General features: G+C 43.3%; 2 protein-coding genes across 4 annotated transcripts in view; one reads left to right on the plus strand and one right to left on the minus strand.

Annotated features, from left to right (window-relative positions):
- Window positions 1-108,658: 108,658 nt before the first annotated feature.
- klhl29 (kelch like family member 29) lies at window positions 108,659-243,219 on the plus strand. Of its 3 annotated transcripts, XM_084149510.1 has the most exons (13): window positions 108,659-109,019; window positions 109,588-109,744; window positions 130,334-130,876; window positions 160,062-160,200; window positions 167,391-167,587; window positions 180,791-180,903; window positions 181,110-181,256; window positions 191,392-191,590; window positions 202,221-202,403; window positions 203,836-204,016; window positions 228,497-228,690; window positions 238,937-239,081; window positions 241,204-243,219. In XM_084149510.1, exons 1-13 carry the CDS (start codon window positions 108,927-108,929, stop codon window positions 241,385-241,387), a joined length of 2,475 nt encoding a protein of 824 aa, XP_084005636.1. In that variant the 5' UTR covers window positions 108,659-108,926; the 3' UTR covers window positions 241,388-243,219. The 3 variants fall into 3 exon arrangements, with proteins under 3 accessions (XP_084005636.1, XP_084005638.1, XP_084005637.1); XM_084149512.1 differs by lacking the exons at window positions 108,659-109,019; window positions 109,588-109,744 and adding an exon at window positions 128,915-128,988; XM_084149511.1 differs by lacking the exons at window positions 108,659-109,019; window positions 109,588-109,744 and adding an exon at window positions 129,332-129,375.
- Window positions 243,220-247,876: 4,657 nt separating this feature from the next.
- Window positions 247,877-264,977, minus strand: part of atad2b (ATPase family AAA domain containing 2B) — a 117,959-nt gene continuing 100,858 nt past the window's right edge. The window contains exons 25-28 of the mRNA XM_084149509.1: window positions 263,294-264,178; window positions 262,238-262,374; window positions 251,650-251,778; window positions 247,877-248,055 (exon numbers count right to left, since the gene is read on the minus strand). Coding sequence (XP_084005635.1) covers window positions 248,014-248,055; window positions 251,650-251,778; window positions 262,238-262,374; window positions 263,294-264,178 — 1,193 coding nt within the window. The 3' untranslated portion in view covers window positions 247,877-248,013. The remainder of the gene's footprint in view (window positions 248,056-251,649; window positions 251,779-262,237; window positions 262,375-263,293; window positions 264,179-264,977) is intronic.

Here is a 264,977-nt window from a genome sequence, read left to right on the forward strand (position 1 = left end):
CCAAGACGCAAGCGACTAAATTACCACCTCATCGTGAGGGGGATTGCGCGATAAACCTTCGGGTAGACACTGTACCTCCCAGGAGTCATGTGTATCCCCTGTCGCAGGCTGAAACGGAGGCTATGGAAACATACATCACCGAGTCCCTGCACCAGGGGTATATACGTCCCTCCACTTCACCTGCTTCCTCAAGTTTCTTCTTTGTGAAGAAAAAATCAATCAATCAATCAATTTTATTTTATATAGCCCTTCGTACATCAGCTAATATCTCGAAGTGCTGTACAGAAACCCAGCCTAAAACCCCAAACGGCTAGTAATGCAGGTGTAGAAGCACGGTGGCTAGGAAAAACTCCCTAGAAAGGCCAAAACCTAGGAAGAAACCTAGAGAGGAACCAGGCTATGAGGGGTGGCCAGTCCTCTTCTGGCTGTGCCTTGTGGAGATTATAACAGAACCATACCAAGATGTTCAAAAATGTTCATAAGTGACAAGCATGGTCAAATAATAATCAGGAATAAATCTCAGTTGGCTTTTCATAGCCGATCATTAAGAGTTGAAAACAGCAGGTCTGGGACAGGTAGGGGTGGATGGCGGTTTACGCCCGTGCATTGATTATCGACCACTGAATAAGGTGACGGTAAGATTTAGTTATCCTCTTCCCCTCATTCCTTCAGTGATTGAGTCAATGCATGGGGCCCGTTTTTTCACCAAATTAGACCTCAGGAGTGCCTACAACCTGGTGCGTATTGGGGAAGGGGATGAGTGGAAAACGGCATTCAACACAACCTCTGGGCATTATGAATACCTGGTGATGCCCTACGGTTTGATGAATGCTCCATCCTTTTTCCAGTCCTTTGTGAACGAGGTGTTTCGGTACATGCTTGGTCGCGGTGTGGTGGTCTACATCGATGACATCCTGGTGTATTCCTCTACGCGCGCCGAGCATGTGTCCCTGGTTCGCAAGGTACTGGTCCGACTGCTGGAAAATGATCTAGATGCCAAGGCAGAGAAGTGAGTTTTTCCAGCAGTCAATCTCCTTCCTCAGATACCGCATTACTACCACAGGTGTGGAGATGGAGGGAGATCGCGGTGAAGGAGGTGCTGCGCTTCCTTGGCTTTGCCAACTTCTATCTGAGGTTTATTCGGGGCTTTGGCAAGGTCGCAGCTCCCATTACCTCCTTGTTGAAGGATGGGCCGTCCCGGCTCCGCAGGCCTGCTGAGGCTGATTTGGCCTTCAGTAGATTGCGGGATCTGTTCACCTCCGCCCCGGTACTGGCTCACCCCGATCCATCACTACCGTTCGTAGTGGAGGTGGATGCGTCCGATGTAGGGATAGGCGCTGTCTTATCCCAACGCTCGGGCATGCCACCGACGCTAAGCCCCTGTGCCTTCTTTTCGAAGAAGCTCAGCTCGGCAGAGCAGAACTACGGCGTTGGTGATCGGGAGCTGCTGGCTGTTGTCCGAGCTTTGACGGTGTGGAGGCATTGGCTCGAAGGGGCGAAACACCCTTTCCTCGTCTGGACAGACCACCGTAACCTGGAGTACATTCGGGCAGCGAGGAGGCTGAATCCTCGCCAGGCCAGGTGGGCCCTCTTCTTCACCCGGTTTGATTTCACACTCTCATACATTCTGGGTACGAAGAACGTGAAGGCAGACGCACTGTCTCGGCTGTATGACACAGAGGAGAGGCCCAGAGACAACACCCCCATCCTCCCGGCCTCATGCATTGTGGCGCCGGTAGTATGGGCGATGGACGCGGATATAGCGCAGACATTACGCACATATCCATCTCCACCGCAGTGTCCAGCTGGGCTGCAGTACGTGCCTGCACTTATCCGTGATCGTCTGATCTACTGGGCACACATGTCACCCTCCTCTGGTCATCCAGGTATCGGTCGTACAATGCGCTGCCTGACCGAGAAGTACTGGTGGCCTACCTTGGCTAAGGACGTGAGGGTGTATGTTTCCTCCTGCTCAGTGTGCGCCCAGAGTAGGGCACCTAGGCACCTCCCAGCGGGTAAGCTACAACCTTTACCAGTTCCACAACGACCATGGTCTCACCTTAGCATTGATTTTCTTACTGATCTTCCCCTCTCCCAAGGTAACACCACTATCCTGGTCGTTGTGGATCGCTTTTCGAAGTCCTGCCGCCTCCTTCCTCTGCCCGGTCTCCCCACGGCCCTACAAACTGCGGAGGCTCATGTCTTCCGGCACTATGGGGTACCAGAGGATATAGTGTCCGACCGAGGTCCGCAGTTCACGTCTAGAGTCTGGAAGGCGTTCATGGAACGTCTGGGGGTCTCAGTCAGCCTGACCTCTGGATTTCACCCCGAGAGTAATGGGCAGGTGGAAAGGGTGAATCAAGATGTGGGTTGGTTCCTGCGGACCTACTGTCAGGACCGGCCGGGGGAGTGGTCGGTGTTCCTGCCATGGGCAGAATACGCTCAGAACTCTCTCCGCCACTCTTCCACTAACCTAACACCCTTCCCATGTGTTTTGGGTTACCAACTGGTCCTGGCACCGTGGCACCAGAGCCAGACCGAGGCTCCTGCGGTGGACGACTGGTTTCGGCGCGCAGAGGAGACTTGGGACGCTGCCCACGTTCGCCTCCAGCGCGCCATGCGTCGTCAGAAGGCGAACGCTGACCGCAACCGCAGGGAGGCCCCGGTTTTCGTACCGGGGGATCGGGTCTGGCTCTCGACCCGGAATCTACCCCTCCTCCTGCCCTGCCGGAAGCTGAGCCTGCGGTTTGTGGGGCCGTTTAAAGTCCTGAGGAGGATAAACGAGGTTACTTACAGGTTGTTACTCCCCCCTGATTACCGTATTAACCCCTCGTTTCATGTGTCTCTCCTCAGGCCGGTGGAAGCTGGTCCACTCCAGGAGTCTGAGTTGCGGTAGGTTCCTCCACCTCCTCTGGACATCGAGAGGGCCCTGGCATACTCGGTCCGTTCCATACTGGATTCGAGGCGTCGGGTGGGGGGCCTTCAGTATCTCGTGGAGTGGGAGGGGTACGGTCCGGAGGAACGGTGCTGGGTCCCAAGGAGGGACATCCTTGATCCCTCCCTGTTGAGGGATTTCCACCGTCGCCATCCGACTCGCCCTGCTCCGCATCCTCCTGGCCGTCCCCGAGTCCGGGGTCGGCACACTGCTGGAGCCGCGTGTCAAGGGGGGGGTACTGTCACGACTTCCGCCAAGGTTGCCTCCCCTCCTTGTTCGGGCAGGTTTCGGTGTTCGTTGTCACCGGCTTACTAGCTACTGCCGATCCCATTCTCATCACTCCACTTGTCTTGTATTGTCTTGTCAATCACACACACCTGGTGCTCATTCCCCTAATTAGTATGTATATAAGTGTTCCCTCTGTTCCCCTTGTCTTTGTGAGTGATTGTTTATTGTGAGAGTGAGTAGCTCGGTTGAGCTACTCTTCTGTTTGTACTTGACAAGGTGGAATGTTTTCCCTTGTTATAGTTTCGTTTTCACGCTGGGAGCGTTTGATTTATGTAAACGGAATAAACTCTGGACTTCGGTGTTTTACCTCCTGCGCCTGACTCCTTTATTCACACCTCGTCACACACACCCCTGAGTCAATGTTAGAATCTATTACAGCTGTGAGTCTTTCTGAGTAAGTCTCTAAGAGCTTTGCACACCTGGATTGTGCAATATTTGCACATTATTATTTTTTTAATTCTTCAAGCTCTGTCTAGTTGGCTGTTGATAATTGCTAGACAGCCATTTTCAAGTCTTGGCATAGATTTTCACAGATTTAAGTCAGAACTTTAACTAGGCCACTCAGGAACATTCAATGTTGTCTTGGTAAGCAACTCCAGTGTATATTTGGCCTTGTGTTTTAGGTTATTTTCCTCCGGAAAGGTGAATTTGTATCCCAGTGTCTGTTGGAAAGCAGACTGATCCAGATTTTCCTCGAGGATTTTGCCTGTGGTTAGCTCTATTCCGTTCATTTTTATCCCAAAAAACTCCCTAGTCCTTGCCGATGACAAGCATACCCAAAACATGATGCAGCCACCACCATGCTTGAAAATATGAAGAGTGGTACTCAGTGATGTGTTGGATTTGCCCCAAACATAGCGCTTTGTATTCAGGACATACAGTTAATTTTCTTTGCCACATGATTTGCAGTTTTACTTTAGTGCCTTAAAGCAAACAGGATGCATGTTTTGGAATATTTTTTATTCTGTACAGGCTTCCGTCTTTTCATTGTCATTTAGGTTAGTATTGTGGAGTAACTACAATGTTGCTGATCCATCCTCATTGTTCTCCTATCACAGCCATTAACTGTTTTAAAGTCACCATTGGCCTCATGGTGAAATCCCTGAGTGGTTTCTTTCCTCTCTGGCAACTGAGTTAGGAAGGACGCCTGTATCTTTGTAGTGACTGGGTGTATTGATACACCATCCAAAGTGTTATTAAAACATCACCATGCTCAAAGGGATATTCAATGTCAGCGTTTTTGTTTGTACCTATCTACCAATATGTGCCCTTCTTTGTGAGGCATTGGAAAACCTCCCTGGTCTTTGTGGTTGAATCTGTTTTTGAAATTCCCTGCTCGATTGAGGGACCTTACAGATAATTTTATGTGTGGGTTACAGAGATGTTAAACACTGTTATTGCACAATGATTGAGTCCATGCAACTTATTATGTGACTTGTTAAGCAAATCTTTACTCCTAAAGTTATTTAGGCTTGCCATAACAAAGGGGTTGAATACATATTGACTCAAGGCATTTCAGCTTTTCATTTTTAATTAATTGGTAAACATTTCTAAAAACATAATTCCACTTTGTCATTATGTGTAGGCCATTGACACAAAATCTCAATTTAATCCATTCTAATTCAGGCTGTAACACAACAAAATGTGGAAAAAGTCAAGGGGTGTGAATACTTTCTGAAGGCACTGTAAATGAGCCTCCACTGAGCCGGTCTTGGTGCCTGATGAGTGATACTGAGTTCCTGAACTCAAACAATGTCTTTGCTAGTATCATAAAACGGCTGGTCATGGCTCACATCAACACCATTATCCCAGAAACCCTAGACCCACTCCAATTTGCATACCGCCCCAACAGATCCACAAAGGACGCAATCTCTATTGCACTCCACACTGCCCTTTCCCACCTGGACAAGAGGAACACCTATGTGAGAATGCTATTCATTGACTACAGCTCAGTATTCAACACCATAGTGCCCTCAAAGCTCATCACTAAGCTAAGGATCCTCTATACCAGGCGGTGTCAGAGGAAGGCCCTCAAAATTGTCTAAGACTCCAGCCACCCTAGTCATAGACTGTTCTCTCTGCTACTGCACGGCAAGCGGTACCGGATTGCCAAGTCTAGGTCCAAAAGACTTCTCAACAGCTTCTACCCCCAAGCCATAAGACTCCTGAACAGCTAATCATGGCTACCCGGTCTATTTGCACTGCCCCCCCCCACCCCATCTTTTTACGCTGCTGCTACTCTGTTAATTATTTGATTTGATTTGAGATTGGAGGGCAGGGACAGAACCAGCTATAACACAGCAGGACCTAAAAATCCTCCGAAGCTTTGAGCCCCGCCACCCCTAGAGAATTACTGAATAAGGTGTGGTTTGATGTGCAGTTGCACTTTGGCCGAAGACGTAACGAAGAAACCGCAAACTGAAGCAATACTCATTCGTAATAAAAGAGGGCGAGAATGGTTAGAGATTCGCGACACAGTTTCAATGAAGAAACCAAGAACCACAAAAATCCAATGGAAAGAGACACTGAGAATTGTTGCGGCTGCATGTAGCCTATGAGGACCCAGGGAACGAGCTCTGCCCCGTGTCATCACTGTTAAAATATATCTCTAAATTACCCAAACATTCCCCAGCCTTTTATCTACACTCCAGACGAAGGCTCACCAACGATGACAACGTGTGGTATACCATGGAGCCAATGGGACTCAACACCCTTTCATCAATGCTGCGCCGTCTGTGCAAGGTATAACATTTTGTTCAAATAACTAGGCTGCTATACAGTATATTAATAGAATTAACATATCTCACGCACTCTCGCACACACACATCCCGTAGGTATACCAACCACTACATCAGGACGACTACCACCCAGCAGGTCTGGAGGCCAGAAAGATAATGAGTGGCACATGGCTGAAAGCTCTCTTAGGAGTTATTGGAAGCCATCCACTTAAAACAGGAGGAGATGAAGTAACATCTTAACAGCTGGGTACGACAACAAGGCAGTTGTTCCTGAGAAACGGCACCCAGCTGCACTTGAGACCCCGGCGTTAGACAGCTACTTCACTAATTGCACAGTGAACGGAAATGTGCAATTCAATGTGTATCATAAATAAATAGCTGTCAATGCTGTGACCATCTGAAAAACGTATCTTTGTGGTTTCTGTTCTGATCTGATGTATCAATGTCTTTGTTACAGTGTTTCAGGGCAATAATACATGATGTTACTTAATTGCTATGATAATACATTAAAGGTAGTCTATTAATATGCATAGACGTGCACTGTTTTCAGAACCATGGACAGCGTCCCTAGATACCGCTGGAACTATCAACCAGCGCTTGGGCAGTTTTGCTTTACATGGCAGTCAATACGAATAGAACTAACGACCAGTGAACGCCTAAAATTGCACTTGACAACCAGTGTTTGTGAATGAAGCATCATGTTTTGCAGAAATATTTATGATTTGGAAATGTTACTTTTTTTTTGTATAAAAGCAATAATACACTCGAATCCATATGTTATGACATTTTTATCATGGCTGTGGTGGTCTACGCCACTCGGCTTCACATCATTTGAATGAACATTCTACATTCCCATGGCAATCGAACATCAGTTGATAGAACATTAGAAAATACCATGGAAATTATTGCATCACAATGCCAGGCAGCCAGAGTACCAGTCGGTATTCACGTAATAATAAGGAATTCCCCTCGACCATGCCCACAAATTGGGGAAAACCAGCATTCTTTCCTATTGACGCCCATTGTAAAAGAGGCAACTTCATCGTCTATTTTTTTGTTATACAGAAATAACAAAACATGCCGAAAAGCTGCTGTGTTGTTCAATGTACACTACCGTTCAAAAGTTTGGGGTCACTTAGAAATGTCCTTGTTTTCGAAAGAAAAGCATTTTTTTTGTCCATTAAAATAACATCAACTTGATCAGAAATACAGTGTAGACATTGTTAATGTTGTAAATGGCTATTGTAGCTGGAAACGGCTGATTTTTAATGGAATATCTACATAGGTGTACAGAGGCCCATTATCAGCAACCATCAGTCCTGTGTTCCAATGGCACGTTGCGTTTGATAATCCAAGTTTATCATTTTAAAAGGCTAATTGATCATTAGAAAACCCTTTTGCAATTATGTTCGCACAGCTGAAAACTGTTGTGCTGATTTAAAGAAGCAATAAAATTGGCCTTCTTGAGACTAGTTGAGTATCTGGAGCATCAGCAATTGTGGGTTCGATTACAGGATCAAAATGGCAAGAAACAAATAACTTTCTTCTGAAACTCGTCAGTCTATTCTTGTTCTGAGAAATGAAGGCTATTCCATGTGAGAAATTGCCAAGAAACTGAAGATCTCGTACAACGCTTTGTACTACTCCCTTCTTAGAACAGCGCAAACTGGCTCTAAAGAGGAGTGGGAGGCCACGGTGCACAACTGAGCAAGAGGACAAATACATTACAATGTCTAGTTTGAGAAACAGATGCCTCACTGGTCCTCAACTGGCAGCTTCATTAAATAGTACCCGCAAAACACCAGTCTCAACGTCAACGGTGAAGAGGCGACTCCGGGATGCTGACCTTCTAGGCAGAGTTGCAAAGAAAAAGCCATATATCAGACTGCCCATCTTAATCTTTTATTTTTATTGGCCAGTCTGAGATATGGCTTTTTCTTTGCAACTCTGCCTAGAAGGTCAGCATCCCGGAGTCCCCTCTTTGCGGGTACCATTTAATTAATTTGATGTTATTTTAATGGACAATTTTTTTTCTTTTCTTTCGAAAACAAGGACATTTCTAAGTGACCCCAAACTTTTTAACGGTAGTGTACATGTAGCCAGGTCAAAAATCCCGACCTACGGTTCGCAATGCTCCCACGTAGGGAAATAGGGAAATAGAGCCTGTGAGAAGAGCCCTGTGGCTTCAGGCTATTCGGTGTGGGGACACAGTGTCCAGGTAGCTACCACTTAGCTATGTGTGTGAAAAACATTTATTCACAGGTAAGACATTTGAACTTGTTTAGTATAGTCCACTTGTAACTCCACTCACTACTTGTAGGTGTATAGTCCGTTTGTTTGTGTTGTTGGTCTTGGCTAGCTTAATGTTCCGGTCAGTAGCTAGTTAGCACTGAAAAGCATTGTCATGAAAAGGGGCATGAGGGAAGCCCTACAATTACGTTTTTCTAAGTAGTGAGAATGCTTGGGAGCAGGCAATGTTGTACTTTTCTTAGATTTAGTTTTGTATTTCACAAAAACAAGCAGACAAGAAAATTATGTTTGATAAAGGTCACATTTTTGCTGTGAGCCAATGGGGTAACCTAGGTAACCACAGGTTGTTTTCCCCACAGGCGGGCAGGGTTGCGACGTTCTATCTAATACCGACTGGGTCTATTGCGATTGTACCCATGAGTTTACCAGTCATATCTAGGGTTAGAGCTTCCAGTTAGTTATTGGTCAGCCAAATGATTGCGGTCACCATTATAACATTTTACATTTTAGTCATTTAGCAGACGCTCTTATCCAGAGCGACTTACAGTTTAGTGTGTGCATACATTTTTCATACTGGACCCCCGTGGGAATCGAACCCACAACCCTGGCGTTGCAAGCGCCATGCTCTACCAACTGAGCTACACGGGACTAGAAATAATAACCATTCAAATCTAATTTATTTATTTTTACAAATCCCATACATTTTCTTCTCTCCACCGCTCCTGACTGCATGTGCTGTCATTGAAATAGAATGGACAGAATGCGCGTCCCCATTCAAGTCAATGATGGCATAATGGGCGGACTGGCGGCCATTGTGAGTGTACCCATAGGAGCAAAGCAGGAAATTAAAGCAGGAAGTGTACCCATCAATAATGTGCTTCGATTTGTTGATTAAATTCAACTGATATTTCAAAAGATACATTCCATTGCATGAGCCACATCATTTGAATGAACATTCTACATTACCATGGAAAATATTGCATCACAAAACCAGGCAGCCATTGAAAGTGTACCTATGAGTTTAACAGTCAAAATGCCAGGGTTAGAGGTTCCAAGCCCGCTATTCATTCTATTTCTATGTGTGCTGCTGCTGCAGTGCGGGGGCGTTGCCTAGACCAGTGTTTCCCAACCAGGTGTACTAGGACCCCTGGGGGTAATTGGCCTATACAGGGGGTACTTGAGAAGACTCATGAGACCATAGGCTTACTGGTAAAATGCACATGAGGGGGTACTTCAAGGGTACTCTGGGCAGAGCAAAATGTACTTGGTGGTACAGTAACCGAAAAAGGTTGGGAACCACTGGCCTAGGCAACCGAAGACTCGTTTGATACAACACCTTGCTTGTTTGAGCAAGGAGCAACAAAGTTTCATCACGTTGTTAAGAGTCAATGTTACCGCAGAATCGGACTCAACCGCACGAATACCCGGCCGTCCTGTCTTCAGTCAGCTCTTCGTTCCACAAAAAAAGCCTGGTTATGACAGTTATTTTATTTTCATGACTGTCTTCATCCATAACCGTTGGTTATACTGTTAAACGGTAATTGTGCCAGTCCTACTAATAGAGTACAGATCCCAGTCGTTTGTAGTGTGTGTGCATGCGCATTCTTGCGTACGTGCGTGTGTGTGTGTGTTTTGGTGTGAGTCAGAGGTTGAGAAGTGTCCAAAGGCTCAGAGAACAGAGGAGACATTAGAGCTGTCTGTGTCGCTCAATTAACAAGTGGCTTGTCAAGTCCCTGCCGTGACTCTATTAGTGAATAGAGAGATCAGACACACTACCTCTTCATGGGTTGCACCTCCATCACTTGGTCGCATCATGCTACTGTTATGAACGTTCTAAAGACCTCTCTGTCATAGTGGCTCCCGAAAGTCGAGTGGTGCCCAGTCATTCTTAACGAGGGCTAATGATTGTTTAGTGTAAATTACACTACCGGTCAAAAGTTTTAGAACACCTACTCATTCAAGGGTTTTTCTTTATTTTTACTATTTTCTACATTGTAGAATAATAGTGATGACATCAACACTATGAAATAACACATGGAATCATGTATTAAACAAAAAAGTGTTCAACAAATCAAAATATATTTTATATTTGAGATTCTTCAAATAGCCACCCTTTGCCTTGATGACAGCTTTGCACACTCTTGGCATTCTCTCAACCAGCTTCACTTGGAATGCTTTTCCAACAGTCTTGAAGTAGTTCCCACATATGCTGAGCACTTGTTGGCTGCTTTTCCTTCACTCTGCGGTCCGACTCATCCCAAACCATCTCAATTAAGTTGAGGTCGGGGGATTTTGGAGGCCAGGTCATCTGATGCAGCACTCCATCACCATCATTCTTGGTAAAATAGCCCTTACACAGCCTGGAGGTGTGTTGGTTCATTGTCCTGTTGAAAAATAAATGATAGTTCCACTAAGCCCAAACCAGATGGGATGGTGTATCGCTGCAGAATGCTGTGGTAGCCATGCTGGTTAAGTGTGCCTTGAATTCTAAATAAATCAGTGTCACCAGCAAAGCACCCCCACACCATAACACCACCTCCTCCGTGCTTCACGGTGGGAAATACACATGCGGAGATCATCCGTTCGCCCACACCGCTTCTCTCAAAGACACTGCGGTTGGAACCAAAAATCTCAAATTTGGACTCGTCGAATATCCATTGCTCGTATTTCTTGGCCCAAGCAAGTCTCTTCTTATTATTGGTGTCCTTTAGTAGTGGTTTCTTTGCAGCAATTCGACTAGATTTGACTGGGCTGAGCGGGAACTGTGCTTCCGTAGAGGTAGGGGAGCTAGCAGGCCAGAGGTGGATGAACGTAGTGCCCTCGTTTGGGTGTAGGGTCTGATCAGAGCCTGAAGGTAAGGAGGTGCCGTTCCCCTCACAGCTCCGTAGGCAAGCACCATGGTCTTGTAGTAGATGCGAGCCTCAACTGGAAGCCAGTGGAGTGTGCAGAGGAGCGGCGTGACATGAGAGAACTTGAAGGTTGAACACCAGACGGGCTGCAGCGTTCTGGATAAGTTGCAGGGGTTTAATGGCACAGGCAGGGAGCCCAGCCAACAGCGAGTTGCAGTAATCCAGACGGAAGATGACAAGTGCCTGGATTAGGACCTGTGCCGCTTTCTGTGTAAGGTAGGGTCGTACTCTGCGAATGTTGTAGAGGATGAACCTGCAGGATTGGGTCACCGCTTTGTCCAGGGTCACGCCAAGGTTCTTTGCACTCTGGGAGGAGGACACAATGGAGTTGTCAACTGTGATGGCGAGATCATGGAGCGGGCAGTCCTTCCCCGGGAGGAAGAGCAGCTCCGTCTTGCCGAGGTTCAGCTTGAGGTGGTGATCCGACATCCACACTGATATGTCTGCCAGACATGCAGAGATGCGATTCGCCACCTGGTTATCAGAAGGGGGAAAGGAGAAAACTAATTGTGTGTCGTCTGCGTAGCAATGATAGGAGAGACCATGTGAGGATATGACAGAGCCAAGTGACTTGGTGTATAGAGAGAATAGGAGAGGGCCTAGAACTGAGCCCTGGGGGACACCAGTGGTGAGAGCACGTGGGGCGGAGACAGATTCTCGCCACGCGACCTGTCAGGTAGGACGCAATCCAAGAGTGAGCAGCGCCGGAGATGCCCAACTCGGAGAGGGTGGAGAGGAGGATCTGATGGTTCACAGTATCAAAGGCAGCGGATAGGTCTAGAAGGATAAGAGCAGAGGAGAGAGAGTTAACTTTAGCAGTGCGGAGAGCCTCCGTGACACAGAGAAGAGCAGTCTCAGTTGAATGACCAGTCTTGAAACCTGACTGGTTTGGATCAAGAAGGTCATTCTGAGAGAGATAGCAGGAGAGTTGGCTAGAGACGGCACGCTCAATAGTTTTGGAGAGAAAATAAAGAAGGGATACTGGTCTGTAGTTGTTGACATAGGAGGGGTCGAGTGTAGGTTTTTTGAGGAGGGGTGCAACTCTCGCTCTCTTGAAGAGGGAAGGGACATAGCCAGCGGTCAAGGATGAGTTGATGAGCGAGGGGAGGTAAGGGAGAAGGTCTCCGGAAATGGTCTGGAGAAGAGAGGAGGGGATAGGGTCAAGCGGGCAGGTTGTTGGGCGGCCGGCCGTCACAAGTCGCAAGATTTCATCTGGAGAGAGAGGGGAGAAAGAAGTCAAAGCATATGTCAAAGCAAATTTACTTTAGACAGATGGAAATGTTGCCATTAGCTAGAAAAGTTAATCTAAAATACTTAGCAATGCTAACGTTAGCTAGCTAAAAGCCGGTGCTGTCGCATCAATGTTAGCTAGCTAGCTAACGCTATACTACATTTAAAGTCAATTTGACAACATCACAATGATGATGAAAGGTTTTCCTACTAATTGTTCTTGAAACGTCATCGTGTTTCCAAGCCACTATTCTGCACTTTAAATCTTCATCGGCACCAATTGAGAATGCATTGAGTTGAACGTTTAGTCGGGAACCAGTCCTCAAGAGAACCTTCATATCAATATTGTGACGAAAGGTGCAATCTATGAATATACCAGACCAAAACCAGAATAGAATATGCCGAAGATCATCCAGTGTATGACAGCTCTTTCTGTCTGATAGTTACTCAACAGGTCATCAGACCAATACCTTTATTATAGAGGGATCAGACATACACTGGTACCTTCTCTACAGTGTACAGAAACCGCTCACTCACACCACAGTCTTAGAATTGAATAGGTTACAAAGGTATTATGACAGCTCTCTCTGTGCCTTTTGTGAATGGCCCATCAGGTTTATGTTGTGACAGAGAAACCATGCGTTTGATACCATTCCATTCCAGCCGTTACAATGAGCCCGTCCTCCGATTCAAAGTGGCCAACACTGTTATACATACACCTCATTCTGTAAATAAAAGGTGCCTGCGCTGGTATACATTCCCTAGTGTGTTTATTAGAACAACATTTCAACCCTCAGGATGTGGTCAGGCAAGCAACTTGAGCAATTCCATTTTATTTGTTTACCATTAACCATATGTTCCAGCCAGACATGGTGATTACCTGAGCTGACCTCTAGCCACAGTAAATGAAGTTCAGGGTAATAGGATCACAGTTTAATCTGCTGTCCCCACTCTCCTCTCCTTTCCTCCTCCTCTACTCCTCTCCTCCCCTCCTCTCCTCCTCTCTTATCCTCCTCTTCTCCTCCTCCTCCTATCTTCAGACACCATGACTGATCCTCACCTCTTTCAATATCCCCTAAATCACCGTGGTGACTAGAGGGCACACACACACACACACACCCACCCGCACACACACAAACACACAAGGCCATCGTTTTTACCCTGGAATGAGTTTTCTGGCCCCTCTTGTATTATAGCCAATCTGGAGGGCAGCGGAGGCAGCTTTTGATACATTGAGTGAACATGAGAGTAGACATGATAAGAACAGGGAGAGAAGAGGGCTGGCTGTGTGTGCGCGCGTTCTTGCGGACCCAGCTGTGGACCCAAACTTTACCTCATTAGGATTCCCCTCTTCCTACAGGAGAGCCGAACGCTGGTCACGCCTATAAATCACAGCCTTCACCACACACACACACACACACACACACACACACACACACACACACACACACACACACACTGCCTGTCTTAATGTACTACCGTATGTGTGACACTCTCTCTCCCTCCCTCCCTCCCCCTCTCCATCTCTCTCTCCCCCTCCCTCCCCCTCTCCATCTCTCTCTCTTCCTCCCCCTCTCCATCTCACACTCTTTCTCCCCCTCTCCATATCTCTCTCTCTCTCTCCCTCCCCCTCTCCATATCTCACTCACTCACTCTCTCCCTCCCCCTCTCCATATCTCACTCACTCACTCTCTCCCTCCCCCTCTCCATATCTCACTCACTCACTCTCTCCCTCCCCCTCTCCTTATCTATGCATGTCCGTTTTTCCCTCTGGCCAGTGTATTAAAGTGGGAGATGGTGACTGGCTCTGTTATTGCCAGGGAAGTGAATTACTTCTAGACTAGACACATTTCCACCATATTGATTAAAGAGACCTTGGGTTTCTCTCCCTTTGTCTCTGTCTCATTTACTCTGCCTGACTGTCACTGTACTTCTCTCTCTCTCAATGTCACGCACACCCCGCCTATTTGACATTTCTAAAGGCCTTTCTCCTAGTATACCAGCTCAGATTCTACCAGTTTCAGCCTTTCATACAGCCCAGAGTATAAACTTTTCTTCTCCTCCACCTTTCCATTTTTACATTTCAATGGCCTCTCTATTGTACAGTCTCCTAACCAGAAAGAATGTGTGTGTATTTATTGATGTGTGTATGGCGGTGGAGTAGCAGTTGCGTTCATAGAGAGCTGAACCAGGGTGGCAGGTCTAGGGATACGTCTATCTGGAGGAAGGGGGATGGCCTTTCTAATTAGTGAGAGCCCTGTGTGGGTGGGTGTGTGTGTGTGTGTGCGTGCGCGTTTTGTACTCCTGTACGAATCCACAAATCACATTACATCATAAAGGATTCAAACATTTCAAAGGTCGTTGATGCAAGGACACTTAAGGAAACAAAAAGCACCTTCTCCACACAGCTAGGCTACCCATAACGGCTGAAACAGAGCGGTACCTTCTCCTCCACACAGGAGAAGGTACCGCTCAAAATCAGTACGTCCCTCTGGCCTCCCCTCACAACAACAATATCGGGCTTATTCGGCATACAAAAAAAACACATCTACATCAAAGCAGGCTCTTTTTACAAGATAATATTTGTATGTGTGCTGTTGGTGAGACCAACTGTCTCACCTCAGTAGCTACCAGGTCGACAAGGCGGTCATGTCTTGCAATGTACAAGTCTTTGTATGAACGGCAACCATGAATGTGCAACAGACTCCATTACATTTAACTCAGGGTTTAAAATACAGAATGGATCGTGTGTTGCATGGTACCAGAGTGCTAGGTTGTATTTTGTTGGTAGAACTTGCAGCCTCTCCTTAACAGTAAAGGTGAGAATGTCCTCACCAATGGCAGCATTCAGGTACACAGTGGTCAGCACAGTCCAGAGCAGAGAGTTTCACAGTCCCTGCAGCCTACACACACATCAACACACACTAACCTTGTGGCGACACACAATTCAACCCTTACCCTAACCTTAACCATAAACCTAACCCTAGCTCCTAACCCTTAATCTAACCCTAGCTCCTAACACTAATTCTAACCTTAACCCTAAACCCCCTAGAAATAGCATTTGATTTTGTGGGGACTAACAAAATGTCCCCAGTTGGTCCAATTTTTGTTAGTTTACTATTCTTGTGGGGACTTCTGGTCCCCACAAGTATAGTTAAACACGTCCACACACACACACACACACACACACACACACACACACACACACAGTATCTCCATGGTAATGGTGAGCTCATGTGGCTGGGGACTCTCCTCGTCTGAGAAACACTTATCTGGAAAGGTCACTCAGCAGGGTTACTTCTTTTATTTATCTTTCCCTCTCTTTATCCCCCCTTTTCTCTATTTCTCTCTCCATCTCTAACTCCTCCCACCCTCTTCCTTTGAATTTCTCCCTTTCTCCTCCCTGACTCCCTCCTCCATCAACCTCTCTCTGACTTCTCCCTCCTCCATCAACCTCTCTGACCTCCCTCCTCCATCAACCCCTCTCTGACTTCTCCCTCCTCCATCAACCCCTCTCTGACTTCTCCCTCCTCCATCAACCCCTCTCTGACTTCCCTACTCCATCAACCTCTCTCTGACTTCTCCCTTCTCCATCAACCTCTCTCTGACCTCCCCCTCCATCAACCTCTCTGACTTCTCCCTCTTCTCCCTCCTCCATCAACCTCTCTCTGACTTCTCCCTCCTCCATCAACCTCTCTGACTTCTCCCTCCTCCATCAACCTCTATCTGACTCCTCCCTCCTCCATCAACCCCTCTGACTTCTCCCTCCTCCATCAACCTCCCTCTGACCTCCCTACTCCATCAACCTCTCTCTGACTTCTCCCTCCTCCATCAAATAATAATATAATATGCCATTTAGCAGACACTTTTATCCAAAGCGACTTACAGTCATGTGTGCATACATTTTTACGTATGGGTGGTCCCGGGGATCGAAACCACTACCCTGGCGTTACAAGCGCCATGCTCTACCAATTCAGCTACAGAGGACCTCTCTCTGACCTCTCTCTGACCTCCCTCCTCCATCAACCTCTCTGACTTCTCCCTCCTCCATCAACCTCTTTCTGACCTCCCTCTTCCATCAACCTCTTTCTGACCTCCCTCTTCCATCAATCTCTCTCTGACTTCTCCCTCCTCCATCAACCTCTCTGACTTCTCCCTCCTCCATCAACCTCTCTCTGACTTATCCCTCCTCCAACAATCTCTCTCTGACTTTTCTCTACTCTTTCTTCTCTCTCCTTCTTCCTCCCCCTCTCAGGGGTGAAAGTAAGCCGGTACCATCCGGTACGGAGTACCAGCAAAATAAATAGTGGCGGTACGCCGTACCGGTTGAACATGAGCCTATCACAATAATTAAAACAAAGATGCCAAGAAATGTGTAGGCTGTTACACTATTATTTATCATTAATGCATGTCAGAGGCGTGAAAAATGTGCGAATGGACTTGAAAATGTGTGAAATACACTAACCATAACCCAAAATGCGGTGTGATTCGACGAACAGTGACATTTTGCGAAGACAGAAAGACAGAGACGCGTGCAGACAGTGGACGCATCAATTCATGTTACTTGTGTAGGCCTAATGAATGACAGTCACCGCATGTCATTCATTACACTTTTGGTGTTTTGTTACAGATGTATTTTTTCATTCCTCAAATGGCGGGTGCACAGAGCACTGTATGGCTGCAGGATTTGTTTTAGAGTCGACGAACGTGCCCAGATAGCCAGGCTTACAGGAGCCTTTTGAAGGGATTGATAGACAATCAGATGAAAACATCATGACTGGTTATGTTAATGCAAAATTAAAAGGTAATACATAGAAAAAAGTTCAACAACAAATATTTACTATTAGGCCTACAGAGATCCTATTAATTTAATAGAGATTCTATAGGTAATTCTATGTTTAGGTAATACATCTACTTTCACCCCTGAGTAAACCTGTAACTGTGGCAGATGAGTCTCTGTGTGTACGTGAACGTGGTACCATCAGAAAGCTGTTTGTTTTGATGTCTTTGTTAGTTTTTGTTTGGAGAGAGAAGAGAGAGAGCGAGAGGAGAGGAGAGGAAGCGACAGCTACTGAGGGACACAGAATAGATACATACACACACACACATTCCCTGTGATTGGCGTGTGGAACTCTGCTACTCTCCCACCAAAAAACTGAAAGCAGGAGAGAAAGTTATCTGTAGGAGAAAGTTAGTTACAGTAGCTAACGCCTGGGGGGCCTCTTCACATCCTAGTGTCTTGGTGTTTTGATTATGTTGTGTTTTGTTGAAACTGTGTCGTAATTAAACACACTGCAGCTGGAGTGGGAAACATCCCCTGCCTGTGGATCTCATGATCCCTCTCTCCACCCCTCTTTTTCTCTCTTTCTAACCCATGCTATCTCTCTCTTGCTCGTTCTCTCTCCAGGCTTTCTTCCACTTGTCCCTCTCCTGACACTGTCAGATAATCTCTTTATTTCTCTCTCTCTCGCTCTCTCTCTTCCTCTCACCCTCTTTTTATTGTGAGATGAGTTATTTGTAGTTTCCATGCTCTCCTTATCAGTACACAGGGGTGTAGTGCTGCCGCACTTTTTTGTATTTATTTATTACAGAATACACAGACCTCGTAAAAGAAAATCTGGAAAATGTATTCTGAAGCTGAATCAATGTCCCGCAAGATCACATAATGATGAATTAGTATTTTACATATAAAGTATAGTAGCATAGCATAAGCCTACAGTATAACGTTACTGTTACACCAAAAACCCCTAATTTCTAGTGCGATTTTAGCATGGTTAGCTGAAGCTGAATAGTCGCATTTCTTTTCTCATGCGCCAAAACTCAACAGCGCGCGCCACTAGGCAAGATATGTGCTTTCATTGAAACAAAATACAAGAATGGCAAAAAGTTAACACCATCTGCTCTAATTCGCTCACAAAACAGTAATTCAAAAAGATCTAAATGTATATTCCCATGAAACTGATTGAGATCAAATGATTGGCATGCAGATGCAATTTGGACATTTGATTGACAGTGATGATGGCCTGTTTTGAAATTAGGTTTGAGGGTATTAAAAATGGGAGAAAAAAATTATTGAGACAATATGTAGCCACCTGGAGGAGGATGAATTTTATGCATATCCTATAATAATATTCAATAGGCTACATTTGTCAGTACAAACGTTGATTAAGAAATGATGATGTCATTGAACTTTTTAGTTTTTGCTCTCCCGCACCTACAAAAATTGGAATAGGGTGACATTTGTGACAAAAGGACAGGGCTGGGGATGAATGGGTTGAGCTCTACTATAATGTAGAGAGGACACCAATATATTTTCCAACTCAAAAGCCATTGATTTGCAAGGAAGTCGGCACAAGGAAGTCTGTTATCCTGGGCTAAATCAGACACTCATATGAAAAGAAAAGAAACCAGCTGACTCAAGCTGTGGCTCTGCAGGAATTACGTTAAATTCCATCGTTGCTGGGTATTTATTTGTGTGTTTGTTCAACGACTGTGAGTTGTCATGTCGTGATGGTGTTTAGCCCCGTGTAGCTCAGTTGGTAGAGCATGGTGCTTGCAACGCCAGGGTTGTGGGTTCGATTCCCATGGGGGGCCAGTATAAAAAATAAAAAAAATATGTGTATGCACTCACTCTGGATAAGAGCGTCTGCTAAATGACTAAAATGTAAAAATCTAGGACTGTTAGTCTCCTGTGTCTCGACGTGGTTTGTTTGAATCCCAGTGAGACGCTAATGAATCGTTTGAATCTCACCGGGAGCTCAGATTGTGATCCCGGGGTGTGGCTAACACTGAGAACTATTCTAAACAATATGCTGGTCGTCACGGTAGCAGGAGGTCTCTCTTCATCTCTGCTACTGGCCACTTGAGATGTAGGCCCTCCTCCCCTCCATCTGTCCCTACATCCCTCCCTCCCTCCATCTCTCTGTTTGTTGCTTAGCTGTGTAGCGCCAGCCTCCTCTCTGCTATCTTGTATGTATTTTTCTTCTGGCACATCAATTAGGTTACTTCTGTCTCCTGGCCTTTAGAGGGAAAGCTAAATATAACTCACCAGCCTGTATGTACTGACAGAGGTGTACTGTATGTGGTGTGTGTGTAGGGGGGGTGGGTATCAGCCATCCAACACCTTTTATCAGTAAATCAGTCTTCCTTGGTGTGGAACCAAGCTCGGCGAAGACAAATTAAGAGACCTTTGCGTGTGTGTGTGTTTGCAACTTGCGCATGTGTGTGTAGCCCTTGGGTATTTTCTGAATGAACAGTTTCTACCATGATTTAGTTTGAATACCTCTCTGTTGTCCTGGAGGAACTGTCAGCACATTCACCGCTTTGTCTTGTGTGTGTGCGTTAGCTTACATCCCTTAGGAGATCTCACTTCCAGTAAAGTATTTTATTTTTAAAGTTACCAGACTGACAAATCAACTCCCTCCATCTGGGAGAAACACTGCTGTCCAACTCAAACGTACTTCAAAAAGGGCTATCTAGAAATCCCCTACCTATCTAGAAATCCCCTTCCTGTCATGACTTCCCCCGAGGCCGGTGTCGACACGGTGCTGGAGCTGCACGTCAAGGGGGGGGGGGGGGGGGGTACTGTCACGACTTCCTCCAAGGCTGCCTCCTCTCCTTGTTCGGGCAGGCTTCGGCGTTCGTCGTCACCGGCCTTCTAGCCACTGCCGCTCCTCATCTCATCATTCCATTTGTTTTGTCTTGTTTATTACACACACCTGGTTCATATCCCCTCATCAGTACCTGTATAAGTGTTCCCTCTGCCCCCTTGTCTTTGTGTGTGATTGTTTATTGTGGAGGTTGGATTAGCTTGGTGGAGCTCTTTGTTATTTTGTATCGCCAGGTTATTTTCACCCATGTGCTTCGTTGTTTTTCAGTGCACCTGTTTTGCCGCACTGAAGTGTTTGACGCATTGCTGCGTACTACTGTGTTTCGAATTAACCTTTTATTCTGTGATTTGCCTTCCTGCGCCTGACTCCTTCAAATCACCCATCACACTTCCTCTCCAGAAATCCCCTACCTCTCCAGAAATCCCCTACCTCTCCAGAAATCCCCTACCTCTCCAGAAATCCCCTACCTCTCCAGAAATCCCCTACCTCTCTAGAAATCCCCTACCTCTCCAGAAATCCCTTACCTCTCCAGAAATCTCCAGAAATCCCTTACCTCTCCAGAAGTCTCCAGAAATCCCTTACCTCTCCAGAAATCCCTTACCTCTCCAGAAATCCCTTACCTCTCCAGAAATCCCTTACCTCTTCAGAAATCCCCTCCTGCAATTGATTAAATCCAATAGTGTAGTGTAATAACGGTAATAACAGAGAGCGAAGAGGAGAGGTGGTGGGACTGTGCTGCTGCCTGCCACACAGACAGACAGACACTCTCTCCTCTGCCTCAGAGTGACATACTCTGTAGTTGTAGAGTTATCTGTCTTACCTCTGTACCTGAAATATAACTTTTATTTAAACTAATCACACTCCTGCCACTCAACTCTCACTCCAATTGTCTCCACACACACACACACACACACACCAGCATCCCACTCCGCCGTCTCTCAAATGCACACGTAGGCTACCCGGGTGCAATTACGTTTGTCACATCAGCAACGTGAGAATAACGTTTTGGTACGAAATAAGTCAGAAATGCCCAACAGACTAGTTTCTTCTTAAAATCACCACATGATGATGATGCTGCAGGCAGTCAGGCAGGCAGTCGTTTGTTGATTTTCTCTCACTCTCTATCACATACACTCCCTCTCTATCTCCCCTCCCTCCCTCCCCCCTCTGTGAGTTGAGACAGTAAAGGGAAAGTGCTGGTTCCGATGACTGTTGTTCAGAGCATGCTTGAGCTGTGGGTTTGATTCCCACATCAGATGTGTTAAAATCGCTTTGGAGATACACTACTGATCAAACATTTTAGAACACCTACTCATTCAAGGGTTTTTCTTTACTTTTAAAATTTTCTACATTGTAGAAATATAGTGAAGATATCAAAACTATGAAATAACACATATGGAATCATGTAGTAACCAAAGAAGTGTTAAACAAATCAAAATATATTATATATTTCAGATTCTTCAAATAGCCACCCTTTGCCTTGATGACAGCTTTGCACACTCTTGGCATTCTCTCAACCAGCTTCATGAGGTAGTCACCTGGAATGCATTTCAATTAACAGGTGTGCCTTTTTAAAATGTGTGGAATTTATTTCCTTCTTAATGCGTTTGAGCCAATCAGTTGTGTTGTGACAAGGTAGGGGGGGGTATACAGAAGATAGTCCATATTATGGCAAGAACAGCTCAAATAAGCAAAGAGAAACAACAGTCCATTACTTTAAGACATGAAGGTCAGTCGATACGTAACATTTCAAGAACTTTGAACGTTTCTTCAAGTGCAGTCACAAAAACCATCAAGCGCTATGATGAAACTGGCTCTCATGAGGACTGCCCCAGGAATGGAAGACCCAGAGTTACCTCTGCTGCAGAGGATAAGTTAATTAGAGTTACCAGACTCAGAAATTGCAGCCCAAATAAATGCTTCACAGAGTTCAAGTAACAGACATCTCAACATCAACTGTACAGAGGAGACTGTGTGAATCAGGCCTTCATGGTCGAATTGCTGCAAAGAAACCACTACTAAAGGACACCAATAATAATAAGAGACTTGCTTGGGCCAAGAAACACAAGCAATGGACATTCGACCGGTGGAAATTTGTCATTTGGTCTGGAGTCCAAATTTAAGATTCTTGGTTCCAACCGCCGTGTCTTTGTGAGACGTGGGTGAGTGGATGATCTCCGCATGTGTATTTCCCACCGTAAAGCATGGGGGAGGAGGTGTTATGGTGTGGGGTGCTTTGCTGGTGACACTGTCTGTGATTTATTTAGAATACAAGGCACACTTAACCAGCATGGCTACCACAGCATTCTGCAGCGATACGCCATCCCATCTGGTTTGGCCTTAGTGGGACTATCATTTGTTTTTCAACAGGACAATGACCAAACACACCTCCAGGCTGTGTAAGGGCTATTTTACCAAGAAGGATAGTGATGGAGTGCTGCATTAGATGACCTGGCCTCCACAATCCCCCGATCTCAACCAAATTGAGATGGTTTGGGATGGTGAGGCTGGTTGAGAGAATGCCAAGAGTGTACAAAGCTGTCATCAAGGCTGTCATAACTATTCACCCCCCCCCCCCAAAGTCAACACTTTGTAGAGCCACCTTTTGCAGCAATTACAGCTGCAAGTCTCTTGGGGTATGTCTCTATAAGCTTGGCACATCTAGCCACTGGGATTTTGGCCCATTCTTCAAGGCAAAACTGCTCCAGCTCCTTCAAGTTGGATGGGTTCCGCTGGTGTACAGCAATCAAGAATTTCCCTGTATTTAGCACCATCCATCATTCCTTCAATTCTGACCAGTTTCCCAGTCCCTGCCGATGAAAAACATCCCCATATCATGATGCTGCCACCACCATGCTTCACTGTGGAGATGGTGTTCTCGGGGTGATGAGAGGTGTTGGGTTTGCGCCAGACATATTGTTTTCCTTGATGGCCAAAAAGCTCAATTTTAGTCTAATCTGACCAGAGTACCTTCTTCCATATGTTTGGCGAACACCAAACATGTTTGCTTATTTTTTTCTTTAAGCAATGGCTTTTTTCTGGCCACCCTTCCGTAAAGCCCAGCTCTATGGAGTGTACGGCTTAAAGTGGTCCTATGGACAAGAGCTTTGCAGCTCCTTCAGGGTTATCTTTGGTGTCTTTGTTGCCTCTCTGATTAATCCCTCCTTGCCTGGTCTGTGAGTTTTGGTGGGCGGCCCTCTCTTGGCAGGTTTGTTGTGGTGCCATATTCTTTAAAAAAATTGTTATAATGGATTTAATGGTGCTCCGTGGGATGTTCAAAGTTTACTTAATTTTTTTATAACCCAACCTTGATCTGTACTTCTCCACAACTTTGTCCCTGACCTGTTTGGAGAGCTCCTTGGTCTTCATGGTGCCGCTTGCTTGGTGGTGCCCCTTGCTTAGTGGTGTTGCAGACTCTGGGGCCTTTCAGAACAGGTGTATAAATACTGAGATCATGTGACAGATCATGTGACACTTAGATTGCACACAGGTAGACTTTATTTAACTAATTATGTGACTTCTGAAGGTTATTGGTTGCACCAGATCTTATTTAGGGGCTTCATAGCAAAGGGGTGAATACATATGCACACACCACTTTTCCGTTATTTATTTTTTATACTTTTTTGGAACAAGTTATTTTTTTCATTTCACTTCACCAATTTTGACTATTTTGTGTATGTCCATTACATGAAATCCAAATAAAAATCAATTTAAATTACAGGGTGTAATGCAACAAAATTGGAAAAACGCCAAGGGGGATGAATACTTTTGCATAGCACTGTACATGATTCCATATGTGTTATTTCATAGTTGTGATGTCTTCACTATTATTCTACAATGTAGAAAATAGTACAAATATAGAAAAACCCTTGAATGAGTAGGTGTTCTAAAACTTGGTAAGGTCATTTACTCTAACTTTTATGTTCAGTGGGTTGAATCCGCCTGCTCTGTATAAGGACGGGGAAGGGCATTGGCTTGTTACTTTAATTTAGTATAAAATACATCCTTGGATGTAAACCTAAGGCACAGTCAAGGCATTCATTATAGAATAAAAATGATCAAGCTTTTATTTAGGTTGTCTTACCAAGGATGTTTTTTAGCAAACATTCATTCGATGCTGTATTAAATTATCATTGCTGAGTATACAGAGTACAGTGAGAGTTAAGAATTATGATAAGTCTGGGAAAATAACCAATGGATTTCCTTTATTGTACACTATAAGGAGAATAGGGTATCATTTAAGATCTAGGCCATGTAGTGTTTGTTGCTAGTTTGTTCCGGTCCACAGGTGTTTGTAGTTTTCAGCAGCGTACGGCAGTAGGCAGGCAGGAACATCCAATGTATCTTATCTTCTCCCCACATCAGATTTGACAGACACACAACTGGGGCTCCAGTCATGCTGTCATGGAGCTGCTACACAAACACACACACACGCGCACACACACTCACCAGATCATGAGATGAAGATTGAGTGTGATAGGATCAGACTGCCACATTGACATTAGCTGTGACCTGAGGGCAGTAGCTAGAGACTTACTGGAACATTAGCTGTGACCTGAGGGCAGTAGCTAGAGACTTACTGTAACATTAGCTGTGACCTGAGGGCAGTAGCTAGAGACTTACTGGAACATTAGCTATGACCTGAGGGCAGTAGCTAGAGACATACTGGAACATTAGCTGTGACCTGAGGGCAGTAGCTAGAGACTTACTGGAACATTAGCTGAGACCTGAGGGCAGTAGCTAGAGACTTACTGGAACATTAGCTGTGACCTGAGGGCAGTAGCTAGAGACATACTGGAACATTAGCTGTGACCTGAGGGCAGTAGCTAGAGACATACTGGAACATTAGCTGTGACCTGAGGGCAGTAGCTAGAGACTTACTGGAACATTAGCTGTGACCTGAGGGCAGTAGCTAGAGACTTACTGGAACATTAGCTGCGACCTGAGGGCAGTAGCTAGAGACTTACTGGAACATTAGCTGCGACCTGAGGGCAGTAGCTAGAGACTTACTGGAACATTAGCTGTGACCTGAGGGCAGTAGCTAGAGACTTACTGGAACATTAGCTGAGACCTGAGGGCAGTAGCTAGAGACTTACTGGAACATTAGCTGTGACCTGAGGGCAGTAGCTAGAGACTTACTGGAACATTTGCTGAGACCTGAGGGCAATAGCTAGAGACTTACTGGAACATTAGCTGCGACCTGAGGGCAGTAGCTAGAGACTTACTGGAACATTAGCTGTGACCTGAGGGCAGTAGCTAGAGACTTACTGGAACATTTGCTGAGACCTGAGGGCAGTAGCTAGAGACTTACTGGAACATTAGCTGCGACCTGAGGGCAGTAGCTAGAGACTTACTGGAACATTAGCTATGACCTGAGGGCAGTAGCTAGAGACATACTGGAACATTAGCTGTGACCTGAGGGCAGTAGCTAGAGACTTACTGGAACATTAGCTGAGACCTGAGGGCAGTAGCTAGAGACTTACTGGAACATTAGCTGTGACCTGAGGGCAGTAGCTAGAGGCATACTGGAACATTAGCTGTGACCTGAGGGCAGTAGCTAGAGACATACTGGAACATTAGCTGTGACCTGAGGGCAGTAGCTAGAGACTTACTGGAACATTAGCTGTGACCTGAGGGCAGTAGCTAGAGACTTACTGGAACATTAGCTGCGACCTGAGGGCAGTAGCTAGAGACTTACTGGAACATTAGCTGCGACCTGAGGGCAGTAGCTAGAGACTTACTGGAACATTAGCTGTGACCTGAGGGCAGTAGCTAGAGACTTACTGGAACATTAGCTGAGACCTGAGGGCAGTAGCTAGAGACTTACTGGAACATTAGCTGTGACCTGAGGGCAGTAGCTAGAGACTTACTGGAACATTTGCTGAGACCTGAGGGCAGTAGCTAGAGACTTACTGGAACATTAGCTGCGACCTGAGGGCAGTAGCTAGAGACTTACTGGAACATTAGCTATGACCTGAGGGCAGTAGCTAGAGACATACTGGAACATTAGCTGTGACCTGAGGGCAGTAGCTAGAGACTTACTGGAACATTAGCTGTGACCTGAGGGCAGTAGCTAGAGACATACTGGAACATTAGCTGTGACCTGAGGGCAGTAGCTAGAGACATACTGGAACATTAGCTGTGACCTGAGGGCAGTAGCTAGAGACATACTGGAACATTAGCTGAGACCTAAGGGCAGTAGCTAGAGACTTACTGGAACATTAGCTGTGACCTGAGGGCAGTAGCTAGAGACTTACTGGAACATTAGCTGTGACCTGAGGGCAGTAGCTAGAGACTTACTGGAACATTAGCTATGACCTGAGGGCAGTAGCTAGAGACTTACTGGAACATTAGCTGTGACCTGAGGGCAGTAGCTAGAGACTTACTGGAACATTAGCTGTGACCTGAGGGCAGTAGCTAGAGACTTACTGGAACATTAGCTGTGACCTGAGGGCAGTAGCTAGAGACTTACTGGAACATTAGCTGTGACCTGAGGGCAGTAGCTAGAGACTTACTGGAACATTAGCTGTGACCTGAGGGCAGTAGCTAGAGACTTACTGGAACATTAGCTGTGACCTGAGGGCAGTAGCTAGAGACATACTGGAACATTAGCTGTGACCTGAGGGCAGTAGCTAGAGACATACTGGAACATTAGCTGAGACCTAAGGGCAGTAGCTAGAGACTTACTGGAACATTAGCTGTGACCTGAGGGCAGTAGCTAGAGACTTACTGGAACATTAGCTGTGACCTGAGGGCAGTAGCTAGAGACTTACTGGAACATTAGCTGTGACCTGAGGGCAGTAGCTAGAGACTTACTGGATCATTAGCTGTGACCTGAGGGCAGTAGCTAGAGACTTACTGGAACATTAGCTGAGACCTGAGGGCAGTAGCTAGAGACTTACTGTAACATTAGCTGTGACCTGAGGGCAGTAGCTAGAGACTTACTGGAACATTAGCTTTTAGCTCAGCTACTAACACACTAGTCTTGGGTTGTGGCTTTTGGCTATCAACCTGGGTTCACCAAATGTCTTTCCCCATACCTATCCTAAATATATCTGTTCTATGCAGATCTGCTGTATAGAGATATGTTGGCTATTAGTCAACTGGAGTGCGGTTTGGAACTGACAGACGTTATTACAAGTACCATTACTCAGCAGTACCATGGAATAACTGCTTATGTATGTGAGATAATATGCAATGCTTATGTTGACATTGAAAGAGCCCACTGCAGTGAAGCTGTGAAAAAAAGTATCCTCCTGCTGTTTCGGAAGTTCGGACTATTGTCTTCTGTCTGCTTTGTGTGTGTGTGTGTGTTTAGACCTAGAGAAGGGCAGTAAAGTCCCTGTCGCTAAATGGATGCTCACAGCACAGACTGATAATGCAGTGGTCCCCCAATGGCCCTGTTTACAACACACACACACACACACATACACACACACACACACTTCAAGGCCTTCCTTCCTCTATGAGAGGTATGATAGAGACCAGTGTGCAGAAGAAATACTTATCGTTCTCTGTGATTCTCTTTTTAAAGACCAGGGACTCTGTGTGCGTGTATGTTTAACTGCTCTTATCAAGGCCCAGAAAGACACATTATTCCTTTGGTGAGGAGTACTGTACACTACACACCCGTCAGTGATGCCTTTTACTTCACAGGCCAGATAGATAACACTGATTGATGATCTCATATACAGTGACATACCAGCCTATGGTACAGAATACTGTTTGTCATTCCAGCCTACAGCAGCACTGCCCTATCCATCACGCACTGTCATCCTCATAAAAGAGGAAACTAGTCATGATATTCAATGGTATTACTATTGAGTTAGCTGGCTGTTACAGTATAGAGAAATTAGTTAGTAGTGAGTTTTTTAGCAACAAGACAATTCAGTGATGACCTCCAGGTCAAGCTAAAGCCATAGCTATTCTCAAGACAATATGAAAATAATAATGTATTGTCTGGCTGTGAACAATGGCTATATTGTTTGACTTTTATTTAATTGAAGGCAACCAAACCCAATTAGTCTATTTAAAGAGTGTGTTTTTCCAGTTGTTTTTTTTATCCTTTTATGGTGATGCTCGTTTCTGTTCAGTCTATTATCATCTTGTTAAGACCTGGGTGTGCAGCTGTTAGTCAGATGGAAACCGATGTTACTGCAGGAGCATTCACACCTCATTTTAGTCATTTAGCAGACGCTCTTATCCAGAGCATTTAGGGTTATGTGCCTTGCTCAAGGGCACACATACAGATTTTTCACCTAGTTGGCTCAGGGATTCGAACCAGCTTTAAAGCTATACAATATTGGGCCAGAAGATCAGTAACAGACTGATCAGCTGAAATTAACTTGAAATAATAATAATAATAATAACATTAATAATAACAATTCCACCTCTCTCTTCCCCCGTCGTCATCTCCTCTGAAAGGCAGAGGAAGTGATGTCAGGTCACCACAACCGCTTCGAGAGGGAGTACCGCGGGACGCCGTGGGAGAGGCGGGACATCGTCCGTCCAGCCGGCCTCCTCAATGGAGCAGGAGCCAATAACAGCTGCTCCGCCACTGTCGGCAACGGAAACAACCGTCCGGGACTCCTCCCACTGCCCATCATCCCCTCCCTCCTGCCCACCCCGGTTATGGTTGCTGTGACGACATCGAGTGGTGGTGACATGGTCGTCAAGCGTCAAGGAGGGGTCACGATCACTACCGCTGGTTCTGCCAAGGTAATAACACACAGCTCCTCTTTCTCTCTCCAAACCAAAACCATTTACCTCCCTCCTTATTATACATTGTCTCCGCTCTCTAACTCTTACCATTCTCTCTCTCCACGCAAATGTCTCCTTCTCTCTGGCCTCTTTCTCCATCCATCGCCAAGCCATTTACCCCGTCTTCATGTTACCCTTATTATACCAGGTATGTTGACTGAGAACACATTCTAATTTACAGCAATGACCTGGGGAACAGTTACAGGGGAGAGGAATGAGCCAATTTGAAGCTGGGGATGATTAAGGTGGCCATGATGGTATGGGGGCCAGATTGGGAATTTAGCCAGGACACCAGGGTTAACACCAGGGTTAACGCCCAGACTCTTACGATAAGTACCATGGGATGTTTAGTGACCACAGAGAGTCAGGACACCCGTTTAACGTCACATCCGAAAGACGGCACCCTACACAGGGCAATGTCCCCAATCACTGCCCTGGGACATTGGGATATTTTTATAGACCAGAGGAAAGAGTACCTCCTACTGGCCCTCCAACACCACTTCTAGCAGCATCTGGTCTCCCATCCAGGGACCAACCCTGCTTAGCTTCAGAGGCAAGCCAGCAGTGGGAAGCAGTGGGATCTCTCTCTCTCATCCCCCTCGCTCTCTGCCAAATGGCTGGCTTGTTCCCTCTTTCTTCTTCCTCGCTGATTTTCTCCTCTCATTATGTAAATGACCTGAGGCAGCAGTTGAGATGTGGCCAAGCCATAGCTGCTTACGGAGCTCTCAGCTTGGACAGCGTTTTCAGGCAGGTGGTTATCCATATTTGGATATACTAAAAACTTTGGATAGTGTTTTCCCCCGATGGCCATTTTGCTGCTAGCTCTTTCATATTGTATTCATCAAAACTGATGAATATATCTGAAAAAGTTCTAAGATGTAGTACCACTTTGTGATTTGAGCTCTTAAGTTTACTTTTAATCAGTGAGTTCACATGTGTTTTCTCTTCTCTCCTGTAACCCAAGGAGTTATCTAGCCAGCTCCGAGAGAGGAAGCTTCACCAAACCAAGTTAGAAAGCTCAGCCTCATTCCTTCTCCTGGCTCTGCTAGTTCAACCACCATTCACCTTCCTCCAACTCTTCTCCTCAATATCACATCACCTTTCTTTGATTTAACTCCACAGGCCCTGGGCTTCTCTCCACCTCTCTCACCCCCATATCACATCACCATGTTACCATCAGATTTCAGTTTTCTCTTTTCTCTCCCACCCCCCCCCCCCCCCCTCTCACTCTCTCGCTCTGTCCTTTCTATTTCTCCTCTCTTCTCTCCTCTCTTCTCTCCTCTCTCTCGCTCTCTTATCTCCTCTCTCCCTCTCTCTTCTCTCGCTCTCCTCTCTCTTGCTCTCCTCTCTCTCTTCTCTCCTCTCTCGCCTCTCTCTCTTCTCTCCTCTCTCGCCTCTCTCTCTTCTCTCCTCTCTCTCTTCTCTCCTCTCTCTCGCCTCTCTCTCTTGCTCTCCTCTCTCTTGCTCTCCTCTCTCTCGCTCTCCTCTCTCTCGCTCTCTCTTCTCTCCCGTCCCCCCTTCTTTCTCCTCTACCAAGCAGTAGTGGTACACAAGGCTGCAGTAATTTAGCTGCTAAGTGAGCATCATTAGGTGGCTGAGTGAACTCTCTGACCACAGAAATGGTAAATGTTAAATCTCCTCCGGCAACCAAGCGGCCTGCTTTTGTCTGCTGAATAATTACATTATATCTGGAACAGAACGTTCAGCAGCCACCGTCTCCCACCATGGCTATTGTCATCAGTCAATGGCTGCCACAGTGATTAGGACCACTCCGTATGGCTGCCATATATTTAGTATATAGTGTCAGTGGCATGGCTGGTCTGAGATGTGAGTGTCAGGGGTGTGTGTGTGTGTGTGTGTGTGTGTGTGTGTGTGTGTGTGTGTGTCAGACAGAGAGATGCTGTTGGCTCTCAGGGTCGCAGCACTAGCCCGTTGCTCACTAAAGAGCTGACAGGCTATATTGATGTGTGCTGTGAGGATGTCTTTCTGCTGCTCTTTCTGTGTGTGTGTGTGTGCTAGTCTCCTCCACATCACAGGGTCTCCACCACAAAATGGACAGGCAGCATTACATCTGGCAGCGTACACTGGCCTGTGGGTTTGGTGTGCTTGCATGGATGTGTGTGTGTGGCCCTGTGGGCTTTGCCATTGAGTGTGTGTACAGTGTGTGTGTGTTTGTATTTTTGCGCATACTTGGACAGTGTATGAGTACTTGCTTGTGTGCATTTGTGATCATACAGTATGTGTTGGTATTTGTGGGCCTGTGTGTATTGTCTCTCTTCAGCTATGAAATTAACACACGATGTGTTGGCTTCCCTGGTTTGCACGTCAGTCTGTGCGTTAGTAAGGCATAAATAAATCGCTGTGCTTTGAGACTGGAAGAGCACCATCTGGCCAAGTCGTCCATCATGATGTACATCTAGCCAAGTGGAACGCACATTTACAGGTGCTCTCTTATCCTCATCCTAGCCTTATTTATCCAAGCTTGTTTTCTTTAATAAATGTTTTATGTTTTATTTTTTCCAACGCCTGTGTCTGTATATACACATACATCCTTGGCTGTTGAATCCACTACGCTATTTCTGTTTTCAGGTGATGAATAATGCGTAAAGGCACTCACTGGGTCGTTGTGGTTTTAGTCAAAGAGAAAGCTGTGTGGCAATCAGGGTTTATTTTTAGTCAGGGACTGACTAAAACAGGCCATTTACTTACATAGATAAATCAACTAATTACCCACAACAGGAGAGGACAATGTAACCTGCTTTGTAGAAGAGGTATTGGCATGTGGCTAGAAATAATATTTATCAACAGATTTTTCAGAATGTTTTTTGGTATTAGTTTTTATCAGAATGTTATTTGGTATTTGTAAGGGTGTTATCAGGTTTAAGGCAAGGCCATGTTGGATGGGTCCTTTTCATCAATGCTAAAATTAATATTCCAGAGAAATCTCCTTCTCATGGTTGGTTGGATCTCCCATTGTTACATGCTGTGTATTTCAGGATCTAGAAGTCTAATGCCCTAGTTTCACAGGCCAATTCCCTGTTCCCTGATTAATATTTTAACCTCTTCAGCTCCACAATATAAAACCTACATCTCTACTGGTTTTCTGTTTCATTTCTACTGTTTTGTTGTTCACAAAGATAGTTAGAACATGGCTATAAAGGCTGTGGTATTATTGTTGTAGAATTATTAGTCCTATTATTGATTTGTATGATATACAGCACCCACCCACACAGTAAAATATACATGATTTCTCTGTCAAGTGTACAGTATGTAATTACTGGTAGACAGACACACAGTAATAATTTTGCAGTATTGCTTCTTTTAAAAAATACACTGAACAAAAATATAAACACCACAATTTCAAAGATTTTACTGAGTAATGGTTCATATAAGGAAATCAGTCAATTGAAATTCATTCATTAGGCCCTAATCTATGGATTTCACATGACTGGGAATACAGATATTCATCTGTTGGTCACAGATACCTGAAAAAGTAGGGGCGTGGATCAGAAAACCAGTCAGTATCTGGTGTGACCACCATTTGCCTCATGCAGCATAACACATCTCCTTCGCATAGAGTTGATTAGGCTGTTGATTGTGGCCTGTGGAATGTTGTCCCACTCATCTTCAATGGCTGTGCGAAGTTGCTGGATATTGGTGGGAACTGGAACACGCTGTCGTACACATCGAGCCAGAGCATCCCAAACATGCTCAGTGGGTGATATGTCTGGTGAGTATGCAGGCCATAGAAGAACTGGGACATTTTTAGCTTCCAGGAATTGTGTACAGTTCTTTGCGACATGGGGCTATGCATTATCATGCTGAAACATGAGATGATGGCGGCGGATTAATGGTTATGACAATGGGCCTCAGGATCTCATCACGGTATCTCTGTGCATTCAAATTGCCATCGATAAAATTGAATTGTGTTCGTTGTCCGTAGCTTATGCCTGCCCATACCATAACCCCACCGCTACCATGGGGCACTCTGTTCACAACGTTGACATCAGCAAACCACTCGCCCACACAACACCATACATGCTGTCTGCCATCTGCCCGGTACAGTTGAAACCATGATTAATCCGTGAAGAGCACACTTCTCCAGCGTGCCAGTGGCCATTGAAGGGTAGCATTTGCCCTCTGAAGTCGTTTATGACGCCGGACTGCAGTCAGTTCAAGACCCTGGTGAGGACGACGAGCACGCAGATGAGCTTCCCTGAGACTGTTTCTGACAGTTTGTGCAGAAATTCTTCAGTTGTGCAAACCCACTGTTTAATCAGCTGTCCGGGTGGCTGGTCTGACGATCCCGCAGGTGAAGAAGGCGAATGTGGAGGTCTTGGGCTGGCGTGGTTACACATGATCTGCGGTTGTGAGGCCGGTTGGACGTACTGCCAAATTCTCTAAAACGACGTTCGTAGAGAAATGAACATTACATTCTCTGGCAACAGCTCTGGTGGACTTTCCTGCAGTCAGCATGCCAACTGCACACTCCCTTAAAACTTGAGACATCTGTGCAATTGTGTTGTGTGACAAGACTGCACCTTATTGTCCCCAGCACAAGGTGCACCTATGTAATGATCATCCTATTTAATCAGCTTCTTGATTTGCCACACCTGTCAGGTGGATGGATTATCTTGGCAAATGAGAAATGCTCACTAACAGGGATGTAAACAAATTTGTGCAAAACATTTGAGAGAAATAAGCTTTTGTGTATGGAACATTTCTGGGATCTTTTATTTCAGCTCATGAAACATGGGACCAACACTTTACATGTTGTGTTTATATTTCTGTTCAGTGTACATATTAAATATATACGTAACATCCTGGTTTATATAGAGGTATATTTAATGTAAACTAACCAGCTAAATGTACAGTGAGGGAAAAAGGTATTTGATCCTCTGCTGATTTTGTACGTTTGCCCACTGACAAAGATATGATCAGTCTATAATTTTAATGGTAGGTTTATTTGAACAGTGAGAGACAGAATAACAACAACAAAATCCAGAAAGACGCATGTCAAAAATGTTCTACATTGATTTGCATTTTAATGAGGGAAATAAGTATTTGACCCCCTCTCGATCAGAAAGATTTCTGGTTCCCAGGTCTTTTATACAGGTAACGAGCTGAGATTAGGAGCACACTCTTAAAGGGAGTGCTCATAATCTCAGTTTGTTACCTGTATATAAGACACCTGTCCACAGAAGCAATCAATCAATCAGATTCCAAACTCTCCACCATGGCCTAGACCAAAGAGCTCTCCAAGGATGTCAGGGACAAGATTGTAGACCTACACAAGGCTGGAATGGGCTACAAGACCATCGCCAAGCAGCTTGGTGAGAAGGTGACAACAGTTGGTGCGATTATTCGCAAATGGAAGAAACACAAAATAACTGTCAATCTCCCTCGGCCTGGGGCTCCATGCAAGATCTCACCTCGTGGAGTTGCAATGATCATGAGAACAGTGAGGAAACAGCCCAGAACTACACAGGAGTATCTTGTCAATGATCTCAAGGCAGCTGGGACCATAGTCACCAAGAAAACAATTGGTAACACACTACGCCGTGAAGGACTGAAATCCTGCAGTGCCCGCAAGGTCCCCCTGCTCAAGAAAGCACAAATACATGCCCATCTGAAGTTTGCCAATGAACATCTGAATGATTCAGAGGAGAACTGGGTGAAAGTGTTGTGGTCAGATGAGACCAAAATCGAGCTCTTTGGCATCAACTCAACTCGCTGTGTTTGGAGGAGGAGGAATGCTGCCTATGACCCCAAGAACACCATCCCCACCGTCAAACATGGAGGTGGAAACATTATGCTTTGGGGGTGTTTTTCTGCTAAGGGGACAGGACAACTTCACCGCATCAAAGGGACGATGGACGGGGCCATGTACCGTCAAATCTTGGGTGAGAACCTCCTTCCCTCAGCCAGGGCATTGAAAATGTGTCGTGGATGGGTATTCCAGCATGACAATGACCCAAAACACACGGCCAAGGCAACAAAGGAGTGGCTCAAGAAGAAGCACATTAAGGTCCTGGAGTGGCGTAGCCAGTCTCCAGACCTTAATCCCATAGAAAATCTGTGGAGAGAGCTAAAGGTTCGAGTTGCCAAACGTCAGCCTCGAAACCTTAATGACTTGGAGAAGATCTGCAAAGAGGAGTGGGACAAAATCCCTCCTGAGATGTGTGGAAACCTGGTGGCCAACTACAAGAAACGTCTGACCTCTGTGATTGCCAACAAGGGTTTTGCCACCAAGTACGAAGTCATGTTTTGCAGAGGGGTCAAATACTTACTTCCCTCATTAAATGCAAATCAATTAATAACATTTTTGACATGCGTTTTTCTGGATTTTTTTGTTGTTATTCTGTCTCTCACTGTTCAAATAAACCTACCATTAAAATTATAGACTGATCATTTCTTTGTCAGTGGGCAAACGTACAAAATCAGCAGGGGATCAAATTATTTTTTCCCTCACTGTATAATGTGGAATGTGCAGTATATAATGTGTAACGGTTATATTTAATTTTCAGTTCCAGAAACATGACTAGAATGCCATCCAGCTACAGTATAGCCCAGACGATGGGAGCCCCTTCATTGACCTAGTGTCCTTGGTTCCTCCTCACACAGTGGAGGGAGCCCCTTCATTGACCTAGTGTCCTTGGTTCCTCCTCACACAGTGGAGGGAGCCCCTTCATTGACTTAGTGTCCTTGGTTCCTCCTCACACAGTGGAGGGAGCCCCTTCATTGACCTCGTGTCCTTGGTTCCTCCTCACACAGTGGCAGATTAGTGCTAGCTGCCCTTGTCTATCATTGATTGTCGGCAGGGCAGGATGGGTACTTCAGTGCAGGGAGCAGCAGACATGCTATCTACAACACAGCAGGAGGTTACTGCCTCTCCCTGACACTGCTCGTCAACAAGGAGAGAAAGTTCACAATAACCCATTTATTCTCCACCATAATGGCCGTGTTAAGACGTTCACACACATCCACTGTAGTAGGCCTATGGCTACCTCCCTGGAAGAAACTGTTCTGTTTTAAAAAGCATGAGAACCTGTAGTGTGTTAGCAACACTGAACACAACACAACAAACGGGGTCCGAATCCACAATATCATAGTAGAGACCTGGACAGGGGGAATTGGAATGCGGAAAAAGGTAAAAACACCCAATATGAGATTTTTAAAAAATATATAGTACTAGTTTCCTAAAGTAAATTAAAAACAGTACTCTGTATCTCCTTTTGAAGTCAACACATCAGGGTCCTTCTATTCTCTAGGCATCTCAATGCACAGACACATCCTTGACGGTGGCTGCCAGGTATATTATAATATATACCCTTCCTGTCTCAATACAGAGGTAGGAAAAACACACAGAAGAGAACCAGCCAATAAAAATATATGAATGATGAAATCACAGCATATTTGAGGCTACGGCAAGAGCAGGGAGAGATTTCAATTTTTTGAAAAGTATGATAACCTTGCTGTGAAATGTATTGAAAGTGAGATTACATTTTTAAAAGACGCACACTGGGAAAGCTGGTAGGGTGAGAGAGAAAGAGGGAGAGAGAGAAAGAGGGAGAGAGAGAGGATAAGGGAAAAGAGAGAGCGAGACAGGAAGGGTGAGAATAGCTTCTGAATTAGGCAAAAAAAAAAGGAAATCCACAACAATAGTTCAGTCAAATGATGGAAGATCTAGCGAGGATAAGATGAAACTTTACATTTCAAAGGAGACAGTCTCACCATGAGGTTGTTAAATAGAAAACAGCTTCCCTATGAAAACTGAACAGCCATTCCACGGAGGAAGATCTGTTGATTCACGGCTTGAATATTTTCATACAGCTCCTGCCTACCTCGCATGCAGCTTTTATGAATTCTCTCTTTAATGTCACACTGTTTGTCTTGTTGCGTTGGATGTTTGAATAGTAATTGTTGATTTATCATTGTGAAAGTCACTGTAATGTTAGAGGATTCCTTGTATTATTGTGTCCCTTATTCAGCCTTAGATACTGTTTAAAACTGCATTTTTTTGTTAAGTATTTTTTGTGTTTCTATTGGGAAACCTGTCTCTAATTGTGGCTGAATATAACATCCCCCTGTCTGGAAACTGTACAGGCGCTTCTCCAAAAACCAAACGATAAAGTTTTGTATTCACATAAACCTTATTTTCACATTTGGAAATACTGATGGTACATTCAATTCTTATCAAAGCTTTTCCTTCAGCGGTAATTACAAAAAAACTTGCTGAACCAACGCATGTTGAATGCACAATGTATCAGGGATGTCTGCTTTTGACTATCCTGGAAAATGTGTAGTGTGTGGATAGGCTGTAGTCTTCACATTCCTGTTGATGTTATCTTATTACTGGTCCTCTTACGGTCACAGTTTTCTTTGGCAATTAAAGTTCTCACACTTTTCATACCAGTAAAGCATGTTGAATTGAATTGATTGAACTGTATTTCACAGGACACAGTATGGCCATTTCTGAAGGAAATGTACAGCCTCTTAATCTCTCTGGGGTAAACGTTACAACACTCTGTGGAGTACTGTTCCTTACGTTTCATTAATCAGACCTCATGCCTTGTCAGCTGATCACCCTCCCCCTGTCACTGACATTCAGATTTGCAATGGCTGGAAGGCAGCGAAATCAGTCACTTCTCTCTCTAATAGGGAGAGACAGAGACAGAGCATTAGTGGGTGAGAGGGAGCTCATTGTTTAAAACACATCATTACCGCTGCTGCTAGCTGGGTGACCTCGTAAGCCTAAATATGGTAAAAAAGTACCTCCTCTCACTCTCTCTCTCCCTCGCTCTCTCTCTTTCTCCCTCTCTCGCGCTCTTCTCCCCCTCTCTCGCTCTCTTCCTCTCTACACTCAAAAAATAAAAGGTTCCTGGAGTATCTTTTAGGGGTTCTTCAAATTGGAACTGTGGGGGAACCCCTATAAGTTATTTGAAGAACCCTTTAACAGTGTTCTTCAAAGAACCCCTTTTAATGGATCCTCAAAGAACCTTATGAAGAACCTTTTGGGATACATTTTTCAACAACCCCCCCATTATTTGTATTATTATTAATAATACGCATAAGAATAACAAAAATAACAATATTTTAGTTCTCAGTGTTCATTATGATTTTAGTGGCAACGCAGAAGTAAAACATCAAAATATGAGGTAAACTCAAAGCAGAGCCCCAAGTCCATTGGGTATATCCTCAAGCGTGTTGATGTTGATGTTCTCCGTATCCATACCCAGAATGATTTTGCAGTGCATGGTGATCAAACAGCTTTCCTGTTATATTCAGAGATGTAGGGAGGGTGACATCTGTGAATCCAAAAAATAGTAATTATATAGATGATTAACAAAACATGCACATGACAGTATTCATACCTTGGTTGTTGTGGTAAATATGAATGAAATAAACTGTTTTGATAATGGTTTTCATACACATACCTTGTCCATAATGTAGAGGCCTATGGGATTTTCATTGAAGAGGTAAGGGAGGAGGATGGTACATGTGATCTGCTTAACATACCAATAGACATACCTTTGTATGCCTCCTCGTCTGTATACCTGCAGACACAGGGAAAAAAGTGAGCAGTACAGTCATCTGCACCCAATACAGCTAGCCTTCAACATATTCTTATAGCATACATATTCTTACCTCTTCTGTTTTAGAAAGATTTGCACAAATATGAAAAGATAGATGGTATCATCATAAAACAATATCAATTTAGATCATACAAGGGACAAACCTTACCTTAAATTGAGGGGATCTTTAAATTTTTAAGCTAACTGCCTGCACCTGCTGTCCTTTCAAATTCAAATCCAAGTGTTTCAGTTAGGCAGTTAGGTTCCTGCAAGAACCCCCACCAACTAAGGAGGTTCCTCGATGAACCCCACCTCCTATGGGGTTCTCGGAATAACCTTTTGGGGGAAATTCTCAGTGCCAAGAACCCTAAGGTTATTCAAAGAACTTTGAGGATCTTAGAAGAACCCTTGTTGAAACCCTAATTTTTAGAGTGTATTCTCTGTCTCTCTCCTATCTCGTTTTTCAGAAGTGCTCAGGATCTAATATTAATGGTGGGAGAGGAATCCTATTCCCGCATTTTAACGCAGTAGTCTTGAAGCTTGATTTACTATTTATATGTTGATTACATTGAAACTGAACAGGGTTTTTTCTGGATCAAAATGGGGCTTAGGTGGTTGGACAGCGGGCGTGGCCAATGGCGCGGTAGCCGACCAAACAATTTTGAGGCCCTCCTCTTGGCTGCAGAGACAAAATGTTGATGTTTTAAAGCTAATTTCCTGCAATTCTACACATCTTGCCACAGGGCGGAGATGTTTATTTCCAATTTTTAAGCTAATTTCATGCAATTCTACATATTTTGCCATGGGGTGAGAGAGAATTTGTAGTTTTAATTCCTGCAATTCTACACATTTTTCCATTGCTTATGCAGTGTTCTTAAAGTATTTGAGTGACTCATACATTATTTAAAACATCTATGTGGGCCCCATGCCATAACAAAAATACTTCTGAATGCATAATAAAAAATAAAAAAAAGATTCTCCCTGACTGTCTAGCTTTTATTTTGCCGATTGTTAGTTCTCAAAATATACAGTGCTGTGAAAAAGTATTTTCCCCCTTTCTCAACTTTTGCATATTCTTGAGACTGAATGTTAGCAGATCTTCAACCAAAGCCTAATATTAGATAAAGGTAACCTGAGTGAACAAATAACACAACATTTTAGTCATTTAGCAGACGCTCTTATCCAGAGCGACTTACAGGAGCAATTAGGGTTAAGTGCCTTGCTTAAGGGCACATCGACAGATTTTTCACCTAGTCAGCTTGGGGATTAGAACCAGCGACCTTTCGGTTACTGGCACAACGCTCTTACCCACTAAGCTACCTGCCACCCCAACAATTACATACTTATTTCATTTATTTCCTAAACAAAGTTATGCAACACCGAATGCCCCTGTGTGAAGAAAAACAAATTGCCCCCTTACACTCAATAACTGGTTGTGCCACCTCTAGCTGCAATGACTCCAACCAAACGCTTCCTGTAGAGGAATTTTGGCGCACTCTTCCATGCACAACTGCTTTAACTCAGCGACATTTGTGGGTTTTCAAGCATGAGCTGCTCATTTCAAGTCCTGCCACAACATCTCAATTGGGATTAGGTCTGGACTTTGACTAGGCCATTCCAAAACTTAAAATATATTGCTTTTTAGCCATTTTTATGTAGATGTGATTGTGTGTTTTGGATCCTTGTCTTGCTGCATGACCCAGCTGCGCTTCAGCTTCAGCTCACAGACGGATGGCCTGACATTCTCCTGTAGAATTCTCTGATACAGAGCAGAATTCATGGTTCCTTCTATTAAGACAAGCCATCCAGGACCTGAGGTAGCAAAGCATCCCCAAACCATCACACTACCACCACCATGCTTGATCGTTGGTATAAGGTTCTTACTGTGGAATGCAGTGTTTGGTTTTCACCAGGCATAATGGCACCAATGTCGTCCAAAAGGTTATACTTTTGACTCACCTGTCCATATAACATTCTTCTTACTGATCATCCAGGTGCTTCCAGGTGATTTTTGGCAAACTTGAGTCAACATTATGTCTGGCAAAAACCACGCTCGCTACCTCTCTTCTCTCTAACTCTCTTCTCTCTATCTCTCTTCTCTATTCTCTCTACCACTCTTTTCTTTACCTCTACCTCTCTTTCTCTTTCTCTCTTCCTCTTTACCTCTCCAACTCTCTTCTCTCTACCTCTCTTCTCTCTACCTCTCTTCTCTCTACCACTCTTCTCGCTACCTATCTACCACTTTACCTCTTCTCTCTACCTCTCTTCCTCTTTACCTCTTCTCTACCTCTCTTCTCTCTACCTCTCTTCTCTCTACCTCTCTTCTCTCTACCTCTCTTCTATCTTCTCTTCTCTCTACCTCTCTTCTCTCTACCTCTCTTCTCTCTACCTCTCTTCTCTCTACCTCTCTTCCTCTCTTTTCTCTACCTCTCTTCTCTCTACCCCTCTTCCTCTATACCTCTCTACGTCGCTTTTCTCTATCACTCTTACTCTCTCTCTCTTTCTATCTACCTCTTTTCTTTACCTCTACCTCTCTTCTCTTCTCTCTTCTCTCTACCTCTACCTCTCTTTTCTCTACCTCTCTACCTCTCTACCTCTCTTCTCTCTACCTCTCTACCTCTCTTCTCTCTACCTCTCTACCTCTACTCTCTACCTCTCTTTTCTCTGCCTTCTCTCTACCTCTCATTTCTCTACCTCTACCTCTTCTCTCTACCTCTTTTCTTTACCTCTTTACCTCTTCTCTTTACCTCTTTTTTCTTTACCTCTCTTCCTCTTTACCTCTTCTCTCTACCTCTCTTCTCGCTACCCCTCTTCCTCTATACCTCTCTACGTCGCTTTTCTCTACCTCTCTACCTCTCTTCCGCTTTACCTCTCCTCTCTACCTCATATCTTCTCTCTACCTCTCTTCTCTCTACCTCTCTTCTCTCTACACCTCTTCTCTCTACCTTTCTTCTCTATACCTCTCTACCTCTCTTCCTTTATACCTGTCTATCTCTTTTCTTTACCTCGCTACCTCTCTTTTCTTAACCTCTCTACCTCTCTTCTCTCTACTCTCTTCTCTCTACCTCTCCTTTCTCTATACCTCTCTACCTCTCTTCTCTCTACCTCTCTCTCTTTCTACCTCTCTTTTCTCTACCTCTCTTCTCTCTACCTCTCTTCTATCTTCTCTTCTCTCTACCTATTTTCTTTAAACTACATCTCTTCTCTACCTCTTCTCTCTTTTCTCTACCTCTCTTTTCTCTACCTCTCTTTTCTCTACCTCTCTTCTCTCTACCTCTCTACCTCTCTTCTCTCTACCTCTCTTCTCTCTACCTCTATTCTCTCTACCTCTCTACCCCTCTACCTCTATACCTCTCTACCTCTCTTTTCTTAACCTTCTTCTCTCTACTGCTCTACCTCTCTTATCTCTACCTCTCTACCCCTCTTTTCTCTACCTTCTCTCTACCTCTCTTCTCTCTACCTCTCCTTTCTCAACCTCTACCTCTTCTCTCTACCTTTCCTTTCTCTATACCTCTCTACCTCTCTTCTCTCTACCTCTCTTTTCTTTACCTCGCTACCTCTCTTTTCTTAACCTCTCTACCACTTTACCTCTTCTCTACCTCTCTACCTCTCTTCTCTCTACTGCTCTTCTCTCTACCTCTCTGTCTCTTTCTACCTCTCTTCTCTCTACCTCTCCTTTCTCTATACCTCTCTACCTCTCTTCTCTCTACCTCTTTTCTTTACCTCTTTCTCTCTACCTCTTTTCTTTACCTCTACCTCTTCTCTCTTCCTCCTACTCTCTTTGCTCTACCTCTCTACCTCTCTACCTCTACCTCTCTACCTCTCTTATCTCTACCTCTCTACCTCTCTTCTCTCTACTTCTCTACCTCTCTTCTCTCTATTCTCTTCTCTCTACCTCTCCTTTCTCTATACCACTCTACCTCTCTTCTCTCTACCTCTCTTCTATCTCCTCTTCTCTCTACCTATTTTCTTTACCTCTTTCTCTCTACCTCTTTTCTTTACCTCTACATCTCTTCTCTACCTCTTCTCTCTTCCTCTACCTCTCTTTTCTCTACCTCTCTACCTCTCTTTTCTCTACCTCTCTTATCTCTACCTCTCTACCTCTCTACCTCTCTTCTCTCTCCTGCTCTTCTCTCTACCCCTCTGTCTCTTTCTACCTCTCTTCTCTCTACTCTCTTCTCTCTACTCCTCTTCCTCTATACCTCTCTACCTCGCTTTTCTCTACCTCTCTACCTCTCTTCCACTTTACCTCTCCTCTCTACCTCATATCTTCTCTCTTCCTCTTTACCTCTCTAGCTCTCTACCTCTCTACCACTCTACCTCTTTTCTTTACCTCTCTACCTCTCTACCTTTCTACCTCTTCTCTCTACACCTCTTCTCTCTACCTCTCTTCTCTCTACACCTTTTCTCTCTACCTTTCTTCTCTATACCTCTCTACCTGTCTTCCTTTATACCTGTCTATCTCTCTTTTCTTTACCTCGCTACCTCTCTTTTCTTAACCTCTCTACCTCTGTTGTCTTTACCACTTTACCTCTTCTCTCTTCCTCTACCTCTCTTTTCTCTACCTCTCTACCTCTCTTCTCTCTACCTCTCTGTCTCTTTCTACCTCTCTTCTCTCTACTCTCTTCTCTCTACCCCTCTTCCTCTATACCTCTCTACCTCGCTTTTCTCTACCTCTCTACCTCTCTACCTCTCTTCCACTTTACCTCTCCTCTCTACCTCATATCTTCTCTCCTCCTCTCTACCTCTCTTCTCTCTACCTCTTTCTCTCTACCTCTTTTCTTTACCTCTACCTCTTCTCTCTTCCTCTACCTCTCTTTTCTCTACCTCTCTACCCCTCTTCTCTCTACCTCTCTTTTCTCTACCTTTTCTCTTCTCTCTACCTCTCCTTTCTCTACCTCTACCTCTTCTCTCTACCTCTTTTCTTTACCTCTTTACCTCTTTACCTCTCTTCTCTCTACCTCTCTTCTCTCTTCTCTCTACCTCTATCTCTCTTCTCTACCTCTTTTCTCTCTACCTCGTTACCTCTCTTCTCTCTACCTCTCTTCCTATCTACCTCTCTCCCTATCTACCTCTCTTCCTCTTTACCTCTCCTCTCTACCTCATATATTCTCTCTACCTTTCTTCTCTCTGCCTCACTTCCTCTCTCCTCTCTTCCTCTGTTCTCTCTACCTCTCTCCTCTATTCTCTCTACCTCGCTCCTCTCTACCTCTGTTCTCTTTACCACTTTACCTCTTCTCTACCTCTCTACCCCTCTTCTCTCTCCTGCTCTTCTCTCTACCTCTCTGTCTCTTTCTACCTCTCTTCTCTCTACTCTCTTCTCTCTACCCCTCTTCCTCTATACCTCTCTACCTCTCTTCTATCTTCTCTTCTCTCTACCTCTTATCTCTACCTCTCTTCCTCTCTAACTTTTTCTCTCTACCTCTCTTTTAGCTATCTCCTCTCTACCTCTCTTCTCTCTACCTCTTTTTTCTTTACCTCTCTTCCTTTACCTCTCCTCTCTACCTCTCTTCCTCTTTACCTCTCCTCTCTACCTCTCTTCTTTCTCTCTATATCTATTCTCTCTACCTCTCTTCCTCTCTACCTCTCTTTTCTTTATCTCCTCTCTACCTCTCTTCTCTCTACCTCTCTTCTTGTTCGTGTGAGATGCATTAGTGTGATATGCCGATGGTTATCCCACTGTTGTGGAGTGGAGCAGAACACATCTCTCTCTTTATGCTATCCGGCTGATCAATGTGTGTCAGTTTGGATGACAACAACCTTCAGAGTACAGAATATGCAGAGACCTCTATTCTATTCCCCAGAGGAATAGCTTGGCGACCCACTCATATAAGCAGTTTTCCTCCACTCTATCCTTTATATACTGTAAAAACTAACTTTTTGGAGCAATCATTTTTATCTGCATGTGACTGACAGCTGTTGTATGGCATTAAAGGGTGATGTCTGACGTTTTAATTAAATGGAGTTGTAGGCTATGGTAAACCATATTTTCTCCTGCTTGTGTACCTTTTTGTTTCTTGGAGTAACTTGCTGATGAATATGATCGGGATTGGCTCAGCCATAACATTTGCTCATGGACCCCAATATTTCTTCTCAATTTGCCACACAGTAGAGCCACCATAATCTTTTATAAACACAAACATCATCATAAGTCGCCATTTATCCTCCGATATCCTCTTCTATCCTCTCCTAAGCATCCAGAACAGGAAAATAAGGGGGGTCAATGCAAATAGTCCGGGTGGCCATTTGATTAATTGTTCAGCAGTCTTATGGCCCCAGGTTGTATGCAATATAGAGGCATGCAGGACCTGGACAGCATTAGGATTCTCCATTCAAACTAGACCCTCCATGATTTCTAGATCTGAATGTAACATGGTCCTTACAGTGCACACCTCGGACACACAGTGCTGCCCACTGTCAGGCTGTATGAGAAAAGTACAGGAGGTTAAAGGCTGAAGAATTGATGATTGAAGAAGGTTGTTTGACAGTACAGGTAAATTCAAATCATGACAATACATTTAAACAACAGGATTTTATTCTGATACCTCATGGGGATTTCATCCAATTTTGCTGACCTTGCACAATGGAAACAGATTAGGAAAAATGCTTTGATTAAAAACAGTGCGAGGTCAAGATGAAGACATCTGCCATCTTGGTCTCTCCAGTCAATCTCCTCATTCTCCAGGCCTTACATATTTTTCGTCCAACCAAATCCATCTCCCTGGATGCACAATGTTCCTGTCTTTCTGTCTGTGATTATGGTCTTATCCTAGCTGCCCTTCCGTACATGAGACATACTGTATGACTGTCTGTGTCTGTATGCCTGCCTGCCTACCGGCCTGTCTGCCTCTTCATCTCTCACCTTGTCTGTCTACTCCGTTCCATCCACCCCAGCCAAGTCCTCTCGTCTGTCTGTCTGTCTGTCTGTCTGTCTATCTGTCGATTCCTGCAGAAAACAGAGTCTGATTTTAATCCACTCTGAAAACCAGAAGCAGAGCTCCTCTCTGTAAGCGGAAACGTATTTTCTCCTCAAATCAAACCCAGCCAGGGTTCTGGCAGTGTTGTGTGATGGAGTGTGGTGTGTCTGGCTTCTCTAGTCTGTTCTAAGGGCTGTGTGTTATGGTATTGGCAGGGAGAGGAGAGGAGAGGAGGGCAGACGGTGAGAGGCGAGGAGGGACAGGACAGTGTCCTGTGGGTGTCTGGTGTACTGTGTGGGTGCAGATGGGAACAGACCTCGTAACCCACTGTCTCTCCCCAGCAGGACTGGGGTTTGGTGGTCGGCACTAATAACCAGTCATATGATATCACATTCCAATCTCTGTTAGGAGAAATACAATGACTGGACATTTTCAGTCGGTGGCATTGAAAAGGGTAGTGTGTTTTTGGTTGTTTTGTATTGAAAGGGCAGACAAAATGTTGTCATTTAATACTGTACATGGGCTCTCCCTGTACAACAGAAGGACCTTTGTTGCTGTGGGCACTGGCTGAATGGAGACCAGCACAGATGATATGATATCACTGGATAAACAACATTTATATTTTTAAGGCACAGACGGCATCATACAACCGCTCTCTCTCGTACACTTCAATGATATGGCCTGTATACTGTAGATTGTGTTGAGAGCATTACATTTACATTTTAGTCATTTAGCAGACGCTCTTATCCAGAGCGACTTACAGGAGCAACTGGGTTAAGTGCCTTGCTCAAGGGCACATCAACAGATTTTTCACCTAGTCGGCTCGGGGATTAGAACCAGCGACCTTTCGGTTACTGGCACAACGCTCTTACCCACTAAGCTACCTGCCGCTACCATGACTTGAGAGGTCCAGGGTATTGTGTGATATAGTGTGTGTTTACTCCCCTCTATCACTGTAAGGGTACAGCTGACAGTCCTTTACTGTAATGCAATGATAGAAACCACTTCTCCTATTCCCCTATCTCTCTGTTTCTACCTCTCCTTTTCTTTCTGTCTTTCTCTCTCTCACTTCCAACATGTTTCCTATCGTAACGTAGATCCTCGTCTCTGTGTCATCCTCGTAGCATCACCCTGTGTGTGTGAAATTGGTTTGCTGATCCGTTGGTGCTGAGTGGCAGAGATGTAATATGGGATAGCGTGGTGGAGATGACAAGTGGCGGCGGTGGGGAGGCTGTGATGGCAGAGAGAGAGTCAGGATGTAGGATGCTCTCGCCCTGGGGGATTACAGGCTACAACACTGGGGGATTACAGGCTACAACACTGGGGGATCACAGGCTACAACACTGGGAGATCACAGGCTACAACACTGGGGGATCACAGGCTACAACACTGGGGGATCACAGGCTACAACACTGGGGGATCACAGGCTACAACACTGGGGGATCACAGGCTACAACACTGGGGGATCACAGGCTACAACACTGGGGGATTACAGGCTACAACACTGGGGGATCACAGGCTACAACACTGGGGGATCACAGGCTACAACACTGGGAGATCACAGGCTACAACACTGGGAGATCACAGGCTACAACACTGGGGGATCACAGGCTACAACACTGGGGGATCACAGGCTACAACACTGAGGGATCACAGGCTACAACACTGGGGGATCACATGCTACAACTTTTCCTCAAAGACTGGGAACACATTGGGCTCTTTTTTAAAATGAGGATCGACAAAGTGAGACAAATCTAAAATGTTGATAATGGATCCCTGTATACGGTACTGCACTACTTTGGGCCAGAGCACACACATCCTATCCCTATATAGTGCACTACTTTGGACCAGAACACACACATCTTATTCCCTATATAGTGCACTACTTTGGACCAGAGCACACACATTATATTCCCTATATAGTGCACTACTTTGGACCAGAGCACACACATCCTATTCCCTATATAGTGCACTACTTTGGACCAGAGCACACACATTATATTCCCTATATAGTGCACTACTTTGGGTCAGAGCACACACATCCTATTTCCTATATAGTGCACTACTTTTGCCAGAGCACATGCACACCTTATTCCCTATATAGTGCACTATTTTTGATCAAAGCCCATGTAGGGCTGCTACATAGGACCAGTGGCGACCCGTCATTCAGTGGTGCAGTTTTGAGCCCCACATATTTAGCAAAAATAATAATAATATACATGTTATTTTGGCATTAATTTCTGTTACATATCAGTTTGCAAACAATGCAAAAAATAAAAAATATCCTTGAGTTAATAAAGCCACATACAAACATGGTCTCTTTCTTGAGTAAGGCAGCTCCAAAATGCAGGTGTTTCAGCCTAGCTCAGTGCTTTCTGTGGTGGAGGGGCAGCCAGCGAAAGCACAGAGCATAGTCATTGGTAATTTTCTCTAGTTGCGCCGTGATTGGCTCAGTGTTCTGTCACTCATGGGGACACTACATTACTGCAGAATCTACAGGGAGAGCTAGGCAGTTCAAGCCCCCTTGGGTGCTACCATAGATTTACATTAGAAGTACCCATCCAAGAAGGCTCAAGGTCATTGGCCACAGATAAAATGACTTCAAATCACGTTATATCTACCATAGCTTTGATTGGACTGATCATGTCAACATCATATTTCAAAATCTTAGCTAGCATGTTATCTAGTTAGACAAGCAGTCATCGTCATGAACAGTGGTGTAAAGTACTAAAGTAAAAATACTTTAAAGTACTACTTAAGTAGTTATTTGGGGTATCTGTACTTTACTTTACTATTTATATTTTGACAACTTTTACTTTTACTCCACTACATTCCTAAAGAAAATAAGTTACTTTTTACTCCATACATTTCCCTGACACCCAAAAGTTCTCATTACATTTCGAATGCTTAGCCGGACAGGAAAATGGTTCAATTCACACACATCAAGAGAACATCCCTGGCCATCCCTACTGCCTTTATCTGGCAGACTCACTAAACACAAATGCTTCATTTGCAAATTATGTCTGAGTCGGAGTGTGCCTGGCTATCCGTAAATAAATAAAAACAAGAAGATTGTGCCATGTGGTTTGCTTAATATAAGGAATGTGAAATGATTTATACTTTTACTTTTGATACTTAAGTATATTTAAAACCAAATACTTTTAGAGTTTTACTCAAGTAGTATTTTACTGGGTGACTTTCACTTTACTTGAGTAATTTTCTATTAATTTATCTTTACTTTTACTCAAGTATGACACTTTTTTCCACCACTGATCATGAATCATGTCGGCAATCTACTGGCAAATACTTTTCAATCCTTGTCATATGAAGAAAAATTATAGATAAAACGTATCGGTGCTCATCGGCCGTTTGGACATAAACATACACAACAAGTCAGAAAAATTGCAAATTCAACAATGAGTGGTTTGGAAGGAATCAGTGGCTAACTATCCAGGCTCTGTCGTAGCCAGCCGTGACCGGGAGACCCATGGGGCGGCCCGCAATTGGCCCAGCGTCGTCCAGGGTAGGGGAGGGAATGGCCGGCAGGGATGTAGCTCAGTTGATAGAGCATGGTGTTTGCAACGCCAGGGTTGTGGGTTCGATTCCCACAGGAGGTATGAAAATAAATAAATAATGTAAGTCGCTCTGGATAAGAGCGTCTGCTAAATGACGTAAAATGTAAATGTAACTGCGAGCTTTGCAAAGCAATCACTATTTTGCTTCCCCTGCCTGCTATTCGGTGGAGAGGGTGTGTGGTCCAAGTCTGGGTTTAAGGATTTAAAACATCTGAAAGGGTCTCTTTTCCAAGCTTAAAAGGATAAACATTCACACGCAACACCATGGACCAGAAAAGGTTGAATACATTGGCCATGCTGTCAATCCAGCATTACTTCTGCCGCATTCAAAACAACTCGGAACTCGGAAACAAGCTCAGACTGGGAAAATATGTTTTGAACTGTCATCCAACTCGGAATTCCAAGTTGGGTACTAGGGCCTCTTTCTAGAGCTCCGACTTTCCTGCCTTGAAGATCACTGACGTCATGATTCAACCTCGTTTTTTTTTTCGAGTTCCCAGTTGTCTTGAAAGCACCATAAATCCAGAGAATGCCAGACTTTGATGACAAAGTTTGATATCAAGGTTTGCTCAGAAGAAGGACCGCCGTGCCACCTTCATGTTCAAGTGAGCACAGCACACCAATGGTGAGTCCAAAAATATGTCTTGTATGCTGCTGCATAAATTATGTAATATGCCATGATATGTACAGTGCATTCGGAAAGTATTCAGACCCTTACCCCTTTTACACATTTTGTTACGTTACAACCTTGTTCTAAAATTGATTAAATAAAACAATTTCCTCATCAATCTACACATAAAAACCAACTGTGACAACATTGATCTTAAAATCTAAAAAATTAACTTTCCCCATTGAGTAAAATCCACAATCCACCCCTCCAAAGAAAGCATGGTTCTTGGGCTTCTCCGATCCATGGCCGACGCGTCGCATTTCCGTTTAGCCCGCACTCGGCAGGCTGTATAGAAAACATCCCCGGAGCCAGAGTTGCCTAATTATCGTAACGGGCAGCCCTCACAAACACCTTGAAAACTTGCTCTATACAGTAACAGTGAACTCCGTTGCGGCCAAAACTACTCTTTCCCATAGGCTTGTACCTATAGTTTTATCAGTGTTATTTAGATGGAAGATGTAGCATAGCGGTAGCATGCTAGCTCTTTCATTTACCCAGTTGACCTCCATGCTCACTGAAGCCCATGATAATGCTCAGTCTCTGCTGGTGCTGCTGGCTGTTTGAGATGTTTTCACATATAGTCATCTTTAAAATAACCGATCTCAGTCGTCTTTAAAGTGAAGTTATCTTTGTATTCACACTGCCCTTGCCTTTGAATGAGGATTCAAGTCTTTTGCCAGTTCACTTCACCCATTTGTGGTCCGAGACCTCGTTGCATTCACATTGATATTTTTAGAAAGGAACCAAGATCTTTTTCCAACATTCACTCAATGCGCTCTGGGTTTTTACAAAGTGCAGGACAAGCCATTTCATCACAACGTATTATCGGATTTAATTTAGTTAAAAGATGAGACCTAATAATTGAAATCAGAAAATACTATTAACATGTAAATATTGTTGGTAACAGAATAAATAGCAGAAGAATAACTACAGATTAATTGAAAATTGTATGCTACTTTCCCTTTAAGAGCTAGAATTGATTTAGTACCTTATGTTGTGATTCTCACCAAATATGTTGTTGTCCTCTCTCACTATTCAAACCCCACAATCGAATAAACAGTTTGACGCTCTTTTATATAGATCACATATTGCAAACAAATAATCTGAACTAAAAACTCCACACATATTTAGGAATTTCTGTGGATCCTTGACAATCGCTAATCAATATCCAAAAACAGCACGTATTTTTTCGCGAACCTGCACATCATCATCTTCTCTCTTTTGTGGCACCAGTGTAAGGGGTTATGGAAGGGGAAACTGTGTTGCAGTAGTCTAGTGTGTGGTGCGGGAATAATCACAAGCGAACCTGGGGAGCTTTATGTTCACATTGCCCTAAAAAAGGGAACCGAACTCAGACCACCTCTGGAGATTGTCTCAGTTCGGTTCACTTCGGGGACTCTTTTGAGGGGTCTGAGTTCCTTTGGAGTGTTCACACTGCAAAAACAATTACGCAAATTGCACGGAGTTCACAAAAATTGGCTGAAAGGGACCAAGTGTGAAAACACCCTTAGAAGACACATTGATGGTAGGGACAATATCCAACTTAAGAAGCAACTTTTTGCTGAAGCCCTCCTTCCATTGTTGATAGCCATAGAAGTTCTCATGGATGAAATTTGCCCCGCAGATTGACGAGTACACGCTCAATTCGCCTGGTTTCCACAGCCACAAAGTCAAAATTGTCTATATCGTACAAAAAAAAAGCTTTTAGGTTTTAATTTAAGGTTGGGGTTAGGCATACGGTTAGCAGTGTGGTTAAGGGACCAATTCACCTGCCTCATTCTCACAAATGTATAACCTTTTACGTTTTTCATTCACCGTGTGACGCTGACCACGGGGCGTTGTATGGAGCTGATTTGGAGAAAACCTCAAACCCAACTTTTACAACAACATTATTATAACAATTGATATAAGAGTTTTGTAATTTGGGGATGTTTTCTTGGTTTTCTAAGATACTATTATATGCGTTTCTGGCATTGAGAAATAAGTGCTACACTCCCTTTAATTAGGGAAAGTAGAGTAAGCTAGAGTAGGGTAGGAGTAAAGAGAAGTAAGTTATTCTTACTCTGTGTCTACGTCCCTTTCTCTGCTGAAAATAAAATAGAAATGTTCTCAAGTTTCTGTCAAAAGCACTTTATAAATCACATTTGATTGATTGATGAATTGATTGATTTCTTGTAATTATTGGAGGCCAGTTCTACTCTGCAGTCAACTCTATCTCAGTATGACCACTTTAACCAGACTCTGCCTCTCCCTGTCCCATTCACCCGTTTGTCTCATCTGCCATTCATTCATCTATGTAATTGAGCGCATCAGCAAATGAGCGGATCAGCTCTCTGGCCCTTCAAGGCCCCACATTTAGCCCTGCTATCCCCCCCTTCAAGTGTTAAATGAACTCCCGTGGCTCAGTCCAGCTGGCTGCATGTCGTTTGGTTTCTCAGGCTGAAAAAGCTCTCTGCTCTCTTCACCCCTCTTTTGCTCCCCCTCCCTCTCTCTTCCTTGCTCTCTCTTTGTCACCCCCCCCTCCACCACCCCTCCACCCCTCTTCTGCTATCCTCCCTCCCTCTTTGTCGCTCCTGCTCCTTGGGGCCAGACTAGAGAACGTGGCATTTAGAAAGGTCTGTGAGGAAAGGGTTGACATTCAGAGCACCTCCTTCTCTTTAAGGTTAAGTCTGACCGAAAACTGATTGTGAATGCATGGATTTAAAACATCAGTCATGTCTAGAAAATAGCATTTAGATACCATTTACTAGACCTCAGATTTGATGAGGCAGAGTGAATAGTCTGAATAGTGTTAAGGATGCACTGGAACACCATTGATCATGGTAGAGTCTCCCCTGTTTTGTCTCAAAATGTCTCACATCTTTGATATGGTGCTCTGCGGGTGTTCCAGCATCTGTTACACACAACAATAGGGCTCATTTGTTTTGCTATTGTTGGCTTTTATGTTTCCTTAACTAGATTTGTGAAATTATTCACCCACCTTGGCATTTTTCCTATTTTGTTGCCTTACAACCTGGAATTAAAATGGATTTTTGGGTGGTTTGTATCATTTGATTTACACAACATGCCTACCACTTTGAAGATGCAAAATATTTTTTATTGTGAAACAAACAAGAAATAAGACAAAAAAACAGAAAACATGAGCGTGCAAGTCCCAGTCTCAAATCTCTGGAAGACTGAAACAGGTTTCCCTCAAGAATTTCCCTGTATTTAGTGCCATCCATCATTCCTCCGTGGGATGTTCAAAGTTTTGGATATATTTTATAACCCAACCCTAATCTGTACTTCTCCACAACTTTGTCCCTGACCTGTTTGGAGAGCTCCTTGGTCTTCATGGTGCCGCTTGCTTGGTGGTGCCCCTTGCTTAGTGGTGTTGCAGACTCTGGGGCCTTTCAGAACAGGTGTATATATACTTAGATCATGTGACAGATCATGTGACACTTAGATTGCACACAGGTGGACTGTATTTAACTAATTATGTGACTTCTGAAGGTAATTGGTTGCACCAGATCTTATTTAGGGGCTTCATAGCAAAGGGGGTGAATACATATGCATGCACCACTTTTCCGTTATTTATTTTTTATAATTTTTTGAAACAAGTTATTTTTTTCATTTCACTTCACCAATTTGGACTATTTTGTGTATGTCCATTACATGAAATCCAGTTGCAAAGAAAAAGCCATATCTCAGACTGGCCAATAAAAAGAAACGATTAAGATGGGCAGTCTGAGATATGGATTTTTCTTTGAACTCTGCCTAGAAGGTCAGCATCCCGGAGTCACCTCTACACTGTTGATATTGAGACTGGTGTTTTGCGGGTACTATTTAATGAAGCTGCCAGTTGAGGACCTGTGAGGCGCCTGTTTAGACACTCAAATGTATTTGTCCTCTTGCTCAGTTGTGCACCGGGGCCTCCCACTCCTCTTTCTATTCTGGTTAGAGCCAGTTTGCGCTGTTCTGTGAAGGGAGTAGTACACAGTGTTGTGCGAGATCTTCAGTTTCTTGGCAATTTCTCGCATAGAATAGCCTTCATTTCTCAGAACAAGAATACGAGTTTCAGAAGAAAGTTATTTGTTTCTGGCCATTTTGAGCCTGTAATCGAACCCACAATTGCTGATGCTCCAGATACTCAGGTAGTCTCAAGAAGGCCAGTTTTCAGCTGTGCTTAAATAATTGCAAAATGGTTTTCTAATGATCAATTAGCCTTTTAAAATGATAAACTTGGATTAGAAAACACAATGTGCCATTGGAACACAGGACTGATGGTTGCTGATAATGGGCCTATGTAGATATTCCATAAAAAATCAGCCGTTTCCAGCTACAATAGCCATTTACAACATTAACAATGTCTACACTGTATTTCTGATCAATTTGATGTTATTTTAATGGACAAAAAATTGCTTTTCTTTCGAAAACAGGGCCATTTCTAAGTGACCCCAAACTTTTGAACGGTAGTGTATATAATATCACGATATACTGTGCAATTTTTTAAAAACCTTTTTATGTTGCTTTTAACCTTATAGAAACAGAAAAGGGGCATTGCACATATATATATTTTTTTTACTTCTGTGGTAAACCTGTGCAAACATGAATCATAAACGAAGGTATATGAGTTATATAAAATTACATTTAAAAAAATGTAAAGTACTTTTTCCTGCCAAATATAAGAAGTGCAGTCTTTTTTTCAGCATAATATTGGTCATTATGAATTTAAGTTGTTAACCTTTTCAAACTAATTTCTTCAAGCATTAACCAGACAGTCTGTATACTTCTCAGATCACCATGTAACAATTCACTGCCTCCCTCCGTGCCAGGAACACCAGCCTATTGACAGTTTCTGGCTTCAAAGTTGCCCTGTGGCATGTGACCACATTGCCCCCAGTGCTAAATGCTCTCTCAGAGGGCGAACTTGTGGCATGGATGCATAAGTATTTCTTTGTCACACAACTCACTTGTGGGAAGTTGGATGCGTGAACTCGCCACCATTCCAAAGGATCAGACTCACTGTCTGCTGCCATCATCAGAGTGTAGCTGTCCAGCTCTTGCTCAATGACCTGTCTCTGGGTTCTTAAGGCAGGTGCACTACTGGTTTTCTTAAAGAAGCTCCCAAGGCTCTTCTTGGACTTCTTTGCTGATTGTGGAGCAGTGGCAGCTTCTTTCGCTCTCTCACTCTGGTCCTCTTCAAAAGAGAAGTCTCCCACGGCTGTGTTCCCTACCAGGAGGGCTTCTGTCTCGGAGGAAGCTGTCACCTTCACCTCCACCAGCTTCTCAGTGGTCATGTAGGTGGTCTTGAACCTTGGGTCCAGAAAGGTAGCCATGGTGAGCAGCTCATCTGTTTCAGGGTCGGTGTATTTGTCATTCAGGTAATTGAGGACCCTCATCTTAATCTCTCGGGTCAATTTGGCTTCGCCCTCATTTGATTTCAGAACCTTCCGTCTTGAACAAATGGAGGACCAGCTTCAGATAGGACACACTCACGTATGTCTCTCCTGACAGGGCATCTGTGAAATCCTGGAGGGGCTTAAGGGCTGCCATGATAGATTCAAAGACCTCAATGTCTTGCCAGGAGGGTGAAAGGTGCCATGTTTTTTTGTCTGCTGCCAGGACTTGTGTGATGGCCTTTCCCTGCTCCAGGACGCTTTCCATCTGCAGTCGAGATCCCCACCTTGTCGGGGATTCCGTGATGAGCTTGTGGAGGGGTAGGCTCAGTTTATCCTGTGCACTTGTCAGGGCCTTCTGCTTCTTCCAACTATAGGAAAATGTGCTGACCACTTTCTTGCACACTCCTGTGTCCCGGGAAACCCGAGGTTCGTTTTGGACACTCCTCTCTGCAAAATAAAAAGGTGAAAAATAATTACATATGAATCACAATTATTCAATAGAAATAACATAGCATCTGCTGTAATTACAATAATTTACAGCATGGACACTGGACATGATTACAAATGTAATCCATCTATAGATTTATATACAACTGTTGTGATTAAGAGAGCTATGTTGCTTTAGAAAACTGGATAATGTATTGAGTAGGCTATTTATTATTGAAAGAGAGAGGATAGATTAATATATTGAAACCATAGGCTAATGTATCTATTATAAATAAAAGCAATGTAATCCATGTAATGTTTGGATATTGCACACATTTACAAATTACAAATATTCTAGATTTGCATAGCTGTATATATTTGGCTTAACATATAAGGATCAGGCAGTGTAGTCAGCTCTAACTTTAAACAGAGGAGATAAGGAATACAATAGTTATTCTGCATTTTAAATTATGTTGTTTTTAAGTTACATTATTATTCTACCTAGCTCTGTGTTTTGGACTTTGAAACTTACCAATAGCAATGTGTACCCTGTTTCCGAAACACCCTAGTCTTGTCTAGTAGAAAGAGGAGGAAGGGAAGCGCTACTAAGGTACACAATAGTAAATGTTGGTAGACAGAAGGTGCTCTTTGGTCAAGGGGGTGAATTGGTCATCAAAAAGAAAGGAGGACCAAGGCACGCTTCATATAATTAATTAAAATGCCTTTATTAGTATGGCATGTTCAATAGAAAGAATATATATTTTTTTTAAAGTCTTGTCTATTTGTTCAGCTCCAATGCTTTGACCATGTTCGATCCGCTGTCGGTAGTCATACATACTTGACGCGACTCTTTCAAGCCCCAGGATGAAAGTGCCTCCCTCAGCCGAGCTACAATTATTTCTCTGGTGTGGTCATCTGGGAAATAAGAGGTCTGATGGCATTTGCTTTGCAGCTTCCAGTTGTCGTCACTGTAATGAATCGTGAGGCTAATGTATGGCTCTGTGGTTCGGCTTGACCATAAGTGGTAGAGAAGAATGCAGCGTTACAGATTTCGTTGGCAACTTTGTCCCGACATTCTGTGTAGAGTTCTGGCAGACATGTTTTGCTGAAGTATTTACAGCTCGGGATCTCGTATCTTGGGTCTAGAGTTCGAATCATCTTTCTGAAACCGTTTTTCTCCACAGTTTGAATTGGTTCCATGTCTTTTGCTATGTGATACGTAATTGCACTCGTTATCTCATTCCACTTCTTGCTCTTGTCATAGGGAGTACCACTAACGAATGATGCCTTGAGTGACAGCTGAGTGCGGGTCTGGCTTGAAGATGTCTTGGGACTTGCTCCGCTGCTCCGGGGGTTTGTTGCACGCATTCTGGTAGATTCTTCATATTCGCGCACATGCAGGGTTTTCAGGTGGTGAAAATGATTGCTGGTGTTTCCACCTTTGGCTAGCACAATGCGTCGACAACTTACACAGTACTGTTTATTGGTCGAGGTCGGATATCTTAAAGCCAAACCAGTTCCAAACGACAGAGGCCCCCTTTTTTCGAACCAATTCTTCGTCGTCCTGCAAATCAACCTCAATAGCGTTATCAATAGTGTCTTAAGTCATCCTTAATGCTTGCTTACACTTTTGCGCTTGAGTTTCGGACACTTTTGCTAACGAAAGGAGTTTACTTCACTAAATGTTTGCTTACTCTGCAGTTGCGTATGCTTGTTTGTTGACTTTGATTGGCAGGCAGATTGCGCGTAACGTCCATGCTTCAAGTTTTTTTATTTGCTAAAAGGCTATGTTTTTAGTAAAATAAACAATTTGAACTAGCCCACTAGGCTGGATCACTCGACTGAAATTTTGATCGAAACAAAAACGCCTTATTTCATACATTTATTAATTTATCATGATATGCACGATATTGCAAAATCCATATCATGTCACAACGTCATAGCGGTATTCACGTTCATACCGGTATACCGCCCACCCCTAACAACAACTGAACTTTTCATTTTCCTGGGAGAAAGAGAGGGTGAGTGAAATGGCCTGCAATCTCTTTGATTGTAAATATCTGCCAAGGCCTCGCGTTCCTTTGAAACATATTCAGTTGACTTGGCTGTGTTTCCTAACGAGTGCACAAAACAGACGCTACCTAAAGCTTCAGAAGTGTTTTTGTGACATTTCTGGGAGACAGAATCAATATCCAATTGACTGTGTGCTATTTTCTCCCCCCTGAGCTGCAATCTGGGATGGACCGGGACCTGTGTTTGATCAGCTTTGACTAGCGCTTTCCCATGCGGAACAGAAAACAGAACATGGAATATGCGGAACATTGAATACAGAACACATGGAACAGAACAGAGAAGTTGAACAGCAGGTGTTCTGTGGTTAACTAGTGTTCGGGCTCTGGAATGGAATGATGGATGTGATGCTCCTGTTATTACAATGACATAATTAAAACCGTGTTAATGAAACGGCTGTATGGTTAGCTGTGTGTGGTGTGGTGGTAACCATAGATACATGGTAATAGGTAGGGCCGGGACGATACCAGTATCGCAATACTCGTTAGTATCATGGCAAGGAAACAAAACACAAAGTGAATGTAACTTCTTTAGGAAAACAAGCCCTAATGTTGGAAAGAAACATTATGTTGTCATCCAGAGTCACGTATTTATTTTCCAAGCTATAGCACATAATATTTTACATAGTAGGTTTTTAAAGGACCAAAGAGTTCTCTCTGCTTTGTGTTTTAATTTTTGCCATGGAAAAAACATTGCGATACTGGTATTGTCCCGGCTCTAATAATAGGGGACTGGTTTATAATCCCAATGATTGATAGAATAGAACGGCCATTTATGCCATGCTGTGTCAGGTGATTAGACATTTTCGTGTTATAGGATTTACAGCGGGATATAAATAATTGGGCTGTTTGTTTTGTGTTTACTGTACCTCCCCCCTATGTGGTTACACTGTCTGTCACTGCCCTCGGAATGGGACTATGGTGAATGTATTGTTTCAGTGTAGAATAAACAACTTTTGCAAAAGGTTATGTAGAGGTAGAGTTCATACCTATTCATGGTGATAGTAAATAAAGGTTTTCATCGCACAGAGTGTTGGACACTTTCTTTAAGTTCAGACAATAGTTATTATTTTGTTCGCTCACTCTCCTCCCTCTCTCTCTGTCCCTCTGTCCACTGTGGGTCTGCTCCACTTTACTGCCCGTACCTCTGTCCACTGTGGGTCTGCTCTACTTTACTGCCCGTACCTTGTTGTGCTCAGGGGAATCTCTCGGCCCACCTGTTATTTCAACAACAACAAAAACGCACAGAAATAAATAATAGTCATATATTAAAATGCTAATTCTAATGGGGATATTGGGGGTGACTCAATCATCCTGACCTTAACTCCCACTAAGAAATGACTACAGTACCACCATGGCCCATCCCATAGTCCAGCCAAGCACCCCACTGCCTAAAGCACTGTACACACTCCATAAATTAATGTTACTGTTGCATGTTTCAAGGAAATCTGACTGCATTTTCATGTTTGTTTGATATATTTAGAATGGATCTTAGTGTTATTATATCTTGAATAGTTAGTAGTATTAATATGCAGTAATTTGCAATTACTCCTCAAAATGTTGATTAATTCAAAGTAGGCTCATTTTCAACTATTCATTATCTGTCGTACATTTAACCATACATTGACAGTAATTATTATTATGTGTGTAGCCTACACTATGCAATGCATCATTGTTTTCTAAACAACAACTGCCAATACAAACAAACCATTAGTTTAAGTCAATCAATCAAATGTATTTTATGAATCCCTTTTTACATCAGCAGTTGTCACAAAGTGCTATACAGATACCCAGCCTAAAATCCCAAATAGCAAGCAATGCAGACTTAGAAGCACAATACTCATTTGTGGAGTGTACAAGACTCACGTGTGACGTTGTCAGTGCTGTGGTATTGCTGTGTAGATCCCTACAGGATAAAAGTGCTGTATCTGATTCAGTAAGCCCAGAGGTCTGCTTCTGCTCTGCTCTGCTCTCCCTCCGCTTGACATGCCAGCAGCTACCTGAGGCTTGCTATTCAGAGAGGGAGAGGGAGGGAGGGAGAGAGAGGATAGCATGCCATGAGTTGCTCCAGTTGTGATTTGATGCGAGTGTAGAATTTAGCATATGATGATCACAGCTTCCACCTCCCCCCAAGATGACTACATTTGGTCCATTACTGGTAGTACAGTGTTGCCATGAGCCATAAATATCAGCCAAGTTTATGAGTCATAATTCAATCCGTTTTCACACGCCAGAATGTGTTATTTTTAGGTGCACCATTTATTGCCGATTAAAACAAATATATATATATATATATATATATATATTCTCTTTGCAGTGCGACGGTAGTGTTTAAATGTTAACAGTCACAGATCTATTGCCTAACACTCTCTAGTGTACCTGGCTTCTCCAAGCTCCAGACCTCACACACCGGGCTGCCTGGTTACTCTGTGGCATTTCAATCATCATAAGAAAATATTGCGGTGGGAAAATGTCTTTGCTTGGCATTTGTTCAGGGTAAAATAGGTGTTGAAACTGTATTCATTGAAATGTAAATGTCCTGTTCAAACGAAGGACAGTGGGCGCTGCTGGCAGGTCTGTTAGCCGCTCGTGATAAAGGCATCAGCCGAGTCGACACTGAATAGGGTTTTGGTGAGATATTGCCGGGGAGGATGTCAAATGAAAAGAAAAGAATGCAACATTTTAAATGCTTTCTTTTATTTTCCAAGAATACGTCTTTGATTGAGTGAGAAAAGCCACACAGCGCTGTGCGGTGAAGGAAACATGACTCTTCACCAGTAAGATTCACACTTGACAAAAGACTGAGGAGGAAGCCTTTTCAGAGACAGCTTTTCCAATTAGACACATTCAAGGCCCTGTGATGCTTTACTTAGGATACATAAAAATAAATGTAATTAAACATATGATTTCAAACCCATAACTATTCTGTCAGAGAAAAATCATTGTCAGTGGGAACACAAAGACCTAGCGCTTTACTATTGACAGAGACGCGCAGTGTTCATTGAATTGGTTGGTAAAAAGTATTCGCAACGTCTAGATGGAGGCCAAATTAATTCTTAATTAAAGGATGGCCAAGGATAGGCTACATAACATAAAATCATTTTTTTTAAATAACATTGAGATCATTTGATCTTTGAACTACAGTACCATTCTATAGTTTGGACACACATACTCATTCAAAGGTTTTTCTTTATTTTTACTATTTTCTACATTGTAGAATAATAGTGAAGAGACATCAAAACTATGAAATAACACATATGGAATCATGTAGTAACCAAAAAAGTGTTAAACAAATCAAAATATGTTTTATATTTGAGAATCTTCAAAGTAGCCACCCTTTGCCTTGATGACAACTTTGCACACTCTAGGCATTCTCTCAACCAGCTTCATGAGGTAGTCACCTGTAATGCATTTCAATTAACAGGTGTGCCTTGTTAAAAGTTTATTTGTGGAATTTCTTTCCTTCTTAATGCGTTTGAGCCAATCAGTTGTGTTGTGACAAGGTAGGGGTGGTATACATAAGATAGCCCTATTTGGTAAAATACCAAGTCCATATTATGGCAAGAACAGCTCAAATAAGCAAAGAGAAACGACAGTCCATCATTACTTTAAGACATGAAGGTCAGTCAATACGGAAAATGTCAAGAAGTTTTAAAGTTTCTTCAAGTGCAGTCGCAAAAACCATCAAGCGCTATGATGAAACTGGCTCTCATGAGGACCGCCACAGGAAAGGAAGACCCAGAGTTACCTCTGCTGCAGAGGGAAAGTTTATTAGAGTTACCAGCCTCAGAAATTGCAGCCCAAATAAATGCTTCACAGAGTTCAGGTAACAGACACATCTCAACTCTTCAGAGGAGACTGCGTGAATCAGGCCTTCAGGGTCGAATTGCTGCAAAGAAACCACTACTAAAGGACACCAATAATAAGAAGAGACTTGCTTGGGCCAAGAAACATGAGCAATGGACATTTGACCGGTGGAAATGTGTCCTTTAGTCTGATGAGTCGGAGACGGAGAGAAAGACATAGTGTGGGTGTGTGGGTTGTCTTCAGCGACATGATTGGATTGACAAGGTTGAGGAGGGAGGTGTTTTAAAAGGTGTTTCGATTGTCATCTGTGACTGTCTGAATTAGATAGAGATAGACTTGAAGGTGCTATCTCTGATACATTTCATGACAGCCAGCCATTGATTGAAGCTAATGTATGTGAACCCTACCCACTGTCAAGAAAGACCAGAGAGTTAAGTTAAAATAAGTAGTTCTTTGTTCATTCGAAACTTGTTTTTCCCCACAATCTGAGAAAGCAGCCTAAAATATCTGTTGCAATATCTTTTTGTTGGACAAATGCATGCCAAAAGAAATTCAAATCACTCATCAGTGAAAAATGCTTCTTTAAATATATCCTATTCTAGATCCTACGGTGATCATCTACTGTAACACATTTACATTTATAGGATTAAGGATTATAAAGGATTATAAAACATTTCATATCCACTTTAAGACATATCATATTAATTTTAAGACATTTTCACTATGACAACCACACTTTTACCAACCATTGTAAATCATACTAACCATTTTCTCTCTGTTTCTATCTCTTCAAAACTCAGGCACCCTTCATACGTCTGTGTTGAGGTATCATTACCTGCTAATGTTTTTCTTCCTCCTTGCTTTAAGGAAACCAACTTTTGATGTATTCTTATTTCAAAGAAAAAAACATTAATATGTATTACATGGATACAGAAGGAGAAAAAAAATTACATTTAGGAGTTTTTATTCAAATTGTATTAACTCAAGGTAAAAAATGTGACCAGAAATCTAAAGATGTGTAACCTGCATATTTCCCTGTTCAATGAGACATGGTAAACGTGCCAGGGGGAGAATGGATCACACACACCCACTGTTCCAATCATCACAGATAATTAAGCTAGAGGACCAGGGACCTAATTTAAGAGCCTATTTACCATACGCTTGCCAGCCATTCAGCAGGACTGCTGCTCCACTGCTTGCCTACTGGAGAAATTGAGTAAAACTGGACCAAAAAAAATCTTGAACAAAATCTACAATGTTTAGAACTCATGAACGAACACCCTAATTATTTATCTACTAAGGTTGAGATGATACTATGAATATTAACAATTCATAATTTCAACATCGTATCCACCGCATTGAATCCCAGTTGATTGGTGTTTATTCTGACGATAGATACAAGGAAGCACATTAGATGTGCAGAACAACAGTATGTTGATGGCTGTAGATACGTGATTCGTGGCTTGCATGTCAATATCAAACTGGCCATTTTGTAATCAAACATCATAACAATGACAAGAATAGTACAAAATACAATAAATGTAAGTACCTGATGATAGATACTGATGATCAATATTCCAAGATAGCGTAGCAGTGCGGTCGTTTTCTCTTGTGTGTCCATGTAAATAGCCTGTTTTTTTGTTAGTTTTTTTGGTATTTTACGTATATATTTCCCTATCACACTTTTCATCCTTCTACTAAATATACTTTCCTGCAACCCGCCTCACTCAATGTGGAACGGATTCTATTATTTACTCACCTTTATCTAGAATCTCCAGTTGAAACTAGCCAGCCAGCTAACTAGCTAACTAGCGGTTTTCACCCAGAACATCGGATTTTCTGCCGGAATAACTGAATCACTGGACCTTAACACCGGATCTAGCTAGCCGCAACCGAATGGATGTCTCTGTAGGCTAATCACCACTGCCCCCGTAGCACCAGTTAGCCTTGAGCCTTGAGCTAGCCCCAGCTATCTACCTCTCTGTCTACCGGACGGGAGTAGCTAGCTAACCAGCTAACTAGCTACTTGCTATTAGCCACCGTTAGCGGCTTTTTCTCCATTGTCCGTGGCCTGCACTACCTACCAGCCAGCTCTAGTCTGGACTATTATCGGCCAGTCTGCACTGTCTGCACAGCGAGTTATCGACCCAGAACCTATCAGATTTTCTGCCGGAATCACTGAATCACTGGACCTTTTAACACTGGATAATCGCAACTAGCTAGCTGCAACCATATGAACGTTGTTGTTGGCTAATCAACCTTGAGCTAGCCTTTGAGTCAAGCACATCTCCCGGCTATCTACCTCTCTGTCAACCGGACGGGACCTCCTAGAGTCGACACGGAGCCCTGCCGATCCATCACGACTGGTCTGCCGACGTAATCGTCTGTGGTTTCAACAGGCTTCCCGTTGCGATGACCACGAAGATCCATCTGCTAGCCCCGGCCCGCTAGCACACGCAAACTACAACCGTGCTTCCTGCTCGCTGTGCTGAAGCACCAATTTGAACTGCTCTCGGACTCACATATTGCTGTTCACTGGACCTTATGATCACTCAGCTGCACAGCTGATGCCTGCTGGACTGTTCATTTACACGGTACCCTGTCCTGTTTATTCTGTTTAGCCTCAGCCCAAACTTTATCGCCATTACCAGTTGTTGTCTTAGCTGTCTAATAACACCTGTGATTGCTTTATGCCTCTCTCCCATGTCAATATGCCCTGCCTATTGCTGTTCCAGTTAGTTCTTATTATACACTTTCACTGTAGAACCCCAAGTCCCTCTCAAACTGCCTCAAATAGTTCCTTTGTTCCACCCCACATACACGCCGAGACCGGCTTAATCGGTGCCTCCAGTGATGCTATCTCTTTCATTGTTACCCAACGCTTAGGTTTACCTCCACTGTACTCATATCCTTCCATATCCTTGTCTGTACATAATGCCCTGAATCTTTTCTACAACGCCCGGAAATCTGCCCCCTTTATTCTCTGTACCCAACGCACTAGAAGACCAGTTTTTAAAGCCTTTAGCCGTATCCTTATTCTAGTCCTCCTCTGTTCCTCTGGTGATGTAGAGGTAAAAGCCTTGGTTTTCTGCACGTTAACATCAGAAGTCTACTTCCTAAGTTTGAGTTATTAACTGCGTTAGCACACTCCGCCAACCCTGATGTTCTAGCAGTGTCTGAATCCTGGCTTAGGAAGGCCACCAAAAATTCTGAAATTTCCATCCCCAACTACAACATTTTCCATCTAGATAGAACTGCCAAAGGGGGTGGAGTTGCAATCTACTGTAGAGAGAGCCTGCAGAGCTCTATCATACTATCCAGGTCTGTGCCCAAACAGTTTGAGCTTCTACTTCTAAAAATCCACCTTTCCAGAAATAAGTCTCTCACTGTTGCCGTTTGCTACAGCCCCCCCTCAGCCCCCAGCTGTGCACTGGATACCATATGTGAATTGATTGCCCCCCATCTATCCTCAGAGTTCGTACTGCTTGGTGACCTAAATTGGGATATGCTTAACACCCCGGCCATCCTACAATCCAAACTAGATGCCCTCAATCTCACACAAATTATCAACAAACCTACCAGGTACAACCCTAAATCCGTAAACATGGGTACCCTCATAGATATCATCCTGACTAACTTACCCTCTAAATACCCCTCTGCTGTCTTCAACCAGGATCTCAGCGATCACTGCCTTATTGCCTGCGTCCGTAACGGGTCCGCGGTCAAACGACCACCCCTCATCACTGTCAAACACTCCCTAAAACACTTTAGCGAGCAGGCCTTCCTAATTGACCTGGCCCAGGTATCCTGGATGGATATAGATCTCATTCCGTCAGTAGAGGATGCCAGGTTGTTCTTTAAAAGTAATTTCCTCTCAATCTTAAATAAACATGCCCCATTCAAAAAATACAGAACTAAGAACAGATATAGCCCCTGGTTCTCCTCAGACTTGACTGCCCTTGACCAGCACAAAAACATCCTGTGGCGTACTGCATTAGCATCAAATAGCCCCCGCGATATGCAACTTTTCAGGGAAGTCAGGAACCAATATACACAAGCAGTTAGGAAAGAAAAGGCTAACTTTTTCAAACAGAAATTTGCATCCTGTAGCACTAACTCCAAAAGGTTTTGGGACACTGTAAAGTCCATGGAGAATAAGAGCACCTCCTCTCAGCTGCCCACTGCACTGAGGCTAGGAAACACTATCACCACCGATAAATCTACAATAATCGAGAATTTCAACAAGCATTTTGCTACGGCTGGCCATGCTTTCAACCTGGATATCACTACCCCGGCCACCAGCTCTGCACCCTCTGCTGCAACTTGCCCCACTACTCTCGACGGGTCTGACCTAGAGTATGTGGACAACTACAAATACCTAGGTGTCTGGTTAGACTGTAAACTCTCCTTCCAGACTCACATAAAGAAACTCCAATCCAAAGTTAAATCTAGAATCGGCTTCCTATTTCGCAACAAAGCCTCCTTCACTCATGCTGCCAAACATGCCCTCGTAAAACTGACTATCCTACCGATCCTTGACTTCGGCGATGTCATTTACAAAATAGCCTCCAACACTCTACTCAGCAAATTGGATGTAGTCTATCACAGTGCCATCCGTTTTGTCACCAAAGCCCCATATAATCCCTACCACTGTGACCTGTACGCTCTTGTTGGCTGGTCCTCACTACATATTCGTCGCCAAACCCACTGGCTCCAGGCCATCTATAAATCACTTCTAGGCAAATCCCTGCCTTATCTTAGCTCATTGGTCACCATAGCAACACCCACCCGTAGTATGCGCTCCAGCAGGTATATCTCACTGGTCAAAGCCAACACCTCCTTTAGCCGCCATTCCTTCCTGTTCTCTGCTGCCAATGACTGGAACGAATTGCAAAAATCTCTGAAGCTGGAGACTCTTATCTCCCTCACTAACTTTAAGCATCAGTTGTCAGAGCAGCTTACCGATGACTGCACCTGTACACAGCCCATCTGAAATTAGCCAACCTAACTACCTCATTACATTTACATTTACGTCATTTAGCAGACGCTCTTATCCAGAGCGACTTACAAATTGGTGCATTCACCTTATAGCCAGTGGGATAACCACTTTACAATATGTATTTATTTTTTATTTTTTTGGGGTGGGGTAAGGGGGGGTAGAAGGATTACACTTTATCCTATCCCAGGTATTCCTTAAAGAGGTGGGGTTTCAAGTGTCTCCGGAAGGTGGTGAGTGACTCCGCTGTCCTGGCGTCGTGAGGGAGCTTGTTCCACCATTGGGGTGCCAGAGCAGCGAACAGTTTTGACTGGGCTGAGCGGGAACTGTGCTTCCGCAGAGGTAGGGGGGCCAGCAGGCCAGAGGTGGATGAACGCAATGCCCTGAAGGTACGGAGGTGCCGTTCCCCTCACAGCTCCGTAGGCAAGCACCATGGTCTTGTAGCAGATGCGAGCTTCAACTGGAAGCCAGTGGAGTGTGCGGAGGAGTGGGGTGACGTGAGATAACTTGGGAAGGTTGAACACCAGACGGGCTGCTGCATTCTGGATGAGTTGTAGGGGTTTAATGGCACAGGCAGGGAGCCCAGCCAACAGCGAGTTGCAGTAATCCAGACGGGAGATGACAAGTGCCTGGATTAGGACCTGTGCCGCTTCCTGTGTGAGGCAGGGTCGTACTCTCCGAATGTTGTAGAGCATGAACCTACAGGATCGGGTCACCGCCTTGATGTTAGCGGAGAACGACAGTGTGTTGTCCAGGGTCACGCCAAGGCTCTTCGCACTCTGGGAGGAGGACACAACGGAGTTGTCAACCGTGATGGCGAGATCATGGGACGGGCAGTCCTTCCCCGGGAGGAAGAGCAGCTCCGTCTTGCCGAGGTTCAGCTTGAGGTGGTGATCTGTCATCCACACTGATATGTCTGCCAGACATGCAGAGATGCGATTCGCCACCTGGTTATCAGAAGGGGGAAAGGAGAATATTAGTTGTGTGTCGTCTGCGTAGCAATGATGGGAGAGGCCATGTGAGGATATGACAGAGCCAAGTGACTTGGTGTATAGAGAGAATAGGAGAGGGCCTAGAACTGAGCCCTGGGGGACATCAGTGGTGAGAGCACGTGGTGCGGAGACAGATTCTCGCCACGCCACTTGGTAGGAGCGACCGTTCAGGGACGACGCAATCCAAGAGTGAGCCGCGCCGGAGATGCCCAACTCGGAGAGGGTGGAGAGGAGGATCTGATGGTTCACAGTATCAAAGGCAGCAGACAGGTCTAGAAGGACAAGAGGAGAGAGAGTTAGTTACCTCATCCCCATATTGTTATTTATTTTGCTCATTTGCACCCCAGTATCTCTATTTGCACATCATCTCTTGCACATCTATCATTCCAGTGTTAATACTAATTGTAATTATTTTGCACTATAGCCTATTTATTGCCTTACCTCCATAACTTGCTAATTTTGCACACACTGTATATATATATTTTCTGTTGTATTTTTGACTTTATGTTTTGTTTTACCCCATATGTAACTCTGTGTTGTTGTTTTTATCGCACTGCTTTGCTTTATCTTGGCCAGAACTTGTTCTCAACTGGCTTACCTGGTTAAATATAGGTGAAATAAATAAAACATATATTTTTTAAATACAACGAAGCACATTAGATGTGCAAGACAACAGTATGTTGATGGCTGTAGATTCGTGATTCATCTGTTAGCATGGAAATAACTGTGAAGAAGCAGGGGCTAATGTGACTATTACAATTAGAGAATGCTAGTGTAGCACATGGGGATATATGAAACTTACTCCTCAGCCTTAAGTGTCCTGCTTGCGTCGCCTCATTAGCTAGCTTTTGAGGTGGCACGATTGGCTAAGATGCTTGAAGGAGGACTGTCTCATTTGTTTGTGAGGCATAGGTCCGAGATCGGGACAGGTTTGGGCCGAATCGGAAGGAAGTGGTACTCACTAAGCAAGCAGTGTGACGTCTTTTACACTAGCTAACTCGCTCTTACAGCAATAACATACAAAAGCAGGTCCTAGGATGCTGCCTAGTGTCACGATCGTCAGAGTGAGTGGACCAAGGCGCAGCGTGATGAACGAACATACTTCTTTATTTAATGAATGCACGAACAATAAACGATACCGTGACGTCCTATGTAAACCGAAAGGAACACACCGAAAGGAACAAGATCCCACAACTAATGTGGGAAAACAGCCTCTATAAGTATGGCTCCCAATCAGAGACAACCAGCAACAGCTGACACTCATTGCCTCTGATTGGGAACCACTCTGGCCAACACAGAAATACAACACATAGAATATACACACCCTGGACGGGTTGTGGCAGCTCTTCACTCCAGGTCTCCGATCCGTCTCCACATATATATATATACACACACACACATACACACAGTGCATTCGGAAAGTATTCAGACCCCTTGACTTTTTCCACATTTTGTTACGTTACAGCCTTATTCTCATCAATCTACACACAATACTCCATAATGACAAAGTGAAAACAGGTTTTTAGAAATGTTAGCAAATGTATAACAATTTTTTTTTTAAATAAAACTTATTTACATAAGTATTCAAACCCTTTGCTATGGGACTCGATATTGAGCTCAGGTGCATCCTGTTTCCATTGATCATCCTTGAGATGTTTCTACAACTTGATTGGAGTCCACTTGTGGTAAATTCAATTGATTGGACATGATTTGGAAAGCCACACACCTGTCTATATAAGGTCCCACAGTTGACGGTGCATGTCAGAGCAATAACCAAGCCATGAAGTCGAAGGAATTGTCCGTAGAGCTCTGAGACAGGATTGTGTCGAGGCACAGATCTGGGGAAGGGGTACCAAAAAATGTCTGCAACATTGAATGTCCCCAAGAACACAGTGTTTTAGGTTTAAGATAATATTCCATTGATGTTCACACAGTATACATTTTACCTGGTCTTTGAGATCCTCAGAACATTTAAATTACTTTTAGAAAATTGTAGTTTTACCTAATATTACCACATTTCTTTTGCACCGTAGAATAAACATTGTAGAATCATTCGGACAGTTTTAGTGTTTTGGGAACATATATTTTGTGATGTCCCCACAATGTTCCCACCAGACTGTTTCCACAACCTAATCAAACATTCTGGGAACCTTTTTAAAGAACAGATTAAATGTGTTATAGGAACGTTCAGGCAAGTGTTTTATACAACATACAAACTTTTGGGGAATGTTCTGTGGTGGTTGTTACAGATGTTGTGCACAACATTTTAGTGAATGTTAGGAGAACATTCTTAGGATATTTAATCTAAAACATTTTTGATAAATAGATTTGATGAAAAACTAATGTTTTTGGGTGTCACGATCGTTTACGAACTGGACGGACCAAGGCGCAGCGTGATAAGCATTCATATTTATTAACGACTAAACACACGACAAAACAACAAACAAAACGTGAAGTCCAAGGTAGCATACAAACAACATACCTTACACGGAACAAGATCCCACAACTAACAGGTGCCAAAAGGCTGCCTAAGTATGGTCCCCAATCAGAGACAACGAGCGACAGCTGCCTCTGATTGGGAACCACACAGGCCAACATAGATCTAGACATACTAGAATCTAACAGACAATCAACATAGCCAAACACAACACAGAAAATACACACCCTGACTCAACAAATACAAGTCCCTTGAGTCAGGGCGTGACATTGGGATGTTATCATCCTAATGTTAGATAAACCCCTAACTAGAACTTAATGGGAATCTTGGCTAATGTTCTGGGAATGTTCCCGGTTTGCTGTCTCTATCACTGACACATAGGCATGTTGTTACCATCACAATGCCACCCCACACACAAGTGAAGTGTGTGTTAGTTTAGGAATGAACTTCAGAATTGCTCTCTTTCTCCCTCTCTCTCACTCTGTCCTTCTAAGCCTTGTCTTGTATAATGACAGTTTATTTTTCTCTTTGTGCTTGAGGAGGATTACACTGTGTTGTCATTGGCCGTTTATGTATTTCTATAGACCGCTCTTCTCTCACCCTCTCATCCCATCCCATGTCACACTCAACTCTTTCACTGCTTCTCTGACATTCTTTATCTATGTTTTCCACCCATATGAGACAGGCAAACTGTAGAGTGATGTCCTTGTGGTGTTTACGTGACAATAAGAACGTGTTAACCTCTAGCAGTCTAGGGGTTAATTAGTAGCACTTGACTATTGTTGGGTTGTTTGGAAAAGATTGTGATGTACAATACGTGTTGGACATAGCTGTGTGACAGTGGGATTTATCTTTGTTGACTGAGAATGCAGTGCAGCTTTAGTGGAAGATGCCATAGCTTTGGTTATAGAAGGACTCTGGTTGGTGGAAAACTATAGCTGTTTGTGATAAGGGGCTTTCTCTACTCACCCTGTCCCGGTTCACTTCAGTTTAGATTAAATAACCTCAGCTAGAGGGGGAATAAATACTGCAGCCCAATTACTGGGCATTCAGGCCTTTATTGTCTAGTCTTGCATACAAATATTAAAGTGCAATGAAATTGTTATGGAGGTTATTGCCGCTATTAATGTTTTTATACGACAGAGATGGACGTTATCGTGAACTCTTTTACACGGTTGACTTATGCCCCTCCAAACTCTTACACTCAGCCAGAGTTATGACACACTTGACACACACACACACACACACACACTCACACACACACACACTGCCTAGCTAACAATGAGGAATGGCGTGGACTCCTGCCTTTGCATCTGCACTCAGCATACGGCCTCATTTCATCAGCTTAATGACCTCATTTAAACAGGCCTAATGACTCCTCCTAATGTCCGGGTGTAGCCACGAGATTGGGGCTATTCTCACCAGCAATGTCCTCTGCATGCTTATTGTACATCTCCATTATGAGAGCTAGTCTCCCAGGAGGAAACAACCTATTTATTTTTGTGCTCCAGCAATACAGCAGATGAATAAGGTTATTTCCATGTAAAAGGACCCATTAGCACCAACATGTGAAGTTTATAGGAGCATATCAAATTTGGTATGAAATGAAAGCGAAGAGTCTATATTTTTGCGAAATTAAGGTATAGATACAGTGAGGGAAAAAAGTATTTGATCCCCTGCTGATTTTGTACGTTTGCCCACTGACAAAGAAATGATCAGTCTATAATTTTAATGGTAGGTTTATTTGAACAGTGAGAGACAGAATAACAACAAAAAAATCCAGAGAAACGCATGTCAAAAATGTTATAAATTGATTTGCATTTTAATGAGGGAAATAAGTATTTGACCCCTCTGCAAAACATGACTTAGTACTTTATCATGGGTGATATATCAAATTAATTTGATCAATTCGAATGTATGTTATTGTGCGATATTCCAAATGCAAGAATAAAGTTTTTTAATGGGCGTTTGTCCACTTGTGACTCTCGCATGTTGTCGTTTTGGTCTCGTCTCCTTCGCTCCTTCTGTAGAAACGCATTGGGCTCACTTTGGACAGATTTTAGCTTGAGTGAAACGTCTCGCTTCGCCACTTCCTCTATGGTTTACACACACACCAAGCCCCTCCTCCTGCCACTCACAACAACAAAGATGTGCGATCACTTCTTCCTCTCTGTCAAGCGATTTCAACTCAGTATTTGCATTTGAGGTTTGTTCCGAATCGGTCATATGGACACCGAAACACATTGAGACATTATTTGACTGTAATAGAGGAGAAGTTACCCTTTCTAAAGATACCCTTTTTATGTATCTACTACTCAAATTGCGCGCAGAGCAGACACTACTAAAACGAGTTTATCAATGAAGATTGATTCTGGAAAATTAATGCTCAGTATGTCGCAGCATTGTGGTACCAATTACTGCTAGCAGCATTTTAGCCAAAGACTGTTATACTAGCTGTCTAGTCTGTGTTTTTATAAATGTGCAATAAGCATAAAACACAATTATATAAGGAATTGGCAACTGGTTCTCATTCTGAGAAATAAGGCAGGCCACTTGATTTCAACATCTGAACAAAGTGGACAGACAGGCTAGCATTCTGTTCAAACAGTTGGAGACTGACAGAACAGTGTGTTAATAACAATTCAACTGTTCTGCCTTGTTAGCTAGAAAATAGATCCAAGTTGGCTAAACTTGAAATCTAAAGATTAGCTGGCTACTCACTAGCACGTAGGCTTGTGCTTGAGAGATTCTTTATGAGACCTTTGTTAATTTTCTATAATGCCTGCTACAAGAAGTTAGTCATTATTAGTGAATGTGCATTATTCATGGTTCTGGTTAAATTTGTATCAAAAAAGGGCATTTTCATAGACTTGAAAGCCAGATCAGTGATTATTGCAAAAAAGCAGGTTTAAACTATTTTGATAAAATAATTAAATTATTAGTGGGTCTTATGGTTGTGGAAGGCTTATATTTAGCCTAGGTATAATTTCACAAGCCCTTAATTCATTAGATTATTGCTGACTGTTTAAATCAGGGGCGCAACTTTGGTTTTAGAAATGGGGGGCACATTATCTGACTGGGAAGAAATAAAAAATAATAAACACTCCAAACAGCCTACCCGACTGCTCGGAAGTGTCCACATTGGCCTAAAGCACACCGTTGCCTCGTTTTGTATCACATTCCAATTATAAAACTGGGGGGGCCAAAAATGCCAGTCCCCAGTGAAAGTTGTCTGCCTGGTTTGAAATGCAGTGTATTTTACCTTTAATTGTACAACAAAGCTTAGAGAAAACATTAAAATCGAGATATATATATACTGTGAATCGCCCATAAGTTTGAAATAAACAAGATATGATTTTTAGGCCATATCGCCCAGCCCTACTAACAGGTATTCTACTTTGTGGGGGTTAAGTGCCTTGCACAATGACAGGAGATGGTACATGGGATCAGAGAGCAGCCTCCCAGTGTCAATACCACATTACGCTTACTTTTTATACGTACATACTATAACATTAGGTTAAAAGTCATGGAAAAGTCATGAAAAGTTCCATCTTACAAAATGTGTATGAACCCTGGTTCTAACTTGATTGCCATTGATCAATTTCATAATATTTCATAATATTTCTCAGCATGTCTCTGGTCAAATCAATAATTTCTCTGAACTCTGCTCCCTGTTGTAAGGATCTAGACATGACTGACTGAAAGGTCAGAGAAATGCTACGACTAAAATCCATTTGACAATCGAGTCACTTCCATTGAATCTCGCACAGTCCGATATAATAGGACCATTCCTGTACCATTGCCCGTCTCCCTCTGTCAACCGATGACACTGCACCACTGTGTCTCCTTCCACCATTGATTGTGGAAGTAGTTCCCCCTTAAAGACTATAGGATGAAACCCCAACACATTGACTTGGCACCTGCAACCAAGAAAACAAACCAAGGATCAATTTAAATACAGAACAGTTCTCCACCGCGTCAAAACAAATCAATATCTGGACATGGTGTTCCTGATGTCATTGTTCCTAACGGTTACAGTTGGCCCGGTGTTACGCGAAACCTGCTTGTAAAAGTAGGAAGTAAAAAGCAGCACATCCTCTGTTGGAATATGTGACAGGAAATGAATGGGCTCTGATAGGGACTCAAAGTTGACAGTTTAATAAGCTTCGGTAGGAAGATATTTCCTCCTCTCTGTAGCAACATCACATTTCTACAAGGGACTTAGCAGCTGTACTAGGCCCAGCCTCAGATTACATCCAGTTGTCAACAAGTGTATACAGGGTGGGTAAGGTAATGCACATCTGTGTACTGTGTGGGAGTGAAAGTAAAAGTGAGAGACATGGAGAGGCAGCAGAGAGATGAGAGAAGGGGAGAGAGGCATCTGAGAGAGGCATCTAAAAGAGTAGAGGGGGAATGAGAGGGAGGGAGGATGCACAAGGCAAGAGAAGTGTGGCAGCGGGATGAGAAGAACCCAGGGATGGAAGAGAGAGAGACAGGGATGGTACAGTAAGGACAAGGAAGATTTCAGAGTGCAGTGAAAAATATCACTAACCTCTGGCTTTTACTGTTGTATTTTTGATTAGCCCAAAATGATTTATGAGGTGCAGCCCTTTGAAAGCTGGAACCTAAACGACTACTAGAGGTTCTAAAGGGATACCAAGCTATTACTGTGACAGCACCACAGGCTGTAAAAATAGACTATGTTTATCCAGGATTTGATTTGTAAAACAATTCTGAGCAAAAATGAATGTATTACTCTCTCAGGCTCACTAAGGAAGATATTTTGTAAACCTATTTCGGCAGTTTTCAGAGGTGTAAATTTAGCCCTGGAGTGCTGTTGTTCCCTTTAAATTATCTTTCAGACTGATTGTTTCAACTTAATCTTAACTAGAAATCTCATTACAGTGCCTTCAGGAAGTATTCATACCCCTTGACTTATTCCACATTTTGTTGTTACAGCCTGAATTCAAAATGGTTTAAAAACAAAACAAAAAGCACACCCATCTACACACAATACCACATAATGACAGAGTGAAAACCATGTTTTTAGACATTTTTGCAAATGTATTGAAAATGAAATGCAGACATATCTCATTTACATAAGTATTCACACCCCTGAGTCATTACATGTTAAAATCACCTTAGGCAGCGATTACAGCTGTGAGTCTTTCTTGGTAAGTCTCTAAGAGCTTTGCACACCTGGATTTTACTATATTTGCCCATTTATTATTTTCAAAATTATTCAAGCTCTGTCAAATTGGTTGTTGATCATTGCTATACAACTATTTTCAAGTCTTGCCATAGATTTCCAAGCCTGATTTAAGTCAAAACTGTAACTCGCCCACACGCCTTGTGTTTTAGGTTATTGTCCTGCTGAAAGATGAATTAATCTCCCAGTGTCTGGTGGAAAACAGACTGAACCAGGTTTTCCTCTAGGATTTTGCCAGTTACCAAAAAATCTCTATTTAAATAATTTTACATTCAGGCTGTAACACAACAAAATGTGGAAAAAGTCAAGGGGTGTGAATCAGTGGAGGTTCCTCACAAAGTTATCATTTTTAGATAAAACTATGCTAAATATATTCACATGCCACCAAATAATTGATTAAAACACACTGTTTTGCGATTAAGGTCTACAGTAGCCTCAGCAGCACTCTGTAGGGTAGCACCATGGTGTAGCTGGAGGTCAGCTAGCTTCTGTCCTCCTCTGGGTACATTGACTTCAATACTAAACCTAGGAGGCTCATGGTTCTCACCCCCTTCCATAGACTTACACAGTAATTATGACAACTTCCGGAGGACGTCCTCCCAGCTATCAGAGCTCTTGTCCACCCAATCAAAAGATCAGAGAGTGAATCTAGTACTAAAAGCATAAGCTATAGCTAGCTAGCACTGCATAAAATGTGGTGAGTAGTTGACTCAAAGAGAGAAATTAATTTATTCAGAGTTGTTTACTGTTTATTTTTTATTGTTTATTTTACTTTTGTTTATCTATTTCACTTGCTTTGGCAATGTAAACATATGTTTCCCATGCCAATAAAGCCCCTTAAATTGAAATTAAATTAGAGGGAGAGGGAGGGAGGGATGCAGCTAGCTAGTTTAGCCTACTCAAACAGAGAGGGATGCTATGTTAGCTAGCTGGCTATGGCTATCCAATACTGGAACTCTTCCAAGTCAAGGTAAGCTTTTGGTTTGATTAACTTATTGCCACAGGGGCTTGCCGGTGTAACTGCTAGACTGCTTTCTGACTGTACACTGTACTGCATGATTGTAGCTGGTTTACTAATGTGTTAGTTCTAGTAGCTATGTTGACTATGACATGACAACAATGTAGGCTGTGTGTAGTTTTATTTTGTGGCTGCTATTAAAGTGAGCTGTGTTTGCGTGTGTTCAGGGGTGTATACATTCTGCCGATTCTGTTGAAAAACTTTTCTTAAACGGAAGCAATCAGAACGAAACGGGGATAAACATACCTGGATATGTCAAATAGAAACTCACATTTGCAACTGTTAGACTAATGATTACACGCTAGATCAGCCAGATGCAGGCAAGAGTGTGCAAGGCGGTATTGAATGTGCCACTGTCTGTCCCATTGATTACTCAAAATTCTCTTGACCTGTGCACCTACATTGTAAACTTTCATTCATAGGCTAGGTTGTAGCAACCTCATGATGGGTACTTGGAAAATTAGAGTATCATGTAGTAGCCTAAACCTATTGATGTTACATTGAGCTGGGTGAATGGAATATGAATGACAGTCATCCAATATACTGTAATAGAAATAAGGCCATGCTCATCTTAAACGGCACCAACCACCACTGGTGTGAATACTTTCTTAAGGCACTGTATGTATGATTTGAGCTCCGAAAACAATTAGCGGTCGTCTGTGTTTTTGAGGTAAATTAGAAAATCAAGTACGCCGTGATTTTTGTGTGTGTTCTATTTCAGAAGACCAAACTAAAGGTGAAGATTAAAGTATCAATTGTACAGTTATCAAAGTGTTCCAAAGTAATTGTTTGTATCTGTGCCAGAGCGTCTCTGTCGGTGAACCATAGAGTTTAGGCAGAGTGTTGATTGCTGGAACTGGGCACGGTGGGAGGTAAATGAGTAGCGGACAGATCTGATATTTCCTCCAGCTTGTAGATGAATGGGAAAACAAACGGATGCCAGCAAACAGGAAACACTGCAGTTTGATACCCCTGCCATGCCTCTAATCAGACTTCAATCAATATAATCAGAGAAGATATTCAGTAACTCTTGCTAGGACATTGGAAGTTTGCTTTAAAAATACATGTTTCATATTTTAAAACCAACGCTTTCTGCAAATGACTTCTTCAGGGTTTTACATACTTCACAACACACCTCTTGGCTGTTGATGCTCTGAAGCTGAATCACCCCAAACTGACGAGGAGAGGGGTAGGGTATCAAGATGGCCGACAAACAAAGGAAAGAGGGAATGTAAACTCACAGGCTTTTACTTTACAGACACATCACATTGATTTGACCATCTTCGTGTCTATCTGTGTTCTAGGTCTAGTAACAAGACATTTTCAGGGTTTCTCCCATGATTATGTGCAAGATATTGAACCTGTGAATATTCTGGCCGTTGCACGTCTCGAGGAATTTATATTTATGGATTTCTTTCAGTCGTAGGATTCCTGTATTAAGTTCTACTGATAGGCTTTTTCATTCAAGGAATACGTTGCACAGGCAGTAAAATGGTGGCCATCGAAAAAGAGGTACAAAATATAAAGGATATTAGCTTAGTCAAGCAAATTGTAATGTAATTAGCAGAATGATATAATCAGCAGTGAGCAAAATAAATCTGTCTCTGCAAGTTTGTCCCTCAGGCCCTTTCAGCAGAAATAAAGGCCACACAGCAGGCTTTTCTGCAGAGACGTTTTTGTACGTTTCACAGAATGCGACAAACAAAGGTGTTTTTTTTTAGGTCAAAGTAAATGGATGCAAATTACATTATAACAAAGCTGGAAGAAAACATCTTATTTTTTACCTGTCAATAGCCACTCTCCATACAGTATGTGAAGCCTGAAATCAGTTTTGCCATCTGGATAAGACTGAATTAGCATTTGAAAAAGAGAAACGCTTGGGCCTAAGCAGCAGAAGCACATTCCGGGACGAATGAAAGACGCACACAAATAAATAATTAAAACTCTTCCTTGGTTGTCAGTTAGTCTCTCCTCAAATAAATCCAAGGTCTGTTTTGACCTCCTGTATACCTTCAAACCATGGACTGTGTTTCCGTTGAGTGTTGAGGGTTTAATGATGCAGCTTGTCCCTCGTGCGTGCGATAGCCAGCCTGACTGGAGATGTACTGCTGTACTGCGGGTTGTATGTTTGACACCCCCACCCCCCACACACACACAAAGACCCAATGAAGTAGAGATGTGACAAATGTATGAAAAATAGTAACATTTAAACAACTTTATCTTTATGATAAGAAAGAATCATTAAATTACATGTGAATTCACAATGTAGATATGGTCCTGCGTATGAACGCTAGGGGGTTAATGCGGTTCCATCTACCGCAGACCTGGCTACCAGACGGCGCTCACCTTCCTGCTGTCCCCCACCCACTCAGCAACGATGGTAGTTAATGCCATTTTAAGGTTCTCTGCTGTGTGCATCTCCTCAATGTTCTCAGTGGTCAGTACATGGCCCACTTCTCATCAATGTAATGGCTCGTTGCAGTGCTGTATGACAGCATGGTCATAGACATCCAACTGTTAACGGTGATGACGTGCAGAGCTATTTAGTATTTCGGTTAGGTATTTTTTTCTAAATATTTACGATCCCAATATTGTTTAAATGTTCACACCCCTACAATGAAGATGGTTCAAAGCATTGTCAAAATAAACATATTTCAGTGTGTGGATTTCTCTCTTTTGCTGATAAACTCAGACTGAGCCATTCGGAAACATCACAATGTCTTAGAATCTCAGAATACAGACATAAAAGCTGTATCAGGACTGTCAAACTAAATTAAAGTCTCCACTCTCGTTGATGCAGTCTGTCGTTTGGTCAACAAAACAGAATATTTTGGATTGTATGAAACAGAAAACAAAACTGTTGGATTGAGTTTTTGCTCTACAGTGAAAGGCAGCATAGCTACTACTACTATACTGCCCCTGAGGAGCTTGATTTGACAGTGCTGTTCTATATGTCTGTTATTTTTAGAAGCAGTATGAGGATACTGGATCAGTACTGTATATATCTGGAGGGTATCTTCATCTCTGGGAAAAGGGCTTTGTGTAGACAGTGAGATGTTAGAGACCTCATATTCTCAGATTTTAATTAGCTGATATATTGACAAATGTATTGACAAATGCCTGACATAAGATATTGGGCTTCTTATTTTCCGATTTAATTGCCTGTTAATTTCACCTGATGCGCTCCTATTGACTTAAGCAAGAAAAAGGACGATATTTAGCTTTTTTGGTTACAGATGTAGTAATTGGATGGAAAATACAGACCTTTTCATTGGCTGGTTTGCTGGGAGTATCACTATTCCGAGCATTGGATTGTTTACTTTTTTTGTCCGCTGATTCTAGCTCCTTAGTCCTACTGGTCATTATGGATCAAAGACCACCTCTCGCTCTCCCTCTCTCCCTCTGTCCCTCTGTCTCACACTCTCGCTCCATCTCCCACTCTCTCTATCTCGCTCTCTCGCTCTTTATCTCGCTCTTGCTCTCCCTTCTCTCTTTCTCCGACTCTCTCTCTCCCTTTTCTCTCTCTTTCTTCCGCTCTCTGCTTTATAAAGCACATAAAAAAATATATACTGTATACTCAGTCTGAACTAAATATTCATGGTTTGAACGGGATTACATAGTCTTGTATCCAAGTAGTCTGCATACTTATTTCTAAACACTGATTCATAATCTGTCATTCAGTCACGACTCCCTGAAATTAATTAGCTTGATTAAACTTTCCTTTTGTAGTTTCCATAATGAGTAATCTGTATTGTTACCGCCTGCTGTGTCCAGTGTTTTGAACAGGGGAGTGTTCAAAATAGTTTGAAATGGAGTGTAGATTGAATGCGATTGAAAACTGCCATGTCACCCCCTGGAAATTCATTTTTAACCCCCCATTGTTCTTAATGTCGTCTAATTAGTATTTGAAATTGTCATGGCGACTGATTAAACGCTTCCCGACTAATGACTCAGTGAAGAGAATATCTACCCACCCATCAGGAAAGGAAGAGTGCTCTATATGTCAGCTAAATCCACTGTTCTAAAGCCATGGTCACCATTAAGGGCCACTGGACCAGACCTCAAAGAAAGTTGTGTGTATCTGACACACACTTGCACACACACTTTGTGGGCCGGACTCGCATCAGTGCTCATGGTGACCATTTAAAAAAGGTGTCAGTCCCCCCTCTCAGTGAAAGCGATGTGTAGTAGTTGAGAGACACACACACACACACACACACACAGGCCCAGACTTGCCCCAGTGGCTGGAAGTACAAACACAGTGGCCACCGAGCTTCTATAGCAGTGACAGGCGGCTGACATTTTGTTCCCAAACCGCTTTCCACACATCAGCCGAGGTCGCGGGCAGCTGGCCATGCGGTGCCTCCATGTCTCTCTCTGGCCCAGCAAGGGGACGAGGCAGGACAACATGTCCCCCTCAGCTGTCCTCAGGGACGTGTCCTTATGACACGGGGACGTCTCCTCAGCCACTCTCTCCAATCACAGATCACACTCCAGGGAACCACAACCAACACTACTACCACAGCTGCTGCTGCTGTCTCCCTCAGTCAGAGTGGTTGGCCACATTCATAGCCTATCAGCAACTTCAGTCACAGTGAACTGTTTACTGCTCTGATGCTTATTGTTGTTCTCTTGTTTCAACTTTCTGGGACCTTGATGTTCCCAATAACAAGCCAATATGTTGGTAGTGAAAGACAAAATAAATTGAGTAACTGTTGGGATACATGTTATAAAGGCTTATTCAAGCAATACGGCCCGAGGGGGTGTGGTATATGGCCAATATACCACGGCTAAGGGCTGTTCTTAAGCACGACGCAGTGCGGAGTGTCTGGGCACAGCCCATAGCCATGGTATATTGGCCATATATCACAAACCCCCGAGGTGCCTTATTGCTATTATAAACTGGTTACCAACGTAATTAGAGCAGTAAAAATATATATTTTGTCGTACCAGTGGTATATGGTCTGATATACCACGGCTGTCAGCCAATCAGCATTCCGGGCTCGAACCACCCAGTTTCTAATCAGGTTTATGACATACCAGAAGCAGAGGCAGATACAGTTGGAGAAGAAATAGAGTCTGCTAGGTTGGAGGACAAGCTCCAGTTCCTCGGGGTACTCAGTTTGGTTTCCGGGGTCACCTTCCTTCCCGCTGAAGCCTGTCGGCCTTGCCCTACGACCATGCGCCTATTTTCCAGAATGTGTGTGTCGAGCTGGGAGCGCCGAGCTGTCGCAATGTCTTAGCTCCGGAATTTCAATGGAAGCCGAGTCCGTTCCCCTTCAGTCGTTTGCCTGGGGCTGAGAATTAATAGTGTGTGTTTGGAGGCCCTCAACACATGGTGCCCCTAGCCTAAAATATCTCCCTCCCTCCGTCAGACCTTTGTTTCAGTGTTTTTATATTGATTGTGTCTGTTTGGTCATCTCCCGGTTGGCGGCTGGATGTCTGTGTTAAGTGTTGGTTCACAGGCTAGTTGTGCTGGGCTAACAAAGCGTCAGGGGTGGACATCCCTCTCAATTCTTAACTAACAGGAACGGAGGCTTGGTGAACCATGAACAAAACCATACATTTAGATACTGTAGAGACCCAACACTTCAGATTGTGGCTATTATCAATTCAGTACAACTGTAAATCCCACTGGTTATATGACAATGGGTGCAAACCAAATCAGATATAATGTAAGCTACTGTAGCATAGTTCAAATACACACACAAACAGGAGTTTATTCTCCTGAAATACCTGTTTACACTTGGGTGTTGATTGTACCATGAGAGAGGTAATTAACTAGTAATTTAATTTCCAGAGCTCTTAATTCATGAGATTATGGCATAAATACACAGTTCATTTATTTAGGTAGTGAATTTACATTGTTGTCCCTTATTTATTTATTTAAATTTTTATTTAACCTTTATTTAACCAGGTAATAATAATAATAATATGCCATTTAGCAGACGCTTTTATCCAAAGCGACTTACAGTCATGTGTGCATACATTTTTACGTATGGGTGGTCCCGGGGATCGAACCCACTACCCTGGCGTTACAAGCGCCATGCTCTACCAATTGAGCTACAAGTTCTCATTTACGACTGCAACCTGGCCAAGATAAAGCAAAGCAGTGCGATAAAAACAACAACAACACAGAGTTACATATGGAATAAACAAAAACAAAACGTACAGTCAATAACACAATAGAAAATCTATATACAGTGTGTGCAAATGTAGTAAGTTATGGAGGTAAGGCAATAAATAGGCCATAGTGCAAAATAATTACAATTTAGTATTAACACTGGAGTGATAGATGTGCAGAAGATGATGTGCAAATATACTGGGGTGCAAATTAGCAAAATAAATAACAATGTAAATAACAATATGGGGATGAGGTAGTTGGGTGGGCTAATTACAGATGGGCTGTGTACAGGTGCAGTGATCGGTAAGCTGCTCTGACAACTGATGCTTAAAGTTAGTGAGGGAGATAAGTGTCTCCAGCTTCAGAGATTTTTGCAGTTCGTTCCAGTAATTTGCAGCAGAGAACTGGAAGGAATGGCGGCCAAAGGAGGTGTTGGCTTTGGGGATGACCAGTGAGATATACCTGCTGGAACGCATACTACGGGTGGGTGTTGCTATGGTGACCAATGATCTAAGATAAGGCGGGGATTTGCCTAGAAGTGATTTATAGATGACCTGGAGCCAGTGGGTATCGTGACGAATATGTAGTGAGGGCCAGCCAACAAGAGCGTACAGGTCACAATGGTGGGTAGGATATGGGGCTTTGGTGACAAAACGGATGGCACTGTGATAGACTACATCCAATTTGCTTAGTAGAGGGTTGGAAGCTATTTTGTAAATGACATCGCCAAAGTCAAGGCTCGGTAGGATAGTCAGTTTTACGAGGGCATGTTTAGCAGCATGAGTGAATGAGGCTTTGTTGCGAAATAGGAAGCCAATTATAGATTTAACTTTGGATTGGAGATGCTTAATGTGAGTCTGGAAGGAGAGTTTACGGTCTAACCAGACACCTAGGTATTTGTAGTTGTCCACATATTCTAAGTCAGACCCGCCGAGAGTAGTGATTCTAGTCGGGTGGGCGGGTGCAAGCAGCGTTCGATTGAAGAGCATGCATTTAGTTTTACTAGCGGTTAAGAGCAGTTGGAGGCCACGGAAGGAGTGTTGTATGGCATTGAAGCTCGTTTGGAGGTTTGTTAACACAGTGTCCAATGAAGGGCCAGATGTATACAACATGGTGTCGTCTGCGTAGAAGTGGATCTGAAAGTCACCAGCAGCAAGAGCGACATCATTGATATAGACAGAGAATAGAGTCGGCCCAAGAATTTAACCCTGTGGCACCCCCATAGAGACTGCCAGAGGTCCAGACAACAGGCCCTCCGATTTGACACATTGAACTCTATCTGAGAACCAGGTGAACCAGGCGAGGCAGTCATTTGAGAAACCCAGGCTATTTAGTCTGCCAATAAGAATGCGGTGATTGACAGAGTCAAAAGCCTTGGCCAGGTCGATGAAGACGGCTGCACAGTACTGTCTTTTATCGATCGCGGTTATTATATCGTTTAGGACCTTGAGCGTGGCTGAGGTGCACCCATGACCAGCTCGGAAACCAGATTGCATAGCGGAGAAGGTACGGTGGGATTCGAAATGTCGGTGATCTGTTTGTTAACTAGGCTTTGAAATACTTTCGAAAAGCAGGGCAGGATGGATATAGGTCTGTAACAGTTTGGATCTAGAGTGTCACCCCCTTTGAAGAGGGGGATGACCGCGGCAGCGTTCCAATCTCTGGGGATCTCAGACGATACGAAGAGAGGTTGAACAGGCTAGTAATAGGGGTTGCGACAATTTCACGGGCTAATTTTAGAAAGAAAGGGTCCAGATTGTCTAGCCCAGCTGATTTGTAGGGGTCCAGATTTAGCAGCTCTTTCAGGACATCAGCTATCTGAATTTGTGTGAAGGAGAAGCGGGGGGGAAATGGGCAAGTTGCAGTGGAGGGTGCAGAGCTGGTGGCCGGGGTAGGGGTATCCAGGTGGAGAGCATGGCCAGCCATAGCAAAATGCTTGTTGAAATTCTCGATTATCGTAGATTTATCGGTGGTGACAGTGCTTCCTAGCCTCAGTGCAGTGGGCAGTTGGGAGGAGGTGCTCTTATTTTCCATGGACTTTACAGTGTCCCAAAACTTTTTGGAGTTAGTGCTACAGGATGCACATTTCTGTTTGAAAAAGCTAGCCTTTGCTTTCCTAACTGATTGTGTATATTGGTTCCTGACTTCCCTGAAAAGTTGCATATCACGGGGGCTGGTCGATGCTAATGCAGTACGCCACAGGATGTTTTTGTGCTGGTCAAGGACAGTCAAGTCTGGGGTGAACCAGGGGCTATATCTGTTCTTGTTCTGAATTTTTTTAATGGGGCATGCTTATTTAAGATTGAGAGGAAAGCACTTTTGAAGAACATCCAGGCATCCAGGAATGAGGTCAATATCCATCCAGGATACCCGGGCCAGGTCAATTAGAAAGGCCTGCTCGCTGAAGTGTTTTAGGGAGCGTTTGACAGTGATGAGGGGTGGTCATTTGACTGCGGACCCATTACGGACGCAGGCAATGAGGCAGTGATCACTGAGATCCTGGTTGAAGACAGCGGAGGTGTATTTAGAGGATAAATTAGTCAGGATGATATCTATGAGGGTGCCCATGTTTACGGATTTAGGGTTGTACCTGGTAGGTTCCTTGATAATTTGTGTGAGATTGAGGGAATCTAGTTTAGATTGTAGGATAATTTGTGTGAGATTGAGGGAATCTAGTTTAGATTGTAGGACGGCCGGGGTGTTAAGCATATCCCAGTTTAGGTCACCAAGCAGTATGAACTCTGAGGATAGATGGGGGGCAAGCAATTCACATATGGTGTCCAAGGCACAGCTCGGGGCTGAGGGGGGTCTGTAGCAAGCGGCAACAGTGAGAGATGTATTTCTGGAAAGGTGGATTTTTAGAAGTAGAAGCTCAAACTGTTTGGGCACAGAGCTGGAAAGTATGATAGAGCTCTGCAGGCTATCTCTACAGTAGATTGCAACTCCGCCCCCTTTGGCAGTTCTATCTAGACGGAAAATGTTGTAGTTCGGAATGGACATTTCTGAATTTTTGGTGGCCTTCCTAAGCCAAGATTCAGACACTGCTAGAACATCAGGGTTGGCAGAGTGTGCTAACGCAGTGAATAACTCAAACTTGGGGAGGAGACTTCTGATGTTAACATGCAACAAACCAAGGCTTTTACGATTACAGAAGTCAACAAATGATAGCGCCTGGGGGGTAGGAGTGATACTGGGGGCTACAGGGCCTGGGTTAACCTCTACATCACCAGAGGAACAGAGGAGGAATAGAATAAGGATACGGCTAAAGGCTAAAGGCTTTAAGAACTGGTCTTCAAGTGCGTTGGGTACAGAGAAAAGGGGCAGATTTCCGGGCGTTGATCCTTAGACATTTATGTTTTTTAAAGAGACTTATCTGAAGACATTATCACCATTTCACTTCAAATAGTTGGTGACTCTTTATCTGCTTCTTTGCTGACACTCTACAGCGTTGCCCAACCCTCATACATTAACGTTAGAATCACATCCGCATGCTGACTTTCCTCTTTATCTGCATGCAGACTTTCCTCTTTATCCACATTCAGACTTTCCTCTTTATCTGCATGCAGACTTTCCTCTCTATCTGCATGCAGACTTTCCTCTTTATCCACATTCAGACTCTCCTTTTTATCCACATTCAGACTCTCCTTTTTATCTGCATTCAGACTTTCCTATTCATCCGCATGCAGACTTTCCTCTTTATCCGCATGCAGACTTTCCTCTTTATCTGCATGCAGACTTTCCTCTATCCGCATTCAGACTTTCCTCTATCCGCATGCAGACTTTCCTCTATCCGCATACAGACTTTCCTCTTTATCCGCATGCAGACTTCCTCTTTATCCTCATTCAGAATTTCCTCTATCAGCATGCAGACTTCCATCAGAATTCAATGTTGTAGGTCGTACAGTAGTTGATAAGAGCTCTGATTCTGTCCACTATCCACCATGTAGCTTTCATATTGAATACCCTGCCTGTCCAAACTGTAGCACAAAATTGCTTCCAAGATGGCGGAATCCTCTCTTTGTTTACTGGTAAGTTAGTTGTTCTGCTCTACTAATAAGAGATTGGACACAGCATCACCAAGCCTAGGCTTCACCCATTCATTCACCATCAGGGTGTGAAGAATCCAGAACCAATCCACCACACATTAGTGTCACAGCATTGTCACAACTTTGTTGTTCACATAGACAGCAGATAGCTGTGTAGGTGAATAACATCAAGAAGAAAATAAGTGTTAAGGAAACGTTAAAAAAGACCAGGCAGGTTTTCCTTCTTCTACTGCGTTTGTCTTCGCTGTTGTGGGTCAGAGTTCCAAATGGATGGATGGTCCACGCTTTTGGTCGGGCAGCCAGGAAAAGCGTGTTTTTTCTTCTTCTCTTCGAGCAGTTGAAAATGACGTGTCAAAGGAAATGATACAAGCCTGCATGATGGATGGGTCTTTCACCCTCTGTCGCTCAATCTCTCTCTCCCTTCCAGCCATATTCTCTTTGTCTTTTTCCTCTCTTTCTGGCCATATGGGGGAAAAAAAGCAATTTATGTGTGTTCGTGTGTGTGTACGTGTGTGTGTGTGTGCGAGAAAGCCATTCTGCTGCTGTTGAATTGCATTTCCCTGCCTTTGTTTATGGTGTGGAATTACAATGTGATATTATTTTGCGGTGAACAATATCATGACCAGGCAAAGCAACGGTTGTTTAAAAAAAAAAAAAAAAAAAAAAAAATTTTTATTTTTTTTGGGGGGGGGGGGGGGATCAGCTTTAATATTGCAGATAGATTGTAACTTCCATCGATGTAATTGTCTACATAACTTCCAATCCCCTATGTTTTTGTTCTCGCAAATATATATATATATATATATACTTTTTTTTCAGCTTTATTTAACCAGGTAAGCCAGTTGAGAACAAGTTCTCATAACTGTGACCTGGCCAAGATAAAGTAAAGCAGTGCGATAAAAACAACACCACAGAGTTACATATGGGGTAAAAAAAAACATAAAGTCAAAAATACAACAGAAAACATGTATACAGAGTGTGCAAATGTAGCAAGTTATGGAGGTAAGGCAATAAATAGGCCATAGTGCAAAATAATTACAATTAGGTGCAGTGATCGGTAAGGTGCTCTGACAACTGATGCTTAAAGTTAGTGAGGGAGATAAGAGTCTCCAGCTTCAGAGATTTTTGCAATTCGTTCCAGTCATTGGCAGCAGAGAACTGGAAGGAATGGCGGCCAAAGGAGGTGTTGGCTTTGGGGATGACCAGTGAGATATACCTGCTGGAGCGCATACTACGGGTGGGTGTTGCTATGGTGACCAATGAGCTAAGATAAGGTGGGGATTTGCCTAGCAGTGATTTATAGATGGCCTGGAGCCAGTGGGTTTGGCGACGAATATGTAGTGAGGACCAGCCAACAAGAGCGTACAGGTCACAGTAGTGGGTAGTATATGGGGCTTTGGTGACAAAACGGATGGCACTGTGATAGACTACATCCAATTTGCTGTAGTGTTGGAGGCTATTTTGTAAATGACATCGCCGAAGTCAAGGATCGGTAGGATAGTCAGTTTTACGAGGACATGTTTGGCAGCATGAGTGAAGGAGGCTTTGTTGCGAAATAGGAAGCCAATTCTAGATTTAACTTTGGATTGGAGATGCTTAATGTGAGTCTGGAAGGAGAGTTTACAGTCTAACCAGACACCTAGGTATTTGTAGTTGTCCACATACTCTAGGTCAGACCCATCGAGAGTAGTGATTCTAGTCGGGTGGGCGGGTGCCAGCAGCGTTCGATTGAAGAGCATGCATTTAGTTTTACTAGTGTTTAAGAGTAGTTGGAGGCTACGGAAGGAATGTTGTATGGCATTGAAGCTCGTTTGGAGGTTTGTTAACACAGTGTCCAATGAAGGGCCAGATGTATACAAAATGGTGTCGTCTGCGTAGAGGTGGATCTGAGAGTCACCAGCAGCAAGAGCGACATCATTGATATACACGGAGAAAAGAGTCGGCCCAAGAATTGAATGGGCAAGTTGCAGTGGAGGGTGCAGAGCTGGTGGCCGGGGTAGTGGTAGCCAGGTGGAAAGCATGACCAGCTGTATACATACATACATACATATATATGTGTGTGTATATATATATATACAGTGAGGGGAAAAAAGTATTTGATCCCCTGCTGATTTTGTACGTTTGCCCACTGACAAAGAAATGATCAGTCTATAATTTTAATGGTAGGTTTATTTGAACAGTGAGAGACAGAATAACAACAAAATCCAGAAAGACGCATGTCAAAAATGTTATAAATTGATTTGCATTTTAATGAGGGCAATAAGTATTTGACCCCCTCTCAATCAGAAAGATTTCTGGCTCCCAGGTGTCTTTTATACAGGTAACGAGCTGAGATTAGGAGCACACTCTTAAACGGAGTGCTCCTAATCCCAGTTTGTTACCTGTATAAAAGACAACCTGTCCACAGAAGCAATCAATCAATCAGATTCCAAACTCTCCACCATGGCCAAGACCAAAGACCTCTCCAAGGATGTCAGGGACAAGATTGTAGACCTACACAAGGCTGGAATGGGCTACAAGACCATCGCCAAGCAGCTTGGTGAGAAGGTGACAACAGTTGGTGCGATTATTCTCAAATGGAAGAAACACAAAATAACTGTCAATCTCCCTCGGCCTGGGGCTCCATGCAAGATCTCACCTTGTGGAGTTGCAATCATCATGAGAACGGTGAGGAATCAGCCCAGAACTACACGGGAGGATCTTGTCAATGATCTCAAGGCAGCTGGGACCATAGTCACCAAGAAAACAATTGGTAACACACTACGCCGTGAAGGACTGAAATCCTGCAGCGCCTGCAAGGTCCCCCTGCTCAAGAAAGCACATATACAGGCCCGTCTGAAGTTTGCCAATGAACATCTGAATGATTCAGAGGAGAACTGGGTGAAAGTGTTGTGGTCAGATGAGACCAAAATGGAGCTCTTTGGCATCAACTCAACTCGCCGTGTTTGGAGGAGGAGGAATGCTGCCTATGACCCCAAGAACACCATCCCCACCGTCAAACATGGAGGTGGAAACATTATGCTTTGGGGGTGTTTTTCTGCTAAGGGTACAGGACAACTTCACCGCATCAAAGGGACGATGGACGGGGCCATGTACCGTCAAATCTTGGGTGAGAACCTCCTTCCCTCAGCCAGGGCATTGAAAATGGGTTGTGGATGGGTATTCCAGCATGACAATGACCCAAAACACACGGCCAAGGCAACAAAGGAGTGGCTCAAGAAGAAGCACATTAAGGTCCTGGAGTGGCCTAGCCAGTCTCCAGACCTTAATCCCATAGAAAATCTGTAGAGGGAGCTGAAGGTTTGAGTTGCCAAACGTCAGCCTCGAAACCTTAATGACTTGGAGAAGATCTGCAAAGAGGAGTGGGACAAAATTCCTCCTGAGATGTGTGCAAACCTGGTGGCCAACTACAAGAAACGTCTGACATCTGTGATTGCCAACAAGGGTTTTGCCACCATGTACTAAGTCATGTTTTGCAGAGGGGTCAAATACTTATTTCCCTCATTAAAATGCAAATCAATTTATAACATTTTCGACATGCGTTTTTCTGGTTTCTTTTGTTGTTATTCTGTCTCTCACTGTTCAAATAAACCTACCATTAAAATGATAGACTGATCATGTCTTTGTCAGTGGGCAAACTTACAAAATCAGCAGGGGATCAAATACTTTTTTCCTTCAATGTATATATACAAACAAACATATACATATATACATATACATACATACATACACACACATATATATATATACATATACACATATGTATATATATATATACATATATATGTGTATATATGTATATATATATACAGTGGGGAATTTTTTTATTTAGTCAGCCACCAATTGTGCAAGTTCTCCCACTTAAAAAGATGAGAGAGGCCTGTAATTTTCATCATAGGTACACGTCAACTATGACAGACAAATTGAGAAAAAAAATCCAGAAAATCACATTGTAGGGTTTTTAATGAATTTATTTGCAAATTATGGTGGAAAATAAGTATTTGGTCACCTACAAACAAGCAAGATTTCTGGCTCTCACAGACCTGTAACTTCTTCTTTAAGAGGCTCCTCTGTCCTCCACTCGTTATCTGTATTAATGGCACCTGTTTGAACTTGTTATCAGTATAAAAGACACCTGTCCACAACCTCAAACAGTCACACTCCAAACTCCACTATGGCCAAGACCAAAGAGCTGTCAAAGGACACCAGAAACAAAATTGTAGACCTGCACCAGGCTGGGAAGACTGAATCTGCAATAGGTAAGCAGCTTGGTTTGAAGAAATCAACTGTGGGAGCAATTGTTAGGAAATGGAAGACATACAAGAACACTGATAATCTCCCTCGATCTGGGGCTCCACGCAAGATCTCACCCCGTGGGGTCAAAATGATCACAAGAACGGTGAGCAAAAATCCCAGAATCACACGGGGGGACCTAGTGAATGACCTGCAGAGAGCTGGGACCAAAGTAACAAAGCCTACCATCAGTAACACACTACGCCGCCAGGGACTCAAATCCTGCAGTGCCAGACGTGTCCCCCTGCTTAAGCCAGTACATGTCCAGGCCTGTCTGAAGTTTGCTAGAGTGCATTTGGATGATCCAGAAGAGGGTTGGGAGAATGTCAGATGAAACCAAAATAGAACTTTTTGGTAAAAACTCAACTCGTCGTGTTTGGAGGACAAAGAATGCTGAGTTGCATCCAAAGAACACCATACCTACTGTGAAGCATGGGGGTGGAAACATCATGCTTTGGGGCTGTTTTTCTGCAAAGGGACCAGGACGACTGATCCGTGTAAAGGAAAGAATGAATGGGGCCATGTATCGTGAGATTTTGAGTGAAAACCTCCTTCCATCAGCAAGGGCATTGAAGATGAAACGTGGCTGGGTCTTTCAGCATGACAATGATTCCAAACACACCGCCCGGGCAACGAAGGAGTGGCTTCGTAAGAAGCATTTCAAGGTCCTGGAGTGGCCTAGCCAGTCTCCAGATCTCAACCCCATAGAAAATCTTTGGAGGGAGTTGAAAGTCTGCGTTGCCCAGCGACAGCCCCAAAACATCACTGCTCTAGAGGAGATCTGCATGGAGGAATGGGCCAAAATACCAGCAACAGTGTGTGAAAACCTTGTGAAGACTTACAGAAAATGTTTGACCTGTGTCATTGCCAACAAAGGGTATATAACAAAGTATTGAGAAACTTTTGTTATTGACCAAATACTTATTTTCCACCATAATTTGCAAATAAATTCATTAAAAATCCTACAATGTGATTTTCTGGATTTTTTTCCCTCATTTTGTCTGTCATAGTTGACGTGTACCTATGATGAAAATTACAGGCCTCTCTCATCTTTTTAAGTGGGAGAACTTGCACAATTGGTGGCTGACTAAATACTTTTTTCCCCCACTGTATATATACAGTGGGGAGAACAAGTATTTGATACACTGCCGATTTTGCAGGTTTTCCTACTTACAAAGCATGTAGAGGTCTGTAATTTTTATCATAGGTACACTTCAACTGTGAGAGACGGAATCTAAAACAAAAACCCAGAAAATCACATTGTATGATTTTTAAGTAATTAATTTGCATTTTATTGCATGACATAAGTATTTGATACATCAGAAAAGCAGAACTTAATATTTTGTACAGAAACCTTTGTTTGCAATTACAGAGATCATACGTTTCCTGTAGGTCTTGACCAGGTTTGCACACACTGCAGCAGGGATTTTGGCCCACTCCTCCATACAGACCTTCTCCAGATCCTTCAGGTTTCGGGGCTGTCGCTGGGCAATACGGACTTTCAGCTCCCTCCAAAGATTTTCTATTGGGTTCAGGTCTGGAGACTGGCTAGGCCACTCCAGGACCTTGAGATGCTTCTTACGGAGCCACTCCTTAGTTGCCCTGGCTGTGTGTTTCGGGTCGTTGTCATGCTGGAAGACCCAGCCACGACCCATCTTCAATACTCTTACTGAGGGAAGGAGGTTGTTGGCCAAGATCTCGCGATACATGGCCCCATCCATCCTCCCCTCAGTACGGTGCAGTCGTCCTGTCCCCTTTGCAGAAAAGCATCCCCAAAGAATGATGTTTCCACCTCCATGCTTCATGGTTGGGATGGTGTTCTTGGGGTTGTACTCATCCTTCTTCTTCCTCCAAACACGGCGAGTGGAGTTTAGACCAAAAAGCTTTATTTTTGGCTCATCAGACCACATGACCTTCTCCCATTCCTCCTCTGGATCATCCAGATGGTCATTGGCAAACTTCAGACGGGCCTTGAAATGCGCTGGCTTGAGCAGGGGTACCTTGCGTGGGCTGCAGGATTTTAATCCATGACGGCGTAGTGTGTTACTAATGGTTTTCTTTGAGACTGTGGTCCCAGCTCTCTTCAGGTCATTGACCAGGTCCTGCCGTGTAGTTCTGGGCTGATCCCTCACCTTCCTCATGATCATTGATGCCCCACGAGGTGAGATCTTGCATGGAGCCCCAGAGCGAGAGTGATTGACCGTCATCTTGAACTTCTTCTATTTTCTAATAATTGCGCCAACAGTTGTTGCCTTCTCACCAAGCTGCTTGCCTATTGTCCTGTAGCCCATCCCAGTCTTGTGCAGGTCTACAATTTTATCCCTGATGTCCTTACACAGCTCTCTGGTCTTGGCCATTGTGGAGAGGTTGGAGTCTGTTTGATTGAGTATATATATACAGCTCTGGAAAAAATTAAGAGACCACTGCAAAAATATACGTTTCTCTGGTTTTACTATTTGTAGGTATGTGTTTGGGTGAAATTAACATTCTTGTTTTATTCTATAAACTACTGACAACATTTCTCCCAAATTCCAAATAAGAATATTGTCATTTAGAGCATTTATTTGCAGAAAATGACAACTGGTCAAAATAAGAAAAAAAATGCAGTGTTGTCAGACCTCAAATAATGCAAAGAAAATAAGTTCATGTTCATTTTTAAACATCACAATAGTAATGTTTTAACTTAGGAATAGTTCAGAAATCAATATTTGGTGGAATAACCCTGATTTTCAATCACAGCTTTCATGCGTCTTGGCATGCTCTCCACCAGTCTTTCACATTGATGTTGGGTGACTTTATGCCACTCCTGGCGCAAAAATTCAAGCAGCTCGGCTTTGTTTGATGGCTTGTGACCAACCATCTTCCTCTTGATCACATTCCAGAAGTTTTCAATGGGGTTCAGGTCTGGGGATTGGACTGGCCATGACAGGGTCTTGATCTGGTGGTCCTCCATCCACACCTTGATTGACCTGGCTGTGTGGCATGGCGCATTGTCCTGCTGGAAAAACCAATCCTCAGAGTTGGGTAACAATGTCAGAGCAAAAGGAAGCAAGTTTTCTTCCAGGACAACCTTGTACGTGGTTTGATTCATGCATCCTTCACAAAGACAAATCTGCCCGATTCCAGCCATGCTGAAGCACCCCCAGATCATCACCGATCCTCCACCAAATGTCACAGTGGGTGCGAGACACTCTGGCTTGTAGGCCTCTCCAGGTCTCTGTCTAACCATTAGACGACCAGGTGTTGGGCAAAGCTGAAAATTGGACTCATCAGAGAAGATGACCTTACTCCAGTCCTCTACGGTCCAATCCTAATGGTCTTTTGCAAACCTCAGCCTGGCTCTTCTTTGCTTCTCATTGATGAAGGGCTTTTTTCTAGCTTTGCACAACTTCAGCCCTGCCCCTAGGAGCCTGTTTCGAACCGTCCTCGCCGTTGTGACGACCCTCCCACTCTGTCTGCCGTATTCTCTCTTTGCTCTTGTTTCCTTATTAGGATGCCGGTGGGCGGAGTTGGGAGGGTCGTCAGCTACATGGGAAACACCTGGGCCGGGTGTGTCCCAGCATAAATGGACCTCTTCCACATTCATTGAAGAGACTCTCTCCAGGCAGATACTTTGACTTTGGTTGTGGTATTTTTGTGGCCTTTTTGGTTGTTTGCTTTGGCACCTCTCAACACTTTTCCATATTACATTTATGCAAGCAAACACTCACTTACACTACTGATTACTGATTACACACCCCATTGTTATTTGAGTTAGTTTACTTTAGTTAATAAATATATACTTTAAGTATTCCTTGTCTCCACGTGTCTCCCTTTTGTTACGAACTTGAGCCGGTTCGTGACAAGTGGGGGCTCGTCCGGGATCTTGAACTGGTTGTGTTTGGGAGAACGTGGAGTTAATGTCCAATTCTGTAGGGTTTTTTTTTGTAAATTTTGTTAGTTTGTTTGAGTTTGATAGGCCCAGTATTGGTTTCCTTTGGGTTGTGTACTGCGTTGGAGAGAGTACATTGGTTAGTTTCCAGTCCCTGCCCAGCCTGGAAACTCTTGCTCTACTCGCTGTTGGGGCATCGGTCTGAGGAGGTGAGTACAATCGGCTGTGTACCTCAGTGGGAGATTGGGTAGGGTAGTGACATTTTCTACCCGGAGCTATAGCTTTTTCCCCTGATAGGCTTAGTGACGTGTTTTGTTTTGGGATACGTTGGGCATGGTTAAATGTTTGTTATTTTTGTGTGGTGTCTGTGGACTGAGCAGTTGTCTCGGGGGCACATCCGTGGCTTGGTGGAATCTACCAGCGTGCTGGGGGGTTTAATTCCTTGCCAGCGGGCTACAGTGCGTAATTACCCACCGCGAATCCACACGAAGACTAGGGTTGAGTTATTGTAGGTTATGGGGAAGCTCCATATCCCAGCTCTCTTCTGTGGTGCTCGGTGTGATTGTCATTTCTCTTGTGTCTGGTATGCTCAGCAGAGGGGTTGAGCAAGATTATTATGATATATATATATATATTTTTTTTCCTGATTATGGCGTCTAATGTAGACGAGTTCATTCGCTTTCCATCAGAAGAACTGTTAGAATTATGTACTAAAGAACAGCTGTTGAAGGTTGCTGAACACTACGAGGTTGAAATTAGTGATAAACGCCTAAAAAATTCTATTAGGTTAATATTGAAGGCCAATTTGATGGAGAGTGGTATTCTGGATGTTACCACTGGGGCAGCCTCTGCTGAGGACACATTGTCTCCCCGATATGTTACAATGAACGCTCCATCGGTTAGTCATAGTAGTCTTCTTTTTGAACAGCAGAAAGAACTGCTTCTGTTACAGCTAGAGCATGAACAAAATGGACAAAGAGCTAAAATGGAGCATGATCGTGTAAAATATGAAAGGGAATTGGAATTTAAACAGGATATGGAGCGTGCTAAAATCAAGCTGCAACAAGAGCGACTAGAGTTGGTTAGAGAAGGAAAGCTCTCAGGGGAGAGTTTGCTCTGGGAAGGTGACCCAGAGTTACCTAGGGGTCGTTCCTCTTTTGGTCGTAATCCAGACACATTTGATATTGTTGGGAATTTATGGTTGTTGCCCCAGTTTAATGAAAAGGACCCGGAGACATTATTTTCGTTGTTTGAGCGTGTTGCTGACGCTAGGAGTTGGCCTGATTCTGATCGCACTTTGATGTTGCAGTGTGTGCTGACTGGTAAAGCGCAAGAAGCATATTCAGCTCTTAGTGTAGCAGACAGTGTTAGTTATGAGAAGGTTAAAACGGCTGTGTTACAGAGTTATGAATTGGTCCCTGAGGCTTACCGCCAACGATTTAGAACTTTAAAAAGGGATGATCAGCAGACTCATGTTGAGTTTGCGCGAATATTATCTTCACAGTTCAATCGCTGGTGTTCTGCCTCTGCAGTTATGACTTTCCAAGGGCTGTGTGATCTGATTATGTTAGAACAATTTAAGGACACAATCCCTGATCGTATAGCGACGTACATTAACGAACGAAAAATAAAGACTGTCGCTGAAGCTGCGGTTTTGGCAGATGAATATGTGTTGACTCACAAAAATGTTTTTGCAGAACCCCGTATTCGGAGTGAGTGGGGGCGTTCGCAGAGATTTGGGCCTCGCTCGCCGAGATACTTCGGTTCCCGGGCAGAGTTTCATTCAACTAGGGTTGAGCCTGATACCCGTGGTAAAACTGACGTTGGTCAAGAGTGTCACTACTGTCAAGAATTAGGTCATTGGAAAAATGAATGTCCGATTCTTAGGTCTAGGGGTAAATTCAGTACAGGTGCTTATGGTAAATCGAGGCCTGCAGCGTTAGCAGCGCCTGTTCCACATCAGTTCACTCCTGACGCATTGTCTCATGCCCAGAGCCAGGTGAAAGGTTATATTGATCCCGACTATTTACCTTTCGTTACGGAGGGTTTTGTGTCTATGGTAGGAAGTAAGAACCTAGTGCCAGTAAAGATCCTAAGAGACACAGGTGCCTCTGAATCATTTGTGTTGGAATCTGTGTTACCCTTCTCTGCGGAGACTGATTCGGGGAATAGTGTTCTAATTAGGGGAATAGGTTTGAACACTCTGTCAGTTCCATTGCATAAACTGATGTTGGATTGTGGACTGGTGAAAGGTGAGGTTGTTGTGGGGGTGCGTCCTTCATTGCCTATTGAGGGTATTGACGTGATCCTTGGAAATAACTTGGCTGGGGAGCGTGTGTGGCCTATCGCGTTTCCATCTTTAGTGGTTTCCACTAAGCCGTCAATTGTAGGGATTCCTGATGAGAGTGCGCAGAATTTCCCAGAGGTGTTTTCTGCGTGTGCAGTGACGCGTTCTATGATCCATGACGACCTGGTCACGGAGCTGGCTAACGAGAATACCACAAATAAGTCTGTTACTGTTTTCCCTGTTATCCCGTTATCTATATCCCGCTCCGATTTATTCGAGGCGCAACGGACTGACCCTACATTAGAAGAGTTGCGGGACCAAATTGTGCCTGTGGAACAGTTGGGAGATGTCGCACAGGGCTATTTTCTCCAAGAAGAGGTCCTGATGAGAAAGTGGATGTCTCATGGTAGTTGTTTTCTGGGGGAGGCGATTAGTCAGGTGGTGGTACCAGTTAAGCTTCGTGAGTTGGTGCTAACAACTTCTCACAATGACGTTGCTGGGCATATGGGTGTGAGAAAAACCTACAATCGTATATTACGACATTTCTTTTGGCCAAGATTAAAGAGGGATGTTTCTGATTTCATCAAAACTTGTCACACCTGTCAATTAACTGGTAAACCTAATCAAGCTATTAAGCCGGTACCACTGTTCCCTATTCCTGTACTCAGTAAACCTTTTGAGTATTTGATTATTGATTGTGTTGGTCCTCTGCCTCGTTCTAGAAAGGGTAGTAATTATTTGTTGACTGTGATGTGTCAGACCACTAGGTTTCCTGCTGCCTATCCTCTCCGGTCTATCACGACTAAGGCTGTGTTAAAAGCTTTGACTCAGTTTCTCTCACTGTGTGGAATCCCTAAGGTCATTCAAAGTGATCAAGGATCTAATTTCACCTCTAATCTCTTTGGTCAGGTTCTCCAACAACTCCATATTAAACACAACTTGTCTAGCGCCTATCATGCCCAAAGTCAAGGAGCACTGGAACGTTTCCATCAAACACTTAAGTCTTTGTTGAGAGCTTATTGTACTGAGATGGAAAAAGATTGGGAGGAGGGGTTGCCTTGGTTATTGTTAGCTGCTAGGGAGGTTTCACAGGAGAGCACGGGTTTTAGCCCAAATGACCTAGTGTTTGGACATCGGGTGCGTGGGCTTTTATCTGTTCTCCAGGATGACTGGAAGTCTCCCGAGCCTCCTCAGTCCCTGTTATCATATGTGTGTGATTTTCGGCGACGCTTGTATGCCGCTGGTGAAATGGCTAAAGAGAAGCTATCATCTTCACAGGACAGGATGAAGAGCATATATGATCGCCGAGCTGAGCCTCGTCACTTTAGTCCAGGTGATCAGGTTCTGGCTCTGCTGCCAATTGTTGGTTCTCCTTTTCAAGCCAAGTTTCAAGGTCCATATACAGTGGTGCGCCAGTACACTGAGCAAAATTATCTAGTTGCCACTCCAGAACGGAGGAAAGCACACCAACTGTGCCATGTAAATTTGTTAAAACCCTATTATGCACGTTCCTCTGAGACTGAACAGTGGGAGTCTACAGAGGACGGTAAGGCTGTTCTTTTGGCTGATACTGTTTATTCCAAGAGTTCTGGTAATAATAATAATAATAATATGCCATTTAGCAGACGCTTTTATCCAAAGCGACTTACAGTCATGCGTGCATACATTTTTTTTTTTTGTGTATGGGTGGTCCCGGGGATCGAACCCACTACCTTGGCGTTACAAGCGCCGTGCTCTACCAGCTGAGCTACAGAGGACCACGGTCATGCTAGGTCTGTGCAGGAAGATGTTTCTGGTCCCGATGATTGCATACTGCAGGGTAGATTGAAAAATTCAGAGACACTGGAGATTTTAGATAGCCTTCTTACTCATCTACCTGTTGATGGGCAGAAAGAGATAGTTGGTTTGATTCAGAGATTTCCAGGGTTGTTTTCTGATACACCTACACGTACAAACTTAATAGAACATGATATTGACATTGGAGATGCTGACCCCATTCGTCAACGGTTCTATAGAGTTTCTTCAGAGAAACTGCATTGTCTGGATGCTGAGGTCCGGTACATGCTGGAGAGTAAAATAGCAGAGCCTTCTTTCTCCAGTTGGGCTTCTCCCTGGATCTTGGTAAGTAAATCGGATGGAACAAATAGATTTTGTACGGACTACCGTAAGGTAAACGATGTCACTAAGCCGGATTCATTTCCTCTTCCTCGGATGGAGGACTGCGTTGATCAAGTCGGCGCAGCTAAGTTTGTGAGCAAATTTGACCTGTTAAAGGGCTATTGGCAGGTGCCACTGACGAGTAGGGCACGTGAAATCTCTGCCTTTATTACACCTTTTGGTCTGTACTCGTATTCGGTTATGAGTTTCGGACTGCGTAATGCGCCTGCCACTTTTCAGCGACTTATGAACAGGGTTGTCTCTGGTCTGGCCGGGTGCGCTGTTTATCTGGATGATGTAGTGATATATGCAGATACTTGGGAGGAACATCTGTCCCGTATTCAAGCCTTGTTTGGACGTCTGGCCGCGGGTCGCCTCACAATAAATTTGGCTAAATGTGAGTTTGCTCAGGCGACTGTTACATACCTTGGAAAGGTGGTTGGGCAGGGTGAAGTGCGTCCTGTTCGGGCTAAAGTGGTAGCTATTGATGCTTTTCCACTACCAGCTACTAAAAATAACTGATGCGTTTCTTGGGAATGATTGGGTATTATCGTGGTTTTTGTAGGAACTTCTCTACTGTGGTCGCTCCCTTGACAGATTTGCTGAAAGCTAAGGCTGTGTACGTATGGTCTTCTCATTGTCAACAGGCTTTCGAAGATGCAAAGAGGTTGCTTACTTCAACTCCGGTACTGGCTGCTCCTCGTGTGGATTTGTCATTTACCTTGCAGGTGGATGCTAGTCATGTGGGGGCGGGTGCAGTTTTGCTGCAAGCAGATGTGGCTGGGGTTGAGAGGCCTGTTAGTTTCTTTTCCAAAAAGTTTAACCATTATCAGTTGAACTATTCGGTCATTGAAAAAGAAGCATTAGCACTTATATGGGCGCTACAACACTTTGAAGTGTATGTTGGGTCGGGTGTAGTACCTATTGTGGTCTACACCGACCATAACCCTCTCACCTTTTTGAGGTCCATGAGGTGTCCAAATCAGAGGATAATGAGATGGTGTTTATTTTTACAATCCTTCCATCTAGATGTGCGGCACATCCGGGGGACTGATAACGTGATTGCTGATGCGCTCTCTCGTGCGCCCTGTTCATGAATATTGTTGTGACCGACCATTGTTTGATTTTGTCATGTTCTATCTTTCCTGTTTGTCCCTTCCTAGTCTTGTGTTCTTCTTTCCTCTTAAAGGTTGCTTCCTGTGTAAAGGTTGCTGAGGTCTGGAGAGGATGATGGGGGGGGGGCAAGTGGAGGTGTGAACATGTACAATTTGTCGGTTTGGGATGCAGGGACTGGTACGTTGGTCCGGGGTCCTTGTTGGTCCCCGGTCTTATGGGGGGGGGGTGTGACGACCCTCCCACTCTGTCTGCCGTATTCTCTCTTTGCTCTTGTTTCCTTATTAGGATGCCGGTGGGCGGAGTTGGGAGGGTCGTCAGCTACATGGGAAACACCTGGGCCGGGTGTGTCCCAGCATAAATGGACCTCTTCCACATTCATTGAAGAGACTCTCTCCAGGCAGATACTTTGACTTTGGTTGTGGTATTTTTGTGGCCTTTTTGGTTGTTTGCTTTGGCACCTCTCAACACTTTTCCATATTACATTTATGCACGCAAACACTCACTTACACTACTGATTACTGATTACACACCCCATTGTTATTTGAGTTAGTTTACTTTAGTTAATAAATATATACTTTAAGTATTCCTTGTCTCCACGTGTCTCCCTTTTGTTACGAACTTGAGCCGGTTCGTGACACCGTGCACTTCACCCCTGCTGCTGTTTGCCATTATTTTTGTAGGTCACTTGATGTCATCCTATGGTTGTTGAGTGACATTCGAATGAGTTGGCGGTCATCCCGGTCAGTAGAGAGTCGTTTTCGCCCCCTGTAGCTTTGTTGTCCCCAATGTCTGCTGCTTGACCTTGTTCTTATGAACCGCCGTCTTTGACATTTTAAGGATGGAAGCAACCTGACGCTCACTGTATCCCTCTGCCAGTAAAGACAGAATTGAACCCTTCTTTTCCTCACTCAAAACTTTCCTTTTCAACTCTTTTGGCATGGTCAATAGTTATTTTTTGATTAATATTACTTTTGAGGGACTATTAGCACTGTTTTTGCCATCCAGCTGGTTCTATTGCAAGAGGATAGTGATGACCACAGCAGTGGTTTTTATACTTTTCCTCGTTAAATAAGATTTGGTTCAGGTGATCACCTAATCATTTACATTTACATTTACGTCATTTAGCAGACGCTCTTATAAAGAGCGACCCACAAAAAGGTGCATTCACCTTATAGCCAGTGGGATAACCACTTTACAATGTATAATTTCTTTTTGTTTCTTTTTTCTTTTTGTCCTTTATTTTTTTGTCATTCTTATTAAAATTTTTGTGTTTATTTATAGTATTATTTTTTATTTTTTAGGGGGGGTGGGTTGGGGTAAGGGGGGGGGGGGGTAGAAGGATTACTTTATCCTATCCCAGGTATTCCTTAAAGAGGTGGGGTTTCAAATGTCTCCGGAAGGTGGTGAGTGACTCCGCTGTCCTGGCGTTGTAATCAGTACCTAATTCAGTAGAATGAGGTGTGCCTGTGTTGGAATTCAACAGACACTGGAATGGAATGGCTGTCATACATGTAGAGATGCTGATTTAAGAAAAATGTGCAATGTTTTCCAGAGCTGTATATACATATCCTTTAAAAAAATGTATTTCCCTTTATTACTTTCCAACCCCACCACCCCTTCCCTAATTGGAGTAAACTAGTGAACAACAACGCTTAGGCCTCTACTTCCAGCTTATACATACTATATACATTTTATGGACACAGTCAATTTTACAGTAATTATATTTTGCTTGATTTTACTCCTGAACTTCCTCTACCCTCAACCTCTCCGATCATTTTCATGATGTCCATCCGGTTTGCTTCTATATGCCATATCTCTCCAACTGTGCTCCTTCACAAAAGCTCTCAACCTATAACCTATATACTTATTGTGGTCCTCTGTAGCTCAGCTGGTAGAGCACGGCGCTTGTAACGCCAAGGTAGTGGGTTCGATCCCCGGGACCACCCATACACAAAGAAAAATGTATGCACGCTTAGGCCTCTACTTCCAGCTTATATATACATTTTATGGACACAGTCAATTTTACAGTAATTATATTTTGCTTGATTTTACTCCTGAACTTCCTCTACCCTCAACCTCTCCGATCATTTTCATGATGTCCATCCGGTTTGCTTCTATATGCCATATCTCTGTAAGTCGCTTTGGATAAAAGCGTCTGCTAAATGGCTTATTATTATTATTATTATTATGGACACAGCCTGCCCTACATTAGTTATCTTGCTGTTATTAGTTGTTGTTATTAGTCCCATCCTTCAGCTCCATTCAACACCTCCCATCTATCTCTTAACACCATCCATATTGGATTTCTATTTGCCATATATTTTTCAACTGTGATGTTTTACAAAAGTTCTGAAGCCTTCTACTCTCATTGTTTCTACAGATTGTAAATTGAAAATAAACATTTTTGCTAAAAGTATTATTATATTATTGATCGATTGACTATGACTTTTCAGATCACCCAGTAGTGCTATCTGCAGGGTTAGCTCCAGGTAAACATTGCAATCCTTCAGCCATTCCTGGACCTGTGACCAAAAACAAGCCACAAATGGACAGTACCAAAACAAATGATCTAATGATTCTGTTTCTTCACAGCAAAATCTGCAGAGCTAGGAAGATTGTATCCCCCATATAAATAACATTCTATTGGTAGCAAGAATTTTGTATAATAATTTAAATTGAAAAATGTCCAGAAACAAATAACTTTCTTCTAAAACTCATCAGTCTATTCTTGTTCTGAGAAATGATGGCTATTCTATGCGAGAAATTGCCAAGAAACTGAAGATCTCGTACAACGCTGTGTACTACTCCCATCACAGAACAGCGCAAACTGTCTCTAACCAGAATAGAAAGAGGAGTGGGAGGCCCCAGTGCACAACTGAGCAAGAGGACAAATACATTAGTGTCTAGTTTGAGAAACAGGCGCCTCACAGGTCCTCAACTGGCAGCTTCATTAAATAGTACCCGCAAAACACCAGTCTCAACGTCAACAGTGAAAAGGAGTCCGGGATGCTGACCTTCTAGGCAGAGTTGCAAAGAAAAAGCCATATCTCAGACTGCCCATCTTAATCTTTTATTTTTATTGTTTTGACTTCTGGTCCCCACGAGGATAGTAAAACCAAACCACAAACAGTCATAAAAGGCAGAATGTAATAATGGCACAATGCCACTTTTACGGATGTGTGTGTGTGTGTGTGTGTGTGAGCAAGCCCGGGTGTGGCACATTCTCTCTTTCTACCTCTGTTTCTGTCTCCACTTCAGTCTTCCCCTCCCTCCCTCTCTCCTTCTTTCTTCCTTTTTTCTCATTCCCCGCGGGCCTGTTATTAAATCTCCTAGCAGTTTGTTGATTTGATCAGTGTGTTCTGTAAAGTTGCTGCACCAGAGACCAGACTGTTATAGACATGGACCATTCTCTCCTCCTCCTCCTCTCACTCTCACTCTCACTCTCTCTCCTCATCCTCCTGCTCTCTCTCTCTGTCTAGTAATTAACTAATTTATCAAGGGAGACCAGAGTCCACCTCATGGTACTATAGCTTTGTACTATGGACCCTAAGGTGTATGCTAGCCCACCGTCTAGTTAAGCCTTTGTGTATGACTCTCCCAAGCCTTTGTGTGACGTGTCTCTCATTCCTCATTCTGTCGTATTAGCAGATTGAATGGGAGCCATATCTCTGAGATAGACAGGGGACTGGGCCCAACCCAGGCAAACACACCTTCATGAGCTAACCCTGCCTTGTTTGTTTGGATGGGTGAGGAGACCAGACCAGGGCTGACTCCAGCCAATCACAGCCCACGGCCAGACCAGGGCTGACTCCAGCCAATCACAGCCCACGGCCAAACCAGGGCTGACTCCAGCCAATCACAGCCCACGGCCAGATCAGGGCTGACTCCAGCCAATCACAGCCCACAGCCTTCTGTTGACCAACCACACCTTCCCATGCACCTCTGGTAGAAGACAGCCAATGATATGGATGGGTGCTTGATACACACACATTAACACTCTCTTATTGGTTGACAGTAACACGCACACAGTGACACAGCTGTCGGCATTGGCCCTTTCCAGGTCTTACCTTACCTCTGAGGGAAGGCAACCAATGACATGGTACATACATGGTCTTCGGTAAAGACAGTAACGCTGTGTTCTATTGGTAGACAGTAACACACATTCACAGTGACAGCTGTCGGTATCGGCTGTGCCATGTCAGGGAGAATAGGACATTGTGTCAGGATGATTATTGGATCTTCTCTGTGTGGAGGAGTGTCAGTGTGTGATCAGTGTGTGGAGAGGAGAGTATATGAGCTTGCGTAGTGATTTTCAGCATTGGACAGAATGTTCAGCTATGTCTGTGGGATTGCCACTCAAACATTATTGAAAGGATGGACAACTGACGAATAGGTTTCATTAAAGAACTAGACAATGGATTCAGGTGTGTGCGTGTGAGCCAGATGGCTAACTAGAGTCAAATGAGGTGCCACAGCCCGCCTCAGAGGGAGATGGGTAACCATAGCGACACTTATTTTAGTTTGGCAGGCACTATAGTACACACACACCATCCTGAGAACACACTGAGGACAATGTCTTCACAGCTCTGTGTGTGCGTGCGTGTCTGTGTGTGTGTGTTACCTAAAAAGCACATTATTCTATTCTAAGCCGTGAACATGTAGCCTACACATACAGGTATTTAGGAAAGTCAGATCATTTGACTTTAATTAGAATCCACCTAACCAAACTGTCAGTATCTTCATCGTGTGATTTTTTTATTTATTCTATCACGTTCAGTGTAACCCTATGGCAGCTCTTCTGTTTTATATTCTGCTGTATAGTTGTCATAGGGCTGGGGGCAACGGCGGACCTTTTACTCACAAGCACAGACTCCGTAGTTTAGTGAATAGAGAACAAAAAATTGCAGACTTTAAAAGACAACTAACCTTAATTCAAAGATTACTTTTTAGTCTTTCTATTGCAAAATGTGTGCATGTGTGTGACTGTGTATCTCTCCCACATACCTCCTTCCCTCTTTTCTCACCCCCCCCGTCTGCCGACTGAAGCTCATCTCTCTCCCTATCTCTCTACCGCTCTTTCTCTACCTCTCCTGTTTTCTCTCTCTCCTTTTTTCTCTCTCTCTCCTTCTCTTTCTGTCTCTCTCCTCTCTCTCTACCTCTCCTTTCCTTCTCTCATTCACTCTAGTTTTCTCTCTCTCCTCTCTACCTTTCTATCTACCTCTCCATCCTCTCTCTCTCGCTCCACTTCTCACTCTCTCTCTCTCTCTCTCTGTCTTTTTCTGAGTCAGACTATAACCATCTGCCGCCCAGTGATAATGGTTGCTATGGAAGAGGGGATCAGCAAACCGGAGACAAACTTAAAAAGGGAGAAAATGGGAGAACGCTTCGCTACCTACCGGTCTGTCTACCCACCGCATTCTGCCATCTTAATAAACTGTGTGTGTGCGTGTCGCTAAACACCCTTCACATCCTTATCAGTTTGTTTTTATCTTAAAACATCTGTGTACGATTGATATGTGTCGATGAGATGATGATGCTGATGACAAAAGCGCACAATGACGGCAATCGATCAGCTCGCTCGCTCTATGAGAAATTGCCAATTGTTAACCTCTGAGTCTGTCCTGCTCCTAAGCCATTACGCTCTGCTTATTTGTCTCATTCTAAACTATCTCACTTTCCTCTGTCTGAACTGGACAGGCTCAGAGTTCATCATTCTGACCATACACGTTAATCCATGGTCCATCATGGTCCCTCATTCTTCTTTTGACTTGTTCTTCTTCTTGTGTTAGACTAGCAGACATCTGATAACAATCTGACATCTCAATGCCTTCTATCTAATTCATATCGGGCCTGTCAGATTTCTTTGACTATGAATAGATCAAGTGTTTGAGTCTTTATTGAAGTTGTCTGCTGTTAATGTACATGTACTACTGATGCATTAATACGATCAGTAGTGCTTTGGCAGCATCTAGCATCTCCACAGACACACACACACACACCTCTTGTGAAGAGCGGTGGGTGATAAACCCATCTTTAAGCAGGGGGGACATTTGTGTGAGATGGAATCAATCAGATATGTAAAGCTGCACATAAATTCATATTGAACCAGATGTTTCGATTATGTGTGTAGTAGGGTGGTGGTGGCAGGCAGGTTTGAAGTCTAGTGGAATAAGGAGAGCAGGAGTGTCAACGGGGCCAGTGGCGGACTTACCGTTAGGCAGAAGAGTCAATTGCCTCAGGCCTCACATCATCCCGTGCATTGTTTCATGCGATATGATTACAAATGTGACTTTCGTTGAAATTAAGCTGCAGCAATGAACGGGGCACAGAAATGAAAGAAAGAAAGAAAGAAATAAGATTTAATTTCAAAATGGATTAAATATATTTTTTTCCTCACCCATCTTCACACAATACCCCATAATGACAAAGTGAAAACATGTTTTTAGACATTTTTGCAAATGTATTGAAAATGAAATACAGAACTATCTAATTTACATAAGTATTCACACCCCTGAGTCAATACTTTGTAGAAGCACCTTTGGCGGTGATTACAGCTTTGAGTTGTCTTGGGTATGTCTGTATCAGCATTGCCCATCTGGATTTGGGGATTTTCTCGATGGGGAGCAGCGGTGAACAGCTATCTTCAAGTCTTTCCACAGACTGGCCTCTGCCTGGCCTCTGCCTGGGGCCTCCAAATCAATAAGTCTGCCCCTGAACGCGGTAGCAGATTGCATGATGGGAGAGTTGATGAAATGGGTTTGGGGTCAGGAAGGATAATGGGATGGAGGTAGAGTTCAGAGAGGGATGGAGGGAAGAAGTCAGGAAGCTAACCTATTGTAGATTTCACTGTGGACAGCTGACAACGTGTGTGTGTATTAGGCTTGGGCGGTATCCAGATTGTCATACCTTCATACAGACCTTGTGCCATACCAGGATATTTGGTAATACTGGCACTGAACACAAGGGGCGCTATTTTCAAACCCCACTGAGCCTTTGTAATCTGAAGGTTAGCAATGACAACAACTACATGTAAAATCCCATAGAGAATGATAACTACATGCTAATGAGCGCATTGCAAACATTTTATGCATTCTCTGACCTAAAGTATTTGCTGGACAGACATCCCAGCTCATAAAGTTATACAAGTAACAAAAAAATGCTACTCATAGCTTGCTGCACTCACAAAACAAATATTAGACAGCAAGGCTCTTGATCCAGGAGGGGATTCTCTGCTGTTACCAAGCAAAGCTTGATTTTGGAAGAAGCTAACCACTTAGCTAGATGGCTAACTAGCTACTAAATTAGCAAACCAAATACATAATGGCAGAGCATTTAGTGCATTTTAGACAGTTAACTTAATAGTTATAAGACATTTAGTTGTGAATTCCATACTGTAACTAGATCACCTGGCATGCTGCACAACAGTGAGTGACTCATATGGCTCCGGTCTCTCCTCATTGTGTGCTTGTAAACAAACACCATGTGACTGGGGACTAGCAGTAAGCTTCCTAATCAAAAATGATGTGACAGGTGAAATGAAGAACGTGATCATCTTTATCCGCTAACGGATTGCACAAGTTGACTGTGGGTATTTACTTAAAAAGTAGCTACAAATATTCAAATGTACTAAAAAACTTTAAAGAAATAGTTTCAACGGTATTGATGGTATTGAAAAATAACCATCCCGTGGCTAGTTCCAAATATCCCGGTATACCACCCTAGCCTAGTGTGCGTGGTGTGTTTGTGTGTATGTGTGTGTGCGAGCATGTGTGTGCATGTGTGTGTGTCAGGGAGGGCTGGTGACCAGGTCTTTTCTATTAACTCAGAAGGCAGGCTGGGCTGGGGTGAGCCGGAGAATCAGAGTGTACTCTAGCCTCTCTGATCTTTTCTGTGGGGGCTGATGGTGGTGGTGTGTGTGTGTGTGTGTGTGTTGCTGTAGGGTCTGATGGTGGTTGACCCAGGGTTTCCATCAGGCTTTGCTGTTCTGATAACGTCTCTCACTGTGGTAGAAAGAAAAAATAAGACCCTATTGGATTTATGATGTATGTACACAGCAGATTGAGGTGGTGCAACGTTTGTTGTAGATGGATATAATCCAGTACTAATCATTTATACCCCCCCCCCCCCCCCTGATTGTGTGGCTACACAATTTAATAAGCGCCCATGTTCAAAGCCATACCAACTTTTAATTGCCTTTGATTGCACATTGCAAGGTATAATTAAGTATTTGAGTGAATAGGTTTAATAGGCCTGTGGGCTTGCACAATAAGAGTAAAGACCCTTTAGAAAGTGACTAGGATGTGGATTTTGATCCCTGCCATTGAGGCTATAATCAGCATCAGTCACCAGTAAGGACACTCTCCTTAACTCCTTTAACCCATTTACAATGATTCACCTTGCTATTAGGCCCTGTCACATAAGAGTAGACTCCTGTGTGTGTGTGTGTGTGTGTGTGTGTGTGTGTGTGTGCGCGTGTGCGTGTGCACCCGCGTGTGTGTGTGCGCGCATAAGTGTGTGTGTGTGTCTGTGTGCACGTGTGCTACAGAACGACCGATATCAGTGTCATTAAATTTGAACATTTTGATGACAACATTTCCCAGACAGCCATGTATGCATTAATTAATACATTTAAAAAATACGAAGAATACATTTCACTGTTTTTACCAATCTAACTACAACAACATAATGGTAATAATTGTATTTTAATGGTAAATCTCTACTGATAAACTAGGTACATCAAGATGGCATAGGCCTAATCACAATACATGCGAATGCATATTCTATAGGAGTGTGTGATTTCAGTGGAGTCTTTGGTGCTACAGATGACAAACAATATGTTGCCCTTACATTTGGGATTGTATTAGCCTACCGATCAACAACATTTGCATAGAAGCAGCCTAATCGCGTCTTTCATAAAAAGGTGCGCTGTCTCTTTAAAGCGTTAAGACTGGCGCAGGCGTCACTCAATACATACATGCAACAGTTTGTCGAAATAGAAAGAACAGTCATTTCACTCAGTGAACGTTTTTGGAGACAACCAGCTTGCTTTGCATATTATAACAAATCACGTTTTAGAGTAGTGAACAACTGACGTTAGCTTCAGCTGTAAACTAGCTAGCTTTCTGTGACTGAGTGTAAACCTATTTTGCTAGCTACCTGGCTAGCTAGCTACTGGTATCTTTTGTTTTGTAAAGTGCTATAGCCTGTAGCTATATGAACATTTGTTTTTTCGAACAGTAAATGGATTATATGCAGCATGAGTGGGTAGCTAACAAGATTCAGTCCAGCCAAAGGTTAATCCAGTCGCCGGATTGCGACAGTTTGACACAAGAGGCAAGTGCGCTCGCGCTACATAGCTAGCTAGCTAGGGGACATGGCTGCGCTGATACTCAGTCTCAGGGCCCGACCGATGTGCTCTAGTGTGTGCGTGTAGATGGGTTAGTGAATTATACAGGACAAGACATCGCTCAAGGCTGACCTGTCTGTGATTTAGAACAGACAAGGAGTTAGTTTAGACCACGCTCCGAGAAGCGTTGACTATGACATGTGCCATGTACTTAAGATATTAAAATAGTCAATGACGTGATCGTCTGTTTGCAAAGCTTGCTGACAAACTAGTCAACATTTTATTAAAAGTAAACTATGTTCAGCTGTTCCATTTATTTGTCGGTGTAACAGCCCAAGAACAGACCCATCATCTCTTCTCTATCTCAATCTCTTGTCTGTTTATCAGGCCTGATGTATGTTTGTATCGTTCTCTAAACTGTTGTGTTGTTTATCTACTGTGTCATTTAAAAGCTGATAAACTGATGCGTTAATCTCTCTCTCACTCGCTGTTATCCAGGTGTCAGAGATGGTTTGGTCCTATTGTTTCGTAATGTGTTGTTCTCCTCTCTCCCAGGTGTCAGGTGGGTCTCCAGGGGAGAGGGAGAGCCAGGCTCCAGGTCTGCTGTTAGCTCCAGGGGTGAAGTGGGGACAGATGCCCATCAACCAGCTCACACCCTGGGAGACGGAAGAACCCCCTGCCAAACAACAGCACAGAGACAGCGAACCCACAGGTACTGACACGCATGCATACACGCGCACACAAACACACATGCATACGCAGCTCATGAATTCTCAACACACACCCTGCAATACTGTACTAATCATGGCAATCATTGTCTGTATTGTAATATTTTCCAATTTTAAACAAATCATATTTTTGAAGGAGCTATTTCCTGAGTATAAATGAGTATGAGAATAAAACAGACAAGAATGCTAGTAATGGATTAAGTTTAGGAGCTGTGGAAGTTGAGCACCTGTAGTGTCAAAGTGAACACAGAATGGCTGTTTTACATTTACATTTTAGTCATTTTTAGCAGACGCTCTTATCCAGAGCGACTTACAGGAGCAATCGACAGATTTTTCACCTAGTCGGCTCGGGGATTAGAACCAGCGACCTTTCGGTTACTGGCACAACGCTCTTACCCACTAAGCTACCTGCCGCCCCGGGGCTGTGCCCTGCAGCTGTCAATTTCCCTCTGTTACGTTGCTCTGCTGGCCTCTGCCACCCGCTCATGGAGAATGGGTCTAATTTAAGAATAATACACAATGATACAGCCACTGCACTCGCTCCTCTGGAACCTCTAGTAACACAGACACGCTGAGGCAAGCTACACTATGAAAATAATATAATTCTATCGACACTGAATACAGTATCGAACAATGTATTCAAGAAATGCAATGAAATATTGTGTAGTTCCATAGCAAATATCCAGTTTCCACATTCCTAATACTGTAGTGAGAAATACAATGAATACTGTATATTCAAGCAATACTCATTATATACAGTACAACACTGTGTATACATCAACATAAAGTAGCAAACAATACAACATTAATGCAGGGTTCCCCAACTGGCGGCCCGTGGGTGGTTTTTATTTGCTGATGATCCCTGATGTAGTGTGTGTTATTACAGCAACACCATGAATACTGTATACTTATTGAGTAGTGTCCGGCATACTGTAACTCTACATTAGTACATTTACTAATTATCTGCTAACTGTAATTCAGTCTCAAAGATTTAATTAGATCAGTTGATTAATAATTAACCTGTCACAGCTGAGACACTGATTACATAGACACAGAAGTAATACATTTAATGGAAAATATATAGTGCAGCCTTTGCCACTACTAAATGTCTAGTTTCTCAAAAACGTCACTAATACTTTAACAATGAAAATAAGTCCTCTCTGCTCTTCTAATCAAATGTTATTTGTCACGTGCCGAATACAACAGGTGTAGACTTAACCATGAAATGCTCGCTTACGAGCCCTTCCCAACGATGCAGAGTTAAAAAGTAACACGAGGAATAAAATACACAAGAATGGAGCTATGTGCATTCGGAAAGTATTCAGACCCCTTCACGTTTTCCACGTTTTGTTACGTTACAGCCTTATTCTAAAATTGATTCAATAGTTTCCCCCCCCCAACATTTACATAAGTGTTCAGACCCTTCACTCAGTACTTTGTTGAAGCACCTTTGGCAGTGATTACAGCCTCAAGTCTTCTTGGGTATGACGCTACAAGCTTGGCACACCTGTATTTGGGGAGTTTCTCCCATTCTTCTCTGCAGATCCTCTCAAGCTCTGTCAGGTTGGAGCGTCGCTGTACAATTATTTTCAGGTCTCTCCAGAGATGTTCGATCGGGTTTAAGTCCGGGCTCTGGCTGGGCCTCTCATGGACATTCAGAGACTTGTCCCGAATCTACTCCTGCGTTGTCTTATCTGTGTTTAGGGTTGTTGGCCTGTTGGAAAGTGAACCTTCGCCCCAGTCTGAGGTCCTGAGTGCTCTGGAGCAGGTTTTCATCAAGGATCTCTCTGTACTTTGCTCCGTTCATCTTTCCCTCGATCCTGACTAGTCTCCCAGTCCCTGCCGCTGAAAAACATCCCCACAGCATGATGCTGCCACCACATTGCTTCACTGTAGGGATGGTATTGGCCAGGTGATGAGCGGTGCCTGGTTTCCTCCAGACATGACGCTTGGCATATAGGCCAAAGATTTCAATCTTGGTTTCATCAGACCGGAGAATCTTGTTTCTCATGGTCTGAGAGTCTTTAGGTGCCTTTTGGCAAACTCCAAGCGAGCTGTCATGTGCCTTTTTACTGTGGAGTGGCTTCCGTCTGGTCACTCTACCATAAAGGCCTGATTGATGGAGTGCTGCAGAGATGGTTGTCCTTCTGGAAGGTTCTCTCATCTCCACAGAGGAACTCTGGAGCTCTGTCTGAGTGACCATCGGGTTCTTGGTCACCTCCCAAGGCCATTTTGTTCAGTTTGGCCGGGCGGCCAGCTCTAGGAAGAGTCTTGGTGGTTCCAAACTAATTCCATTTAAGAATGATGGAGGCCACAGTGTTCTTGGGGACCTTCAATGTTGCAGACATTTTTTGGTACCCTTCCCCAGATCTGTGCCTCGACACAATCCTGTCTCAGAGCTCTACGGACAATTCCTTCGACCTCATGGCTTGTTTTTTTCTCTCACATGCACTGTCAACTGTGGGACCTTATAGACAGGTGTGTGCCGTTCCAAATCATGTCCAATCAATTGACTTTACCACAGGTGGACTCCAGTCAAGTTGTAGAAACATCTCAAGGATGATCAATGGAAACAGGATGCACCTGAGCTCAATTTCGAGTCTCATAGCAAAGTGTCTGAATACTTACGCAAATAAGGTATTTCTGTTTTTAATACATGTGCAAAAATGTATGGAGTATTGTGTGTAGATTGATGAGGAGAAATGTTTATTTAATCAATTTTAGAATAAGGCTGTAACGTAGCAAAATGTGGAAAAAGTGAAGGGGTCTGAATACTTTCCGACTACACTGTAAAGAGAGTACCAGTACCAGATCAATGTGCAGGGGTATGAGGTATTTGAGGTAGATGTGTACATGAAGGCATGGTAAAGTAACTACGCATCAGAATAAATAATTAATACGAGTAAAATAAAGAACTGAATAGCAGAACCACTGTTTGAGAGTCTGCCACCACAAAATGAATTTGACCAAAGCTTTGGGACGACTATAAGGCTAGTTTTTCCAACTCATCACTGAGGACACTGGCGGTGGGGAGTCAGAGCAGTGCTCTTTGTCCCCTTGTGTGTTCCCTAGGGACACACACACACACAGGACCCTGCTGTGTGGATTATAGAGGTGGCTGAATGGTCCATGAAGCCCTGTGGTATTAGTATTGTATTCAGATGACTGAGGCTTTTCCCCCAGCCCCAAGCACGGAGTGACACACACACACACACACGCCCCTACCACGGAGTGAGATGTCACCCATACAGAATGCTGCTGCATATGACAATCAATCAGGGCTTGACATTAACATTTAGTAGGACAGATTTTTTTTACTTGTCCGAAAGCTCAATCACTCTGTAACACCATGGGCCAAAAAAGTGACTGAAAATTGTGTTGTATGGTGCAAGGAGCCACTTCACAAAATAACCTTCATTATTATCATTGGTATTGACAGTGGAAGACTGCTGGTCTCTGGTCCCATGTATTATATCTCCTGTCGTTGTGGCCTTGAGCAAGGCACTTAACCCCCTAAAAGTAAAATACTGCACTGATGGGCTACTGTATAAAACATGTGGTCCGTCAACCCTCCATCGGGAGAGCTACTGGGTGTGCAGGCATTTTATCCAACCATGCTCAGCTTTTTTTTTTTCTTTTTTTTTTTTACAATGTGGTTTGTTCGAGAAGGGCTGGAGCAAAAGCCTACACACCCAGTTAGCTCTCCTGGACTGTCCAGGAGGAGGGTTGGCCACCCTGCAACATTACGACTACAACCAAATACTTTGTCTTTATAAAATAGTTCCCTCATTCAATGAACCAGGGATCAAATGGCTAAGGTGGACAAGGTAGCTAACTAAGATGTTTATCTATTTGTAAGGTTAAAATATTCAGTGTTCAGGGGTGATCTTGACAGAATAGGAGTTACTTGTCAATTAGGCTATTCTAAGAATAATTTTTAACTTTGTCAGAATTACATGGCCAGTATTGAATAGAGGAGAATCCTAGCCAATTTTGAGCGATTGAGAGACTGTTTAAAACCGGAGTATGCAGCATTGATTTCATCAACTGATCACCCATATCAACTGCGTGTCGGCCATTTGCGGTTATACACGAGTGCCGGTAGAAAGTTATTTTAGGACATCGGACAAGACAATGACATTAATTCATGCTAAACTCAACATCACATTTTATTTGTCGCATACACGTGTTTAGCAGATGTTATTGCAGGTGTAGCGAAATGCTTGTGCTGCTAGCTCTGACAGTGCAGTAATATCTAACAAGTAATAGCTAACAATTTCACATCATATACCCAATACACACAATCTAAGTAAGGAATGGAATTTAAGAATGTATCCATATATGGACAAGCAATGACAGAACGGCATGGACTAAGATACAGTAGAATATTATAGAATACAGTATATACATACAGTGGCTTGCGAAAGTATTCACCCCTTTTGGCATTTTTCCTATTTTGTTGCCTTACAACCTGGAATTAAAATGGATTTTTTGGGGGTTTGTATCATTTGATTTACACAACATGCCTACCACTTTGAAGATGCAAAATATTTTTTTTTTGTGAAACAAACAAGAAATAAGACAAAAAAACTGAACTTAAGCGTGCATAACTATTCACCCCCCCCCCCCCCCCCCCCCCCCCCCAAGTCAATACTTTGTAGAGCCACCTTTTGCAGCAGTTACAGCTGCAAGTCTCTTGGGGTATGTCTCTATAAGCTTGGCACATCTAGCCAGTGGGATTTTTGCCCGTTCTTCAAGGCAAAACTGCTCCAGCTCCTTCAAGTTGGAAGGGTTCCGCTGATGTACAGCAATCTTTAAGTCATACCAAAGATTCTCAATTGGATTGAGGTCTGGGCTTTGACTAGGCCATTCCAAGATATTTAAATGTTTCCCCTTAAACCACTTGAGTGTTGCTTTAGCAGTATGCTTAGGGTCATTGTCCTGTTGGAAGGTGAACCTCGGTCCCAGTCTCAAATCCACTGTGGAGCTTTGCAGCTCCTTCAGGGTTATCTTTGGTCTCTGTTGCCTCTGATTAATGCCCTCCTTGCCTGGTCCGTGAGTTTTGGTGGGCGGCCCTCTCTTGGTAGGTTTGTTGTGGTGCCATATTCTTTCCATTTTTTAATAATGGATTTAATGGTGCTCCGTGGGATGTTCAAAGTTTCGGATATTTTTTTATAACCCAACCCTGATCTGTACTTCTCCACAACTTTGTCCCTGACCTGTTTGGAGAGCTCCTTGGTCTTCATGGTGCCGCTTGCTTGGTGGTGCCTCTTGCTTAGTGGTGCCTCTTGCTTAGTGGTGTTGCAGACTCTGGGGCCTTTCAGAACAGGTGTGTGTATATATACCGAGATCATGTTACAGATTGCACACAGGTGGACTTTATTTAACTAAATATGTGACTTCTGAAGGTAATTGGTTGCACCAGATCTTATTTAGGGGCTTCATAGCAAAGGGGGTGAATACATATGCACGCACCACTTTTCCGTTATTTATTTTTTATAATGTTTTGAAACAAGTTATTTTTTTCATTTCACTTCATCAATTTGGACTATTTTGTGTATGTCCATTACATGAAATCAAAATGCATTTAAATTACAGGTTGTAATGCAACAAAATAGGAAAAAACGCCAAGGGGGATGAATACTTTTGCAAGGCACTGTATGAGATGAGTAGTGCAAGATATGTCAACATTATTAAAGTGACTAGTGTTCCATTTCTTAAAGTGGCCAGTGATTTCAATAGGCAGCAGCAGCCTCTAATGTGCTAGTGATGGCTATTTAGCAGTCTAATGGCCTTGAGATAGAAGCTGTTTTTCATTATCTCGGTCCCAGCTTTGATGCACCTGTACTGACCTCGCCTTCTGGATGATAGCGGGGTGAACAGGCAGTGGCTCGGGTGGTTGATGTCCTTGATGATCTTTTTGGCCTTCCTGTGACATCGGGTGCTGTAGGTGTCCTGGAGGGTGGGTAGTTTGAACCCGGTAATGCGTTAGGCAGACCGCACCACCCTCTGGAGAGCCCTGCGGTTGCGGGCGGTGCAGTTGCCGTACCTTGCGGTGATACAGCCCGACATGATGCTCTCAATTGTGCATCTGTAAAAGTTTTGAGGGTTTTAGGTGCCAAGCCAAGTTTCTAAAGTCTCCTGAGGTTGAAGAGGCTCTGTTGTGCCTTCTTCACCACACTGTCAGCGTGGGTGGACCATTTCAGTTTGTCAGTGATGTGTACGCCAAGGAACTTGAAGCTTTCCACCTTCTCCACTGCAGTCCCGTCGATGTGGATAGGGGGATGCACCAATTTCAAAGATTTTACTGAGTTACATTTAATATAAGGAAATCAGTCAATTGAAATAAATAAATTAGGGCCTTATCTATGGATTTCACATGACTGGGAATACAGATAGGTATCTGTTGGTCACAGATATAAAAAATAAAAAAAATAATAGGGGCGTGGATCAGAAAACCAGTCAGTATCCGGTGTGACCACCATTTGCCTCATGCAGTGTGACACATATCCTTTGCATAGAGTTGATCAGGCTGTTGATTGTGGCCTGTGGAATGTTGTCCCACTCCTCTTCAATTGCTGTGCGAAGTTGCTGGATATTGGCGGGAACTGGAACACGCTGCCGTACATGTCGATCCATAGCATCCCAAACATGCTCAATGGTTGATGTCTGGTGAGTATGCAGGTCATGGAAGAACTGGAACATGGGGCCGTGCATTATCATGCTTAAACATGAGGTGATGGGGGCGGATGAATGGCACGACAATGGGCCTCAGGATCTCATGGTATCGCTGTGCATTCAAATTGCCATCGATAAAATGCGATTTTGTTCGCCCACACAACGCCATACATGTGCTCTGCGGTTGTGAGGCCTATTGGACGTACTGCCAAATTCTCTAAAACGACGTGGGTAGAGAAATGAACGTTCAATTCTCTGGCAACAGCTCTGGTGGACATTACTGCTGTCAGCATGCCAGTTGCACGCTCCCTCAAAACTTGAGACATCTGTGGCATTGTTGTGTGACACAACAGCACATTTTAGTGGCCTTTTGTCCCTAGCACAAGGTGCACATGTGTAATGATCATGCTATTTAATCAGCTTCTTGATATGCCACACCTGTCAGGTGGATGGATTATCTTGGCAAAGAAGAAATGCTCACTAACAGGGATGTAAACAAATTTGTGCACAAAATTTGAGCAAAATTAGCTTTTTGTGCAAATGGAACATTTCTGGGATATTTTTTGTTCAGTGTAGTTAACTAACGAGAGAACCAGCCAAGCTACACTGTTTTCAATTGGCGATCTTGTTAGTCAGATGTATATGATTATTTTACCTGCTGCACAATTGTCTCTCTGTCGCCTCTGGCAACGGCCCACTGACACATACACGCAGGTAATGCACACCATTACTTTTGCAGGGTTTTCATTCCTGACCAAACATTTGCTGTAACTGGGCAAATAACTCAGTAGCAATTATAATCAACAAATGTGCAAACGAGGCTAGGCTTGCTTTGATCTCAAAAACGCATCTCGTGACTGCATGATTGAAAGACGGCTCGTGCCTGTCAATGCAGGCTTACAATATTAGGGCCCCGTGTAGCTCAGTTGGTAGAGCATGGCGCTTGCAACGCCAGGGTTGTGGGTTCGATTCCCACGGGGGTCCAGTATGGAAAAAAAAGAAAATAATGTATGCACTCACTAACTGTAAGTCGCTCTGGATAAGAGCGTCTGCTTAATGACTTAAATGTAAATAATTATACTCCGATGGGAGCACAGTACGCAAATCATCTTTTTTTTTTTTTTTTTTTTTACTTGTCCAACAATCTTTTTACTTGCCTGGACAACGTTAATGTCGAGCCCTGCTCAATCCAAGCATAGTGTTACATATTAATGCGGTTGCTATGCCGAAGTCTGTGTGCTCACGGCTGGCATCGGCAATGAACCCAGCGTTGCTCCTCACTTCACTGAACTGAGTGGTGAGAAACTTCTCCGCCAACTCTGCCAGAATTATTCAAATGGTTTGAATAGGAACTTCTCTGCAGTCGGTTGTTTTAAATACGTTTCTGTCCGGAAAAGTTAACTTTTGGCTTGTCAGAAAGAATAAGGGCCTTGATTTCTGAAGATTTGCCTTAGATTTACCTTATTTGCAACTTAATTGAAGTTAATCAAAACAAGACCTCGTCGATATTTTAACAATTAGAGGTTGATTGAGCAATTCACCAAATTGAAATAGAATTCTTATGAAAGGACCCAAGGAGCACTTACAAAACAACCAATATTTCATCCTCACACATTTTAATTATGGGGTACAAGAGAGCAATCAGAAGGGATCTATTTAATAATGCAATTACTTTTCCCTTAAATGCCCACACCAGCGAAAATATATTTTTTCAGCTGAAAGACAATTCCCAGAGCTTACCGTGATGTCCAACATTTTAGTCAAAGTATGATATATTTGGACTTGAACAGGGAAATCCGAAGTTGAACTTTGTATTTTTCTGTGTCTATGCCGTGTGTTTCCTGATAGAAATGACAGACATTTCGATCTGACTATACGTGTCTTGTGAGGGCTGGCTTTAGTTAATTTGGAACCACCTATAAAACATATACACTACCGGTCAAAAGTTTTAGAACACCTACTCATTCAAGGGTTTTTCTTTATTTTTACTATTTTCTACATTGTAGAATAATAGTGAAGATATCAAAACTATGAAATAACACACATGGAATCATGTAGTAACCAAAAAAGTGTAAAACAAATCAAAATATATTGAATATTTGAGATTCTTCAAAGTAGCCACCCTTTGCCTTGATGACAGCTTTGCACACTCTTGGCTTTCTCTCAACCAGCTTCACCTGGAATGCTTTTCCAACAGTCTTGAAGGAGTTCCCATATATGCTGTGCACTTGTTGGCTGCTTTTCCTTCACTCTGCGGTCCGACTCATCCCAAACCATTTCAATTTGGTTGAGGTCGGGGGATTGTGGAGGCCAGGTCATCAGATGCAGCACTCCATCCCTCTCCTTCTTGGTAAAATAGCCCTTACACAGCCTGGAGGTGTGTTGGGTCATTGTCCTGTTGAACCAGATGGGATGGCGTATCGCTGCAGAATGCTGTGGTAGCCATGCTGGTTAAGTGTGCCTTGAATTCTAAATAAATCACAGACCGTGTCACCAGCAAAGCACCTCCACACCATAACACCACCTCATCCATGCTTTACGGTGGGAAATACACATGTGTATCAGAAAGACACGGTGGTTGGAACCAAAAATCTCCAATTTGGACTCCAGACCAAAGGACAAATTTCCACTGGTCTAATGCCCATTGCTCGTGTTTCTTGGCCCAAGCAAGTCTCTTCTTCTTATTGGTTTCTTTTGCAGCAGTTCGACCATGAAGGCCTGATTCATGCAGGCTCCTCTGAACAGTTGATGTTGAGATGTGTCTCTTACTTGCATTTATTTGGGCTGCAATTTCTGAGTCTGGTAACTCTAGTGAACTTATCCTCTGCAGCAGAGGTAACTTTGGGTCTTCCATTCCTGTGGCGGTCCTCATGAGAGCCAGTTTCATCATAGCGCTTGATGGTTTTTGCGACTGCACTTGAAGAAACGTTCAAAGTTCTTGAAATGTTCCATATTGACTGACCTTCATGTCTTAAAGTAGTGATGGACTGTCGTTTCTCTTTGCTTATTTGAGCTGTTCTTGCCATAATATGGACTTGGTCTTTTACCAAATAGGGCTATCTTCTGTATACCCTCCTGCCTTGTCACAACACAACTGATTTGCTGAAACACGCTAAGAAGGAAAGAAATTCCACAAATTAACTTTTAAGAAGGCACACCTGTTAATTGAAATGCATTCCAGGTGACTACCTCATGAAGCTGGTTGAGAGAATGCGAGAGTGGTCAAAGCTGTCAAGGCAAAGGGTGGATATTTGAAGAATCTCAAATATAAAATATTTTTTGATTTGTTGAACACTTTTTTTGGTTACTACATGATTCCATATGTGTTATTTCATAGTTTTTATGTCTTCACTATTATTTTGCAATGTAGAAAATAGTAAAAATAAAGAAAAACCCTTGAATGAGTAGGTGTTCTATAACTTTTGACCGGTAGTGTACATGTCTGGGCTCATTACTTCTTGTTTACAACCTGGTGCTACTGTTTATTGCTGTCTGTAATGCACCTTGTACGATCTGGAGCTGTTGGTTGGGCTAATGTTATTCTGTTGAGCGACTGACGTTCACTTGTCTATAGTAAGCAGCCTGGCAAGGCACACCTTAGCCGAATGACTTATCAGGGGCTAACTTCATGGCTAAGGTCACCTAGCTAACATTAGCTGGATAGCTAGCTAGTGACATCGAAAGTGGATAGGTGAAACGTCAACACCACTGGGATACATAGTTGTTTCTGGAGATATGTTATGCACGGTAGCACTACAGTGACGTTAGCAGCAAGAGTAGGCCTATGGGTCACTAACAAGTTTGGCTGGCTGGCTAGCTAGCTATAGTATAGGTAACTGTGCGGTGAAGTAAATCCATATGAAGTAGTGAAGTTCATATATACAGTAGAATTACATGATATGGATACATTGTAAGATGTTTATATACATTTGACATTTTAGTCATTTTAGCCAGAGTGACTTACAGGAGCTGTTAGGTTTAAGTGATTTGCTCAAGGCCACATCTGCAGATTTTTCATCTAGTCAGCTTGGAGATTTCAACTAGCGACCTTTCGGTTAAGAGCGTTAGGCAAAGCATTTGGTACAAAGTATGATTCATGATTTGACCAAGTGACAGCCTTATTCTAACCGGTTCATCAAAACAATGTTCAAGAAGTTGGGCTATTCTATTAGTAGCTAGCTATATTGCTAGAAATTTATTGGTCCACATTCTAACTAGTGTCCATCACTGATAAAGGCAATAGTTGCTTTCCTTGGCTCCCTACAAAAAGCTTTAGGGCCAGCTAGTGGAGATACTTGTAAACATTACAGCTAGGTCGTTCCAGCTTTTGTTTAGTTGGCGAGCCAGGTAGCTAGCTAGCTAACAAACTAATTACATTTTGAGTACAGTAGCTAGCTACTAACTACATAACCGTTACTCTTCAGATAATTATGTTATCAGAAAAACAGCTGAATGGTAGTTAGCTAGCATAGTTATGGGTACTCTTATGCTTGAAACAACTTTGGAACCAATTATCCACAGTTGCTAATAGTTACCAGTAGCTAGCTAGCTTTATTGGTCCAGGGAGGAGGTTAGCTAGCCTCTAGCTTCGCTGGTAAAACTCCAGTATTACTGCTAAACTATGTATTCATCCTTGATCATTCAATTCCATTGCAGAAGAGGGAGGAGTGTGGATGGTCATTCGCCTGGTTGTGGCTACCCTTAACTGTGCTGTGCTCCGTAGCGATTAGCTAAGCTACCCTGACCCTGGTGGTTTGGTTTGTTTACAAATCGCGGAGTGTGGCCTTTGCCAGAGACCGTATGGGCTGTGCAAACCGATGAAGGTGGAGATGTGCACGCCCGATTAATCAATATTTATAAGTAGCCATACGTCTGTGTTCGGAGGGTGGAACTAAATGAGCATTTCTGCACTAGGACAGGAATTAGGTCGAAATAGTGGTGGCAACTTACTCTGGAGGGGGCCTTTTTAAACCTTTAATGAGCTTTGCTGCAAGAGGATGTTGGCCATCGCTAATGAGGTCCGTCTTGTTACTTCAGCATACACTGAGTGTACAAAACATTAGGAACACCTTAATATTGAGTTGCATCCCCTTTTGCCTTCAGAACAGCCTCAATTCGTCGGGGCATGGACTCTACAAGGTGTCGAAAGTGGTCCCCATGTTGACTCCAATACTTCCCAGAGTTGTCTAGTTGGCTGGTAGTGAAGCTCTACTCTGAATAGCTTATTCCATCTCACAGATGCTTAATTGGATCAACTGTTATTTGTCACATGCGCCGAATACAACAGGTGTAGACCTTACCGTGAAATGCTTACTTACAAGCCCTTAACCAACAATGCAGTTTTAAGAAAGAATACCTAAAAAAATCAGAAAAGCTACAAATAATTAAAGAGCAGCAGTAAAATAACAATAGCGAGGCTTATATACAGGGGGTACCGGTACCGAGTCAATGTGGGGGGGCACCGGTTAGTCGAAGTAATATGTACATGTAGGTAGCGTTATTAAAGTGACTATGCATAGATAATAAACAGAGAGTAGCAGCAGCGTGAAGAGGGGGGGGGGGGCAATGCAAATAGTCTGGGTAGCCATTTGATTAGATGTACAGGAGTCTTATGGCTTGGGGGTAGAAGCTGTTTAGAAGCCTCTTGGACCTAGACTTGGCGCTCCAGTACCGCTTGCTGTGCGGTAGCAGAGAGAACAATCTATGACTAGGGTGGCTGGAGTCTTTGACCATTTTTAGGTCCTTCCTCTGACACCGCCTGGTATAGAGGTCCTGGATGGCAGGAAGCTTGGCCCCAGTGATGTACTGTACACACTACCCTCTGTAGTGCCTTGCGGTCTGAGGCCGAGCAGTTGCCATACCAGGCAGTGATGCAACCAGTCAGGATGCTCTCAATGGTGCTGCTGTAGAACCTTTTGAAGATCTGAGGACCTTTTCAGTCTCCTGAGGGGAAATAGGTTTTGTTGTGCACTATTCACAACTGTCTTGGTGTGCTTGGACCATGTTAGTTTGTTGGTGATGTGGACACCAAGGAACTTGAACCTCTCAACCTGCTCCACTACAGACGAGAATGGGGGCGTGCTCGGTCCTCTTTTTCCTGTAGTCCACAATAATCTCCTTTGTCTTGATCACGTTGAGGGAGAGGTTGTTGTCCTGGCACCACACAGCCAGGTCTCTGACCTCCTCCCTATAGGCTGTCTCGTCGTTGTCTGTGATCAGGCCTACCACTTGTGTCATCGGCAAACTTAATGATGGTGTTGGAGTCGTGCCTGGCCATGCAGTCATGCGTGAACAGGGAGTACAGGAGGGGACTGAGCAAGCACCCCTGAGGGGCCCCCGTGTTGAGGATCAGCGTGGCGGACGTGTTGTTACCTACCCTTACCACCTGGGGGCGGCCCGTCAGGAAGTCCAGGATCCAGTTGCTGAGGGAGGTGTTTAGTCCCAGGGTCCTTAGCTTAGTGATGAGCTTTGAGGGCACTATGGTGTTGAACGCTGAGCTGTAGTCAATGAAAGCATTCTCACATAGGTGTTCCTTTTGTCCAGCTGTGAAAGGACAGTGTGGAGCGCAATCGAGATTGCATCATCTGTGGATCTGGTGGGGCGGTATGCACATTTTGTGGGTCTAGGGTTTCTGGGATAATGGTGTTGATGTGAGCCATGACCAGCCTTTCAATGCACTTCATGGCTACAGACGTGAGTGCTACGGGTCGGTAGTCATTTAGGCAGGTTACCTTAGTGTTCTTGGACACAGGGACTATGGTGGTCTGCTTGAAACATGTTGGTATTACAGACAGGGAGAGGTTGAAAATGTCAGTGAAGACACTTGCCAGTTGGTCAGCGCATGCTCGGAGTACATGTCCTGGTAATCTGTCTAGCCCTGCGGCCTTGTGAATGTTGACCTGTTTAAAGGTCTTACTCAGATTGGCTACGGAGAGCGTGATCTCACAGTCATCCGGAACAGCTGATGCACTCATGCATGTTTCAGTGTTACTTGCCTCGAAGCGAGCATAGAAGTAATTTAGCTCGTCTGGTAGGCTCGTGTCACTGGGCAGCTCGTGGCAGTGCTTCCCTTTTGTAGTCTGTAATAGTTTGCAAGCCCTGTGACGAGCGTCGGAGCCGGTGTAGTACGATTCAATCTTAGTCCTGTATTGACGCTTTGCCTGTTTGATGGTTTGTCAGAGGGCAGAGCGGGATTTCTTATAAGCTTCCGGGTTAGAATACTGCTCCTTGAAAACGGCAGCTCTACCCTTTCGCTCAGTGAGGATGTTGCCTGTAATCCATGGCTTCTGGTTGGGTTATGTTCGTACAGTCATGTGGGGACGAAGTCATCGATGCACTTATTGATGAAGCCAGTGACTGATGTGGTGTACTCCTCAATGCCATCGGAAGAATCCCGGAACATATTCCAGTCTGTGCTAGCAAAACAGTCCTGTAGATTAGCTTGTTTTTCATCTGACCACTTTTTTTATTGACCGAGTCACTGGTCCTTCCTGCTTTAGTTTTTTTCTTGTAAGCAGGAATCAGGAGGATAGAATTATGGTCAGATTTACCAAATGGAGGGCGAGGGAGAGCTTTGTACGCGTCTCTGTGTGTGGAGTAAAGGTGGTCTATAGAGTTTTTTTCCCCTCTGGTTGCACATTTATCATACTGGTAGAAATGAGGTAAAACGGGTGTAAGTTTCCCTGCATTAAAGTCCCCAGCCACTAGGAGTGCCGCCTCTGGATGAGCGTTTTCCTGTTTGCTTATGGCCTTATACAGCTCATTGAGTGCGGTCTTAGTGCCAGCATCGGTTTGTGGTGGTAAATAGACAGCTACGAAGAATATAGATGAAAACTCAATTGGTAGATAGTCTGGTCTACAGCTTATTATGAGATACTCTACATCAGGCGAGCAAATCCTTGAGACTTCAATAGATATCGTGCACCAGCTGTTGTTTACAAATATACATAGACCGCCACCCCTTGTCTTACCAGAGGCTGCTGTTCTATCCTGCCGATACAGTGTATAACCCGCCAGCTGTATGTTATTCATGTTGTCGTTCAGCCACGACTCGGTGAAACATAAGATATTACAGTTTTTAATATCCCGTTGGAAGGATATACGTGCTTGTATTTCGTCCACTTTATTATCAAGCGATTGTACGTTGGCCAATTGTACCGATGGCTAAGGCAGATTAGCCACTCGTCGCCGGTTCCTTACCAGGCACCCCAATCTCCTTCCGCAATATCTTTGTCTCTTTCTACTGCGAATGACGGGGGATGAGGGCCTTGTCGGGTGTCTGGAGCAAATCCCTTTCGTCCGACTCATTAAAGAAAAATTATTAGCCCAGTTCAAGGTGAGTAGTCACTGTTCTGTTGTCCAGAAGCTATTTTTGGTCATAAGAGACGGTAGCAGCAACATTATGTACAAAATCAGCTACAAACAATGCGAAAAAACAAACAAAATAGCACGATTGGTTTAGTGCCCATAAAACGGCAGCCATTGTACAGTCAATTGTACAGTGAGATTGACATCTGGTGACTGGGCAGGCCACTGCAGTAGGCCTAATTCACTGTCATGTTTGTGTAACCATTCCTGGACAATCCTTGCCTTGTGGCATGGGGCATTATCCTGCTAAAAAAATCAATTTGCAGACGGATACACTGCTGCCATGATGGGATGCACCTGATTGGCAATGATGTTCAGATATCCTGTGGCATTCAAACGTTGCTCCACTTTTGTAAGGGGCCCAATGTGGGCCATGAAAACACATCCCATACCATCACACCACCACCACCAGCCTGCAATGTTGACACGCGGCAAAACGGATGCATGTACTCGTGTTTTTCTCCATACCGTAGTCCTCCCATCAGCGTGAAACAGCAGGAACCGGGATTCATTGGACCAGGCAATGTTTTTCAAATTCTCCAGTGTCTGGCATTTTCGTTCCTTAGTCCACTGCAACCGCAGTTTCTTGTTTTTTGCTGAAAGAAGTGGAACTCTGTAAGGTCGTTGGCTACAATACCCCATTCGTGTCAAGGTACGACGTGTAGTGCATTCTTTTATGGGTCTTTGGGCACCAATGTTGTACTGGACTGTCAGTTGACTAACTGTAGCCTGTCTGTTGCTCTGCACAATTCGTGTCAGCCTCCTTTTCCCTCTTTCATTAATAACCAGTTTTCGACCACTGGCCTGCCGTTGGCTGGATGTCCTTGGGTGGTGGACCATTCTTGATACACACAGGAAACTTTTGAGTGTGCAAAACCCAGCAGCGTTGCAGTTCTTGACACACTCAAACCGGTGCGCCCAGCACTTACTACCATACCCAGTTCAAAGGCACTTAAATATTTTGTCTTTCCCATTCATCCTCTGAATGGCACACATACACAATCTGTCTTAATTTTCTCAAAGCTTAAAAATCCTTCTTTAACCTGTCTCCTCCACTTCATCTACACTGAACAAAAATATAAATGCAATACAGTTGATCAGGCTGTTGATTGTGGCCTGTTGAATGTTGTCCCACTCTCCAATGGCTGTGCGAAGTTGCTGGATATTGGCGGGAACTGGAACACTGTCGTACACGTCGATCCAGAGCATCCCAAACATGCTCAATGGGTGACATGTTGGTGAGTATGCAGGTCATGGAAGAACTGGGACATTTTCAGCTTCTAGGTATTGTGAACAGATCCTTGCGACATGGGGCCTTGCATTATCATGCTGAAACATGAGGCGATGGCGGCGGATGAATGGTACAACAGTGGGTCTCAGGATCTTGTCATGGTATCTCTGTGCATTCAAATTACCATCGATAAAATGCAATTGTGTTCGTTGTCCGTAGCTTATGCCTGCCCATACCATAACCCCATCGCCACAATGGGGCACTCTGTTCACAACGTTGACATCAGCAAACCGCTCGCCCACACAACGCTTTTCTGCCATTTGCATCTCTTCAGTAGGGAGTCCAAAAGCACCAAGGCCTCCTGGCCACAAGGTGGCGCTGTGCTGCTGTGGCTGACTGCTATACTGCACGCTACTAGCCCTTTCTTCACAACCGTAAAGTCTGGGGCAAGGACACCCCAGCTCAGATAAAACCATTGACAACTGCGTGCTGTTTTCAAGGGATTGTTTAATAAATGTTAACTATTTGGTTGCAATAGCGTCACCTCTTGAAACGCATAGATCAGAACTACAAATAGCCTCACGATATCTCAATATTGGCCACCATTAATTGGATATTTGAGTGATATAAAAAATGTAAGTGAACTATACCTGACAAGTATGAGTGGTTTAGGTTAATTTCACATCCTTTGTAGGCTGTGCCTGTCAAGCAGCAGCAGGGGGACAGTAGGTCCGATTTACAACTTTACCAGGACAAGGATTTGCCGATGTCAAGCTCTGTCCAAAAGCCACATCTCTGAGGCAAGCTAAATGACACGCTGTTTGCTTTGCAAGTTAGCTAGCTACATACCAAATGGATAGGCTTCCCTCATGTATCTGAAATTGCATTATCAATTGATGTTTACTGATCATGAAAAGCATGGGGTTACTTGCTGTATAACTCTGATAGAGCTAAATGTGGAATAATCGGAATTGTTATGACTGTGCTCTTTAAGAGGTTATGGTATTAAAACCAAATAGTGACATTTATTTAACAATCCCTTGAAAACAGCAAATAGTTGTCAATGGTTTTAGTGGAGCTGGGTGTCTCCTAGCAGTCAAATCGAACGCTCTGCACCGGATTGTGTCGTTTTGATTGATAACGACATATAGGCTACCAGCCACGCACGCAGTGGATCAGGGATCTGTCCATTATTTGTGTGGTTCCGAAACGTATTTATCTCCCCCACATGAGAATACGTTGCCAAGTCTTAGTGTCCTTTCCCTGGCTAGCCTAGCTCATACAAAAATGGCTAACGTAGGCCTAACCAGATAAATAAAAAGAGAGGTTATGAAATAGGCCAACACCATCGTGGAAACAGGTGCTGCGTAAGTGAAATCCCTGATTTGGAAGGATTTTGGAGTCATTGTGGACAACAACCCGGTAGATGGATACAGAGCCAGCAAAGTGCATGCAGGGAATTATTTACGATTTGGCTAATTCAGTCTATCATCAGTTAATAATTACTTTAATTCAGGCTTTCGGTCATTTAGACCAGTGGTATTCAAAGTGGGAATATACAAACGTTATTGAGAAAGATAATTAGAAACATACAATTTTACTGAGTAAATAAATGTAAGGATTGGTTCTCTTAATTTTGATAAGAGACTAACATGTCATGAATTGAATTTTCTTTGATGTGAAAATCTAAATTTAGCAAATGATTATTAATTTATATTTTAGGTTGCATCGTTTGAGGTGGGGTCGCCAGAAATGTAGGCCTCAGGAATTCTGGCAAAAAAAGGGGTCCCTGCAGAAAAAGTTTGAATACCACTGATATGCAGGCAAAAAAGTTTGAGTAGACTAGGCTATAGTAAATACATTCATTTTTGCGGTCTATATTCAATTCTGGAAATGATTTAAGTTTCAATTGGATTATTATGGCGGCAGGTAGCCTAGTGGTTAAGAGCGTCGGGCCAGTAACCGAAATGTCTCTGGTTCGAATCCCCTAGCCGGAAGATCTGCCGTTCTGCTCTTGAGCAAGGCAGTTAACTCCCAACAGCAACTTCTCCCCGGGCGCCGATGACGTCGATTTAAGGCAGCCATCTCGCACCTCTTTGATTCAGAGGGGTTGGTTTAAATGCAGTAGACACATTTCGGTTGAATGCATCCATTTTTTTACATTTTAGTCATTTAGCAGACGTTCTTATCCAGAGCCACATACAGTTAGTGCATACATTTTTCTTTTCTTCCATACTGGCCCCCGTGGGAATCGAACCCACAACCCTGGCGTTGCAAGCACCATGCTCTACCCACTGAGCTACACGGGACCAGTTATGCAACTTTTAAGACATCGTTCTCAGTTCAAGGCATGGTTTTCCTTTTATCCAAATGTTGAATAGACATGCATACCAATTAATTCATGCAGGGAGGGGAATAATAGCCTACTACTCTGGAGTCATATAAACAATTAAATAAATTGATGTTATTTGGCGGGTCCCGGATCTCGGAACAATTCTATGCGGGTGGGTCGGGTTGCGGGGAAAAATATCTGCTGATATTGGTTGGGGCTCGGAATTTATGTGGCCGGCGTGGGGCGGTTTCGGCTCCAATAAAACTGACACGTGCTGGACTCTAGGTAGAACATACTGATGGACTCACTGTAAATACATACACTTAGCTACATGGTAAACAGCACTCATCACTGATGTTTTTTTTCTGTAGGTGTGACGCACACAAAATATATGGTCACGGTTTTGGTTATTTTGTGTTTTAGATTTTTAAGAAATTGTCTTATTTGTGAGCCATAATTTGTATTACTTTTATTCATTATTGGAGAACGGTCTTGGTGTCCACTAATGCGATGCTCTTTTAAACTGGTGATCGTGACTTCACTTCCTCAATCGATTGCGTGAAGTTTTCCTGAAAAACCAGACAACTTTCTCTTGTCTCATAATTTCTCCTGTTTGACAGGTCTGTAATGTACAACTATACAAAATATACGTAGACATAATAAGATAACATGTTTCGCTAACTATTTCATGGGTTGTGTGATGCTTAAGGTGCATTTTTTAGTTGTTTATGTCGAAGCTAGAAAATGCTAGCCAGGTTTCCCCATTGACAATGGCATTGTAAGTAATAGAGCCACGCTAGGTGAAAGGGTAACATGGTGTGTAATCGTTAACCCAAACAGTTACAAAACGGAAAACGAGATTTTATATTGGACAAATTCAGGTAGCTAGGACCCCCCCCCCGTTTCGTTTGGTTCCGTTTAAGAAACGTTTTGCAACAGAATCGGCGTTATGAATACGCCCATGGATGCGAATCTAAACAAAATGGCGTCGCGGACTTTTCTAAATTGTAAATATACAGTACATTTTTAAACTCCGGCTTACTTTATTTTGTTCAATGAAGGCTCAGGTTATATACTTATGTTGCACAATTGAATCATTCTAGTTAGATGTTTTAGTAATTGATATATTTTCCGTAATTAATGGTTAGAAAGTTCGCTAGCTAGCCTCATGCTGAGCGCTAGTTTAGCCCTAGCATATATATATATATATATATATATATATATATATATATATATATATATATATATATATATATATATATATATATGCGTAGCTGTAGGTAGGTTATTGTATTGGTTTAACTGTTAGCTTTAGCACGGCTAGCGGGGGTCATTGTTGTCGGCAGTGTAGCATTGGGTAACATTTATGTTTACACTGCTACTGTGGTGAGCCTGTTTATGTGTTGGACAAACATACATACATACAATTTGATGGTTTTACATGCTAGATAGCATACATTTTGCCCTATTTGTAAGTGATTAGTCTTTATTTTTGTACATATACTAATTAGCAATAGCTATATGTACTGTTAAAGAGACAACATAGGATATGAAAGTATGTGAATGTGTTTTTTTATGTAGCTATTTTTGTATTGTTAATGAGAACTGATTTAATATTTTTCAACAAAGCAATTGTAATGAACCAGATAGTTGACACTTTTGGAAAACACGTTTATTAAATACGATTTAAGAGGACCTTTCAGGAATTTTCCTGAAACCAGCCAACTTTTACTTGTCTCTGCATTACAGATAAATGTATCTGTTTTCCTGCTCAATCGTGGAACCTGGAACATTAGCCCACTCTGTACAGTCTGCCATTTGTTTAGCTAGCTAAAAGGATACATTCTGTTATTAGTTAATGTAATAATAATCAGAAGTCTCTCTTTCTCTCACTTTCTGCTCTTACCCCCCCCCCCCCCCCCCCCGCACTCCCTCCCCCTCTACCTGCCCTCCCCCTCTCTCCAGGTCCTACGTGGGTACCTCCAGTAGCAGCAGTGACCCAATCCAGTCTCCTCCCCCACTCCTACTCCCTCCAGCCCCCCTCCTTCAGCCACAGTGTCACTGTCCAGTCGCCCATCATCGGTGTGACCCCCTCCATCCAATCCCCCATGCCCCCCCACCACCACCCACTCATGACAGCCCACTTCCAGCTACCCCCGCACACCACCTCCCACCAACCCCCCCCCATGGTTCTCAACATGCCCTCCCAGCCACCCTACCCCTCGGCCCAGCCCCCTGTCGCCTCCTTGCCCCTTTCCACCTCCTCAGGTTGTCTGGGCGGGACGCACCCCAACCAACACAACCACAATGTGATGGGGAACGGTCATCTGACGCCTCACCCCCTCATACAGCCCCCCGTCCTGCCTCTGACCAATGGGCAGTTGGTGCCGCCTCTTCCGTCTACTCTAGTAGCCTATCAGGACGATCCTAGAGGGCCCAACGGGCTGCAGATGCTGAGGACTGTGGGAATGGGGAAGTACGAGTTCACAGACCCAGGACATCCTAAAGGTAAGACAGACCCACTCTGACTGGGCAAGCATGCAGTCTCACACACACACACACACACACACACACCAAAGGTATGACAGGCCCGCTCCTCCTGGGTAAGCACAGAACCCTTGCTTCTTTATTTTCCACTTAATTCGTTTTTCACAGAGTAGGTTTTCTCAGCTTAGAATCTATATTTTATCTGGGCGGAGTGTGGTTTCTACAGGGAACAGCGTCACTGGGTAGAGTGTGGTTTGTACAGGGAACAGCTTCTCTGGGTAGTGTGTGGTTTGTACAGGGAACAGCTTCTCTGGGTAGAGTGTGGTTTGTACAGGGAACAGCTCCTCTGGGTAGAGTGTGGTTTGTACAGGGAACAGCGTCTCTGGTTAGTTTGTGTTGCCAGCAGTCCGTAAACTACACTACAAACGCATCTAAACAGGAGGCAGTTAAAACACTACCTACCTGGAACCGGTGCCAGATCTCTACAAAGCAGCACCAAGGTCACGGCTTCCACACGCACCCACACAAGCGCGCGCACACACTTTATTCTGTTGCTTCAATTGTCCAACTACACCTACATTCACTTTTAAGCTTCTTTTAAGCCTGGAAAACTCTTGTTGTCTTTGAAGACTGTGAGCGGCGTGCCATGGCGAGCGGCGTGGTCTCTGCTGCGTCGCAAAGCTGTAAATTGCTGGTTGTGATGCAGGACCGAGGCAGATGTGCTATGTTCTCTGACCAATTTTCACATTTAATGAAGCTTTTAATCTAGAGTTTAGATTGGCTATTTTCCCCAACTCATTCGATTTGATGTAGAAAGCAATTGTGCCGGTCGGATCGGAGTCTACCTGAGACACATTTTAAATGAGACACCAGGTGGAATGGAAACACACATTTGTCCAGCAGCTGAGCTAGTTCATTTCTGTTGCATCTTCTGTCTCCTTAGATGCTGTCAGGTTTTTGTAATTTGAAAAAGGATGTTTGAGCTGCCAGTAAGGTATTGAGCTGCCACTTTTCGGCGATATTCACCGTTTTGATTTCAATATAAATCACTCACGTGAATAGTGTAGATCTGTAAAACGCAGTGTATCACCCATTGAGCGATGAGTGCTTCATTGAATATCATGTGTGACAGCTATGAACAGCCAGCCACATCCCCTAACCAGCCATTAGCCACATCCCCTAACCAGCCATTAGCCACATCCCCTAACCAGCCATTAGCCGCATCCCCTAACCAGCCATTAGCCGCATCCCCTAACCAGCCATTAGCCGCATCCCCTAACCAGCCATTAGCCGCATCCCCTAACCAGCCATTAGCCGCATCCCCTAACCAGCCATTAGCCACATCCCCTAACCAGCCATTAGCCGCATCCCCTAACCAGCCATTAGCCGCATCGGCTGCTTCTCTCTGTCCGTTCTTTCTGCGCATCTCCATCAGTTTTAAAATGTGAATTAGCCGTGATGTCGAGCTAGGGTGTGCAGACAGTGATGCGGTTTCTGTTTAATTATTGGAGAGGCTCGCAGCGCGAGCGAGGTGGATATGTAGAATTCTGTTTGTTGCCTAACATTTGGAAGCGGTGAGGTGTGTGTGTGTGTGTTTGAGAGGGAGTACGTTTGTGTGGGAGGGAGGGAGAGTGTAGGCTGTATGTAAAGTTGTCTGATGAGTAGGCTAAAGATGTTTTCATATAGGCCTACTGTGTTTTCCCCTTACTTCCACAATGAAATTGTAGATCATTATGCATTTATATTCCTCCTGCCCACAGGTAGGCCTTTGGATATGAGTAAATCAGCTATTTTCTGCAGTAGCCTTTTCGATTAAACAGTAAAAAGTGCTGCGTTTCCCCTATGTTAATTTAGCCGCGGCTGGCCACCGCTGCTAAATAGCTGTCGCCACTCCCAAAAATATGACTGTAAAAGGTTTTCAGTGTTAGATATTTTAAAATAAGATCATCTTTGAGAACAGTCACTAAAATAAAAACTAGACAGTCAGGGAGAATCTAAAATTCAAAAAATGTCATGGCATGGGGCCCCCATTTGATTTTATGAGTCACTCAGATACCATAAGAACACGACATAAGCCATGGCAAAATGTGCCGAATTGCAGGAAATGTGCTTTAAACTGTAACATTTTCTCTCCGCCCCATGGTAAAATGTGTAGAGTTGCAGGGAACTAGCTTTAAAACGGCAACATTTTGTCTTTGCGGCCAGAGACCGCTCCATTGGCCGCAGCCACTACAACTCGGTATTGTGATACTTGGCCTGGTATCACATCGTTAGTGAAAATGTTGGTATTGTGACAATCTCATTCTGAAAATAGGCACATTTTCTTGCAGTTTGCGCAACTTGTTTTTGTCACCTTTTTGGGCCCTGATCAGTTTGCATCCCTGTGGATACATTCTTGGTACGTTGTGATTTATACTCTTGTATTTAGTCCAATAGCCAAAGCAAGTCAGAATTGCTTACTACACAACATGTAACCATAGCTTATTAGCCTTCTATAAAGAAGTAATAGAAATAGTAGTTAAATATTCTATTTTGTAAACACGCAGTAGGGCTCTGCATAGAGCCATGAGACGTGATGAGATGGATAGTATTCCAATACATATTCAGCAGTAGAAATGAGTATACAGATGACGTTGCAGTAGTAAGGTCACAGCAATAGCTGTGCCATTCAGATCAGTAGCAGGTGTCAAAACCAATTATTTATATATACACTAGATGACTGATAGGGGGCGCTATGTTGACCACACCGTGCCTCCATCATGGCACACCCTCACCATTGCAAAAAATATGGCTATATAAATGCTAGATCTGTGCTTAGGGGAAACGTATACATTGAGCTATGACATACTGTAGGGAAGAGAGCTGCCACACACACTTTTTCACTTGACTGGCAGATATGGATGTCCTTGCTTTAAAAATATAATGAATTATCGGCTTGGCTCTGTGACTATTAACTTGGTTATCAGCTAAGTAATGTTTTTGCACCCACTTTGTCACAGGCTTCTTGGTTTCAGCAAAACTCTTAGTGTGCCCTTATGTGTGCAGTGAGGACTTGGATATTGAGAGGCAGTCTTTGTAAGGTTTCCTTTGATAGTTTTCCACCAGCCCTGATTTAAGGATTTGTACATTGTCAGAGTGCCTCAAATTCACTGTAAAGCAGGCTGTAGAGTAGGCTAATTTGAATGTTTCTCAGTGGACTCTAAACACTGGAAGTGTTGGTGTGATTAGGAGCAGTTGAGCCCAGTGTGTGTGCACGCGTGTTTGCATGCATCCGTCTGTCCATCCGTGTGTGTCTGCGTCTGTCTGTCCGTGTTTGTGTGTGTGACATCAGCTCTGTCTATGCCAACATTGAACCTATACTGTCACTGAGTTCACCCATGACGCTTCTGATTGAACAACTATATGAAACCTTAAGGGACCTGCTCCTCAACTGTGTGGCCTAGGCTTAATTGGCCATCTTTGTTTCACTTGTTATTTTTCAGTTTGAAAGAGACAAAACATCTGAAAATGATAGACACATACAGAGAAGGAGAAAAAGTGGGAGACCGAAAGGGAAACAGAGGGTAACATCTTAACCTGAATCCTCCTGGTCTGTCTTGCTCTCCAGGATGTGTGGCGGTTGTGTAAGCCAGGCATAAGCTGATGACTGGGGTGTTACCTTGCTGTCATACTACTGTGTATGTAATCACCCTTCATGATGGGTCTGAATGGCAAATAGAGGTGATCCTTTGCTACCCCTCACAGATACAGCTATACAGACAGCTATAGAGTTCAGATGAAATACTAAGCACACACACTTTGGAGGCTACCACTGAACACATACTGTAGGTAGCGCATGGACACACACTGTAGGTAGTACATACACACACACGCTGAGGGAAGAAAGACCCTCTGCATGGTTAGGTTTGAGTGTGCTTTATATAATAATAATAATAAGGCTGAGTAGACTTTTTGATTGGACAGTGCCGACTGAGACAGTGCCATTTAACATTCAGTCCAGCTGTCACAGGAAAACGAGTAATCTGGACTTAAGTCCCCCTCTCACTCTTTCTCGTTCTCTTTCCCACTAATCCGTGCTTCCTTCAGATTTCCCCTGTCACTCTCCTTATCGTGGCATTCCCAGCTGAAAACAGGCCATTAAAAGACTGACTTACAACACTGGCCTCAGTAGAGTGGAGGAGAGGGAGGGATGGAGGAGAGTAGAAGAGCTGGTGACAGGTGTAGTATAGTGAGGGAGGAAAAAGAGTAGGACATTTGGGAGTGGGTCAGATTGGGAAGCGTAGTACTGGGTTGAGTAGGAGAGGAAAGGAGGAGGAAGTGGAAGTGGCAGGTAGAGCACAGTGGTCTCGCCAGCTTAGCAGGAAGAGGAAGAGAAATATACTGAACAAAAATATAAACGCAACATGTAAAGTGTTGGTCCAATGTTTCATGAGCTGAAATAGAAGATCCCAGAAATGTTCCATATGCACAAAAAGCTTATTTCTGGCTTCAGAACAAGAATGTCAAAGTCCTTGAGTGGCCCAGCCAAAGCCCAGACTTGAATCCCACTGAAAATCTGTGGAAAGATTTGTAGATTGCTGTTCACCGCCGCTCCCCATTAAACTTAGCAGAGCTTGGGAAAATCTGCAAGGAAGAATGGGAGAAAATCCCAAATCCAGATGTGCAAAGCTGATACAGACATAACCAAGACGACTCAAAGCTGTAATCGCTGAAAAAGGTACTTCTACAAAGTATTGACTTTGGGGGTGTGAATACTTGTGTAAATTATCTTTCTGTATTTCATTTTCAATACATTTGTACAAATTTCTAAACATGTTTTCACTTTGGCATTATGGGGTATTGTGTGTAGATGAGTAAGAAATCCCCCCCCAATTTAACCATTTTTGAATTGAGAATGTAACACAACAAAATGTGGAATTAATCAAGGGGTATGAATAGAATACTTTCTGAAGGACCTCTAGGTGTAGTACAGTGGCCTCTAGCATAGCGGGAAGTACTGTAGTGGAGGGAGGTAGAGTGAGGAGAAAAGCAGGTGGCAGGCAGGTAGTCTAGTGGCCTCTAGTCGACGGGTTGCATATTGGTGTGTCTTTATGTGTGCTGTAGCCAGTCAGACCAACCCTGCCACTGTGCCCCCCTCAGTCTCGCTTTCGCTCAGTCTCCCTCTGTCCTTCATCTCTCTCTCTCTCTCTCCCCCTTCATCCCACTCTGTCAGACTGTCCGTGTGACTGTGCTGCTGCCGCTGAGTGTTCTCTTGAAAGGCGCGTGTGTGATTAATGAATGCAGTGCAGCGTTGCTGTGCATGGAGGAGGAGGCAGGCGGCCGACCAAGAATCTGTCTTAATGAGCTATGCCCTGGCTCTATATGGACTGCAGGAGGGGATAATGTATGGGACTCGTGGTGAGGCCTCTCTCCTTTTAAAATACGATAACGAGGGAGAGAGAGGGAAGGAAAGAGAGAGAAGGGGGGACGGGGAGAGCGGGAGAGAGAGAACCCCTTGTTTCTATCACCCTTTCATCACTCGCTCCACTCTGGAGAGAGCGATGGAGCGTTGCAGATGAACAGCAGAAAACTCAAATGGAGGCCATCATCAGTGAACTTAGAGGAGAAGGAAGAACTTGCCCTCACACCACACGCTCAGTAGTGCCTCCTGCATGGGATCCTAAATGAGCCGTTTGAGTCGATTATCATGAATATCTGCCCGCTGTGTGGATTCATGCACCAAGGTACTTCAGAAATATCAACCTTATTATCACCAAGGCTTATTATTCATTTGAGAGGTAGTTGGTGAACGTATTAGGGTTTTCTAGTACATGAGTCGTGTATTATTTGCTGGCTGTACAGGCTATTATGCTTGTGTAACTAGCAGACTATCTACAGCACACTGTGCCTACCTACTACATGTACCATGATAATGGAGGGTCCCACTTTAAACAAAGTACAACTTATAAAGGCTTTACATATCATATATAAAGGCTTCACAAGCACTACATAAATGATTCAAACATCATCTATAAGCTTATGTCATACACTATAAAGGGTGACCTAACAATGTAGGATAAGTTGCCAAATGTGACATCACACTTTGTATGTTTATACACCATTTGTAGAGCGACATGCTTATAGATTTGTGAATCATTTATGTAGTGCTTATGAAGCCTTTATGTATGGTATATAAAGCCTTTATAAGTTGTACTTTGTTTAAAGTGGGACCAAATGGAGTTATATCTGAGAGGTGCAAGCAATTGTTCTTCAAGGGCGTCCACATTTTCTGACCGTTGACATTGTTGATCTTTGTCTCCTGACAACGCTTAGTTTCCACTGAGGTCACCCATGTTCAAGGATGACTGCAAAGCAAACAGCAAAAAAACATACAAGTAATTCCTTCATTTAAAGTATTTTTGTGCTTATTTCATACTAACAACAACTTTTTCTGTCAACGAAAACCACAAAAATAATCCTGATATGGCTAGTTTAAGATAATCACTCATGAACGCAAACACCACAGCCATTTTAATTAATTTTCCTGTTTCTTCTACTGCTTATTCCACAGATTTAAAAATGAAACTCCCACCCAGGCCAAAGCCAGTGCTCCTAGGTCTTCAATATACACTGTTCACAAAACATTAGGAACACCTGCTTTTTCCATGAGATTGACCAGGTGAACACTATGGTCCCTTATTGATGTCACCTGTTAAATCCGGTTTGAGTGTGTCAAGAACTGCATCGCTGCTGGGGTTTTCACGCTCAACAGTTTCCCATGTGTATCAAGAATGGTCCACCTCCCAAAGTAGGGTAGTGGAACGCTTTCGACACCTTGTAGTCCATACCCGATGAATTGAGGCTGTTCTGAGGGCAAAACGGTGTGCAACTCAATATTAGGAAACTGTTCCTGATGTTTTGTACACTCAGTGTAAGCCAGAGATGCATAAATGTATGGGATACAGCGCTATTTCTCTCCTTCACTCAGTCAAGTCAGGCAGAGTGAAACTAATGAATCTGCTTTGCATGATTAATCGTTTGAGTGTGGCGATCCCAAATAAGCTGTGTGTGTGTCTTTTATTAAGCGACTTGGACAGGCTGTCATGCTGCCAGTGGAATCACAAACTAACTGTTGTCTACTCATCTGTGAGCTGAGGTGGTAAACTGGTACTGGTGGGCTTTGGGGAGCCATCTCTTAATGTTTGTCTGACGTTTATACATCTCAAAAAGTTGTCATTGTATGTTGTGTAGCTCCGAAAATACGGGACGTGTCCGAATATCCGTGCTTGCGTTATAAATAGTTAACGTTTTGGGTATGTGAAAATATAACGTTTTATAGCCAGCTACATTTCTGTTTTGTTAGAAGTTAATCTTGGATTTGTACAGGAGAAAAGTAGGCTACATCGAGAAAAGTAGCTCCACATCAGTCAGAGAGCTGTCTGCTGAAAGAATGCTGTTCATGAATTCTCATCTGAGTGGAGAAGTGCAACTGAAACCCAATTAGTCTGATGCCGAGCAGAAATTACAATAAGAAGCATTTTAGATCTGCGTTTACAAAATGCAGCAAGATATTTGTTATGCGTTTCTTTTATCTTATTTACTTTTTGCTGAATTCTGCGTTAACCCCCAGTTTCAGGGGTAGGAGGCAAGACTCTTTTTGTTGGAATCTGGGGGGGCTTAATCGGAAATGAATGGTGAACGATAGGAACCATCTACAGCTTACAATTCTCAAAAATGTTAGGGTGATCATCCCTTTAAGACAGCTCCTCCTTCAGACATTCTAACAAGGTCTCACATTCCCTTTAAATAAACAACACTAGCAAACACAACTTTCTGTAAACATTGACTATCCTACGCCTTCTCTGACATAGAGATAAGTAAACCTGAAAAAGTTAACAAATTCGAGTCAATCAACATTACCACAAAGTCAACACATTCTGTCCTATGTAAATAAATATGCAATTAGCATCTTATTAACATGTTATGAGACCGTTTGAATAATGATGGCACTGATGAAATCAGCAGAGGAGAGGAGAATTGAGACTGGCTTTGTTCGGTGGTGGTAATAAGTGGGGATGGAGAGGGGTGGAGAAAGCAGGAGAGGAAAAGGGTGGGGAGCAGTATCGGGTGAGGCTGGTCGTAGCGAGAGGAGAAAAAGGAGGGAGAGGAGAGATTTGTGGTGCAGTATCAGAGGTGAGGCTGGCCTGTCTGGGCGTAGTGTAGCCTAGTAAAACACTAAGGTCTTAACTCAGCCAGGCATCTTAATTGCAGACACTACCAGCTCTAGAGCTCAGGGTCCCCTGATGACGACTGATGTGAGCTGACTGGAAGATGACCTTCCTAGGCATGGTGGAGGTTGGGTGAGGGGGGCTGTGGAGTGTCCCTGCTTTTGTGCGTGTGTAGGGGGCTGGTTAAGGCCATTGAAGCGGACAGAAGTGTTAAGCTGGTGTTTGACATGAGAGGAGAGTAGAGAGGAGGGACGGCAGTCTGCCGCACGTGCTCAGTCTGGGGCAGCAGGTGGCGGGAGGACAGACAGGGTATCTGAACACGTTTTACTATACTTGTGAGTACCGGAAGTGCTCACAAGAATAGTAAACCAACAAAAATTCTGAAAAGTGAGGACATTTTGCCGGACCTCACTTGTAAAAATACTATTTTAGGGTTATGGTAGGGTTAGAGAAAATAGGCTTTTGAAAGGGAATCAATTGTTGGTCCCCAAAAAGTCCTCAAGTATGGTAAGACATAGCTGTGTGTGCACGCGCCTAATTTCATGACTCTTACAACGAAGGGATTTGACAAGAGAACTAAACACCTCTAAAGTGCAGTTCCTCTCTCCACCACGATCTGTTTTCATTCTATAAGCCTGAAAAACAATACAACATTTTTTTTTTTCAAAAAAACGGGGAAGGTTGTCTTTCAGTGGAACGGCTCAGTTTAAAAAATGTGAGGATTTATGATTTAGGAAATGGAGCGTCATGATCTCTGTATCGATTGTGCATTTTGACTAGCAGGATCCTCATTCACTTCGTACTGTCACTCCTCCACTTCAGCTGTCCTGCAGTGCGTGATGATCCAATAACGGTAAAGTACACCCTCATCCCCAGTCACCCAGCCATGCAGTGTTGATGTTGGGTTTTCAGAGAGGAACCGCTTGGAGTGTAACACCACTATTTACCCACAATAATAATAATAATATGCCATTTAGCAGACGCTTTTATCCAAAGCGCCTTAGTCATGTGCGCATACATTTTTACGTATGGGTGGTCCCGGGGATTGAACCCACTACCCTGGCGTTACAAGCGCCATGCTCTACCAATTGAGCTACAGAGGACCACATGAAATGCCCACTCTCTGCCTCCACCCCCAGTCATATAGTAGTCAAAGGGAATGGAAGTCATGCAGTACCTATGAAGGAACGCCTGCCAGTGTTAGAGACGGGGAGGCTGCAGAGAGTTGCTGCCAGAGTCGGGCACACAGTCAATAGCTGATGTTTAACTCCTAATGAGGAGTCAGGGTGATTTAAAACTGAGGGGAAACTAGACCAGACTAAACAGCAGCAGATTTAAGAACAACACACCAAGAGAAACTCTGTGCCAGTTGTATAACCTTTTAAACAAGTGGAAATATATTTGACAAGTCCACAAGCGCGCTAATCAGTGTTATTGGATGATAACTTTCCCCCCAACTTTTTTAAAAGTCTAATGCATAGATAGAGGTTGTCTCATAAATACTAATGGTGAGACTCCACTAGACTTTAATTGGAGTAGACATTAATACGAACAGACTCCACGCTCTGCACACATTATTATCTTTATTCATCTGAGGTAGCAACAGTCTGAGGTAGCAACAGTCTGGGGTAGCAACAGTCCTCCAGTGTTTCTCAACTCCCGTCCTCAAGTATATCCAGCAGTACACATTTAAGTGTCAATCCCTCTCTGAGATCTAGCTGATACTTGGTACTCAGTTGGACAGTACTACTTGACTAGTTTGTACTCCAATTCCATCTTTAACTTACATTAAAGATGGAATCCGCAGTAGGAGGTAATGGCGCCACTGGCCGCCCACCATCATTATTGTTGGCGAGCTGAGGAGCATCACACAGGATGGTAAAACATACTGTGCTTTGCTATCGCACGTGCAATGGTGTCCAAGGCAAAAACGGTTCGTTGTTTGCAGTAACTTTGTTTGTTGTAATATCGCAAACAAACGTTGCCGTTTCACAATTTAAGAATTCCAAGGAGGCGTTAGACATAAGTTATTATATTGATGAGTGGATAATCTGCATAACTTTTGGCTGCATGATCACATCTTCCCCGCACACTCTTAAGTATTAGACTGTCTCCTGTGTCTCAGTGAGAAATATATACTTTTATTGTAATCAGGCGTCTTTGTAGGGAGCTGATATTGTTAAGCCTGATGGACAGTGAGCCTCCTTACGAGTGATATTTTGTATGCTGATGACAGTAATGTTCCATTATCCTCTACTAAAAACTTTCAGCATGCTTTTAATTGCTGCAGAGAGTAGAGCTTTGAATGACTATTATAATACAGTAGATTGTCTTTGCACTTAATTCTATTTTTTTTTTATTACAAATTGTCACCGAGAGAGTTGATAATGGCATCGTGTTCTAGATAAGTGCTAGACTGAAGAGAATTCTTGATGAGGCACAGTGCTATCATTGTGATCGTAGGCTAACTATAACGGAGTTTATACTGTTTTAATTTCCACAGAGACGTTTCTTCCTCATGCCTTAGGCCAGGGATAATCAACTAGATTCAGCCGCGGGCCGATTTTTCTTCTTGAGCGGATGGTCGGGGCCAGAACATAATTACAAATAATTTGTAGACTCCAAATTGACCGCAAAAAGCACACAGATATATTTGACTAAAATATGATCATTTCAAACCTGGCTTACATTTGTATACATTTACATTTTAGTCATTTAGCAGACGCTCTTATCCAGAGCGACTTACAGTTAGTGAGTGCATATATCTTTATTTTGACTCCGTTTAATGTTGTCAATACGAAAATGCGACAGATCCTCTCCAACCTGGCATTTCTTAATTTGTTTATTAATATTTAGTAAGTAATAATAATAATAATAATAATAATAATGAAATGCCATGATAATAACGAAGTGTAATGGCTTGTTTCAAATAGCTTTTATTAAAAGCATATCCCCCCGTGCGGTTATGTTGGTGACTGTGTACATTGGCCCTGCCAATTATCGTAACCTCGCATTCCAAGACCGTCACAGCTGCGTTTGTGGTTATTGGAATATGAGAATTAAACAGGCATGTATTGGCTCTGCAAGGTGTGAGACATTTAATCTACAGTGCTGTACAGTCTAGGCTTGGCGGTATAAAGTATACCGGGGGTATTTGGAAATAGCCACGGAATGGTTTTTCAATACCGTCAATACCGTTGAATCTATTTCTTATAAGTTTTTTTAATACATTTGAATATTTGTAACTACTTTTTAATTAAATACCTGCAGTCAACTTGTGCAATATGTTAGGAGATAAAGATTGCGTTCTTCATTTCACCTTTAACATAATTGTTCATTATGAAGCTTACCGGTAGTACACAGTAACAGCAGAGAATCCACTCCTGCATCAAGAGCCTTGGTGTCTAATATTTTTTTGTGCGTGCAGCATACTGTGAGTAAGATATTGAGTTACTTGTTGAACTTTATGAGCTGGGATGTCTGTCTTGAGAATAGTTTAGGGCAGAAGACTGTATAAAATGTTAAATGTAGTTAGCATTTAGTTAGCATTCTCTAAGGGATTTTACATGTACTTGTTAGCATTGCTAACCTTCGGATTACAAAGGCTCAGTGGGATTTGAAAATGGCGCCCCTTGTGTTCAGTGCCGGTATTACCGAATATCCCGGTATGGCACAAGGTCGGTATGAAGGTATGACAATCTGGATACCACGCTAGCCTAGAACGGTCCACTGAGAGATCAGGCAGACAACCAACACAGCCTGACCCCACGCTCACCTTTCTGCATGGACACACACATGCTTGGACACACACACACTCTGACCTTTCTGCTTGGACGTTGGCTGTTACTCTCTCACACTAACTCACACTGGCCTTTCTGCTTGGACTGACTTCTGGCCGTGACTTTATTTAGCCAGTAAACACACCATGCACCTCGTCTACAGGGAGAGAGAGGTGACATTTATCTGCAGCAGCGCAGGGTCTGGTCTCTCTGTCGGTGTTTGTGTGTTTGTGTATGTCTGTGTGTGTGTTTGTGTATGTGTGTGTGTGTGTGGTCCCCCTGGGGATCTTATTTATCACGCTCTTAGGGTCACCTTTCAATTTGCTTGGCTCAAACACGGCAATATAAGCAGAGTTCAGTACCGTGCTGCCAGACTGTTAGGAGTCTCACAGTCATAGACACACTTTGGAGGCGTTTTCAAATTCTCTCAGACGCTGGCCTTCCTATCTGTCTGAGTCGCTGTCACTGCAACATGTCCTGACTCCTAAATGTAGAGGGAGAGGATCGAGAGGAGGGAGGAGAGGGACTCACAGCAGGTTTTGGCAGGTCGTCATAGTCGGGGGTTGTGGGTTATGAGGTAACGATACATATTTCATTTGATGTAAACTGCCAGTGTGGAGAAGGTTAGCCATGACATAAAATCCCAAGACATGCTGTTGTACCCCATGATATTCGGTGGAAAAAACGTATAGTGTTACATACAGAGTATCTTATTTCTTTGTATATCTAGGTAGTAAGTAGGAAAATGTTTGCTCTCGCCAGGGTTAACACCATTTTCAGAGAGTAGGCCAACTTAAAGAAACTTTACTCATTATTATGTTTGACGGTCTTAATATGTCTAATCTATCTACTAATCTGTTAACGAAGGTGTACAGTAGTTTTAATCTAAATGTCACACCATTGTCCATATGCTAACGCATCTGAATTGAAATTATCAAGCTCAATGAAATGTGTTAATTGCTTATGTGCAGTATTTTTAAATGTAAAGCATTGTCATTGGTCGTCTCTGCGGATCTACAGTATGTAAATATGTTTGCGGTTAGAGGGAGCTGTGTGTACCATATGGTAATTATTGTAAAACAGTAATTTAGCGTATTCATTCAACCAAAGAATGACTAGTGTTGTACACCCACTATTCGAATCAACGTCTCCCCCAAATGTGTTATCTGCACTGGCCAGCAATTCCTCATCATCGTGCCAATGTTAGGGTTTAATATGTGTAAGTAATGTGTGCGTGTATGACAATGTCTTTGTAGAATGTGAATTACTCTCCCCCAGAGCGGTGGACAATAACAGATCCTTGAATAACACTTAATAATCAGTAGTAGGTGCCTGTCTAGTCCTTCCTATTGAATAGTCCTTGTTTTCAGTAGTTTTGTTTTGTTAAGTGAGGGAGAGGACAGGGAGCCTTATGGAGTTAACCTACTTGTTTTGCAATAATCACTTATTTGGCTTTCAAGTCTGTCTGAAAATGCCCTTTTTGTTACAAATTTAACCAGAACCATGCACAATGCACATTCACTAATAATGACCAACTTCTGGTAGCACGCATTATAGAAAATTACCACAGGTCTCATAAACAATCTCTCAAGCACAAGCCCATGTGCTAGTGAATAGCCAGCTAATCTTTATATTTAAAGTCTGCCCAACTTGGATCTGTTTACTTGCTAACAAGGCAGAACAGTTGAAATGTAATGAATACACCCTCCTGTCCGTCTCCAACTGTTTAAACAACATAGCCTGTTCACTTTGTTTAGATGTTGAAATCAAGTGGCCTACCTGGATAAGAAGATGCTTATTTCTGAGAATGAGTTGCCAATTCCTGATTATAAATGTATATTTTTATGCTCATTGCACATTTATTAAACACAGACTAGGAATCTAGCACCTAAGTACGTGGTACCGCAATGCCACGCACGACAAACTGAGCATTAATTTTCCACAATCATGTTCACTGATACTTCCGTTTTTAGTATTGTCTGTTCTAAATGTTAGAAGTTGAGACATAAAAAGGGTGTCATTAGAAAGGTTTACTTCTCTATTACAGTAAAATAATGTCTCAATGTGTTTCGGTGTCCATATGAACGATTCTGTTGGACCAAACCTGTGTTTGGCAGGGGGAGGGGCTTGGTGTCTGTGCGAGTGGGAAGGTGCACCCAGCACAGAAGGAGCGAAGGAGATGAGACCAAAAAGACACACTCATAAAAGTGTAAAAAAAAATACTTGATTCTTACGGTACAGGCATTTGGAACATCGCGCTGAAACATTTATTCAAATTAATTCCATATATCGCCCAGCCCTCCCTACAGCTCTCTTCACCTCCCACGGCTCTGTTTGTGTACTTTGTGTTTTCTGACTATTCCTTTGTTTGTCTGACTGCTGTATCACTGCCCTGTGTGTACAGTATGTCTGGTCCTGGGCCCCAAGGGTAGACGACAGGACAGAGTAGTGATGTGTGTTCCTCTATACCATTTAGTGCCTCTCCCTGTGTGTGTGTGTGTTTCAGGCCCTGGGGTCTGAGAATATAGTAGGAGTTCACATAGGGCAGTTGCGTGTGGTGCTGTATACTATATTTGGGGCCCTCTCTATCTCTTTGTGTCGGTCTATTGGTGAAGAAAACAATGGTCCACACCGCATCCCATTTCATGGCTCCCATTTGACAGGGTTCTTGCCCCCCCCCCCCCCCCCCCCGCTTTCTCTCTCGCACGCTCTCTCTCTCTGTCCCTCCCGCTCTCTCTCTGTCCCCCCTCTCTCTCTTTGTCCCCCTCTCTCTCTCTTTGTCCCCCTCTCTCTCTCTTTGTCCCCCTCTCTCTCTCTTTGTCCCGCTCTCTCTCTCTTTGTCCCCCCCTCTCTCTCTGTCCCCCCCTCTCTCTGTCTGTCCCCCCCTCTCTCTGTCTGTCCCCCCCTCTGTCTGTCCTCTCTCTCTCTGTCCTCCCCCTCTCTCTGTCTGTCCCCCCCTCTCTCTGTCTGTCCCCCCCTCTCTGTCCTCTCTCTCTCTCTGTCCCCCCCCTCTCTCTGTCTGTCCCCCCCCCCTCTCTGTCTGTCCCCCCTCTCTGTCTGTCCCCCCTCTCTCTGTCCCCCCTCTCTCTGTCCCCCCCTCTCGCTGTCTGTCCCCCCCTCTCGCTGTCTGTCCCCCCCCCTCTCTGTCTGTCCCCCCCTCTGTCTGTCCCCCCCTCTCTGTCTGTCCCCCCCTCTCTCTGTCTGTCCCCCCCTCTCTCTGTCTGTCCCCCCCTCTCTCTGTCTGTCCCCCCCTCTCTCTGTCTGTCCCCCCTCTCTCTGTCTGTCCCCCCCTCTCTCTGTCTGTCCCCCCCTCTCTCTGTCTGTCCCCCCCTCTCTCTGTCTGTCCCCCCCTCTCTCTGTCTGTCCCCCCCTCTCTCTGTCTGTCCCCCCTCTCTCTGTCTGTCCCCCCCCTCTCTGTCTGTCCCCCCTCTCTCTCTCTGTCCCCCCCTCTCTCTGTCTGTCCCCCCCTCTGTCTGTCCCCCCCTCTGTCTCTGTCTGTCCCCCCCTCTGTCTCTGTCTGTCCCCCCCTCTGTCTCTGTCTGTCCCCCCCTCTCTCTGTCTGTCCCCCCCTCTCTCTGTCTGTCCCCCCCTCTCTCTGTCTGTCTGTCCCCCCCTCTCTCTGTCTGTCTGTCCCCCCCTCTCTCTGTCTGTCTGTCCCCCCCCCTCTCTCTGTCTGTCTGTCCCCCCCCCTCTCTCTGTCTGTCTGTCCCCCCCCTCTCTCTGTCTGTCCCCCCCTCTCTCTGTCCGTCCCCCTCTCCCCCTCTCAGTCTAGGGACAGACAAAACCGCTGATAGGGATCACCTAGCAGCTAGCCTCGGCAGAGCCGGGAGTAAAAACGTCCTCGTCAGGAACTTTTCTCTAAGGCAATAGTGCCGCTGGAATCAGCACGACCAGAGATTTGTAGGGTTTTCAAGGATTTCCACCCTAGCACTGGGTTAATAACCTTGACTGGGTATGAATCAACTGACAAGATGTCTAGAGGGAAAGGAATGTACTAAATATTAAGTTAAGTTTTATACTAGTAATAATAAGCACTCAAAGTGACAATGTGCTTGCTACCTTGAAGTTAACATCACAGAATAACTTGAATTTGTCTCCCTTAGGCTTTATTTTGTGTTTTGGATCAGCCTAAATGTATGTGGACATGTGCTAGAATGAGTGAATACCTATTAACGTTCATTCACCAGCTGAAACGAACACCTGGGCTGTTGTGTTTGGTTAAAGTTAGAATACAAATAAGCTGTAAATCACCCAAGACTCGTGTTTTTCCTTCAAAGGCCTTTTTGCACACGGGTAGGCCTACCTAGTTGTGCAGCTATAGATCAACGGTCTAAGGCTGATAAGCTGCCATGTTTGCTACTACTACTGTTGTTCCACCCTCTTTACATGGCAAGGTAGGCTAGATTTTTCCCAAGCTGGTGGATTTTAGTCTGTTCCATCAGGGCTGCTGTTTGATGGCCTTGGGGTGCAGTTGTCTGTATTTTGGACTCCCCTTTCAACCAAGGCTGATTGATGATCATGTCTTTATGAATGAAGAACTATGTTTATTCTGCTTTTGAAATACCCCCCAGCTTCATAGCAGTCGATTGGACATGGTGCGTCACATCTAGAAACGCTACAGTGTAATATACAGTAGCTGTCTGAACACTTATTGTTGCTCTGTCTTCAGAACCCCTCTCTGTTTTAATACCTAATGGCTTGCTCTACTACTGTCACAAGGTGATGGTGTGGGTTGTCACGTCCAACTGCCAGTCAAGATGCCCAGATTTGGAAAGCTTTGTGCGTTGTAAAAGGTCTTTGTGTGCCTTTACAGTGACCTCTCTCTCCTCTGTCTGCCCTGCCGAGACTTCTTCTTTGAGAATTTATTTCAGATTAGCCTATTTATTGATACATTTCTCACAGGACATTTGTGCCAGAAAAGAGACAAGTCTTTTGTTTGGGCACTCTCTGTCACTGTCAGTTTTTTAAAATACACTATGTGACCAAAAGTATGTGGACACCTGCTCCTCGAACATCTCATTCCAAAATCATGGGCATTAATATGGAGTTGGTCCCCACCTTTGCTGCTATAACAGCCTCCGCTTTTCTGGGAAGGTGTTCCGCTAGATGTTGGAACATTGCTGCGGAAAGGTGGCATCCTATGACGCTGCCACGTTAAAAGTCACTGAGCTCTTCATTAAGGCCATTCTACTGCCAATGTTTGTCTATGGAGTTTGCATGGCTGTGTGCTCGATTTTCATACACCTGTCACAACGGGTGCAGCTGAAATAACCGAATCCACTAATTTGAAGGAGTGTCCACATACTTTTGTATATATAGTGTATATTGGAGATGTTTATGTGTTTTCCTCTCATTTGGCTGGACGAAGTGTTGATGTCATCAATTTGTCCTCCAGAGAGTCCTAATTTGACCGAAACTCAGCAAACTGCTAAATTCACATTATTTAAAATACTAATTATTATAGTATAAATAAAATACGTTATAATACTGTTTTTGTTCCAATTAATAAATGTTGATAATAATGCACATTCTATTTATTTGAATAACATGTCAGCCAACAGAGTCCCATGTAAATGAAGTTGCTAGATCTTTGCTAATTGGTCTTTGGAAAGGAAGCATCTTCACTGGTAGAACTGAATCATAATGGAGGCCTGATGATGAGAGAGAATTAGCTTTAATCAGGCTGGTAGGACCCAGCCTCCTTCGAACTATATGAGCCAGAAGTCCAGCAAGCACTACTTGAGTCCTGCCTAGTCGTAGACCTTCACTCAATACTGATTTAAAATCCATATATTTATTGTGTATTTCTTGTAATTATTTTTCAGATTTGTTTGTACTTTAAACTACACAGATGAATTTCACAAGCAAACAGTGTCACTATCGATCATTTATTGCCCAATTTATTAATTAATCCATTATACAGATATGGTACATATTTTTAGATTTGTTTTGTTTGCAGGAAACACAAATTAATATAGCAAATTATTATATATATCTTTACATAAAGGTGCACCTTTATGCCCTTTGGAGAGTTAAATTAATACAAATTAAATTAAATACATTATTAAAATTGCCATTTTAAATTGAACTTATTGACCATCCGTTATATTTATTTGTGATGTATTGGACTTTGACATTATGCCATTAGTCTATATAGTAAAACAATTAATATTGGATTTATTAAATATATTTTCAATTCTGGCAAAAATGATTTTTTTTTGAAAGGGAGAAAATACAGTTGTGAATACTCATTTTGAATATGGAATGTAACAAACATAGAGATCCATTAACGGTAAACTAACATCAGCATTGAAGTTAATTTAGCAGTAACTTATTTTGTTTCCATAGTTCTCTATTTTGGATCTAATTTATGTCATTTAATATTTTCTAGTAATTAAATACTTCTAAAAAAAAAACTCTAAGAAAACTAGTGTCATGTCAATAACATTTACTACCACCGTCCATAGACAAGACGGAGATGCTGAGTGAGCCATGGTCTCTTCAGATAGAACAGCATTCAAGTGGTCTAAGTCACTGCATTGCAGTGTTAGCTGTGCCACTAGAGATCCTGGTTCGAATCCAGGCTCTGTCGTAGCCGGCGCAGAATTGGCCCAGCGTCGTCCAGGGTAGAGTGGTGGACGAGGATTGTAAGTAGTGTGAAGTCTGGAACCAAAAGGTCAGACTATGCACGTCAATATTACTAGAGCAACACTTGAATGCATTAGGTTACTTGAGCAAGATAGATACGTGATGTAAAATATATGCTCTTGGGAGATGCAAAAGTATTTTTCAATATTTTCATTATTTAAAACAACCTGCTGGTAACTTACCATATTAATGTGTACACTACATAATTACTTTTTAGATATACTTTGTTGCAGTGTTTGTAGATCATTTATTTAATGGGCATCAATAACTTTAATTTATTTTATTTTATTCCAGGCAGGGCTATTTGGTTGTTGTTTTGGTCACATAGTTGCTTCCTAGATGCATATGATAATTGCTAATTGTTATGTGAGGAGTGACTATAGTTAATACATGAATTAGAGACAGGGATGCAGGTCATAGAGTAGACTTGAGTGTTCTAGCTAATTAACTCAAACCTTGTTAACTGTCCAAGGTTCAATAACCTCAGTCTGTAGTAAACACTTAGGATCGTTTTTTTTCATTAGGGGGTAGATCAGCTTTAATATTGCAGATAGATTGTGGCTTCTATCAATGTCATTGTCTGCATCATTTCCAATCCCCCATATATATTTTTTGTATATTATTATTTTAAATATATATGTTTACTAATATATTTTCCTTTATTATTTTCCCCTAAACCTTTTAGAATTGTTTTTGTAACGAAAGGAGATACCAGTATTACGGGAAGGTTTGGCTTTGGTCATGATAACCGATGTGTGGTGAGCGTTCTGGAACAAAATGGCTGCTGTGCTTCACCCAGGTGGGTGCTGCTGCTGCACATCGTTGGTGGACGGGTAAAAATGTCAGTGGCCCGGTCACCCCTACTGTACATTTGATTGACTCTATGTAAAGTTTTTTTGTTTTGGTTCCCCAATGATTCAGTTATTGTGAGTTCCATTAATATGTGCATTACACACCGTGACTTAAATGTTTTCGCTCCGGATGTAGAAAGTACATCAAATCTCCATACAAAATGGCAGACTTTCAGAGACCCATACAACCAAAAGATACAACCATAAAATGGCTCCAAGTTTTGGCAGCCAACGGCAGGCTCTGCCATCTCTTCCCAGTAGCCAATCATAGAACGATGTATAATGATGCCTTTGTTTACAGCTATCTACAGTACACAAAACGGAGCACTCTGATTGGCTACTGTGAAGGGTAATGGGCACATGTCATTGGCTGATTGTACCTGAGGCAATGCTATTGTAGGGTTACTAGGGTGAGCAGTAGAACTGGCACACTATTTACATGTTCTCATGTAGCTCTCAGTTATAATGTGGGATATTTCAGTGTTCCACAAGGCTCATAAACACCCACTGTGGTCGAGAACTCCAGAATGGTCTAAAGCAGGGACGGGTAACTCGTGGCCCCCCTTTTGAAGGCCCCCGGACTATTTTATTGTTTGTGGGGTGGCGGTTGGGGGAAGTCAGTCAGTCTCAATTTACTGTTACAAGTTAGAATAGTAGAATACTATTTCGAAATTTGGTGTGCATCAGCAGTTTTTCTGTTATGTCAGTCACTGATAGTCAGTCAATTAGCCCATGTCAGCTAAAATGTTTTAGATTGCTAAATTAGTTTAGCGGACATCTTATCTAAACTTTTTATCATGGTCAAATTACTGGCCGGGGGGGGCCTCCATTGATTTTGTTAGTCTCATGTAAATATCATATTTAAAACATTTCTCTACACCCTATGGCACCTATGTGTAGAATTGCATTAAATTAGTTAGAAAATTGCAAAATATTCTCTCCACTCCATGGCAAAATGCGGAGAATTGCAGCAAACTTGAGTTAAAACTGGATGGATGTGGGTACGCAGACCCGCGAGCAACTGCAGCCCTTCATGATGAGTTCAGATGTTTTGTGGCCCCCACCCCCATCAAAGTTGCCCTTCCCTGATCTGAAGAGTGTGGATCTTGTCCTTTCAAGTTAAGTTTTAATGTCACGTGCAGAAGTACAGTGAAATGCCTTTCTTGCAAGCTCTAAACCAGGGGTGTCAAACTCATTTTAGCTCAGGGGCCACATGGAGGAAAATCTATTCCCAAGTGGGCCGGACCGGAAAAATCATGGTATATATAACTTAAAAACAACAGCTTCAGATTGTTTTCTTTGTTTTAATACGATCAACATACAACATAAAGCTGGAGCTTGAGGACAATGTGTCCAAAATAGTACAAGCACAACATCACTATTAATCATAAAACACGTCAAGTTTATTTGAAAATTCGAAAGAAAGAACACACAAACACACAATGCCTCAGTGATTCACAGAACTGTTTCACAGATCACAGAACTATATCAGGGTGTCATTTCTCAGGCAGAAATGTAGATAAAAATAATGAAATCCTGTTCCCCAAACAAGTGCAAGAACCACAGAGTCAAGAATAGGTTAAATATACAAATAAAATCAATTAAAAACAATAGCACATCAACATAAAAACATATAAACATAAAGCTGGAGCCTGAGGACAGTGTCCAAAAGCACAACATCACTATTAATCATAAAACACCAAGTTATTTGAAAGTTCTGAGGACAAAGAACACACAAACACACAATGCCTCAGTGATTCACAGAACTGTTTCACAGATCACAGAACTATATCAGGGTGTCATTTCTCAGGCAGAAATGTAGATAAAAAGAATGAAATCCTGTTCCCCAAACAAGTGCAAGAACCACAGAGTCAAGAATAGGTTAAATATACAAATAAAATAAAATCAATTAAAAACAAAAGCACATCAACATAAAAACATAAATCTGAAAGCGTTGCTCAAACTCCCGTAACAGTCCCGTTATTTTATCTTTGAACCACTTCATGTCTGCCACATGTTGGGTCGCGCACACATTTTTCAGACAGGGGAAGTGAGCTGCATCACCACCGGCAAGTTGAGTCTCCCACAATGACAGCTTCAACTTGAAAGAACGTATGCTGTCATAATACTGCGTGACAACTTTGTTGCGCCCTTGCAGCTGTTTGTTCAAGTTATTCAGGTGCTCTGTAACATCCACCATAAATGCAAGGTCCGGCATCCATTCTGCGGAATGAAATTCTAACACTGGTTTGCCTTTTTCTTCCATGAACTGTTCAATTTCTTCTCGTAAATCAAAGAAACGCCTCAGCACAGCACCTCGGCTTAACCATCTTACCTCAGTGTGGTATGGCAGGCCATAGATGTGGTCTTTCTCTCTGAGAAGGCTGTCAAACTGACGGTGATTCAGGCTTCTGGATCGGATGAAATTAACAGTTTGGATGACCACCTTCATGACGTTATCCATCTTTAATGACTTGCAACACAAAGCCTCCTGGTGCAAAATACAGTGAAAAGTCAAAAAATCACATCCTCCATTTGCAGATTGCACTTTCTCTCTGAACTTTGTCACAACGCCTGCTTTTTTCCCGATCATTGAGGGCGCACCATCTGTAGCCAGGCTGACAGCGCGGGACCAGTCCACTCCGACCCTGTCCAGCGCGCCGACGAGTGCGGTAAAAATATCAGCTGCTGTCGTTGTATCTGTCATCGGCACCAACTCCACTAACTCCTCGGTGACGGTCAATGTGTCATCAACTCCGCGGATGAAAAAATGGCCAGTTGTGCAACATCTGTAATGTCCGTGCTTTCATCAATTGCAACCGAAAACGCAATAAATGACTTTACTTTTTGCTTCAACTGGCTGTCCAAATCCACTGAAAGATCGGAAATCCTGTCTGCAACTGTGTTTCTTGTCAGGCTGATATTTGCAAAAGCCTGCCGCTTTTCAGGGCACACAATCTCCGCTGCCTTCATCATGCATGTTTTTACAAATTCACCCTCACTAAATGGTTTTGAAGCCACTGCGATTTCATTAGCAATGAGGTAGCTAGCTTTCACTGCAGCGTCACTGATGTCTCGGCTGTGAGTAAACACAGACTGCTGTTTCTTCAGACCCGCCAACAGTTCATTCACCTTCTCTCATCTCCGCTGTCCTTGAAAGTTGTCATATTTGTCGGCATGAAGACTCACATAGTGGCGACAAAGGTTATATTCTTTCAGCACTGCAACATGCTCTGAACACACCAAACATACAGCTTTCCCATTCAATTCCGTGATTAAATAGGATGACCATTTTTCTTGGAACACTCTGCACTCTGCGTCCACATATTGGGGCAATGAGGGTGCTAAAGCACATAATGTTAAAAGTAGAAGCCGTAATAAATATCGCGGGCAAAACAAAGTAGCTCATTGGCTGCACGTGCTTGACCTACTTGCTCTGCCCCGGTATAAACAGTTTGCTTGCTTAACACAATTGGTATTGCGCCATCCAGTGGACGCAATTGGAACAGCAGTTTATTTTATTGAAAAATTGCAGCGCATTTTTATACTTGACAAAATAAAAATAAAATATATTTTTTAAATTTTTTATTTTTTTTAATCATCTCGCGGGCTGGATTAAACCCGTTTGCGGGCCTGATCCGGCCCGCGGGCCGTACGTTTGACACCCCTGCTCTAAACCCAGCAATGCAGTAATCAATAACAATGTAATACTAAACATAACCTAAGGTAGAACAAAAACACAATAAATAAAAAGGTAAAAATAAACAACAAAATAATCACAAAATAGCAAAGTTGGGTTGTAGCTTGCAAAATGGCGGCCATCCATTGGACTGTTCAGTGTAATTCAACAGTAGTACCAATACCCTTATAGAACAATCCTCTGCTACTAGTGTAATAGTGCACGAGTGTTCTCCTTTCTTTTCAACATTGTATTCGGTATCTACGTATTTGTCTAGAAAAACGTCTAGACGTGCATATGCTAATGTGCTTTGGTCAGTGGGTAACAGCAGAACCCAACAGCATCACCAGTACCTTCCCTGTCCCATTCTCCACTAGTGTAGTGAAATGGTATGATGGTCTTTATGGACCTCCGTGGTCATATTGAGTCTGACTGTCCTCCTCCACGCTCCCTGTCGACAGATGGGTTAAAGGAGACGCGGTGTGCTATTTCATGCTCCTGGATATGATGGGTTGTTCTAGGGGCCCGCGGGGTGACGGTCGACCCACACAAATGCACCATAATTAGCTTTTCCATTAGCCAATCAGGTGTGTCTGTCCTGCGCTCGGGGGGGGGGGGGGGGGGTACCATTGTTTGCTGACAACCGTAGTTCTCTTTCTCATTCGTTTTCTCTCATTCCTTTCGACCGAGTGGTGGGGTAAATGGATGCAGTGCGCTGTGCTAGATTAAAGGTGAGAGCCATATTGGTCGCTGGGGACAGACAATGCAAACTCTAATTACCATGTATTCACAGTGCGCCATGCCGCGCAGGCAGCACAGTAATCAGATGTCTGTCCAACTGCTAATGGCACCAAGCAGCACTGGAGCGCTGTGTAGTGTAGGAGAGGGGCGGAGAATGTTGAAGGGCAAGGCTGTTACTTTTTTGTAGAGAGTGTTGTGTTTGTTTATGATAGGAGTCGAGATTATCACAAGTGGCTGTCTGCAGTCTGTTGTAGGAGGTGTTGAAGTTGATAACTACAACTCCTCTCTACTCATTACAGGAGGCTGAGGGTAATGTAGAGTTGATTTGATATAGTTTTTCACCCTAATGATGCCAATGCTGTCTTTTGCCCAACAAAAGGCCTATTTATTCATGCATTTCTTTCTTCCAATTCTAGCATTGCATTCAGTGTGGTTAATGGTCAGGAACAGGCCATTTCAGTCAGTTAATTCCTTGATATGATGAATCTGACAAGGATCCTCAGCTTAGAGAGGGGTTTCCACATGCAGCCACCGAACGGCTCCGTCTTGAATTGCTCTTATTTGTCATACGGCTTAATACTGTATAATTTGGTCTGCTGAGTTAATTTGCCAGTGAGCTGCTAGTGTCAGCCAAGAGAAAGAAAAAGCTAAATGAGGGAGTATTTCCAACCAAACAGTGGGGCTAATGTCAGAGCAGGTTAATTGAATCCTGGGTGTTTGAGTCTGAGGTGGGCGTACGGTAGGTAGACTGACTGAGTGTTCTATGATAACACAAACTAAACTGCTTTACTTTGTCACAGTTGATCCAATCGTGCATAAACCAGTTGACAGCATGCACACGCACGCATGCAATTAAAAACGTGCACACCCGCACGAACACACACACCTCCCCTGTTTTATTGCACATTTGAGACAAATAACGAGTGTGGATAGATAGTACAGTAGCAGGAGACGTTGCCTGAGCCGTGCAGAGATTTGGAGAAGTATGAAATGCTCTGTTGAAAGCTTGATACGGTCAACTGAAGTTTGTGGCTTGATGTAGAAGTTACCCTTAAGCACATATCTAGGATCAGATTGCCCTAGCCGCTAAGAACTTTTTTACAAGAACAACTTAACAAACAAATATCTGACCCTGTAACAGTTGTAACACTTATTCCCAGGGTGTGTCCATCTCAGATCTGACATACAGTCATGGCCAAAATTGTTGGCACCCCTGAAATTTTTCCAGAAAATGAAGTATTTCTCACAGAAAAGTATTGAAATTACACATGTTTTGCTATGCACATGTTTATTTCCTTTGTGTGTATTGGAATAACACAAAAAAAAACAGGAAAAAAGCAAATTTGACATAATTTCACACAAAACTCAAAAAATGGGCCGGACAAAGTTATTGGCACCCTTTCAAAATTGTGGATAAATAAGTTTGTTCCAAGCATGTGATGCTCCTTTAAACTCACCTGGGGCAAGTAACAGGTGTGGGCAATCTAAAAATCACACCTGAAAGCAGATAAAAAGGAGAGAAGTTGACTCAGTCTTTGCATTGTGTTTCTGTGTGTGCCACACTAAGCATGGAGAACAGAAAGAGGAAAAGAGAACTGTCTGAGGACTTGAGAACCAAAATTGTGGAAAAATATCAACAATCTCAAGGTTACAAGTCCATCTCCAGAGATCTAGATGTTCCTTTGTCCACAGTGCGCAACATGATCAAGAAGTTTGCAACCCATGGCACTGTAGCTAATCTCCCTGGACGTGGACGGAAGAGAAAAATTGATGAAAGGTTGCAACGCAGGATAGTCCGGATGGTGGATAAGCAGCCCCAAACAAGTTCCAAAGAAATTCAAGCTGTCCTGCAGGCTCAGGGTGCATCAGTGTCAGCGCGAACTATACGTCGAAATTTGAATGAAATGAAACGCTATGGCAGGAGACCCAGGAGGACCCCACTGCTGACACAGAGACATAAAAAAGCAAGACTACAGTTTGCCAAAATGTACATGAGTAAGCCAAATTCCTTCTGGGAGAACGTCTTATGGACAGATGAGACCAAGATAGAGCTTTTTGGTAAAGCACATCGTTCTACTGTTTACCGAAAATGTAATGAAGCCTTCAAAGAAAAGAACACAGTACCTACAGTCAAATATGGTGGAGGTTCAAAGATGTTTTGGGGTTGTTTTGCTGCCTCTGGCACTGGGTGCCTTGACTGTGTGCAAGGCATCATGAAATCTGAGGATTACCAAAGGATTTTGGGTCGCAATGTAGGGCCCAGTGTCAGAAAGCTGGGTTTGCGTCCGAGATCATGGGTCTTCCAGCAGGACAATGACCCCAAACATACTTCAAAAAGCACCCAGAAATGGATGGCAACAAAGCGCTGGAGAGTTCTGAAGTGGCCAGCAATGAGTCCAGATCTTAATCCCATTGAACACCTGTGGAGAGATCTTAAAATTGCTGTTGGGAAAAGGCACCCATCCAATATGAGAGACCTGGAGCAGTTTGCAAAAGAAGAGTGGTCCAAAATTCCGGGTGAGAGGTGTAAGAAGCTTATTGATGGTTATAGGAAGCGACTGATTTCAGTTATTTTTTCCAAAGGGTGTGCAACTAAATATTAAGTTAAGGGTGCCAATCATTTTGTCCGGCCCATTTTTTGAGTTTTGTGTGAAATTATGTCAAATTTGCTTTTTTCCTGTTTTTTTTGTGTTATTCCAATACACACAAAGGAAATAAACATGTGCATAGCAAAACATGTGTAATTTCAATACTTTTCTGTGAGAAATACTTCATTTTCTGGAAAAATTTCAGGGGTGCCAACAATTTTGGCCATGACTGTATGTTGCCAGGCAGACTTGTCTTTAGCCAGTAACAGTTGGACCGACCAGGGTCCCGCTTATACACTATTACACTACAGCAGGCCTGGAATATCGTGATTTTAGGGGCAAGGCCATTTGGCCTTCAAGAGGTGCCCAATCTGCCAGTGCACAAGGGCATCTGCTAGGGCACCAAGGCCATCTGCTAAAGCACCGCCATTAAACAAACACTAGCTATTCTGTTAAAAAAAACATAAGTCTATGTAAATGTACATAAATAATTTGCCTGCATGTCAAGTGCTTATTGGCTAGTCTCATGTCCAGACGGATGCTGACAGGAGGGAGGTACCAGAAAATGTAGCCAAACTTTAATGAGACTTTTTAAAATTACATATATAGGCTAAACGCCAATCATGTTTGACAAATATAGTTTAGGATAATTCATATTAACGTCTAAAGGCTTGATTCTGTCATACTCAAGGAGCTGTTTGTTCAGATAGGAGAGAAAGGCCAGTGCCTGTTCTACACCGCAACATCACCCACCTTGCAATCTGAGCGGAGGCAGTCAACATTTTAAAACGATTTAAACATAAACCATAATTGTTTAAAAACTGGACATATTTTTGTCATTTTATGAGGCATGTCTTACCGTATTCCGACCATAGGAATGTTAAGGGGATTATTTTATAAACACTTCCTCATATGCCATTCAATCCAGTTTTCTCTCATGTTCTCAACTTTCTTTCGTTGACCAGCAGCCAAAGACACAATCCTAGTCAACCCATGCTAGTTGTTTCATCTTTAGATATTCTCTTTCTAAATTTCCAAAGGATATTTTTGCAGTGTGCTGTGAAGAACGGTGTTTTCCCCTAATTGCATTTTGGAACATTCACGCTTATAGCCTACTGCGGTGTGCACATTGCTACTCTTATAATTTGAAGAAATAGCCTAATAGTTTATCAACATTTTAAGCAAGACATTCTGACCTACTGCATCAGTCTCATTGCTATTACATATTTTTTGGACATATAGTGGTTGTATTAATTTGGGATCTATCGTCCCACAACTGTCCCAGAGTCAGTTTGGAATATTTATTTCTCGCACAAAATGACAAGCTGACCAATAGAATGTCAATGTTTGTACTATGGGGATAGTAGATTGACCAAGGCTAGTGCTTTGGCTGTTGGTTACTCATCTTTTTGGCTGGACAGTTCTAACATCTTCAATATGCGCCTCGAAATTCGATAAGAAGGACACGCGCCGTTGCATCGCCGATCACTAGTAGCCTACTTCGGAGCTGCGATGCCTGTGAGGAGGACCTGATCACATGACTGGCATTGGCTAATAAGCATTGAGATATCTGAGAGAGCCATGTGAGAGGTGCTTCGGAGTAGGGCGATTGGCAGCCGGGAGAAGGACATTATCATTATTATATTCAGCCCAAGGGCACAACGGCCACTTTGGCCGCAAGGCATGGATCTTTTTAGGGAGCATTATGGCCACATAAGGGGGGTGTCGATGCTGCCGGGAAATTCGATGCCTGCGCTACAGTGCTGTTGATGGTTTCCTACTGGACAGTATTAAAGGTACAGTACTGTTGAATACATATTACAGTAGTATAGATTGCCCTCTCTATACACTGTTACATATAAGACATTATTCCCCTGCTGTCTGGGACACTCAGTATCTCCTCATGGTGCCTCATTAAAACAATAAAGAAACAAGCTCCTCTGACTCCATCTCTACAGCAGGCCTAGTCCTCCCATTGACTTCACCATACAGCTCAACATGGTTAGCTCCATGAATATATTTACTAGATTGCTTCTTTGTGTTGCCCAGTGATATTTATTAGATGTTTTTCGAGAGGATGACAAGTGTGTAGATGTTTAGTTTTTCTGGCTTGGACAATATTTAGTTCAGCGAGGTTCAATGGATTAACTTGTACCCAGGGTAGGATGCTGCTGGTAAAATGACAAAGAAATATGACTAATGCTGAATAATGCATTAATTCAAGTGTCTTGTTTTCAAAGCCCAACTCTTTTAGTTGGTTATTACTTTTGTTCAGTTCCTTTAGTTGAATTCGTAGTAGTATGTGAATTTACAAAATCCTACAGTAGTCAAACAAGTGTTTTTGTCTTTCATATTAACCCTAACCTTTATCAGCTGTATATTCTTATACCTTCTATCTAGTCTGTTCTGCTAATAATCACTCCACTAACGCCTCAGTACACAACTGTAGAACTGCTGAGCTTGCTTTTTCTATTATACACACATTCCCTGCCTATAATACTGAAATGTTTACTATGAAACTGTATGTATTTTCTCTTCTCTGCAATATAATGAAAGCTGTGGCCAGTAATGTTTTTATAATCTGCATATTTCTATTGTCTCTCTACTTCTTATTTTGTTGCCATGATATATTTCTATTAATTTGTATTAAATAGTGAGAATTCTAATTCTAAAGCGGAACATGGCATTGTCTTGTTTCTTCTTTATTCTACAGAGATGTTGAAGGAGTTGAACCAACAACGCAGAACGAAAGAGTTTACAGACCTGAAAATAATTGTTGAAGGCAAAGAGTTTGAAGTCCACCAAAATGTTCTAGCTTCCTGCAGCCTTTATTTCAAGGACCTGGTGAAAAGGTTTGCCTTCCCTTCCCCACCAGCTGTTGATCCAATCTGTTCTTTTTGTAGGGCGCATTTGTGTTGCTTTTCCCCCTATCCCCCCTTTCTCTGTTGCAGGTGTGTGAAGACTTTGGTTCCTATCACAGGGCCAGCAGCCACCCACTCCTTCCTCCTTCTCCTTCTCCTGCTCCAAATGAATGTATCACTAAAACCATTTAATGGAAAAGGTTACCCTATCTAAAGTCTTTACCTTTTCCTCCCCATAGAGACAATTAACCATATTTACAGTTTGATGAGCAGGGAAAACGTTCCATGACTGGGGGGATCTTTTAGAGACTACTGTAGGGGGCTTTAACCCATCTAAACAATAACACATTATGCTCTTTGGGGTGGTAATTATGCCAAAGCAACAGTGTGTCATATGGGATGTAGTAGGGAGGGGTTTTATCTCTAAGCTACCTTATTTCTGCGTCTGTCTGGAGCGTTTGAAGAGAGAACATCCTTTCATGTGCAAATGGTTGGGAGTTTACCGTTAGTTCATTGAAGAGATGGGGAAGCTTCAGTTGCAAGCAAAGGACAAAGCAGACCGAGGCACATCTCTCACTGCTATGCTTTACCCAACCATTACTTTCACAGGTTAACGCCATTCTCCATTAATGTATTCATTTGAACTGGATTTAAGTATTTCCTCATTACTCGATCCTTCACGTCTCTGGGCTGTTTTGGTTCTATATGGTGCTAGTATGTGTTTCTTGGTTGTGTTTGAGAAGAGTGTGTGTGAGAGAGTAGTGGTGTGTTATTTTCTTCACGCTGAGGCAAAGCCCTCTCCTAATATCCTCACCCTGTCTTCAGATCCTTGCAGGTGCTTGTCAACTTGATTCAGACAGAGCCCCGGAACCAATGTTTTCTCGTCTCCTTGACATGTTTGTTTTCCTGTGCACTGCTCACAGACAGACAGAACAGACAGACAGACTGAACCAATGGAAACTGTAGCGAGAGAGACTGTATATTACAATAGGAAGCTCTAGTCTAAAGTGTGCCTGCTAGTTGCCCTGCAGCTATGCAGGCTCTCCTGTGAGATCAGAGGACGCCACGCTGCTTATCAGACATAGAGGTGAGCCATCCATCTAGTGAGCTAGCCAGGAAATGCTTTGTGTGTGTCAGTCACACCAGCAAGCACAACACACAGGCCAGAAGAACACACATTCTCACACACACACACACAAGTTTGTTTCTGCTCAATGGAGATATGTACTGAGAATAGTGAACACAAGCCCTCTCCCAACCCCACACAGGGTCCCCAGAAAGACACACAGTCCCCATAGGAATGTCAATTTTATCAGGTTACGTTCATCTGACTGCCTGCCTGCATTCTGATATTGTACTGGTTAAATGTGGCTGCTTGACAGAGCAAATTCTCATTAAGTGTATAATTAATTGTAAAAGGGCCTTAATTTGTCATAACGCAGGCCTTTCTCATCTAGACTAAATCAAAAATAGAATTTAACTGTACAGTTAGTGGAATATATTACATGAATATGTTATACTAATTAATACGTTTAATTTGCATAATCGTCTAATTATTAACCGTATAGGTTGTCAACCTTTTTGACATGATAAAGTTCTAAGAATTTATCATACATGTACAGTAAAAGTCAATAACTGCTGTTGACTTAATAAGGCACGTGGCACCTCTCGGTTTTATTGTGGTGTTTACTGGAGAACACAACACTGAGATGGAGGGAGGGAGACGTGCCGTTTTAACCCTGGCTGTCTGAGGTGTTGTGCTGTCAGGCAAGGTGTCACTGGGTTGGTTAAAGCAGAGTGGGAGAGCAGATCCCAGCTGAGTTACAGCCTCTCTGTGCCATTCAGGTCACTCTCCAGAGAGTGTGGAATTATGCTGATGCCACGCATGCCCCGCACTCCGTCCAGATCCTTGAGGTCGAATGAGAGAGAAACACCCTCTATGCTGTGCAGCCCACTAGCCCCACTGTGCAGAGGTATTCACTGTTGTCATAACTCAATATCAGCGCCTCATAAACTGCCACTGTGTGTGTGAGAGAGGCGCAGGCCCATAACTCTCGGGTGTTCTCCAGGCAGCCAGCCATCACTCAGAAAGAGTAGAGATGGAATATCAGAGGGTGAGCGAGTGGAGAGTGCATGTCGCTGCTTATTTACACTTACACACACACACATTCACACTTACACACACAAGAAATTTGTTTCCGTGAAGTTGAAAAGTAATGATGCAAATTCTTGTTTACATTCACAGTCATTTTCATTTAGTAGGTTGTGTATACAGTTAAGAAATAGATTAGTAAATTACAAAGCAATAAAGCACCATATCTTTAGAAAATGGTTTTAAAATATATATTTATGTGATTTATAGTCGAGTCATTAAATTTACAGTATGTGAGTTTAAGAGATGTGTTTTCTGTATCATACCCAGGCTATTTCCTGTTAAGTAAAAAAATAAAAAATAGATCATAATATTTAGAATGGTTTCAATATTTCATGTTATAAAAAGCTAATTTATAATCAGTTCCCTGAAAGGATCAGAGAAATTAGATGATGATAGATGAATAGCAATGAATGATTATCGCTAAAAGATGAAACCACTACAGATGTTAAAAATGTCCATCCAGTTTAACTGCTGATATCTGCAATCTCATTAATTTTATGTAAATCATAAGAAAATCCTCATTTTTTTATGTTGCATTTCCCACCCTTGTAGACTATAATATTGTATTTCAATAAAATCTTAAAGTAACTCTCACCTCACTCTGTCTGAAGTACAAGTCTGCAGAGTTGATGTACTGTACTGACCCTGCTACCTGAAAGAGGTAATACAGCGACAGAATGTGCATGCACGCACGTCTGGCACTCACACACCAAAAACCTATCACCTCCCTTTAGAGCAGTGGTATTCAAAATGTAACAAAAAAAACCCACATACATTAGGAGTTACAGATTATTGTATGGGACAATCTACTGAACAAAGATATAAAAGCAACAATTTCAACGATTTTACTGAGTTACAGTTCCTATAAGGAAATCAGTCAATTGAAACAAATTAATTACGCCTTAATCCATTGATTTCACATGACTGGGCAGGGGTGCAGCCATGTGTGAGCCTGGGAGGGCATAGGCCCACCCACTTGGGAGCCAGGCACCCTCACTGGTGAGACTGGCCCAGCCTATCGGAATGAGTTTTCCAGACAAAAGGGCTTTATTACAGACAGAAACAATCAGTTTCATCAGCTGTCTCAGACGGTCCAGCAGGTGAAGAAGCCTTATGTGGAGGTCCTGGGCTGGCATGGTTACACGTGGTCTGCAGTTGAGGCCAGTTGGAAGTACTGCCAAATTCTCTAAAACAACGTTGGAGGTGGCTTATGGTAGAGAAATGAACATTCAATTATCTGACAACCGCTCTTGTGGACATTCTGCAGTCAGCATGCCAATTGCACGCTCCCTCAAATAAATTATTGGGAAAAATGGGATTCTGAGAAATTTGGACGGAAATAATGGGGTCCCTGCTGAAAAAGTTTGAATACCACTGCTTTTGAGGCTGCTGCTGCTGCTCAGCCCATAAAGACCACACACACACACACACACACACACACACACACACACACACACAGAGAGAGACCCCCGATCATCCCCAGTAATTCAATTTTCCCCCTCTGGAGTTTCGATAAGAATGCTCTGTACACCCTTAATTTATGGGCACAGTGCATCTGGTGCAGCTCGGTGGCAGGGCCTAATGTAAAAGCACACACTCTCTGAGCAGTCCTGACACACCAGAGCTTTGTTCTGTTTGTTGCCTTTTTTCTCTCTTTGTCTTCATATGCTTCCCACTCTCCCAGGCCAGAGTCTACGACTGGAAGAGAAGAGTAGAGAGTGGTACTAAAACTTTTACGGTCTTTGTCAACATGCTCTCTGGGTGGTAAAATCCCCCAGCTGAGATTCTAGTGAGCTCTTACTGTTCCCTTACTACTGTCCTGTGTCAGATAGACAGTATGCGTTACAGTCTACCCAGCAGGCAAAACTGAAATACGTTGAAACAACGTCATTACAGCCAGTTCATAAGCAGAATGACTTCATTCTAACCAGCTTTGCCTGCTGGGTGCAGTACTGCGTGCTGCTCTGCATCACTGTAAACCATATGGGCACAGCAGTGGAAAGCATAATCAAACCTAGAAACTTATGATGGACCCTCAGATCAACAGCTCAGTGTAGACAAGTTTGAACAAGGATTCTTTCCTCCCCATCCTATGTCTCTACAGAAGCGGTGGTAATAATAATAGTCCAAAATAAAGGAACTGGCCTTTTTAAAATAATTGTACATTTTATTCTCTCATACAGCAGCATTTACTCCCTCAATGCTTTGCTCTTAAGACCAAAAACAGCAGTTTGTCCAGCTCAGGATATGATTCTGAACCTCCGTGCCCACAGACTACTAGCTGTGACACTCTGTGGCCGCTCAAAACACACTTATGGTGCTTTTCCACTGAGACTTACCCCCACACCAGCTCGAGTGTTATCGTGTTTTCATCATGAGTGTGACACTAAAGATTTGTGAGCAGAATCAACAACCTCTGCATCATTCAAGACTGTTGCTTTGTGAGAATGTCTTAAAGTTCACAGTTTGCCATTGTTATGTAAATGAGGCTTAAAAGTATCCAGGGCCTTGCCTTGGCTTCAAGTCAGAGCAGGTCCACCGGCGCCATTGACCCAGTGAGACACGGGTGCCGGCCCGCATAGATGGAAACAGAAAAGTCTGAGCCTTTTGGGTAAAACACTGGGGTAAATCCTCAGTGGAAATGAGCCATTATAATACCGATGTAAGTACTGGTTCTCTTTGTGTGGCTTGAAGCCTCCAATATGAAAGAACAAGCAGAAACAACTACTAACTTTGTCAAGCGATCAGGCACTCTTATCTATGTTGAATCCATGTTTGATTTTTCTTTTTTCTTGATGATAGAATAAACAAACAAGTAACATTTTGTTTTCTCCCAGAAAATATTATATTTAGGATGGGCATAGATTCCACTGAGCACACAGAGTAAAATGTCTGCGGGAATCAGGGCTGAAATGTCATTTTAGATAACATGATCAATGCGTTCCCTGTAAAATAGTACTTTAACAGGACACATTAGAAACCCATATATGGCATCATCTTTTTCTCCTCCCCTTTCTGACAGTCTATGCTGAATTAAAGACTCTTTCCCCGGAAAATATATTGATGCATTTTTCATAAACCGATTCCTCTCTGTCTCCCTATCGCTCCTTTTTTACTTCCCCCCTCTCTCTCCCTTTCTCTCCCTCTTTTACATTCTAAAAAAACAAGTCTGCAATCAGATGCAGCAGTATAAACAGCCACCTCTGTGAGAAGAAGCGGAAAGCACATTTCTATAACAAAAACACTCAGACAAAACAAATTGCCACTTGAGCCGATTCCCATTGCACTAATTGATTGACCTGGTTGATGAGCATGCTGTTGTTTTTTTATTTTCTCTTTTATTTCTTTTCTCTTCCCCGCCATCGCTTAACCCTGGACTACACCCCCAACCTCCCCCCTCCTTCCCCCTTTTTTCTAGCTTTAATACTGCCATAGCATAGGGCGGGAAGGTAATAACATAACAACACTATGGCTTTTTGCTTTGCAGGAGAAAAATAAAGTTTTGATATATTATAACTGTCTTGGTCTTTCCAGCCTCCATATGTCCGTCCATGCAGAGACAGATCCCCATTGTCTTATTTATTTTTTTGCGTTGTCCTTCTCCCCTTCTCTCACCTCCTAAGATGGCTCAATGACCACTAATGTCTACTACGTTCATATTCAGGCATACAGGATACTGGTGAATGTGGCAGCGAGCTGGGGGCAGAGGCTTGGGGGCTTTGGGTTTAGGTGTGGTGGGGGGGGGGCAGGGAGGGATCTCTTATTTAAAAGACCCAGGAACAGTCATGGAACATGGAACCCCCCCCCCCCTCCCCTCTCAAATCCCCCTCTGAAGGATGGCTGCTGGTCCCTGTGGAAGAACCAACCCTCTTCCCCCCTCTCTCTCTCTCCCTCCCTCCTTCCTCTTCACTCTAACCATTCTACCCATATGTCTGTCTGTGTGTCCGTCTGTCTGCATCTCGCATCAACCACTATGACTGAGTGTATGCTCTGTAAAAGCTCCCCTTATTGAGTCTCACACCAACCCAGTAGGAGACAGTAACACTTGAAACAGACAGACACAGAGCATTATGCAGTGTGACCAACAGGAGGAGAACACACCCCATCCATCTCAATCCTTGGTAGTTGTCATATTGTTTATGTCCACAGCCCTCGGGGGAAGGACACAGTATCTCACACTTTATTCTGGGGCATTGGTTCTGTTTATTTTGCCCTTGACTAGATAATGTTGTGTCACATGGGACATTAAACGCGGGTGGCGAGGCGTAACTTAACACTTCTATAAACCCCCGGAAATTTCCAAAACTTAAACTAATCACAGAGGACTATACGTTAGCTACAGATATCCCATTCTGTTGCAATGCCCATACAAGCCACCCAGCGCCTCAGTATGTAGTTCTGATATACAACACAGGATAGCAATACATTATAGTAGTATTGGGAGCAACAGCAGGCTAGCATTCAAACATACCACAGCTAACATAGCTTGAGGTCTTCCGTTACAATAGGGTTGAAACATCAGACCGTTAACATACCTAGGGATCTTCCATCTATCAGTGCATGTGTGGTTATATCACCTCTTCCTCTCGGTCTTCTGTCTCCCACTATCCTGTATGCATCTCCTTGAATATCTGCATACATGAGAACACATGTCAAAGCATGCCTTTTGGATATTAATTTGCCTTGATAAAGACAAAGCAGTCCCTTGTGCTTTCCTAATCCTTGTCTTGAGAGAACTATTTTCTTTCAGATGGAGCACAAACAAACATAACTGTGTACTGTTACAAACCCTAGTGGCTTACTGTAAAACCAAGACCAAACAGAATTTCTCTACCTTCCCCCTTTCTACTGTATTCTATCGTGTTGTATTGATTCTGTTATTTCACCCTTTTCTATTGATGCAGGTTGTGTGTTTGTACGTGTGTGTGTGTGTGTGTGTGTGTGTGCGCGTGTGTAGCCCTAGTCCTAGGTGTGTGTGCGTCTCTTCAGTGTCTAACTCCTGTCTCTACCGTGGTTGGTTGGTCAGGTCATCTGGGGAGACCAGGAGTGGAGAAAAGCTAGAGCTGCAGATGAGCAACATTGGAGCTGACGTGTTGGAGCTGCTGCTGGAGTTTGTCTACACAGGTTCTCTGGTTATAGACTCCGCTAACGCCAGGACACTGCTAGAGGCTGCCAACAAGTTCCAATTCAACACCTTCTGCAAAGTCTGTGTGTCCTTCCTAGGTATGTAGCTATGGCACTGGGTGTGTGTTTGGGGGGGAGGCGGGGTGTGGTGTGTGTCTCATCACACTAAGCCTGAGTTTCCGTCGTTGGCGCATTGTCCCTCACACCCTTGCTGTCAGGTGTCCAAAGTTTCCACCGGAGTAAAAAAAGAGTTGCTTTCTAAACACCCAGAGCTTGGCTCGTTCTTAACCCTTTATACCTCATACCACCTTTTTCTTTATATCTGAAAGGTCTAGACAGTAACAGACGCAGGACATTTATTTCCGCTTCTGGACCTAGTGATCTTTGTAGTATTTTCTCTATAGTTGTCGCTGTCTGTGTAAACATCACCTTTCATCTTGCCGGCTTTGGCATGCATTAAATTATGATCATTCTGTTTTCGTCCAACATCAAACTTGTCATTATGAAAAGTATACTGAACAAAAATATAAAAGCAACATGCAACAATTTAAATGATTTTACTGAATTACAGTTCATATAAGGAAATCAGTCAATTGAAATAAATGTATTAGGCCCTAATCTATGGACTGGGCTGGGGCTATCTGGCTAGCCAGCTTATAATTACCAGAACATACACTACCGGTCAAAAGTTTTAGAACACCTACTCATTCAAGGGTTTTTCTTTATTTTTACTATTTTCTACATTGTAGAATAATAGTGAAGACATCAACACTATGAAATAACACACATGGAATCATGTAGTAACTAAAAAAGTGTTAAACAAATCAAAATATTTTTTATATTTAAGATTCTTCAAAGTAGCCACCCTTTGCCTTGATGACAGCTTTGCACACTCTTTGCATTCTCTCAACCAGCTTCATGAGGTAGTCACCTGGAATGCATTTCAATTAACAGGTGTGCCTTGTTAAAAGTTAATTTGTGGAATTTCTTTCCTTAATGTATTTGAGCCAATCAGTTGTATTGTGACAAGGTAGGGGTGGTATACAGAAGATAGCCCTATTTGGTAAAATACCAAGTCCAAACCACCTCAAGATAAAAACATAATATTCAAAATCACTAAGTTAGACTAAAGATTAGCATTTCATAAATTCGCAGTTAATATAATTCAATCTGGATAATAACACAAAACAGATCATAAGGCTAGAGAAATATATCGACAAATATTACAACACACAACACCAAAACATGGCGGAAGATAAGTGAGGAGAGCCGATCCCCAAGAGAAAACGCGACTCGTCGACTGATACCAGACCCAATGGTGAAAAGGATATATCATCTGTAAGTGTGGAAAGCGACCTGTTGAAGTTGATAAATGACAAATTGGGCATACTAGAATTGGTCAGTAAGGACGTAAAAGAGTTGAAAGCGAGTCTTCAAATGAGTGACGAAAAAGCTTTGGTAATGGAGAAAGAAACCAAAAAATGAAAGTGACAGTCTCTAAGATGGAAACAGACTTAAAAAGGAGAACAACCTTCTGAAAGAAGCCTTACTAGACATCCAAACTAGATTGATGAGAGAAAATCTAGTACTTACGGGTATTCAGGAAAAGGAGGGAGAAATAACAGAGAAAATTATGAAGGACTTCCTGCATACAGCGCTACAAATCCCACTCGAGGCTGTCGATAAAATCCAACTCGAACGTGTACACTGTTTCGGAAAAAGAGGACAGAAATATGAGCGCCCAATCGTTGCCAAATTTGAATTTTTTAAGGATAAAGCAATGGTTAAAAGACTAGGGAAAAGACTTGCTGGCATGAAAATAGGCATGAATGATCAGTTCCCGAGGGAGATTGCAGAAAGGCGCAAAGTTCTGTATCCAATCTTCAAGGAAAACAGATGAAAAGGGAAACATGTTGCACTCGAGGTGGATAAACTGTATATCAACAACCAAATGTTCAGAGACACAAAGACTACTCCATGGCTATTCTAAAAGTAATTAGGGGGGGGGGGGGTTTGGGATGGACCACGGGAATTATCTGCTTGGATAATAATTGCTTGTCAATAAATTAAATGTAATACAATGGCAATCCGGGTTGTATGTTAAAATCATACGCATGAACTGCCAACATTATTACGCATATTAATTGAAAATGATGGGAAATAGGATATGCATAATTTTTTTAAAATAGTTTATATCTAGAGGTGACAGCATTGGAAATGCTTTTGGCGGTTAATCTGCTTCTGTTTTGTGGGTGGCACTGTGTGCTGTTTTCGATGGATGGGTCCTGGCCTCTCGGACCCTTAGGGATACGGAGGGACGTGGGTGGGATGCCGATCACCGGGATGACTGCTCAACTTGGGATGGGGAGGGGCTTTAGCGGGTTAGTGGAGAACAATTGAAGGGTTACTCGGTAGCAATGCAAATATCACGGTACAGCTATATGGACACTCAATCATTACGGTACTTTTTTATTGGTAAATTTACAAACATATATAATGATAAATAGACTTGAAACTTGTATCTCATTATGGTGTATTGTGAAATAAGTATAGCCAGTTATAATTGTAATGGCTTAGCTGATAATAACAAAAGAAGAACAATATTTACATGGCTCAAAGAGAAGGAATATAATATCTATTGTATACTGGAAACTCATTCAACAATTCGAGATTAAGTTGCGTGGAAAAAGGAAGGGGGGGGGGGGGGGGGATGTACTTCTCCCATGGGCAAAGAAATTCAAAAGGGGTGATGATATTAATTAATAGTAATTTCGATCCGAATGTGCAAATTGTCCAAATAGATACGCAAGGTAGATGGATTATTTTAAATATGTTATTGGACCATAAACAGATATGGCTCATTAACCTTTACGGACCAAATAATGATGATCCACACTTCTTTGACAATATATATAATAAATGATCAACCCTGCAAGCAATTCAAGACAATATTATTATGGTGGGGGATTATAATACTGTTTTAAATAGCTCAATGGACCGTAAAGGAAATCACACCACAAACAATCACCCACATGCTCTTTAGGAAATTGTGAATGTCATGGATACATTAAAAGTAGTAGATATATGGAGGCTTAAATATACTGATCTAGTGAGATATACATGGCGGAGACTCAATCAAGCTAGTCGTATTGACTTCTTTCTTATCTCATTCTCGTTGGCACCAAAAGTTTAAAAAGTGTTGATAGGGGACAGAATGCGGTCGGACCATCATATAATTAGCATATACATTACTCTTACTGAATTTCCACGTGGGCGAGGATATTGGAAATGTAATCAAAGCCTATTGGATGATAATTTATTTATAATTAGAACAAAGGAATTTATAACTGACTTTTTCCGACATAACATAGGTACAGCAAATCCACTTATTGTATGGGACACCTTTAAATGTGCCTTTAGAGGCCATGCAATTCAGTACTCATCTCGAAAACAAAAGCAATTTAGGTCAAAAGAGTTTATACAGTGAGGGAAAAAAGTATTTGATCCCCTGCTGATTTTGTGCGTTTGCTCACTGACAAAGAAATGATCAGTCTAATTTTAATGGTAGGTTTATTTGAACAGTGAGAGACAGAATAACAACAAAAAAATCCAGAAAAATGCATGTCAAAAATGTTATAAATTGATTTGCATTTTAATGAGGGAAATAAGTATTTGACCCCCTCTCAATCAGAAAGATTTCTGGCTCCCAGGTGTCTTTTATACAAATAATGAGCTGAGATTAGGAGCACACTGTGGACACCTGTCCACAGAAGCAATCAATCAATCAGATTCCAAACTCTCCACCATGGCCAAGACCAAAGAGCTCTCCAAGGATGTCAGGGACAAGATTGTAGACCTACACAAGGCTAGAATGGGCTACAAGACCATCGCCAAGCAGCTTGGTGAGAAGGTGACAACAGTTGGTGCGATTATTCGCAAATGGAAGAAACACAAAAGAACTGTCAATCTCCCTCTGCCTGGGGCTCCATGCAAGATCTCACCTCGTGGAGTTGCAATGATCATGAGAACGGTAAGGAATCAGCCCAGAACTACATGGGAGGATCTTGTCAATGATCCCAAGGTAGCTTGGACCATAGTCACCAAGAAAACAATTGTTAACAGACTACGCCGTGAAGGACTGAAATCCTGCAGTGCCCGCAAGGTCCCCCTGCTCAAGAAAGCACATATACAGGCCCATCTGAAGTTTGCCAATGAACATCTGAATGATTCAGAGGAGAACTAGGTGAAAGTGTTGTGGTCAGATGAGACCAAAATCGAGCTCTTTGGCATCAACTCAACTCGCCGTGTTTGGAGGAGGAGGAATGCTGCCTATGACCCCAAGAACACCATCCCCACCGTCAAACATGGGAGGTGGAAACATTATACATTGGGGGTGTTTTTCTGCTAAGGGGACAGGACAACTTCACCGCATCAATGGGACGATGGACGGGGCCATGTACCGTCAAATCTTGGGTGAGAACCTCCTTCCCTCAGCCAGGGCATTGAAAATGTGTCGTGAATGGGTATTCCAGCATGACAATGACCCAAAACACACGGCCAAGGCAACAAAGGAGTGGCTCAAGAAGAAGCACATTAAGGTCCTGGAGTGGCCTAGCCAGTCTCCAGACCTTAATCCCACAGAAAATCTGTGGAGGGAGCTGAAGGTTCGAGTTGCCAAACGTCAGCCTCGAAACCTTAATGACTTGAAGAAGATCTGCAAAGAGGAGTGGGACAAAATCCCTCCTGAGATGTGTGCAAACCTGGTGGCCAACTACAAGAAACATCTGACCTCTGTGATTGCCAACAAGGGTTTTGCCACCAAGTACTAAATCATGTTTTGCAGAGGGGTCAAATACTTATTTCCCTCATTTAAAATGCAAATCAATTTATAACATTTTTGACATGCGTTTTTCTGGATTTTTTTGTTGTTATTCTGTCTCTCACTGTTCAAATAAATCTACCATTAAAATTATAGACTGATCATGTCTTTGTCAGTGGGCAAACGTACAAAATCAGCAGGGGATCAAATACTTTTTTCCCTCACTGTACTAATAAAGGAAATAGAAAGTCTAACAGAACAGATAATGGCAATAATAACTGTAACATAGAGGCTCAGAATAAATTAGAGGAAAAAGAAATGGAGAAACTTACTCAAGAAAGATCAAGTGTAATATATTATAAAAATAAAGCAAACTGGATGGAATATGGGGAAAAATGCACAGAATTCTTTTTTAATCTTCAACATAGGAATGCTACCAAAAATAACTTAATGAAACTGGTTACAATTGACGGAGTCACCCATGATTCACCAAATTAGGAGGAAACAAAGTACTTTAAGCATATGTTTTCTTTTCAGTCGCCTCCATCTCCTCTAACTGAAGCTACAGTGGGGAAAAAAAGTATTTAGTCAGCCACCAATTGTGCAAGTTCTCCCACTTAAAAAGATGAGAGAGGCCTGTAATTTTCATCATAGGTACACATCAACTATAACAGACAAAATGAGAAAGAAAAATCCAGAAAATCACATTGTAGGATTTTTAATGAATTTATTTGCAAATTATGGTGGAAAATAAGTATTTGGTCAATAACAAAAGTTTCTCAATACTTTTTTATATACCCTTTGTTGGCAATGACACAGGTCAAACGTTTTCTGTAAGTCTTCACAAGGTTTTCACACACTGTTGCTGGTATTTTGGCCCATTCCTCCATGCAGATCTCCTCTAGAGCAGTGATGTTTTGGGGCTGTCGCTGGGCAACACGGACTTTCAACTCCCTCCAAAGATTTTCTATGGGGTTGAGATCTGGAGACTGGCTAGGCCACTCCAGGACCTTGAAATGCTTCTTACGAAGCCACTCCTTCGTTGCCCGGGCGGTGTGTTTGGGATCATTGTCATGCTGAAAGACCCAGCCACGTTTCATATTCAATGCCTTTGCTGATGGAAGGAGGTTTTCACTCAAAATCTCACGATACATGGCCCCATTCATTCTTTCCTTTACACGGATCAGTCGTTCTGGTCCCTTTGCAGAAAAACAGCCCCAAAGCATGATGTTTCCACCCCCATGCTTCACAGTAGGTATGGTGTTCTTTGGATGCAACTCAGCATTCTTTGTCCTCCAAACACGTCAAGTTCTATTATGGTTTCATCTGACCATATGACATTCTCCCAATCCTCTTCTGGATCATCCAAATGCACTCTAGCAAACTTCAGACGGGCCTGGACATGTACTGGCTTAAGCAGGGGGACACGTTTGGCACTGCAGGATTTGAGTCCCTGGCGGCGTTGTGTGTTACTGATGGTAGGCTTTGTTACTTTGGTCCCAGCTCTCTGCAGGTCATTCACTAGGTCCCCCCGTGTGGTTCTGGGATTTTTGCTCACCGTTCTTGTGATCATTTTGACCCCACGGGGTGAGATCTTGCGTGGAGCCCCAGATCGAGGGAGATTATCAGTGGTCTTGTATGTCTTCCATTTCCTAATAATTGCTCCCACAGTTGATTTCTTCAAACCAAGCTTCTTACCTATTGCAGATTCAGTCTTCCCAGCCTGGTGCAGGTCTACAATTCTGTTTCTGGTGTCCTTTGACAGCTCTTTGGTCTTGGCCATAGTGGAGTTTGGAGTGTGACTGTTTGAGGTTGTGGACAGGTGTCTTTTATACTGATAACAAGTTCAAACAGGTGCCATTAATACAGGTAACGAGTGGAGGACAGAGGAGCCTCTTAAAGAAGAAGTTACAGGTCTGTGAGAGCCAGAAATCTTGCTTGTTTGTAGGTGACCAAATACTTATTTTCCACCATAATTTGCAAATAAATTCATTAAAAATCCTACAATGTGATTTTCTGGAGAGAAAAAATCTCTATTTGTCTGTCATAGTTGACGTGTACCTACGATGAAAATTACAGGCCTCATCTTTTTAAGTGGGAGAAGTTGCACAATTGGTGGCTGACTAAATACTTTTTTCCCCACTGTAATTGTAGATATTTGTTTTCTATTGATAATGTAAAATTAACAGCCATACAGAAAGACTCATGTGAAGGTGAAATTACAGAGGAGGAACTTTTGGATGCAATTAAAGACTTTAAGTCCGGGAAAACTCCAGGGTTGGATGGCATACCAGTCGAGGTATACCAAACCTGTTTTGATATACTAAGAGGACCGTTATTAGCATGTTTTAACCTCTCCTATGTAAATGGTAGATTATCTGACACTCAAAAAAGAAGGTCTGATCTATAAAGATCCAGTCCATTAAAAAAATTGGAGGCCCCTTACACTTCAGTGTTGTGAAGGAAAAATTCTAGCAAAATGTATAGCGCATAGAATTAAAAAGGTATTGTCGAATATTATTCATTCTAATCAGACAGGTTTTTTACATGGAAGATACATTGGAGATAATATAAGGCAAGTATTGGAAACAATAGAACACTATGGAGAATATGGGAAATCAGGCCTGCTATTCATAGCAGACTTCGAAAAGGCAGTTGATAAAGTATGACTGGGGTTTATATATAAATGCCTGGAGCATTTCAATTTTGGAGAATCTCTTATAAAATGGGTCAAAATCATGTATGGTAACCCTAGGTGTAAAATAGTAAATAATGGCTATTTCCCAGAAAGTTTTAAACTGTCAAGAGGAGTGAAACAAGGTTGTCCACTATCGGCATATCTATTTATTGTGGCCATCGAGATGTTAGCTATTAAAATCAGATCCAATAATAATATCAGAGGATTAGAAATCCAGGGCTTAAAAACAAAGGTGTCATTGTACGCTGATGATTAATGTTTTCTTTTAAATCCACAACTAGAATCCCTCCACAGCCTCATAAAGGATCTAGATACATTTTCTAACCTATCTGGATTACAACCAAACTATGACAATTGTACTATATTACGTATTGGATCACTAAAAAATAAAAATGTTACATTACCATGTAGTTTACCAATAAAATGGTCTGATGTGGATATACTCGGAATACATATCCCAAAGGAAATAAATGATCTCACTTCAATACATTTTAATAGAAAGTTAGCAAAAATAGATAAGATCTTGCTACCATGGAAAGGAAAATACCTGTCAATTTGTGGAAAAATCACCCTGATTAACTCTTTAGTATTATCCCAGTTTACCTATTTGCTTATGGTCTTGCCTACGACTAGCGAACAGTTTTTTAAATTATATGAGAAAAAAATATTCAATTTTATTTGGAACGGCAAGCCAGACAAAATTAAAAGGGCCTATTTATATAATGAATATGAATTCGGAGGACAGAAATTATTAAATATTAAAGCATCAGACCTATCACTAAAAGCGTCAGTCATACAAAAGTTACACTTAAATCCGAACTGGTCTCACCCAATGTTCAAGAATGGCCTTTTTCTCTTTATTCAGATTACAACCTCTCATTTTCAGTTATCTGAAAAGGAAATCATCTCCCAAATATCACTATTTCTAAAACAAGCCATAGAAAGTTGGTTGCAATTTCAATTTAATCCTCCAGAAACGACAGAACAAATAATGCAACAAATATTGTGGTTAAATTCAAATATACTAATTGACAAAAAAACTAAATTTTTTGACAGAATGTTTAAAAAAGGTATAATCTTTGTAAATGATATCATCGGTAGGACTGGTGGAGTTATGTCGCACATGCAGCTAACAAAAACATATGGAAATGTCTGCTCTACCCAAAATTACAACCAAATAATTGCAGCCTTACTGCAAAAGTGGAAGGGGGAGAAAGTAAGGAACTTGTCTGTCGGCCTTGCATTAAAGAACATAATTGGTTAAGGAAAACTGTGATAAATAAAAAAGTATATCAGTTTCACTTAAGGACCAAAGGATTGACAGCCGTCCCATATAAATTTCAAAATAGTTGGGAAGAGATTTTTGACATACCGATCCCATGGCATAGTGTTTATGAACTGACACGCAAAACGACACCGGATTCAAAAATTAGAATCTTTCAATTTAAATTATTATATAAAATTCTTGCTACCAATAGAATGTTATTTATATGGGGGATACAATCTTCCCAGCTCTGCAGATTTTGCTGCGAAGAGACAGAATCATTAGATCATTTGTTTTGGTTCTGTCCATTTGTAGCTTGGACACAGGTCCAGGAATGGCTAAAGGATTGCAATATTTACCTGGAGCTAACCTTGCAGATAGCATTACTGGGTGATCTGAAAAGTCATAGTCAATCGATCAATAATGTAGAAGCAATGAGAATAGAAAGGTTCAGAACTTTTGTAAAACATCACAGTACGGTTGAAATATATATGGCAAATAGAAATCCTATATGGATGGTGTTAAAAGATAGATGGGAGGTATTGAATGGAGTTGAAGGATGGGACTAATAACAAATAACAATAAATAATAACAAGATAACTAATAATGTAAGCATACTGTGTCCATAATAAGTATATAGGTTGTATGTTGGGAGCTTTTGGGAAAGAGCACAGTTAGAAAGATATGGCATATAGAAGCAAACCGGATGGACATCATGAAAATGATCGCAGAGGTTGAGAGTAGAAGTAGTTCAGGAGCAAAAACAAATAAAATAGAATTCTTGTGAAATTGAATGTGTCCATAAGGTGTAGATAGTAAGTATAGGCTGGAAGTAGAGGCCTGGGCATTGTTGTTCACTAATTTACCCCAAGTAGGGAAAGGATGTCGGGGTTTGAAAAGCAATAAAGGGGAGTATATATATATAAGAAATATGGGGGATTGGAAGTGATGCAGACAATTACATTGATGGAAGTTACAATCTATCTGCAATATTAAGCTGGTCTACCCCCCAAAAAAATAATAATAATAATAATAAGTAAACAAACAAACATTCAAAAATACCAAGTCCATGTTATGGCAAGAACAGCACAAATAAGCAAAGAGAAACGACAGTCCATCATTACTTTAAGACATGAAGGTCAGTCAGTCCGGAAAATGTCTTCAAGTGCAGTCACAAAAACCATCAAGCGCTATGATGAAACCTGCTCTCATGAGGACTGCCACAGGAATGGAAGACCCAGAGTTACCTCTGCTGCAGAGGATAAGTTCATTAGAGTTACCAGCCTCAGAAATTGCAGCCCAAATAAATGCTTCACGGAGTTCAAGTAACAGACGCATCTCAACATCAACTGTTCAGAGGAGATTGCGTGAATCAGGCCTTCATGGTGGAATTGCTGCAAAGAAACCACTACTAAAGGATACCAATAAGAAGATGAGACTTGCTTGGGCCAAGAAACACGAGCAATGGACATTAGACCGGTGGAAATCTGTCCTTTTGGTCTGATGATTCCACATTTTGAGATTTTTGGTTCCAACTGCCTTGTCTTTGTGAGATGCAGAGTAGGTGAACGGATGCTCTCCGCATGTGTGGTTCCCACCGTGAAGCATGGAGGAGGTGGTGGGATGGTGTGAGGGTGCTTTGCTGGTGACACTGTCTGTGATTTATTTAGAATTCAAGGCACACTTAACCAGCATGGCTACCACAGCATTCTGCAGCGATACGCCATCCCATCTGGTTTGCGCTTAGTGGGACTATCATTTTGTTTTTCAACAGGACAATAATCCAAAACACCTCCAGGCTGTGTAAGGGCTATTTGACCAATGAGAGTAATGGAGTGCTGTGTCAGATGACCTGGCCTCTGAAATCCCCCAACCTCAACTTAATTGAGATGGTTTGGGATGAGTTGGACCGCAGAGTGAAGGAAAAGCAGCCAACAAGTGCTCAGCATATGTGGGAACTCCTTCAAGACTGTTGGAAAAGCAATCCTCATGAAGCTGGTTGAGAGAATGCCAAGAGTGTGCAAAGCTGTCATCAAGGCTACTTTGAAGAATCTCAAATATATTTTGATTTAACACTTTTTTGGTTACTACATGATTCCATATGTGTTATTTCATAGTTTTGATGTCTTCACTACTATTCTACAATGTAGAAAATAGTAAAAATAAAGAAAAACCCTGGAATGAGTATGTGTTCTAAACCTTTTGACCAGTAGTGTATCTTTATTTTCTTATTTATTTATTTCACCTTTATTTAACCAGGTAAGCCAGTTGAGAACAAGTTCTCATTTACAACTGCGACCTGGCCAAGATAAAGTAAAGCAGTGCGATTAAAAACAACAACAGAGTTACATATGGGGTAAACAAAGTAAAAAAGACAACAAAATATATATACAGTGTGTGTGAATGTAGTAAGTTATGGAGGTAAGGCAATAAATAGGCATAGTGCAAAATAGTTACAATTTCGTATTAACACTGGAATGATAGATGTGCAAATGATGATGTGCAAATAGGGATACTGGGGTGCAAATTAGCAAAATAAATAACAATGCGGGGATGAGGTAGTTGGGTGGGCTAATTTCAGCATCTGACAACGTTTTGAGTTTAACTGTAGCCAATGTTTTATTCATCATAACAGGAAAATCAACACATTACAAGCTAATTATTTACAAGTATGGTGTTATAAAAATAGCTAACTTACAGTTGTTAATATGAAGAAATGAACTCGGTGCATTCTGTCGGTGGAATGTAGAACTTGATGGTGCTACGCACAAACAATGGGACTCTTTGGAAGGGGATCATATAAACATTGCCATATAAAAAAACAACAACTTTGAATGAGCTCTTCCCCTCTCCTCTCGGCCCTCAGGGTTTAGGAGGTGCCAGGACAGATTCATAAGAAGGTCAGGGAACAATTGTCAAGTTAAATGTCAAATCCCACAGATGCTCTAGGCCAATCGATACCTAGACAAGGCAGGGATGAGGATATGGGTCTGGGAAAAAGAGGTGAGGGGAGGGGTGTTTGAAAGGTTGGTGGGGGGGCGAGCCCAGGGGTCAACTGAGGAGCAAATGCATAGTCATGGGTTTAGGAGGTCAAGGGACTGGGAAATTGTAAATGTCAGCTTATACTTACCATTTAATGGAGATTGGTGGGGAGAGCTGTAAGGCAAGGTAGGGATATGATGTCTGGATATGAGATGAAAAAGGTCAGAGCTGTAAAGGAGAGGGAAAAGACTGTGAAAATAAATATTGATCTGTTTTTCTCGTTTCATCCGACGATATGGACTTGTTAAAAACAGGGAAACCATTTGTAGTGTAGTCAGACTTCATCACAATCAGTACATCAGTCCATTCCGCCCGCCTGAACATGATTCATGACATTTAATTGTTAGAATGGAGACATAGTAGTAATAATAATAGATTTGATTTGTATAGCGCTTTTCATTACAGCAAGAATCTCAACAACGCTCAAGTGCAGTGTATGACAGTGTATAACCTTGGAAAAAAGAAATTGATATTATATCAAGGATATTGAAATTCTTAACAAATGTACTGAAGAGAAATGGAAGAAATGAACTTGGCCTAGTTTGGCCATGGTGTATTGAGTTGATCCGATTTTTGAGTGTGACAAAAACACCAAAAACACATTTCAATACACATGGGTAACCTATATTGCACATTATATTATTTGCCCAAATATTAGAACATCAAGTCACAAGAAATAGAAAACTGATCCAACCAACACAATGTAATGTGTACAGTTATACAACACATCTACAAAGTCATTACATGTAGATGGAGCACGAGCACCATAGAAGTTACATGGTCATTCATTATGGCAGTTAGTGCGAACAGATGCTATGTTGTTGTGCAGGGTAATTCAGAAATCACTGAAAGCCATAAAATCAAAATTCTTGTAATTCTGTCTACTGCTCTGTAAAGGTATTGATCCATCTAGCTCTAGTTATTACCCCTGTCTCTCAGACAAAGTACAAACACATCTTCTCAATCACACCACAAAATAATAGTTATATTAGTTTGTTTTCCTGTTCAGCTTCAGCACACTGAGTAAACTTTAGAATTGAATAACACACTTTGATGTCATACAAACCCTGTTTTGTTTAGATATGCAGTCTGATGTTTGTATCGTTGTGGCTCTGTGACTTTTCCTTGTGATGTTTGTATAGGCAGCAGACACACACACACACACACCAAGGTCTTTACCTGCAATACTAATCCCTGCTATGCCGTTCCAGACCCCCGCCTGGCCGTGCTCAGTAGGCTCCTAACGATTGATTCCCCTTTGTCCCTGGAGCTGTTTCAGCTATTACAGTCTCTCTCCAGCCCCAGATAAACACACAGATAGACCACAACTCTCGCCCTGCTTTCTCCCCCTCTTTCCAGACAGTTTTTTTATGGGATGTGTGAATGACAATCTCTCCATCTCTCTCCCTTTTTCCTCTATCTTTCTCTCCTCTCTTTTTCTCCCCATTCCCCTCTCTCGCTCTCCCCCTCTCTCTGCAGAGAAACAGCTAACAGTGGGGAACTGTCTAGGTGTGCTGGCCATGGCTGAAGCTATGAGATGTACAGAGCTCCACAACATGGCCAAAGCCTTCGCGCTGCAGAACTTCCCTGAGGTAGGTGGATTTAATGGATGGATGAGTGAATTTTTAAACCTAAAAATAATCTACCACACTGTGTATCTGTGTGAAAGGTCTTTATCTGCAGTACTAATCCCTGCTATCCCGTCCCAGTCTACCGTAACACCTGCCACACATGATAAAAACAGTGCATGAACTCCAGGATTTTCATCCCAATCAAGTGTCAACCCTCTGTGCTCTAGGTGGCGGGGCAGGAGGAGATTCTGTGTGTGACTAAGGAGGACCTGGTGGCCTACCTGTCTAATGACAGCCTCACCACCAAGGCTGAGGAACTGGTCTACGAGACCGCCATCAAGTGGATCAAACAAGACCCCACCGCCAGAGTTCAGGTAAGGCGGGGCGGGGGGGGAGGAGAGGAGGGAGCTAGTGGTAACAAGGTAGGAGTGATTCAATTTTTACTGGTCCATTTTCACCATGTTCATTCAGCGTTTATGGGTACTGTATGGCCTGGTTTGATGTGGTAATGCCATATAGCCCTCTGATCTAACCTGGTTAATCAGGACTTAATGCTGTTCTGACAACACCATCTGTCTACAGTATCATCACACATACACACACACACCAACCATTACCCCATACAGTACGTCCTGGTTTCATTTTTGTGCTGATCATGTCTCATCTCTGTATCTGTTTTCTACACCAGAATCCCTCCTATCTGTGACTAGAGCTCCTAAAAGGAGAAATACATTAAAAAGCTAGTGCTGTGTAGAGACAGAGACTCCGTTATGCATGTCCCCAGCAGAGTCCTATCACCCTCTAGTCTATATTAAGTCTCGTTAAGCTATATTTAATATGCATCACCCACTTCCTCCTCTAGACACACTAACAAGCAGATACAGTACTCTTCTCCCTCTATCGTCCCATACCTACCGTCACAGTGCTCTGCCCTGCATCTGAAGAAATTAAACACCTGTAAAATCATGCAGACTGGTAGTTAGGTTTTAATAGTATGGTTCTCATAATGACGACATTGTCCGCGAGAGGGAATTAGCTTGCTGTCGGTTTAAATACACTGTGATACAGTATGAACATTCTGAGTGGGGGACACTGTTCTGGCAGCTTCCATTAATCTGCAGCTTTTTGAATTGGGGTCTTGGTCTGTGTTTCTAGGAAATGATAATGCAATGGAATCATGTCATATTCCTCAGATATGCATGGACAGAGGAGTGTCCACTATGTCACAATTTTACACATAAAACTGGTGGTCGATAAGTTTCAGGGTCAATACATCGACTAACTAACCTCCATGAATATGGAAGAAGATAACATGGATTGTAGAAGAGATCACCGCAGGATTCAGACCATTATGGATCCAATACTAAGGCTGCATCCCTAATGAAACCTTGTTCCCTATTTAGTGCATCCCATTCCCTGTTTAGTACTGTACTTTTGACCAGGACCCAAAGGGCTCTGGTCAACAGTTGTGCACTATATGGGGAATAGGGTGCTGCAGTGGAGTGCAGGCTAAAACACCATGAATAAAGCAGTCTTGACTGCTGTTTAACAATGGAGCTGAGATGAGTAACGTGTTAAAACAGTTCATTACTGGGAACGTCACTCAGTCAGAATAACGTCCTCTCATCAGATGGACTGGTGGTAGAAACTGCTTGGACGTTGTAATGGTCTCAGCTACTATAGACATTAGTCTTTGTATTTGCCAGATTCAATGCCAGTAGAAACTACTTCCATAAATTGAGTTGGTCTTTATAATGGTGCTTGCTACTATAGACATTAATGTCTGTGTTGGCCATAGAAAGGCAGTTCTTAGAGGCAGTTTAGGCTAAATTATCAAATAAGTGTTTTGACTGAAACTTTCTCTCAGGCCTTGACGTTTCACATTATAAAATCATTGTAAAGCTCTGCCTTCTACAGAGAGGGTTTTTAGAAGGATGTCTTTTCTAAAGTGCTGGATGAAAGACCTACTGTCCAAACAGCAGTCAAGACATTACAAGGCGATGCAGATAATGGGGAAATACACAGGATGTAAGTGAACTGTGTGCAGCAAACGCACTGCACAAAATTGAGTGTGAGTCCTTAACAAGGTTAGAGTGTTGGGGTAGTTTCACACACACAATGACTTCTGTTCTAGTGAGGATGAAAGTCAGTCAGAAAGGCTTGGACCAATCACTTCCGTTTAGCTCAGCGCAGTTCAGCAGTAATCTCACAGCCTATTGGACAGGAGAGAACAGTGAATCAGACCTTGGCAGGGAAACAAGGTGAAATGGGAATGGGACAGACCATTTCACCTGCCATCCACTCTTCCTCCTTTCCTCCTTCCTTCTGTGCCACCTTGTCACAAAGTCCCAGATAAAACTAATCCCTTATAGCAGTCAGCAGTTTCTCAAATGGAGGGTCGGGACCCACTGGTGAGTCACTGCTCATTCCTTTTTGTGGCTGATACCGTTTGGGTCACAGCTTTAGACTTGGGTCTTTGGTTTTGTTTACTCACAAGAACACACTCCCGAAGGTGCGATTTAGAGAGACGGAGGAAGAGATACAGTGAGCGGCGAGGGCAGAGGGGGGTCCCTGTGTTCAGATATTAACTCTCTGCTGTATGTCTTGACATTATAGGAGTGGAGCTGTGATGGAGCTCAGGGCCAGTCTCAAGTCTAGGGGCCATGTGTGACAGACACACTGAGACTAATGACGCTAGAGAGAGGGAGGGGACCCCAGTCTAGAGAGCGAGTGGTTGAGTTGACACGCTCTGCTCACCACGAGCTCATTTTCACTTACCCTTTCTCCCTCCCTCCACACCTCCCTCCGTCCTGCCATTTGGAAAAGGAGAGTAGTGGAAATCGCTCCCCCTGAACCTGTGAAATGTTTTAATGGTACGTCAGGAACGATTGTCACAGGGCTGACACACTCTGAGAGGAAGGGGGGGGGGGAATACAACTGCTGGGGGCTGTGTGTGTGCGTGCATAACACAGCACTGGCAAGTTGGCGGTGGCTGAATAAATAATATGCAATTTCTTTCTGTTATGTTGTCTCAAACATCCGCTAGAATAAATACCGGAGCTCGACATCACTTGGAGACACATGGAGATAGCGTTAATTATGGGTTTGTGGAAGACTCACAAGGTTAAGAATAGAAAGACAAACACAGACACACACACAATAGAAAGATTAGGAATAGAAAGACACACAGAAAGGAAAATAGAGTTTAAATGAGTTCAGGAGGCTGTGAATCAGAAAGATATGAATCTTCTACTGATCATAGCGCCCAGCTAAATAGTCTCTTTCATGCTAGACTCACTGCTGAAATACCTAGACCATGGATCATCAACTAGATTCAGCCGGGGGCCGTTTTTTTCTTTTTTCTTAAGCGGATGGTTGGGGGCCCCGGAACATAATTACAAATCCTTTGTAGACTGCAAATTGACCGCAAGAAGCCCAAACAGATATGTTTAACCAAACATAATCATTTCAAACCTTACTTACATTTGTATACGATCACGTCTCTATTATACGTGAGAATACTTGGGAACAGATTTCTTAAATTAAAATCACTTGGAGCTGATTTCCTGGTGTTTTTACAGTCTTATGTCCAACAATGAACATGCCCCAATTTCTTTAATTATTATAATTTTTTTGCTCAGAAAACTTGGTGGGCATTACATTACATGGACTATGGGTCTGAGCTGCTAGTATGGTGTTAGTGGCTAAAATATGCTGTTTAAACGTTGTCCTGTTCATTCCCCACCTTACATAAAAGGTGGGTGGGAGAAGAGTGGTGTCCCTTAGCTCAGGGTGCTTTCATACGAAATTGGTTTGGAGCGTAATTTTTTCGCGTTTCCCCCCAATTTCCCCCTTTCCGTTAGTTTGGACTGATGTAAAACACTGTCCACATTCGGGAGCACACTAAACAAGACCAAAGTGAAAGTAATATGAAGTTTGGGACAAGTTATGCTTCTTGATAATCATAGATGGATTTAACATGAGCATTTTTCTTCAATAAACAAATTATTTGCATGAATATGTGGCTTTATTTAGGCATTTTAGTTCGTGAAACTAACTGGAACAAATGAAAAAAATTAGAATGTAACAAATCAAACTGATTCGAACTATAGCTCAGAACTATGTGTGAAAACGCCCTTAGTGAAGCTGTTGACAGTGAGAGACTGTAACCCACAGAGGCATTGTAGTACAAACCAAATACACATCCTACCAATTATACCTACTACCCCCTCTCCCTGCCAAGACCTCTATAGGCCCTTTGTGTGTGTGTGTGTGTGTGTGTGGACCTGAATAGCCCCTCCATTATGCTCTAATAGAACATATTTCATGGGGATCCTATCTCACCTGGTAGAACAGGCTGACAAAGGAAGGTGATTAATTGGCTCTTTGAGGAGAGGGAGAGGTGGGGGGGGGGGGGGGGAGAGGGCTAGAAAGAGAAAGAAAAAGAGGGGTGGGCAGCCTGTGATGTTTAAAAGGACATTTAATGGTGGATTTAGTAGATAAAAAGAGCCTGTCGTTCACTTCGCTATGGAAAAAGACCTCAGAGTTCACGCTTCAAAAAATAACAATGGACATCTGACGTTTGCCATTTCAGAACCCGCTAATTGTAAAGTATTTCAAATGAATGGAAAAATTAGATTTTATGGTAATACTTTTATAGTGCCTTTCTCTTAGTGAAGGTCTTTCAAATGTGTTAAAGCAGGTATAGAGAAGAAATGGAAAGAGTAGTAGTTATCATGTATCCAGAGCAAAATAAAATAATGCAGGTTTTCAAGTGGGACTGAAGTGTGCACTTGTCTGTTGTAGTGGACTATACTTGATACAGAAATCAATATTATACCTCTATTGAAATCAGTGAACTGAAGAAACCTCGTTGTCCTCATCTGCTTTCTATGATACTGCATTTTATATAAACATTGGAGCACAAAAGACTGTCCTTCACCACAAAAGAAGTGTGTACACAGACTGTCTTTGCTGTGTAGCAACTGTAGTGCATACGATAATATTGTGTTTAGGGTTGTGACGGTCATGGAATTTTGGATGACTGTAATTGGCCAGCCAAATGACTGCGGTCTCTGTAATAAACGTTGAATAGCAATAAAACATTTAATATATTTTTTAGATGCACATCTTTTTTTCACCTTTATTTAACCAGGTAAGCCAGTTGAGAACAAGTTCTCATTTACAACTGCGACCTGGCCAAGATGAAGCAAAGCAGTGCGATTAAAAACAACAACACAGAGTTACATATGGGGTAAAACAAAACATAAAGTCAAAAATACCACAGAAAATATATACAGTGTGTGCAAATGTAGCAAGTTATGGAGGTAAGGCAATAAATAGGCCGTAGTGCAAAATAATTACAATTAGTATTAACACTGGAATGATAGATGTGCAAGAGATGTGCAAATAGAGATACTGGGGTGCAAATTAGCAAAATAAATAACAATATGGGGATGAGGTAGTTGAGTGGCTAATTTCAGAAGGGCTGTGTACAGGTGCAGTGATCGGTAAGGTGCTCTGACAACTGATGCTTAATGTTAGTGAGGGAGATAAGAGTCTCCAGCTTCAGAGATTTTTGCAGTTCATTCCAGTCATTGGCAGCAGAGAACTGGATGGAATGGCGGCCAAAAGAGGTGTTGGCTTTGGGGATGACCAGTGAGATATACCTGCTGGAGCACATACTATGGGTGGGTGTTGCTATGGTGACCAATGAGCTAAGATGAGGCGGAGATTTGCCTAGCAGTGATTTATAGATGGCCTGGAGCCAGTGGATTTGGCGACGAATATGTAGTGAGGACCAGCCAACAAGAGCGTACAGGTCACAGTGGTGGGTAGTATATGGGGCTTTGGTGACAAAACGGATGGCACTGTGATAGACTACATCCAATTTGCTGAGTAGAGTGTTGGAAGCTATTTTGTAAATGACATCGCCGAAGTCAAGGATCGGTAGGATAGTCAGTTTTACGGGGGCATGTTTGGCAGCATGAGTGAAGGAGGCTTTGTTGCGAAATAGGAAGCCGATTCTAGATTTAACTTTGGATTGGAGATGCTTAATGTGAGTCTGGAAGGAGAGTTTACAGTCTAACCAGACACCTAGGTATTTGTAGTTGTCCACATACTCTAGGTCAGACCCTCCGAGAGTAGTGATTCTAGTCGGGCGGGCAGGTGCAAGCAGCATTCGATTGAAGAGCATGCATTTAGTTTTACTAGTGTTTAAGATCAGTTGGAGGCTACGGAAGGAGTGTTGTATGGCATTGAAGCTCGTTTGGAGGTTTGTTAACACAGTGTCCAATGAAGGGCCAGATGTATACAAAATGGTGTCGTCTGCGTAGAGGTGGATCTGAGAGTCACCAGCAGCAAGAGCAACATCATTGATACACACGGAGAAAAGAGTCGGCCCAAGAATTGAACCCTGTGGCACCCCCATAGAGACTGCCATAGGTCCAGACAACAGGCCCTCCGATTTGACACATTGAACTCTATCTGAGAAGTAGTTGGTGAACCAAGCGAGGCAGTCATTTGAGAAACCAAGGCTATTTAGTCTGCCTATAAGAATGCAGTGGTTGACAGAGTCGAAAGCCTTGGCCAGGTCGATGAAGACAGCTGCACAGTACTGTCTATTATCGATCGCGGTTATAATATTGTTTAGGACCTTGAGCGTGGCTGAGGTGCACCCATGACCAGCTCAGAAACTGGATTGCATAGTGGAGAAGGTATGGTGGGATTCGAAATGGTCGGTGATCTGTTTGTTAACTTGGCTTTCAAAAACCTTCGAAAGGCAGGGCAGGATTCGATATAGGTCTGTAACAGTTTGGATCTAGAATGTCACCCCCTTTGAAGAGGGGGATGACCGCAGCAGCTTTCCAATCTCTGGGGATCTCTCTCCTTCGCTCCTGACTGCATGTGCTACAAAGGGTACACTCGCAATGGCCGCCAGTCCATAGAATTGACATCCTGATTCAATGGACTGGCGGCCATTGCGAGTGTACCCTTAGGCGCAAAGCAGGAAGTAAAAGCAGGAAGTGTACACATGATTTGTTCATTCAACTCAACTGACCTTAAACAAAAATGCATTCCATTGCATGAGCCACATCAGTTAACATCATTTGAATGAACATTCTTCATTGCCATGTAAATTATTGCATCACAATACCAGGCAGCCATTGTGAGTGTACCAATGAGTTTACCAGTCAAATTGCCAGGGTTAGAGTTTCCAAGTCTGTTCTATTCATTATATTTCTATATGGGCTGCTGCATTGTGGGGGGCGTTGCCTAGGCAAACAAAGACCCGTTTGCTAGTTTCTTGTTTCAGCAACAGTTTCATCACGTTAAGAGTCCATGTTACCTCAGAAACGGACTCAACTGCACGAATGCCCAGCTGTCCCGTATTCAGTCAGCTGTTAATAAAAAATATAATAATATATACACTACCGGTCAAAAGTTTTAGAACCCCTACTCATTCAAGGGTTTTTCTTTATTTCTACTATTTTCTACATTGTACAATAATAGTGATGACATCAAAACTATGAAATAACACATATGGAGTCATGTAGTCACCAAAAAAGTGTTCAACAAATCAAAATGTATTTTATATTTGAGGTTCTTCAAATAGCCACCATTTGCCTTGATGACAGCTTTGTACACTCTTGGCATTCTCTCAACCAGCATTTCAATTAACAGGTGTGCCTTGCTAAAAGTTGAGTTCTGGAATGTATTTTCTTAATGCATTTGAGGCAATCAGTTGTTGTGACAAGGTATACAGAAGATAGCCCTATTTTGGTAAAAGACCAAGTCCATATGAACAGCTCAAATAAGCAAAGAGAAACAACAGTCCATCATTACTTGAAGACATGAAAGTCAGTCAATACGGAACATTTCAAGAACTTTGAAATGTAAATAGTCCGGGTGGCCATTTGATTAATTGTTCAGCAGTCTTATGGCTTGGGGTAGAAGCTGTTAAGGAGCCTTTTGGACCTATACTTGGCGCTCCGGTATCGCTTGCCGTGCGGTAGCAGAGAGAACAGTCTGACTTGGGTGACTGCAGTCTTCAACAATTTTTTGGGCCTTCTTCTGACACCGCCTAGTATATAGGTCCTGGATGGCAGGAAGCTTGGTCCCAGTGTTGTATTGGGCCATACGCACTACCCTCTGTTGCGCCTTACGTCGGATGCCGAGCAGTTGCCATACCAGGCGGTGATGCAACCGGTCAGGATGCTCTCGATGGTGTAGCTGTATTATTTTATTGAGGATCTGGAGACCCATGCCAAATCATTTCAGGCTCCTGAGGTGGAAAAGGTGTTTTCGTGCCCTCTTCATGACTGTCTTGGTGTGTTTGGACCAGGATAGTTTGTTGGTGATGTGGACATCAAGGAACTTGAACCTCTCGACCCGCTCCACAACAGCCCCGTCGATGTTAATGGGGGCCTATTCGGCCCTCCTTGCTCACATTGAGGGAGAGGTTGTTGTCCTGGCACCACACTGCAAGGTCTCTGACCTCCTCCCCATAGGCTGTCTCATCGTTGTCGGTGATCAGGCCTACCATTTACATCATTTAGCAGATCTTCCACTGTTATCGTCAGGAAACTTAGTGATTGTGTTGGAGTCGTGCTTGGCCACGCAGTCATAGGTGAACAGGGAGTACAGGAGGGGACTAAGCACGCACCCTTGAGGGGCCCCGGTGTTGAGGATCAGGGTGGCAGATGTGTTGTTTCCTTCCCTAACCACCTGGGGGCGGTCCGTCAGGAAGTCCAGGATCCAGTTGCAGAGGGCGGTGTTTAGTCCCAGGGTCCTTAGCTTAGTGATGAGCTTTGAGGGCACTATGGTGTTGAACGCTGAGCTGTAGTCAATGAACAGCATTCTCACATAGGTGTTGCTTTTGTCCAGGTGGGAAAGGGCGGTGTGGAGTGCGATTGAGATTATGTCATCTCTGAATCTGTTGGGGCGGTATGCGAATTGGAGTGGGTCTAGGGTTTCCGTGATGATGGTGTTGTGAGCCATGACCAGCCTTTCAAAGCACTTCATGGCTACAGACGTGAGTGCTACGGGGCGGTAGTCATTTCGGCAGGTTACCTTTGCATTCATGGGCAAAATATCAGTGAAGACACTTGACAGTTGGTCCACGCATGCTCTGAGTACACGCCCTGGTAATCCGTCTGGTCCCGCGGCCTTGTGAATGTTGACCTGTTTAAATGTCTTGATCACATCGGCTACGGAAAGCGTGATCACACAGTTGTCCGGAACAGCTGGTGCTCTCATGCGTGCTTCAGTGTTGCTTGCCTCGAAGCGAGCATTAAAGGCATTTAGCTCATCTGGTAGGCTGGCGTCACTTGGCAGCTCGCAGCTGTGTTTCCCTTTGTAGTCCGTAATAGTTTGCAAGCCCTGCCGTGTGTGCGTCTGATACCTCTAAGTGGGAGATTGGGAGAAAATGAAAGGTTGTGCCTTCCTTCTTTCATGTGTGCGTAGGTTTATACATGCCCGTTTCATATGTGCTCCTGTGTTTGCTTTGGCACATGAGAGATGGAGAGGGCTAAAGAGAGAGAGAGGGAGGGAGGGAGAGCGAGGCATGGAGAAACAGTTATCTTCTGTCAGGTGTGTAGGTGGATCATTCTCTGCTGCCTGTCATTAGTGCTCGCGTTCATGCATGTCGTTCACAGGGGTCACCTCTCACTCACACTCACACTCACACTCACACTCACACACACACACACACACACACACACACACACACACACACACACACACACACACACACACACACACACACACACACACACACACAGCAGGTCCATAGCCACTAGCTGTGATCTGAGTCACTTAGATGATTGAATACAACTCCGTCACACACACACATCACTCTGCACTTAGGCACTGTACTCCGCCAAAAACATGTTATATAATCAAATCAAATGTAAAAAATGTACATGTGCCGAATACAACAGGTGTAGACCTTACCGTGAAATGCTTACTTATAAGCCCTTAACCAACAATGCAGTTTTAAGAAAATAGAGTTAAGAAAATATTTACTAAATAAAGTAAAACAAATACAATAAAATAACACAAAAAAACAATAATGAGGCTATATACAGGGGGTACAGGTTAGTCAAGGTAATTTGTACATGTAGGTAGGGGTGAAGTGACTGCATAGATACTAGAGAAGCTAAATGGGCTACAGCCTAGTTACCCAGACTCCTGTTCTTTACTTTTCTTTCTTTACACAGTAAAGACCAGTGGTTTATAATGAGTCTTGTGTGTTTTCTATTTGCCACTGTGGTGGTGTTGTTGGAGACAGACATGAAAGTAGTTGTCTGTGACTGGTAGCACAGTCTGTGTGATGAACTCTCATATTTGGGTTTGTTTATTCGTTGCTAATCTAACAGTTATTTGAGGCTTCCAGGAGTTCTATCGCGTCACTGCTGTAGAATATTTTGTCTGGTCTCTTTCCTCTCGCCCATCCTCCTCCCCTTTATCTCCCCCACAGCTCACCCATCTCTTCTCTCTCTCCTGCAGCATGTATCAGAGTTGTTAGCGGTGGTGCGTCTTCCCTTCATCCACCCGTCTTACCTGCTGAACGTTGTGGACAACGAGGACTTAATAAAGACGTCGGAGGCGTGTCGCGACCTGGTCAATGAGGCCAAGAGATATCACATGTTACCTCACGCCAGACAGGAGATGCAGACTCCTAGGACACGACCACGGCTATCTGCAGGTAGGTGTACACACACACACACATTTTAAATACTTTATTTGAATCCACAAATCGCATTAGTCGAAGGAATCAAACATTTCATAGGTCATGGATATATGGTTACAGAAAGCACCTTCTCCATACAGCACGGCTGCTGCTTGACAGCTGACACGGAGCAGTACCTTGCTAGCTGCTTTGCCTTTGTCCTATGAAGGCCTGCAATCTGAAGGACACATACTGTCAGTATGTATATGGCCGAGACTCCCAAATATCAGCAATCACATGTTTGCACTGATAACCAAGGCTGTTCAGGCGTGACACGAGGGGCTGGTATTTCAGCAACTTGTCAGAAAAGGCCTGCTCCATGTAGGAGTCAAAAGAGCAACCCACTTCCAAAATGAGCACCTCCCTCTGGCCTCTCCCACATCAATATCTGGCAGATTTGGTGTTAGGGATGGGCGATAAATAACCGTATTTATTAAAATAAGGTATACTGCCCAGCCCTATTTGGTATACAAGAAAACATCAAACCAGCCGCCTCTGACGAGAATGCTTGTGAATATGCACTGATGGTGGTACTGTCTCAGGTCGAAGAGGCGGTCATGTCGGTCATGTCTAACTATGTATAAGTCCTTGCATGAACGGCAACCATTAACAATGTGAATCAGACTCGATTACATGTACCTCTCACACACAAACACAGGCTGTCACATGACATGCAATGGAGAAGGAGCAATAAAGAGCAACTGATTTGGGCCAAAGGAAGAAAGAGAGAAGAAATCAATGACATTTACATTAGATGAAATACTTTGGATAGCATAAAAATATATACAAAAATTGGTTTTCCAGTGATATCGAAATCAAACAAAGGAAGAGTTTGGGTTGTGTGCGAGCCAAGCACAGACCGTGTTACTATGAAAGCTTTGGATGGCTAACCATAAGTGTCCCTGAGGTTTCTGGGCTGAGGAACTCGGGGTGCTTCTACAGTAGGCCCACTACCTAAACATCTCCTAGGGCATTCTTAACACCAACTGCTTTCAGAACAGAACAGTCCAACATTTCTCTTATTCCAGCCAGCCAACTATTCACTTCACTTCCAACCAGTAATTCACTCTCCAACCATTCAGGCAGTCCCATTCAGTTTGTTTACATCATTAAATCATATATTTATGGAAATAAGTAGCCCTGGACGGACGAAAATTAAATTGCTTTTGGCCGTTCGATTTTCCTGTCGTTCTGCCACGTCTCTTTTTGGTCCCCCCTCAATAAAGAGCTGTCTAATTACTGTGTGTGTGTGCCTGTGTGGGTGAGTGAGTGTGCCTGTGTGAAACTTATTAGAGCTTAACACCAACACAAGGCATAACACATTTTCTGCTTGGTAGAGTTAAGGTAATTGCTAAACAAATGTCACTTTCTGGTGTGGACAGTTTACAAGCCTGCCTGCTCCATTCTGCTCAAGGTGTGCGCACACATTCTCTCTCATCGGTAAACAGAAAGTAAATGGTGGTAGTTTAATGGTTTGTATGTTTAATTGCAGAGTGATGTTTACTACTTTTCATTGGCTAGTGGTTTTCATCTCAGACAAAAAAAAAAACCTCTCTCTTTCACTCTCTCATCTGAGGTCAGAACTGTCTCCAAGAATGCGTCCCAAATGGTTCCCTTTTCCATACGGGCCCTGGTGAAAAGTATAAGGAATGGGGTGCCATTCGGGACATAGCCCAGAAAGTAGGGTTCTAGTCAGGCTTGCCCCCTGGTTAGTGTGTGATTGAGTATGGTGTTTGGCTGGCCATCTGGCCATCTGTCTGACTGGGTCTGAGATGCACAGCAGGGCCAGGTCAGATCGACAGGGAGGCTGGGAGAGGCTGCCCTCGAGATAAAGGTCACTTACTCCTAATGGTGAGGAGGAGGGAGAGGCTGCCCTCTAGATCAGGTTTTCCCAAACTCTGTCCTGCAAGTTTTGGTTTTTGCATAACTGATTCAAATAACCAACTCATCAAGCTTTGATTATTTGAATCAGCTGTGTAGTGCTAGGGCAAAAACCAAAACGTGCACCCAGGGAGAGGCCACAGGACCGAGTTTGGGAAACCCTGCTCTAGATAAAGATCACTTACCGCTAATGGTGAACAGGAGGAGGAGGAAGAGATGGTGGATGGGGAAAGAGATGGAGGGAGAGAAGGAGATGAGGGTGGATGAGAGAGAAATAAAACAAATGTATAAGAATTGAGGGAATGCGGTGTCAGAGCTAATGCACAGGGTGGGTGTAAATGTGAGCACATGTATAGACGAGGCACCACCTGAGCTGGGAAGATAAGTCTCAAGCGGAAAAAGAAAGGGAAACGGCGTGATGTCATCCGTGAAACCCCCCCCCTTGTTGAGCGCACTCAATCTCTGTGTGTGTGTGTGTAAGAGTCCGTAGACCTATCTCCCTGCCAGCTGTCTCTGGTGTCACAGCAGGAGACCACCACCTACTCTCCCTCATCCCCCTTTCCACCTCCTCCATATCCTCCTCTACTTCCCCTCTTTTACGTCACCACCTCCTGATCCCTTTTCCCTTCCTCATTTTCCTCCTCTACCTTTTCCTCTTCAACCACTTCTTCAGCCTCCTTCCATCTCCTCCTCCTGTTCCTCTCTCGGACACACCAGGTCACGTCACTGTCTGATCCACCTGCTAAAGAAGCTTGATATAACCTCTGCTGTATAAGATGGCTCTGTGTGCTTATGGGAGCGTGTTTAGTACAGTGTTGACTCTCATAATGACCCATTCACACATCACTCAGGTGACTCTCCACTGCTAATTGGAGACTGTATATGCATGTTATCTTTCATTAGGTATTCTGAGGAACTGAGGGATTACGTTGTGAATTACATCAGAAGCTAGTGCTGTGCTGAAAGTTTGTTGGGTGGATTGTGTTACACACACACACGTCAGGCCCCTTCCTCACAGCAGTGCTCAGTGTAGCCCCAGTAAGGAGCCAGGTCAAACTGTTAACTTAGCTCAGCCAAGTGTACTAGCACAAATGAACTGCAATGACACACACTACACACCGCAGTTCTTGGGTCAAGCTATATGCTCATTATCTACACACACCACAGCGATGCCCTACCACACACAGACAGATATACAGGTTAGAGCAGGAGGGAGGTCTGAAATATGAATCTTACCTCTGTGACCATTTGCACTGATTAAGTTCATGTGCTGCAAGCCCAGCATTTACACAAGAAATGATGAATCCCACACAGACACAGCACCAGCGAGAGAGCCCTCAAACCGCATAGCAGCAGGCCTGAAGGGGGTCAAGGTTTAGACTCACGTTGCTCCAGTCATGGGTTTGGTGTGCCTTATGGTGTGTTTGGTTGGAGAGGCCAGCGGCTGCTTTGAACTGTAGTAGACCTCCAGATGAGCCTGATGAATCAGTAGTCAAATACAGGCATCTTCAAATGTACCAACACACTCACTGGGAGATTTAGCTAAAGGGTATTCTGAGGAAATTTTTGCTAAAGCGTCAATATAAACCAGGGATGGCCAACCCTCCGCCTGGAAAGAGATTTAGCTAAAGGATAAATATAAACCAGGGATGGCCAACCCTCCGCCTGGAAAGAGATTTAGCTAAAGGGTAAATATAAACCAGGGATGGCCAACCGTCCGCCTGGAAAGAGATTTAGCTAAAGGGTAAATATAAACTAGGGATGGCCAACCGTCCGCCTGGAAAGAGATTTAGCTAAAGGATAAATATAAACCAGGGATGGCCAACCCTCCGCCTGGAAAGAGATTTAGCTAAAGGGTAAATATAAACCAGGGATGGCCAACCCTCCGCCTGGAAAGAGATTTAGCTAAAGGGTAAATATAAACCAGGGATGGCCAACCCTCCGCCTGGATAGAGATTTAGCTAAAGGGTAAATATAAACCAGGGATGGCCAACCCTCCGCCTGGATAGAGATTTAGCTAAAGGGTAAATATAAACCAGGGATGGCCAACCCTCTACCTGGAAAGAGATTTAGCTAAAGGGTAAATATAAACCAGGGATGGCCAACCCTCCGCCTGGATAGAGATTTAGCTAAAGGGTAAATATAAACCAGGGATGGCCAACCCTCTACCTGGAAAGCTAATGGGTCTGCAGGCTTTTTATCAGCTGCTCATCAGGGCCTTTGGTTATGAGGTGTGTTGGAGCAGGGCTGGAGCAAAAGCCTGCTGACCCAGTAGCTCTCCAGGATGAGGATCACCTTATAACAGTAATAGTCATGAAGTAAAAAAACACTCAGTGGAGAGAGCAGCCTGCAGGCCCAGGGTAGTGGAGATATTGGGAAGACTATATGAAGGCTGAAACAAACACACTTGAAGTCCTACATTTGGAATGGTGACATCTTAATCAGACCTCTGGTTCACCTTGGCCCTTCGGAAGAGACATGAGGCACCACTGAGACAGAAATGAGAACCACACACACACACGCAGAGCAGATCATATGTCATATACTATTCAATCTGTCTATCGCCTTTTGTCTGAAGCACAGACCTAATTCGCACACTGACTTGACTAGAGCCCTGTTTCAGCCAATATAATGTATTCCTCTTTTTTTTTTTTGTCACCACCTCCACTCCAGCCATTCGCTTGGGAGATGGTACTTGAAATGTGTGATTTTGGAAGGCAATTATAGAGTTTGTTATTTTGGGTAGTTGCGTGTGTGTGGGTGGGCGTGTGTGTGTGTGTTAGTGTCCAGTGTGGGAGAAAAATTAACATAACATGTTTACCTGCTTTGTTTAATATTAATAGTTGACAATTATATACTGTTCTACTAATGCTGTGTTTTTGTAAAGGGATGGTTTCTACTCTAGCTCCCTGCAGCTAGTCTAGGCGTGTGGTCAAGGACATGGGTTTTACTCGAGATAGGGGTATCTGGAGCTGACAATTGATTTATGAATGGTTTGGTGATAAAACCTACAGCATGTATTCCATAGAATGAGTTGGTGTTTGTGTAATGTAAGGTACCAGGGAGAGATGGCTCGGGTATGGATAATGATGAGAGGAACCTTGTCTTCGGGGCCAAACTCTGGTTTCCATACAATAAGAACAGGCTTCATAGCAAATGCTTTCTGGCTGGTAGATGCTCCTTTTCTCATATCAAGTCTCACCTTTTGAATCTGCTGTTTGTCATGTAGACTGAGAGGGTGTATCGTGCTATAAAATATATGTGTATTGTCTGTATGTCAGAGCTATCAGCATCACACTTCAGAGTGTGTGGTCGACCAGCCTCACTTGCTACCTTATTAATACGTTTTGAATAAAGTAATATCCTGATTGGTGATTGACCTTGTCTCCTCATTGTTGATTAGAATTTCCACGACACAAGTGCCTGGTTTGAGTGATTATTCAGCCTGGTTTGTTTTAAAGAATCAATGTAGCGTGAGATTACTCTGTGTTACTCTAAAGAGGAATGCAGCATGGTCCGCACTGCTTGAGTATGGCTGAGTCTCTCTCACTCACACACTATGAAGTCGATGCTTGCGAAATGCCTTCATAATAATATCTCTCCCCTTGCAATGTGGAAAGATGTAGGAGAGCGTCGAATAGAAGATTGAGGTGGAGATGTTTGTTTCTTGGTCTTATTGGTGAAATGTTGAACAAATACAAAGTTTTCACATCATACATTACACTGGTAGTGTGACCTCTGGTCTAAATATGTGCAGTGAATATCAAACCCATGGCTGTTGGCATGACGACACAGCTTTCTGACCACTTACCAGAGGATCAAGTTAAGCCATGATGTTGCATGGAAGAGGAGGGGATACTGGCTGGCTGACTGACTTAGCTCAGTTTCTACCCAGAGCTAGATTATGCAGTGTGCACACCACACATACACACAGACCAAATCTGCACATGCAATGATTTTCACGTTAGCAGCCTGGATGAGTGTGATGAATATTGTATGAGGCTGAAGCTGTGGTAGTCTTAGGTAGGTCAAACGGTCACATTTGGCATGGACTGTGTGTGTGGACAGTGTGTGCATGCGTGTGTGCTGGCACAGTTCCTGCTAGTGCCGAGTCGCTGTCCCATTGTGACTGTCACTCAGAGCCTGGCTAGAGTCCCCGCACAGCAGGCCACACACACACTAATACACACAAACACACCCTGAGAATACCCTTAGAGCGCACACATTCACATTGACTCAACCACACACTACCTCATTCTTTGGCAGAATACTCTCACAGCAGGGGCCACACACACTCTGAGGCTCCTGGCCTCCCGATCCTCACCATACCAAATTACCCCCCTGGGAGAGAGCGCATAAGGTGAGGAGGAGGAGGCGAGAGCAATTGGGCAGAGAGGAAAAAAGGGTGGAGTTGGCCTTAGTGATAGACTGAAGAATGAGGGTCCATGAGGGAGATGGGAGAGAACAAGATTGAGTAAAGAAATTAAGAGATTGAGATGAGGGGGAAGAGGAAAAAAAAAACAGAAAGCAGAGGTGAGGGGGATAGATAGAGAGAGCAACACAAATAGACCCAACCAAATCATGAGAAAACAAAAAGAGAATTACTTGACACATTGGAAAGAATTTACAAAAAAACAGAGCAAACTAGAATGCTATTTGGTCCTAAACAGAGAGTGCACAGTGGCAGAATACCTGACCACTGTGACTGACCCAAAATTAAGGAAATCTTTGACTATGTACAGACTCAGTGAGCATAGCCTTGCTATTGAGAAAGGCCGCCGTTGGCAGACCTGGCTCTCAAGAGAAGACAGGCTATGTGCACACTGCCCACAAAATGAGGTGGAAGCTGAGCTGCACTTCTTAACTTCCTGCCAAATGTATGACCATATTAGAGAGATATTCCCCTCAGGTTACACAGACCCACAAAGAATTTGAAAACAAATCCAATTTTGATGAACTCCCATATGTATTGGGTGAAATACCAGTGTGCCATCACAGCACCAAGATTTGTGACCTGTTGCCACAAGAAAATGGCAACCAGTGAAGAACATACACTATTGTAAATACATCCTATATTTATGTTTATTTATTTTCCCTTTTGTACTTTAACTATTTGCACATCATTAGAACACTATATATACATAATATGACACTTGAAATGTCTTTATTCTTTTGGAACGTTTGAGTGTAATGTTTACTGTTCATTTTTTATTTCACTTTTGTTTTATCTATTTCACTTGCTTTGGCAATATTAACATATGTTTCACATGCCAATAAAGCCCTTGAATTGAATTGAGAGCAGGGTTTAGCTGTGGGGTGAAAAGAGGAGGACGGGTCACAGTAGGGAGTAGAACAAGGAGAAACGGAGAAGGCAGAGAGGAGAGGTACAGATGGAGCTGCATTTTCTGTCCAATTGCGAAAGATATTTAGACATAAGAAATACATTCTTCCCCAAAATGATAAAACAGTAAGATAAATGTGAAAACCTAAACGATGATGATAAACTTAAATATCTAAATAAAAATGCTGTGTTTTGGCAGCCATGTTTTTAGCTTCCTGCCACAACCTAAGTGAAAAAGTGTCATTTATTATTTGACTTTTTGTTCTGATAGGAGTCATTAGGAAGTAGTGGGGTTTGAGCAAAGCGTGGCTGTGGGTGTGTTTGTTCCAATGATGCTATTCTCAGCAGGTGGGCAGCCAACCTGCCAGAGTTTACGCCCCTCACCTCTCCTCCTTTCCTCTCATGGTCACGGCACAGGAGAGAACACAAGCTGTCAGCATCTCCGTTATCTCTCCCTACAGCCTACCTTTCCCCCACTGTTTCAGCAGCTGACTGACATCTGCCCCTGTGTGGGTCTCTTGTCAAGGAGAGTGTACTGCGTGCACACACACACACACGCTAGCAGCTCTACCCGTGATGGGATCTGATGTGATCCACCACTGGCTGGATTCACCTTCTTCCTCCTGGCTGTCTCACAACACCCAGAGGACGTTTTGGCTCCATGTTTGGATCTGCTACACATGAACACTTTCTAGTTACTCTATCAGAGGACAGCGGGGGAGATATGGAGCGAGAGAGAGCCAAGGACAAAGACAGAGGTAGGAAGAGAGATCGAGAAAGAGAGATTAAAAAACATATATATTTTTTGTAAGCCTCCCTAACAAGCTGAGAAGTGTCTGTTTGACCTCTGAGAGCAGGTGACAGAGGTCAGGGGTCAATAGGCATCCCGCCTCCCGTCCAGATGTTGTGTTCACTAGGAAAAACATTCTGCAAAAACATTCTGCAATTGAAAAACAAAAAGATGAGTCGCTTATCTTGGCAGCTACTCCACCATCCCTGGTGTATGTATGAACCTTCAGGTTGTTATAATGCATCATGATGTAGAGAGAACAAGGATCTAAATACATGCATTCAACCAACACATGTATGTTTCTTGTACATGTTCTGTGTTGAGATACATGGTTGGCATTTACCTCAGTACTGAGAATCACACATTCAGCAATACTGTACTGTATATGAGAAGTATGTCAGCTAAAGTTATGCCTGTAGTTAGTACCTGATTGTTGTGCTGTTGCCACTCTGAATACCACTGCACTCAGCAGTAAATCTATTTTTATATTGCTCTCATCTCATCTTCCTACATATCAAATAGCTATATTGTCACTATTCCCCTGCTTTAATAATCAGTCAGTGTTCATTCACCCATATCTTTGTAGTTACAATGGCAACACAAATTAATATTCGGTAAAGCGTACGTTTGTGGCCCATTTTGTAATTAAACTGCCCTCATCTTTGGAAGAAGCAGTACACGTTTCCATCCATCCTATCCCAGTGGAAGCTGTGTGAGGCAGCATTGACCTCTTCTCTCTGCTCGTCCCACTAAAGCCTTCTGTTCTGCTTTGTCTTTTCACTCCTCGTTCCTCTCTTTTTATCAAAAGCTCTCGCTGTATTTTAACAGCCCTGGAGAAAGACAGGAAAAGAGAGAATAAGGATAGCTGGAGAGCAGCTTTAGTAAAATGATGACCGCAGTGTTTAAAGGGATGGAAGGATGGTGAAGGAAGGAAAGGAGCGGTGGATGGTGGTTGTCAGGGGAACGAGGGAGGAGGAGGAGGACTATTGATCGAGGAAGATGAGCCAGCGGTTAGAATCCTAGCTATGGAATGATTGAGGAATATATCTCTATCTTTCCTTCTCCCTCCCTCTGTCGAACTGCTGTTGAGAACTAAGATGCCTGGCAGACGGCCAGTGTGTTTGTGTTTTGGATCACTGGTGTTTTTATACAGCGTATGCTGCCACACACAACCACAAACACTACACATCACTAGCATCTTTATACAGCGTCTGCCGACAGTAGTGTGTGTGTGTGTGTGTGGAGATGAGGCACCAGTAATGTACTGAACACCATGGTTGAGCACTGAACATGGAGAGAATACTTATACTCGATGAGAGATCTCTGATCAAAACACACACATGGGTGAATGGATGTGCTGCTCTGAATGAGATGAGACCCAGAATTAAAATGCTGTTGTGTTTGCAGTGCTGCTGTTCTTGAATAGCCACACATTGATTTAGCGTATTGATTTAGTAAGGGTTTGAGGCCATGCTGTGAGTCTCACTAGCACAGAGAGAGAGGTGATGTGCTATCTATGGGAATGGAGGGGGGGTAAGAGATAGATAGTGGGATTAAAGTGTTCTCTGTGGCAATGGAGGGAGAGACTGAAAGAGAGCGAGGGAGAGAAAGAGAGAAGGTTGGAGATAGGAGTGCTAGCTGTGTGAATGGCAAGTGAGGGATGGAGACAGAGTTATCTGTATTGGTAATGGAGAGGAGAGTGCTTCTGCTGCTGCCTAACAGATGGCAGAGAGATCAGTCTAGATAATTGAGTTATACTTCCCACTTTACACACTACACTTTCCTGCACCAAGAGGAAACTTTGGCAGTTTGCATTTTGGTTTTTGCATATCCCTGAGAGGCTATTGAATTGGAAATACAATACAACAATAAACAAGGCCTGCAGTCTGCTAAATTGAAAAACATCTGAATCCAAGTTTGGTGTCGTCTGTGGACTAATTAGAGCCATGTCCATCACCCAAAAGGAATCGTCAACAACCGTAGTCTCACCTGGCCAGCCTTCCAAAATCCTGTTTAGTACGTGAGAAACCTGGGCTTCCGACTTCCGAGGCTAAAATAACCACAGCCCATTTCTGTAACTGATTTGCCTGTGATCTATGACGTGTCTTAGGTCATTTCCCTCCATTTCTCCCCACACAAATGGACTAATTATTTGTTACAAACATTGCTTGAACCGAACTATGATGTCGCTAGTCCCTGTGCTATTGCAGGATCCTAACTATGCTATGACTATTTACATTTCATTGTAAATAAATACCACCAATTATTGCACCTGATCCTCCGAATCAGTCAACAGTTGCTGCTCCAAACCAACTAACTAGGCTCCCGGGTCCTCATAACAGAAACACTGCTCTAACGCACTCACAAAAACAACAACCTCACCGTATGATGGATTCTGCAAACATTTGTTTAAAGAGTTTTTGTCTCTTTCCTCCTCCCATCCCTCCCCCTTCTCTACCCTGTCCTCATCTCTCCCTCCTTCCTACCCCTTTCCCCCCCTCTCCCTTCTCTCTCCCTCCCTCCCCTCTCTCCCCCTCTCCCTTCTCTCTCCCTCTCTCCCCTCTTTGACCCCTTCACCCTCCCTATCCCTCTAGGTGTGGCGGAGGTGATAGTGTTAATAGGTGGTCGTCAGGCCATCAGTATGAACCAACGGTCTCTGACGGCGGTGACATGTTTTAACCCTCAGAACAGTAAGTGGTTCCCGTTGGCCAGCCTGCCCTTCTACGACAGAGAGTTCTTCAGCGTCATCTCAGCTGGGGACAACATCTACCTGTCAGGTAGGCTAACGACGAGGACCCCCCCCCCACACACACACACACTTTCTCACATATATATACATTTATATCTGTATATCCATACATCCAGTGTAAAGTTTTACCATTAACATTCTTCCTATTATTGTACCCCTATATTCCTCCAGAGGTCTCTGTTCTCTCCTCCATTCTATATTCCTCCAGAGGTCTCTGTTCTCTCCTCCATTCTATATTCCTCCAGAGGTCTCTGTTCTCTCCTCCATTCTATATTCCTCCAGAGGTCTCTGTTCTCTCCTCCATACTATATTCCTCCAGAGGTCTCTGTTCTCTCCTCCATACTCCATTTGTGTATACTCCTATACAGAGTTGTGTATACTCCTATACAGAGTTGTGTAACTCCTATACAGAGTTGTGTAACTCCTATACAGAGTTGTGTAACTCCTATACAGAGTTGTGTATACTCCTATACAGAGTTGTGTATACTCCTATACAGAGTTGTGTATACTCCTATACAGAGTTGTGTATACTCCTATACAGAGTTGTGTATACTCCTATACAGAGTTGTGTAACTCCTATACAGAGTTGTGTAACTCCTATACAGAGTTGTGTATACTCCTATACAGAGTTGTGTATACTCCTATACAGAGTTGTGTATACTCCTATACAGAGTTGTGTATACTCCTATACAGAGTTGTGTATACTCCTATACAGAGTTGTGTATACTCCTATACAGAGTTGTGTATACTCCTATACAGAGTTGTGTATACTCCTATATAGAGTTGTGTATACTCCTATACAGAGTTGTGTATACTCCTATACAGAGTTGTGTATACTCCTATACAGAGTTGTGTATACTCCTATACAGAGTTGTGTATACTCCTATACAGAGTTGTGTATACTCCTATACAGAGTTGTGTGTAACTCCTATACAGAGTTGTGTGTAACTCCTATACAGATTTAGACCTTGACGTTGGACTGTGAAACAGAACACTAGGAACGCTAAGATAGAATGTTCCCCCCTCTCTCATTTCCTATAAATGTAAATGTGTGTTGGGCCAATGGACCTGGCCTGTGTGTGTCTGTGGGGAGGCAGGCACTCAGTGGGGAAATCAGCAGTGTGCAGTAGTACTAACCAGGGCTGAGGACTGGGTGTGTTCCTGCAGAGAATGGATGAAATGTCCACTCTGTTTGCTGCTTTCAAACCAAGCTAGGTAATGCTTGTAACAGTGAGGGGTTGAAATAAGGGTGAATATGCAGGCATGGTGTCTTGGTGGTGCCTTGTTACATTTGCCCCCAGGTCATAACGATTCCAAAATTACTTATTGGGAACCTGTAATTTTTTTTTTTATATCTGCATATTTTTAACATTGGTTACATTGTATATGCTTTTTATTTAGTAGGTGTTCGAGTCAGGTGTAATGGTAGCTGACGAGTGTATTTTATGTGTGTGTTTCAGGTGGGACAGAGTCGGGTGTAATGGTAGCTGACGTGTGGTGCTACATGTCTCTATTGGACAACTGGAACCTGATGTCCCGTATGACGGTGCCTCGCTGCAGACACAACAGTCTGGTCTACGATGGGAAACTCTATACCATCGGAGGGCTGGGCGTGTCAGGAAACCTGGACCACGTAGAGAGGTAGGACACTGACACACCTGGACATGTGCTTATCGAGTGGAAACAACTGATAAAGTGGCTTGAGCTTTTGATGCTGCTAGTGTAGCAGTAACGGAAACGATGCTATGCTAACAAAACATGTTTGTAGGTGCTCTAGGTTGAGGGCAGAGCCAAAATAAGAATATATGTTGTGACACAGGTACAATGAAGGACTATTCCATTTAAGTCTGACATCTTATGTAGGCTATACTTATATTGAAGTTATTTTATTTTACTTTAGCTTTTTCAATAGAGCCCCTAATGCATAGATCTCCCTTGCCAGAAGGATGGCTATTGTCTGTATGTCCCTGTGTGTGGAACTGTCTTGAGCTGTAGAGACTTTCCCCTTAAAGGACAGTTAATGTCAAACTTTATTATTGATTAGTGGGTCAAATCCATTTGATCAGAAAGCAACACTTCCGTCCACAGTAGTGCAACAATGAGACTGGAGGGCCTATGAGGAGATGTGAATGGCAGTGGTAAAATGGCTTAATATTTTGCTGCTCTCCACACACACACGGTCTCGATCATGTGCTGCTCTGCGCTGGAGAGATTAAATTGAGCAATCAAAATAACATTACAGAATGTAATATAACAGGCCGCTGCTGCTCATTACAGAACTGAATGGATCTCCCAAGCCTTTCTCAATGCAACAACACACACACACACACACACACACTGAAGCCTCTCTCAATGCAACAACACACACACACACCGAAGCCGCTCTCTCTGTGTAACATCGATCCCTCAAATGGAATCATCTAATTTGATATGTCTCCATAACGCTGCCATGCTGTGTCATTAAGACTGTGGCTGGCTGGCTGGCTGGAATACTGAGCCCTGTAATGGAAACGCATTTGATTCCTCTGCCTCCAGTCGCAGCTCGTAATTGCAAACCTAGCAGTGCATCTCAGCGTTTACAGCCAAACAAAGCAGTGATATATGCGTGTGCGTGTTCGGAGACCCTCAGCCAGTGTCCAATATCTTTCTCTCATCCTAAAACTGTCAAAAGGTTCTGTTTGTTATCGGGGCACTCGAGAAAGCAGTGGTAGAGGGGCAACTATTTGTAAGGAGTTGAACAGAGTACTATGAACTACAAATGGGTGTACAGAAACAGCAGGAGTGTCTTGTCTTATCTGAGTGGTTGAAATATTGGTGGACGAAATGTCAGACTTTATGTAGAAAATGGGGGTGATAGGGTATAGTAAGTGTTGCTGTGTTGGTTTTCACAGCGTGTGGACAGAAGTGTGTCTCCATGCTGCAAGGCATGTAATTGCTCCCCAGGTGGCCGAGAGCTCCTCGTCTGAGGGATATTTATACTCCCTGCGTCGCGCACGCACGCACACACACACACACACACTCAGCCATTTACACACCCAGTGTCGTTAAGAAATTTATAGTAATTTCCTTCCAGTATGGCTGGGCCAGCAAAGCACATGGATTTCTCATCAAAACAGCATTAAAACATGACAGGACTTTAACCTCAGCTCTCTTAAGATTTCTCACTGCCGTCTCACAGGTGGTCTTTCATTTGCTCTCTAGGTGGACATATGGTAGCACAGTAGGTCTGTCTGTTGGTGTACCTGAGTTTCCGTTATGAAAATGTGGTGCCGGACATTTAACGGGCAGCATTTTAATTTACATTGGGTGCATAACCTGATTAGGGCATCCACCCACGGTGCTCAGAATGACAAAAATCACATTTATATTATGGTCATTCATATTAACAGAATGTGCAAGTCGAGGATGCAATGATGTGCGGTCCTTACAGAATTCTGAAGCGCACTTTGAAGATGTTAGAACACAAACGTTCAGGTTTCAAACAATTAAGTATGTGTTTTCAAAATGCATACTGCCTCCAGCTCATTGCAAAGTAGTGTGTGACGCCCTGATGAAGCCTGCCTTCCGTTGCCTATGCATTTGCTGTTTGAGATGATGTAGCAGCAGCTCTTGCGCTGACGGACAGATTTTCTGCTCTGTATGCTGTACGCGTGTGATAAATAAGATACATTACATGACCAAAAGTATGTGAACACCTTCTGGTTGAATATTTCATTTCAAAATCATGACCATTAATATGGAGTTGAACTTTGCTGCTATAACAGCCTCCACTCTTCTGGGAAGGCTTTCCACTACATGTTGGAACATTGCTGTGGGGACTTGCTTCCATTCAGCCACGAGTATTAGTGAGGCCGGGCACTGATGTTGGGCCATTAGGCCTGGCTCGCAGTCGGCATTCCAATTCATCCCAATGGTGTTCAATGGGGTTGAGGTCAGGGCTCTGTGTAGGCCAGTCAAGTTCTTCCACACCAATCTCGACAAACCATTTCTGTATGGACCTCACTTTGTACGGGGGCATTGTCATGCTGAAACAGGAAAGGGCCTTCCCCAAACTGTTGCCACAAAGTTGGAAGCACAGAATGTCCCGTGTGGCTCAGTTGGTAGAGCATGGCGCTGGCGCTTGCAACGCCAGGGTTGTGGGTTCAATTCCCACGGGAGACCAGTACGAAAAGAGTATGAAAATGTATGTGCTCACTACTGTAAGTCACTCTTGATAAGCGTGTCTGCTAAATGATTAAAAAAAAAGCCCTTCACTGTAACTAAGGGGCCTAGCCCGAACCATGAAAAACAACCCCAGACCATTATTGCTCCTCCACCAAACGTTACAGTTGGCACTATTTCGCAAGGGGATTTTTTATTCTCCTGGACAATAGGCCGGTGGCAATTTTATTTATCGGCTTTTCTCTTTTTTTACCGGCTAACGGAAACCCTGACATGTACATACATGTACAGTAGGTCTGTCTGGTGGTGGCCATCCGTCATTAAAATGAAAATAAACTCCCCCACACTGCGCTTGCGAGGCTGGTTATGGCACACATCAACTACATCATCCCAGACACCCTAGATCCACTACAATTTGCATACTGCCCGAACAGATCCATAGACGACACAATCTCAGTTGCACTCCACACTGCCCTCACCCACCTAGATAAGACCTAGATAAGAGGAATACCTATGTGAGCATGCTGTTCATTGAGTACAGCTCAGCGTTCAACACCATTGTCCCCTCCAAGCTCGTCACCAAGCTTAGGACCCTGGGACTGAACACTTCCCTCTCCAACTGGATCCTGGACTTCCTGACGGGGCCGTCCCCAGATGGTGAGGGTAGGCAACATCACCTCCGCCATGCTGACCTTCAACACGGGGAGCCCCACAGGGGTGTGTGCTTAGTCCCCTCCTGTACTCCCTGTTTACCCACGACTGCGTGGACATGCACCACTCTAACACCAAGTTTGCCGACAAGACGGTGATAGGCCTGATCACCGGTGACGATGAGACAGCATACAGCAGTGGTGTCAAACTCATTCCACAGAGGGTCTAGTGTCTGCCGGTGTTTGTTTTATCCTTTCAATTAAGACCTAGACAGACCTAGGTGAGAGGAGTTCCTTACTAATGAGTGACCTTAATTCATCAATCAAGTACAATGGTGGAGCGAAAAGACGCAGACACTCGGCCCTCCGTGGAATGAGTTTGACAAGTGGCCTATAGGGAGGAGGTCCGTGACCTGGCATTGTGGTGCCGGAACAACAACCTCTCCCTCAACGTCAGTAAGACCAAGGAGCTGATCTTGGACTACAGGGGGGCGAGCACGCCCCCATCCATGTAATAATAATAATATGCCATTTAGCAGACGCTTTTATCCAAAGCGACTTACAGTCATGTGTGCATAAATTTTTACTTATGGGTGGTCCCGGGGATCGAACCCATTACCCTGGCGTTACAAGCGCCATGCTCTACCAATTGAGCTACAGAGGACCACAGATGTACACTGCTGCTACTCTGTTTATCATATATCCTGATGCCTAGTCAACGTACTTCCTATACATATCTACCTCTATCACTCCAGTATCCCTGCACATTGTAAATATGGTACTGGAACTGACTGACTCTGTATATAGTATGCTTACTTACATTATCCTGCTCTTCTCATTTCGTATTTTTATTTTTGTCTGTTTTTGTTCAATTTTTTAGTATTACATTGTTATTGATTACTGCATTTTTGTGTTTAGAGTTTGCGAGAAAGGCATTTCACTGTACTTGTGCATGTGACATTAAAAACTTGAAACTTGAGTGTGCATTTTGACAACATTTCTGTCTTTCGACCTACGCCAGTTCTCCATCCATGGTCCATATTGTGGTTCTTCACAGCGTTATTTTGTAAGGTGCAGTTTTGTTGTGTTTTTCGCAGCGGTCTATCTATCTATCCATCTGTTTCACATAGGGCAAATTCACAGTAACAGAATGCTGACAAAAACATCACAAACCGTTATTCTGTTACCAAACTTTGCATCTGCACTGTTTTTCAAGTAAATGTTTTTGTAAAATGTTCTGCGGAAATCGTTAAGTAGTGCATAGAGTTGTATGGTTTGTTTAACTTTGTAATCATTGGTTTTTGTTTGACATACATTTTAATGTGAAAAATCTGAGTTTCCGCAGCATTCTGTTACCCGTGGAATTGCCCTATAGTGATGTGATATAGTGATGTGTGAGTGGCTGGTTCAGTGTACAGTATGCCCTAGCAGCAGCCTGACTGACTGGGCCTCTGCCCTGATGCTCTGCAGCCACAGTTGATATGCTCCACTCAGGCTCTGATTGGCACGGCTGATTGAGGTTTGTTTACAGGCCTCTCTCCCTGTGTGTGTGTGTGTGCACGCATATGAGTGTGTGTGTGTCTACCCGTCTCCATCTCTGTCAAGGCCTTAGCCTCTGCGCCTCCATCTGGCCATGCCTCCTAATTTGTGGCCTGGCCGTCTATCTTGCTCTTGGTTTCACGGATCTTAACCGTGAAATTCTCCTACATTCACAATTATGTCCTCAATCAGTCTGTCAGTCTGTCTCAGGGCTGCTACCTTTTTATACCAGCCCAGCAGGAGACCACATCAACAGTCTATAGAGGGCTGCCTCTGACTCACTCATATTATAACAGCTATTCTACACACCCCTCTTAGTAGAATAGGAATGACTGAAGTCCGTACATATACAGTGCATTCGGAAAGTATTCAGACCCCTTGACTTTTTCCACATTATGTTACAGCCTTATTCTAAAAAGTATTAAATAAAACATGTTCCTCATCAATCTACACACAATACCCAATAATGGCAAAGCGAAAACAGGTTTTTAGAAATATATGCACATTTTGGAAAGGCAAACACCTGTCTATATAAGGTCCCACAGTTGACAGTGCATGTCAGAGCAAAAACCAAGCCATGAGGTTGAAGGAATTGTCCGTAGAGCGCCGAGACAGGAGAACTTCCAGAAGGACAACCATCTCTGCATTACTCCACCAATCAGGCCTTTATGGTAGAGTGGAAAGAGGGAAGCCACCCCTCAGTAAAAGGCACATGACAGCCCGCTTGGAGTTTGCCAAAAGGCACCTAAAGGACTCTGACCATGAGAAACAAGATTCTGGGGTCTGATTGAACTCTTTGGCCTGAATGCCAAGCGTAATGTCTGGAGGAAACCTGGCACCATCTCTATGGTGAAGCATGGTGGTGGCAGCATCATGCTGTGGGGATGTTTTTCAGCGGCAGGGACTGGGAGACTAGTCAGGATTGAGGGAAAGATGAACGGAGCAATGTACAGAGATCCTTAATGAAAACCTGCTCCAGAGTGCTCAGGACTTCAGACTGGGGTGAAAGTTCACCTTCCAACAGGACAACAACCCTAAGCACACAGCCAAGACAACACAGGAGTGGCTTCGGTACAAGTCTCTGAATGTCCTTGAGTGGCCCAGCCAGAGCCCAGACTTGAACCCGGTCGAACATCTCTGTACAGTACCAGTCAAAAGTTTGGACACACCTACTCATTCAAAGGTTTTTCTTTATTTTTACTATTTTCTACAATGTAGAATAATAGTGAAGACATCAAAACTATGAAATAACACATATGGAATCATATAGTAACCAAAAACGTGTTAAACAAATCAAAATATATTTTAGATTCTTCAAATTAGCCACCCTTTGCCTTGATGACAGCTTTGCACACTCTTGGCATTCTCTCAACCAGCTTCACCTGGAATGCAGTCTTAAAGGAGTTCCCACATATGCTGAGCACTTGTTGGCTGCTTTTCCTTCACCCTGCGGTCCAACTCATCCCAAATATCTCAATTGGGTTGAGGTCGGGTGATTGTGGAGGCCAGGTCACCTGATGCAGCGACCCTACCCATCCAACCTGACGGAGCTTGAGAGGATCTACAGAGAAGAATGGGAGAAACTCCCCAAATACAGGTGTGTCAATCTTGTAGCGTCATACCCAAGAAGACGCAAGGCTGTAATCGCTGCCAAAGGTGCTAAAACAAAGTACTGAGTAAAGGGTCTGAATATTTATGTAAATGTAATATTTCAATGTTTTATTTGTAATACATTTGCAAAAATTTATAAAAACCTGTTTTTGCTTTGTCATTATGAGGTATTGTGTGTAGATTGATGAGGGAAAAAAACGATGTAATCAATTTTAGAATAAGGCTATAACGTAACAAAATGTTGAAAAAGTCAAGGGGTCTGAATACTTTCCGAATGCACTGTAGATTAGGAGCTGAAGGCCCAAAGAAGAACCTACCAAGGTGTCTGCAGCGGATAATGATCTTGAAAAAATATATATAATTCCGTATCTGGGAGTGTTGGTGTCGAAATTTATTTTTGTGTGCCTCACCTGACATAGTCAAGGCAGATCTCTATCATTAGAAGATGAACGACAGAGTATTCAGTACATAGTGTAACCTTAGTGTGCTTTTAACTCACAATCGGGTGTCTATGTAGTGTACCAACACGTTGAGCTGCTAGACAACCTTATTGCTACATTTGATTAATTTAATAATTCATAATGATTTAATGGAGTGTCAATCTCAAATGGTTCAGTTTTATTTATCGAGCACTATGTATAGTCAGGCAGGTGCTTGTGCTAGGCACGTTCCATTACCAGTTAATTTTACATGAGGATTGTTAACTAGCAACATGACTAGCAGTATTGGTTAACATTCCTTACCTGAGTTGTGCTGCAGCCGAGCTAACAAGACCATAATACAGTGATTTGGTGTCTTGTCTGGTACAGGGTGTTCCAATTGTGGCCCTCCAGTGTGGGGAGCTGTGCTTCTGTGAGCAAGTTATGTTGTTGGCAGCACTGACATATAGTTGTCTAGTTGTTGTAGAGGTAGAGTTGTAGACCGTCTGTCGCTCCAGTGTGGGGAGCTGTGCTTCTGGGTTAGCCGACTTTGTTCTCACACACAGCCTTGGCATTGTCAGCCTTCTCCAATACATTGTGAAGTGGTTGTGGACTTGTTGTGGAGTGGTCGACCTTGTTCCGCTTTGGCCTTCTGTCTGTCTTCGTTACAATAAAAATATATAACTTTTCAGAAAAGCTGTTGCAAACTTCTAGGCGTTTTTTGTTGTTGTTTGTTTTCAGGTCAGTCTCCAGCATTGGGATAAAGCGCGGTGTGTACTGATCGACATTTGCGTCAATGTGAGACACTTTATTCATAGTACATTTTAAATTGCACAGCTTATTTTTCCTTTTCACTTCCTCTTTCTCTCCTTCCGCCATCACCCCTCTATTTCAGAGTACAGTGCAGGACAAACCGTAGCTCTGTTGTTTCTCTACAGTGTGTGTCAAACTCAGTGACATCCTTACACATTCAGCTAGACACACACACACACACACACACACACACACAGAGCTGAAGGTGGGACTAACTAATGGTTGGAAAGGGTATTCAGCCATCAGTCAGACATTGTGTGTGCATGTACGTACATTCTTGTGTGCGTCCGTACATTCTTGTGTGCGTCCATGCTTGAGTGTATTTGTGTTGGCTCTCTATGATCCATTAAGGGAAAGAGTGTTATGTCTTCCGCATGCTTCCCAGCCGAAACCGTTCAGAACAGTTCGTGCATATATAATGACGACATTTTGTGACATTTTGGTTCGTTTTGGTCTCCAGCTGTTCGTGCACACAACCCCCTTCGTCGGTCATTGGTCAACAGTAGGGATTCTTCAATGAAGCATTTGTCATTCAACGATAGACAACTTGTTTTCATGGACATTTTATCACTTGAGAAATACTGCACCAAACATCTTAGTTAGATGTAAAGTTGCGCGACTAAGATCTCAACAGCAAAAATTTCAAAATTAATGACAGATTTCTTGAGTTGCGTTTGATTAATTCGGACTATTTTGTGTACTAGCTACGGTGTCTCAAGATGGACAAACAGTACTATCACAGATGGAACAATAAGCCAGATATTTCACCGGATGTACAGTACCAGTCAAAAGTTTGGACACACCTACTCATTCAAAGGTTTTTCTTTATTTTTACTATTTTCTACAATGTAGAATAATAGTGAAGACATCAAAACTATGAAATAACACATATGGAATCATATAGTAACCAAAAATGTGTTAAACAAATCAAAATATATTTAAGATTTTATATTTTTCAAATTAGCCACCCTTTGCCTTGATGACAGCTTTGCACACTCTTGGCATTCTCTCAACCAGCTTCACCTGGAATGCAGTCTTTAAGGAGTTCCCACATATGCTGAGCACTTGTTGGCTGCTTTTCCTTCACCCTGCGGTCCAACTCATCCCAAATATCTCAATTGGGTTGAGGTCAGGTGATTGTGGAGGCCAGGTCACCTGATGCAGCACTCCATCACTCTCCTTCTTGGTCAAATAGCCCTTACACAGCCTGGAGGTGTGTTGGGTCATTGTCCTGTTGAAAAACAAATGATAGTCCCACTAAGCACAAACCAGATGGGGCGGCGTATCTTTGTGGTAGCCATGCTGGTTAGGTGTGCCTTGTATTCTAAATAAATCACTGACTGTGTCACCAGCAAAGCACCATCACACCACCACTTCCATGCTTCACGGTGGGAACCACACATGCAGAGATCATCCGTTCACCTACACTGCGTCTCACGAAGACACGACGGGAACCAAAGGACAGATTTCCACCCGTCTGATGTTCTTTGCTTGTGTTTCTTGGCCCAAGCAAGTCTCTTCTTCTTATTGGTGTCTTTTAGTAGTGGTTTCTTTGCTGCAAGTCGAGCATGAAGGCCTGATTCACGCAGTCTCCTCTGAACAGTTGAGATGTGTCTGTTACTTGAACTCTGTGAAGCATTTATTTGGGCTGCAATCTGAGGTGCAGTTAACTCTAATAAACGTATCCTCTGCAGCAGAGGTAACTCTGGGTCTTCCCTTCCTGTGGCGGTCCTCTTGAGAGCCAGTTTCATCATAGCGACTGCACTTGAAGAAACTTTCAAAGTAATTTAAATGTTCCGGATTGACCGACATTCATGTCTTAAAATAATGATTGACTGTCGTTTCTCTTTGCTTATTTGAGCTGTTCCTGCCATAAAATGGACTTGGTCTTTTACCAAATAGGGCTATCTTCTGTATACCACCCCTACCTTGTCACAACACAACTGATCAGCTCAAACACATTAAGAAGGAAAGAAATTCCACAAATTAACTTTTAACAAGGCACACCTGTTAATTGAAATGCATTCCAGGTGACTACCTCATGAAGCTGGTTGAGAGAATGCCAAGTGTGTGCAAATCTGTCATCAAGGCAAAGTGTGGCTACTTTGAAGAATCTCAAATATAAAATATATAATTTGATTTGTTTAACACTTATTTGGTTACTACATTATTCCATATGTGTTATTTCATAGTGTTGATGTCTTCACTATTATTCTACAATGTAGAAAATAGTAAAAATAAAGAAAAACCCTTGAATGAGTAGGTGTGTCCGAACTTTTGACTGGTACTGTATAAATGAAAAGCGTCCGGTTGGCGTTTCCACTCACTACCAAATATGGTGATGAGAGGAAGCACAGTGGCCGGAAGTGGGAGAAGATGGAACGAGATGGATTTTGGCCTACTTTCTGCAAATCTTCTCATTGATGAAACATTTTGATGTCCATATGGTTTTCTGTTTCCAAAACTAGAATCTGTAACAGAGTGGACTGCGTTTTGTAGACTTTACCCTTTGCCAAAGAGTGCAAGGGCGAATTGAGTTATTGCATACGCACACTTTACAGAGTAGGTATTCCCTAATGGAAATATGCAAATAAATTCTAGAACGCGCCAATAGGATCTCACTAGCTCGTGCTTGGCTCTGCCCACCTCTTTGCTTGTTCTGCCCACTATGATTCATTTGCTCCCATTGGAAACAACAGGCTCTGGTCTATCTTCGGTTAGTTATACAAATCTTTGGTACTATTTCCACTTTTTCTCATTTTTCATGTGAAGGTCTGTTAAAGGGAGTATACGAGCTAACTTGTTCGCCGAACCGAAGCATGCGGAAGACTTTAGGCTGTTCACGCCTGTCCCTCTGTCCTCTGTCTCTCCTGTACAGAAGGCCCAGTCTCCTCTCAGCTTGGCTGTATAGTGGTTATATAGAAGCTCATCTCAGCCTGGCTGTATAGTGGTTTTATAGAAGCTCCACTCAGTACTCAGCCAGGCTGTATAGTGGTTTTATAGAAGCTCCACTCAGTACTCAGCCAGGCTGTATAGTGGTTTTATAGAAGCTCCACTCAGTACTCAGCCAGGCAGTATAGTGGTTTTATAGAAGCTCCACTCAGTACTCAGCCAGGCTGTATAGTGGTTTTATAGAAGCTCCACTCAGTACTCAGCCTGGCTGTATACTGGTTTTATAGAAGCTCCACTCAGTACTCAGCCAGGCAGTATAGTGGTTTTATAGAAGCTCCACTCAGTACTCAGCCTGGCTGTATAGTGGTTTTATAGAAGCTCCACTCAGTACTCAGCCTGGCTGTATAGTGGTTTTATAGAAGCTCCACTCAGTACTCAGCCAGGCTGTATAGTGGTTTTATAGAAGCTCCACTCAGTACTCAGCCTGGCTGTATACTGGTTTTATAGAAGCTCCACTCAGTACTCAGCCAGGCTGTATAGTGGTTTTATAGAAGCTCCACTCAGTACTCAGCCTGGCTGTATACTGGTTTTATAGAAACTCCACTCAGTACTCAGCCTGGCTGTATACTGGTTTTATAGAAGCTCCACTCAGTACTCAGCCAGGCAGTATAGTGGTTTTATAGAAGCTCCACTCAGTACTCAGCCTGGCTGTATAGTGGTTTTTATAGAAGCTCCACTCAGTACTCAGCCTGGCTGTATAGTGGTTATATAGAAGCTCCACTCAGTACTCAGCCTGGCTGTATAGTGGTTATATAGAAGCTCCACTCAGTACTCAGCCTGGCTGTATAGTGGTTTTTATAGAAGCTCCACTCAGTACTCAGCCTGGCTGTATAGTGGTTATATAGAAGCTCCACCCAGTACTCAGCCTGGCTGTATAGTGGTTATATAGAAGATCCACTCAGTACTCAGCCTGGCTGTATAGTGGTTATATAGAAGCTCCACTCAGTACTCAGCCTGGCTGTATAGTGGTTTTATAGAAGCTCCACTCAGTACTCAGCCTGGCTGTATAGTGGTTATATAGAAGCTCCACTCAGTACTCAGCCTGGCTGTATAGTGGTTATATAGAAGCTCCACTCAGCCTGGCTGTATAGTGGTTATATAAACTCAGCAAAAAAAGAAACATCCTCTCACTGTCAACTGTGTTTATTTTCAGCAAACTTAACGTGTGTAAATATTTGTATGAACATAAGATTCAACAACTGAGACATAAACTGAACAAGTTCCACAGACGTGACTAACAGAAATTGAATAATGTGTCCCTAAACAAAGGGGCGGGGGTCAAAATCAAAAGTAACAGTCAGTATCAGGTGTGGCCACCAGCTGCATTAAGTACTGCAGTGCATCTCCTCCTCATGGACTGCACCAGATTTGCCAGTTCTTGCTGTGATATGTTACCCCACTCTCCACCAAGGCACCTGCAAGTTCACGGACATTTCTGGAGGGAATGGCCCTAGCCTTCACCCTCCGATCCAACAGGTCCCAGACGTGCTCAATGGGATTGAGATCCGGGCTCTTCGCTGGCCATGGCAGGACACTGACATTCCTGTCTTGCAGGAAATCACGCACAGAACGAGCAGAATGGCTGGTGGCATTGTCATGCTGGAGGGTCATGTCAGGATGAGCCTACTGGAAGGGTACCACATGAGGGAGGAGGATGTCTTCCCTGTAACGCAAAGCATTGAGATTGCCTGCGATGACAACAAGCTCAGCCCGATGATGCTGTGACACACCGCCCCAGACCATGACGGACCCTCCACCTCCAAATCGATCCCGCTCCAGAGTACAGGCCTCGGTGTAACGCTAATTTCTTTGACGATAAACGCGAATCCGACCATCACCCCTGGTGAGACAAAACCGTGACTCGTCAGTGAAGAGCACTTTTTGCCAGTCCTGTCTGGTCCAGTGACGTTGGGTTTGTGCCCATAGGCGACGTTGTTGCCGGTGATGTCTGGTGAGGACCTGCCTTACAACAGGCCTACAAGCCCTCAGTCCAGCCTCTCTCAGCCTATTGCGGACAGTCTGAGCACTGGAGGGATTGTGCGTTCCTGGTGTAACTCGGGCAGTTGTTGTTGCCATCCTGTACCTGTCCCGCAGGTGTGATGTTCGGATGTACCGATCCTGTGCATGTGTTGTTATACGTGGTCTGCCACTGCGAGGACGATCAGCTGTCTCCCTGTAGCGCTGTTTTAGGCTTATCACAGTACGGACATTGCAATTTATTGCCCTGGCCACATCTGCAGTCCTCACGCCTCCTTGCAGTATGCCTAAGGCACATTCACGCAGATGAGCAGGGACCCTGGGCATCTTTCTTTTGGTGTTTTTCAGAGTCAGTAGAAAGGCCTCTTTAGTGTCCTAAGTTTTCATAACTGTGACCTTAATTGCCTACCGTCTGTAAGCTGTTAGTGTCTTAACGACCGTTCCACAGGTGCATGTTCAATAGTTTATGGTTCATTGAACAAGCATGGGAACCCTTTACAATGAAGATCTGTGAAGTTATTTGGATTTTTACGATTTATCTTTGAAAGACAGGGTCCTGAAAAAGGGACATTTCAATCAATTTTATTTTATATAGCCCTTCTTACATCAGCTAATATCTCGAAGTGCTGTACAGAAACCCAGCCTAAAACCCCAAACAGCTAGTAATGCAGGTGTAGAAGCACGGTGGCTAGGAAAAACTCCCTAGAAAGGCAAAACCTAGGAAGAAACCTAGAGAGGAACCAGGCTATGAGGGGTGGCCAGTCCTCTTCTGGCTGTGCCGGGTGGAGATTATAACAGAACCATGCCAAGATGTTCAAAAATGTTCATAAGTGACAAGCATGGTCAAATAATAATCAGGAATAAATCTCAGTTGGCTTTTCATAGCCGATCATTAGAGTTTAAAACAGCAGGTCTGGGACAGGTAGGGGTTCCATAACCGCAGGCAGAACAGTTTAAACTGGAATAGCAGCAAGGCCAGGCGGACTGGGGATAGCAAGGAGTCACCACGGCCGGTAGTCCCGACGTATGGTCCTAGGGCTCAGGTCTCTCAGTTGGCTTTTCATAGCCGATCATTTAGAGTTGAAAACAGCAGGTCTGGGACAGGTAGGGGTTTCGTAGCCGCAGGCAGAACAGTTGAAACTGGAATAGCAGCAAGGCCAGGCGGACTGGGGGCAGCAGGGTGTCATCATGCCCGGTAGTCCTGACGTATGGTCCTAGGGCTCAGGTTCTCAGAGAGAAAGAGAGAACGAGAGAATTAGAGAGAGCATACTTAAATTCACACAGGACACTGGATAAGACAGGAGAAGTACTCCAGGTATAACCAACTAACCCCAGCCCCCCGACACATAAACTACTGCAGCATAAATACTGGAGGCTGAGACAGGAGCGGTCCGGAGACACTGTGGCCCCATCCGAACATTTCTTTTTTTGCTGAGTTCAGAAGCTCCACTCAGTACTCAGCCTGTCTGTATAGTGGTTATATAGAAGCTCTCCTCAGTACTCAGCCTGGCTGTATAGAGGGGTTGTGACAGTAATCTTCTCCATTGTCTGCCTGCTAGGGGAAGCTGTTAAGCCACACAGAGATACGCCCCCACTCATTTAACCCATTCTACACACATATGCAGGTTCCCATTCACCTCTAGACACACCTTTTGCCCTGCACGCACACACACACACACACATATACAGTTGAAGTCGAAAGTTTACATACACTTAGGTTGGAGTCATTAAAACTTGTTTTTTAACCACTCCACAAATTTCTTGTTAACAAACTATATTTTGGCAAGTCGGTTAGGACATCTACTTTGTGCATGATACAAGTAATTTTTCCAACAATTGTTTACAGACCGATTATTTCACTTATAATTCACTGTATCACAATTCCAGTGGGTCAGAAGTTTACATACACTAAGTTGACTGTGCCTTTAAACAGCGTTGGAAAGTATAAACACCATGGGACCACGCAGCCGTCATACCGCTCAGGAAGGAGACGCGTTCTGTCTCCTACAGATGAACGTACTTTGGTGCGAAAAGTGCAAATCAATCCCAGAACAACAGCAAAGGACCTTGTGAAGATGCTGGAGGAAAAACAGGTACAAAATTATCTATATCCACAGTAAAACGAGTCCTATATCGATATAACCTGAAAGGCCGCTCAACAAGGAAGATGCCACTGCTCCAAAACCGCCATAAAAAAGCCAGACTACGGTTTGCAACTGCACATGAGGACAAAAATCGTACTTTTTGGAGAAATGTCCTCTTGTCTGATAAAACAAAAATAGAACTGTTTGGCCATAATGACCATTGTTATGTTTGGAGGAAAAAGGGGCACTTGTAAGCCGAAGAACACAATCCCAACCGTGAAGCATGGGGGTGGCAGCATCATGCTGTGGGGGTGCTTTGCTGCAGGAGGGACTGGTGCACTTCACAAAATAGATGGCATCATGAGGAAGGAAAATTATGTGGATATATTGAAGCAACATCTCAAGACATCAGTCAGGAAGTTAAAGCTTGGTCGCAAATGGATCTTCCAAATGGACAATGACCCCAAGCATACTTCCAAAGTTGTGGCAAAATGGCTTAAGGACAACAAAGTCAAGGTATTGGAGTGGCCATCACAAAGCCCTGACCTCAATCCTATAGAAAATGTGTGGGCAGAACTGAAAAAGTGTGTGTGAGCAAGGAGGCCTACAAACCTGACTCAGTTACACCAGCTCTGTTAGGAGGAATGGGCCAAAATTCATCCAACTTATTGTGGGAAGCTTGTGGAAGGCTACCCGAAACGTTTGACCCAAGTTAAACAATTTAAAGGCAATGCTACCAAATACTAATTGAGTGTATGTAAACTTCTGACCCACTGGGAATGTGATGAAAGAAAAAAAGCTGAAATAAATAATTCTCTCTACTATTATTCTGACATTTCACATTCTTAATATGAAGTGGTGATCCTAACTGACCTAAGACAGGGAATTTTACTAGGATTAAATGTCAGGAATTGTGAAAAACTGAGTTTAAATGTATTTGGCTAAGGTGTATGTAAACTTACGACTTCAACTGTACAGTAGAACTACAAGTATGAACGATCCAAACACACACAATCCCATAAACACTCATACATCCATACACAGGCATAGACACACACCCTCCTTGCTGGAGGTAGCCATTCATTGCTGAGAAAAACACCTGCACGCCAAACCAAATCCCCTCTCGTCTCCTAATGTGGCGTCTTGATAAGCTGTTTTCCTGTGCCTGTGTCTTTGCCTGGAGCTGGGGGAGGAGAGGGGGGTGTCAGGGCCTTTGTAGCCCCACGGCAGAGCTCCGTGGTGAGGTAAAGTTAGCTCCAGACCCCCTGCTGTGTAGGTCCCCCCTGCTGTGGCGGTCCCCCCTGCAGAGCTAATCCTTAACAACTTCACAATCCTGTCTCCTACTGTGCTGTCAGGGCTCCAGCTAACCCCCTTCCTACTAACTCACCCCTCTTTCTCTACTCTCTTCCACTCCATCACACCTTCTCTCTCTAGCTTCTTATTCTTTCACCCTTTCTCTCTTTTCACTCTCCTTTCTCATTATTCTTCATCCCTCTCTCTGCTGTGTAAATTGGTATGAAGGCCAATTCAGCCGACACCCATTCATCCTTCACTAATTATCAACCTATTATTTCTCTTGTGTGGACACGTGTGTGTGTTGACCCTGGGCTGTGCGTTGCCAGCTCTGCGGGGTGGCTATCTGTCTCTTTGATTTAGTTTCTGGTGCCAGGAGAGAGGAAGAAGGTCCTAAAGAGCTAAAGAATCATCTCTCTTTCTCTCCTTGTCTCTCCCTTCACCCCCCCCCCCCCCATCTTTCCCTTTATCTTTCTCTCTCCCCCCATCTATTGCTCTCTTTCCTCTTTCCCTTTATCTCCTCTCTCCCTTTATCCCCTCTCTCTCTCTCCCCTCTTCCTTTACCTCTCTTATATAGTATTGGGCTGCTGTAGGATACAGCGGCCAGATCATCTGACTTATCCCTGACACACCAGCTTCCTCCCTGTCACAGCGAGGGCCTGAGGGGTGGGTGTGTGTGTGTGTGTGTGTGTGTGTGTGAGAGAGAGAGAGAAAGATGGAACATGCGCGCACGTGAGAGGGCCTGAGGTTTCTGTAGGAGAGGATGATGAAACAGGGATGTCTGGAGAGGAGGCCTGCTCGGTCCCTCATGTAGCTGGGCGTCCAGGTTACAGCCAGAGAAATGGGCAGGGCTGAGATTTGTGGGTTAGGGCCTGGGGAGAGTTATTAGGAGAGGGGGAGAGGAAAAGAAGAAATTAGAGAGGGAAGTAATGCATGGGAAGATTGAGGCGTTGTGTGTGTGTGTCTTTTACCAGGCTGATGAACAACTAGCTGATGGTTTGTGTGATTTCCAAGTTTTACCAGCAGACTAAATAATTAATTTCTCTCTCCCTTACTCCCCCATCCTCTTAGCATTCTATAGATTATTAGAAATATCTCCGGGCTGGAAAAATATGAAAGGATAGACTAAGCCCACAGAAAGAAAGAGAGACATGAATAATGTGTGTGTAGTTAATTAGGTACTACTGGGTAGTGTAAAAGCTGCTGGGCTGAGAGCATCCAGGAAACGGGCCTTTCCTGCTGCTGTAGCCTGCTGTAGATGGATAACTGACCTTTACAAAGGAAAGCTGTGCTGCCAGATTATCTTAAAACACTCACTGCTCTCCGACACTGAGGGATGGCACAACTGCTGAGGACAGTGTTTGTGTTTGCATGCTTTTTTTCATGTACCTCTCGTCTCAGGTCTACAATAGCATGGTGTGTGTGTGTGTGTGCATGAGTGTGACAAGTTTAGGTGTCCAGTGTACGGGTTAGTAAAGACATGTGTGTGTTCTGTTCTAGTATGTGCGCATGTGTGTGCGTGCAGAGTGAGGATCAGTAATTGGACACTGATGTCGCATGTCCTACTTGACACCCCGTCCAATTAAACTGGGATACCGTCTCTGACACACACATACACGCACCCACCCTCCGTCTCCAGTCCTCTCTTGACAGTGTTTCAAGGTGCCCTCTCACCAGTTTCCAAATTAGTGTTATGGATGGCGGAGGATGCAGAGTAGCAGCAAGAGTCTCGAGTGTGCTGTCACACACATCGATATAGACCGACTGCAATGTACAGGGCAGCGTGTAAATGAGTTTATTCTCAGGGATTATGGGTAAATCTGGGAGAGCCAGTGTGGATTGTCTGGGATTAGATGAAGGTGACGGGGCTCTCTGTGTGTGTGCTGCTTGTAGGTGTCTGTCCATGCATGGGTGTTAGTGGCTGGTGTGTTCTGCTGTAAGGGACTTAATGAAGTTGGTTTGGTGCTACATGGATCACAGTATGCACTGACCTTGTTTACTTTGACAATCAAATGTGTTTTTGCTTCAAAGGAGTGACTTAAGCCATGTTATCAAAGCCAACCGGATCAAAGCATCACAGTAACCCTAGTGTTGTGTCTATTCAGTAGGTACTATTTATTTCCAATACATTAGGCAGGGCAATCAAAAGGATGTCATATCACTATCTTGGATGTTATTTTCCCCTCCTCCTGTTCTCCTGATCAAGTAATTAATGAGTCAGAAACACGGTTAGTTAGCAATGTATGTCTTCAGCTAAAGTTAGTCCTTGGACCCCAAAGTGAGACTAAGATTCTACCTTTGGAAGTGATGCAGACAATTACATTGATGGAAGTTACAATCTATCTGCAATATTAAAGCTGATCTACCCCCCAAAAAAAAGAAGGGAAAAAAAGATTATACCTTTACACTGTGATGAGGCAATTAACATGCCCTGACATACAGAAACACACAGAAACACTCTCATTTAGCATGATGGGATGGGTGATTTCACATCGTAATTAGAAGCTGTCAGTATCACACACATCGCACTGCTGTTTTGTGGCTCTCCGGATCCTGGTGTCTTTATAGTAAAATCATAGGGGGAAACTACTGCTCTAACTTTACCCCAGCATGAGAGAAATACAGGTGTAGAGGTGTGGAGAGATTGAAGGCATGGGCCATAGAGATGCCTCTCTCTTTCTCTCTCCACCCCCCAATCTCTCTCTCCTCCATCGGTCTTTCTGTCTTCCTCTCGTTAGGTCTGAGTCGAGGCACAGATCAGTGTTGTTTTTCCTCTGGACATATCACACAAGATCTTGTCATCTCTGCTGTAACTGAGGCTGGGAGAGAGTGTGTCATTATCTGGAGCTTAGCACAGTCTCTCTGTGCTAGTACACACATAGACAGACACAGACATAGACACACACAGACATACTGTACGCACACACTGATACCCATTTCAGACAGTCGATGTGGTATGTTACCTGTAAATAAAAATATAATGCAATATTTATATGACCGCCTTTCAAACAGTCCCTTATTTACCACGTATTTACAGGTATACCCCTTTTATACATATCAGTGGGTAACTGGCAAATTGGGAGGGGTGGGGTGTGTTATTAAACCATGGGGTCTGTTTGCAGTTTAAAACAGAGAACCATTCACACAGACCCGATAGATGTGTTTTGGTTACAGGGTCTTAAAATGCAGGAATCATGACTAGGTCTTAAGTTGGCTTTTATTTTTCCATGATTTTGTTCTGTGTATGAAAATGATAATAGACACACACACACGCAAGTGCACACACCATTAGCTAGCTAACCACTATTAAACCCCATTCACCATGGCCTTACTCTCTTTTGGGCTGTCTGCTGCTATTGTTATGGTGAATAATCTACAGACTACCTGGAACTGACAGCGTTTTAACTACTTTGCAGATATGAAGCAATCATAATATCAGTCAAAAATATCAAATTCCCTGTTTATGGTACCAACTTTATGAGGTTTTAAAAATAGGTTATATTTGACCCAAAATCCCATGACGTGTACAGTAAGGCATTGGATGCAGTTCAATGCATGATTAATTTTAATTACCAATACATTTCTTGGTAGTCCCAAAAATATTGCTGTCAGGTTGTAAATCACAGCTGACCTGGTATTGTTTTCTGCCTCCACCCATTCGGGATGCACTGTTTCAGTTTCAATTACTCAATATTGGGTACAGAAACTGACAAATGTAACTAAGGCTGGGAATGTCAATACAATCAAACAGGGTAATGATCACAAGTCAGTCATAACGTGGCTAATAGGCTAGCTTATCTATTTAAGTAGCTATTTATTTAGCAAGCTAAAAACACTGAGCCTAACGTTAGCTAGCTGCTGGGAGGATGTCATTGGAGGAGTGGGTGAGTGACCGACTTTTCCCCCCTCATATCGTTTATCAGTGGCTACAGCTAGAGATGGTGTCATTTGGTTAGCTAGCAAGAAATGTGAATTGTTTTCAGCTATGCTAAACTTGAACGACTGTTATCCAGTTAGCAATATCTCTTCCGTTCATAAATTCACTCTGGCTATCTACTCCGATTTCATAGCACTTTCGTCTGAGTGTGCCGAAGCGCAGAATAACTGATTAATTCATGAATGCACAACACCTGCTGAATATGACCGGTGTCAGTAAACGTTGGCAAAAAAAGTAATTCAATTGTTGCCAGCAGCACAGTTAGTCACTAACGCTCTAGATAACATGTAAACTGCCTAACCAGCTCTGCTAGGTTGAGAAAAATGGTCAGAATGAGGTGTTGTGTCTGGAAGTAGCTAGCCAACTTTAGCCAGTTAGCTTGGATGCTTGACTGCCGTTGTAAGGAATGCTCAGATCAACCCTACTCTTCGGCTAGAGCGTCCCATGTCAATAGTGCAGTGTGCGCTCTGAACGCTTGGAGAGCGAATCGCTCTGAATTTACGATCAGACAATCTGACAACGCTCTGAATATACGAATGCAGAGTGCACTCTGACACACTGGAGGCAATTTACGAACACACCCTTAGTTGTCAATCAAATGTATTTATCATTGATCAAATGGGCGGGCAGGCAAGTTCCCATTCATTTGTCAAAACGTGGTTTGGTTGGGACAGCATGCATTGACAGGCAAGCTACAGAAGGAGGAGTAGGCTCCACCTTCCGGAGACATTTGAAACCCCACCTCTTTAAGGAATACCTGGGATAGGATAAAGTAATCCTTCTACCCCCCCCCCCCCCCCCCCCCCCCAAAAGAAAAAGAAAAAAATTGTAAAGTGGTGATCCCACTGGCTATAAGGTGAATGCACCAATTTGTAAGTCGCTCTGGATAAGAGCGTCTGCTAAATGACGTAAATGTAAATGTTTATCAGTGCAATTTTTACGGCCAACTAGCTGAAAAAGTTTGAGGGGGTTCATCTAATGTTCCCTCATTTAGATTTTAGCTCATCTCGCTCTGGCTACCTTTTTATTGTTGTTTGACCAATAGGACTGTGAAGTTCCCAAATGTAAGAGGACTCCTGTGGTATTTACATATTTGCAGAAATCCATTCGGGTGAATATTGTGGCTTTTGTCAAATGCGTTCTAATAATCTGAAGTCGCGCTGTTGCTACTGCCTGTAAACACAGTCCAGTTCAAAGTGAATGATGGCAGGCCCATGTGGCAAATGGCTTATTTGCATAAAGGCCTACTGTTACTCTGATTGGCTATGGCACACCGGTCTGTGTAGACTCTGGTCCTGGACAAGATATGTTTTTATTAGGTTTTATTTACTGCAGTGTCTATTAATTGTCCAAACGCACGGCCACTTTCCCACTCTATATTGCTATAGAATTTTCACAAATGCCTTACTATGTCATTCACAAACATTCTATGAACATGGTAACAGCACCGGAGAAGATGGCTGCCGATTTACAGCCCTCTAACCAATTGTACTATTATGTGTGTTTTTCCGCGTTATTTGTAATTTATTTTGTACATAATGTTTCTGCCATCGTCTCTTATAACCAAAAAGAGCTTCTGGATATCAGGACAGCGATTACTCACCTCGTATTGGACGAAGATTTTTTCTTCAACGAGGCGGCCGTGAAGGATATCATACAGACACCCGACAAGGCCCAAATCCCCGTCATTCGCGTGAGGAAGAGACGGAGATATCGTGGACGTAGATCGGGGTGCCTTATAAGGATCCGACGGCGAGCGAGTAAACTGCCTCTTCCATCAATCCTATTAGCCAATGTTCAATCATTTGAAAATAAATTGGATGACCTAAGATTACGGTTATCCTACCAACGGGACATTAAAAACTGTAATATCTTATCTTAAAGGCCCCAGAGTCTGCAACACCACTAAGCAAGGGGCTCTCCACACAGGTCAGGGACAAAGTTGTGGAGAAGTACAGATCAGGGTTTGGTTATAAAAAAATATCAGAAACTTTGAACACCAACACATACACATACGCACGCACACATGCAAACAGACACACACAGAAGGATTGAGAGAATGCCAAGAGTGTGCAAAGCTGTCAAGGCAAGGGGTGGCTATTTGATTAACTCTTTTTGGGTTACTACATGATTCCATATGTGTTATTTCATAGTTTGGATGTCTTCACTATTATTCTACAATGTAAAAAGAAAAGAAAACCCTTGAATGAGTAGGTGCTCTAAAACTTTTGACCGGTAGTGTATATTATTAGCCTAAATTGACTGTCCAATCTAATCATCACATTAAGAATAGTAGGCTGTCTTACATAAGTCTGCAAATGCGTGGATGCATGGAATGCTTTATTATAAAAGTGCGTGTTTATGGTGTAAATTAGCTTCCCCAAACTTGAAACCCACGCTCCGCCTATGTTAAAAGGTATTGCATGTTAAGTGTTATGACATCTTTACTAAGCCTAGGCCACTACACCCACAGACATTATATATGAAATTAATAGAGAATCTATATGTAATTCTATGATTACACCCCTAGGCTATAAAAAAAAAATGCATGTGCACACTTGTGTGTCCCGTACCGGTAAGAAATTAAATCTACTTTCACCACTGCATATTAGTGTGTTTGTTGGTGACTCATATCTAATGTGCCTGCTCTCTGTAGCAGGCTGAGACTAGGCTTAGCTAGGATTCCATGTGCCTCTGTATCCGCACACACACTTACTCACACGTTATTTATCCTGTCATACCAAACATCATATTGACGGACAGCTAGCCTCCCCAGATCATCTCTCCAACAGTGATTCTGTTTCGCTTCGTGTGTCATCTTCAGAGACAATATGAGTAAATAGTAAACAAACTCGTCTGACACATATTCCTCAATTAAAATGTTTGTTGATGGCCTGATTCGGTCTCTGTGTTGTAAATAGCTCCCAAAGTGACCTTGGCTCTCCTCTTCACCAACAGCCACAGTATTGACCGTCACTAAACACATGATTGATGTGTTTTCACAGCTAATGCTATCTGAAACATGATTGCATTTCACTCCTCCAACCAATTGGTCTGTAATTGACTTTATAGACATGCAAACACGCACGCACACACTCGCACGGACGTGCATACGCGCGCACACATAAACAAACAGACACACATTTTGCTGATGGACAGGGCCAACAGTCATGGTGTCAACCCTTGTCATCTTGGTGTGTGAGGGTTTGGTCTTGAAGTCGTTGCCAGGGAACTCAGTTTGTTGTAGTGTGTTGACTCACTACATAACAGAACAGTAGACACTATGAGGTCATTGCTCACAACATATGTTACTATGATGTCTGTCATGTGTTACTATGGTTTAATGTCTATAGCTGCCATCATTGTGTCAGATAGTTGTTTCATCATGGCTGGTTGCCTTTGTGTTGCAGTCTGTCGATATGTCCGAACATATGTTACTTGGTGTCTTTAACTTCTACCGTTGCGTGTTTCATCATGGCTGGCTCCCTGGACTCAGTATTGACTTATCCCTGGTGATACTACAATACATGGCCAAAAGTATGTGGACACACCTTCAAATAAGTGGATTCCGCTATTTCAGCCACACATGTTGCTGACAGGTGTATAAATCGAGCACACAGCCATGCAATCTCCATAGACAAACATTGGTTGTAGAATGGCCCATACTGAAGAGCTCAGTTCCAAGTCAGTTCATCAAATGCCTGCCCTGCAAGAGCTGCCCAGGTCAACTGTAAATGCTGTTATCGTGAAGTGGAAACGACTAGGAGCAACAATGGCTCAGCCACAAAGTGGTAGGCCACACAAGCTCACAGAACGGGACCACCGAGTGCTGAAGCACGTAGTGTGTTAAAATCGCCTATCCTCAGTTGCAACACTCACAACCGACTTCCAAACTGCCTCTGGAAGCAACGTCAGCACAATAACTGTTCGTCGGGAGCTTTATGAAATGGGTATCCATGGCCGAGCAGCCGCACACAAGCCTAAGATCACCATGCACAATGCCAAGCGTCGGCTGGAGTGGTGTAAAGCTCGCCGCCGTTGGACTCTGGAGCAGTGGAAACACCATCTAGCAGTACAACAGACTAATCTGGGTTTGGCGGATGCCAGGAGAATGCTACCTGCCCGAATGCATAGTGCTAACTGTAAGGTTTGGTGGAGGAATAATTGGAACGCCAACTGCGAGCCAGGCCTAATCGCACAACCTCACTAATGCTCTTGTGGCTGAATGGAATCAAGTTCCCACAGCAATGTTCCAACATCTAGTGGAAAGCCTTCCCAGAAGAGTGGCGGCTGTTATAGCAGCAAAGGGGGGACCAACTCCATATTAATGCCCATGATTTTGGAATGAGATGTTCGACGAGCAGTTGTCTTTTGGCCATGTAGTGAATGTCTGTATTCTAGTCCCTTGTTTGCAGTAGTGCTGTGTGCACCATTTAGAAAGTAGCAGGAGACATGGGCCATAAGCTAGCTAGCACATTGCAATATTGAAGTTTCTAAATGCACATTTCAAATATATTGAAAAAGGCCTTGCAGATTAAATAACAATGGTAGCACATGTTAATTAAACTTCTGTTTTAGTATGAGGTATGAACCATCACTAACCAGTCCTTGTCTCTTTCCTCTCTCTGTGTTGGTATGCGGTATGAACCATCACTAACCAGTCCTTGTCTCTCTCCTCTTCGTAGGTACGACACCATAACCAACCAGTGGGCGATGGTGTCTCCGCTCCCCAAGCCGGTGCACTCTGCAGCAGCCACAGTGTGTGGGGGGAAGGTGTATGTGTTTGGAGGGGTGAACGAGGCAGGCCGATCTGCAGGAGTACTACAATCATACGTCCCTCAGGCCAACTCCTGGAGCTTCATAGAGTCACCCATGATAGGTAAGAGTCAATACTCTTAACTGCTCTATGCTCAAATTTACTCTGCTGTATACGCTCATTTAATCCGCTCTCTACTCTGGCTCTAACCATGATGAACTGAACTGAACAGTCAGTCAGAGAATGGCAGAGATGGCAGAAATGTAGAGCGGAATGAGAGCATGAGAGCACAGTTCACACTACCACACTCCCCCCCCCACCATTCACATTCAAATGAAAATGCACACACGGGGGAAGAGAGAGTGGGAGGAAGAGTGGGAGGAACGGGGGAAGAGAGTGGGAGGAACGGGGAGAGCGAGTGGGAGGAACGGGGGAAGAGAGTGGGAGTAACGGGGGAGAGCGAGTGGGAGGAACGGGGGAGAGAGGGTGGGAGGAACGGCGAAGAGGGTGGGAGGAACGGGGGAGAGAGGGGGGGAGGAGAGGGGGGGAGGAACGGGGAGAGTGGGAGGAACGGGGGAGAGAGTTGGAGGAAGAGGGAGGACCTGCTCTATACACTAATTTACTCTGCTCTATACGCTAGAGGGAGGGAGGAATGGGGCAGAGATAGTGGGAGGAATGGGGCAGAGATAGTGGGAGGAATGGGGCAGAGATAGTGGGAGGAATGGGGCAGAGATAGTGGGAGGAATGGGGCAGAGATAGTGGGAGGAATGGGGCAGAGATAGTGGGAGGAATGGGGCAGAGATAGTGGGAGGAATGGGGCAGAGATAGTGGGAGGAATGGGGCAGAGATAGTGGGAGGAATGGGGCAGAGATAGTGGGATGAACATGGTAGAGAGAGTGGGAGGGAGGGGGGAGAGGGAGAAAGGGGGGAGATGAGGGAACGGGAGAGGGGTAGAAAGGAAGGGACTGGGTAAGGGGGGTAGAGAGGACCTGCTCTATATGCTAATTTACTCTGCTGTTAATTTACTCTGCTCTATATGCTAGAGAGAGGGAGGGAGGAACGGGGAGTGGGAGGAACGGGGGAGAGAGAGTGGGAGGAACGGGGGAGAGAGAGTGGGAGGAACGGGGGAGAGAGAGAGTGGGAGGAACGGGGGGAGAGAGAGTGGGAGGAACGGGGGGAGAGAGAGTGGGAGGAACGGGAGAGAGGGAGTAACAGGGAGAGAGGGAGGAACCGGAGGGGGAGAGAGGGAGGAACAGTAGAGAGAGGGAGAGGAACGGAAGAGAGAGAGGGAAAGGAATGGGGGAAGAGCGAGGGAAAGGAACGGTGGGAAGAGAGGGAAAGGAACGGGGGGAAGAGAGAGGGAGAGGAACGGGGAGTGCGAGGGAGAGGAACGGGGAGGGAGAGGAATGGGGAGAGAATGGGGAAGGGCGGGGGGAGGAAGAAAGGAATATGATCTAACAGACAGTGGAGAGGGTGCAGCTATTACAGAGAGGAAGGACTGGAAGTGAGCAGAGGACAGCAGCCTGTATTCCCACGGGGGGTCAGTATGAAAATGTATGCACTCACTTAACTGTAAGTCGCTCTGGATAAGAGCGTCTGCTAAATGACAAAAAAATGTTTTAAAAAATATACGCTGGGTATAACCCAGTGAGTCCTTTCTTATCTGTTTGGACCCTTCTCCCCTGGATGAGATGCAAATGGTTTTCTCAACACTTATCAACTAACTCTTTCCTGCTCTCACTCACATGCAGGAATACACACACACACATACATTCACACACATATGCAGTAACATAAACACACACCACCTGAACATGGACTCAACATCGATTTACTGTAGACACATGCGCTCACTGAAGCACTCCAACCTACATGTTTATACACACACACACGCACACGTACACACACATGCTCTATCTCTATCACACACTCCAACCCAAGCTGTGAACAGTTCTCTGACAGTCACTAATCCAGTGTCCATGTGTCCTGCTAAGAGGGAGAGAAGAACGGGCATTAAGGGCATTAAACGTGATTTGGAAGCCCACTGAACAATCAGGATTACCAGGTGATGATAACAAAGCCTTAGTTAAAACCACTGAGGTATATAATTAATTGGAGACACGATGGCCGAACATTGATTTCAATGTAATCTGCTGACGTGTGCATTCGCCGTTTCGTGGTTGTTGACATTTTACATACACCTTAGCAAAATACATTTAAACTCAGTTTTTCACAATTCCTGACATTTAATCCTAGTAAATATTCCCTGTCATAGGTCAGTTAGGATCACCACTTTATTTTAAGAATGTGAAATGTCAGAATAATAGTAGAGAGAAGGATTCTCAGTTCCTATGCTTCCTGGCTGATGTTTTGGTCACTTTTGAATGCTGGCGGTACTTTCACTCTAGTGGTAGCATGAGACGGAGTCTACAACCCACACAAGTGGCTCAGGTAGTGCAGCTCATCCAGGATGGCACATCAATGCGAGCTGTGGCAAGAAGGTTTGCTGTGTCTGTCAGCGTAGTGTCCAGAGCATGGAGGCGCTACCAGGAGACAGGCCAGTACATCAGGAGACGTGGAGGAGGCCGTAGGAGGGCAACAACCCAGCAGCAGGACTGCTACCTCCGCCTTTGTGCAAGGAGGAGCAGGAGGAGCACTGCCAGAGCCCTGCAAAATGACCTCCAGCAGGCCACAAATGTGCATGTGTCTGCTCAAACGGTCAGAAACGGACTCCATGAGGGTGGTATGAGGGCCCCACGTCCACAGGTGGGGGTTGTGCTTACAGCCCAACACCGTGCAGGACGTTTGGCATTTGCCAGAGAACACCAAGATTGGCAAATTCGCCACTGGCGCCCTGTGCTCTTCACAGATGAAAGCAGGTTCACACTGAACACACGTGACAGTCTGGAGACGCTGTGGAGAACGTTCTGCTGCCTGCAACATCCTCCAGCATGACCGGTTTGGCGGTGGGTCAGTCATGGTGTGGGGTGGCATTTCTTTGGGGGGCCGCACAGCCCTCCATGTGCTCGCCAGAGGTAGCCTGACTGCCATTAGGTACCGAGATTAGATCCTCAGACCCCTTGTGAGACCATATGCTGGTGCGGTTGGCCCTGGGTTCCTCCTAATGCAAGACAATGCTAGACCTCATGTGGCTGGAGTGTGTCAGCAGTTCCTGCAAGAGGAAGGCATTGATGCTATGGACCGCCCGTTCCCCAGACCTGAATCCAATTGAGCACATCTGGGAAATCATGTCTCGCTCCATCCACCAACGACACGTTGCACCACAGACTGTCCAGGAGTTGGCGGATGCTTTAGTCCAGGTCTGGGAGGAGATCCCTCAGGAGACCATCCACCACCTCATCAGGAGCATGCCCAGGCGTTGTAGGGAGGTCATACAGGCACGTGGAGGCCACACACACTACTGAGCCTCATTTTCACTTGTTTTAAGGACATTACATCAAAGTTGGATCAGCCTGTAGTGTGGTTTTCCACTTAAATTTTGAGGGTGACTCCAAATCCAGACCGCCATGGGTTGATAAATTTGATTTCCATTGATAATTTTTGTGTGATTTTGTTGTCAGCACATTCAACTATGTAAAGAAAAAAGTATTTAATAAGATTATTTTATTCATTCAGATCTAGGATGTGTTATTTTAGTGTTCCCTTTATTTTTTTGAGCAGTGTGTATATATATATGTGTGTGTATGTATGTATGTATATATATGTGTGTATGTATGTGTATATATATGTGTGTGTGTGTGTATGTATGTGTATATATATATACAGTGGGGAAAAAAAGTATTTAGTCAGCCACCAATTGTGCAAGTTCTCCCACTTAAAAAGATGAGAGAGGCCTGTAATTTTCATCATAGGTACACGTCAACTATGATAGACAAAATGAGAAAAAAAATCCAGAAAATCACATTGTAGGATTTTTAATGAATTTATTTGCAAATTATGGTGGGAAATAAGTATTTGGTCAATAACAAAAGTTTCTCAATACTTTGTTATATACCCTTTGTTGGCAATGACACAGGTCAAACATTTTCTGTAAGTCTTCACAAGGTTTTCACACACTGTTGCTGGTATTTTGATCCATTCCTCCATGCAGATCTCCTCTAGAGCAGTGATGTTTTGGGACTGTCGCTGGGGAACATGGACTTTCAACTCCCTCCAAAGATTTTCTATGGGGTTGAGATCTGGAGACTGGCTAGGCCACTCCAGGACCTTGAAATGCTTCTTACGAAGCCACTCCTTCGTTGCCCGGGCGGTGTGTTTGGGATCATTGTCATGCTGAAAGACCCAGCCACGTTTCATCTTCAATGCCCTTGCTGATGGAAGGAGGTTTTCACTCAAAATCTCACGATACATGGCCCCATTCATTCTTTCCTTTACACGGATCAGTCGTCCTGGTCCCTTTGCAGAAAAACAGCCCCAAAGCATGATGTTTCCACCCCCATGCTTCACAGTAGGTATGGTGTTCTTTGGATGCAACTCAGCATTCTATGTCCTCCAAACACGACGAGTTGAGTTTTTACCAAAAAGTTCTATTTTGGTTTCATCTGACCATATGATATTCTCCCAATCCTCTTCTGGATCATCCAAATGCACTCTAGCAAACTTCAGACGGGCCTGGACATGTACTGGCTTAAGCAGGGGGACACATCTTGCACTGCAGGATTTGAGTCCTTGGAGACGTAGTGTGTTACTGATGGTAGGCTTTGTTACTTTGGTCCCAGCTCTCTGCAGGTCATTCACTCGGTCCCCCCGTGTGGTTCTGGGATTTTTGCTCACCGTTCTTGTGATCATTTTGACCCCACGGGGTGAGATCTTGCGTGGAGCCCCAGATCGAGGGAGATTATCAGTGGTCTTGTATGTCTTCCATTTCCTAATAATTGCTCCCACAGTTGATTTCTTCAAACCAAGCTGTTTACCTATTGAAGATTCAGTCTTCCCAGCCTGGTGCAGGTCTACAATTTTGTTTCTGGTGTCCTTTGACAGCTCTTTAGTCTTGGCCATAGTGGAGTTTGGAGTGTGACTGTTTGAGGTTGTGGACAAGTGTCTTTTATACTGATAACAAGTTCAAACAGGTGCCATTAATACAGGTAACGAATGGAGGACAGAGGAGCCTCTTAAAGAAGGAGTTACAGGTCTGTGAGAGCCAGAAATCTTGCTTGTTTGTAGGTGACCAAATACTTATTTTCCACCATAATTTGCAAATAAATTCATTAAAAATCCTACAATGTGAGTTTCTGGATTTTTCTCTCTAATTTTGTCTGTCATAGTTGACGTGTACCTATGATGAAAATTACAGGCCTCTCTCATCTTTTTAAGTGGGAGAACTTGCACAATTGGTGGCTGACTAAATACTATTTTTCCCCACTGTATGTGTATGTACAGTGAGGGGAAAAAAATATTTGATCCCCTCCTGATTTTGTACGTTTGCCCACTGACAAAGAAATGATCAGTCTATAATTTTAATGGTAGGTTTATTTGAACAGTGAGAGACAGAATAACAACAAAAAAATCCAGAAAAACCCATGTCAAAAATGTTATAAATTTATTTGCATTTTAATGAGGGAAATAAGTATTTGACCCCCTCTCAATCAGAAAAATGTCTGGCTCCCAGGTGTCTTTTATACAGGTAACGAGCTGAAATTAGGAGCACACTCTTAAAGGGAGTGCTCCTAATCTCAACTTGTTACCTGTATAAAAGACACCTGTCCACAGAAGCAATCAATCAGATTCCAAACTCTCCACCATGGCCAAGACTAAAGAGCTCCCCAAGGATGTCAGAGACAAGATTGTAGACATACACAAGGCTGGAATGGGCATCTTCAATGCTTGTTTGTAGGTGACCAAATACTTATTTTCCACCATAATTTTCAAATAAATTCATTAAAAATCCTACAATGTAATTTTCTGTATTTTTTTTTCTCATTTTGTCTGTCATAGTTGACGTGTACCTATGATGAAAATTACAGGCCTCTCTCATCTTTTTAAGTGGGAGAACTTGCACAATTGGTGGCTGACTAAATACTTTTTTCCCCCACTGTATATATATGTATGTATATATGTATGTGTGTGCGAAAAAAACTAACATATGGGGGATTGGAAGTGATGCAGACAATTACATTGATGGAAGTTACAATCTATCTACAATATTAAAGCTGATCTACCTAAAAAAAAATATATATCAAAAAAAAAAAAAAAAAGCAGTGGCTTCTTCCTTGCTGAGCGGCCTTTCAGGTTATGTCGATAATGGACTCGTTTTACTGTGGATATACAGTGGGGGAAAACAGTATTTAGTCAGCCACCAATTGTGCAAGTTCTCCCACTTAAAAAGATGAGAGGCCTGTAATTTTCATCATAGGTACACGTCAACTATGACAGACAAAATTAGAAAATAAATCCAGAAAATCACATTGTAGGATTTTTAATGAATTTATTTGCAAATTATGGTGGAAAATAAGTATTTGGTCAATAATAAAAGTTTCTCAATACTTTGTTATATACCCTTTGTTGGCAATGACACAGGTCAAACGTTTTCTGTAAGTCTTCACAAGGTTTTCACACACTGTTGCTGGTATTTTGGCCCATTCCTCCATGCAGATCTCCTCTAGAGCAGTGATGTTTTGGGGCTGTCGCTGGGCAACACGGACTTTCAACTCCCTCCAAAGATTTTCTATGGGGTTGAGATCTGGAGACTGGCTAGGCCACTCCAGGACCTTGAAATGCTTCTTACGAAGCCACTCCTTCGTTGCCCGGGCGGTGTGTTTGGGATCATTGTCATGCTGAAAGACCCAGCCACGTTTCATCTTCAATGCCTTTGTTGATGGAAGGAGGTTTTCACTCAAAATCTCACGATACATGGCCCCATTCATTCTTTCCTTTACACGGATCAGTCGTCCTGGTCCCTTTGCAGAAAAACAGCCCCAAAGCATGATGTTTCCACCCCCATGCTTCACAGTAGGTATGGTGTTCTTTGGATGCAACTCAGCATTCTTTGTCCTCCAAACACGACGAGTTGAGTTTTTACCAAAAAGTTCTATTTTGGTTTCATCTGACCATATGACATTCTCCCAATCCTCTTCTGGATCATCCAAATGCACTCTAGCAAACTTCAGACGGGCCTGGACATGTACTGGCTTAAGCAGGGGGACACGTCTTGCACTGCAGGATTTGAGTCCCTGGCGGCGTAGTGTGTTACTGATGGTAGGCTTTGTTACTTTGGTCCCAGCTCTCTGCAGGTCATTCACTAGGTCCCCCCATGTGGTTCTGGGATTTTTGCTCACCGTTCTTGTGATCATTTTGACCCCACGGGGTGAGATCTTGCGTGGAGCCCCAGATCGAGGGAGATTATCAGTGGTCTTGTGTCTTCCATTTCCTAATAATTGCTCCAACATTTGATTTCTTCAAACCAAGCTGCTTACCTATTGCAGATTCAGTCTTCCCAGCCTGGTGCAGGTCTACAATTCTGTTTCTGGTGTCCTTTGACAGCTCTTTGGTCTTGGCCATAGTGGAGTTTGGAGTGTGACTGTTTGAGGTTGTGGACAGGTGTCTTTTATACTGATAACAAGTTCAAACAGGTGCCATTAATACAGGTAATGAGTGGAGGACAGAGGAGCCTCTTAAAGAAGAAGTTACAGGTCTGTGAGAGCCAGAAATCTTGCTTGTTTGTAGGTGACCAAATACTTATTTTCCACCATAATTTGCAAATAAATTCATAAGAAATCCTACAATGTGATTTTCTGGGAAAAAAAATCTCAATTTGTCTGTCATAGTTGACGTGTACCTATGATGAAAATTACAGGCCTCTCTCATCTTTTTAAGTGGGAGAACTTGCACAATTTTTGGCTGACTAAATACTTTTTTCCCCCACTGTAGATACTTTTGTACCTGTTTCCTCCAGCATCTTCACAAGGTCTTTTGCTGTGTTTCTGGGATTGATTTGCACTTTTTGCACCAAAGTACGTTCATCTCTAGGAGACAGAACGCGTCTCCTTCCTGAGCGGTATGACGGCTGCGTGGTCCCATGGTGTTTATACTTGCGTACTATTGTTGGTACAGATGAACGTGGTGCCTTCAGGCGTTTGGAAATTGCTCCGAAGGATGAACCAGACTTGTGGAGGTCTACACATTTTCCCTGAGGTCTTGTGTGATTTATTTTGATTTTCCCATGATGTTAAGCAAAGAGGCACTGAGGTTGAAGGTAGGCCTTGAAATACATCCACAGGTACACCTCCAATTGACTCAAATGATGTCAATTAGCCTATCAGAAGCTTCTAAAGCCATGACATCATTTTCTGGAATTATACAAGCTGTTAAAGGCACAGTCAACTTAGTGTATGTAAACTTCTGGACCCACTGGAATTGTGATACAGTGAATTATAAGTGAAATAATCTGTCTGTAAACAATTGTTGGAAAAATGACTTGTGTCATGCACAAAGTAGATGTCCTAACCGACTTGCCAAAACTATAGTTTGTTAACAAGAAATGTGTGGAGTGGTTGAAAAACGAGCTCACGTCAGAACATTAATTTTAAAAAATCATGTCTGTGAGTAATGGAAAATAAATCTGACTCAGGCAGCGACAATTAGAATAATTCAATGGATGTTTAGTGCACAACTGTTATGACTAAAGTGTCTTATTAGGAATTTTCCTATTTGAGTTCTCTATGGTGCCGTCTATGAGAATAGTTTTTTTGGGCCAGATATTTAAACTGTTGGTCCGTAGGTACAGTGGAAAGCGTGCTTCCAGACCGGAATCGTGGGGCCTTGGTTAAAACCTACTTAGCGTTGTTAACAGATAATTCCTGTGATTGGATCTTATTAGCGTTAACAGATAATTCCTGTGATAGGATCTTATCTAGTCTCTTGGCAGAGTAGACTATAGTCCTTCTCAAGGGCCAGGATGAAATCATAGGCTCACTAAGAAGAGACTAGTGTTGGTCTGAATGTTAACATGTGCTACAGTGTAACCACTGTCAATGAATGGATTAGTGTATCTGTGACTGCACCTCTATGTCCAGGAAACTAACACTGTAGTTCTCATGTGATATCTTTCTCTGTTCTTTGTAGTCTAATCAGAGTCCAATCTTATCAGGCTTTGGGCTTGTGCTGTGTGAGATCACTCCGGTAGTGACTGAGGTTGGTATCAGATACCATCATTGTCTCCAGCTGCTGTTGGACTGAGACAATAAGACAGGAAACAACCATGTTTACAGTGGGACCAGAGATGAGGGGGACCAGAGATGAGCCACTGGTTTCAGGTTAGAAAGATGGTCACTTCCTACATGTGAAAAACACAACTGTTGACTCCACTGGGGTCACATGAGAAACAAGGAAGTGTGAAAAGGGGAGCTCTTTCTGCTTTAGACGACTCACTACTAGTGATGGCTGCCTTTTGAGGTTTCTGAAGTATATAGGAATACACTGAATATAAGGCACTTTTTATATAGCGCTCGAAGAGCTTCATATTCACACGAGAGAAGCTCATCTGAGGCAGGGAAGGGAAAGAGTTTCTATTGTTAAAGCAGAACAGTAGAAACAGTCCCCAGGGAAGAGCTTTGTATTCTGTCTCTGGAGACACTTGATACAATCCCTCTGTCTCTGACCCACACACACACCAGCCAGCCACGCCCACCCGCCAGCTGAAATCTCGTTGTTTCCTGGTTGTGTCACTGATAGTGACAGGGCCCAGGGTTCTGAGTGCCACATAGAGAGAGGGACAGCTGAATGACTGTCGTCACTTACGCCTGGCGAGATGGCATTTTAATTAAACACATCTGGCTTTATAGGCACTGAAGTGGATGTGGTTTGTGTTTGTGGACTTGGTGGTTGGAAGTGAAAAACAAAATGTTACACGGGGATATCTGCATTATTCATGATGTCATAAATTGGCCAGCTGTAATCGTTTGAAAGATGATTGGTCTGTCGGTGTGAGGTACATTGATAGGTCTTGACCGAGCATGTGTGTGGGCGGGCGGGCGGGCCTTATATAGGTAATTAGGAAAGGGGGGGATCGATTCATGAATTCTGCTATTTCAACTGCTATCCGTTCACTGTAAATTTCCCAAAACCATCGTTTTTTTGTCTCGTGCCTCAAACTCAGGAAAGTGATGAGAGGAATGTCAATGGGATTTTGCATGCAGCTCTAGACAGAAGGACAAATGGAAAACAAAATCATGCCGTTAAAGCCGGGGAGATTCTGTCTGAGGAAAATACAATTCAAGTAGTAACTTCTGGTTTTCAGTTTGTCTGTGTTTTCAACTATCTATCTCTGGCTTTTAAACATCTTTCTCTCCTTCGGCCCGTTTTTTAAAATCTTCTACCTCCCTATCTGTGTATCTCTGTGTTTGTTCTATAGATAATAAGTATGCCCCGGCGGTCACTCTGAACGGATACATCTTTATTCTGGGAGGAGCCTACGCCCGGGCCACCACCATCTATGACCCAGACAAGGGAAACATCAAAGCCGGACCTAATATGAACCACTCACGACAGTTCTGCAGGTAAGAACCAATATGAACCACTCACGACAGTTCTGCAGGTAAGAACCCATACGAACCATTCACGACAGTTCTGCAGGTACGAACCCATACGAACCACTGAACCATTCATGACAGTTCTTCAGGTAAGAACCCATATGAGCCACTCACGACAGTTCTGCAGGTAAGAACCCATTCAAACCACTATGAACCATTCACGACAGTTCTGCAGGTAAGAACCCATTCAAACCACTATGAACCATTCACGACAGTTCAGCAGGTAAGAACCAATACAAACCACTATGAACCATTCATGACAGTTCAGCAGGTAAGAACCCATACGAACCAAAATGAACCTTTCACGACAGTTCTGCAGGTAAGTACCTATACGAACCACTATGAACCATTCACGACAGTTCTGCAGGTAAGAACCCCTTTGAACCACTATGAACCATTCACAACAGTTCAGCAGGTGAGAAACCATACAAACCACTATGAACCATTCACAACAGTTCAGCAGGTGAGAAACCATACAAACCAATATGAACCACTCACAACAGTTCTGCAGGTAAGAACCCATATGAACAATTCATGACAGTTCTGCAGCTAAGGGGTTAACATTAACCAGTATGAACCACTTTAGGGGTCAGGATTATCCACCATTATAGATGTTGAATTAGAAATGTGTCTGATCGTGTAGATCTCACCAGATCCACAGGAATCCTGCAGGAACATTTTAATTGGTTGATGTCAGAGTCTAGCAGGAGTCAGAGTCAAGTCACGAGTCTGTATTTTTGTGACTGAAGTGAAATTCGAGTCCCGGTCTCAAGTGCCCAACTCTGGGGCCCAGTGTTTAGGACCCACCCTAGACACATACTCCTAAATACATTTAGGGAGCAATTCCAGACATATCTAAGTCTACCTAGTAAATGTACAACATAAATCACGCTGTCAGAATTATTGATAAACTATTCCCACACACACCAGCAGCTGTTCCACTACATTTAGCTTTCAGCTCGGTCTTACTGAATAAGAATGATGCTAGTTCAGTGATCACACACAGACAGATACACTACACTACACTACACTACACTACACTACACACACTCAGCCAGCCCCATGCACCGACAGTCATTATAAACGAATGCGGACACTTCATTTTTCCTTTTCCCTGTCCTTGTGGCCCTAGTGTTGGTCCCTGGCTGAATTCTCCTTGTTTATCTTTAACAGCCCAGTTAGGCTTTAGCCAGCACTGTGTCCCATCTGGATCCGCTTTCCTTTTTCCTTCTGACTGGATTGACTCTTTATGTAATCATCTCATGGGTCCCATCAGTGATGTTTGTGTTTTTTTGTGTGTGTGTGTGTCTTATGTAAATAGCGATGGTGCCAGCCCCCAGTGAGATTACAAAACTGTAATCAGCTTACAGCCAAAGTTTTAATCCTCCCTCCCTACACACAGTCCTCTGTTTCTCACATCAAATGAGCACATTTGAAAATATTTTTTTCATTCCTTTTTCTCCCTACGCAAAGTTAATTATTATCTCTCTTGGAAAGCGATGTCATGTTGAGAATGTCAGTAATTTTCCCTCACAGCAACAGGTTCAGTGATCAGACTCTCGCTCGCTCTCATTGTCTGCCTTTCTCCATCTGATGTTTAATGAATATTTCCACCATGAAGAGGATGGTTAGTCATGTTAGGTCACACCTTGCTGTCTGAACACCGTCCAGGGAAATGTAATTTACTGTTAATTACCTGATAAGGAACACCATAACAATAAATAAAATGTTGTTTTTGCTGAGATCTGCATAAGGTGAAACAGCGCCTCTGGTTGCCCCAGGCACATTTGTTTTTTAAACTGGGCAAAAAAATATTCATGGTAGCTATATACTCTGCTGTTCTATCACGCGTCAATGATGCCGGAGGGAATTAAACAATGTTTGTTGTTTGAGGTAACGTCTTTGTTGTTGAAATGTCGCAAACGGACGTAGCAGTTTCACCGCTACGGATTCCAGCTTTAATGTATATGTTGTTGTCATGGAAACTAATGATGCATCTATGGATTTATTCCTGGACATGTTTTGATCATGAATAACGTAATTAAAATGAATAACTTGATCTATGTTTTGTGTGTTTCTCTCTCTGCAGTGCGGTGATCCTGGATGGTAAGATCTACGCGACGGGGGGCATCGTGAGCAGCGAGGGTCCTGCGCTGGGCAACATGGAGACCTTTGACCCCCACACTAACAACTGGACGCTCCTCCAATCGCTGCCCTGCCCTCTCTTCAGACACGGCTGTGTCGTCATCAAGAAGTACATCCAGAGTGGCTGAGACCGGTTTCGAATTGGCTCAGGGATGAATGAGTTTCCTGAAAGCTAGCCAATGTGGCAGTTTAATTTATCTTGACCATCCAGACCCACGGCACTCGTAGAACAGCAAAGTGCTTCATTTAGCTAATTTCGTTCACTTCACCCACAGAACTGTCAAATATAGATTTGACAATTATTGTTTATTCTCTCTGCTGTGGAGCTGGGTTGTTTAGAGAAACAAAGTGCCACGTTAGCGATGAAGCTTTTGGGAAACTCACCCCTGACCGGTTTGGTCTGGTTGGGACAGGACACTCTGTGCAGCTTTTGGGGTCAATCTGTCAGCACTGCTGGACTGGACTATCCAACTACAACACCCCCAGGACTTGATGCCAGCATTGTTGTCTTAACCCCATCCCACCTCTCCAACCCCCCTGTGCAGAATGTAGACGTCTTATCTTGAACCACTCTGCCATGTTAGGAACTGGTGCCTAAGCTACTGTATGTATTATAAAGCGTAGCTTAAAGGGATATGTCTGGATTTGGGGATTTGGGCCCTTTATCTACTTCAACAGAGTCAGATGAACTTGTGGATACCATTTTTATGTTTCTGTGTTCAGTTTGAAGGAATTTGGAGGCAGTTGCACTAATGCTAGTTAACCAACTAGCTCTAACTTCCTTCATACTCAACACAGAAACATAAAAATGGTATCTACGAGTTCATCTGACTCTGGGGAAGTAGATAAAGGGCCTCACTGCCAAAATCCCGAAGTATCCCTTTAACCCTCTCATTATATAGGCACAGGGCCACTCCAGGCTAAAGCTCCTTGGTTTGTAGTTCCCAGCTTCTTGCTAACTAGTCTTTGGTTTGATACATAGTTATTTTAGTTCCGGCCCTTCTTTGTGTTCCTGACTCAAGTATATTAAAAGCCATCCCAGTCTTTGTCGCTCTAGTGGTTTCTGTTACGAAGGTAAAACATATCTGTCCAAATGGGATGATTTGTTTATGAGGACATTCAGTAGTGGCGTTTAGGACAGGAGAACATGTCTGTGTATAAAGGGACAGTGGGTTTTAGAAACATGTTAGGAAACAAAACTTCTAACTGTGATGAGAAAGATCAGCTGCTGCTGGGTGAGGAGCTTCGTTTTTGTCTGGATGTTTTCCCCCCCTCGGTTTATAAGGACACATTGGATACTTGCAGTCTTTCTGGGCCAAAAACAGCACTGTTGACGGATGACTTAACTGGCAGCACCGAAGGTAGGGTGGCCCTGCATCTTGACATCACAAAGACACTCCAACGGGGCATTTCTCCTCCACACGGCCAAAGCACAATAACCACTTGTGGCTCCCAAGGATCAAACTTTTTCACCTGCGCTACAGTGCGATAGAAATTGAAAGGCAATGTTCCCACACTGCATTCACGGTAAACGCTGCATATGTCGGATCAATCGGAAATTTCCTTTAAATTTCAATCGCTACGGATTTAATCAAGCCCTGAATCTGTTTTTCTCAATCTTTATTTTTGTTCCATCCATTGTTTTATACAGTGCCTTCAGAAAGTATTCATATTCCTTGAATTTTTCCACATTTTGTTACAACTTGATATAAATTGATTGTCTCACTGATCTACACGGGATACCCCATGTCAGTGGAATTTTGTAGACATTTTTACAAATTAATAAAAAATGAACGCTGAAATATCTTGAGTTATTAAGTTCAGGAGTAAACATTTGCATGGGCTCTGTGTGCAATAAGTGGTTAACATGATTTTTTGATAAATATTTTAAATATCATAATTTTTCTTCCACTTTGACGGTGGGTGTAGATCGTTTACAAATTAATTTTAATCCCACTCTGTAACAAAATGTGGAATAAATCAAGGGGTGTGAATACTTTCTGAAGGCAATGTATTTGTATATAATTTAGCCCTAGTGTTGGGTGGGTGGGGTATGGATGGGGGGACATAATGTAAATACCCGGAGGAAATATGTATATTTTAAAACCTGGTGATTCTAAATGTTTTTAGAAGAAAGAAAAAAGTGCTAGGTTGGACTTTAAAAATTGTCTAAATCTGTACCCAAAAATTAAAAAAAACGATTGAAACATAATACATACACATACCACAATATGATAATTGTCGAGTCATTTTTGTTTGAGTGAAACGCTCAACTTCGTTGTCTTCTATCGAAGCGGAGTTGAGTTTTGATAACTGGTCGAGCGATTTGCAAGCAACACCTTCAGTTGACTTTTTACAAGTACGGACTAATGGTGACGCCAATTATCAAAACTAAACTCCGCCTCTATATAAGAGAACGGAGTTGAGTGAAACAAGCCGTTATGCCAGAGGATGATGTTTTATACATAAAGCTTTGAGTGAATGGTTGTTTGAACCCAGCAATACACTTAACATGACATTCAAACATATATAAAAAAGGGCTGGATTCAATCCGTAGATCGCATTATAGCTCAAATTAAAAGGCAATGTTCCCGCATTCGGAGACTGCGTTCACGGTAAACGCCGTATATGTCAGTTCAATTAGAAATTACCTAAATTTTTTACGCGGATATTCCGCGATTGAATCCAGCCCTAATACTTGCAGTTGTCTTTTCTTACGAGCGCTCATCGCTGCTTTGAGGGAAAGTTTTAATTACTATGACTGGTTCTCACCTGAAATGTTGGATTGCGTGATCGAAATTTGAAGGTAAATTCCGATTGAGCCGACATATGCCGCGTCTACCGTGAATGCAGTTTTCGCTAACGTGAAAATTGCCTTTCAATTTCAATCACGCGATACAGATTAGGTAACTAGTGTCTGGATTCAAAGATGAATGAATAAACAAATCGCGCTGGATAAGAACGTCTGCTAAATTATTAAAATGTACAAATATTAAGGCATATAACCTCTTTACAACAAATAAAAGGAATCAGTTTCAAAGCCAAAACTATTGTTCAGTCGTTTGACAGGCATGTGCACTGCTCAATTGAGGTCAACCAGCACTGAGGAAATGAAAGAAAGCGCTTGACAAAAAGTACAATTTGCACCTTTATTCAAGTTTATCACAGCAGTTTATTTCAGAAATACAGTAAAGGTTTCATTTAAAATATAACACACTAAAGTAACACGAATGGGAAGAGGATGTTCAATACACTAACCTCAAAGAAATCATTAAACATTGCGATGCTACGGGAAAAAACCCTACTCAATGAATCCCACCCGAAAAGAGGAAAACTCAGTATTTAATGTATTTAAGATAAAATAAGAAACAAATTTAAGTTGTGATGGAGAATTGTGCTCATTCCGCATACTGGACTAAGTCGTTTTCAACTACCAGACAAAAATTGGTTGTTTGTCCAAACTAGCTAAAATGTATAGACAAGAATAACGAGAGGATGACAAAAATGTATGACATTCTAAAACCCAAATATTTTATTCCCAAATTCAAAAAAATAATAATGCTGACAAACTATTACTTGGTTGAGTCTGCAATGCGAATAAGATTTACATTACCAACACGCTATTGTATTTTTTGAAGTAAAAATTCCGATAAGTCAACGTTAGCCTCGTCCAGTATGCCACAGTCCATAACCACAAAACAAAACAAAAGAAAAAACATCACCACAATGGAATAAATGTGTAGCCTGAAGAAACCTGAGACACCTGTAACCTCCTTTATTCCCCGAAACACGCCAAAACCTGTTACACAAGCGCTACCTCAGCACTAAGCTCAAATAACTTTGAGTAACAACTTTTCCCAATTTGTTAAATTTTTCAAATATACAAAGACAGTTAATGGATATTAGACAAAAACATGTTGAATAATTATGTTAATAAATAAAAAGAAAATAGAACACCACGAGAAAAAGAGATGAGTCTGCAAACACAATCGAGCTCAATTTAAAAAGAGGAGATCGTGGTTAAATGGACAGAAGACTAGAAATAGCCTGTAAAATAGTGTAGTAGTGCGATCTGAAAGGAAGGCAATCTTAGGACGACTGTCTACAGAACTGAAATATACAGTTTGACATTTCCTTGAACTTAAATGCTGTATGTTTTGTCTCGGCTCAAATGCAATAAAGATAACCCAGAAACAAACAGAAAAGATGAGAACCAACCAAACAAACTGGTGTTACCGCGGCAGCCACAGAACTTGTGCTGATGATCCAGTACCTTAGCAGTACTAGTGTTGTGACGATGGTTTGGAACATGGCCTAATACTGTTCGCACCCAGTAAACTGTTTGTCATATTAGCATTAAAATAAATTAAGCTGAGGTAGCTTTGTTTCTCTCTGCAGTAGTCCAATGCTTACGCCTCAAAATGCTAGTTTGCATATTCTTAAATGATTAACTTTGTTAAATCTTCACCCAGCGATCCAAGAGAAGGCAGAGGTGGAGTTAGGGTGGAGAGCACCGGAGGTTGGAGTTTGGTTCAGCATGAGGCAGGGCTTTATAACTCTCCAATCTTAGAGAGCTACTAGGTGGTGCAGGATTTTGATAAAGCCCAATTGTGATCCAGACTGAAGAAGACCATGTTTAGTTGATTATTTGAAACAGGTGTTTTGGTTGGAACAAAAGCCTGTACACCTAGTAGTTATCCAGGACCTGAGTTGTTAGAACCCTGGCATTATGAATTATTTGAATGTGAAAGAGTAAAAGGGTTGTCTGTTTGACCCCAGCGGCTGACACTGGCCACATCTGGTCAAAACATTAACTTATCCGTCGCCAAGGAAAGCCAAGAAAAAAAGTTGAAAAGCAAATGCATATATCTTTACCACAAGATTAACATGGATCTGCAATAGCGGATTACACCCCTTCCACTGCCTTCAGGCGTAGACAATAAAAAAACAAAAGCATCAACAAATGAATTAAGAAAAACAATATAATGCTGTTATAACCTCAACAGAATGGCCTTGTTCAGCATCAGAAGCTTCACAATCAATGCAATAACAATCCAAACATCGTTGCCAACGTATCGTATAAAATTGAAAAAGGTTAAAAACAAATATCTAACAAATGCGCAACAAACAGGCGTAGTCGCACCAAAACTCAGCACCTAATTGAGGGAATTTATTTTGGGGAAAAATGGCACCACAATTTTTTACCTCCGTCCACACGGAATAAATAATAAAAACCCTACTGTCCTCAAAATCCTTCTTTACTTATCCCACCTGCGTAGGAAAATACTATTTTAAAAGCAGATCTTCTTTCCTACTGTGACTATCCTGAGTTCGGTACTGTAGAAGTGACCTCTATCCGCTGGGCCTGGGTCAGATATTATCCCCCACAAAAGGTTAAAGTTAGGATTGGGAGTTGGGTGAACTGATCCTAGATCTGTGGTTAGTAAGGGGGAAACGCCTACATCGAACCCACTGCACTGCACTACATTGAACAGAACAGTTGAAAGAAAAAACGTTCTTTCAGAAATATGAAAGTTAATTGGGGGTTAAATAAGGCACATGCTAGGCAGTGCAAACTACAAGAAGTGTCCAATTAAATCGCTTCCAGTTAGTTTGGTGTGGATGGATAGGAAATAAAAACTAGCAGGGCACAGCTTGTGTGGAAGAAAAAACGGACTGAATTACAGACAGAGACGTGATTCAGCTACCACAAGCAGCACATGCCAATCTGTTTGATACGACTGTGAAAAGCTAAAAAAGACTTGCTTGTTTGATGTTGACAGACAATTTTGTTTCAGTTGATGCATTCCAGTAACACGTTTTATTATTAAGGGGGATTTGATGTTCTTGTAATCAGTTTGCCAGTTGGCAATTGATTCTAACCAGAGCCATATCTTTCTGTATCCCTATGTAATGTATGGCTCGGAATTCTGGCCCACCAGTTCAACATCAACTTACTGTATCGTCACGTTCAAAACATTTAATGGACACTGGGCGAGAAGGGTGGCTATTAGATCCATATCAATCAAAATTCTATCAATTATATTGATTGATTAGATCCAGATGCTAATCAAACCGAGCTGTTTGAATGACTAAGTATGATCTGTAAGCTGTTGTATCTATGAGATGACTGGCCTATGATGCTGATTCAGTACAGTACTGAGAGAGGAGATGGGCTCAGCAATGGTAACGAAACAGGAGACTGCCTCAACCTCCTAGCTAACTGCACACACACACACACACTGCTGGTGACAATCTGTGCCTGGGATTACTGTGTGTATAACTAAGCACATATGTAGCTTACATGTCGGGTGTGTGTGTCTATGTGTGTGCATGTACGTTTGGTCAGTTCAAAAGTAGGCCGTATTGAGATATGACATCACCCAATCTGTTTTGTTGGTTAGTTAGTTTCTGAGTTACTCCCCAGAGCCCCATGGATTAGGTTAGCACCTGAATAGCACCAGGGACGCCCCTTTCACCGTTCCTGTGTATGTCTGTGTGCGCGTGTCCATGAGTCTGTTTGGTTGTAGACTGTGTCTGGGTCCGACCAGGGTACCTGAGACTATAGCACCATAGAAAGTCTCTCTTTTTCTCCTTGGTCTTTATTTTTCCTTGTTCTGTCGTTTACTTTAAGACCAGGGCTATGTATTTGCTCTGTGTGTGAGGACTTGGCCCAAAGGCTGGTCTCTGTCCCTCTCGCCCGTGTGTGTGTTCAGAGTCTAAATCAGGGTCAACCTGACTGTCTCGCTGGGTCTCACAGGAATGTAATGAAATTCTGGACTTTCCTCTCCATCTCCTGAAAAAAAAACAGAAAACAAACAGGTCAGAATATATAGTCTGTATGAATCACATCTGTTTACACAATGATCACTTGAATGTTACCACTGAAACCACAAGCTTACTAATAGGTGCACAATGAATTAAAATGAGCCATGTTGGCACCAAACGCTCCAAAAGAAGCATATGCTAAAAAGGTTTGTCCCCCCCCCCCCAAAAAAGAAAAGGTTTTTCAACATGGCTAAGTGAGGTGTTATTCTCAATGTCATTAAGAATGTGAGTTCTACACACTAAGTAGATGAGGTGAGTTACCCCTATACAGTGTAAAGCACATTAAGACCTGCTGAAAGGTGCTATTAAAAAGTAAGCCCATTAACTTTACACTGCAACTGAGAATAGAAAATCCCAGAAAGCTTTACCTAGACAGATGGACATACCTGCTTTTAACACGTGTGTGTGTGCATGTTATCGGGCTGCTGATAATTTTTTGACTTAAATTTAACACCTTCCTGAGGTGTTAGAAAGACACCCTGTTCTATCACCCTGCTTCTCTTAGCGCTATGTGGCTTACAGTCCTCACACCCTGTCACTGTAAAGCCTTCCACATGCTTCGGCTAGGCCAACCGAACCAGTGTGCTCGCATACTCCCTTAAAAGACCTTCGCTTGAAAAGCAAGAAAAAAGTGGCAATAGAACTGTAGCCAGAAGACACTTCCTCAAAATAGTCAGAAATAAGTAATTCATTTTGGTATTTTTGCAGAGGTGATCTAAGTCACGCAATTTTACATCTAACTAAGATGTTTGGTGCAGTATTTCTCAAGTGAAAAAATTTGCTTAAACGATTCGTCTCTCGTTGAATGACAAACACTTTTTTGAAGAATCCTTACTGTTGACCGATCACCGACGAAGGTGTGTAGACTTCGGCTTGCCTCTGAAAATCTCCACTTTCTCCTCCAGAAATTAAAAAAAATTAACACTGGTCTCAAACAATCTATCAAGCACCACATGCTAGTGAGTAGCCAGCTAATCTTATATTTCAAGTTTAGCCAACTTGGATCTATTTGAATTGTTATGAACACACCCTTCTGTCAGTCTCCAACTGTTTATACAGCATGCTAGCTCTTCCACTTTGTTCAGATGTTGAAATCAAGTTGCCAATTCCTTATACAAAAGTTTTTTATGCTCTTCGCACATTTTTTAAACACAGACTAGACAGCTAGTTTAACAGTCTGTGGCTAAAATGCTTCTAGCGGTATGTGGTACCGCAATGCGCGGGCATGACAGAAACTGAGCATTTACAGAGTCAATGTTCATTGATACTCCCGTTTTAGTAGGGTCTGCTGTTCGCACAATTTGAGGAGTTGAGACATACAAAGGGTATCATTAGAATGGTTAACTTCTCTTCTATTACAGTAAAATCATATTTCAATGTGTTTCGGTGTCCATATGACCGATTCTGTTAGACCAAATCTCAAATAACGAGTTGAAACCGCTTGTCAGAGAGGAAGTGATATTTTGTCTTTGTTGTTGTGTGTGGCAGGGGGAGGGGCTTGGTGTCTGTGCGAGTGGGAAGGTGCACAGTGCACACAGAATAGAAGGAGACAAGACCAAAAAGACAAACGCTTCTAAAAATGGGCAATTTTTTAAATTAAAACCTTGATTCTTGTGATACAGGCATTTGGAACATTGCGCTAAAACAAAATTAATTTGATATATCGCCCAGCCCTAACATTCCATTCTGTCTCCCCATGCCCTGCCAAGCACATACAAGATGAAGGACGACAACAACAGACATCTTTTACCAACACACAGTGTGTTCTAAAGGGCTAGTGTGTCGGTCTGCTCTAGGTGGCTGGGTTATTAACGTGCTGTAGACGTGCCTGATCTGTTGAGCAGCTGTGTTAACAGAAACAACTCTGGTCCCTGGACAGGAGAATCACCAACATGACCAGGCATACAACCCTCCTCTCTCTAGCGGCCAGCCTGTATGTCTGTCCAGTGCGTCCACAGCAGCACCCCCGCTGTCCTCGCTCTGACAGCACTAGCCATAGACATTTCTATCTGCCTCTAGTTAATACGACCCTCACACAACACAGGCTACTCCCTCTGTAGCACTCAGTATGACTATGTGTCAGACAATGTGGCAGTTGTTAGGCCTACTACCGTCACACCTGTAGTAGACTTCAGTCTCACCATTAGCTTCCAGAAACCAGGCACACATCTACCGCAGAAGAGTATTGGAAGGGTCAAATAAGCTTTTGTCTGTGTGTACAGTGCCTTCAGAAAGTGTTATCACCCCTTGCCTTTTTCCACATTTTGTTGTATTACAGGCTGAATTTTAAATTGATACAATTTAGATTTTGTGTCACTGACATAAGTGGAATTTTGTTTGTAGAATTTTTAACAAATTAATTAAATGAAAAGCTCAAATGTCTTGAGTGAAGTATTCAACCCCTTTGTTATGGCAAGCATAAATAAGTAAAGGAGTAAAAAGTTGCTTAACAAGTCAGTGTGTGCAATGGTAGTGGTTAACATGATTTTTGAATGACTACCTCATCTCTGTACCGTCCCTCTGTCGATTAGTGAATTTCAAGCACAGATTCAGCCACAAAGACTTCACCATGAGGCCAATAGTGATTTTAAAACAGTTACAGAGTTTAATGGCTGTGATAGGAGAAAACTGAGTTACTCCACAATACTAACCTAATTGACAGAGTGAAAAGAAGGAAGCCTGTACACAATAAAAATACTAAAACATGCATCCTGTTTGAAATAAGGCACTAAAGTAATATTGCAAGAAATGTGGCAAAGAAATGAACTTTTTGTCCTTAATACAAAGCGTTATGTTTGGGGCAAATCCAACACAACATCACAGAGTACCACTCTTCATATTTTCAAGCATGGTGGTGGCTGCATCATGTTATGGTTATGCTTGTCATCGGCAAGGACTAGGGAGTTATTTAGGATAAAAAATAAATGGAATAGAGCTAAGCATAGGCAAAATCCTAGAGGAAAACCTGGTTTAGTCTGCTTTCCAACAGACACTAGGAGACATTCAATTTTCAGCAGGACAATAACCTAAAACACAAGGCCAAACCTACACTGGAGTTGCTTACCAAGATGACATTGAATGTTCCTGAGTGGCCTAGTTTCAGTTTTGACTTAAATTAGCTTGAACATCTATGGCAAGACTCGAAAATGGCTGTCTAGCAATGATCAAAAACCAACTTGAAGAACTTGACAAAGCTTGAAGAATTCCTAAAAGAATAATGGGCAAATATTGTACAATCCAGGTGTGGAAAGCTCTTAGAGACTTACCCAAAAGCACTTACATCTGTAATAGATGCCAAAGGTAATTCTAACATGTATTGACTCAGGGGGTTGAATACATATCTAATGAAGATATGTATATATGTGTTTTATTTTTCATTTAAATTTTTTTTTTATTTGACAGAGTATTGTGTGTGGATCATTGACAAAAAAGGACAATTAAATACATTTGAATCCCACTTTGTAACATAACAAAATGTGTAAAAAGTCAAGGGGTGTGAATACTTTCTGAAGGCACTGTGTGTGTGTCTGTAGCTGTGTGTGTGTGTGTGTGTTTGTCTAACCTCCAGTAGCCGTGTCTTGTCGTAGTCCAGGCGGTGTTGGTAGATGCACTGACTGAGGAGAGAGAAGAGTCTCTCTAAGCGCTCCACGCTGTAGCCTTCACTCCTCTCTACAACGGTGTCCAAGAGGACCTGGGAGAAGAGAACACACCTTATATTATTATACACATCACAAAAGACAAGCTGCCTCTGAGAGAACACATTCAGGCCATAGACATGAAAAATCATGATCACACACAAGTACAGCATTTAATGCAACAGGGAACATACACACATACCCTGCATTCACATTACAAGCACAACTCTCTCACACCAAAACACACAAATGGAGGTCAGCTATATTCAAAAGCAATTAAGATCAGAGGGACAGCTAATTCCAGCAAATCATAATTAGCTCAGTGTTTACTTTTCTTTGCTTATTTAATCAAAACACTCTGGCCAGTCAAAGACCCTTTCGATTGACCTGCTCCGTCTCAGCTTGCCACAGTGTGTGTGTTCATCAAAATGCATAGACTGTAAATCTAGTCTAGTGTGATTTGCTATTTCAGTCATTAGATACCTGGCAAACAGAGAAACCCTGACGGGAATGGTGTGTGTGTGTGTGTGTGTCAGAAGAACAAGGTGTGTGTTCCTCAGTGAAATGTCAGGATTATTAAAGTGAGGTGATGTCTATTTGTTCAATTGCAAATAATGACACAGTGACTCTTAGAACACACTGAAAAGTCTGACTATTTTACCCATCGCACTACTGTATCAACTTCCTCCTCCTTTTTCAACCCGTGTCTCTCCACATCTAGGCCTATGCTTCTTCCTCTTAATCTCCCCCCGTCGTCGTCCTTCTCTCGACTTTCTGCCTCTCTCCTTGTTAGATGGCTGATTTAATCAGCTGTGCCTTTGTCCAGTTGCCCAGGCCAATAGTGACAGCGGGGGTAAGGTGTGTGTGTGTGTGTGTGTGTGGTAGGATTGCAGACCCCCTGAGGTAGTAAGCTCCCAACATACAAAGGAGCTGTAATCCAGCCTGTTAAAGGGGGCTGTGACACGGACCATTTAACTCCCCCCTCCCTTCCTCTATCCCAAACCACCCTCCTCCCCATCACAGCTCTATCCCCCCGCTTTCTCTCAACCTCTTCCGCACCATCTCAGCCTTGTTTCTTGCTAATGCACCCTCTTAGGTACAGAGCGGGAGAAGGACAGAAGGAGGGACAGAGAGAGAAATAGGGGAAAGAAAAGAGAAAACATATGAGCGAGAGAAGGAACCCAGACGGGAGGACGAAGCGCTTTATTGGTGTCATAGCCATGGTAACCTCTGACCTATCAGCTCAGGCACAGCATGAGGCCAAGCAGATGACTACACCAGTACGTCAACAGCAACACACACACACACCCTTCTCCATACACACCCCCAACTCTGCAGACACACCCACAACCAACAGTAGACACACTGCCAACTCAATACCCACACAGTGTTAACATGGCTGTGTTCCCTGCGTGTTTCAGCCCATCAAGGGCAGCTAACGAGGCCTCTGACAGGCTCCCTGTGATTCTGAGAACATAGACCTGAAACTGAGAACAGCACACATCACCTCTACAAACGCACACTGCAGTAACAAACATCACAGCAACACACACCGCTAACTGCGCACACAAACACGTCCACCTGGTGCTCCTGGAGCCCAGCCCTGTACCATGTGAATCTCTGAATTGGAGACCAAGGCACAGCTTATGCCAGGGTACAGAAATAGCCACAGCATTGGGTGTGAACGCTTTGAACTGGCGAGCTGATGACTTAAATGCGTGTTAACAGTTAGTGTTACATCGGCATCTAAATGTCTCACGTCTCACCCTGCAGAGCCTGCGGTTATTAGTGTATACATGTTAGCTAGCATTGATACTCAACACCAGCCCTTAAATCAGTGATGATCCCTTACTGGGAACCCAGATGTCACACTAAACACGTGATAAGCTTTCACCTCACAACACCTTTAGAATTCTTATGAAAGTGAAGGAGCGAATACATCATGGTCATGTGCTGATGCTTTGAGATCACTGGACATAGGTCGTGAATGTCAATCACACTTAATACAGCTATCTGTTTTTGCCTGTCTCTAGCAGTTCTTGGTGTAATGGAAGGCCCTTTCACAGTGTTTCATATGGAGGACTGTGTGCTAGTGTTGATCTTCTGTGGATTCAACAGCTGTAGTGTTAGGTGGGCTGTAGAAGGCTGTGTATTAGGCTGCTAGAAAACACAGATGAGCCTGCTGCTCTAGCCCTGGGAATGAAGTACACACACACACACATACACACAGAGAGAGAGAGAGAGAGAGAGGGAGGCAGAGAGAGGGGGAGAGCGAGAGAATAACTGGATGCTCCACAGTATCCATCACCAGGGATGTTATTAACAGGATACTTAAGGATTTTGGCAATGAGGCCCTTTATCTACTTCCCCAGAGTCAGATGAACCATTTTTATGTCCAGTATGAAGGAAGTTAGAGGTAGTTTTGCGAGCGCTAGTTAGCAACTTACTTCAAACTGCACGCAGACACATAAAAATGGTACCCACAAGTTCATTTGACTCTAAGTAGATAAAGGGCCTCATTGCCAAAATCCTGAAGTATGCCTTGAAGCTTTAAAAACAGAGACATGTCTGGACATGACCGTCAGGTGGTATTGGGGACATGACCGTCAGGTGGTATTGGGGACATGACCGTCAGGTGTTATTGGGGACATGACCGTCAGGTGGTATTGGGGACATGACCGTCAGGTGGCATTGGGGACATGACCAACAGGTGGCATTGGGGACATGACCAACAGGTGGCATTGGGGACATGACCAACAGGTGGCATTGGGGACATGACCAACAGGTGGTATTGGGGACATGACCAACAGGTGGTATTGGGGACATGACCAACAGGTGGTATTGGGGACATGACCAACAGGTGGTATTGGGGACATGACCAACAGGTGGTATTGGGGACATGACCAACAGGTGGTATTGGGGACATGACCATCAGGTGGTATTGGGGACATGACCATCAGGTGGTATTGGGGACATGACCATCAGGTGGTATTGGGGACATGACCATCAGGTGGTATTGGGGACATGACCATCAGGTGGTATTGGGGACATGACCATCAGGTGGTATTGGGGACATGACCATCAGGTGTTAAGAAGTTTATCTGGGACAGATGCTAGCCTCATTTGAGGGGACTTGGCTGTGTCATGGGCCTGGTATGGGGAATAGAAGATGGCATACACCTGTGGCAAATTCTTCCATTAATTCCAGTCACTGGCGTACCTGACACCCTGACACCCTCGCAGCCCCAGCAAGCTCTGGGAGCCCATGCGCCTGTCATTGATGTCTATTTTTATATATATCATTGACAGTAAACCTCAAAAAAGTCATTCATAAACCTTTTTTCATTTCCATATGTAATAGGAAGCTAAGTGTTGTTTCTTGGGCTTCAGGAATGTAACTGAAAAAGTGCCTCAGGCCTTGAAAAATATTGAAAGTATAAGGGGATATCAGTGAACAAATGCTGTAGTCAAGGCTACGACGTTGCCAGTGCAATGAGTGGAGCTTACTCAGTTGTTCAAAAGCGCAGAGAGCCTAATGCTTCTTAGGTAGTTCTTTGTGAGTTTTAGTTTAGAAAACGATCCCTACGCAGAAGCGACAGTTACAGGGATGGTAAAAACAGCTTGATTGTCGTAGCAACATCAGGGAATTTGGGCAGAATGTATTGGTGCTTCAAATACATCAGTTCAGCGACATCTTTGAGCCGCTCATTCTCCTTAATTGCTGGCTTCAACACATTATGGAAAGAGATTAACTGTATTTGAAGCTCTGGGGATAGGTCATCTGGATACTGGACAGACAATACATTGGCAGAAGCAAACAGATTATCATCTTTAGCAGACAACAGTTCTTGAGGGCTTGAACAAAATAAGCGGTTTGCGATTTAGTTCATACTGGTGAACCGGCGTTTGAGTTGTGTGGTTGCAATATCAACAGTCCCTTATCTCTGGTATATCTTGGCATGCATCATTCAAGACTACGTTTAAATTGTGTGCAGCGCAATGGACATATAATGCACAATGTCTCAGGAAAGACTGTTTGGGTTGGCCATTCTCGGTATAGAAAACTGTCAGTCTCGCAACCTGGACCTACAGGCTGTGGTGAAAACATTTGCACACAAAAAAGGAGGACTTCAGGAGACCAGGGGAGTCTCTCAATTTAGATTGTATTTCATTTACCTTGAATATTGCAGCCCATTTGTGGGGGCTATTAGCCAGACAAAACCCACTGAGTTCAACAATAGTGGCTGAATTTATCCTCAAGCCGACTACTTTTTTCCTCATTGTTAGGCTATATGATGTGTAATTATTATAAAAAAATATATAAATGGCAGCTAAATAGTAGCTAAATACACTATATAGCTATAGATAGTAGGCTGCATAATGAAACAGTCCCTAGTAAGCTAGTGTTTTGAGGGTGGACTGGTTATTATTTGACATTAATAGACTGGTTTTAAGCACAACTTTCTATCAAAGCTGGGAGAGAGCTCGAAGATGGCTCATGTCATGCAGCTTCAGGTAGCCTATAGCCCACAGGACAGTTGTATATTCTAAACTAGCTGATAAGTATGCTGCTGTATCAAAAATTAATTTGAATTTCCAACTTTAATTACTGAATAAGTGATTCCATTATTGCCACCAGCCAGCAGTCTAAAAATGGCAGCATAGCGATACAGTATATAGCTTCGTGAAATGTTAGGCTTAACATGAGAAAATGAGGACCAAATAGGCCTACCAATAAACATTTATCCATTAGCTAAAGCAAAGCTATAGCCCAAACCAACACCCCAACTATTTCCTATTGCTCCTGACCTACAGTGCCTTCAGAAAGTACTCACACCCTTGACTTTTTCCAAATGTTGTTGTGTTACAGCCTTAACATTGATGAAATTGAGATTTTGTGTAACTAGACTACACACAATACCCCAGAATGTCAAAGTTTTTTACAAATTAATTACAAACGAAAAGCTTAAATGTCTTGAGTCAATAAGTATTAAACTCAAATTCAAATGTTTGAAGCCTAAATAAGTTCAAACATTTGCTTAACAAGTCACATAATAAGTTGCATGGACTCACTCTGTGTGCAATAATAGTGTTTAACATGACTTTTGAACGACTATCTCACTTCAGTCGAGCAGTGAATTTCAAACAGATTCAACCACAAAGACCAGGGAGGTTTTCCAATGCCTCGCAAAGAAGGGCACCTATTGGAAGATGGGTTGAAAAAAGTAAAGAAGCAGACATTGAATATCCCTTTGAGCATGGTAAAGTTATTAATTAAACTTTGGATGATGTATCAATACACCCAGTCACTACAAAGATACAGGCGTCTTTCCTAAGTCCGTTTCCGGAGAGGAAGGAAAGCACTCAGGGATTTCACCATGAGGCCAATGGTGACTTTACAACAGTTAGAGTTTAATGGCTGTGATAGGAGAAAACTGAGGATGGATCAACAACATTGTAGTTACTCCACAATACTAATCCAATTTACAAATTGAAAAGGAAACCTTTACAGAATAAAAATACTCCAAAACATGCATCCTGTTTGCTATAAGGTACTAAAGTAATACTGCAAAAATGTGGTAAAGCAATTAACTTTTTGTCTTGAATACAAAGCGTTATGTTTGGGGCAAATCCAATATAACACATTACTGAGTACCACTCTCCATATTTTCAAGCATACTGGTGGCTGTTATGGGTGTGCTTGTAATCATTAAGGACTGGGGAGTCTTTCAGGATAAAACATTAACGGAATGGAGCTAAGCACAGGCAAAATCCTAGAGGAAAAGCTGGTTCAGTCTGCTTTCCACCAGACACTGGGAGATCAATTCACCTTTCAGCAGGACAATAACCTAAAACACAAGGCCAAACCTACACTGGAGTTGCTTACCAAGAAGACAGTGAATGTTCCGGAGTGGCAGAGTTACAGTTTTGACTTCAAATCTACTTGAAAAATCTATGGCAAGACCTGAAAATGGTTGTCTAGCAATGATCAACAACCAATTTGACAGAGCTTGAAGACTTTTGAAAATAATAAATGGGCAGATGTTGCACAATTCAGGTATGGAAAGCTCTTAAGAGACTTACCCAGAAAGACTCACAGCTGTAATCACTGCCAAAAGTGCTTCTACAAAGCATTGACTCAGGGGTGTGAATACTTATGAAAATTAGATATTTATGCATTTCATTTTCAATACATTTGCAAAAATGGCTAAAAACATGTTTCACTTTGTCATTATGGGGTATTGTTTGTAGATGAAAAAAATATATATATTGAATTCAGGCTGTAACACAAAATGTGGAATAAGTCAAGGGGTATGACTACTTTCTGAAGGCACTGTACATGTCCTGGCACCACAGAAAGCCTATCATCGGCATGCAGCTGCATAGACGTCACTATTTCAGCACCATGGAAAGCGATTGGTAGTCTATACTTTGTGAGTGGCTGTCTGGGTGACACAGATTTGTTTTATTTTAGCGAGGGGGGGAGGGGAATCCGACCTTGCGGGGGTCCAGAGAAACTGAGTTACACCAGTGACTCCTGTGCAATATTGACTCCAGCAGCGCTTGTTGAGTGTGAGTGTGTGAGCGACTGATTGCTGGAGTTGTTCTCAGCTCTTAATGCCACAATAATAAACTCACAAGTGGATGAGGTCAGCAATTAGCCTCTCTGTAGAGTCTGTCTATAGCTAGCTGTTATCTGAGAAAACATTGGACTCCAATCTATTCTCCCCTCGTGCTTTTCTCCCTCCTCTTTTCGCTCATCTCCTTCCTTTTCTCGCTTTTCTTTCCTCTCTTCTTCCCCTCCCTCGCTTCCCTCTCCTCTCCTTGCCCTTTCATCTTCAGTATTTTGTCAAAAGCATACAGCCTCAGACAGTTAGGCCTAACCTGACAGCTTGGACATAAATGAACGCATTATGCCACTCACACTTTCACAGAGAAACGCTTTTGACAATGTAGATTAGAGTGGGGAAAACACGACTATGTGCCGTGTGTGTGTGCTAGTCACTCACGGAGAGTGGTTTTGGACATGAGGAGCGGATGACTGGTTTATTTTTGGGTGTGTGCATGTTCTCGCTCTGTGTGTGTGTAAGCGCACGCATGTGTGTTTTGCTGATGTGCTGACGTAGCTGGATCCCGACGTGGATGAAAGCCTTTTCAAAATGCCAGTCCTCCAAATGGAAAACTGTTATCACATGCAAATGGCCGCTCTGTCAAAAACATCAACGGGGATGAATAAAAATGAAAAGGAAGCAAGCACTCCAAAAGTTATTTATTTTTATTGACAATCAAAACGCTTCGCTCCTGGCACCGGCCATTAAGCAGTTTTCTTCCCCTAGCAGGTGTTCACTCTCGCCCTCTCTCTCTTCTCTGCCTCTCTGCTGTTATTAGTGTTGGAAATGGGCAGAGATGACAAACTGAAAATGGGTCTATTTCTGTGGATGGACAGCTCTGAAATGGGAAATCTTGACATGCTGTAATAGTTAGACAGCAGGGGAGAGAGAGGAGTCTTCAGTATGACAGCCTATATATGCACACTGGGCATTTGCAGCTGCTTAACACATCTAAGGAAAATTGCCCTGCCTGGTCTTGTAGCCAAGCCTGCGTGTTCTTTGGGGAGGTGGATAGAAAGAATGGGATGAGATTTGATTCCCTAATAGATGATCATTCTGCTGTAATCTAGGGCACAAGACTAACGTTTTCCCCTGGTGGCACTAACTTTCACAAATGGTGGCACCAGCCCATGATTTGGTCGCACAGCCAAGTCAAAGGGTCGTAAAGCGCAACTACAATGGTCACTGCCGGGAGCTCTGGCACTTATGAGAAGGTTCTTTCTGTCTGTCAGTGTAGCTGATTATTCATTAAACAGAGAGGGGCAGGGTATAATGCTCAACGACAGTGCTTCACTAGTTTCTTCAACCTGGTCCTGGGGATGTGCACATTTTTTAAGAGCTGGGAATTGCCAGGGACCTCACGATACGATATTATCAACATACTTAGGTACCGATACGATATGTATTACGATTTTCATGATTCTATATGTATTGCGATTCAATACTGTAATTTTATTGCGATTTGATGTTCCAAACATACAGTATTTCGCACTATATGTCTGCTGCAGAGAGACAAGAGAGCATGAGAAAACAAGTTTTGATCCGTCAGGGAAATAAAAAAGTGCTGAAAACATATTGGCTCACTATTTCAAAAGAAGATGGAGAATAAGCTATAGGACAAAAAATTGAGTTTTGTCTCAGGTATAGCCGACTAGCACTAGCTAATGCTACCTATAGCAGAAAAAAATAAGTATTTTAGATTTTGTACTAATTGATACTTGGAATCAAATATCAATATAATATCATCCCAAAATAACTATAAATTCCCCCCTCCTCACTATATTTTTCCTCCAGCTCAGCATTAAAATCCAGATTCAACTAACCACCAAGAAGTAGGCTAATTAGTAGAATCAGGTGTGTTGGTGCTAGACTGTACCAAAAGCCTGCACACCATGTAGATCTCCAGGTGCAGGGTTGAAGAACACTGCTGGTGACAACCATTTGCATGCCTAGTAGAACCTCAGTGTTACAACTGTGCACAAACTAGCAGAGTTCTAGCTGTGCTTAATTCCAAAAGGGATTTCAGGGGCCCTGCCATCCAAGTTAAATGTCAGAAGTAATGAGACCTCCAATTAATGAATATAAATGAAAGAGAAGTAGAGAGGAGGAATGGAACGTGCCACACCACTCCCCTCCTAATACGCATCAGGCAGCAAGCCAGCCCTACCCGACCACTGTGGAGATATCAGCCTTAAACGTAGGCTCTCACCCCGCTCACCGGAAATTCAATTTGTTCCGTAAGCCGGGTGGATGAAAAAGCAATTATTCACAGTGCCCTCTTTTCACGATCTGTGCTTTAAGATAGCTCCTCTTTTTTCCATCGCCTAAGAAATAAGCCTCCAGATTAGCGCAGTCTGCGTTCCCACGGTTCGTGGTGGCAGCCGCCCGCGACTCTGTGGCGCGGCATCTTTTTTTTATTTTTTTTATCGGGAGCGTCGGCCCACCACGACCCGCCTGTGACCAGAAGGAAGGATCAGACCTGTCAATCACTTTGAGAGACGCCACTGACAGGCGAGGGGAGAGGAGAGGCGAGGTGGGAACCGCGCACCACTCAATCTCTGTTACCCCCTGGGGCAAGGGTAACCAGGGGGAGATAATGCTTTGATAGCAGGGGATGGGGGGGGTGTGTCGCAGTGGAATATAGGGATGGTGGAAGAGAGAACACATGGATGGAGCGCACGTCAGAGAAGCACTTATTTTACACCAATTAGACTACAACCATGCTGTCTCTTCCTGTTCTTACCAGGGCCGTTTGGTCAGTCGGTAGAGAGAAGAGTCGCTGGGAAAAGAAGAGTGTGAAAGGAGTATAAAAAGAGAGCATGGCCCCAATTTACACCCAGGGAATTAGGTGGAACCTAAGCGTGACTGTGTAAAGTGTCTGGAAACCGTTGCACATATTCACTTTCCTATCCTGTCAATCAATTGGGAGACCAACTTGCCGGAGCGGGTAGCGTGGAGAGTAGAAAGCGCAGAACGCCTCATGTTTGAGTCATGTCCTGGCTGCATTCTTAAAATGGCTGTATGGAAGGAACAACACCTGTTGATTGAGTGAAGACGTGGAGTTGCATCAAAGATTCACTGCTCTCTGCCACTTAAATTGGATCTGTCCTCTCTGGGATTTAAAGTGTGTCTCGTTGAACACACACACAGAGAGAGAGAGAGAGAGCGAGAGAGCGAGAGAGCGAGAGAGAGAGAGAGAGAGAGAGAGAGAGAGAGAGAGAGAGAAGACTGGGGTCTCCGAGAGGAGACCATATTAGTCTGGGAAATCAGGAGCATCCATTTGAGAAGGGAGAGAGTGACACCAGCAGCCCCAGAGAGGCCTGAATCCTGGGGAGGATTAGGGGCCAGTCTCCCACCCTCCACCCTCCAATCACTCTTTCTCCTTCCTTCAATCACCATTTCATACTCTACTCCACCCCTCATGCTGCTTTACCCCCTCCAAAATCCCCCACTGCCCTCTCATCAACTGCTCAACAGCAGACGGGTGATTTTCTCCCATCTGAGAGACACAAGTGCAGTGTGTTCTGCGTTTGGGAGCGACAGAACGAAAGGGAAGAAAGGAGAAAGGGATGAATTAAAGCAGTGTGCAAGGAGGCCTTTGAGATGGGCGTGTAGTGTGTGTGGTTGGGATTAGGAAGGGGACATTGCCAGTTACAATGCCGTGTAGGAAATGACTGGAGGGAAGGCACTGCTTTGAAGATAACATGAATGGCGTTTTCACAAGACAGTAAGCTGTGGAAGGGCATTGTGCTAAAACTACAAACATAACCACTATTATTGCTGTTACCACCACAACTCATCACTTTCATGCTCAGGGATGTGTTCAGCATTACTTAGAAAGTAATTATAGAGGTAAGACACAGAAGACACAGACATACAAAGGCCACACACACATATCACTTACCATGAGTCGCTGGTGATCGACCACTAGTGGAGGTGGTGGAGTGGGAGGGATCTGTGGAGACTCCTCCTCTGTCATGTCAGCCGATCCCTTCGACTGCTCTGATTGACTCTTTCTGCACATCCTTCCCTTGGACCCGCCTTGAAACAGAAAGAGAGAACAGGTAAACGACAGCCCACCTACAATCACCTTTGACCTATAATTGTTTATTTACCATCATTAACCAGGTAGGTTAGGAGAACATACCATATGACAAAGCCTATTCACACACTAGGGCTTGTTTGGATTGAAGCAAAGGCCTGACAACCAAAGAGAACAATAATAGCTGTGATCTGTTGGCTTCTAGTTTACCAGCCTGAGTGGTAATACACTGTCTGTAGGATCCAAAAAGACAACAGAAGAAGCAGAAATGTCCCCCAGCCACCCAGGGCTTCCAATCCACAGCCCTGAGTCGTTAATCACACACACAGGCATATTGGTTATCCCACACACAGGCCTATTGGCTTGTCCCAGACACCACACACACACAAACTTGTCCCAGACACTATACGCCACTAAATCAATGGCAAACGGTCCAAGGCCAAATAAAAAAATGTGAGTGAGGGAGAAAAGTTTTTTTGAGGATAAATCTCGAGGGTGGTTTTGGATATTCTACAAAAGGTACACGGCCCCAGCAGCTTTTGAGGGTTTCATTGAAATATGCTGTCTGTAGACTAAAGGAAAACATTTCCTATTTCACATCCCATACTTCTGGGATTATTAATGTCCTGTCGTTTTACAGCAAACTCAGTGTAAATCACATATATTGGAAGAAAATCAACAAACAGATTATATTTCAGTTATTTTACAGTAACTGAAAGTCGCTGACTTAATGTGTGGATGTGTTTCTAGGTTGTCAGGTGCTCTCTGGGGGAAAGATCAGAATTTATAGTAACTCAGAGTAACTCAAATTAACCCATTGACATGATGCATTATTTATACAAGTCAAAGACAGACAGCATATTTCAAGTCAGGATTCAAGGAGTAGGTAGAAGTTAGCCACAGATATTCTCTCAGTACCTTCTCTATCCTGCTGGTGATCCTCCTCGCCCGTCTCAGTGTCTCCTTTCCTCCCGTCCTGAGGAGGGCGCTCCTGAATACTTCTGCTCTCTGCGGACATCGACACCTCATCATCTTTCCCCTCTGCCCCCTCACCCGTGACCTCTGTAGGCCCTTCCTCTGTCTCAGAGCTCTTGAGGGCCTGTGAGTCCAGGCTGTCCATGGACTCATCCCCGTTCACACTCTCCTCCCGAGGGACAGGGGGCGCTGTGGCCGCCCTAGGGGCTGACGAGTGCTGCTCAGCCTTGGACTGGACCTGGGCCTCCTTGTGTTTAGGCTGGGGATCATCAGGCTTGGCTTGGGACTTCTCGCCTTCGGCCCCCTTATCTTTAGACTGGAGCTCTTCATCTTTAAATGACCCCTCACCTTCAGACTGGATCAACTTGTCCTGGCCTTGAGGCTCCTCGTCTTTACAATGAGACTCTTCACATTTAGACAGGGAAGACTCGCTTTTAGACTGGAGGTCTTTGTCTGTGGAGGTGGATTTGGCTTTGTCGTCTGTAGCCGGTGTCTCTTCTTTCTTGGGCCCTGTCCCTGTCCTACTCTCCCCCTGGGTCTCGGTCTCTGTGCTCTGGCCCCTAGGTGCCTCGTTGGAGCGCTCTTCCTCCGTGGAGAGGCTGTGTGTGTGAGGGTGTGTGTGGTGTCCGTTGGGCTGAGGGTCCATGGTGTCGCAGGAAGACTCTTCATCCTGAGTCAGACAGGAATCGCTGGGTCCCGCCGTCTCTGGCTCAGGCTCTGCACCTTCATCCTCCTCCTCTTCCTCCGTTCCCTTCTTGTAGCTCTTCTTCTTCCTGATGATGCCCCGCCCCCAAGATGGCCGCCGACGCATTTTCCTCTTCATGTGATCTGGAAGCAGAGAGAAAGAAAAACATTTGGTTAGTTCAGTCACATGGAACACAGAACTTATGCTCACCAGACTCTACTACACTGGTTCCGCTTGCACACACCAGTCTCTACTATCAGGAGAGAGCTACAGGGGGTGCAGGCTTTTGTTCCAGACCTGCTCTAACACACTTGATTCAATTATAGTAGTCTAAATGGAAGACCATGACTAGTGTTTCTTTTGTACATTCATTTTTAAGCACATGAACAAATGAATGTCCCCCTGGTGGGATAATAAAGTTGATCTGAATCGGAGGTTGATGTGAAGACATGCAGCGACAGAATCCTTACAAATAGACCTTCATTAAGTGGTAATTCACTGGACTGACGTGACAGTGGACTAACTAACACCTAGCAATTGAGTTGCCTTGTCCCTGCCAGGTCTTAAATACAAGGGCGGCATCAGATGTACACTCCATTGCGGAGGTCTGTGTGTGTAGTTGTCTGTGTTCTACATGAAAGGGGGAAGTGAGGGTAGTTAGCCCCACGTAAAGAGGGGCTGTGGGAGTAATTGCTAGGTGGATGAGGCAGGCTATTGAACACGAGAGAGAGAGAGAGAGAGAGAGAGAGAGAGAGAGAGAGGGAAGGGGGGAGAGAGAGAGGAAGGGGAGAGAGAGAGAGAGAGAGAGAGAGAGGGAAGGAGAGAGAGAGAGAGAGAGAAGGGAGAGAGAGAGAGGGAGAGAGAGAGGGAAGGGGGGAGAGAGAGAGAGCGAGAGAGCGAGAGAGAGAGAGAGAGAGAGAGAGAGAGAGAGAGAGAGAGGGA

The sequence above is a fragment of the Coregonus lavaretus genome, assembly GCF_964263955.1.
Source record: "Coregonus lavaretus genome assembly, chromosome: 31".
Lineage (NCBI taxonomy): Eukaryota > Metazoa > Chordata > Actinopteri > Salmoniformes > Salmonidae > Coregonus > Coregonus lavaretus.

Coding starts and splice junctions, on each gene's coding strand:
- klhl29 (XM_084149510.1), top strand. CDS start 108,927: ATGGATTATATGCAGCATGAGTGGGTAGCTAACAAGATTCAGTCCAGC. Junction 109,745..130,333: donor CAGAGACAGCGAACCCACAG/GTACTGACACGC, acceptor CCCTCTCTCCAG/GTCCTACGTGGGTACCTCCA. Junction 167,588..180,790: donor AGTCTGTGTGTCCTTCCTAG/GTATGTAGCTAT, acceptor CTCTCTCTGCAG/AGAAACAGCTAACAGTGGGG.